General features: G+C 44.9%; 1 protein-coding gene and 1 long non-coding RNA gene across 7 annotated transcripts; one reads left to right on the top strand and one right to left on the bottom strand.

Annotated features, from left to right (window-relative positions):
- Positions 1–63,355: 63,355 nt before the first annotated feature.
- Positions 63,356–239,184, bottom strand: MYO1B (myosin IB). Of its 6 annotated transcripts, XM_049106459.1 has the most exons (32): positions 239,050–239,180; positions 236,418–236,579; positions 208,423–208,566; positions 188,026–188,141; positions 156,112–156,206; positions 141,043–141,147; positions 137,143–137,189; positions 131,907–131,970; positions 119,051–119,149; positions 117,837–117,940; positions 116,036–116,183; positions 115,645–115,763; positions 110,299–110,385; positions 109,632–109,697; positions 101,578–101,682; positions 99,745–99,807; positions 95,943–96,143; positions 94,353–94,579; positions 91,606–91,806; positions 90,954–91,047; positions 89,930–90,079; positions 86,773–86,841; positions 84,991–85,077; positions 84,621–84,707; positions 82,768–82,854; positions 79,444–79,518; positions 76,574–76,708; positions 74,612–74,718; positions 71,708–71,840; positions 71,213–71,365; positions 69,357–69,484; positions 63,356–64,635 (listed from the first exon to the last, which is right to left on the bottom strand). In XM_049106459.1, exons 3-32 carry the CDS (start codon positions 208,555–208,557, stop codon positions 64,512–64,514), a joined length of 3,411 nt encoding a protein of 1,136 aa, XP_048962416.1. In that variant the 5' UTR covers positions 208,558–208,566; positions 236,418–236,579; positions 239,050–239,180; the 3' UTR covers positions 63,356–64,511. The 6 variants fall into 6 exon arrangements, with proteins under 6 accessions (XP_048962416.1, XP_035566726.1, XP_048962418.1 ...); XM_035710833.2 differs by lacking the exon at positions 236,418–236,579 and having other exon boundaries at positions 239,050–239,184; XM_049106461.1 differs by lacking the exon at positions 84,621–84,707.
- LOC125754472 (uncharacterized) lies at positions 99,544–107,460 on the top strand. The gene is made up of 2 exons (XR_007408796.1): positions 99,544–99,689; positions 106,133–107,460. It is a non-coding gene; the product is annotated as an uncharacterized LOC125754472 (long non-coding RNA).
- Positions 239,185–288,358: the final 49,174 nt, after the last annotated feature.

Raw genomic sequence — 288,358 nt, 5'->3', positions numbered from 1 at the left:
ATTTGCTTTTGGAAAGCATCAAAGGATTTTTTATTAATTTGGAGGCCTTACACCAGGAGGGGGAAAATCCCTCCTATTTCATGCAGAAGCTATCGCCAGCTGCCGCTTCCCCCAGGAGCCCTTTTATATCTGTTGCCTGTACTTTTCGTCCAAGGTACAGGCTTACACACCCCACGGCCTTTGCAAAATTTCTTTTTGATGTCTGCAAGACCTCCCAAAGTTGCCTCTTCAGAGTGAGCTTCTGCTCCTTGCCCCCTGCCCTGCTATTCATCCCACCCAGAGCCTCCCCACCCCCACTGGTGACAACTCCATTCCTCCAGCTGCACAACAGAAACCTTGGAGCCGTCTTTCCCATGCTCTCTCTTCCCCACTTCCCAGCCCTTCCCTTCCCGACTCTGCCTTGACGACACATGGCAAGCTGGACCACTGCTCACCATCCTCCGCTGGGTCGCCCTGGCCTGACCACCCTTGCCTCTGCCTGACGGGTACCCCTGCTTCCCTCTCTTGCCTCTGAAAGTCCGTTCTCAACACAGCAGTCAGAGTGCTCCTTTTTAACTTCAGACCACATTCCTCCTCTGCTCAAAAGCCTATAAAAGGCCCCCATTCCACCATCTAGACACTGGAGTCCTTCAATGGCCATGACCCCCCCAGAATCCTCACTGAGCTCCCCTCCTGTCTCTCCCCCTCACTCTTCTGCAGCCCCACCGACGTCCTTGCTGCCCCCACCCCCACCCCCCAGGTGTGCCCCTTGCCCTAGCTCTGCCCTGCCTCTGGCTCGCTGTTCCCAGGTGGGCACTGGCTCTCTGCTCATCTTTACTGAGATTCACTTTGTCATGAAGTCTATCCTAAGCTCCTCTTCCACTTCAAACTTCTCCATTCCCAATCCCCGGCTCTAATTCTCCTCTTACCACATTCTCCATGACATAAACTAATACTATAAACCTATTAATAGTGCCTGACTGCCCCCTCCCAACTAGAACGTAAGCTCCTCAAGGGCAGAAGTGTCCTTGCTTGGTTCACCGAGGTTTCCAAGCAACTAGAACAGCGTCAGGCCCAGCTGTATAGTTAGTACCCAACTATTTGAATAAATAAATATTGTTTGCCTACCCAACACCTTTTCCCCTTTTATCTTCCTAACTAAGAAACCCAGAGTGGGTAGGAATATACCCTGCCCAGAGACCGAATCACAGTCTTCTTGCCAAATAACTGGTGTGGAGGTAGGCATGTGGCCCCAGTTTGGAAAACTGAAAAGTCAACCTCAAACACGTTTTTGCAGCTAGGATAGAGGCGTACGATCTTGGTTTGACGAAGCGGATGTGATGCTATTAGACTTGGATTGTGTACGTGAGCACCAAGGCTGATGCTCGGCCTCCAGAGACATAAATGCACCTGATTCTCATCAGCAGCTATGGTAGGGCTCTGGCACCATGGGTGCTGCCAGGCAGCCAGCTCAGTCATGTCTCCTCTGTACCAGCGTAAGGTTTGGTAAACCACTGTTCCTAGTTGCATTGTTTTTTTGGTTAGAAAGTCTGTTTTTCTGGCTTTCCAAAAAATACTTTGAACTTTCCAAAAATACTATGAACTGCTTACTATTCTTTAATAGATCACTTTTTGCTTTAATACATACACTTTTTGTGTATTTGGATGTCTGGATCTAAGAAATGTGACCAATACAAGCTTTCTTCTTTTCTTTCTCTCCTTCCTACTTTGCCTCGTTGGAACACGTTTTGCAAGGATGTTATGTCTCGTGATAAAGCAGCCATCTTGCAACCATGAGGTTAAGTGCATGAGGAACAGAGCTAGGTTCCAAGGTTAGTGCCATTGAGAACATCATTAAACCATCAAATTAACCCTGGGAAGTAATCAACTTCCAGATTTCCTGCAACATGACGATTGGCACCATAGTGACATAGATCACTGTATTTTCTGGTACTTCCAGTTGAATATGTGCTGTTTTAAGCTGTGCATAGCTCTTCAGTTCTATAAAAGATCTTCATGTACTCTTGTTTTGTTTTATTTTTTGATTTAAGAAAAATAAGAGCCCCCAAACATGGCCTGGATGTATGAGAACGGGACAGAAAGACAAGCTAAATTTTTCTGCCTAATGAAATTAGAAGGACTTGGCATTTCTGTTGATAAGTCGGAGTGAGGGAGAAGCAAGAGAATTGGAAGGAAGTGAGAAATGTATGGAGGTTATATAAAGAGGGGAAAAGATGGCCCTTCTGTGTAGATTGTAGAAAGCTACAGAGCACATCGTTCCTGCCACAATAAGAAGAAAAAAACTGCACAAACTACAAAATCAAAGTTTTCTTTCACCTATCAGAGAGCTGGTTTCACAGGAACCAATCAACCCTAAAATCTAAGAAAAGCACCCCCACCCCACTCACAACACACACCAGGAGACCGGATGCAAGCACTGGCTTAAGCCAGAGCAAGGAAAAGATACTGGACGTCACATACACAAATAAGAAGAATACAGTTAAAATGTTTAATGGATTCCTAAATGCCAAGCGCGACTCCCAGGAATTCCACAGGCACAAAGGAAGCTGAAGCTCACACCTCTTCACAGTCTCCACAAACAATCCACTTTACCCCAAACGCGCCGGAGAAAGCCCCGGGCAGAGCAGAAGACCCGAGCCAGCCTCACTTGGTGGTGGGTGTCTAGAGGAGAGGAGTGGCTACAGAGGGAAAAACACAAACCCTGTCTGGACCCATCTCCATGGCAGAACAAAAACCATAAGCTGCTAGGGCACTAGAAGCAACTCCGTCTCTCCCGGGGCATAGATGAAGACCCATGGGGTGGGGGGAACAGAAGAGACAAAGCTCTGCCGTAGATGCATTCTGGGCCCAGGTCATTTGAGATCTATCCCTGGGGGAGGGGCAGAGAATTCTCTCCTGTATGAATGCGCTTCAAAAATACAGAGTCGATTTTGCCTGCCAGTGGGAGGGGAGGTGGAAGCCCTGAAAAATATTGATCCCCAAGCCCCAGTGAGACAGGGTTTACCTAAGATGGGAGATGGATCAAGACAATGGAGGATCACCCTCTGATTCCCATCAGCGCAGGCTAGCAAGCACCTAATAGCAAGCACCAGCCTTTTACTGGTGAGGAGGAGTAAGTGCATGAATAGATCCACCTGGGGTACAGATGCCCAAAGATATAAGCTGAGGGTAGAAAAAAGAGGGCATTAAGAAATACTCTCTAGCCACCTAGTGTCCACCCTAAGCACAAAATAATTAAGGGAATTTAAGGTTGGCTGTAAAGGTAGTGGTAAAGGTAACCATGGCAATGATACAATCCAAACCCATCAACTCTGACTAGATTGCCTCACCTGCCCCACATGGGTGGCCTAGTAGAAGAGGTGTGCTCATTTTCAGGCATGAATTCAGTTTACCTCAGTCTTTCCTGTGCTATACGTTATATCTAGAATTCAATAAAAAAAATTGCAGGGAGTGAGAGGGAAGCAAGAGAAAACAAACCTCAAGGCAAAGTAATCAACAAAGCCAGACTCAAAGATGACACGGAATCTTGGACACGGGATATGAAATAACTGTGGTTATTAAGTGAAAGTGTCTGGTGATAAAGATAGACATCATGAATAAAGAGATGGAGTTTCAGCAGAGATGAGAAAACTACTGAAAGACTCCAATGGAAATACTAGAAATAGAAAACACAGTGTCAGAAATGGAGACTAATCCCAATGGGCTATCCATGGACTCAACACAACTAAGGAAAGAATAAAGGAATTTGAAGAGAGGTGGACAGAATTTGTCCAAACTGAGACACACACAGACACACAAACTGGAAAAAAAAAAAAAAACCAATATTAGAAAACTGAATCTAGCAATAAAAATAATACATTGTACCAAGTGGGGTTTATCTCAGAAATACACTTCAATACTCTCAAACCAATCGTGTTATTCACCATATTAAAAGACCAAGGAAGAGAAAGACATGTTCATTTCAGTAGGTCCAGAAAAAACATTTGACAAAAATCACTGTACCATATAAATTAAAATCTGTCAGCAAGCTAAGAATAAAGGGCATCAATTAAAAACCTACAGCTAACATCATATCTAATGGTAAGACTGATGGCTTTCCCCCTAAGATGAAGAAGAAGGCACCCTTCTGACCATTCCAACCGGTCTCCTGCCAGAGATGCTAGCCACTACCATAAGGCAAGAAGAAAAGATTGGAAAGGAAGGAAGCACTGATGAAAGAAATTGAAGAAGACTTAAGTAAATAGGGAAATTACTGTGCTGATGGATTCCAACACTCAATATTGTCATTAATTCGCCCCAAATTTTTATGAAGGGACAACCTAAATCAAAATCACAGTGGGACATTTTGTAAAAATAGACAAGCTGATACTACAATTTATATGTAAAAGCCAAGAAACTAGAAAAGCCAAACAATTTTGAAAAAAAAGAAAAAGAAAAAGAACAAGGCTGTGATTCTGATTTTAAGAGTTATTATAAAGTAACATTAATCAAGACTACGTAATAGAGTGAAAGAAGAAAAATCGATAAATTGGAATCAATCAACATTTAAAACTTCTCTTTTTTTTTATTTTTTTTTAATTTTTTATTTATTTATTTATGATAGTCACACAGAGAGAGAGAGAGAGAGGCAGAGACACAGGCAGAGGGAGAAGCAGGCTCCATGCACCGGGAGCCCGACGTGGGACTCGACCCCGGGTCTCCAGGATCGCGCCCTGGGCCAAAGGCAGGCGCCAAACCGCTGCGCCACCCAGGGATCCCAAAACTTCTCTTTAAGAGACACAATTAAGACACACTTCTGTTCAACGGGACAGAATAGAGTCTAGAAATGGAGACACACATATATGGTCAATTGAGTTCTGGCAAAGATTCCAAGGTAATTGGGATAGTTAAATTTATGTGTTAACTTGCCAGGGTCGTAGGATGCCAGAAATCATGTTAAACATTATTTCCACATATGTCTGTGAGTGTTATTTTGGGAAGAGACTGGCACTTGCGTTGGTAGACTGAGTAAAGCACACAGCCCTTTGCAGTGTGGGTGAGCGTCATCGAGGCCCCAAACAGAACCAAAAGGCCTCTCTGCCTAAGGACTTGACTTGAAGCATCTGCTCTCAGACTGAGGTTTAATAACATCTGCAGGCCTGGTTCTCAGGCCTTTGGACTTGGACTAGAATGATCTATCAGATTCCCTGGGGCTCCAGCTTGCAGATGGCAGATGGTGGCACTTCTCAGCCTCCATAATTGACTTAGCCAATCCCTCATAGTAAGTAATTATACTTATTTTTATATATCATATGAAAATATTTATTTGTATATTTATATTTAATGTATATTTGTATCTCCTATTGGTTCTGAATCTTTGGAAAACAAACCTTGACCAATGCCATAATTTAAGTGAGAAATTTCAACAAACTGGGGTGAAACAATCGGACATTCATATGGAAAAGAGTAAACCTTAACCCATATCTTGCACCATATACAAAAATGGATCTAAAACTAAATATTAGTCTAAAACTATAGTTGCTAGAAAAAAACTAGCAGAAAAATCCTTGCGACCTTGAGTTGGGCAAAATATTTTTACATACTAAACTAAAAGCATGAGCCATAAAAGAAAAAAAAAAAGGTAAATTAGAATTAATAATAATTTAAAATTGAGACAGACAATTAAAGAAATTAATAGATGAACCACAGATTGGGAGAAATATTTGCAAAACATGTTTGATGAGGCACTTATATTCAGAATTTGTAAAGAACCTTGAAAACTCAACATTAAGAAAACAAACCAATTTTTTAAAGTGAGTGGAAGATATGGACGCTTTCCCCCAAAAGTTGTGTGGGTGTTATACAAGCACATGAAAAGATGTGCAAAAGTATTAGTCACGAGGAAAAGCAAATAAAAACCACAATAAGCAATTAGAATTGCTTCAAGAAAGCCTGACAATACCAAGTGCTGCTGAGGATGGGGGGCAACTGGGAATCTTCTACGGTGCTGATGGGAAGGCAATCGATTATAGCCACTTTGAAACCCGTTGTCAGTTTCTTAGTTAAACATTCACTTACCCCATGATTCAGTAATCTCATCCCAAGTATTTACCCAAGAGAAATGAAGACGTCTATTCACATGTAAGCTGCATGCGTATGTTCATAGTGACTTTATTTATAAAACCAAAAGTGGGAAACCTTTCAAATGTCTTTCAACTGGCAAGTGGACAAGAAGAAAAGAACTGTGGTAAACTCATCCATGGAATAGTACCCAGTAGAGGAACAAACAAATCATTGATTCATGTAAAACCGTGAATGAATCTCAAATTCATGATGCTAAGTAAATAAAGCCATATGTTGTATGATTCTTTTTTAACTCCTTTTTTTTACGACATTCTCAAAAACATAATGGCATAGAGACAGAAAGCATCAGTGGTAGCCAGGTGCTGGGGAGTAAGGTGAGTGGGTGTCTAGAAGGGAGTAAAGGGTATTTGGGGGGTCATGGAGATGTTCTTTCTTTCATTGCAGTGGTGGTCACGCAGCAGTAGCATTTGTCAAAAGTCATGATACTGTTACTCACTAAACACTGAATTGTGCCATATAAACTACACCCCACTATACTCGAATTTTTAAGAAGAGAAAGAAAGAAAAGGGGCAAAAAATTTGAGGTAATCTGGGGTTTTGAGGAGGTTCGAAATCCCCCATGATAAAATGGCGAGAGAATTTTAAGAGAGCAATATCTAAATGTCATTTCCATCCTCAGCTACTCCAACTCTTTAACAAAAGAACAGTCTTTTTCACCCAACACCGACTGCACAGTGGGGAATTCAGGAACAGAATGATGAAGTCCAGAGTGGCAGTCCCCCTCGCCGGGAGCCCACTCAGCTAAGGCCAGTGGCGGCAGCGTGACATCGGGGGGTTAGACCAGGATTCTGGTGAGTGGGGTCCAGTGGGCGGTGCAGCAGGGCACATCAGAGAAGTAGGCTGGTTTGGCCTGACCCCAGAGCAGAAATGAGGCAAGTTCTCTTTTCTCCAGAAGTACCAGAGGAGATAATCCTTGAAAGGATACCGGGACTCCCAAAGAACAGTCCAGACCCAAATCTGTTCCTCTACTACACATCACCAAGTCGTATCGAATTACCGTTTTACAACAGAAGTACGAACAGACCCTGAATTCCAGAATTTGCTTGCTGTTTTTCTGCCTTGTGAATTATCATCACCGTAAGCACAGACATCACACATTTGTTCCACTTGAAGTTATAACAACATAAAAAAAAAAGTTATAACAACATCAAAATCCATCTTTGCACGGCTAACAGATAGGATGGCAATGCTCTTCGCTCATTTTATAAAAAATGGATAGCATAATTTCATTTTATTTTTTTTAAATGATGTAAGGCTCAACTTGGACAAGAGTTCCTTGCTGCTTTTTAGAAATATTCTTTTTTTTTCTTTCTTTTTTTTTTTTTTTTACAAATGACATAGGCTCAGAATTTTATTTGATTTAGGTCAGCTTTTCCCAAACAAATACCCTAAGTATAATTAATTTTTGTACTCTGTAAGCTTAAAGAAAGAGAAAGAAATGTTGAGGAGGAGGAAGACGAGGAGAGTGATCAAATCCGTTGAGAAAATGTGGCACAGAAATTTCCCCGTAGTATTCAGGACTCCTACCGGTAGAGGAGAGGCCCTCAAGAATCTTCCAGTACGAAAGCCCATTAACTGTGCTGGGACCAGGGATATTTTGCTCTGCGTGCAGCACAGCTCCTGGTACAGGGAAGCAATCTGCCACTTTTTTGAATGAAGCAGTATTTCCCACACTATTTGATCAATCTTTTCTTCTACAACGTCTGTTCAACAACCTGCCAATCAGTGTTCGTAGGTACTGCTGAGTTAGCTATTTATAAAAAATTAAAGCAAGGCATGGGGGTTTGTTTTTTCACTTTTTAACTCACAGTGTTAAAATCATAATTGGCGTTGTTCAATAAAGAGGAAAAGGAGATTTTTATTAAAAAAAAAATCACTTAATGTCCAACTGCCCAATGTAGTCACGTCCTTCCTCTGCCATTTAGAGCTCAGCTAAAATGTGGTGAGTTTAGCAGTTTTCAGATTTGGGGACTTCTTTTCTTCGACATCAGGAAGTTCACTAAAATGATATTCTGACTTTTTACCACTGTCATTTCAGTTTTTTAAATGACAGGACCGAAAAATAATGTGAGAAGCTACAAATTGTATATTTTATAGGGGTTGGAAAAGTTCAGTTCATCACCGTCGTTTTAAGATGGATTTTCACAACTTCTCTGGTCCCAGGAGGGTCTGGAAATAGGAGCTGTCAAGAGAGATGAAGGCAGCCAGTCTTCAGCGCTGCAGGTGGATTAGACAACAAGGGTATCAGGTGTCGCAGTGGAGCTTCGTTCCTGGCAGGGGGGTGAGCGGTGGAGAGGGTGGGAAGGGTCGCAAGGTTCTGTTAGGAGAGGCTTTTGGATCTCAAAGCATTGTCCCCGTGGGAAGGCCCAACAGCACATATGAGCCTCAGCTCCCCTTGTCCCCTTGACTGTCCTTTCCTTGGAGTCAGGGACCCTCTATCTTCATCTGAGGGGTCCTGGGGGAAGGTGTGGACCACACGTATTTGCCAGCAGGCAGGGGGACCACTTGCTGGGTCCTGGTTTCTGGCAGATCAGCAAGTGCAGGGCGTGGGGCCTGCCCGGGCTCCTGGGGAGCCAGCCTGGGCACCCGAGGTCAGTGCTCCCCACTGGATGAGGAACTCTTACAGAATTGCTGGGGGTTGGGGGGAGCCGGGCAAGTGGAGGTATGGGGGAGCCTGTGTTGGAGGGTGAGAGGAGGTAGGCCTGCCGGGACTGTGGGAAGGCCTGTGGGGATGTCGCGGGAAGCTCCAGTCTGCTGCTGCCTTGTGGTTGGCGTGGGGGGGGGGGGCTGCTGGCGGGGAGCACAGCCCAGCCTGGCTCTGGAAGGATGCAGCCGAGTGAGGGTGAGTTGGCTCCTTCTGTCACCGTACGTGACTCCAAAAGGACCTTCCAAGAGGAACGGCCCGGCCTCTCTCTTCTACCTGTCCAAGCTCACAGAGGCCCCATTTCTGGCCGACTGTAGCCTGACTCAGGCCAGGAAGGGGCTTTGGGGACACAATGATCCCAAGTTGCTGGCTTGACACAGGTGCAGCCCCTCCACCGCGTCCCGGAAGCACCGAACCCGCGCCAAGCCCCTCAGGCCGCGCTCAGACCCTCTCGGGGCCTGTGACTGTGCTCGGCGCGGCCTTCGCGGTGCCATCACTTCCAAGGTGGCACTGGAGACACCGTCTCTGTTTGGGGTCACCGATTATCAGATCTCTGCCAGACCTCAAAAGGAATCTCATAAAAAAAAGTCTCGTCTCTAATTCCTCCAGACCCACGCCCGTGGGGACCCCCTTATGGCCTCCACAGCAAAAGCCCCGGACTCGGACTCAGACATCGGCCCAGGCTTCTACTGACAAACCAGGGTCCCCGGGCTCCGTTGTGGTTTCTCTGCACAGAATTTGAGACGATGTGGATCAACCCGAAGGAAATCTCTGGTTCTAACATTCCACACTTCTCCCCTTGTGCAAATGTTGTGTCTGGAGAGACAAGGCTGCTGCTGCGCGCGGGGGATGACAATCTGCCAAAGAAAACCTCCAGGCTGCGGAGAAGCGACGGCGGGAGTCCTCCCTCCTGGGCAGGAGTCCTCCCCCGGCCCGCAGCCCCCCGCAGCCCCCCGCAGCCTCCCTCTGGGCCCCGCCGCCTGCCCGCCTGGGCGGCCGTCCGAGGCCTCGAGTCACGGCCAGGGTGGGGGACCCGGGAAGGCCGCGAGCCCCCACCGCTGGCTCCCCGAGCGCTGATTCCGCAGAGGAAGGCGCCTCTGTGGCCTATGAGGCAGCACACAGCATCGCCCCCTGAAGTCACGGCTCCACACACGAATTCTAATCCTGCAACTGGAAAAACTTCGTGGGCCGAGTGCAGTGGCTGCCGCGCTCTGCTCCCCGCAGCCCGCAGCCGAGGAGGCCACCGGGCCCAGCCATTCCTGCCAGGCCCTCCTCCCTCCCCTCGGCTCCTCGCTGGTCCTCTCCTGGCGGCTGCCCCCTGCGAAGCCCGTCACCCCCAGGTCACTGCCTCCCTGACGAGCTCCAGGGGAAACAGGAAATGAGAGCTGCAGACCATAGAAGAGTTCTGGAGGGTCAAAGGTTGGTAGGAATGCACCCCCAGTGAGTCTCCTGCAGAGCCAGCGCAGCGGGCCCCGGGGAGCGGGGGCAAGGGGCTGCATGGAGTGTGACCCTGGGACCCACAGTGAGCCACGGGAGGACCGAAGCCCAGAAAAGGATGAGGGAGTTGGCCAAGGAGAGGCTGCGAGGAAGGGCCCAGAGATGCAGAGCAGATGCTCCGCGGGGGGTGCTCCTGCTGAGGGCCTAGGAGGCATCCCTGCTGAGACATCCCGCGGGAAAGGGGGGGCTACAGGGAGGTTTTCCCAGAAGATCAGCTTTCCTCCCAGCTTCCCAGGGGAGGTGACGTCTGTGTCAGCCTCAAAGACTAAGTTGGAGTGACTGTGGTATCAGGAAGCCAGACTACTGGGCTCCAGCCTGTCCCCGCTGTGGACTGATTGTGTCCTTTTAGGCCCAGCTGTGCCTCAGTTTCCTCATCTGTAAAGTTCATTCACTCAACAAAACCTTGCGGAGCACCATCATGTACCGGGCAGCAATTCTGATGAAGAAAAGGGACAGAAATCTCTGCTCCCTGCAGCTCACATTTCAGTTGTTGAGAATAATAGTAATAATACCTTCCCCATGGGGTTGTCTTGAAGATTAAAGAGCAAACACATGAAACAGTGACAACATATAATAAAAGCTCAACGCTAGCTATTAATATATTATAATTGTTGTTGTTGTTGTTGTTGAGATCCCCTGACTTAATAATGATTCAACTTACAATTTTTCGACTTTACGATGTTGAGAAAGCAATGTGCCTTCAGTGGAAAGTGTGCTTCGCACTTTGAATTTCGATCTTTCCCTGGGTTAGGGACACGTGCTGTGTGGTACTTTGTCAGGATGCTGGGTGGCGGCAGTGAGAGCCAGTTCCCGCCCAGCCAGGCCATCGTGAGGGCAGAGAACTGACAGGACCACCTGCTTTTCACTCTCAGGACAGGATTCAATAAATTACACGAGATATTTAACGCTTTATTACAAAAGGCTAGATTGTTTTGCCTAGTGACAGGCTGATGTAAGTGTTCTGAGCACACTTGTGGTGAGCTAGGCTAAGCCACGATGTTCGTAGGTCAGGCATATTAAAAGCATTTTTGACTTAATGATATTTTCAGCTTTTAATTGGTTTATCGGGATGTCACCTTTTGCAAGTCAGGTAGGACCTGCGGTATTATTATTGCTGTCATTCCCGCCACTGCTGCTGTTGTTAGAGCAAGAAAGGTGATGGCCTTGCATTCAGAGGTGAGCATGGAAAAGCAAGAAATTAATTATAAGCATCTGGGTGGGCCACTGGGGTAGAAACACTTGGATAGTTGAGTTAGGAGCCCCGTTCCCCGACCCCTCAGTCCTCCCTATGTAGCCTCAGAGGCATCAGGGCTCCGGCTCTGGAGTTTGACTCTTAGGTCAACTCCTCCGTCATATGCTTACTGTGTGACCTTGGAGAAGTAACCGGAGCTCTCTGTGCCTCTGTTTCCTTCCTCATCTGTATAACGTAGACAATAATAAGATTCATTTCACAAAGTTGATGGAGCATTAAGCAAATTAGTATTTGTTAAGCTCTTAGCAACTTGCTGTCATAATTGAGGAAGCATTTAATAATCGAAGGTACAGTTAATCATTCATCTGCCTCAATGCTCCAGTTTACCCATCAGTCCTACATCTTCCTTGTTCTTTCCTTCCTCCTGTCTCCACCACCACCCATTAGGAAGCTCTACCTTTTCCCTGCGCCCGGTCTCTGGAAGGCCTCCTTTCTTTCCTAGGGCTTCTTTTCCAGTCCAGGTTCTAGTTCCAAGGATAGAGCAGCAGTTCCAGCTGGCCTCACTTTCTTAAGCTCTCCTTTACCCCAGTCTGTTTCTCACAAAGCTGCCAGAAAAACCCTTTCTTGAAGAGCGTTGTCCACATGGTAATGAATCTATATTATCTATTGCATATCTTAGCCTTAGCCCGGCATTCAAAATAATTGCATGAGCCGTGCCCTCCCCAGCTACCACTACCACCATCCTACACCTCCCCTGTGCCACCAGGATGGTGAGCTCAGATGCAAGACAGAAAAAGCCAGCCTGTTCTCAAGATATTTGACTGCCATCTGCAGCAAAATTGTTCCTATCAGCCAGGATCTCATCAGGAAACAGATGGTACATTCAAATTGGATAATTTACAAAGCTGCGGGCAGGATTTAGGGAACCAAACATGGGAGGGTGTAGGACTCCAGAGCCTGGGGTGGTCAAGGGTCGGAGTCATCATCACCCCCTAAGCCTGCAGGTTCAAGGGCAGGATGTGGTTATCACGACCTAGAGGAAGGTGGCTGTGTGATGAGAATCGTGACCCTTCAGTAGAGGGTCAACCAGAAATGATCCAGCTCCCATTCCTGTTGCCCCCTCATCTCTGCATCCAATCAGAAGCCAAAAAGCAGGGTGGCTGCTTGAGGCAATTCCTACAGGTCCACTTCTTAGGACACAGAGCAAAGAGGGGTGGGACAAGTGGACCAGGAGGAGCAAATGGCAGACGCTCGACAGAATTGTGATTATAAACATAAATCTATGATGTCCTTACATGTGCACAATAAACAATGCAGCAGCCCTGGTATCGCGCTGTGACTAAGATTCCCTCCACCTCCAACTACATTACACTCCCACCCCGGTAAGGTAACCTTCACCCCCAGGCCGGGGCTTGCCTCAAAGGAGTCTTAGTGCGGATTAGAAAAAGCCTTGCCTCTTCGACACTTGACTCTTATCTGCTGAAAAAGGTTTTGGAATAAGATATCTCACAGGCATTTGCCAGAAAATGTTTATTATATAAATACGCAAACCTACTCTATCTACAGTCTGAATGAGGCCCATCACTTGGAGATGACAGCATCAGGAGCCCCCCAGACCCCTGCTCCAGAGAAACAAACAAATTGGTAAAAACTATTAAAACAGCAACAATAACATTTAAAGTCTCTAGAAATTATCCTAAGGGCATACAGCAATGGAAGAAACCTTCATTCAAGAAAATCTACTAAGATTTTCTTTCGGCACAGAAAGATCTTCTAGGATTTGAACCACAACCCACTTTCTCCCTCCCTCCTACCCCCCCCCTTCCCCTGTAGCTCAGCTGATGAAAACAACATTCTGGGCAGGTATGGTCAAAAAGCTGGGGCTCCCTCTCCTCCGGGCTCTCAATCAGGGATTACCATATCTCACCAGGAGATGCAGGCCACCAGCTGATCATCTCATCCCCTCCAGCTCTGAGTCAAAGAGGCTAAATTCCTGGCGTGTGCAGCTGAGAGGATCATCCTCTTCAATGCTCATGGCAGGGAAGGCCAAGATCCTGGGGCCTGATCATCCCAACCCTCCCCCGCCCCCCCAACTCACTTATGGGGCGGGGGATCTGCCCCACAAGAAGCAAGCTGAGAAGCCTGGAGCCTGACCCAGCACCCGGTACAGTGGCTTCGAGATTTTGACCAGGGGAGAGAAAGTCCTTAAGAAAAGGGAACTGTAATGCTTTCTCTAAAGAAGTTAACTTTCTAAAGAATCCGAGGGTAGGAAACTTCAACTTTAGGCGTGTGCTTGAGAACAGTGACTCCTTTTATACAAGAGTAACACCCTAAACCATGGATCAGTAGTTTGCCAGAGGTGACCAGGGAAAGAGCCCGTTGAAGACAGCCTTCCTGGGATTAGAACAAACCTCAAAAACTACCCCTGCAAAAGGGCCCATATTTAATTGGATCCGACTGCTGAATAATTTGGACAGCGAGCACTGTCGGAAAACAATACGTCAATCGAGGGGACCCTAGTAGCTGAGCGCGATACCAAATGAGGCAGCCGGCTTCTCAGAAAGATCAGAGACAAGGACAGAGACAGCCCTGCTGACAGCCCTGTCGTTCCAGGGGGTGCTGGGCACACTCGTCTTCATTCCCTGAAGAGCAACACCACCAGAGAGTGAAACGGAGAGGGAACAGTGTTCACTAAAATAGTCCAGTCACAACACTAAATAAATAAACAAGCAAATTTCGGAAGCAATCCCCAGAGATGAGGGAAGGGAACTGGTCTCCAAAGTTGCTACAACGCATAACCTCAAAAATCCAGTTTCCAACAAAAAAAAACACTATGACAGGCAAAGAAAGAAGAAAGTATAACCCGTGCATAGGAAAAATGAAAAAGCAGGCAACAAGAATTGCCTTTGATAGGATCCAGATGTTGAATTCAATAGATAGTTAATGGATATTCAGAGAACTAAAGGAAACCACATGTGAAGAAGAAAAGGAAGAAACGATGATCGTATCTCATCTAATACAGAATATTAATAGAGAGACAGAAATCATTCAAAAAGGCCTACATGGCAATTCTCACACTGAGAAGGGCAATAGCTGCAAGGAAAAATTCCCTAGAGGGACTCAACAGTACATTCAAGCTGTGAGTGTGGGACCCAGGAAATTGAACAAAACCCCCTACCCCTGGACAAGCAGAGCAGGACTGACTCTATTTTGGGCTGCACCCGCCTTGCGCTGACCTGCTTATTACTCAGGGCACTGCCCCGCCCTGGTCAGAGACCAGGACGCCCCTTAATCGGAAATCCGGCTCAGCGGACCAGCGTGACTGTGCAACTTTCTGCATATCCCATGGGCCACTGGCCCCGATAAAGCTGCCAAGCCTCTGAGTCTGGGGGTCCAAGTCCCTGCTCCGCTGCGTCGGGTGCACTTGGACCCAGGCTCGAGCGTGTAAATAAAGCCTCCTGTGATTGCATCGGTGTCGGCTCCTTGGTGGTTTCTCGGATTCGCATCTTGGGCACAACATTTGGGGGCTCGTCCGGGATCCAAGAAACCTCCAGGACCCCGTCCGGAGGGTTTCACGCATGGTGACTGCACTCAACTTTTTCCACCTTTGGCGCGCATATTTTCTGAGAGCTCTAAACTGTACTGTACCTGTAGGAATTCCAATCTCTATTGGGGCGGCATTGGCTTAGGCGGACGCGCTGGCAGGCCATCGACCAGGGGTCTTGAGGAGACGTCCCTTGCCCCTGCCTGGAGGATGGGGTCCTCATCTGTAAGGAGGACGGAGGTCCTCGTCTGTAAGGGGGACGGGGGTCCTCGTCTGTAAGGGGGACGGGGGTCCTCGTCTGTAAGGGGGACGGGGGTCCTCGTCTGTAAGGGGGACGGGGTTCCTCGTCTGTAAGGGGGACGGAGGTCCTCATCTATAAGGGGGACGGGGGTCCTTGTCTGTAAGGGGGACGGGGTTCTCATCTGTAAGGGGGACGGGGGTCCTCACCTGTAAGGAGGACGGGGGTCCTCACCTGTAAGGAGGACAGAGGTCCTCACCTGTAAGGAGGGCCGGCCGCCAGCCCTCCAGGTTACTTTCTGGTTTGTCTCCGTGGCCGCACGGAACGTCTGTCTGTTACTGTGCTCTTGTTAACTGCTTGCACGTTTGTCTGTGTTACCATGTCCTCGCTGTTTGTGCATTTGTCTCTGTTGTTGAGTCCTTGTTAATCGTCTTTACTGTCTGTGTCTTGGTGTGGATTGGGGACATAATGGGGGAGACAGAAACCACTCCCCTGTCTCTTATGCTCTCACTTCTCGGATAGTAGGGAAAGAGCTCGTATTCTGAGCATAGACATACGGAGAGAGAGATTCCAAATTTATTGCGTATCAGAATGGCCAACCTTTGACGTGGGATGGCCCCAGGAAGGAACTTCCCACCTACCTATCATCTTACAGATTAAGACCGTGATCTTCAGGGATGAACCATATGGCCACCCTGACCAGGTGTCCTACATCCTGATCTGGCAGGACATGATGGAGAATCCCCCTCCTTGGCTAAAACCATTTTTACCCCCCAAAGCAGGACCCACGGAGATTCTAGCCTTGCAGAAAGCCAAAAAGGAGACCAACTCTATGCCCGAAGCACCCCTTCATCTGGTCTTCCAGGATTCCTCCCTGGAGGACCTGATTCTCCCGCCGCCCTGCTGGGCATCCCTCCCCGCTTCCGCCCCTCCATTGGAGGCATCGGGGGCTGCAGAAGGGGCGCCACCCCTCCCTGGCGAGGGAGTCCCTGTGCACGGGCCAGCAGCAGGGAACACGCGGTCGGAGCCACCAGATGGCCCCACTTCTGAATGCGGGGCCGGCCGACTCCACCGCCCTTCCTCTCCATGCCATGGGGCCCCCCACGAGACTGGTGGACAGCTAATGTTATATTGGCCGTTCTCCACCAGTGATTTATATAATTGGAGAACCCAAAATGCAAAGTTCTCTGATAATCCGAGAGGTTTAATCGGGCTTTTAGATACTGTTCTCCTTACCCAGCAGCCTACTTGGGACGACTGCCAACAGCTCTTGCAGGTTCTCTTCACCACCGAGGAGAGAGAACGAATTCAGGTGGAAGCCCGGAAGTCTGTCCTGGGAGAGGACAGACAGCCGACTCAAAACCCAGACCTCATAAATGCTGCCTTCCCTTTATCCCGCCCCACCTGGGACTACAACTCGGCTGAAGGTAAGGAGAGACCCCAGGTCCACCGCCAGACTCTAATGGCAGGTCTCAAGGCTGCTGCACACAAGCCGACCAATCTGGCCAAGGTCTATGATGTGAGGCAGGGTAAGGATGAGAGTCCAGCAGCCTTCTTAGAGGGAGTCATAGAGGCTTTTAGACAGTAAACCCCTATGGATCCAGAAGCCCGGAAACAAAGGCCGCAATTATCATGGCTTTTGTTAACCAGGCCGCTCCGGACATTAAAAAGAAATTACAAAGAGTAGAGAGACTGGGAGAGAAGAGCTTGCAGGACTTAGTGATAGTGGCAGAACGAGTCTATAATAATAGAGAAAGTCCGGAAGAACAGCAAACCAAACTAAGGGACCGGCAGACCCAAAACCTGGCCAAGATCCTGCTGGCCACAACCATGGACGACCCACAGGAAAGACGGAGGCACCTCAAGAAGCTGGCTTCAGGGACCGGTAAGGAGGATGCCCTGGTCCCCCTTGGGAGTGCCCTAAGATGAACAAAAACCAATGCGCCTATTGCAAAGAGGAGGGCCGTTGGGTAAAAAGCTGCCCTAACAAAAGATCTAAGGCCGCTGCCAAGATCTTAGAAATGGAGGACCTGGACGATTAGGGGAGTCAGGGTTCGGCACCCCTCCCCGAGCCCAGGGTAACTCTTAAAGTGGAGGGGCAACCTGTTGAATTCCTAGTGGACACTGGGGCACAACATTCGGTTTTATTACAACCCCAAGGGAAATTGGCAAACAAAACTTCATGGGTGCAAGGGGCCACGGGCACCAGACAGTACTCATGAACTACCCGAAGGACTGTGGATCTCGGCACGGGCCAGGTGTCCCACTCCTTCATGGTCATCCCTGAGTGCCCCTACCCGTTGTTAGGTCGGGATTTGCTCACCAAGATGGGGGCACAAATTTGCTTCCACCTTGAAGGGGCAAAAGTCCTGAAGCAAGAAGGGGCATCTGATTCAGGTGCTTGTCCTGAGTTTAGAAGATGAATATCGTCTCCACCAAATGCCCTCAGCGCCAATGACTGACTGTTGGCTGCGGGAATTTCCCCAAGTGTGGGCAGAAACTGGGGGAATCAGGCTGGCCCAACATCTACCGGCCATATACATAGAACTAAAGCCAGGGGCAGACCCTGTCAGGGTCCGCCAATACCCCATGCCTCTAGTAGCACGAAAGGGAATCACACCCCACATACGGCGACTACTGGACTCGGGCATATTAAGGCCCTGCCAATCTGCATGGAACACTCCCTTGCTGCCAGTTCAGAAACCGCACTCTAACGATCACAGGCCAGTCCAGGACTTGAGGGGAGTCAACCGGCGAGTAGAGGATATGCACCCTATGGTCCCAAACCCATACACCCTCCTCTCCACCCTGCCTCCAGACAAAACTTGGTATACAGTATTAGATTTAAAAGATGCCTTTCTCAGCCTGCCTTTAGCACCCAGGAACCAAGACCTCTTCGCCTTTGAATGGACGGACCCTGAGAAAGCATCAATGGCCAGCTCACTTGGACTCGACTACCACAAGGATTCAAAAATTCACCGACCATCTTCAATGAGGCCTTACACGAAGACTTGGGTGAGTTCCGTTCCGAGCACCCACATTTAACTTTATTATAATATGTAAATGATATCCTGTTGGCGGCGGAGGACCAGGACACATGCCTGCGAGGCACCAGGGCCTTGCTCCAGACCATAGTGGCCCTAGGATACCGGGCCTCAGCTATAAAAGCCCAGATGTGCAGAGCAGAGGTGAGCTACCTTGAGGATAAATTAAAAGATGGACAAAGATGGTTGACAGATGCACGGAAGGAAACTGTCTTAAGAATCCCACAGCCGCAAACCGTCCGCCAGGTGCACAGAATCAGAGCTGATCTCCAGAACCAGCCACTGCCGAAAGCGGACGCCACCTGGTACACGGACAGCAGCAGTTTTGTCCAAGAAGGACTCAGATATGCGGGGGCAGCCGTAACCACGGAGTCGGCTCAACGCACTGGCCAAGGTGCTGACCGTGGGGGAAGGTAAACGAATCAACATCTACACCGACAGCAGGTACGCCTTTGCCACTGCTCACATCCACGGAGCCCTTTACAGGGAGAGAGGGCTTCTGACAGCAGAGGCAAAGACTGTTAAAAACAAAACGGAGATTCTTGAACTCCTAAGGGCCCTCTGGCTGCCCAAGGCCGTAGCCACCATCCATTATCCGGGGCACCAAAAGGCAGACACGCCAGTAGCCAGGGGAAACCGGCTAGCCGATTTACAGGAAAAGCCAACCAGACAAGGACAATCCCCTAAAGCTAAGACTGCACCGTTCTCACTTATTTCCCACCTCCAAGACTCCCTAGTCCAAGGTTGTCCTTCGAAATAGAAGGAGATTAGAATTAGTCTTCTTACAACAAAGGGTTGGGGGGGCGGTTATGTGCTGCCTTTAATGTAAATAAGAGAGAGAACAGCAACAAGGTTGGTGAGAATCCTGGTTTAATCATTCCCCTGGCTCACTCTGAGAGCAACCTGGACCCATGATTGGGTCCTGCATAGGATCCTCTGAAAAAGGGGGAATGTGGGACCCAGGAAATTGAACAAAATCCCCTACCCCTGGACAAGCAGAGCAGGACTGACTCTATTTTGGGCTGCACCCGCCTTGCGCTGACCTGCTTATTACTTAGGGCACTGCCCCGCCCTAGTCAGAGACCAGGACACACCACCCTAATCAAAATCCGGCTCAGGGATACTGCCCTGCCCTAGTCAATGACCAGGACACACCCTAACCGGAAATCCGGCTCAGCGGACCAGCATGTCTGTGCAACTTTCTGTGATCCCATTGGCCACTGGCCCCTATAAAGCTGCTAAGCCTCTTAGTCTCGGGGTCCAAGTCCCTGCTCCGCTGTGTCGGGTATACTTGGTCCCAGGCTCGAGCTTGTAAATAAACCCTCGTGTGTTTGCATTGGTGTCGGCTCCTTGGCGGTTTCTCGGATTCGCAATCTTGGGCACAACAGTGAGAATAAAGAATCAGCAAACTTGAAGTTAGATGGATAAAGATTATTCAATCCAAAGAAGAGAAAAACTGGAATTCAGGAAAAGTGACAGAACCAACATATGCACGATGAGGCCAACACACGTATGCACGGTGAGAGTGCCAGAAAGGGAGGGGAGAAAAAGCAGCAGAAGAAATAATACCTGGAAACTTCTTCATGTGAACGACACTTTAGATGTGATACACCTTGTGTGGTGTACGACACGTACAGCCATACGTGGCCGTCTGAGGTCAGGGCCACAGCAACCACCAGCATCACCATCTCTTCATCCCTTTTTCTCTTTCAGGAGAGCAGTTCTGCACTAGTCACATCAGTCTCCCAAACTGTCACCTACAGTTCTCTTAGTCATTCTAGGCTACATGACTTTTCCGTTGATGTTTCCCTTCTGGTTTCTTTTGATCAGTACAAACCCATCTTTTTTTTTTTTCAAACCCATCATTTCTCCCAAACCCCCGAGCTCATGTATTTTTATCTAATTACCTAGATTACTTACATGTGTTATGGTAGTTGTTCCATCATTTTATTTAGATGTCTACACATATTTATCAAATGCCTAGGACACTTCAGGCATCCTACCAGGCCCTGGCAGAGAACAATTCAAAGAGCCTGTCCTCATTAGCCTACATCCCAGTCAGCTGATAAATAGCACGACAGTAGTACAGAGAGCAACAGGTACCGCATGAGTGTGAAGTCGGGTGACAGAGATGAGCCGGGGAAGGAGAGCTGTGTCAGAGAAGGCCCCGCTAATGTTTAGGCAGCAAAGTAAATGAGGACAAGCAGCCGGCCAGCTGAGACCATGGAGAAAGGACTTTCCAGTCAAGGGGAATAAAGGGGTGAAGGCCTTGGGCAGGGACGTTGGAGGTGCATATGGAGAAGAGTGAATAGGAGAAGGTGACTAGAAGGCAGTAGGAAGGGGGTAGGAGGTGGGGTCAGAGGGATGGTTTGGGCTGCCTTCGCGTAGGGCCATACTGGTGTGCCTCACTTGGGGTATTAGTCTAGGATTGTAAGCCACTTCTTGGAACCCTCAACTTCTATCTTCATGCTCCACGCAGGCCCTGTGAGTCCAGTGAAAGGGAGGTCATCTCCATACCTTGGCCTCAGAGTCCCTGTTCTTAACAATGAGGACTGTCAGAGCCAAGACTGACTGAGGAGCAGAAGGACGTGATCAAGAAAGATGGGGCCTCAGCAGGAGGCCAGAATACATTTGTGTAATATTGCTTACCGCACACTTAACCTGTGTCAAGGCTTGTCACACGTCACGGTTGACATATACACAGGGCTACGTAAACTTGACCACAACCCCGTGACATAGGCATCACCACCCTCTTCTACACGGGAGGAACCAGAGACACCAAGATGGTAAGTAGATTGTCCACAGTCACCCTGTTGGTGGGAAAGCTGGTTTGGCCCCGTTGGCCTCCAAAGCCCGGACTCTAAATCAGCCACTACCACTACTCCTGGGAGGCTCAAAGATTTAACAGGAGGACCAGGAGAAAGAGAGGAGGGAAGAAGGAAAGTAAGGCATTTAGGAGAAAGAATTCCTCAGTTCCTGTGACCTGAGACTGTCTAGACAACATAAGTAAATATTATTGTTTACTGTCCACCCATTCTTTTTACTTAACAGAAGTAAGCAATCAGATGAGAATTGACTTGACAGTACAGAGACCAAATTTGAGAATTTTTATTTTAAAACTAGCAAAAAAAAAAAAAAGATTTTCAAGTTTCCTTCTTGCATGTTCTTTTTTCTTTTTTAAGTTTAAAAAACACGAAGAAGGATAAAGAAGAAAATTTAAATCACCAGAGAACTCTCATTCAACGTAAGTGCTGGCTTGACAGTCTAGAGAATTCTTACTCCAGGGAAGGTCTGCACCTATGGATCCTTCCTTCCAGAGGGACAGGAGGAAAAGGGAAAGAAAAAAGAGTAGCCCGCGCATCAGGCTCCCGATTGAGCTTCCCTTCGGGGAAAGAAGAAGAAAGAAAGAGAGGAAAGAAAGAGAGAAAGAGAGAAAGAAAAGAAAAGAAATAGGAGAAAGAAGAGAAAGAAAAGAAGAGAAAGAAATAAAGAAGAAAGAAAGAAAGAAAGAAAGAAAGAGAAAGAAAGAGAAAAAGAAAGAAGAAAGAAAGAAAGAAAGAAAGAAAGAAAGAAAAAAGAAAGAGTGAGAAAGAAAGAGAAAGAAAGAAAGAAGAAAAGGAAAAGAAAGAAAGAGAAAGAAGAAAGAAAGAAAGAAAAAAAGAAAAAGAAAGAAGAAAGAGAAAGAAAAGAAGAAGAAAGAAGAAAAGAAAGAAAGAAAGGGAAAAAGAAAGAAGAAAGAAAGAAAAGAAAGAAAGAAAGAAAGAGAAAGAAAGAAAGAGAAAGAAGAAAGAAAGAGGAAAGAAAAGAAAAGAAAGAAAGAAAGAAAGAAAAGAGAAGAAAAAAGAAAGAAAAGGAAAGAAGAAGAAAGAAAGAAAGAAAAAGAAAGAAAGAAAAGAAGAAGGAAAGAAAGAAAGAAAGAAAGAAAAGAAGAAAGAAAGAAGAACAGAAGAAAGAAAAGAAAAGAAGAAAAGAAAGAGAAAGAAAAGAAAGAAAAGAACGAAAGAAAGAAAAACAGAAAGAAAGAAAACGAAAGAAAGAAAACGAACGAAAGAAAGGAAAGTAAAAGAAAGAAAAAAGAAAGGAAGAAAAAAGAACGAAGAATAGAAAAGAAGGGGAAAGAAAGAAAGAAAGAACGAAGAAAGGAAGAAACGAAAAAGAAGAAAGAAGAAGAAGAACGAAAGAAAGCGAAAAAGAAAACGGAAAGAAAGAAAGGAAAGAAAAGAACGGAAAAGAAGAAAGAAAAGAAAGAAAGAAGAAGAAAGAAAGAACAAAGAAAGAAAGAAAGAAAAGAAAACGAAGAGAAAAGAAGACGGAAAAGAATACGAAAGAAAGAAGAAGCGAAAGAAGAAGGAACCAGAAAGAAGAAAGGGACGAAAATGAAGAAAAGAAAGAAAGAAGAAAGAAAGAAGAAAGAAAGAAAGAAAGAAAGAAAGAAAGAAAGAAAGAAAGAAAGAAAGAAAGAAAGAAAGAAAGAAAGAGAAAGAAGAAAGAAAGAAAGAAAGAAAGAGTGAGCGAGCCCTTACTGTGTGAGGTTGGGGTCCCCCTCCCCGTGCTGCTCCCTCCAGACTGTCTCCTGAGGTCGCCCCCTCGCGCTGTGGGGCCTCCTGTCCTTTTCCTCGGAAAAGGATTAAATCTGCAGAGTCCACGGTCGCCGACATCCACTAGAACTAAGCTTTATTTACATGCAGTCAGTCCTGCAATTTTTGAAAAGCACAGAATTAAAAGAAAAAAACTGCCAGAGAATACGATCATCAGAGTCCTTTGTCCTTGGCTCTGCCTCTCTGTACCCCTCCATCTGCTGGGGGGGCGCCCAGAAATGCTGGGAGCCTGGGCGCACTGCGGGGACATCCAGGACAGAGGAGGATGAGGCTCCAGGTTCCCAGTGTTTTCCATCCACTGCTGCTGTAATCTGAGGACCCCCCAGCCCCATGCACACAGGAACTGTCCTGAACAAGTGATTCAGGATAACTTCTAAAAATTTCTTTTTTCTTTAAAGATGTTATTTATTTAGTCATGGCAGACACAGAGAGGGAGGGACACAGGCAGAGGGAGAAGCAGGCTCCATGCAGGGACCCTGACGCAGGACTGGATTCCGGGACCCTGGGGTCACGGCCTGAGCCAAAGACAGATGTTCAACTGCTGTGAACCCAGGTGCCCCCTAAAAATTTTTTTTCAAGATTTATTTATTTTAGAGAAAGAACACAAGTGAGCGGGGCAGAGGGAGGGAGAGAGAGAATTACAAGCAGTTTCCCTGCTGAGTGCAACAGAGCCTGAGATCAACACCCTGAGATCCGGACCTGAGCCACCGCCAAGGGTCAGACACTTCACCAACGAGCCGCCCAGGTGCCCCCAAAATTCTTTGCAGAAAGTGAGGTAGCCTGGTTTGAAATCTCAGATTCAACTCATGTGATAGCAGTGGGGGCCTGGGCCACAGCGCATGTGACAGGGACATTCGGCGCTGCGACCATTCTTACTCCGGGAAAGGTCTGCACCTACGGATCCTACATGGAAAGGGCTTCCGTTATTTGTGATGCTTTTTAAACCTGCACGTTCAAGACTCTGTCTCTTTTGCACTCGGGGTGCTTTGTGACCTCGGCGAGCTAGCCCGGTCGTCAGCAGGGTGCACCTTCCTCATTAATGGAGAAGGCTGCCGGCGAGTACCTGCCCGCGGTCTTCCCCAGGTGACATTCGTGGTGGCTACAAAAACGCTATCTTTGATTTGCAGAAAGCACATAGCTCAGAAGCAAGGTTGTCATTTGTTAAAAGATACATGGAGGCATATCGAAGCCTCTAAGAGTTTATTTGAACAAAAATTGGTTTGACTCAGGCAGCATCCAATCCGGCAGGAAGAAAGGAGCTCCGAGGAGCCGCACCGGGCGAAGGGGGCATAGAGCCAGAAGGGAGCAGAAACACGGAGGTTACACCAGGCAAAAAGTGGGAAGGGGGGGCCCTGTCAGAGAGGTTACCTGACCAGTGCTCGTCGGGTGATTCCCGATTGACTGGTTTAAGATTCTATTTCTGGGAGAGCCCAAACTGTAGTAAGTTATAGCTCGGTTTGGGGACTCGGGGCTTAGCATATGTGACTCCGTTTGGGCCTTTTGTCTTTTTTTTTTTTTTTAAGATTTTATTTATTTATTCCTGAGAGACACAGAGAGAGAGAGAGAGAAGCAGAGACACAGGCAGAGGGAGAAGCAGGCTCCATGCAGGGAGCCCGACGTGGGACTCGACCCCGGGACCCCAGGGTCACACCCTGAGCCAAAGGCAGGCACCAAACCACTGAGCCACCCAGGGATTCCCGGCCTTTTGTCTTTCCAACACATCTCAAATTACTTGTGAAAGTAGAAAAGCTAAAGAGTTATACACTATAAAGATAGTAAAAATTCAAAAAGCTTTTGTGTTGAAAGCCTAAAACAAAATACAAAACAAAAGTCTGTGCAACAAATATTTATTGACTAACTGCTAGATGCTTCTAGGAATACAAGGACGAATTTAGCATGAATGAATGTCAACTCTTACATTTAGTTTCAATCAATTGCATAAACTCACATTACATGGCACGTGGATGGATTAATTAAAAGTTGACGCGAAATAGGCCTTCAACCTTTGATGTGAGAGAAACAGCTGATAAAGCCTTGGCTGCCCCGATTGAAGCACAAAACCTCGCACAAAAGAAGGCATTTTATTTATTTTTTGAAATGATTTTATTTATTGATTCACGAGAGACACAGAGAAAGAGGCAGAGACAAGGCAGAGGGAGAAGCAGGCTCCATGCAGGAGCCCGACGCAGGACTCCATCCCGGGACCCTGGGATCACGCCCTGGGCCGAAGGCAGGTGCTCAACCGCTGAGCGCACCCCCACCCCGCGTCCCAAAAGAAGGCATTTTACGGTAGACTTTTGCAAAGTAGAATCCATGCAAAGGAAGGCACTAAAGGTCTTGGGAGACCTATAATATGAGGAACACTTGAGGGAATGGAGACCATTTAACTTTGAGAGGATCAGAGTTAGGAAAGAGCTAGAATCACAGAGCTGACACTACTTTGCATTTTTTTCTAACCCTGGTCTTTTACAGGTGAGAGTACAGGCCCAGCAGAGGGGAGTGCATCGCTGGTGTCCATCTGCGGCCTTGCTCAAACCTGCTAGTTTCATTTCTGTAGTTTCCAGTTACTCAGTTCCAGGACAAACTGTAGAGTTCCATGTATGTTCTGGTCGATTATTGGCTGATTCCTGTCGTCAGAAGCATGGACCATCCGTGCCCTCAAAGCTACTTGAGTGTTGGAAAGAAGAGGAGGCCAAGAGTCCAGTTCTTCTTGGTCCATCATCAAATACCTGCTCATCCTCCAAGGCAGCTCAAAGGTCATCTCTTCTCTGAGCCCTGCCAGCCCGGCATTGAAAATTAATGACTCTCTCCTCTTATTGCCCCTAACTGTCTGGAAATAAGGCACTGTAGCATTTTTCACACTGAGTTGTAATTATTATAATTTCCTGTACATTCATCTTTCCATTAGATTCTGAGCACCTGGGCTAGCATGGCTCAACAACGAGGCCCGGTGGAGGCTGTGGCCGGCGCCCCGCCCCGTGCCGCAGTCTGCCAAGGTTTCCTCATAGCATGGCTGCCTCGGGGCCTCCAAGCCCCCAGAGCAAGCTCCAGGGAGAAGAGCAGAAGCCACAAGGCCTTTGTGACCCTGCTTCGGAGATCACCTCCCCATGCCTGCCAAGATGCAGGAGTGGGCCACAGACCCCCCCTCTATGAGAAAAGGCTCCAAGAATTTGCAGCCAGTTGTAAAACTGTCACAGGTTGGCAGGAAACAAAGTGACAAACAGACAAAATCCCATATATAATATGTCTCATGGCAATAGCTTTGATTAAGAAGAAGAGAGAGTGCAGGTGTCTGGGTGGCTCAGCAGGTTAATTGCCCGACTTTTGATTCCAGCCCAGGTCGTGATCTCAGGGTCCTGGGATCGAACCCCACATCGGGCTCAGTGCTCAGCACAGTCTGCTTGTTCCCTTCCCTCTGCTCCTCTCCCCCACCCTGTCTCTCTTTCTCCATCTCTGAAATAAATAATAAATAAATAAAACCTTAAAAAAAAAGAATGGAGTATAAAAGGCAGATAGAGAATACTGTGACTTGAGGAGTTAGGAGTGAAATTCGAGGTAGGATGGTCAGAGAGAGCCTACGACAAGAGGATGTTTGAGCAGACGTTTGTCACTATTTGGTCTTTAACCCATAGGCTCGACCTCTTCCCCTTGCTTCCACGTCTTTAGGCCATGTTCTCGTTGACCGCACGGTGCTCAAAGGTGTTCCAGCTACAGGCTTTTTAAGATTTTATCTTTGTGGCACCTTCTATCACAGTCTGTAATGTGGATCCTTTCTGCCTATGGCTCAGGAGATGTCACAGACGAGCAGCCCTTGTTCTGCGTGACCCCGTGTTAAGAGAAACTCGTGCGTCTCAGAATGGTGTCCTTGCTGGGATATGTCAGCCTCTACGGGCATCTCTCCCTGCAAAGGGAGCACACAGTTTCTTCTTATTTGCGTGAGTTTCAGTTAAGGGATGCTGCGCACAGCAGAGAAATACTCGTATTCCTTCATGTGTAAAAAGACACCTTATTTCCAACTTCTCTTCCATACTTAAATACTTCTCCTTTGCGCACACTTCTTGGCATTTTTGAGCCAGGGAACTTGGACGTTTGGGATGTTGAAGGAGTGTTTTCAAATATAGAAAATTTCACAAGAGTGAAAGCAAGATCAGTGCGAACTGAGGTAGCTGGTAGACGGGTGTGTGCATGGGTGCATTTTGGGTCCTTGGGCTCAGCGGGGTGTGGTTTTATGCATTTATCTGGTATTTCTCACAGATGAAATTGCACATCAGTAAAAGCAAAATTATTGTTATGCTAAAAGTATTCCCTAATGTATCAACCACATAAAAATAAACTCACAATTTCAAAATACTGTTATAGCAGAACTGACTATATGGAGTTGGAGACACCTATTGTCAGGCAAGCAGAGACATGCAAGTGGGCATTTGTCTTAAATTCAAGGAAGAGATCACAGTTAGATATATAAATTATAAAGCCATCAATGTCTTAAGCTTATGAGTAAGGAAAATAAGGTAAAAAGCCACCGGTTTATACGTATATTAAAATCTGTGAGATCATACAGAGATTGAGTAGATAAAGAGACTCTTAGGGATTTCTTTTCTTCTTCTTCTTCTTTTTTTTTTTTTAAGATTTTACTTATTTATTTATGAGAGACACACAGAGAGAGGCAGAGACACAGGCAGAGGGAGAAGCAGGCTCCATGCAGGGAGCCCGATGCGGGACTGGGCCAAAGTCAGACGCTCAACTGTTGAGCACCCCCTGCCCCCATGCCCTCATAGCCTGAGGGTTCAAAATGCAAGGGTAAAGGATGAGGAGCAACCAGCAAAGGAGATTGAAAAAGAGGAGCTGTGAGGTAGGAGCAAAACTGCAGATTGTCTTAGAAACAAGGTGAAAAATGTGTTTCAAGGAGAGGAGAAGGACCAGCTGTGCTCGTTCGAGTTATATTTCTATCAACAGTCTACTGCATTTGTTTCCAAACCTGTATATATTACCTGTTCTTTCCTATTCTTTTTTTTTTAATTTTTATTTATTTATGATAGTCACAGAGAGAGAGAGAGAGAGAGAAAGAGACACAGGCAGAGGGAGAAGCAGGCTCCATGCACCGAGAGCCCGATGTGGGATTTGATCCCGGGTCTCCAGGATCGCGTCCTATTCTTATATAACACAGTGCATGCTATATAAATCAGTGATAGGGATCCCTGGGTGGCTCAGCAGTTTGGTGCCTGCCTTTGGCCCAGGGCGCGATCCTGGAGTCCCAGGATCGAGTCCTGCGTCAGGCTCCTGGCATGGAGCCTGCTTCTCCCTCTGCCTGTGTCTCTGCCTCTCTCTCTCTATGTCTATCATGAATAAATAAATAAATAAATCTTTAAAATAAATGATAAATAAATAAATAAATAAATAAATAAATAAATAAATAAATGATATGTGAATGTGTAAAGAGAACTGTGCCCATGAAGACAAAGTTCAATGCTGAGGAAAGACTTGAGCAGAACAGAGCACTACAGATACTATAGTTGCTATCAATTTTATTTTAATATTTTATTTATTTGTGAGGAGAGGGAGAGAGAATCTGAAGCAGACTCCTTGCTGAGTGCAAAGCCCAAAAAGGGCTTCCATGACTGTGACATCACGACCTGAGCTGAAACCAAGAGTCAGTTGCTTAACTAAGCCACCCAGGTGCCCCTAGAGTCGCTGTCAATTTAAGGTCTGATCAGAAGTCCTGTTCACAGTAAGGTCAGGGGTGTTCCTTGCTGCCCCCAGACATCTGACTGGGAAAGAAAATAGTTTGCAGGAATTTAACAAACGCAGGAGGATAAGACCTTCCAGGAAGGATATGTAGACGCAAGAGGTGAGGAAACTGGCAGCTCAGTCTAGAGTCAGGATTCACACAAGTCATGTGAGCAAAGAGCAGCCGCGGAGGTGACACGGACCCTCCGGGGGAGGCTTTTTACTATCTGCTCCATTTTATGCTATTAGTGGGACCTACTAACCCTGGGCCTCAAGCTGCTATCCAGAGCCAAAAAGATGTAAAAGTGCCTCAAGGTGAATCTTGACCCAATTTGAGAAAGAGCTAGAGATGCTGCCATTAATTCACACTGTGAAAGATTTTGACACTGATTTTTAGTGTGTCGGCTGGGCTTGTTGAACAGAATTATCTGAAGTAGGAAAGCAAAATATTTCTATTCTGGAAAAATTATTCCAGGCCTTATCCATGACTGATATTTCTCTCCACCTAAAGACAAGTTCATATATATTCAATGCCAGCAGGCCTAGGAAGGAATTTGAATTCTTTTTTTAAAGGCCATGTTAACAGAGCATCCCTGTGTACCCACCTGGCACTTAAACATTGTCTTGAGAGATAAATCAAACATGGTTATAGGTTTTAAAGTCCTCATCACTTTTACTAAAAAGTCAAAGACCCCTTGATATTTGGAGAATCATATCCTAAAGCTAGATTGATGGCTGATCACGATATAAGTCCAACGAATTCACTACTTCAAGCTTAACTCTCCAGAGTTTTATTAGGTTTTCCTAGACAATTTGACTACTGTTTAGGTATAATTGTATTTAGGTATAATTTATAGGTATGCCTATATTTAGGTATAATTGTAATTTAGGTATAATTGTATTTAGCAATAGATTATTACTTTTCTGAAGACATCCACTTGCTCCACTTGCTATGCACCAAGTTAGGTAGTGACTGTGGGATTTGCATTTCTTGTATTTCAACGAGCCATTTAGCAATCACCTATGTTCCCTTTTCTTGGACAGACTAAACTGCTGAGCCTCCTATGCTATCGACACCTGTTTAGTGCCCTGAATAATATTTATCTAGGGCTCTGTGAATTCAGTTTTTCCATCGGCAGGAGAAAGTGACTATAAGAAAAGTGTAGGAGAATCTGGAGGTGTAACAGACTCAGCTCCCCCGCGGTGTGTTTGCATTCACTTCTCAATGGAAATCTTGCAACACAGTTCAGAGGACAGGTGACAAGTTCAATCTAAGGAAGCCTCGTTATGATCTTAGAACTGCGATGGAATGTTTTTGGAGCAGTTATGTTCTAATCTTTAATTCATTCATTGGTTTTCTTCCTTCAATACTAAACGTATCTAAAGGTTTTATATGCAAAATGTCAAGACAAGATAGGACATACTTGTGGAGCCTCGGACGGTGCTCAATAACACAGGAACCAAGGTGCAACAAGGTAGTGCATTTTTAGTTGCTAGTCCTGTGGTGTTGGTCAGTGAGTTTTATGAATTAGAAGCAGAGAGAAATCCTCAGAAGTGAACGTGCAGTCCTACATCCAGGACAGCCTGGAGCTTGCGTCTCAACAAACACACTGGAAGCGGTGGGTGAAATGCACAGGACGAATGAGGGGAAGGAGGGACCAAGGTGATCATGCTCGTTCCGACGACCAGGGCTAGCCTGGCCTGTCTGCCCATGGCAGCTGTCTAATGTATTTTTGTTGAATTTACCTGCCGACACAGTGGAGGCAAGTCCTGAATGCTGGCCCGCAGTAATGGAACATCTGAAGTCTCCGGAGCAGGGGCCGACAGGATGAAGTTGTGTTAAGTGTCATCCAGGAATAACACGACAAGGGCTTGGAGTGGTCTGATCAGTGCTACGGCTACAGTGATTGGTTCAGGCAAATGGAAATGTCTATCAAATTTATCCATTCAAAGTGAATCCCAACGGTTTTGTGTGATGTCTGGAAGACAACGCTCTGTGGTGATGTCATTCCGGACAATGAGGAATGAATGGATGTTTTGGCAGGGGGCTCCCCGAGAAACTCCTCTATAAAGGTTAGATTCAGTAAGCATGTGCCATTTTTGCTCTTTTTGCTCTTTCCTTAATTCCTGAAAGTGGAAGTGCTGACTGGAGCCGGGAGAAGAGGGCCAAGAGGCTCAGGGCATCCTCGGCTTTGATGGCTCTGAGCCATCCAACCAACAGCGAACCCCACCCACCTCCAACTTATGCTGACCTTGTTGAAGGTCACCTCTGCTAACTTCACATCCTTGATTTTTCAATCTTAAATTTCCAATTCTCTCACCACCCCATTCCCTTGTCTTGCCCTTGTGCTCTGTCAGTAGCGAAGGACCTTCTGATTCCCCAGCAAGCCAGGCCTGCTCACCCGTCAGCCCTGCCAATGCCCTTCCTTCTGTTGCTTCCCTCTCCCTCAGAGTCTTCTGGCTAACTCCTATTCAACCTTTATGTTTCCTCACAGATGGCATTTCTCCCTTGACCACCGCCACCTCCACCCCACCCCCATCCAGATCTGAAGCCTTGCTATGCCTTCCAAGGTATGTGTTACTCTCCATAAGAAACACAACACATCAAAGCGGCTGTTCTGAGAACACCATGCCTTTCGCTGTGCTCAGTGTAGGGGCCTAGGAGTCAACGAGGCTCACTCACCCACGTTAGCCATCTTCCCTTGGTTTCTCCCTGAGGCCCCACTGCCTGAGAGCCTGCAGAGAACAGATGCAGGGCCCTATTCCATCACACCCAAGAGAAGAGCTTTGACTCAGAAGAGTGGACAGCAAGGAATGGAGCCCCTCAGTCCTTATCTTTTATCCTCTGGATCCCATAGTCCATTCAAAACATAGGCAGGTTTGGCTTATCCTTTTTCTCCAGTAATTGAACACCACACTCCCTCCGTCATGCTGTGATGTAAAAGTCCAGCAGATTCTGGCCTGTTTTATCTTGGTTTCGACAATTATGTCAACTTATTTTCATCTAAAAGGTAGTGATTGTGAGTGGATCATTTTCTCCACCTTGCATTCTTTCCTTTTTTCCTTCCTTCTATTCAAGGAAATAGTCAGCGCTATTCTTGTGGTCTCCGGGTCGGTTTGTAGCAGAGCGGGAACAGAAGCAGCTTAGAGAAGAGTCTGGCTTTGTCTTATAAAAGCTTGAGTCTTAAGGAAGAGCTCCTTTTCTCTCTTGCCCTCTCTCCCTAGATGAGAAAAGGATCTTCTGGCCTATTTGTGGGGAGAAGGAGGGAAAAGTGAGAGAGAAAGCAAGTGACCATAAGAAAGGAGACACAGGTGAAGTGGGAGGGAATGAGGGCCATAAGCAGAGGGCAACTGTGCTGCTCTTTCCAGAAGCCCTGAGGGGAAATGGCTGCAGGGTGCATCTGGGCAAGGCACAGGGGCTTCCCAGCAAACACCCCCTGACCTAAGCACGTCATGGGAGCCATAGAGGCCACGAGGCCTGCAACGATATACAGACAAGACCAATGGACATCAGAAGGCCACATCTGTGGGCCCCACCTCCCCTTCCTGAGGTCTTAGAAGTTCACAGAATCGAAGAACTATGGCACCTACCCTGACAGCCCTGGGGAGAAGCCCAGGAGAATGAAGGTTGTCAGGACGACTGCCGGTCCTGGCCCACACCCCGGCCGAGGGGTGGAGGTGCGACCCAGGCGAACTGTGCGTGTTCTCTCCACCCCAAGCCCGGCGCCTGGGGACAGAGGGTTTGGGGATTTGTCCACCTACGTGCTGTGTGCTTCTGCCGCCTGGAAGAGGTGGGTTTTGCAAAGTAGTTGCTGGTAGAGCCCCGAGAGTTTCCTCCTACCAGGCCGGAGTCAGAAACTAAGGTGAGTTCTAGACAAGCTCTGCTCTTCCACACCTGAACCAACCGTACGATGTTCGCCGGGCCTGCTGAGGCATCACGGAGACTGTCAGGTGAGGTAATATAGATGAAGGAAGTGCTGGAAACCAGCGAAAGGCATACGAGCTTAAGGCCTTATTAGCAACAGCTCTGAGCCTTTGGGCCAGAACATGTCCTTTTGTGTATGATTCATGTGATCAGTACAACGTATTTCATTTCTCCTGGTTGTGCTTTACTTGGAAGGGTGAAGGATTGGGGCCTAAGGCTTCAAAATTACGTGTGTGCCTCATGCCCTTGCATTCGGCTTGTACGATGGTCATTGTAGGTCCTCAGATCATTTGTTTGTTTAACAAAGACAATGCATGTTCTGTGCAATATTAAATAAAATTGATGATGGTGACACTAAAATTAAAAATATAAAGCACCATGAAACTCAATTAAGTTGTTCTTATAGGACTCTACAAAGCAAACTTTCCCAATGCCAAAATAATTTCCTCTGTTGGAACAGCAGACCACGTTCAAAATGAAAATATTGTGTGCATATAAAAGCTGCATGGTTTTGCCCTATATTGTCACAGTAAGATCTGAACCTGGGGACTCTATTTTTGAAACTGAATCCAATAAAACTTCTATTTTGGCCTCATAAAGGTCTTTCTCTCTTTGCTGTTCCCGTCTCGTTTTATTCTTTTAAACTATAACTAGAATTACTTAGTAGAAGAATGTTTTGAGACATGTGAATTCATTTAGAAAGTAGTTCTGCTATAAAATATCTTTTTGGCATCATTTTCAATGAGCTCACTCTCCCCTTTTTCTCTTGTTTAAAGATGATGGAAACTGGTAGGAGGAAAAACTCATGGTGGGGGGGATGGTTGGAGCCCTCAGGACAGCCGGTGACAGGAAGTCCCAGCGGAACAACCAACAGTTACAGGAAGTGGGGAGCCTTTCTTCCCAGAGGCTTCTGCAGCTGTGTGCATCCAAGAGGCCACATTCCTCAACCGACCTCCTCTTAATTACTCGGACCAACAAAGCCCCAAACTTTGTCCTCAAAGCTGTATGACTATTTTCTGATGTTAAAAAAAGTTTTGACTTCTCACCTCTTCCAGGCCAACCACTGCCCCGGCTCCACCCTCTGGAGTGCCTTGGAGCCTCTTCTCCTTGAGTAAACCATCTCCTGGGACTGTTCCCAGGCAGGGGCGGGAAGAGCTCGGTGAAACCAAACAGCTTTTAAAGGAAGACTATCAAGCTGAAAGTCTGCCCGATTTTACACATTCTTTATCGTCTTCCATTTTCTCTTAGTTAAGGGTGTTATATCTCAGGAGATTCCAACCAGTTCTGATAAAAACTTGTATTAATATATTTTTTTAAATGCTCACAAGTTAGAGGAAACAGAGGTAATCAACCCAGAACCTGAAGTTAACTCTATTAGTCATTTTATTGTTTGACTTTTCTAATACCCTGAACAGGATAATAGGTCCCAGCAAGATACAGTTTGTTTTTGACCTTCAGAGAAGAAATGGGATTTCAAGCCTTTTCGATAGGAGAAATAGCTTTAAGCAAAAGAAACACGCTATGTCGAGAGCAGAACTTTTTCAGGGCTGGGAATGGGATGCTCTTAAAATTCTCGCCTTTGTTTCCTACATTACAGTGCTCAACTACCAAATAAATTAGGGCCTTTGGGGAAGCCATAAAAACTCATCATTTAAGGGCACATTAATTCTTCTAGGTCACTGGGTGTCATTAAGTAAATCACTGGCCCAAAACAACTTAAGGTGCCTTTAGGGCTTGAAAGAATATATATGTTTTCCTCAAAGAAGGACCCAGCCTCTGAGAGCTGGTCCGCCTGTCCTTCTTCTGGGAAAATAAGGAACAGTCTATTTGAAACTTATATTTAATTCTAGGAGGTTGCTTACGTCAATGCTAGGAGCCAGCTTTTGCTGAATTGCAACTGTGTGCTTTGTATAAGGGCTTGATACACTGATTCTTTACCCTGAAAGTTTCCTAAAACTAGACCAGTGTTTTTTGACCTTCTTTTCACTATTGCTCCCATAAAGAGCCTTTTTTGACACATTTTTCCCCCTATTTGCTACTCTTCTCCCCAGGAAATTAAATATTGAGGAACTAAGAATAAGAGTTTTGTCTGGTAGGGTTGAGTCATCGTAATATTTAAGTGACTATCCTTGTTGAGAACATTCACTTTAGGCCAGTTTCTCAGCCTTATCATTATTGATCTCTGGGACCAGATAATTCTTTTTTCTTAGGAGGTGGTTGACCCACACACAGTAGGAAGTTTAGAGCATCTCTGGCTCTATGCACTGGATGCCAGTAGTTTCCTACTCCCCTGCTCCACTGTGACAACCAAAGGTGTCTCCAGGCACTACCAGATATTCCTGGAAGACAAAACTGCCCCCATTTTAGAACCACTGCATTAGATACATAAACCTGAGGAAGATATGTCAATGTGTATGAAAAAGTCAGAATAGCATTTTTGACAAAATTCAGGAGGGACTATTTTTAAAGTGAGAACTAAGGGAAGGACTAGGAACTAGAAGATGAAATGCAGAAGACAATAGTGAGAAAAGGGAAGTGCAAAAGACTGTGCTCGGGGAGGGGGCAAGAGGGGATGGCAGGGAGAGGGAGTGGCTGGGAAATGAGACCTACTCACTATTTGTCCCGGAGGGTTTGCATGCTGCTCTCACTCTCCTCCCCCAGTCTGCCTCCTCTGCCCTCGGGCTCCCAGCACATGGAAGGCCTGGTGGCAGTTTGTTCATTTATGTTTTATTTATAACTCTGGATCAGTTTCTTGACTTTTAATCATTAACTCTGCAACTTTGAATGCCAGAGTTTGTCCTGGATTAGACTGAGTTGCTAGGCAACCAGGCCTCAGTTTACAGCTGAAGTTAACTGAAAAGAACAAGAATCTTGACTTCTTTGCCAAATCTCTTCTTGTAATCCATAGTATTCATCCCCTATGAATTGATTCTCGACAAGAAAAGTGATGATCTAGACCAGTAATTTGCCTATAGCCTCACCCCTGCTTCAACCAGTACAATTGGGCTTTGATCTGTTTGAGCTATATTCATTATTTTATTTCAAGAAATACTTCCTCCACTTAAAATGAAAGCATCAGACATGTAGAGACTGTGTGTGAGATCTTAGAACCTCACTCTGCATTCAGTGCTGAGAAAAGAGCTAAAAGTATCAGAACAAGTACAATAGAGTGTTGTACATCTGCCTTATTACATCTTATCCCAAGGAATCCCAATGATCTGAGAAGCACCTTCTGGAAGCTAGCAATCAGATGGTTTTGTTGTTAGGAACCCTGATACCGATGACAGACTCACCCCAGGATGGGTATCGATGGCTTAGCATCACCTAGGACAGCCTTATTTAGATTGGTGTGAGTAGATTTCACCTCCACCTATAAAAGTTGTAGAAGACTGAGAAGGTTTCGGAAAGTACAGCAGAAATGGGTAAGAAATAAGAGCCAGAAGGAAAAGATTAAAGAATCAGTTTTCTTGAAAGAGAAAGGCCAAGAGGTGATTCAATGTAGAAAAGGGAGGAAGATAGTTAATAGTTTAAATGCTTTCTGGAGATCATGAATCTTAGTAATATAATCTTCACATTAAACTAGAGAGGAAGGCTACTATTTGTCCCTATAGTCATTCTTTCCTTCTTCTATGTAATAAAATTTTCAACAGTGTTCATAGCCCTTCAAATATAATAGTACATTTTTCCAGTCACCTTGTATGTGGCTTGTTATCTGAGTTCCGGTGGGGATAATTGGGATACATATTGGAATAAATTGGGTTAAACATTTTGTAGTAGACCTTGGGACTGTTGCTTTCTCTGCTCATTGCCTCATTGCTGCTGGACGGAGAGCAGACATAGTAGCTAGAGCAGGAGCAACCATCTTGTAACTTCAGATGAACTTGGGAATGAAGTCTTCTACAGACATAGTCATGAGATGAAAGGAGCCTGGACCTCTCATAGCATGGAACGCCACACCCACTCTGGACCAACCTTCAGACTTATACAGGAAAGATAAACTTCTATCTTCTTTGATGCTTTATTATTTGAGATTTTTCTGTCACTCGCAACTTTACCCAAATTCAAATAACGAGCCTAGATATGGCCACTGTCATCCATTCTGATTAGGACATTGAATCTCAGAGGTGTGAAACAACTCAATGCTGTGTGGCTAATAAAGTTCATAGTGCTCTCTGTCCAGCACCGAAGTCTGTGTGCTTTGTATTATACTGCATTTAAACTACCATGTAAACTTAGTTTTGGACAGGTCTTTAGGTAGAATAAAGATTATATCTATTGCTATTCTCCATATCGGGACAGAAAGGACATCAGTTTATCTTTCAGTAAAAGCGCGGTAGACCTATCTTATTGCCTGATCCTTAATTAAGAGAAATCAAACTTCATTACTGAATTTGTATCTGTAGTTTAAGTATAGACGTGCTTGATGAAGAGGAATAATCCAGATTTATTCAATCATCTTTGAACAAATGTCCAATCAGCATCTTCTAACTGCCAGGCCCTGTTCTGGGACCAGGGAGAGAGCAATGAACAAAAGAGAAGAAATTTTGCCCTTATGGAGCTCATGAAAGTAAATAACAAACAAAATAGTAAAATGATAGTATTTTAGATGGCAGTAAGTATTATAAAGAAAACTAAAACCCAAAAGGGAGATAAGGAATGCCCCTGGTGATGGTGGGGAGAGGGCAGGGGAGGGTGCATTTCAGAAAGAATGGTCAGGGAAGCGCTCACTGAGAAGGGGACAACTGATCCTGACCTTGAAGGAAGTGACAGAGTATGCAGGGTGGATAGCTGAGAGGGGAGGCAGGGGGACTGAGGCCTTGAGACAGAAGCATGTCTACTGTGTGTTAGCACAGCAAGGAGCCAAGTGTGCCTAGAGCAGAAAATGAAATACAGTTAGCAGGGTAATGAGGGAGCCAGATGGCGGAGGGACTTGTAGATCATTGTAAAGAATTTGGCTTTTATTCTAAATGTAGTCATAAATAAATAAGGGGTTCTGACCAGAAAAGGGAAGTGATATGACTTAAATATTAAAAGGCTACATTGGGCTGCTGGGGAGAAAACAGAAGGAGGGGGCAAGAGGGGGAGAGGGCAGGCCCATTAGATGGCCATTGCCACAGTCTAGGAAGGAGTGGTGGCGCGTTCTGGTTCCAGGAACAGCAGAGTAACGCGTACAGCCTTGAAGCTCTCCTGGTCAACAGTTATAAACTCGGGACAAAATGTTTTCTAAAAATGTAAGACTGTCAAGTGATCAGAAACAGGCAGGAACTAGAGAGAACTAAATCCTCGAAAGAAAAGGATCACGATAAGTGACTATGGGTTTTCACTGCACAGCAGGCTCCAGTCTGTACCACGGGGCCCCCAGAACTTGCTCTGAAAGCGCAGCCTTACAGGTTTGAGGAGTCAGAGGACAGAACCCGAGGACTGGAGGCACAGCTGAAAATCAAGCAGAAGACTCTCAGGACAAAGGATTCCACAGAATGGGGAGCCCAAAAATCTACATATAAATTCCATTCCACTCCTGGAATGACTCCTGACCTGTAAACACATAGGGTAAAAAGGCCCAGGGGCAGACAAAGGCAGACCCGAAGAACTGACCAGAGACATTACCTGCTCCTCACAGAAGGGGAGGCAGGGCTCAAAGTTTAAGTTTAGCCAAGTGAATTGTTCACTAGAATAACTGGGTGATAGAATCCAAGAGCCGTACAACATATCGTCCACAATGTCTAGTTTGAAATCCAAATTACTAGACGTGAAAAAAAGATGAAAGTGTCATTCGCGGTCAAGAGAAAAAGTTATCAACAGACGTTGGCTCTGACCAGATACTGGAATTAACAGAAAACAAATTTAATGCAGCTATTATAACTGTGCTCAAGTACTTAAAGGAAAATGTGGCCATAATTATCGGTGAACCTCAGCAGAAGAATGGAAACTTATTAAAAAGGAATAAGTTCTAGAATTGAAAAGTATAACATTCTCAAATGAAAAACTCACAAAATGCAGACAGACAAGACTGCAGAAGGAAGAATCTGTGACTTGTTTTTAAGATTTTATTTATTTATTCATGAGAGACAGAGAGAGAGAGGCAGAGACCCAGGCAGAGGGAGAAGCAGGGTCCCTGTGGGGAGCCCCATGTGAGACTCGATCCCGGATCCCGGGATCAGGACCTGAGACGCTCAACCGCTGAGCCATTCAGGTGTCCAGAATCTGTGACTTTTAAGACAGAAATTATTATAATCCATGGAACAGAAAGAAAAAATCTCTAAAAAATAGAATTGAAATGACCTGTGAGGCCATATCCAGTGGTGTAATATCTGCGTACTTGGTGTCCCAGAAGGAGAAGAGAGTAGAGGATAGCAGGCCTGCACTTCTAAAATGACGAGATTTTTTTTTCAAAATGAAGAGAAAGGACACCAGATGGAAATAGATTTATAGGAAGAATGAGAAGCACTGAAATGGTATATCGATGGGTAAAAATAAAAGACCATCTTTTTTTTCTCAGTTTAACTTAAAGATTGTTCACTTTTTAAAGCAAAGAATATATTGCATTATTGTATTATGGGATTTATAACATGTGTAGCTAGGAAATGTGAGGGTAATCCAATTGAGCATCAAAATATATTTAAAAAGTAATGAAATATAACACGATAGATATGTCCACAAGTTCTTACTGATATAAACAAATATGTAATACAAAAATAGATGGGAAGATAGGAAATTTCATCTTCACAGAATGTTGGCAGCTAATAAATGTAAAGGAATGGTGGATTTTGAAAACCAATAGAAGCTAAAATTAGTGGTTGAAAATTTGATGAGAATAGCATCTTATACATAGTCATTTTTTTTTTTTAAGATTTTATTTGAGAGAGCAAGAGAGCAAGCATGTGCTGAGGTCAAAGGCAGACAGAGGGAGAGGGAGAAGCAGACTCCCCACTGAGCAGGGAGCCTTACAAGGGCCTCAATCCCTGGATCCTGGGATAGCGACCTGAGTCGAAAGCAGATACTTCACCAACTGAGCCGCCCAGGTGCCCCATATATATAGTCTTAAACATCTCTCTCCAAATTATTTATTAATTGTAAAGGAAAAAATTAATTATTAATTATAAACTTAATTATAACTGAACACTGAGAAAGCAGGTGGATTCCACTTCAATCAAGGTTCAGAATTAAATATATGTATGTGTATTTATGTGTGTGTGTGTGTTATGTTTGTGTGTTTGAGAAAGGGAAGGAAAGAAAGATGAGCGAATGTAAAGTAACTGAAGGAAAACGAAAACATTAATGAATCTGAGTAATGGGCATCTGGGAGGTCTTTATACAATTCTGGCAACTGTTTTATATGCTTGAAATTATACTGAAATAAAAGGAAATGGTGGCAGCTTGAACCCACAGTGGTAGTCAGGCGGGTCATAAGAAATGGTCAGACTCCTGAGTTTATTTTGAAAGTCAAAAGTATTGGATGACACATCAGCAGTGGGGTGTGAGAGACAGAGAAGTCTCAAGAATGACCCCAAGATTTGGGATTAAGGCAGTTGGGAGGAAGAGGTAGCTTTATGTTCAGATGGGAAAAGTGTGGGTAGAGAAAGTTTGTGGAGGTGGAAATCAGGAATTTGGCTGGGACATAATAAGTTTGAGATGCCTATTAGCCGTCCAAGTGCAGCTGTTCAGTAGGCTATGCGAATTTATATGGACACCACGGGGAGAGGTCTGGGCTGTAGATGTAAATCTGCTAGTCATCAGTTTATCTAAAGCCGTGAGATGATGCAGGGGATCAACATTAGAAAACTCAATTCTGAGACACTCCTGCTGAAGACCTTCTACTCTGCATCTACAAACAGCCCGTAGTCCACAGTCTGTGTTTGACTATTTGCACACTCACGATGCAGTTTAATATGTTCTTTTGTCTAATTTGTTCCCTTCAGTTTTATGAAACAAACATTCATTGAGTGTCTTCAGGATCCGTGTACCTATAGCGCAAGTACCAACATGCCCAGGAGTCCACCTAGGTAATATGGCTTAGTAGGTAGCATAGACCAACAATCCAGAGCCATGTGTCTTGTCATGCTGCCTAACTGATTCAGAGAATTAATTGCCCTGATAAATTACAAAGAGGTTTTAGGTACTATTAAGCAATGCGTTTGCAAGAGAAAACACACAACTCCATGTTCTCACCACTTGTGGGAGAGAAAGGGACGAAGCTTATCACGGTTTTGTTTACTTATTTTTAAAAATAAACCTACTGCTCATGAAAGGTTACAATAAATTGGAGGAAACTTAACCCAAAGTCCCCTAGAAGTAAGTTTTCTATGTCAAATCAGTCCATGACCTCTGTGAGGCATTGCCTTCCCAAATTAACACTAATGGAAAAAATCACTCAATCTTTTAGTTATTTTGTCCTCTTTGATTTTCATCTCCTTTTCAATTTTATTGTAAAATAAAACACGAATACAGAAAACCACACACATCAAATATATGGCTTTCTGAATCATTAGAAGGCCAATGTCTCCAAGGTCTTGAGACAGCATCTCACCAGTACCCCAGAAGCCCTTCAAAGTGTCCCTCCTTTCCCCATAAGGTTGTAAAATGGTGACAGTCTAGGTATATATTTTTCATTTATTACCTCGAATACATTCATAAGAGACACTTCCCCTCAGCCAATATTTGGTTACCTAGTGATGCAGTACATAAGAAGAGAAGATAAATGCTTGGTTCTTTAGCTCTATTTGCCAGATTTCGAGCTAATGATTTGGCTTCCTGTTGTCCTCTAAAAAAGTAGTAATTACTTATTATAGTTTTATGCGATTATGGATTTAGCCTATTTGATGAATTTCAATCCACTGCAATTATCATTATAAACTCAAAACTTTCCATCTTTGGCCAATGGGAACCTCTTCATGTTGGCTCCAGAGTCCTTTAGACATAACCCTCATACACTTTGATACCTTCTGTGCCATCTAGTGTGACAAGATGCCCCGGAATCATCTTGCTCATTTCCTACCTTATACCCAGAATCCATCATTTCACCAAGGAGACCTGATCCCTTGTAGTAAAAAATGATATTTCAAGACCACAATCTGCGTGCTAGAGATGCCCATTGCTATTGTGTAGTTTATTGTTTCTAGGTCTTTCAGTGGACATACCTGGAAGCAAAATAAGATCAAGTACTTCATGGGTTTATATTGATACCCCAATTCAGTTTTGAGATCACAGGTTTTACTTAACTTCTTCTCTACTACTTTAGTATCTTCCTTCTTCCATATCCGGAATCCTGGTTCTCAAGGAACCAAGGACAAGTGAAATGACTGAACTGTTCTCAGGAATAAAGGAGATGATAGGATTGGATAGCTCGTTAAGTACCCACTTGTTTTACCCTGTATTATACACAGAACAGTCTCAGGATAGCAGTTATAAGACTAATACCAATGCAATTCCTGAAAATATTTTCTCCTCCATTTTGAAACATTCGTATATTTACACTACAGGAGGATCCAGCTCTGAGCATTCTCTCTTAGGGTTTAGTTCTAGGGAACCTCTGTACTGAATGTGCACCACAAGCTCTTACATCAGACAATATCTGTCTAGTTATTTCATTATTTGAGGCTTATTTTCAAGATTTCACGGGAAGAGCTCATGGAAACAACATTTTGACTTCTATCTGTGGTCATTGTGTTTCAAAGTTATGCTTGATTTAAAAAGAAAAGTCTTTATGGGCACCTGGGTGGCTCAGTCAGTTAAGCAGCTTCCCTCAGCTTAGGTCATGACCCTGCAGTCCTGGGGCCAGGTCCCAAGTCAGGCTCCCTGCTCAGCGGTGAGTCCACTTCTCCTTCTCCCTCCACCTCTCCCCATTTCCTGCTCTCTCTCTCTCTCACTCTCTCTCTTTCTCTCAAATTAATCAATAAAGCCTTTTTTAAAAGTAAAAAAGTCTTTGATTCACACTTGTTTTCTTGAGGATCTTAAATTTATTAGTCCACATTTTTCTCACATAGAACATTAGTGTCAAAAAGAATAGTAATCTAATTTTCTTTTTCCTATAAATTACCTCTTTTCTTTTCTTTTAGATATTCAAGGGATAGCTTCTTTTTCTTTAAAGTTGAGTGATTTTAGTAAAGTTTTTCTTGCTGTTAGTCAATATGGGTCAATATTCCCAGGGCGGGTGAGGTATCCTTTCAATATTCAGTTTCAAGTCTTTTTTTTTTTTTTTTTAGTTTCAGGGAAGTTTTCATATTATCCATATGTTCTATCTTCTTTGCCTATCTTCAATATTTATCGCACTTTCTCAAATCCTTTTTTTATTTTTCTCTTCTATTTAAAATATGTGGAATTTCGGAAACAAAACAGATGAACATTGGGGAAGGGAGGGAAAAATAAAATACGCTGAAATCAGAGAGGGAGGCAAACCATAAGAGATGCTGAACTCTAAGAAACAAGAAACAAACAGGGGGATGGGGTAACTGGGTGATGGGCATTAAGGAGGGCATGTGATGTAATGAATACTGGGTATTAAATGCAACTGATGAATCACTAAACTACCTCTGAAACTAATAATACATTTTATGTTCATTAATTGATTTTAAATAAAATAAAAAATCTTTTTCATTTAATTTTTTTTCATTTTAGAGCAATTTTATTTTATTTGTTTTTAAGATTTTATTTATTTAATCACGACAGAGAGAGAGAGAAAGAGAGAGAAGCAGAGACACAGGCAGAGGGAGAAGCAGGCTCCATGCAGGGAGCCTGAAGTGGGACTCGATCCCAGGTCTCCAGGATCACGCCTTGGGCCAAAGGTGGCGCTAAATCGCTGGGCCATTGGGGTTGCTCCCATTTTAGAGCAATTTTAGACTGACAAGAAACAGTTGCAAAAATTGTGCAAAGAATTCCTGCCTTCTGTTCACCTAGTTTTCCAATGCTGACATCTTGCATATTCATAGTATAAGTCTAAAAATTGGGAAATTAACAGTGATACGACTCTGTTCTCTAATCCACCTCACTTGAATTTCAGTTGTCCCCTAATTGTCCCCTAATTTCTCACTTGAGATTCAGCCTAGCATCACATTTTGCATTTGGATATATGCCTTTTTATCTCCTTTATCTTTGAACAGTTCCTCCAGCTTTCATTATCTTCTGTATTTTTGAAGAGTATTGGCCAGTTACTCTTTAGACTGTTCTCAATTTGGGTTTATCTGATGGTTCCTTACAATTAAACTTGTCAGGATTTCTCAATTTTGACACTGTTAACCTTTGGGCCAGAAAATTCTTTGTTGTCTGAAATTGTCCTCTGCATCGTATGTATTGTATGTTTAACAGCACCCTTGGCTTTGACCCACTCGATGCCAGTAGCACTCTTCCAGTCTGGACAAAACAGATATTTTCAAAAGTCCCTCGAGTGAAAGAGGGAATCCATTTCAGCTGAAAACCACTAATGTAAGTTATGTATTTTTGGCAAGGATACCACACAAGCAATAGGTGTCCTCATAGCATCCATCAGGAGACATGACTTGTTCCATTACTGGTAATGTTTACTTTTGATCACTTCATTTGGTGGTTTTGCCAGGATTCTTTACTGTGAATTTAATATTTTACACTTTATAAAAAATACTATGTGTCATGTAAGATCATGCAAATACAGTGTTTCTCATAATACTTTCACCTACTAATTTTGGCATCCATTGATTTTTGCCCAAAGCAATCACTACTACAGTTTTTGCCAACATTTCCTTCTACATTTATTACTTACACTTCTACTTTAAGAAAGAGCTTTCTCTTTCCCTCCATGTATTTCTTCATTCAATTATTTATTTATATCAGTATGGACTCATGTATTCTTATTTTATGGGTTATAATTTGTTACCATCATTACATATTTTGTTGTTCAAATTGTCCCCAATATGGCCATCGGGAGTCCCTGAAAGTTGGCTTTTTAAAAAACTTCACTGATTTTATTGATGTATAAAATGCAATCCAAGAAAAAAAAAAAAGACAATTTCTCAATCCCCTCCATTGGTTGCTGTCTCTATTCCCTCCCATGTGGGCATTCTGGAGCTGTCCTGCTGCCAGGCTGTGGGGTTTGGAGTTTATTCAGTAAGTAATGGTGATGAGAGTCTTTTTTTTTTTCTTAATGCCAAGAGCCAATTGATCAGATCTGCAAGTCAGAAAACATGGCTCTGAGACAGCCTGACGTTGGAGACTGGAGACAGAGAAGGCACGCACCCTGGAGCAGGGGCAGTGAGCACAGGGAGAGGGAGCTGAGAAGGGAGGCGCTACAGCGTGGGCGCGACCGAGAGAGGTCTGAGATGTCACAGGCCACACAGAGGAGACGCACGTGGAGGTCTCAGTGAGCACCGGGTGCTCTGCCAAGAGGCAGCTCACCTGCTCTTTTCAAGAACCCTGTGAGGTCAGTACAGTCAGCAGCCCCACCAAGCGCACCCACCTCTGATGTTTGCCCCAGCAGCAGGTTCAACTTGTCTCTAATAGATCCCGGACCTCGCACGACTCCCCAGAGACCCCGGATTCCACGAGTGTCTGAGTAACTGTGCAGGTCCTTGACCACAGTGTACTCCCAGAGAGGAAGTAACTACAACTACCATCTGTAGTTGATGCTGCCTTTACTACTTCCCTGTATTTCCCTCTAAATGGAAAAGGTATTTGGAGACTGTGCAGCCAAAATGACATGTTTGTAACCCAAAATCATAGACAATGATGAAAGGAATAGCTTAATGCTTATTGTTTATAGGATGTTCCTAATCGGTATGGCATATCTTATATACGTATATATTTCCTTCCAAAAGGATTGTATACCAACTTGCGCTTAGTATTCGATACCGTGAATTGATCGATCTACAGTTATTTTCAACCTCTTCCTCTCTTGCTATGTTCTACTCCACAGGCTGGAAAAACAAAGCCCTTGATTTTTCTGGTGCTTTTGCTGCTAGTAGTGGCTTTGTGATACACTGTGATACAAACAGAAGATTGTAAGAAGGATCTTGAAATTATTTCTTAAAGATGTGTTTATTTATTTGAGACAGAGAGGGAGCCCGTGGGCATGTGCCCATGGGGGTAGTGGCAGAGGGAGAGACTCTTCAATTAGTTGCCCGGTCAGCCTGGAGCCTGATGCAACCCATGAGATCATGATCCCAGCCAAAACCAGGAGTCAGTGGTCAAGTGACTGAGCCACCCAGGTGCTCTGAAAGTTTTTGTTTTCTTAGTATCATCCCAGTTGTGATATCATCCAGTTTTCAAGACAGTTTCTTTTTTCTGTCTTGAATGCACACGTGGTGTCTAGAGATGCAGCATCCACTTTGCAACCACGTGGCAGTAAGTACGAGGGAAAGGCCAAGAAAATCAGAGACACTGTCGTGACATCAACAAGCCAGTGAACTCAAGCCAGCACCTACCTATCTCCAGATATCTTCTTCTGGGAGAAAATAAACCCTTGTTTTTTTGCTTATTGTTTTTGAAAATAAACCCTTCTTGGTTTAATCCGCTATACAGAGAAACAGAACCAACAGGATGTGTATGTATATAGAAAGAGATTTATCTTTTTTTATTTTTTTATTTTTTTAGAAAGAGATTTATCTTAAGAAATCGGTTCACATGACTATAGAGGCTGACAAGTCCTAAGTCTGCAGGATGGCCAGCAGGCTGAAGACCCAGGGAAATGCCGACACTGTGGTTCAAGTCCAAAGGCCAGTGGAATTCTCTCTTGCTCAGGGAGGTCAGTCTTTGTTGGATCAAGGCCTTCAATTGATTGCATGAAGCCTACTCACATTATGGAGGGCAATCTGGTTCACTCAGAGCCTGCCAATTTAAATCGTCTCCTCTAAAAACACCGCCACAGAAACATGCAGAATAATGTTGGACCGAATATCTCAGTAGCATGGCCCAGTCAAGATGACACATAAATATAACCATCACACTCACTATAATTCAAGTTTGTGTTACTTGCAGCCAAAAACATTCCTGATACATAGTGCTATTTGCGATATTAGATATTCAAATATTTCCCTCCTAGTTCACACCAGTCCCAACCATACAAATTATTTCCCCACTCTATCTTTACTTATTCTTCACCTCCTACCCTCTCAACCAAGTTCTATCTCTCTGAGAGTCCTACCACTCCATTGTGTATCAATGGACCTAGGAAACACTGATAAATATCTATGTATTTTTAGAGGATTAATTTTTCCTTGTTCTGTTCAAATGTTTGCTGTGCTACAGGCCTGTGATGATGTATAGGCATCTAATACAGTGACCCTTAGCTACCTGTGGCAACTGAGCTTTAAAATGTGGGTAGTTTGAACGGAGATGTGCTGTAAGAATAAAATACACATTGAATTTTGAAACTTTAATTCAAGGAAAAAATGTGAAATGTCTCAGTAATTTTTTTACACTGATTTCGTATTGAAGTTATAAGATTTTGGATATAGGGGGTCAAGTAAAATATATTAAATATACTACTAAAATTAATTTCACTTGATTCTCTTTATTAAGATTTTGGATATAGGGGGTCAAGTAAAATATATTAAATATACTACTAAAATTAATTTCACTTGATTCTCTTTATTAAGATTTTGGATATAGGGAGTCAAGTAAAATATATTAAATATACTACTAAAATTATTTTCACTTGATTCTCTTTATCGGCTACTAGAAAATTTTAAGCTACAGATGTGAATTGCATTTGTGGTTCACATCGTATTTCTCTTGGGCAGGGCTGGTATATATACATAGAATATTCTGGAAAATTCATTGTCATTTTTGTAGTTAATTTATCAATATTGTATGTACATTTTATTTGAATTTATTATTTTATTAAAAAGTACAGATTGACTTGTTTTATATGTTTAAAAAAACAGATAGCTGGAGTATTGCTCCAAGTTGAGAAGAATAAAAGTATAATGAAAAATCCTACGTGTAATGAAAGGTTTATAACAAAGAATCAGCACTTTCTGTCCAAAAAGTTTAGCAATTTTCCCAGCTAACTGAATTGTGGGAACTCAGCTTTTCCAGGGAATAAATATGCTATTTTTAACATTTTTATTATACAATTTGTCACAGGCTGTCTCAAGAGAGTATCAACAATCAGTTTCAAACAGAATCCAACCGCAAAAACGTCTCCACATGTGACTTGGAACATCTGGCCTGTTCAAGGCCCCCATCTACATCAGGCGAGTGCCGATCTGACTTTGATTCTTAGGCTCCTAAAATCCTTTGTCCCACTTCCCACACTGGGAGTGAGGTAGGGTGAAAACCATCCTCAAGGTCCCAGCCCCAAGCAAGCCTGGGTGCTAGGCCTGCGATTTCCCCTCACTTAAGACTGCAGGCCCTTCCTGAGGGGGGCATGTGCTGCATTCCCGGGATATTAGCAACTCAATAATTTATGGGGCATTTTCCCTCATGGGTTGAGGGAAAGCTTTTTTATTTTTATTTTATTATTATTTTTTAAATAGTTTTTTTAAAGTTTTTATTTATTTATTCATGAGAGACAGAGAGAGAGAGAGAGAGAGAGAGAGAGAGGCATGGGGAGAAGCAGTCTCCATGCAGGGAGCCCGACGTGGGACTCGATCCGGAGACTCCAGGATCACGCCCTGGGCCAAAGGCAGGCAGGTGCTCAACCCCTGAGCCACCCAGGGATCCTTTTAGAAAGAAAGCTTTTTTAGTGAAACTTCGGGCAGCACCTCCTAGTTGAACAGATCATAATACCTGCGCAGAGCGGGAGGTAAAGTCTTGAGACGTGCAAGGCTGCTGTGTTGACTACATTTTTATGTAATGAAGAAAAAGCTCATGACTGGAAAAATGAAGAAGGAAAATGTGCTTACTTAGGGGTGCTAAAGCAATGAAAGACCCCAGACAAGGATGATCTAGGGTGGTGGGGGAATTACGTAAAGGGGACATGGGAGCCTTACCCCCCTGCTTTAAGCAATGTCAGTCTTTCTGAAAGTTGGAAATTCAATCTTAAAAATTCACCGATGTTGCTGGCCTCCAAAAAAAGCCCCTTGGAAAGTTTTTTCCTAAAGGGAAGATACCTTTAATGAAGTGAAATGATCCCTAAATCTTGTTTTCCAAGTACAGGTCTCCACACCAGTTTTTCTTTAAATGAGGGGCACACGTAGAAGATTCTAGTTCACGGAAGAGGTCGAGTCTTCGGAATAGCACCTATTGACAGGTAAATGCTTGTTTGACACTTAGGCTTGCCCATATTCAACCAGTGGGACATACGACGCCTCCCACCACACCATGATTCCCATGAGCGTATACACACGTGGGTGCTCGCAGCCGTGATAACAAGACTCCAAGCACTGGCCTCAGCAGGAAGCAGATTTCAACTTTCAGAGGCTCATCCTTCAAGTATTTTAAGTTATTTAAGCAGAATTGATCTCAATAAAAAAATCTACTGTAGAATTAAATACATTGCAATGACTATATGCCATTCTCTCATCAACCTAAATATAGATACGCATGTTGCTTTTTTGCCACACTCATGATTGTGTGGAATAAATGACAGAGGAGACACCGGAAGTTTCACCTTGCGTTAGGCTCAGCTGAAAGGCCTTGCTACCATGACTGTTAAATTCAGTCTTTTGATTTCAGTGACAACGGAACATGCGGCACATGTATATATTTTGTACACGGGGCACAACTTTCATGTTCAAACTTTTACGGGGGTTGTTAAATGCCTTTTATGTTGTTAATTAGTCCTCATAACCCTGTGAGTTTTTGATACACGAATGAATAAATGAAAGGGACGCACGGTAAGGCAGGACAATAAAGAAAATAAAATAAATTCTGCAAAATCAAGAGAGCGTTTCATTGGGAGAAAGTGTTCACCAGACACCTTAAAATTTTAATACCTAACAAGAATTCACATGACTTGATGGAAAGGCTTGCCACCCTTTCTAGTTGGTGAGCGGTATTCCACATCGAAGGGAGGGACACACGGTGTTTTGTGTTGGTTTTTTCCTTTGGAAGAGCAGAAGTCTGAGTCGTGGATGGCCAGTAACCCGGGAAGGAGACACCATGTCGTAGATTCACCATCAAGTTTCTCCTCGTAATAATAGTATTATTGGGGCAATGAGTAGATCAAATACTTGCATCGGGTTTTTAAAAAGCCAGGTATTAACGCTGCAGTGCTTCTTTCTGCATTTCGTTGGGTTTTGCCCATGCTGACATCCCATCTAATCATGCAGACAGAGCATAGTTCTAGAGTCAAGTTCCTTGTGAGACACGTGAAAATCTTATAAAGGTGGTTCTAAATGGTAGTTGGGTTCCTACACTCATATCCAAACCCTATTCATATTATAATGTGGCTGAAACATCTCACATTTGCAAAGACACATGGTTGGAAATAATATTATATAATACTAGTCATTAGGAGAAAAATAATGAAGTAAAAAAGGAAACATTGTCACTTGAAAGCAGGCACAAAGGAGAGTTTTAATGAGAAAAAGACAAGGAGGTAGGATGCTATTTTTCAAGGATTTTAGAGCTTGATCATACCAGTTTTTTATGATGACTATTTTTGGTTGCTTTTTTTTTCTTTTTTAACTTAAATGAAGGTAATCTGATGCACTTTTCAGTTAGAATATAAGCCTCAGGAGCTTTGATTTGCCTATTTTCTTTGTCATTGTATTCCCAGCACCTAGACCAGTATCAGGTATATAATAGGTGCCCAGTAAATACTGCATTCATCCCTTCGTTCAATAATTCAGCAAATACTTATTATCTATGTGCTATGTGCCTACCACTATATAGAAGCTGGGGATATTTTTTTTTAAAAAAGGAGAAAAACCAGTCTCCGTCTTCACCAAGTTCCTCTCTTCGAGGGGAGAAGGAAACCTACAGCAGGACCTCACCAATGAATGCAAACATTTAAGACAGCTGCGTGCTCTAAGGGGCAGTTATTCAGCCATTATTAGCACACATTTTCGGCTCATAAATGTCATAAAGATTCAGAAGCAACATAATTCTTCTGAGAAAACTGAGAGGCTCAGGGGCAGGAAGGCTGAAAGTCTGAGTGCAAGCAAGCAGAGGAGGGCAAACTCCCCGGAGCTGCCTGAACCAGGCAGAGGCTGGGGCAGGCCGAGAGGAGGTGCCCCAGGCACCGCGGGGTGGGGGGGGCAGGAGGAGGCAGGTGCGCCCAGGGATGTCCCCCGGGCCGGAGCCACGCTGCCCCGGGCGGGGGATGACAGAGGCAACGTACGACCGCAGTCCACTAGATAGGATGGTTTGTCCCTTGGGAAGGTCCCGCGTGGTCTTACCGAAAAGTTAATGTTATGAGTTAGACGAATTTCTTTTGACTTAATAAAATCACCTTTATCGTTGAGTCCTGGAGGGCCGATGGGGAGCAGACAGGTGAGGCTCCCGGGGCACCAAGCAGTGCTCTAGTGAGTTGGAGGCCGCGCTTCCACCCGAGTGGGCAGGCGCCCAGCCCGCCGCTCCCGACACCGTCCTTGGCGTCCCAGCTCGTCGCCCTTCCCCATCCCGGCCATCTCAAGGGCCCAGGGCCATGCAGGCCCCCAGCGGCGAAGCTAGGCGCCCCCAGCAGCAGGAGGGGGTGGCAGTGGCCTCCCGGGCCCGGCGTCCGGGCCTTGGGTCCAGCAGGCGCATTCGGTCCCAGCCGGCCTCGCCGGATTCTGTGTTGCGCTTGTAGAATTGAGAGCCAGGTGCTCCGGTCTCTGGGCGACAGAGTGTGTTGTTTTCAGGGAAGCGGGAAGACGCGGCTCCATGGCACAGCAGGCACAGGAGCAGCCCCAGCGTTTCCGGGTGGGACGCGGGCCCACACCTGCCAACACCTGCCAACACCTGCCAGGTGAGGCCAAGGTCGAGAGTGGGAGCGCGTGGCAAGGGTGGCCTGGGGGCGGCGGCTCCCCGCGCCCACTCGGGCTCGTGCACAGGTGTGCACACACCTGCAGCACGATGGGGCCAGGCGCTCTGGGCTTCAGACCCTGAACCGTGTGGTTTCCGAGGATGCCAAGCACTCGAGGCTTGAAGCATCCCTCCGTCGGCCGCGAGCACGCAGACACCCTGCGAGCGGCACTGCTTGGTCAGGACGGGCCACGTTCAAGCTGTCCTTTCAAATAGGGCTGCCCTGCGGGAACGGAGCCAGAAACTGGCTGGAGAGGAGTCTATAGGGTCAGCTTCTGCAGCCCATGCCTGAGGCCTTGGGGCGGTGCTGCTAAGCTGCTCCCCACAAATCCCAAGTGCGCAGAGGTGAGGCTCTGCAGATGCAGAAGCTTGTCCTGCTCACGGCCCCGGCTGCAGGTGGCTGTCGCGTCCCTGGCCCACAGGCCCTGTCGCCTCACGCTGGGGGACAGGCTGGGCCACCGCCGCCCTGCTCCTGGTCCAGCCTCGGGCCCGAAAAGACACCTCGGTGTGTGGAGGACAAGTCTGATCACAGTATTCTCATCTCCTTCTACAGCAGAAGTATTTTACTGGGGGGGGGGGGGGGGGGGCGGCTAGAAAATAAAAGAGAGCCAACGAAGAGAATAATAGCTGACTTCTTCAAATCAAGAGCCTGCCATCCTAGTGTGCCGTGCAGAGTGCCCCTCAGTGACAACATCTAGCCCCGAGGATAACACGAACATGCTCCTCCTAGGAAATGTTCTGGAAAGTCTAGCATTTCTATAGATTTTATTTTGAAGATTTCTGACACCTTGTGTCTGCTTTGGTATTTCTCTCGCTGTAAGTGGCTTCCAGGGCGTCTGCCCCCTGCCGCGGAGAAGCCAGGCGGTCCCACTGCCGGCACCCGGGGCTGCGGGCCACCCTGCGTGCAGGGCACCGGGGCCAGGGTTCGGGTGCGGAAACGGGGTGTCAGAGCTCCACCGGTAAGATGAGAACACGGGGTTACTGCAGCAGAGGACAGGCTTCCCTAGAGTTGCCGTAGAGGAGGAACCAGGTGCCTTTATGGGGCGCTTTGTGTGCAGCAGCCCTCCTGCCGAGCTGCCCTCCGCAGCCCGTTTCACCGGCTGCCACCTGAATCTTCAACTTACTATCGATTTGCTGAAATCATAAATTCTGAGTTTCTAATTTATGAGAAAATTGTGAGCGACCCTCCTTAGAGATGTCATGATTGCTCCAGGGCCAAACCCCGAGGGCGGGAAGGTGGGCGCTGGCTTCGCACCTGTCCACACTTGTCCCGAGGAAGCTGCGAGGGGAGGGAGACAGGGGAGGACACAAGTCGGGAGGAATCACGGGGCAAGATCAGCGACAGAGAAGGTCTGTCCTTAAGAAATGCGAGCACGAGTCAGCGTGTGCTCCAGGGGCCTGGACTGCGGGTGCGAATCAAGGTGACCGACCGACTCCAGCAGGAGCTTCTCAGCTGCTCTAAGATGCTCTTCCTAAAGGATGAAAAACGTGAGGGCCTCGGAGTCCACGTCATGCAAATCCGTACAAATGCCCATCCTGACGGGTTTATCGGGGGTGGAGGCATTGGCTGACCTCAGGCTCGCGCAACTCAACCCGGACCCCCTGGTGCAGTAACCGGGGTGCTAGCTAACCCTGCTAGCAGCCGGGTGGGAGGGGGGCTTTAAAATAAAGCGCCGCGTCTCATACAGACTTAAATGCCATTACTTTACGCATGGTCCATACCAAACAAGCTTAAAATAGCACCTTTCTTGAAAAGACCAACTATCTGAATGCGTCGTGGCTTCTCTGGCAGTTGGAGACCTCGGCTGTGGCCTCCTCCCTCCCGGAGCCAGCAGAGGAGTGTGACCTGGGCTCGTCTGGCAGGACACGTAGCCCGGGGAGGGCCGTCTCAGTCTGTTGGCTCTGCCCGGCGCACGGTGCCCCTCCTTGGACATCTCTATTGGCTCTTCCACAAAGAAATGAGTCCACTCAAGTCACAATTTCATGGACGTGAGGAGGATGCCAAAGGGTCTCCAGAATGGGTGTTCCTGCCACAGGACAGTGATACTCACGACATTAAAGACAGGATTTGGTTTGGGACGATGGACCATCTCAATTAGCTTAGAGATAGCTCTTCCAATGTTAGAAGGAATGAATGAAGACCAAGGGAGTATGTGTTTCATCCTTTATGTCGCTGTTACTTTCCTTAGAACCACAAAGGAGAAAGTTTCTTTCCGTGACATTTGCCTAGGAAATGAGAACAGTCCATGTGTTTGTGCCCACCTCCCGCCAAAGGGACGGTCCACAGGCGCAGAAGGGGAGTCGGAGGGATGGCTCTTAATACTGCTAGTTACGGGAGGGGGAGAGTGGACGGAGACGGGCAATGGATTATTGTAGGGAATGATCTTGGGAAAAGCAAGTTTGAACACCCAGCTGTATAGCTAGAGTGAAGGTCAAGGAGAGCTTCAAGCTTGAGGGAGGATTAGTTATGGAAAGACATTGTGTTTCCATCTGCTCTATTTATGGAACAACCCGGACGTGCCAGGTGCTGCCAGTTTTGGCTTCTCCATGGGGGAGTCCCATCTTTCCTGCATACTTTTTGTTTTGCGGCGTCTTCCGTGAGTATCCACTACTGTAAATTCATAAATGAAAACACAGGAGTTTGAGTGGCTTTCCCTAATGCTGCTAAGGGAGCCGGCGGGGAGTCGGAAAAAACAGAAGACGTAGATTCCAGGCTAGTTCTGCCAGTGACTGTAAAACGTTAGAGCAGTAGCTCAATCTCTCTGGGCCCTGATTTTTCTTATTTGTAAAAGCAAAGGGATTGGAGGATGCAGATGCAGAGTTCCCAGACTTTGGAGTTTTTTAAGGGATCTGAGTCCGCATGAACCAAGCCTGCTGACTGTATTAATAAGACTTGCAGACGTACATGATTCCGTTTTGCAAATGCGTTGAGAAGTACTATGATTAAGAAAATGCATATTTACTTAAGTCATGCACTTATATAAATTATGTTGTTTACCAAATCAGAAGATTCTAAAAGCCCGGCCACCACATGCCAGCGTTGGTGAACAATTAAGAAGGGATCTTCATATAGGAAAATCTTGGGAGCCGGCCTAGATGACGAAGACAGCGACACTTTAATCCTCAGCCTCCGCAGGCTCAGTCAAGAGGACAGCCTTTCACACGCGCCCCGTGTGCCTCCATTTGAAGGGCAGTGTAGTTCCTACCACGCTGACTGGCGATTTCGTCTAATGATACATATTTGACAAGACTTGTTGAGGCAAAGCCTAAGGAAGAGCAAAATGGCCCATTCAGGGCTCTGATTTCGGTTTGAAAAGCACTCTATAACTGAATATTGAATATATTGAAAAGAACAAATGGGGAGGTGGTGGAAAATAAGTGATCGATCACATCGGAATAGGACTCCGTGACAAAACTGGAAAAATCAAAACCTCTACCCTCAATAAAGAGCAGTTCCTATTACTAGAATGTACCATGTCTCAGCAGAACACATTTTAAAAGACGCAGTGTTGCCTCAGAGATATATTCAAAGGTAGGTTTGTTTGGGAGACAAGAGGCAACCATGTGGCTAATGATGACATTTTTTTTTTTAGTTTTTTTTTAAATTTTTATTTATTTATGATAGTCACAGAGAGAGAGAGAGAGAGAGAGAGAGGCAGAGGGAGAAGCAGGCTCCATGCACCGGGAGCCCGACGTGGGATTCGATCCCGGGTCTCCAGGATCGCGCCCTGGGCCAAAGGCAGGCGCCAAACCGCTGCGCCACCCAGGGATCTCTGACATTTTTTTAAATAAATTTATTTTTTATCGGTGTTCAATTTGTCAACATACAGAATAACCCCCAGTGCTCATCCCGCCACCCAGTCACCCCCCATCCCCCGCCATCCTCCCCTTCCACCACCCCAGTTCGTTTCCCAGAGTTAGGAGTCTTTCATATTTTGTCTCCCTTTCTGGTATTTCCTACCCATTTCTTCTCCCTTCCCCTCTATTCCCTTTCACTATTATTTATATTCCCCAAATGAATGAGACCATATAATGTTTGTCCTTCTCCGATTGACTTATTTCACTCAGCATAATACCCTCAAGTTCCATCCACGTTGAAACAAATGGTGGGTATTTGTCGTTTCTAATGGCTGAGGAATATTCCATTGTATACATAAACCACATCTTCTTTATCCACTCATCTTTCGATGGACACCGAGGCTCCTTCCACAGTTTAATGATGACTTTTGAGCAGACCTGTATCAATCTTCCTAATCAGCCACATGTGACCTTCACAAATGGCTTTGTTGTTGTTGTTGCTGTTGTTTGTTTTTGCTATGAATGGTGTGTCTACATCTATAGGTATCAGGGCACACTCCTGAAATAAATACTCGCAAACCAACTTTGTGTCTGGCATGGCCTGATGGCAGTTCAAGACACCACACATGGCATCTTCACCTGTGGGTTTTTTTTTTCCAAGTGGGAAGAACAAATTGGTGGGTGGATTTCCTTCCCCTTTTATAATGTTTCAGCAACAGCTCCCAAGTGCTTTTCATTTACTGTTACCAGATCCCATTTCTTTTTCGGATCCAAGTCTAAATTGTGCGAGGAAGTAAAGACAGCTGTTACCAAACAATCCAAGATCATCACAAAGACTAAATTCCAACTGTTGCCATTTTCTGGATCCCTACCTTAACTCATGCCAAGCCTGTCTGTGAAAGTACCCAGACGTAAGAACTTTCTGCCTTGTTCATATTCAAAACTACACGAAAGTGGAGGTGTTTGCCGACAGAAACAAATACCAAAATACCTAAGAATAGCTTCCTTTTCATTTTTGTTTACAGTCACTCAAACTCTACACAATAATGCTCAAAATACGTGTAAGTTCTTTCGCCACTTGTGCAAATGGTACGTTGGGAGCATTCAACTTGAAAAGCCCTTTTTGAACTTGACTCTCAAAAATGGTCAGGTGGGTCACCTGAATAGAAACTTCCTGATTTTCCCCCATCAGAAAGTATTTCTAGTACTTTGATTTGAATGAAACAGTGGAGTCAAATCCGATAGATACAGTCTCCTAGTCTGCGAGCTTCTAGTCTGAAAGCGGTTTCAAACTTTAGGAAATTAACTGTCAGCTCATTTTTAGGGGTGAGACCAGGCGAGTCAGACTTGATTACTCTGCTTAAATAGGACGCTGCACTGCCCCCTACTAGAAGTGAGGACTTCAGGAGAGCGTTTGTAGTGATGAGCCCCAGGCGTTGTATGGAAGTGCTGAGTCACTATTATTCACCTGGAACGAATTTTACATGGCATGTCAACCAAGTGGAATTTACATTCAAACTTAAAGAAAAAGAATGTACACCTGAGAAAGGCAAATCTTGAAAATGTAGCAGTCATATTCAATATCACAAATAAATAATGATGTATACATAGATTTAATAAATACTGATGTTGGAAATAGTTTCTTAAAAAAAAAAAAAAAAAAGACACCCGAATGGCAGTATCACCATATACGTTATGTTACTGAATAAGAAAGGCAGGCTGGGCTCCCTCTGCCTGTGTCTCTGCCTCTCTCTCTCTCTCTCTGTGTGACTATCATAAATAAATAAAAATTAAAAAAAAAAAGGCAGGCTGAATTTGTAGGTGAACTTCTTTCAGGTTTCTAGATGAAAAACATTTTTTTTCTACTATGCAATGCTGCACCAATCCTGTGGTGTCCCCTGTGTGTGGGAGCTTAGACTGATGCAAACTTATTTTCTATTTGACTTACAGACAAGACCCTAGCACCTTTCCAGGCAATTGGTTTTTACTGTTGCATAGAAGATGGAAGGTAAACTTGTTTCCCGTTGCCTACAATTTGCCCGTCATGGAAAGAAAAGATGCAGATGCCTTTCATGCTACTGAAAAACGCGGTACTAAATGCCTTTTCGGTGGTGTTCCTCTCTGTCCTTTAAAATTTCAACTTCAGGAAAGCTGAATTTGTAACGAGCATCTTAGAAAAGGCAAATTTAGCTCCTAACGGCACACAAGGGATTGGGTGATGGCAGGAAATTATTAGAAACGGTTTTTAATTTAAAGAAGTGTGAGACCACTACAAAAGGACTTCACTTCTGGTACCATCTGGTCTCATCTGTAAACTATTATCGCACGGGATCACCAGTTGTAAAAAACTGTGAAAATAGTGTAAAACCTTGTTAAGGAACTAGAAAAACCATCGGAGTTCTCTCACCACCAAAGGAACTGCATCTGAGGATCACAGTCCTACCTGAAAACAAAAGGAAATATTCACATGCATTCTGGTAAGATAGTAATTTTATGAAGATTTGAGGGAAGACTTAAAGTGGGGATAATTAGTAATGTGGATAGAAACTATTGCGTCAATGGAAAACCAAAATAGCACGTAAAATTGGAAGTTTACTTACTTCAGGGAAATATTTAATACTCTCCCCACATGATCCCATTAGGAATTCCCATGCCCAAAGCCCTGCGGCTCCAGAAAAGAGCTGACTCTATGTTCATATTTTCAGGACTCTGATGAACTATTGCTATTCCAAATACCTGAATGTGTATTTATCAGTTTTAATGCTTTACTCCCTGTTTTCACAAGAGTTTAGGACCTCTGAGTTGTGAATTTCGCTTTTAAATGACCATGCCAACGTGTTCCAGAGCTGTGAGAACACGGTTTACTACAGACACAAAGGGAATCTAATAGAATAGAGAATCTAGAAACAGTGCAATGGGGCAAGGATGGCCTTTTTGGTAAAAGGTGCCAGGTCCACTGGCTGTCCATGTGGGAAAGGAAAGAATCATGACTCCCTACTTTATACCATTCAAAAAAAAAAAATCCAGTAGACTAAAGAGCTAAATATGAAAGGCAAAACAATAAAACTTCTGAAAGAAACCACGAATATCTTCATAACCTTGAGCAAACAAATATTTCTTCAACAGGAAGCAAAATGTATGAACCATAAAGCAAAGAACTGGTGAACCCAACTACACAAAACCATGATGGATATTCATCCAAAGGCACTGATAAGACAGTGAAAAGGTAACCAGAGACCGAGAAGATATGTGCCACACGCGTATCTGCTAAAGGTCTCATCTCCAAAATAGAACTACAAATCAAAATGAAAAAGACAATCCCAGTGGGGGGGAAAAAAAGGCAAACTACTCGAATAGGTACCTCACAAAAGATGATATGCAAATTATTAATACTGAAAAGGTATTGGAGCTCAGGAGTCATCAGGAAAATGCAAATTAAAGCTAAGATCCGGGCAGCCCGAGTGGCCCAGCGGTTTAGCGCCGCCTTCAGCCCAGGGCCTGATCCTGGAGACCCGGGATCATGTCCCACGTTGGGCTCCCTGCATGGAGCCTGCTTCTCCCTCTGCCTGGGTCTCTGCCTCTCTCTCTCTCATGAATAAATAAAATTTAAAAAAAATTTTTTTTAAATAAATAAAGCTAAGATCATCAGATGGACCAAAAGTAAAGACTGACAGTATCAGGTGGGGCAGGGATGGAGAGCAAGGGCAACCCCCACACTGCCGGTGGGGTTGTCAACTGTGACAGGACCTTTGGAAGTCAGTTGGATGGAATCTACTAAAGGTGGACGTAAGCGTCCCCTATGACCCCGCGGCTTTAGTCTATATCCAGTGGGTATGTGGGCAGATAGTTCCCAACAGGTACAAGTGTACAAGGATGTCTGCAGCAGCGCCATGCATCACAGGGAAATGCCCCGTCAACAGGAAATTGCAGCCTACCTACACCACGAAGCGTTCTACAGGCAGAACCAACTAGCTACAGGCAAAGCGAGTGACTTTCACAGTTACAATGCTGAATGCAAAAGGCCAGAAGGAAGAGCATATAGTGTATGATTCCCTCTATATGAAGCAAAAATAAATAACATTGCAAGAATAATACCCCAAAACAAAATAAGGACAAAACTAATATATGGTACTAGAAAACCAGAGAAAGCTGCTTTCGTGGGGACTTGTTTGGGGTGCTAGTTACATGGAAGTGTTTACCTTGTAAAAATTCTTTGATAGGTATGTTTCTGGTATGTGTACATGTATTTGTGTATGTCATTAAAAAAATATATGTTTTTAAAGAGAATATGCCAGGCCTGTTAATTAGTGAGAAAAAGGAAGAAAGAAAAGGAGCAAAGAGAAAATAGAGGTTGGGGTGAGTATAAAATAATGAACGATTTTGGGGGTCATCTTAAATGTTCTCAACAGAAGAAAAAAGATTACAGCTATACGAGGTGACGGATGTTATGGTGGCAATCCTTTCACCATGTACACGTATATCGAATCATCATGTTATCCATCTAAAGCTACTAGAATGTAGCAGGTCCAATATATTTCAAGACCTGACAAAAGAAAACTTAAGTGAAACAAGGTGGCTGGTTGATCGGTTTCTTTCACTCAGTGTTGCCAGGCCTTTGGGTGAATATGGAATTAAATTCTGTTCCCAGTTTCCTCCTTAAATGCTGAGAAGCGGACACTGTTTTCCTTGGTTACGTAGTTAGATTTTTGTTGAATTTTATGGAGCTGAGCAGTGGAGACCTGGCCACCATGGCAGCAAAAAAAAAAGTTAATGAGGAAGAGATTGTGGTTTATGCTGCTCTGTGATTAACTCCAGATTTTGAAAATGATCTTCAAACCAAAGAGAATGAGGCAAACAATTCCAAGATTTGCAGGAAACCAACTCAAAAACAATTAATTTTCTACTGAGTGGCTATTGGAATAGGAGCTGATGAACCCAGGAAGGAAGCACCAGCTTGTCAAGTGGTGGCTCCCCGAGGGGCAGCCAGCCCAGGGCCTGAGAACGGACGGACGGCTTGTCCCGGAGCCGTTACAGGGAGACCCGGGGAGCCCCCCAGTGCTGCCAGATGAACTCAACAGCGGGTCTCCAAACGACAACGGAAACTTACAGCTGTTTTTCCCACTGGGAGGAAAGAGGAGCAGAACCACTGTCCTTCGTTCTCTTCCTTTTCATCCCCTGCTCCTGAGTGGATGCAGTCGTCAGCGGGAAAACCACACCCAGCTTGACCACACAAGGCTCTTACTACGACGCCTTCTCGTAAAAACTTAATAATGGTTTACATTAGGAATCCACAAAACCCTTCCCCAGCAGTATATGCCACTCTAAAGAGTGCTCGTTACTCGGATAGGTCAGTAAACCTAAACACCTTGCCTCTTCCGGGAGAAACAGCGAATAAAACAGACGTTGTCGTCTATCCTATCTAGGCTAAGGACTTTGAGCCATATTCTAATTACCGTAACTATACTTAATTACATGAATTTGAGAGTTCTCGCTCAGCATACTAATTGAGATGGCACAGTGAAGCCCTTTATCCTGCTAGATTCCAGCCAAATCCTGATGCTGAGGACGTGCCTATGGTTCTCAGAACTCTCGGGCCTGGTGCTTTGGGACCACAGACACACCCCGCAACCCCTGGGGTATGAGGAAAGGTTTTCAAACTCGAGCTGACGGCTTTACACGAGTCCTGCGTCCAGGTTATTATTCCAAGATTGGGGAATCCCCAGCGGGAACCAGGCTATTCTAGAGTAGCTTTCCCACCTTCCCTTCTTGCCCCGCGGGAGCTGGAAGTCAGAGTCAAGGGTAGAGTGTCAGTCGTGCTGCAAACGTGGCATGATCACGGTCTGATTTTTGGTGCTCATTACCTGGTCACCTTTTTCAAGCACAACATCTCTTCGCCTAGACCTACAAGTCACTCTAGGGATTGGGCAGCGGCGTGGTGACCGAGCCAGAGAAGGCAGGGGATCTGCAGGGGCACCGATATTTTGATTCTCCATTGCAGGACAGTGGCAGAGATTCAAAGATGAAGAGGTATTGGCTGCTCGCCCATCCCATTGGGCAATGCCACGGTGACGTCCAGTCAGGCACCGGGTGGGCAGCAGTGGCAGTCTGGCCCGCGACGCACTGTGCAGCTACAGAGACGCTCCAGGCCAGTTCTGAGACCCGAGGGCGTGCATCAGAATCCCTCCCAGAGGACCCGTTAAGGCAGATGGCTGTGTAGCCACAGAGAAGCTCTGGTATTTTCCTTGCTGGTTCTCAAACTGTAATATGCTTCATTACCTGGTGATTTTAAGTGCCTGTTTTCAAACTCTGTCCTGGAGATTCCGATTCAGTGGGGAAGGGGTAGGGCCCAGGAATCTGCGCAGTTGTTTGGTTGTGTTTTAAAAACAAGCTTTCCTTGTGATTTTGGCCCAACTCTAAGCTCATGATTGAAAACCAGAGCTTAAATATTCTGAGCTGAAAATCTCAAAATAATTGCTCTCAGCAAGGACATTTACCTTAATCACTAGCATTTGCTCCGTATGGAAAAAAAAGGAGGCAGGGAGGGGGTGGTGGGTGGAGTAACTGGATAATGGACATTAAGGAGGGCACATGATGTAATGAGCACTGGGTGTTATATAAGACTGATGACTCACTGAACTCTACTTCTGAAACTAATAATATATTATATGTTAACAGAATTTATTTTTAAAAATATTTTATTTATTTGTTCATGAGAGACACACAGAGAGAGGCAAAGATGTAGGCAGAGGGAGAAGCAGGCTCCATGCAGGGAGCCCAATGTGGGACTCAATCCCAGGACCCTGGGATCACGACCTGAGCCAAAGGCAGACGCTCAACTGCTGAGCCAACCAAGTGCCCTTGTTAATTGAATTTAAATAAAAATATTCAAAAAATAAAAATAAATAAAAAATAAATAAATAAATAAAAATATTCTTTAAAAAGAGGTGGGGGGGGGGGTAAGGAGGCATCACTACATGTATCAAAAACATTTAAGAGCTCTCACTTCCAATCTGTACTGTTCAAGGACTCTCTCCCCAGCTGGCGAACTTGGTTTAGGATACTCCGAGGAGACACATTTCATCTTGGTGCCTAAGGAAGCTTTCTTGCTAAGATTTGGAAAAACTTTTTCAAGTCAAGTCACAACCCACTTGGAATTTCATGACCAAAAATTATTTCGAGTATTTCAATGACAACACTAGAAGTGATGGATTATATGCAAAAACACTGTCATTTAAAACTACTTTGTAGAGATATTTTTAAATCCTTACAGAACTCCTACCACAAAGTTTGAGATTAAATGGCTTCTCTAATGAAATTAAACTCTGGGAAATGTATTGCTGCTGATGGCTGTTGTTGCTAATCATCATAATGAACATCGGCAAATGGGAAAATTTAACAAGTCGATCTGTGGTGTATTGGTCCTTTCTGTCCTGGACTTAACTTTGCATTAAGGAAACAACCCAATGATGAGCAGGAGGGAACTGGATTAATGCATCCAGGTAAGAGAAGACTGTGCCACAGTAAAAAAAAAAAAAAAAAAGAGCATAGAGCAAAAAAGACAAAGAACAGAGTCTATAGAGTATTAGCTTTTGTCTACTACAGCAGGAGATAAGAATCTATATTTTTATTTTGTTTTGGAAGCATAGGCATAAAGCAGCACAGAAACGAAAACAGTGGTTAATTTGGGGGGCACAGGAACTGAGCAGGTGGGGGAGTGATGGGATGGAGAATTTGCACTGTATTTCTGTTTATAGTTGCACATTGAACAGCGTGAATGTATTACATACTTAAAAAAATATTTTTTTAAAAACACCTCTCAGTTCCAAATTTCTACTCACCTATTTCAGGAACTACCAATCTACCATTCTAGCTGCATGTTGCAGAAAACTGAGAGAAAGTAAGGCTACCCTCTACCTGCACCAGTAAACACAAAGGCTTCTGAGAATTTCTTTTTGGGAGCAATTTTTTTTAAGTACAAAAATAAGAAGAAAGTCCCCCCCAAAATACTTTCAGTGAATGGTTCTGATTTATAAAAAGTCAGTGAAATTCAGTGACACAAAAAATACACAACGTTTGAACGACAAAGCCTTTCGGTGCGATAGAGGACATTGACACACGCCATGAGAAAACAGCCTGAAATACAAAAATACAGCTGTGATCCAGGAAATGGCACCAAATTAGAGCGGTTTTATTATTTAACATACCAATGTATATACATTATCCTCCCGAATAAGAAACAGTTTGATTCCAAAGTTTAAAATGTTGTTTCCAAAATGAATCCTTATTGTAAGTTTGAAAAAACAAAAAAGTCCTGCAAATTAACATGAACAATTTTGATCCTTCACTACAATATGCACCCTGTACCAATCACCTCTTTCATACAAAATGTGTATTATAAATAAAACTTTCAAAAAAGATCTTGGATGATTATTGCACGTCGTACAGAATGCTTGCCGCTCTCTGAAAGGCTTTCAGCCCTTGACTGCTTTCACTGTTTAAAATATTGGCCTATGTAGGATCATAGATGAGGTTTACCAGAAACAGGAAAATATAATCTTACCGGACTACTTCTGTCACTTTTTCTACAATAAGAATGACTTGTTTTCTACTGTTAAAAGCAACGACAAGATCCAGACAAATTGAAAGTCCTGTTCAAACGTCAGTTTTCTCTTTTCAAGTAGAAACCACTCGAAGAGGCATTTTGCTGGGTCATATATTTCTACTCTCTAGGACCAGCCCTTATTTAAGTGTATTTGTCAAAGGTCACACCGCAGGATTTGGAATAACGCTGGCCATCAGCAACATTTACTGTCTGGGTTTCAAGGTCTTCAACCTCTCTTCGCACTAGTAAAGGCCGCGCAAGTCAGCCAGGATGCCACGGCCTGGAAAGCGAGAGCCTTCCTAACCAGCTTCGTGTCATCCAGCACAGCACCTGGCAAAGAGCAGGCCCTCAACAAATACCTGATGAACGGATGCACTAACCCTTGGGACCATTTCCTCTACTTAGAAATAATAACGATTTATGAGTAATACGTTGATCTTGGGTACACCGAACTAACATGATGGCTAAACAAAGAGCACACAGGACATGGCACAGACACCGTTAGCTTCTATAATCCTGTCCCAGGACAGCTTGTATATTTTAAGGGTTAAAACTATTCCAATAATAAAAATTGATTAGTCAAATATTTTTATTTTGCCAAGGGTCTCTAACAGTATTGGCCTTTGGCAATCCCCAAACATACAATGAACCCCAAACAAAACAAAACAAAATTGCACTATTACAAGGAAATGAGTCCGTGAAAGCAGAGAGGAGGAGCCAGTTAAGGAACAGCCACTTCAAGGAGACGGTTGTTTTTTCGTTTGCACGTTGGGACACTCCCATTTTTCTGGTTGCCCTGAATAAACTTCACACATACTTTATCCTGTCTGAACTGCACCAGGAACCTACAGGAAAAGAAGAGGACAAATTATAAGAAAAGTGCACATGGGGCAGTGGATGATGACGCTAGCATGAACTTTTGTTCCCTGGTGGATATTGACCTTGACGAGTATTCCCACTTCCCATCAGCACTTCCTTCAGTCACCACTTGGCCCCAAGGAAACCGAAGTTCATTAACTCACCATGTTCCGGTAAGAAGGGCTAAAAAGAACTATTTCCACGTTTCACATGGGAAGACCAACACGCTATTCTCCTATTTCTCTCCATTTTTGCATAGAGAACATATAAGTGGGGTGGGGGTGGGGGGCGTGTCCTATGAAATTATCAACAATTTGAGAAAATGAACTGAAAAATGTCAGGAAAGGGGTCTAGAGACCCTCCAGACTGTGATTTCCAAACACTGGCTCCTCACCTATTTCCTGAACAATTCTTATCATGTCCACATGCTATGCTAATTGTTGTTTCTACCGTAAATAAATAAATATACTCAAAATATGGAAGAATAATAAAATCACCAGCTTGATCTGCCCCTTAGGTTTTTAAATATCCATTAAATAGATATTAAAAAATATCTATGTAAAGCTATAAAATTTATGAGCTCTATCAGTGTACACCCAAAGCCACCTCTTACCCTACCAGAAATACATGTGCTACATCACGGGAACCATATTCTAGTCCAAATCTTTCCTTTCACAGACCATCAGGGATCAAGTGTCTGTCCACAAGATTATTCATCACACGTTCCTTCCACAAACATACCGCCTTCCTCCTGGGTGACGGCCGTGAGCGACACCTTACGTTTGCAGTGAGGTCCCCACCCGCAAGGCTGGCATCCCTGCAGAGGCAGGAGAGTGGCACGGCTGGTCCAGAACCCAGGCCGTCCTACCTCAAAGCTAGCGTTCTTCTCTCCACCATAAGAGTCAGTACAGTGGCGGCATGTTTCCAGTATGCCTCTCAGGGCACGGTTTTCTGAGTTGCTGGCATGTAGCTGAGTCACCCCAACAACGATGTGATAGATCACATGCTCCCTGGATCCACCACAACAGCAAACATCAGAACAGCTCTGTTGTGTACACATTAGTCTCTGTGTCATGCTTCGCAAACATTATCTACTGGAGTGAAATGTGACACGGAAGCTCCTGATTTATCAGCTGGTTTAATGGGATAGGACTTCCGAGCTTCTAAATGGGCTGTTTCTTCACAACTGCAGTCACTGAATAACAGGGTTATAATTCCAAAATCGCATCATAGATAATACACACCAGTATCTAGGTGCCTCAAAGAAAGAAAGCACCTTTTGAATCTAATGCCAATACACACATTTAAGAAATCGAATCTTTTGACATCTGACTACTTTTAGTTTAATAAAGCAGAGGGGGTTCTCTTCCTGTAACTTTAGCATTGGCTGTCTTCACGTTCACGATTCATGAGGCAATTCACTCCGGAAACAACAATAATAGTGAAGGTGTACTGGGTATTTATCATGCACCAAGCGCTGTTCCTAGTCGGCTACTTATATTAATGCAACTTTAAAATAATCTTATGAGGCAAGTAATATTATTTATGTCTATTTCACAGAATAGAAAACTGAAGCATGGCCCACAGTATGGACATGTACTCAGAGATTCATTCTCCAGCAAACAACAGTGTTGAATGCATTAGAACTTCACAGCAGAAAGAATTTAGATGATTTGTTCTGATTTAAAATATTCACAAAAACAACTGTGTAAGTTAAAATGATATATATCTATGTCTCTCTGTGTGTAAGTGTGCATACATGTACATATAAATGCACACACTTAAAATCTTTAATAGAACAAATTCACTTTGGTATTTTTCAACACATTCTGGACTTCGTTTTTAGGAATTTTTTTTAGAAATATTATACATTTCGTTGAAGGTCATCCTTAAAATGCAATCTATTTATGGACTGAAAAGTTTGAGAGTTTAAGGACTAGGAATTACAACTTAGGTTAAAACGGCTCTAAGGAGTAAATAGGACTTTGACTCTCCTCCTGGAAACTGACATCCAGTTTTTCCATCATGACCACAGAGACTGGGTTTGTTAAAATAATTACTTCTCTTCTGAAAAGGTCACACTTGTGAGGAAGGCGTAGGTCGCTGAACTGCACGCTGTTTATATGCTAATCTGTAGAGTTGGCAGTGAAATGGATTAAAGCCACTTCGGGCTGAAAAACATACATCATGGGCACTCCCCGCCCATGACTTTGTAAAATTCTGTTTAAATTTAAAATGGTCTCCAAGGAGGTGTATAATCCCTGCTTACGAGCTCTAAGGGTCATGAAACTAAGGCTACCTCAGCCCCTGCTCGGCCACAGCTCCCCACCTGGGTAGGCAGGTGCCCACAAGTGCCAGGTGGGGTTTCGTCTGTTATTTTGTTTCTATGAAACCAACCGACAATTAGGAATTGGAGAAAGAAAGGTGCTATGGATTGGTTTACAATGCTACCAAATGTCTTGTTTTCTTCGCACAGCCACCCTGCAAACTGGCACTCACACAAGGGTGTGTACTGAAAGCTGACACATCCAGAACATCGTACCCCTCTCTGCGACAAGGCCAGTCTCTGCCCCCACAAACAAACGATCCCATGATCATGTGCCCCACACAAAAACTGTGAGAACCACCAAAGGGGTTCTGTGGTTGCTTATGTAGGAGCAACGCGGCTCGCGCTATCCCGCCCAGCCTCTCGGGAGAGGCATGATGTGCAACAAGACGGCATATCTGGGAAGAGCGGTAGTAAAGAAAGATTGTGCATTTTCACCAGCGAATACTTTCTTTACAGCGGGGGCGGTGTTCCTACAATACGAGATTGGGAAATGCTTGAAAGCAGCAATCATTTGTGGCCTGGATGTTGATGTGACTTTCTCTGTAAAGACAGCCTCATTAATGTAGGGAGCCAACCCTGAGGCTGCTTCAACCACACACCAAGGAGCTCCTGCTTCTGGGACACACAGGATCTTCCCAGGATTGGTGGGAATTACCAGTTTGCACCAGAACAGAAGCCCTGCATCCCAAGCTATGAAACATTTCAGCTAAAGGGAGTTTAAAGTTCTAATGGGCCCTCAGGAGTTAAAATCTTGACTGCAGCCTGACTAGTCATTATATTTCTTCTCTAATACTCTTTGTTTACTGAAAAAAGGACCCAACGACAAGAAAAGTTAGTCCAAACCTCAAGTTCCAACACAGAGGATACATAAAGGTCAACTTCCCACTAGTCTAAACACCATTCTTAGAGTACAATGTGCATAGACGATGAACCTAAGGTTTTGTAAATCCTAAAACATCAAGGAGTTAGTGTGGCTTACAGAGGGATAAAGATGGGTATGAGTTTATTTTAGAAAGACTTTTAGAAAGAAGTGAAATAGAATAGGCTGGCAAAATCTTAATGAGAAAATAAAATCATTTCTTGAGCAATCTGGTGATGTCAATTCTTACTATACATGCAAAGAAGTACGTAAGCAGGTAGTAAATGATCTGTTGAAAGGTAAAGTAGCCAATCAAGTATCAATCAGCATAGTAACTCAAATTCATTCAAATGATCTCATATTGATAGATTTAGTAAGGGGGGGATGCTCCCTCCAACCTGCATGTAAATGATCAGTCTCTATAATTAGAGCCCTACTGTGAAGCAAAGAAAAAAGGGAAATTTCAGATTTAAATACAGCAGTCTTAGCACACTAGTCAACCCTTGTCACTATGGAAAGCTTATTCTGTAACTCTAGTTGTCTATATGTGAAAAAAAAGGCATCGCAAATGCAACACATCCACAACAGCACTCTTGATTTCACCCCACCCTGGCCACCCCCAAACCCTTCCTTCTTCAATCTATCTATTGCAGTAAATGCTACCACCTTTTGGGCTCAGGCCCCAAACCTTGCATCCAACCTGATAATAAGTCCTTTTGTTTTCCTCCAAATTAATTTGGAATCTGACTTTCTCACTACTTCCCACTCACACCCTAGCCTAAGTCATCCTAGACAACTCAGAGAAGCTGCTCACTTTTTTCTCCTATATTCTATTTTCTATTTTCTCTCCTATTTTCTCACTATTGCCTCCCAAGAGCTGTTTTCCATATTGCAGCCAAAGCAATCTTAGAAAATCACAAATGGGATCATGCCATCCCCCCTGGCTTAAAACCTGTAATGGCATTCCATCATCTACAGTAAAATCCCAGCTCCTAACCTCAGCTGCCAAGCTCTGGCCGGGTCTCTGCCTGTCTCTCCAGAATCTTTCTACCATTCCACTCTACCACTTTCTCTCCAGTGTCAGGGCCGCCTTTGCACCTGCTGCCCCCTGCCCTGGACGGTACCTCCTGAGATTCTTGCCTGGCTGGCTCCCTTGACTCCAGTCTCGACTCAAATGTCACCGCATCAAAGGGGCCTCCCTGACCTCCCTGTCAAAAACAGCACCCTCTGGCCCTTACCCTGCTTTGTTTCCCTCCACAAGCACTTGTCACTAACCACAGTACTATCACCTATTTCTTATTTATGCATATTTGTCTCTGCTACCAGGATGTCAGGAACATGAAGCCAAGGACCTGACCAGCACCCTTCACTGCCCATCCACCATCTAGAACAAATACCAGACACACACTCGCTCCCTAAAGGTAGTGATCGCATAAATGGATGAGATCGGAGTCTCATCCATTTGATCAAAGCAATAAAGCTAAAGGTGAAATGGCACATTCAAACGATGATGCACATACTCGTCCGAAATTTCGATATTGAGCTTCTGTTTGGTTTGGCTGAGAGTCGTCCGATACAGCTTGGTGGCCATTTCAATCAGGTGATCACTGCTGAAGAGAAAGTCTCCTTTACTAGCTGCTTCGGAGCCCTACAAGGACAAAGCAAGAGTCAGGCTATCATAAAAGGCAGCTTAGGAGGTAAATGTTTACAGGTTTGGCCGAACACATATTTACAGCCTCTTTAAAACATCAGCTACTGGAGTCCACTCTTCCAAATACACAGTAACAACAAAAGCGGTATTTCTTCCAACTTGCTCAGAGCACTTTTAGTAAGGTTACCTAACCTCATGCTGCCCCAAAAGTTGGTGGATGGGCCAGAGGCACCTCAGCACCACCTGGGAGCTTGTTAGAAAAGCAGAACCTCGGGTCTGCCGCAGGCCTGCCGACGAGGAACCGCAGAAGGATCCCTGAGTGATTTGTTTGCGCATTCAGGCTTGAGAAGCACTGACCTAACCTATAGCTCATTCTGAAAGCGCTATTTAAAAACATTCCTCAGTGATTCAGTTAAAAAAAAAAAAAAAAAAAAAAACCAAGAACAACAACACTTCCAACAAACATCCTAGGGCAGTGGCTCTTCCCCTAAGCTACACAAGGGAGCTTGCGAAAAGTAGGATGTTGTGCCTCATTCCAAGAAACTCCGATTTGGTGGGACTGGGGCATGGCCAGGCATCAGCATTATTATTATAAAGTGTAATCAAGGCTCAGAATCACTGTTGTAGAACTGGATGTGCTCTCTTGGAGTTAAGATCCACAGTAGGGAAAACAGGCTGAACCAAGCTTATGGGATTTTCCTAACTGTAGACGCAGCAAGATAGATGCACCATCACCTAGATCCACGTCCCTAAAGATGATTAATACTTGCTCACATCTGCTTATTCAGTGACTATTTATTATACGATCAGAACTATACATATAACTATACATATGCATCTCATTTAATCCTTTTAACAACACTATGAAGTAGTACTACCATTTGAAGGAGGAGAAAAATTCAGTAGGCACATTGAAGTTCCATGATTTGGCAAAGGTCACAGTTAAATTAGTAAGACCAACTCCACAGCCTACATTCTTAGCTAGTCCATTTAAATCAGGAGGTCCTAGTTAAGCTAAAAAAAAGAAAGCACAGAATGTTGCACAGAATGTTAAAAGGTCTGCAGGTCAAAATGGTTAGGCAGTTGTTTTATTGTGGTTGCATTCTTTAACTAAAAATTCACAAGTTAGGGTAGCCCGGGTGGCTCAGCGGTTTAGTGCCGCCTTTGGCCCAGGGCATGATCCTGGGGTCCTGGGATTGAGTCCTGCATTGGGCTCCCTGCGGGGAGCCTGCTTCTCCCTCTGCCTGTGTCTCTGCTGCTCTGTCTTTCTCTGTCTCATGAATGAATAAATAAAATCTTTAAAAAAATAAAAAAATTTAAAAAAATTCACAAGTTAAAGATGAACAAGGGGGCATTTACTAAGTTGGTAGAGAGAATAAACAACAGGGGGAAGCATAAAACACCCTGATATTTCCACGAAATTATACTCAAAATCATGCACAACGCAGTGAGCACAAACCAAAACTGCTCAGTGAAACTGGAACTCAACGACAAGGTAATAAATGTGATTAAGTAATTTCAGTTAATCAATTTCAATTATCGAAAAACCAAGCCTGAGATTTTACATGGGAGTGAATATAGCCAAAATTTGCAAATCGGTAAGAAGTTTATGTATTGTAAGCTTTAAGTAGGAACATTACTCAGATGTGGAAAATTAGAATTCACTGGCTCAGAGATTGGGCAAATGCAGAAATCTTTCAGTCAAATCAATAGTTGAAACTTTACCTCTTTGAGGTGGACGGCAAAGAAGCCATCGTTTTGTGAGCTCATGGACACTTTGGTCACATCCACCAAAGGAACCTCTGACTTGATCTGCCCCGACTTTTGATCAGCAAGGAGGAGATTGTTATTTGTTAAGAGGAAAATCCGGGATGTGCTCTAAAACAAAACGAAAAAAATAAGGATGTAAAACCAATGATCAAAAATACCCCAAGTGGTCCATGAGCTTCAAACATTCATTTGTAGAAATGCCCATTTTATTCTGTATCTTTCAGCACGCAGACTTACATAACCTGAAACACCCTAAAAACATAGACAATATATCTTAAGTCATGAAAGTTTCAGAGAACAAGCAATATTTCACCTAAGCTTAAAGGTTAAGGGGAAACAGCTTCCTGTACAGGAACTCTACAGAGAATATAAAATGCAAATCTGAATAATCAGAAAACTGAAGATGACTGTCCCAACACTCCTTACAGGTCTTCAGGGTTCATGTGTTACCTTCCCATTGGCACGGTTAATTTTGTTCACAACTTCAGCAATGATAATCTTTTCTTCAATGGCATCCTTGAGTTTCTTATACTTGGGATTCTTGTTGATTTCCAGGTAGGCTCCTTGGAATGGTTGCCCAACGCTACGGGGAAGAAACATTCCTTCACATTAGAAACAGTTCCCAATGGAGGCATCACTGAATAAAGGTAAAAGACGTCAGCTGAATCTGAAGAGTGTCCCTTCGTCAGAGTTAATTTTATACATCCTATACATGTCCTAAATAAAAGAGGAAATGAAACCTTAAGCCTATTTCAGCATTTTGCTGAAATAAGCCTATTTATTTTTTATAATATATAATTATATAAAATATAATTAAGCCTATTTCACCTTAAGCATTTTGTAGGTAGGAGTTTGGTAAAGATCTTATCGTATGGAACAATCATGATAGAAACCAGTCACAAGAAAGAGAGCCGAGCCCCAAGGACATGGTCTCGTGTGAAGGGAAAGGCAATTCCTTTTAATTGGCTAACAGAAAGTTAACAGCTGCCTACAAAGGACTTCCAGTGCCTTTCAACACTATGTGGCGATGGAGAAAAGAGCACAGATCATTACCATCACCTGCTTCAAAGAGAAACTTCATTTTCTTGCAGAGAATAAGAAAATCAAGAGGCCGTCTGGGGGAGAACAGGGCCAGAACAACCACTTTAGAAGAGAACTACAGAGCACTTAATATAACCATGGATCTCTGGCTCTAAATAGGCGATATGTGAAAGGGGAACCAGGCCTCTCCTCCTAGGACATGGCCCTAAATGGACAAGGTAAACATTCAGAACTGGAGCAGTTTTCTTTCAAACAAACTACATCTGACAAGTAGCACAATAGTGCACTAAGATGTCAATTTCCCTAAGGGTCTGTAGGGTGACACTTTCAGGGCAGCTTCTTCCAAGACACCATTTAAAAAAAAAAAAAAACCTAAAAAACAAACCCCAAGGCCAAAACAAAACAAAACAAAAATCCCACCAACAAAACAAAACAAAAATAACAACCCAGCCAACCAACCAACCAACCAAACTGGCTTTATTCTGAGCTATAAAGTTCTGGCAATTTGCAACACAATTTTAAACGCTTGTGCCATGGGTGGAGGATCAGGGAAGAAAAATCCACGTAGGTGGTCAGTGTTTCACAGCTCTCAGCATATAAAAGGCTGACACCCATGAGGGCTGCTGCTTCACACAGTGGTGGGAGGGTAAACCATCCCACCCCGCTGACTGCGGCAGGCTGAACAGAGCACCATGCCTGAAAAAGGATAAAACTACCCAAAAAGGACTTGGCTTGATGTTAGTATTTTTTTCCTGTTGCTCACATTCAAGCGTGTTTTTAATAATAAAAAGTGCTAAGAGCCTTTGAATTTGTTTCTTCACAAATGTATTTTTCTCTTTCTAGCTTCTCAAGAGTCATCCACGGGGATTGTTTTTTTTTTTTTTAATTTTTATTTATTTATGATAGAGAGAGAGACAGAGAGAGAGAGAGAGAGAGAGAGGCAGAGACAGGCAGAGGGAGAAGCAGGCTCCATGCACCGGGAGCCCGACGTGGGACTCGATCCCGGGTCTCCAGGACGGCGCCCTGGGCCAAAGGCAGGCGCTAAACTGCTGCGCCACCCAGGGATCCCCAACGGGGAATGTTAATTAAGATGATTACGGTTTAAAAATCTATAAAGAAAAAGTTAAATAGATTAGTTGCTGGCGAGAGCACACAGGCAATTTTCACATCTGAATGTGCTTCATATAGTAGGCCCTTCGGACAACTTTGGATTCGGATGCTATGCTCGACTTACAGGGAGTAGATGCGGTCACAAGCCGCCAAATCGGCTGACCCAGCAAGTTGTGTCATTGAAAATAGTTAAATCAAATGACCCTGGCAGCAATGTTTATTTTGACTTTTAAAAGGAAGAGCTCTAAAAAATAAATAAATAAACAAACAAATAAATAATTAAAAGGAAGAGCTCTGAAATCTGTGTAAAGACACAGAATATAAACACAGCATCTGTAATACATGTGAATATACTCAGCACGTAATGCTTTTTTATTTCTAGGCCATTCTTTGGGAGAAACTAAAAGTTGTGATAGATTTGGCTTGAAATTGTACGATCTAACTCTTTTGGAAACACTGGATGAATAAGGGACAGGAATTCTGGGGAGAAATGATAAACTCGGGAGAGAAAAGAGTATTCAGGTAAGCAGTCTGTACCGACGACTTCGCTTGGCCAACTTACAACTGGTGCTCCTTCTTTTACGGAGTACTTGGTGTCGACGATAAAGGACCTGACCTGACCGCACAGCCATGACATCATGCTCCCCCTGAGTTAGCAGACCAGGAAGGCTAGCACAGACCAGGGCTTCAGCAAGGCTCAAAAAGTGATGTGCTGGTTCACTCTTCATTATCATGCAAATGAGTCCGACCCCACTTGTTCCAAGAAGACTGGAATAGTGATTGCAGCGTATTGGCAACAGAAATTGGGCTGGTGTCTGAAAACTGTGGAAAGCTAACAGGAACTTACGACGTGAATTAATTAATTAATTAATTTATTTATTTATTTCAATGTGAATTTATCTTAATAGCCTATACAATTTGTATTTTTAAACGACAGCTTCTGAATTGTGTAGGGAAGCATTCGGGCTAATGCCAATGAAGAAAAACCGACAAATGTAATCTCATTTCATTGAAGTATGCTATGGAAGCCACTGCTCCAAGGTGTTCATGTGTATGCATATCTAGCTGATTGTAGAAATCATTCATAAAATCAAAAAACCTCTCGTGTATCACCAAGATCAAACTCCACTAGAAACGACCTACAAATATATGTGAGGAACTTTTAAAACACCGACTTTTATGGGTCAAACAAAGCCGTAATACCTAGATGGGTATAAAGCCTTCTTGTCTTTGAAGAGTTCACTGGCTTCTAGTTTTTCTTCGTAAATAAGTTTCTGCTGGTCTGTGAACTGGTCTCTGTATTTTTTACACTGTGAGGAATGAAAAGGGGAAAAGAAAGGTGTCACTTAAACAAATAAATCATTACTCATTCTAAAATATGCTAAATCGATCGAACAGCACCAAGAATAAGAGTAAATGTGTATAAAATACCCATTTAAAAAAAATCAAGAGCATTTTTCCTTTCTTTGGTTCTCGAAGGCTGGTCTTGGAAAATGTCATACAAACTACTGTTTGTATCGTGGAACATGGGATGCTTCTTCAAAAGACACAGGGCCTTGTTGGCATGGGCCCTGCAGGGAGTATCAATCCTCCCACCATGACGTCGGTCCTTGGCATCCTCCAGTCCTTAGGCCATCACACTCACAGTATGAACCACACCATCCATCACGACTCCCTGCACACCGTCACACACACATACAGACAACAGACCCAAAAGCTTCACAAGACAATACTTTCAGCATGTCCTGCACCCATGTATTTTCCATTCCACCATATTTCATTCTACAACCCTGGTCAGTAATCCACTAAATTGATTTAATGACTCAGAAATATGCTACAACCATTGGCTTGAAAAATACTTCTCTGAATCCCCCATTACCATCTTACAATGTGGAACCGGGACCTGAGAAATCTCCCCTTCATCTGGATTCTGAGATGGCACTGCAAGGGCCAGGTTTTTTAGATGAACTCTAAGAGATTTGGTTTCAAATGTCGTTGAGCACCGCTGACATAATCGTACGAAGGAATGGCAGCAGCACTGCCCATCCTTGCATGAAGAAACACACCCTTCTTGTTCCGTACCCCTGATGCAAGGGAGGTATGGGCAAGACTCAGGGGCTGGGAGCCAGGGGGAGTGGAGGCGGAGCAGAACCCCGGCATTAGAGGCTTCCCATCGTCGCTCCTGAGACAGTTCCACTGACAGACTAGAGAGCGGATGAGCACTTGACGCTGGTGAAACTCACCAAAATGACTAAGTTAAGGAACAGAAGTGAGAATCCAGTTCCACATGTTGTGCTGGTACCAATAATACACTAATCAGTGATAATGACGCCCCACATACGTGATTCTGATAAGGGACAAGCCCACGGTGCCCAGCAGGAAAGAGTTTCCTGGAAGACGTGTCCATCAATCATTCACTCACTAAATACAAGCCCTTCAATCAATGATTATATCTGATACTTGTATGTATTCAGGATTCGGTATATCAATTGACTGAATTATTAAAATAAAGTCAACATCTATGTAAGTGCCCTGTGTACTCACCTGGGCAACATCTAAATAAAACATTACATTCTCATAAAATCAAGGAAGCTAAAATATAAGGCACTATCAAATAGATTTCCAGCTTCCCTTTAATTCAGGTAGAGGGAAACTTTAATCTCTTTAATGTCTTAATGAGGCACTCAAAAGGTTTCTCTTCCAGTCCATGAAAATGTGTGTGTTCTCACGTATGTATGTATTCAAGAAATCTCAGAAGGTAAAAAATAAAATAAATCTCAGAAGGAAAACTCTTTCAACCTGTAGGATTTAACTACATCATGTAAAGATGTTCAAATTTTATTATTTCTATTTCTGCAACATTCCTTCAGAAAAGATGAAAAAAAAAAAGAGACAAATCAAAACGGAATGAAGTCACACACCCTCCCTTCCAGCCAAGGCTGAGAGGAGACAACCATGGGAACACCTGGCTGCCCTGGGAATTTTCACAGAAAGCCAAGTACACACATGATTAAAAAATCCTTAGATTTTTGAGAGTCCTCAGGTACATCTCCTCGAGGCTAGAGGAAGAATGTGGCTAAACATCCGCTTTGACATACTTGTCAAATGCTCAAAATATATGATAAGGAGGCTCTGGGGCAAAACCTAACAGGGCATTTTTTTTACCCTCCACAAGTGGAAAATCCTTTTTAGCTCCTTGTGAGTAGAATCCAAGAATAGGTAAGGTCTCGATGGCCAGTTCATGTCTATTGGAGATAAGGAAGGCATCTTATTTTTCATATCCAAGAAGTACTTTTGCACCTGTGTTGGGTTTGACAAAAAAAAAAAAAAAAAAGAAAAATGCTAGATGAATAAAATACACCAGAAAAGACAGTCTTACATGAACTGAGATCAAACAGACCAGCCTTTAGTGGAACGCAGCAAGTTTTAGTCTACAAAATGTTGTAAGTCCTCTGGAAAAATCTCTTTTTTTATTCCGTGTATTGATTGGTAAAATCAAAGCTCCACTAAATGGTTAAGAGGAAAGAAGAATGCTGACACCAATATTAATTTTAACATTAACATGAATACTTAACACCAGCTAACACTAGAAAGCTTCATTAAGAGAAGAGAGATGGCCATCAGCCACATGTGGCGACTGATACTTAAATCTCAAGTAAAAAATTTAAAATCCAGGGGATCCCAGGGTGGCTCAGTGGTTGAGCACCTGCCTTCGGCCCAGGGCGTGATCCTGGAGTCCCGGGATCGAGTCCTGCGTCAGACTCCCTGCATGGAGCCTGCTTCTCCCTCTGCCTGTGTCTCTGCCTCTCTCTGTCTCTGTATCTTTCATGAATAAATAAATAAAATCTTAAAAAAAAAAACCTAAAATCCAGCTCGTGAGTTGCGTTCGTCCCACTTCAAGTCAGCCACACGTGGCCGGGTCTCCTGTACTGCACGTACCACAAGGACACAGGACATTTTCATCTCTGCGGGGTTTCGTGGGCAGCGCAGCTCTAGAGGATCCGACGTGAGCCCTGCAGGCATCGTAGGAGCTTTCTACTGTCGCTCCGCTTAGAGGTGACAAAATGAGGCCCACAGAGGTCCTCTGCCCAAGTCACGCTCCGGGTGCGGTGGAGCACGCTGGCCCCCGAGCCGCACTCTTCCCCTGCGAGCCGGAGCGGCGCGGTCAGGCTGGCGCCCATGGCCCTGGCCCTCGCCCCGTGCGGCCCGTGGAGGCGCAGCAGATCCAGCCCCCAGGGGATACGAAAGGGCCCTGGGGAGCCAGTTCGGTTGTAAGGTCACGAGGGGCGCCCCCGGGATCAGCGGCCTCTCCAAGACACAGGAGAGCGCGTGCTTCTCTGTCCTCTCCTGTGAGGAAACCAGGAAAGGGCCTCACGGAACCAGACCCGCTGGCACCGGCCCCCGCCGGCACCGTGACCTCAGGCTGCCCGGTCTCCCGCTGCGAGGCGCAGCCGCTCACTGCTTAGGCCCCACGGTCTGCGGCATTTTCATTACGGTAACTTGAACTGAGACATCTGGCTTTCTTGGGTTCACCTTCCCCAAACTAAGCTCTCTTCATCAGAGAAGAATATTTTAATCAATGAATTAAATCCTTATTTGTAAAGTGTTTAATTTTTATTTTATTTATATATTTAAATTCAATTAATTAACATATAATCTCTTATTGGTTTCCGAGGTAGAGGTCAGTGATTCATCAGTTGCATAGAACACCCAGGGCTCCTGACGTCAGGTGTCGCCCTCAATGTCCATCACCCGGCCACCTCCCCCTCCAGCGACCCTCAGTTTGTTTCCTATGATTAAGAGTCTCTATGGTTTGTCCCCCTCTCTGATTTTGTTTCATTTTTTCCTCTCTTCCCCTATGATCCTCTGTTTTGTTTCTTAAATTCCACATGTGAGTGAGATCACGTGATAATTGTCTTTCTCTAACTGACTTATTTCATTTAGCCTAATACCCTCTAGTTCCATCCATGTTGTTGCAAATGGCAAGATTTCATTTTATTTATACAATTTATTTTTTTTAAGATTTATTTATTTATGGAGACACACACAGAGAGAGAGAGGGGCAGGATCCACACAGAAAGCCCGACGTGGGACGCGATCCCGGGTCTCCAGGATCATGCCCTGGACCGAAGGCGGTGCTAAACCACTGAGCCACCCAGGCTACCCAGATTTCATTTTTTTTTTTTTTTGATGGCTCATTACTAGTCCATTGTGTATATGCACCACATCTTTATCCTTCATCTGTGGATGGACATCTGGGCTCTTCCCAGTTCAGCTATTGTGGACATTGCAGCTGCAAACACTGCGGGCAGGTGCCCCTTTGGGTCACTACCTTTGTATCCTTGGGGTAAATACCTAGGAGCACAATTGCTGGGTCACAGGGTAAGTCTATTTTGAACTTTTTGAGGCCCCTCCATACTGTTCTCCACAGCGTCTATACCAGGTTGCATTCCCACCAACAGTGTAAGAGGGGTCACCCTTTCCCTGCATCCTTGCCAACCCCGGTCATTTCCTGTGTTAATTTTAGCCATTCTGACTGGTGTGGAGCGGCATCTCATTGTGGTTTGGATTTGCATTTCAAATCTGATGCCGAGTGATGTTGAACATACTTTCACTCTGTATTTATTTATATTTTTAAACGTTGTATTTATTTATTTAAGAGGGAGAGTACAAGTGGGGGCAGAGGCGGAGGGAGAGGGACAAGCAGACTCCCTGCTGAGCAGCGAGCCTGCCTGGGTGGGGGTGGCCTCGATCCTACAACCCTGAGATCATGGCCCGAGTCAAAGCCAGACACCCAACTGACTGAGCCACCCGGTGCCCCTGAAGAAGAACATTTTATTAATCATATGCAGGCCACTAAGAACTCTCTGACACATTTCTACCTGAATTTGGGGGGAAATGACAAAAAAGTCACACTCTCTTAGTGTCACAGCTAGGATTTCATTGCTACCACGCAGGTTGCTTATTATTGAGGTGATGCTATTGACCAGTTAATCCAATAATGCTAATTAGCCATACAGGAAGTGTAAACTTACAATTCTCTGAAGTGTAAATTCGTATATTTTCTTTCCAGCATTGGCTCTGAAGAATTTCCTGTACTCTCTACGTACCTTTAAAAAGAAGCATCAGAATATAGAGGTTACCGTGTGGCCAGCAGATGCCCATACAGATGATGCGCCTCTATCTACTAAAAATGAAAATGCATAGAACAAGTAAAACCTCTCAGTGATTTTCTGTATATAGTAAAATAATCGAAGCACACTGAGACAGTGGATTTTAAATTAGAGAAAAAGAAATTAAGAGATACCAAGTGATGATACTGGAACGTTCCAATGTTTTAAATCCTCTTAACTAGTTTTTAAAGAGCCTGATGATTTGACAAGAAACACTCGGCAGACAATAGCTGCAAACTCATCACCAATCAAAACATAGTTCAGAAAAAAAAATTAAAAAAAAAAGAAAAAAAAGAAAAAAATTTTATAAGGTGATTGTCACTGCAGATTGTTCTTAAAAGGTGAAAAAATAATGCCTGAAGAACTCTATTGCAGTTCCCAAAAGCCTTGCATCCGACGACAGGACTTTAGTACTGCACACTGAGAACTAAATGTGCTAAAAATAAGAATTTAAAAACTAGCTTGTGAACTACCACTGTCTTCCATATAATTGCACTAATTTTTCTCTAATCTCTGTTCCTACCAACGTTGCTGCTAAATATTATCACAGCACTCAGGACATCAGGTTACATTTTTAGTTTCCTGATTTCCTCCTGCTACACTGTCATATTTACTTTGCATACTAATGTCCAACAAATCAAATAACTAGGTGAGGTGTTTACCGAACGGATATAGCTGAATCCTGAAATTAGGGAAAAATTATTTAAAATATGTATTATCATCTGGCTGTAAATGAGAACATTAGATTTTAGCAAACGCTAGCCTATTTGAATAATTCACACATTATGTACCTTTTGCTTTTGTCTTTAGTTTTCTGGGTTTAATTGCACATGTTCAAACATTTCTACATTAGGGGTTATAAGCTAGGAACCGGCTAACCATATTCCGTTTGTAGAAAAATGTTTTATATGCCTATTTTTAAGAATTTCACAGAGGAATTCCGACCACATGTTTCTCTTTAAATTTTCTAAGATCTAGCAACAATGAGCCCGTTCCCACATAACAAGGACTACAGGGACCACAGGAGCTGCTGCCGCCTTTACGAGATAGGCACGCTCCAAACTGCTCGAGGCCCCGTCGTTCCCAAAACACCTGCCCTCTGCTACCTCCGTCATCCACGTGACCGCCCTTGTCCCGTGGGGCAGGTGAGCACCAGGCCCATTCCCTGCACTTGTGGATTATTAAGGTTGAAAACTTTCCCCCATCCACTATATAGGAAGTTTTTCCTTTTGTTCATATTCCATGTAACTGATTATTGTTTTTCTTTTAGCAAAGATTCATATCCATTTTAAATCTCAAACTATTAAAGTTAGAAGGGACAAGGAGAAGAAAAATGAAACCTATTCATTGGCCCCCAGAATTTTAATAGTGTAGGAAAGCAGAGAAGGTAAAGTGAGATTTCATGTAAGCAATCCATAGAAACTCCCTGGAAGTCCTACTATGTTTAGTTGAATGCCACTGTAAGGGAGTTCCCTGCAATGTGCTTTTTGATATCCAAAGCAATACTTCTGACTATTCTCTGGAATTACAGCTATGTACAGAAAAGGCCTGGTGACAACATGCTGGGATATAGGATGGGTTCCCCTCGTGGGCCCTGGCAGTCCTAAAAGGATCCATGAACCTTGTAATCAATTCCACATTTTAATCACCTAAAAGGGCAAAACTACTGCTCTTATCAATTTCTTAGAAAAAAAAAGCACAAAAATTATTATGTTCTTGGACTTCAAAGAAGTTTGATCTTATTTCCTAACAATAGTAACCTATTAAAATATTTGTTTTACTAGAAATGGGGGGGAAAAAAAGAGTTACATCTCGAGGAAGTCCAGTTCCTTCCAGTTAAAACACCATTGACCTACAAACCGAATTTGATTTATATGTTGCTAGAATACACCCCTAATATGAAAAAGTATTTCTGAAAACATATGCAAGTAGTTAAACCCAGAAAACTAAAGATAGATGTGATACTGCTGGTAGAAATCATGACACAGTAAAAATCCGTACTCGATGTTTTGTTCCTTCTTTTTATGAAAATCAGGATGCAAATTAGAAGAAGCGAATAAAATGGGAAATAAAATCCTTTTAAAAAAAGTAGTTCTACAACTTGTTCAGAGTTCTTGGAATAGAACATCTTAAATTCATATTTAAGTTATTTCTTAATCACTTCAAAAATTACTTGATGAATATTCGGTATAATCAAAAAAGGTTAATTTACTCGAAGTTTAGAGGCTAAACTTTCAGGGGGGAAAAAAAAGGAGATCATTCAAGAGCCAAATGTACAGATACTGCTAATGCTCTTTTGATCCAGAGCCAATGGTTTCCTGGATGGTATTTAAATATTTAGAAGATGAATTGTTATACTATCACAGCAAAAACAATAAGGAGAAATCATGTCAAAAAGGGGCCTAATTATCCCCAAAAGACAATACAGATGGCACTCTATGGTGATGAGTTATTGAATACCGGGAAGACACAATCTTTAAGTACTGCCTAAAATTTGTTCTGCAAGTTTTCTGGGGCTCAGTCCCATTTACTTACGCGCATCCTTAACTGAAGTACTAAGCACCACTCACAAATAAACCCTGGCCTTAATTAAAAGGCACCTGAATCTAAAGTTCTCTTTAACCTGAATGATCGATCCACTGCTGGTCTTATTTGTCCGAATCTGTACTTTAATGCAAAATCCTCTGGTTTCTATGCTGAACAATCAGAATAGAAGATAGTCTGCAGAAAGCTCGGCTCCAGGAGCCATCCGCGGAGTAGGAGAGGCGGACAAAGGGGAACAAAAGCCTGACATGCCCCGGCTGGCCACTGCAGACAGCGGGTCAGCTTTTGGCTCGACTACTGTAACCCTGTGTCATGAATTAAAAAAAAAAACAAAAACAAAACACAAACTGCATCCTCATAAAGATAACAGTAAAACAGAAATTGGGTAACAAGGTGTCTCATTAGATAAGATAAGCTACGGTGCTAGGACTTTAAAACCGATTGTTTCAAGAAATACACCATAATAAAATCAGCAAATAGTAGCGCACAGGTCTGTTCTCAAAAGGAAATGCAATTAGGCAAGATGACATCGTCAAGGACCGTGCGGACGGTAAGCAAGCATCATCAATCGTTTTCTCAGGGTTAGTAAGTGCTGGGCTTCGTTGAGTTCACCGAGGGCTGAGAGAAGGGGTGGGGAAGTACCTTTAATCCAAGCCAGTAAGCCCAAATGACAGCAACTGCATGCTTACGCCTAGCCTCCTCCTTCAAGCGTTTCAATTCCCTTCGAGCCTAGAACGTTTTAGATAGTAAATAAAAGAGACAGCCCAATGCAGACAGCACAAATGACCAGAAAAAGATAACCCACCACACGGAAGAGCCAACTTATGCATAAGGATTTCAGAATGATAGAGAAGAGGGCCCCGTCCCGTAAACCCGAAGGGTCGTGTACGGCTGGTGCAGTCCCTTAGTGCGTTGAGCCTCTGGGCTAGAGGAGGGTGACCTGAGTGGGAAGCGCGCCTCTGCCCCCCTACGTCCACGTTTTTTCCTTTTCCTTCCCTGTTCCTGCTCCCTCCTCTGCTCCCCCACACTCTCCTTCTCCCTTATCAGGGCCTGAGAATGTGAGGGGCAGCTAACAGGGCCCGCCCTCTGGCTGCCAGCACACGGGGCTGGAGAGCCACGACCTTCTTTCTGGGTCCCTCGCTCGGACGTGTAAAATCAGCTCCTGCCAACAGCCTTTAGATGATGGACGGTAAAGGCTGTTTCTCTGGAGTCCACACAGAAACACGAGACTCAAAAGTCCGTTCCCATTAGAAAATCAGAAGAGGCACGAGTCAAAATTCAGTGTGAGCTCAGGGCCCCAGACAGTGAAAACAGTGAGGGGACCTCTAGGTCTAAAAATCAGTCTTAGGGACAAGTGCAACTGAGGCACTTACTTTGAAAGAGGAAACAGGCAGTGCTTTTGCAGCACAGCACACGGCAGTCCTCCGGCGGGGACGTGAGCCCACTCGGCGTGGAAGTCCCGGGGACACTTAAGCGTCCCCATGCCTCTACTTACCAGAGGAACTAGTCTGTTCGCCACAGATTTTTGAAGGGAAAACACAAATGAACGACTCTGGTGAGTTCTTTTGGCGAATTAAGATCTGTATACAGGCAAATGTTGACTTTTCTCATTTTTCTCACAAGATGGGCTTCTACTGCTGACAAGGTAAACTTAAAAACATAGGACTCTATTGGTATTTATGTTTCTAACTGGAACATGCATTTTTAGCAGGGATGACCTTTGATTTTCTAAGTAACAAAAACATCTAAAAGTCGGGTCCCTTGGGGTATGTGAAATGTTCACAGAGCCCACGACTCTGCCTGGGGATTAGGGAGAGTATTTCAGGAGGCCTTTGTTTCTGAACACAAACAGCTGATGCTGAAATTCTTGGGATTCTTCAGCAGCAATTACAGCTAGTTTTGCATGAACACAGCTTTCTGTTAAATCACAAATGATCATTCTTTCCACACACAATATTTTGCTTATGATAATCAATGGCTGCCACAGGGAGCCTAAAACACAATTTCATTCGTGGATTAATATGTTGTAAGGCATGCGTTAAAGGCGGTTCTATTACCGTCATGTCGCAGAAAACCAACTGAGGCCCAGACCTTAACGTTCCCCACATGCCCCCCCAGCCCCCCACCAGACAAAAATACCTTAAGAAAACCGCCAGGATAAGTATGTTGGGGTGGTCGGAGGGAGGGAGGGGGAGGGGAAAAAACCCCAAAAAACTAAGCATGCGTGTTACTTGAGAGTTTTGTTTTTTTAAAAAGAGCAACTAATACTCGTGCCTCATTAATAAGCAATTAGTGTTTTTGGCTTCCCCGTGCTTAGGGACCCTAGTGGACACTTACTGCCACTAACATATCCAGGTTTATTCAAACTCGGCTGCTAGGACATGCACCAGTGTGAGCCACCGCTAGCTGTGGTCATCGGCCCCTGATACGCTAAAGATCCGAACTGATTACGGTGGATTCCGGGGACGGAATAATGGGACGTGCGAATGGAGTACCTTGGATCCAAGCCAGTAAGCCCAAATAACTGCAATAGCATGTTTATTCCTAGCCTCCTCCTTCAGCCGGTTCAGTTCCCTTCGCGCCTGTGATGCATGTGAAAAGGAGTCACAGAAAAGTTTAAGGCAAGAAAGGTTACAGCTGCTTTCCCAAAGGGGAAAAGAAGAGGAGAGACACCAGTCACCATCACGCAGTTAACGCGGAAGCGTGTGCGCCGCCACCCCACACCAAAACGTCGAGGAGGCAGACAGGTCAATGCGTGCTCAGTAGCTTAAGCCAGAGAAACGCTTGCTGCCCCCGGAGGAGAGGGTCTGTTGGCCCGCACGCTCCCCCCGACCCGCTGCCTTCCGGGGGCAGCCTCCGGCCTACCTGGGTACCATGCCAGTACGCCGCAATGGTGGTGGCCGCTTCCTCGCAGCGCTTCTGGTGCTTCAGTTCCCTTAGGATTTTTCGGGCCTGAGGTGAAGAATCACCCGGAAAAACAAGAGAGTGAACAAAACAATGACATTCCATAGGGACTGGAAACCAACACTTGAAGAGACAGTCGTCATATCCAGTCTCCAGCGAAAGATCCCTAAAGAAAGGGAAGGCAAAGGTTGCTTATACCAGCCCTCGGGGGTGAGGAGAGGGTGGTAAATGGAGGCGTCGTTCCGCGGGACGGCGTAGCCCTGGCTCGAACAGAGACAGCAGCCAGCTGTGCCCTAACGTGCGGCAGGGAGAAAGCGTGAGCACAAGCCGGGGGAGCTGGGGCACATCAGATGCAAGGAGCCGCCCTCAGAATGTGGTTGGAGGCTCTCCGATGGCCCACCAAAGTCCATTTGTCGCTTTTATCACTGTTGTGTAGAAGGTAACTGCAGCTATGCCTTTTACTCAGAAGACGTCTTTAAAAACTTGCTAAAACCACCTCACTGGTCCAGAACCAGTGGCTTCTTCCCAGTAGCTGCCAAGATGGATTTTGTGGGGGCCCGGGATGGGGAGGCACGAGGTTTGGAGATGGACTCTGAATCTCCGAAGTCTCTAGACCGGAGTCATGGCCCCATGACCCAGTAATGAGGTCAGAGAAGAACCAACAGGCAGTAATTTCACTTTCTCTATGTGCCCGGATTTATATTTTGGCATTTGCTGTGGGACAATTTACCAAACTGTCCCACGGGACTAGACAAAGGTCAACTGATGCTACTCGACTCCTGGCCCAGGGCTCTACCCTCTGACGGGGTTTGGGCCTGGGAGCTACCTGGAAGTAGCCCCTGTGGGCCAGCTCACTGCACAAAACCTCCCAACAGGAAAGGGGTCAGAATCGACCTAGAGCAGATGTCAGGAAACTGCGTAAAATCTAGGCCAGACGGTACACATGTTTGGCTTTGCACATCCTATGTTCTCTATCATGGCTACTCGACTCTTGACGTTACAGCGCTAAAGCAGCCACATACAACATGTAAATAAATAAGCAAGGTTTTGTACCAATAAAACTTTATTTATATGAACTTTGTATTCCATGTAATTTTTACATGCCACAGGATGTTGTTTTGTTTTGTTTTGTTTTGTTTTGAACAATGCTTTAAAAATGTCAGAGCCACCCTTTGCTCTCAGGTTGCAGAAAAACAGGCACAGGCTTGATGTGCTCCAGGGGGTCGTAGTTTGCAGACCTCTGAACCGAGCTTGCAGGAAGGACGTGGAACTAGGTGATGGGTACACTGTGATCCCCACTAGAATGGCCAGAGCTCAGGATGTTTTGATCATTACGGCCCACAAGACAGTCACTAGGAAGTTACAGAAGGAGCTGGGCTGCGGGGCTGAGGTCCAGCAGGACGCACAGGTGCGTAGGCAACACTGTGAGAGACGGCCTTCTGGACTACAGCTTCCCTTGCAAACAGGGGGCAAGAGGATACTGAAAGCATGTACGGTATTATTTCAAGGACTTCCTGCTCCAAGAACAAAGCTCTTAAAAGGACAGCCAGTTGGAAGGATGCAGCCAAGACATGGTCACAAGGGCCCCAGCGTCGCCCATAATATTTATCCTTTCCATCTGACTGTTTACAGGGTAGGCAGGAGATGAGGAGCTCTCCCCTGCAGGGTGACCTTAAAGACATCATCCTTTGTGAAAGAACCTGAAAACTCCAAACAAATAAGGCTCATTTCTTTTAAACTTACCTTCCAACCCCGGATGTAAGACTGAATTACCAAAGCAGAACTCTTGATCTGTTGATACCTCTTTTGTTGCTGTAGGACAAAAGGGAAAGATTTTAGCAGTTCTATTTACATATCTGTGATACACACACCACAAGGACTGAGAAAGAGGACTTGCTTACTTGGTGCAATCAACACTTGCTCTCCCACATTCCTTCTGGGAACCAATGTGTACAGAAATCAAAATATCAAACGATCCAAAATCATTATGGTTAATCCAGAGTACGCTTCAAGGATGCTAAACAGAACTAAGTGATCATCACTTTAATAGAACCGTGAGGATAGAAACGCGAGTCCAAGTCCACTCCTGCACCCAAGGACTTACAATGGATACCAGTCGGCAGCGGGAAATACCAGCAGCCTCTAGGGAGAGTCGGGGGAGCACCAAGTAGGCTCAGATGCGCCCAAGGTTACTTCCAGGTGGGGGAGGTTGAAGAAAACCCAGGGAGCCTCCAAGAAGAAGGCTGCAAGCTCCATGCCCCGAGGCCCTTTATACTTCTAGGGCTGATGCCTCAGAGGGGGGAGGCCACTGGAATCCCAGCCTTAGGAAAGTGAGTTCTTACTCTATTGAATGAGGAACATTCACTGGCACACGGGCATCTGTGATGAAATTTCGCAGCTTTTCAAAGTACAGAAGTCTTGCTGCGCTTCCTTGGCCGTGGAAATGCTAGATTGCTTAGCTCCCTCGACTGAGCGGGGAAGACTCACCTTCCCCCACTAGGCCGCATTTTGGAAGCTCAGAGGAAACAGAGCGACGTTATCAACATGTGAGCAGCAAAATGAGAGGGTGTCAGAGCAAAAGCTCTTGGACAAGTCCCTGCCTTCTCCGGGGCTCCGTTTCCTCAGCCTCCAACATCCCTCACAGAGGAATTATTCCACGGCTACGGAACGAACTGTACCTACCACATCTGACCACCTCTTCCACTATCCATTTGGTAACTCAACGTGCTCTTCCGAAATTCCTAAACGGCTCGAAAATAACTACCTCACTTTTAAGATTCATCTCATAGAGCCATAAAATGGATTTTAAAAATAATCAGCAACCAAAAGCAGGCATGGAGAAAACGTCGGAGTTATCTGGTGGAGGAACGATACTGAGTTTAATCACGGGCTGGATAACGTGTAGTTAACTGGTTGAGGTATTCTTTTAAAAGAACAGATTTAATTTATTTATTTGACAGAGAGAGGGAGCAGCAGAGGGAGGAGAGGCAGACTCCCCGCTGAGCAGGGAGCAACACAGGCTCCATCCCAGGACGCTGTGATCAGGCCCCGAGCTGAAGGCAGACGCTTAACCTCCTGAGCCACCCACGTGCCCCTGGTTGAGGTATTCAAGTTCTGGAGATGTAATAGTAGAGCGAAATTAATACTTTCTCTGGAAGTTAGGCTATTACTTGTTTCTATTCTCCAAATTAATTAAATTAATTAATTAAGCGCTCACCATCATGATTTAACGATACTTTATATGGTGGCTCTTTCTTTCACCTGGGGATACAGAAGCTCCAGGCAGGGGGAAAAGGCGCAAACGGCACCTGCTCTCCTCGGTTCATTTCCTCGTGTGTCTTTTCTCAGCCTTCTGATGAAATGCCACCTTCCAGAGGTCTTCCTTGACCCTGCTATCAAAATTTATAGCGTACCTCCCCCCTATTCTTTGCCTCAGTCCTGTTTCCTTCCCGGCACTGACCACAATCTGTAATTGTTCCAATTATTTACTTGCTTACATACATAGTGTCCCCCTCACTAGACATAAACTCTATGAGGTCAAGAATTAGGTTGTTTTGTTCATGGTTCTACTCCCAGCGCCTGGCACAGTAGGTGTTGCAAAAGCATTTGTAGGATTCACTATCCTTCCCAACTGGGATTTTCTTAATGATCTCAAAATAAATGATAAAAAAGGGTCCTGGAGGACCATTTCTTGGTCTCCTCTCTCTCAGTCAAATAAAAAATGGAGCATTACAAATCTGCAAAAGTGCCCAATGCCATTGCAATGTGCACAGAAGAGGATCCACCACGGCCGGGTCGGTGACAACAGTCCTCTGCGCCTTCGAGAATACATAGGACTGCATTTATCATCGTGGCTGGATAGGTTCATATATCAACACCTACACTACTAACCGGTTGTGCCCTTTCAGCTAGAAGAAGCAATTTTACATACTCTCTTAAAGACCAAGAAATTTTTTTCTTTGGCTTAATCATTTCACTATCTCCTTAATTTCTCAAACTTGGATATATTACACTAAAAATGTACGACATGAGAACAGGTCAGCAAAACTATGTCCTGGTTATATACTGCCTCATAGTAAAATGTTTCTAAAGCAGAAAAACAAAATATATAAAGGAGATCTGACTGCAAATTTAATTCATCTTCCAACTCTCTCTCTAGAGCAAACAAATAGAATGAAAAAGCATTTGGGAACAGTGTTTTTATCACCAAATTTATTTGTGAGAATACAGCCCAGGTTTAAGCCAGCCGAAAGGCGAGCCTTCAGGCTTCCATCAAACATGCTACGCCTCCAATGAAACACCCATAACCAAGTGAGAAAGAAAATCCCAAAAAGAAATTCCATGTCAATTACATAAACGTGCTTTATTTTTGGGTCTTTTCCCACAGTTAATAGGACCAGCTATCTGAAGACTAAAGGAAATCTAACCCTTTAACCAAACTCAGAATTCTACTAAGATGGGGCATCAGTTTTCTGGAATTAAGCCATTTTCAGTTCTGCTATAATACATGGAGAACAGCCAATTATTTTGGAAAATTGACCCTCCCCATACGAAAACGGTTAAATGACACTGCCCCTTCCAATCTGATGAGCAATTTCAAGATTTAGATCTCCCACTACATGTATCTGTATCAGTGGAAGGCAGCGTGACACACTAAACTTGAGCTTTGAAGTTGTCCTGGATGCAAACCTCATCTCTGCCACTTAAGTGGCTGTGCGACTACGGGTAGGTTGCCTAATGACTCCTGCCTTGGTTTCCCCATCTTTAACAAAGGTACCACAAGAGCACTGATTCCATGAGGTTGCTGGGAGGACTGAATAAGTCACAATTACGTACCAAGTAACAAATACTTGCAAATTGGGCATCGTTATCACAGATTAAAAAGGTCAGAGGCTCTTACCGCGTATCTCCTGTACCAGGCGGCTATGACGATTTGGCTTTTTCTCATTAGCAGGAAATGTGTGCGGCATTTCCACCCCCGATAAATCTTCTGGATGAGAGTGGCCAAGTCCTCAAGACGCTGCTTCCTCAGGTCCTCTAGTTTGAATAACTAGAAGTAAGAAACAATAGGTAGATTTGTCAGATCTACAAAACCTTATGACATGCATGAAAGACATCCCCAGGAGGAAAAATGTAATGACGTTGGAGTCAACCACATGGAGACAAAAATGAACAACTGCCCTTAATTCTAGATGACACGGATAACAGCCCATGAGAAGATCATTTTGATGAATTCATACATGATCCACTGTTTATACTACGGTGCTGTAGACTTCATGACAAATCAGAGAAGGGCTGAGCTGGAAGCTCAGATTTACCTTCACACTATCCATGAGAATGTGACTATTAAGGGCAGAGAGATGCTGATAACGTTTCTCTTTTGAACAAGTCAAACATTTTCCAGATTCTCCAAATTTCCAGATTACTAAAAACACTGCTGTGTTGATTATACTTTGTGTTAGCCTGTGTTCATTGATTAAAAAAATGTTCCCTTGGAGTTCCTCAGTAGAATTTTAAGTGTCCTTTTCACCTTAAAAATTTTTTTAATGACAATGCTTTCATGTACCTCAAAATAATAGGGTTTGTCTTTCCTAAAATTATTACATAACTCAGATATTGTCAATACAGACTGAATTTACCTCCAATTCCTATGAATTAGGGAGGTGTTATTGTAGTAACAGCTCCTCTCTGACTTAGTAAGTGCTGTACGTCTATTGGTTCAAAGATTTTGATGTCTCATAAAAAATACACATGTTCTACGGCCTGCCCCCTACTCCCCCATCCTCTTGGACATCTGCAGAAGAAACAAGAATGTAGCAGTCCTGGCAGCATCTTGGGCAATGTCCCGAAGTTAAAAATCCTTTAAGGACTTGCCTATATGATGATAGCCTAAGTTCAGAGCGTAAAGGTTTTGGTTGACATACTGTTCTCGGGTTCCGGATGAATATCTTTGATCGACCAAAGGAGTACTCTTCCACAGGAATCTCTAATTCATTAAACAGAACCTCCACGCCAGCCCTATTAAAATAAATAAAAACAGTGAGTTTTCTGAGTTACAAAAAGAGATGCTATCTCCTCTTAAATCATGGTATCAGGTTCTCAGCAGTTAAAAAAAAATAGCTTTATTTCCAAGTATAATTGGTCTCTCAGCAAGCAGCCTTTTGTCAAGGAATTTTCAGACTGAACTCCACAAATTAAACCAAATCCAGGGACGCTAAAAGAGTAAATTGGGGTTCAGAACTATGCAGTCTAAGAAGATACGGTATTAAAACCAGTATCTTGATTTCAATAGTGGAGGCAATCTTTGTATCAAATATACCTGTAACAAAGTACTGACCAGAACCAGGAGGGTGTAGAAGAAATTCATACCTATTTTGAACCCACTCAGTTAATTCTTTTTTTTTTTTTAAGATTTATTCATTTATTCATGAGAGATACAACTGAGAGAGAGAGAGGCGGAGACACAGGCAGAGGGAGAAGCAGGCTCCTTGCAGGGAGCCCGACGTGGGATTCGATCCCAGATCCCAGGATCGGGGCATGACCTGACCTATCAAATGTGATCAATGAATTTCTTACCTCGCTGGTCCTTTCCAATGAGGCCATGTTTGCTTACAAAGCATCTTGTATCTTTCTAGGCAAGGTTCATAGGCCTGCCTGAAGGCGTAGCCTGCCCTCCTCACTCGGACATTCTCCAGAAGACCCAGGTACCTGATCTGATGACATACTAGAGCCTCGTTGAAGATGTGTGCTGCTTTTTTGTCATTTGGTTTGATGCACCTAAAAGATTACAAAGATTTTAGGTTTCAAACTCTGTCTCATATGGATATATCTGTGTTGTACAGAGTATAGTACCTAACTATTCTGTGTGGAGATAATTATTTATTATTCTTGGGAAACCCAGTCATTTCTTTTGAAATTATTTAAAATCATTTTATAGAAACTCAAAAATGAATATGACATACGTGTCAGTTAAAAAAGAACAAACTAATACGTACAATAACATGGGTAAATATCGCTGAAATTTTGTTGATTGAAATAAGTTTGACAAAAAGAGTACTTTTTTTTTTTTTCTATTCCATTTATATGAAGTTCAAGAAAAACCTATGGTGAGAAATCATATTACTGTTATCTCTGGGGAGAGGTAAGGGGGCAGATGACAGAGAAGGGGCACAAGGGAACCTTCTAGGATGGTGGGAATGTTTTAGATCTTAGTCTGGATGGTGTTGCACAGGTGGACACATATGTAAAACTTCAACAAGTTGTACCATTAAGATTCACACACTTTACTATATTGTATATATACTGTGTACCTCAATGAAACTATTAAAAATACTACTGTCTCCCTAAAACCCTGTAAATCCCTCCTTTTTAGCAGAGCATGTTGCTGCCCTAAGAAAGACTACATTTCACAGCCTCCTTGGCAAGTAGGTGTGGCCATGTGATCAAAAGTCTGGCCACTAGGATCACAGGAGAACTAATATAGGACACTAATGAGTGTGTCCCTAAAAGGAAAGGACTTGCACGCCCCTTGTTCTTCTCCTGCTAACGGCTGGCTGAGAAGCCATCTTTGACAATACGGAGGAGGGAAACACCCTGGGAACCACAGAGCCACAAAATAGAAGATGTTGGATCAGCCCTGAAGCCCTTATACTCAGTGGTTACCTAAGAAATAAATAACAGTCTTGTTTAAGTCATTGTCATGTCTGGATCTTAAGGACGCGATCTCCGTATCTTAATACACTATTCAGCATTTATGGTTGTATCTGCCTACCTACACATGCGAAATAAATTCTGCACACATTATATAATATGTGAACAACTAAATCTTACCTAGTTTGACTTTGATATTTTTATGCTTCTCCTTATACATTTATAAAAATAATGTCCACCCTTTGGCTTAAAAATAGACAACCAGATCAGTGGAACAGAATAGTGAGTTTAGACCTAGACTCTTATATAGGTTTTCGATTGATTTTTCAATAAAGGCATCAAGTAATTTTTTTCTTTTCAATATATGGTGCTAGAGCAACACGGTAGCTATATTGACCTTAATATGAAATCTGAAACTACATAAAAGACTCTAGAAAAAAATATAATATATTCACAAGCTTATAGTTTATTAAGACTTCTTAGAGGTACATTAAGGCCACTAAAAGGGAAAGGGGAAAAAAGGGGCAAAAAATAAAAAATAAAAAAAATAAAAGGTAAGGGGGATGAAGGAACATTCTGGGGTGATAGAATGTTCCATATGTTGACCAAGGTGGTGGTTGACAAAGTATATACAATGGTGAAAAAAATAACTGAGCTATTCACCTAGGATCTGTGTATATCACTTCATGTAAATTATTATTAAATAATAATTTTTAAAAATCCACTTAGTTGAGAATAACAAAAGCAACTGACACAGAAAGTTTCCTGTTTTTTGAAATTAGGATCTTTACCTACAATATGTTTCAACCTGATTATGTCAAACCAGGGGATTCTGACTCTACTTATTATTAATATAAATATTAGGTACACAAACCAACACAAAAATGTTCTTCACTCCAGGTTCCTCACAACTGCATTTTTAAAAACAGTTATGGGAAGGGATGTGTGGGCGTGTGTACACTACACGAAAACTGACCTGTTAGGCACACATCTCCCATTATCTAACTCACCGAATACACACATTGAAAACTCTAATCCTAATTGGCCTTCACTGAATCTTGAGATCTAAGGTGTCCTGGAAACAGGAAAAAGAAAAAGACCAGATGCTCCTTAAGGAATTCTTTCTGTTGCTTTGAAAAATTTAGGATTGTTCTGGGAACAAAATCTCCAAATCTATAAGTCTCATAGGAAAGAAAGACATACTTTCGAACACCAAATTTGTAACTAAAGCCCAACTTGCTTTAATGCTGTGCTGTAAGTTAATGTAACAAGAATCCAAAGTGAATCCAATACAAGAGTTTTAAGCAAAACCTTTACCAGAAAAAAAGCTTACATTTCTAAAATGTCATGAAACCAAAAAAAGATATAAAAAGTGAAAAGTGAAAAACCTTATGTGCCAACAATGCAATTTCATTAAGTATCTATTCCTATCCCCTACCACGCTTTTTCTGCCCCCCCCCCCCCACCCCACACTTTTTAAGTCTTTGCTTGAAGGAGTAGAAGGGTTACTGGAGTGATTTTTAAGCAAACCCAAGATACCACATTACTTGAAGGGCAAGAACTTCAGTTATCCTCTGGGGGGATGGTATTCGGATTTAAGCAAACAGGAAAATGATCTTCCTTGAAAGTGCCTTCCTAAGGAACCTGTCAAAGAGTTTCATGTGCAGAGATACCTAATGTAGTTCGGATTCTTGGTCTGGAGGTTTTTCATCAGTGTGGCCACAGACGCCTTGAACTGTGAGCCTGCTGTAGGAGGCCTTTTCAGGTTGATCTTGGCTGGGTTCCCTTCAGGGAACAAAGACTTGATGAGGGTGTGGCTGGCCTTCCACATGGCTTGGGACAGGTCTCGGTAGAGAAGATCATTGTTCTTGTCAACAAATCCTTCTACCTGGTACAGCACCTATGAGCAGTACAAGAAATTCAACTGCTGATTACTGCACTCCAGGATGTCACACAACTGTTAAAAATATTCCAAGACTATCTATAATGCAGCCTCTTCTTTCTCCATCGAAAACCCTCAGGCACATTAGTCACACTCCTAATACCGAATTAGCCTCCAAGTTTAAATTCCATCTGTCTAAATCACAGAAGAGTTCAAAATAAATTCTATTACGCTTCAGGATTTGCAAGAATAAACTCCAAAAATGCTATCATAACATTTTCAAAGGATTTTAGGCTTTTTTGGTGTTTGAGCACATTTTTGAGGTTTTACTTTTCCTCCTCCTCTTTTTTTTTTTTTAGTTCACATGTGCCAATTCTAGTCTGTTTGAAAATAGACAGGAGAAAACAGAGATAAAAACCCTGGTGTTTTCAGACAGCCTAAGTGTGCAGGGAAATTAACCAGAAAAGTATCTTTTAATAACACAAGCTAACAAACAAAAAATGAAGTACCAAGTTCCAACTTTTTAAAATTAACAGTAAATCGGATACTACATACTTAATTTTTACTAAATATATAATTACAAATGTTTTCCTCTTTGAAGCCTGCAACCTCATGTAGAAGGAGGTATTAACATCCATATTCTTTCAGGACTCTAAAAATTAAGCTACTGTCAAAATTGGTTTTTAACATTATATATCTTAGATGGCATAAAACTAATTCTCTCAAATATTAGGTAAAGGAGTAAGCACTTTTTTTCAAAAAAGTAGCTATTTTCCCACTGTTGTTTCAAAATCTCAATCTAGGAATTCATTATTTTTGCTAAATGATCTCTGGTTGTCAGACCTCACTATCAGTCTTTAGTGACACCTAATTTTTACTAGCAAACCTTTTATTCATGTTGACAGATCTATTTTTATAGGATAACTTCTAGCTTGGAAACAATACAACCGATTTTTAAAATATACTCGAGCTCTTTCATTAAGTTCACTGGCTTTCCTTTCAGCTCTGTTAAGATTGTGTTCAACTGACATGATCCAGATTTTTTTTTTTAAGATTTTATTTATTTATTCATGAGAGACACACAGAGAGAGAGAAGCAGAGACACAGGCAGGGGGAGAAGCAGGCTCCAAGCAGGGAGCCCGATGCGGGACTCAATCCCGGGACCCCGGGGTCACGCCCTGGGACGAAGGCAGGCGCTCAACCACTGAGCCCCCCAGGCATCCCATGATCCAGATTCTACTTCTATTGAACATTTACTGATTCTACGAGTTTGGCAACTCATCTTCCCAAGCTGGCGCTGGTCAGAAGGCCCCCTCTGAGGCCTGGGCTCCTCGCGGGAACAACTGCAGGCCCACTGGGTGCTGGAGCCTCCTCCCCATACCTTGCCAGCATAGTGCTGAATTCTGAAGCAGCTGTGAGGCAGGGACGTGTCGTTGAGAAACCTGGAGCTCTTGCTCATCCTGCTTTCGAAGTGCTGGTGGGTGGCGCACACTTGGTTGAGCTTCTCCAAGAAGGTCTCGTCGGTGACCGTGCCAGGTCTCAGGCACTCCTCATCCAGCATGGCCAGGATTCCGTTTGTGTTCTGCGAGAAGGGAAGCAAAAAGGTTTCCTTCCTTCCTCACTGTATTGTTTAAATAATTATTCCTAATTACACCGTCAAACACAATTAACTTAGTCACAGAAAATTCCGCTCTGTTATTACAAAAAGCAGGGAATCAAAACAAGTCACAAAAGCCACAGAAGTCGGCCCCCTCCCACAACGTGCCAGGTGTGTGCCCATGCTGGGGAGGAGAGGTCTCTATCATCTCCCTCCCCACCTTGCCTGCCTCCTCCCTCCCCCCCACCCCAATAAGACTTAGGAGTCACCTCAGTGACCTCAGGGGGCTGATGACTGAAATTCACCTTGTTGGAAAAAGGCAAGTCAGACCTCATATTCAAAACACATTCAAAGGTAAATCTAAACGTCAGAAACTAAATTTGACAATGCAGTTTCTACATGTGGCCATAAATCACAAAGCACAGTCTTCTAAGGCTATTATTTGATTCATAGCTTGAGAAGGAAATTGGTTTCAGATGTTTCCAAATTGTTCATGTGTTCAAAATGCCGTTTATTTTCCAGGAAAAAAAAAAAAAAAGAAAGAAAAAAGCTGTGATTTGGGATCGATGCAATCAAGCTGTGTTTCAAGAATATCTGTTTAGAATAAAATTCTTCCACATAAAATTTCAAAATGGATGTTGAACACGAGTGAGAATGTGTTGTGTATTCAGACCCCATGATCACATTTATCCCAAGAACAGTCAGCCCAGTGACACTGAATCAAAAATCTGGAATCTTCTACTTTGCTAAATAAAGGCTGCTGCTCCTTAGATTGCCCCTCTGGGCCCATATGTCTCTATTCCAAATACAACAATCCGGTCTACTGACCACCAGCCCCACCTACTTCCACCAGCCACAGCTCCCGGTTCCTCTCCCCTTCTCCTCGCAAGGCCGAGACATCCTCTGACCAGCATTTGCTCATTCCGCACAAAAGCCAGGGGAAGTGTGAACTGTCAGGCATCAAGCGTGTTCACAACAGCCCCAGGGTAAACATTATTGTTAGGTAACGCTGGAAGGAAACATTTTCTTTACGGACCCAGCCTCCTACGTGAACTCGAGTTACTTCGATCACATAGGCAAGGCGATTTGGGGCTGAGACAATCTACTTAAATGAAGAATATTATCATGGTTCTCTCTGTCTCTGTCTCTTTCCCTTTCTTCTCAAAGGGAAATAATTAAGTTCAATGTTCTATTTAGAGGAAGGAAAATGTGCTAGTCATGACTTCTGAAAGTTTAAGTTCTCACAGCAAATTACTTTGGTCACAAGATTTACGAGGAAAAGATCTTCAGTAAAATCACGGATTTTTTCTGGATATTAGAGTTTTGAGTTATTTAGGCGGAATGTGAGCATTTGTATCCCAACATTCAAATATTTCAATATTTATATATTGTAAATATTATATTTATAACAATATATAGTATTATTAATATATAGTATTATATAATATAGTTATTATATAATATAATTACATAATACAATTATATAATATAATTATATATTAATATATTGTTAATATATAATATATATTATATTATAAATATTATATTATATTATGTTATGTTGTGTTATGTTATGTTATAATATATTTCTCAATTTATTAAGAGAAAACCAGTCATCCTTCAGAGTATTCATCAATGTGCAACTGTCAGGAATATCTTCAAAGCTGAGGGAAGAGATGCACTGGCTCGTTACATAATTTCCAAAAGGTCTTGTTAAAGATAAATAGAAAGTGACCTGCCGGACATTTAGGGCCCATGAGTCTATTCCAGCACTCACCTACTGCTGACAGCTAAAAAGACTGTAGGACAATAAAGTTTACGCATGGTTTCAAATTAACTTTCACTAACTTTGTTATCAGGGCCAAGAATGTGAGTAATCTTAAGCATAAAACAAGAGTTTCCAGATTTTCACATACAAATCAATCTTCTTGCAATCAATTCATTTATAATCAACTACAGACTACAGATGTAAAAAGCAAAGTATTTAGTGACCTTTTGGAATCTAAGATTTATCTAGTAATTTTGGATACTTTACGCCTTTTTACATATATACAGACACGTGTGGTCACCTGAAAATTCCCATGGACCTTGGCCACCTGCAAAGTCACAGATACACATGATACCCGCAACGTAGGTTCTCCGAACCAAGGCTAGGTCTACACTGGAGCCATTCCCGGGGACCTACTTAGCTCAGCTCCCATGACTCTCCCTTTATCCTCCTTTATCTTAACTCGAAGAACATATCTTTTGTTATCTTAACTTGAAGAACATGTAACTTAAAGAGCATGTTTGTTGTTCTTTAGCATTTAAAAAATGTTTTCCAGCTTTACTGAGATACGACTGACACATTAACACTATGGAATTTTAAGGTATACAGGGTGATAATTTGATACACTTTTAAATTGCAAAATGATTACCACCATAGCCTTAGCTAACACCTCCATCACATCACATAGTTACCATTTCTTTTTTGTTGATGAGGACACTTAAGACCTACTCTCCTATTTTCAAAGATATAATAATAATATGGCATCGTTAGCTGTAATCACCATGCTATCCTTAGATTTCTAGAACTCCTTCATCTTGTGACTACAAGTCTGTACCTTTTGATTGACATCTCCCTATGTCCCCCAACCCAAGCCCCCACAAACCACTATTCTATTCTGCTTCTTTAGCTTTTTCAGATTCTACATATGTGATATCACGCACATTTGTCTTTCTCTGCCTAACTTATTTCACTTAGTGTAATGGCCTTGAGGTCCATCTGTTTTGCCACAAATGGCAGGATTTCCTTCTTTCTCATGGCTGAATAATATCCCATTGTATATACACACCTCATCTTTATCCATTCATCTATCGAAGGACACTTAGGTTGTTTCCACATCTTGGCTATTGTGAATAAATGCTGCAATTAACATGAGGGTAAAGACAGCTGTTCGAGATCCTGATTCTGTTTCCTCTGCATGTATATATATATATATACACCCAGAAGTGGAACTGCTGGATCACATAATAGTTCTATTTTTAATTTTTTGAGGAATCTCCATTACTATTTCTATTATGGCTGCACTAGTTTACACTCCCAACAGTGTACAGAGAGACTCCCTTTTTCCCCACATCTTCACCAATATTTCTATTTTTGATAATAACCACTGAACAGTGTATTAAGAGGTTCCTGGAATTTTAGAAGCAAAATGGATATTTGATTTGACAAAAACCTTGTTTCTGAGCCTCCTCTGACCAGGGCTCATATTCCCAGGAGCTGTGGACTAGACCTGGGCTCCCAGCACACAGCAAGAATGGTGTGGCTAAGGGCATGACATCTCAACATCATGAATGGGCTCTGTGATACGGCCGCAGGATGAGCATAGGAAACACTAGCCAAGTGTCACAATGTCCAGCTGTCTATGTGTGTGTTCAAGAACCCATGGCTATAATATAGTGTCTCCAGAACTCTGCAATTCTCTAAAGAAAAGTGTCAAAGGAGTGAAAATGCTAACGCTTAACAAAGAAGGCAGGAGTGAATGACTGGTAAGGAGCGAATGATTACTAAGAAATTTTTTAGGAAATTGTACCTAATACTCACATTTTCTATTAGGTCACAAATGATAGCATTATTGAAATAGTCAATGTGTGTCCATTCTATGCCCTGAGAAACAAAAGAGAACAAAGTCAGATTCCTCATGACTATGCCACACGCAACCATCTATCAACGGCAACTGTGCCATCTTGCTATGTTTCACTTCCCCTCTGAGTGTATTTTTTTTTTATAAAAAATCAGTGCTGCCAATGCCATCTTCTGGTTCCCAAAACTTTCTTGACTTCGGCAGTCACCACTGACACGATGTGACCAAAGTGAATGCCCTTGACCTGTTTAGAGACTGCCTCCCATTCCACTCTCCCGTCTGTGGCAATTTCCCATGCACTTCATTGGCTCTGCGCCAAACATTTACTCAACAGGCCCTTGGGTCAATATTACTTTGTGTATATTTACAATGTTTATAAGGAAATAAGTCAGAACTTGATCCCAGGAATCTAAGGCCCACATTTTTCTGTTCTTAATTTGTAATCACAAGGAAAAAATTAATTTTAGAGTCAATCCTCTGTTGTAGGGCAGTTGACTACTTCAAATGTAAAAATATGCACTGCTAAGACAGAGTATTTTCAACATAAGACACAAAAATCGCCCCACGGTTCTAATGCTAGCTACAAAGACGAATCTGGGAGGCTAAATGTCATCTCTGGATCTGCTTACTCTTTGCCCATAAGTGTAAACATCCATTTTTCTTCTAAGAGGAAGAAATTTAACTCATACAGCAAGCTGGGGATCTTCCTATATATTCTTAGACGTGTTCAAACAATCTGTACAAACTGTTTTAAATTATAGATCAAAGTTCGGGCAATCTCTTTATGATGAGAAGACAGGAAGAGAATGAATCTGGCTCTTAGGATGTTTACATTAAAAAAGGTGCCAGCCAGGATAAAATGTTTCTAAGGCATGACGATCATTCTAAAAAAAAGATGAAATATTTATGATTTAGCTTTAGAGTACATGGGTTATTTTACAAAGACTCTGGGGATAACAATCACATTAGAAAATTCTGTACTGAAAAAAAAAGAAAAAGAAAAAAAAGGAAAATTCTGTACTGAGGCAAAAAAAAAAAAAAAAGGGATTCTTAATGTGTCCTTAATGATTTACAGTAACACTACAGAAAATGAAGAAAAATAGGTAATACCATTTTTAAAATACAAAGCAAATAAATAGAAAAATTAAATATAATATTTCCTTTTGTTTGAAATAATTTTATAGTTCAAAAAACATTATTCAAAAAATGAAAGGCTGAACACCACACATGGCTTTACAATTAAGTATGAAACTTTATAAACATCACTTCTGATTATTTTCAAATTATATTGAGATAATCCATACATAGCACTAGTACAATACCTGGCAAGACAGTAAACACTCAGCAAATATTAATTACCTGTTTTCATTACAAAATTTTAGAAAATCAATGCCTTTCAAGATTGAACAAAATCTCAAAATATTTTCAAATTCATAGAGAGTAGTACTGATGCTCAACTAACTGAGCCACCCAGCTGCCCTTCAGGTTTTTTTTTTTTTTTTAACATACTGTTATTTTACATCATTGCATTACAATCCACTAAGGATCAAGCCAGTCAACTGATATTTACTGAGCACCTACAATGTGCCAGGCACTGTTCTAGGCACTAGCAGCAGAACAGCAAAAATACTCCCAGTAAGCTTAGATGTCATAACAAACAACTTTTAAAAAGACACAATATGGCAAAACTTAGATAAATTTGATTTTAGAATCACATTTATATAGACTTGTGAATCCACAATTTGTATGATGAGTAAAAAATGAACCCTTAAAAAAATACGTTTCAACATTACCTCCCGTATATATTCTTCTTGCTCTTCTTTGAGGGTAAGTTCAATGAAGATTTGCTGTAGCTTTTCATTACAATAATTAATAATGAACTGCTCAAAGCTGTTGTCCTACATGGAAAAAAATGAAGACAGCCTTATAAACCAAGCCATTGGCTCTCCCCGCAGCAGTGGCGCTCCAACATCTCAAACCACAAGAAACACGTCACACACTGTCTCGCAGATTTAATTGTGGCCCAGCACGGCTCCTGGGACACCGAGGCCCAGCACACAGAGCTTGCACACTGCAGGCGCTTGAGAAATGGCTCATGAGTCAAGTGGATGAATGAAGTGTACACAAGTTATGCAGTATTTTGAAAGATGAAGCTTTTTAGCTGACGGAGGAGCACTCCACACATGGTAAAACAAAATAAAAAATAAAAAGGTTCCCCTAAAGGATCAGAAAAGAAACCGTGAGATTAAAAAAAAAAAAAAAAAGAAAAGAAACCGTGAGATTTATAATCTCTGGTCACCCAAGTTCTCAGTCGGCCATTCATCGGGTGAAACTCTGCAGCTCCAGGAAGTCTTCTTGACCTGACCTCTTATTCCCCCATCCATGGTCAACTCCCTCATTCTGACTCTTAGATACCAGCACTTCCTAAAAACCACGCTGTGTGTACATGTGTGGGCATATACATGAGTGGTGACTTGGTTTCAGCCCTGTCTGTCCCACTAGATGGGCAAGGGCTGACCACGTGTCTCTTTGTTCAGCAAGGGAAGCCCATGCCTTGCACAGCCCTTTGCATCTAGAAAGTTCTCCATATGTACTTGATGAATGAATGAGCTAAGTGCCTAAAAGAGAGGCTCAAGGGAATCAGCACATCAAAATCATTTCCCAAGCAAGAAACTCTCTTCTCAGAAGGCTCCAATATTTATCTCTCGCACGGTTGTCAGAGGCCTCTCTTTCATATTATGAACTCTGGTGGAAGATCCAAGCCTAAGTCAGCCCCAGACAATCTACAAGGTTTAATGTATTGCCACGAAATGCACGTCTGTGGAATGAATACACTTCACCAAGAACCACGCCAGCCAGGGAGACGTAGATCTGATAATAAGACGTGTTATTTTCACCTCTACCGTCTGCCTTTGCAGAGAGGAGACAGTGGCCCTGGGAGCGAGGGACAGTACGACCCCACCACTGACAAACCTGACTCCTCTCCTACTGAGGTGGCTAGTCCTGGCCTAATAATAATATTAATATTACGATATTAATACGTAATACGAGTGTCCCAGCGTGAAACCGAAGCTCGCCACTTCTTGGGAATACACAGAGCCCCGGGCCCTCAAACCTCTCTGTAAAGGACGAAAGCAAAAAAGTCATAGAGCTTTTCAAAAGTTGAACTTTCAAAATCAACTTTGCTCCTACGTAGGACAAATTTTATTTTATTTATTTATCTATTTATTCATGAGAGACACAGAGAGAGACAGAGACTCAGGTAGAGGGAGAAGCAGGCTCCCTGCAGGGAGCCTGATGTGAGACTCAATCCCAGGACCCCGGGGTCACGACCTGAGCCAAGGGCAGATGCTCAACCGCTGAGCCACCCGGGCGTCCCCATAAGACAAATTTTAAAATGAGATTTATGATGCAGCAGCTGACTACATTCTTTCCTGGAAGCCAGTTAATGGTTTCCTATCACCAGTGATAAACTCATTATCCGGGAGAATTTTTAACACTAAACCATAAATGACACCTACACATGATCACTGGCTAATCTTTTAATGTCAAGTCTAGTCAAGGAGAAGAGGTTTTTGTTTTTTTGTTTTTTAATCATGAAGGTTTTTCCTAAAGGGAATACATTTACTTTCAATACTTTGAACAAACGCAGTCTTAGACACAAAGGGCATCCCCAGTACTCATTTTCACATGAAGTTTTAAAAGCCAATGTGCTCCAATCTTCCGAGCTTAACAATTTTGATTAGAAGCTGACGTCAATCTGGTCCAGGCGCCTTATTATGATTATGATCAGGATAAGGCCATTTCTCTACGAGGAAGTCTGGGTTTCTTTGTTTGGTAAAATATATCCCTATACAATAATACTACTACCCCAGATTGAAAACTAATAAACAAAATTATAAACAAAAGTTTTGTTTATAATAAACAGAAGTTTTAATGGTTTATCGAATGGTTAAAATCCGTTCTGTCATTTAATAAGTCTATGCTCATGGAAGTATTTAAATGAAATTATGCTAAATCTTCAAATGGTAACTAATGAGGAGAAACAAGAGGAGAATAACTAGTGTCCTTACACATGTTTCACGGCTATGAACAGTTGGAGGTATGCTTTGCAACAGGACCATGAAATACAAACAAGCAGGTTAGAAATCAGAGGCAAAGCTTCACAATTACAACACAACTTAACGATTAAGTTAGAACTAAACTAGGTTTATCCTCAAGATTTAAAAATTCCTGTATGAATCCTCTATTTCATATCCGCACACAGTTAATTGATGGCCATTTACTGCAAAATCCACACAGTTGGAGAAGCCATTAACACAGGAGCATGCAACAAGTTGTCACCGCAAACAGTTCATACTTACTGCATTCTGGTGCAAAAAGGGACAGATTACACAAAATGCAGTCAGTTCTTCATTTGCAATAAACTTCTAAAAGTAAACACTTATTGATAGTTATTCATTGGCGGACTTGATTTTACCATTTAGACTATGTTTCTGATTAGCCCAAAACTTGAAATCAAGACACATGTCCAATCAGTTCAAAAAACAGCTCCCCCCCAATACCTACATGTGGTCACGTGGTGTCTGAACTGCGGTTCTGCTAGGTGTGAGCTACACAGGACAAAAAACAGTCGGACTCAAATAATACCGCATATAACTTGCTCAAGGTCCCAAGGCTTTGAGGTCTAATGCTTCTAATTCAAAATTATCAGGAGAAATAAAATGTGTATGTATGACACATCCCCCCCCAAAGAGTCAGAGACAGAGGCAATTGGCAGGTCAGGGAAAGAGCGAAGAGATCCAGCAAGATCCAAGGGCCCCTCCTCTTTCTCAGCACAGCAACACACCTCATGCTGTCCCTGCTAGGTTTCCCCTTCGAAACATCAACAATGTGGTAAGGAGAGAGCATTCTAGAGATGGCATAAGAAAAAACTGGTCTCTCCTACCTCATCCTGCTTCTAAAGAACAACAACAAAAGCGAATAGCACAATCCTCAAGGCAGAAACCAGCTTGCCTCCCCTCAGAACTATCTCAGCATCTACTGCAAACACACCTCACAGGTTGTAAAACCTGTTACAAATCGCCAGAGCAATCACTTATCGCCAAAAATGAAGGCAATCCCATTTCTCATGATCTACGTTTAACTTGTTGACATCGTCCTCATGTTTTGGGAAACGGGACTTCACAGATCATTAAAAATAACATACAAAAACTTACAATCGTGAAAAACGAAGGAATAGCCTGGTAACAGTTCGTATAGCAGCAACTTGCATTGGGTCCAGAATACACGCCTTTGTGTATGCAGGCACTAAGTATCACTGGGGTTTCCAACTGGGACATTCTCCCTTTTAGAAAACAGCTGAACCGGGTCTAGGAGCTATCATATGAATTAAAGTCCCCAAAGCAATTTGATATCTGGATACTTCTGAGTCAAGAACTGTGGGTAGCCAGCTATCCCTGAGCTGGGCGCTGTCTCCCACATGTCAGTCTCATGAATCAGTCTCCTAAGGAGGAAGTGGGCAGGAGCTTGAATGACTCATGCCCCCACTCTCTCTCCAGTGTTCTACCCAAGTCCCATACATGGAATGTGTCTCTATTGTCTAACTCACATTTATCCCTAAAGGCTGAGGCATAAAGCTAAAGCCTTGGGGAACATTTTTGAACAAATGTATCTAGAATTTTCCATCCTATAATCTCCTTGCAGGAAGCCAAGAACCATCCCCACCCCCACCGGACTGTTCCAGGGAAAACAGGTTACACAACAAGGTGTCCAGGTTCTATGCAGTTTTACACTGTATCCACCAAGTGTAGACTAGACTGGGGTGGGAAGAACTTGTTAGGTTTAGAAGTATGTAATATACCAAAACTTCAAAATCTAGGGCTTCTTTCCAGAAGTTCTGAGTTTGAGTCCACCTTGTCAACATCAAAGAAACAGAAAACCATACTCCCAGTGAGGTTGACAACTAGTTTGTACTCTTTAAGTATCAACTACGAACTTTCCACCTGGAAGGATTTTGAAAGATGGGTCAAAAATACTAGCCTGTCCCTAATTTATCTGTATTTTCTCAGCAATAGGGGAGGCTAATGATACTTATGCTCTTTAAGAGAGGTGGATATTTAAATCTTGCACTCTTTTAATGCATGACATTTTTCTTCCCAGTACATATTCAAATACGGTAAATTTAAAGAAAAATCGCTTTATAGTGCTCTTCTTAAATAATTTAAAATGAGCTTTGATTTAAATAGTTAAAAAGAGTAACGATGTACAGATACATACCATGAATCATATTATTTCTCATCATTCCCATTCTAAAATGTATGTTAAAAACCCTCCTTCCTCTTCAAGTTTTCTAGCACATGAAGAACAGAATTAAAAGAAAACAGCTGGGACAGAAGGTATTGCCTACAACCGGAATCAATTTTCGTTTAAAAACAATTTGGAAAAGAAATCTCATAATCACGAGACAGACTTACAGGCTACATGGACTCTTGATCGCCTAGTAGGTTATTTTATTTAGAACAATTACTGCATCCAGCCTGTCATATTCCTACTGTATATGGGTCACTCTCAATGAGGGCCATAAGGGCAAGATGAATAAAGGGTGCCTGATTCAAAAAAACTAGTCCTTTGCCTTATGAAACTAAATTGTATGAAAAGTGAAATATCCAGCCTGCTGTTCTGCTTTGGTCCTCAGCACACTAACAACGGGTTAGATTTTCCCAGTAAACCACCTGCCATTTTTAGTACTTCTCAGGTAAGCACTTAGAAAAAAGCTGAATCGATTTAGATGGCTCAACTTAGTTTTGAATTTAATTTTTTCATTTGTTATTTTATGGTGATGCTATAAAGGTTTCTCAGAGATCAGTTCTAAGAACATCCAAACTTAATTATGTGGACCTGGGAATGTCTGCATTATAGAACTGTCTCCCTTGGCAAAACTGGACTCCTGTTAAATGAGGATTTATAGTTAGATTTTTCTTCTCTAGGACTTTTAACTCACTTCCTCTTAGTTTTGGTATCAGTGTTTCACTAATCTGTTTTCCAAACAGACATCCGATCACATGCGGCCAGCAAGGCAGGACTATTCACACAGCTGGCCCTGGAATGCTTTGCAGTCAAATCCATGTGTCATCATCCCATGGTTTAATGCATCAGTTTCCCTCTTCCATTTAGAGACGGACCGAAATGAGTGAAAGGTTTCCGTCAGCTCAGCTGAAACACGTTTTCATGGGAACTGGCAATGGGGGGTCATGAGGCTGAATTAGAAACATTAAAAAAATGTTTTTCTTGAACTTTTATTATCCAATTTTTAAAGTGATGCCCAGGTTATTCTTTAAGGCAAAACCCTTAATTCCTGCAGCCAAGTTTCATGGAAGAACAAAGGTAAAGTTTTCTCTCTACTCCATCAGTTTACCTTCACTTGGGTAGACGATACTATAGAAATTTTCATTTGTGCATTGATGAGGATTCTGAATACTAAGTCAGACCCTGAGGTTGTACTTCAGCTTGTGGTACTCTTAAGTCATTAATTATCTGGTTCCCTCATGTAAAATATTATGGGCTTCCTGATGTTTCCATGTGTTCTAATTTTGCGGAGAATCCAGAAAAATGGAGGATGGCATGTGCAGTGTGCATGTGAATACATCAAAAAAAAAAAAAAAAAGCCTCTCTAATTCCGTATCAAAAAGCAGGTAAAAGTATCTAAAAGTGTGCAACCAAATCTCTATTCTGATTTCCTCTGAGGAAATTTAATTATAAAATAAACAGATTATTAAAAATCAAGATGTTTGGAAGATTAATCAGAAGGTTTAGACAAGAACATGGAGAGAACAATTAGTTATAATGAAAGACAAATCTTAATTCTCTCAAGGAACTGGAGAAAAAAAAATCAAAGCCTATACTGGAGAAGGCGAATTCGTTTCTCATGATTTTAGGGGGCATCATAGGATCTGCTATAGACACGACTGGTTAGATTTGGCCTTGGTTGAAAGTTCTGGTTGGGGGCGTTCTTAAGAAAAAATGTTTTCACTCGAGGATAGTTCTGAGTATATCCAAGCAATTCTCCTAACTCACAGGCCTCAAATTCTTCCCTATTACCAAGACACCAGAAGCTTTCCTTTGCAAAGTCTGCTTTCCTTGCAAAGTCTGGGTACCAATACAAGCAGACATTATGCTAAAGAGCAGTTTTCGAGGGACAGGACGGGGGACAGCAGCCAGTCCGCAGCACAGGTGTCCCACACTCGGCCACCAGTACACTAAAGACCTAAAGGGGGGCTCCTCATGCTGGCCAGCGTGGAATGATGACAACAGCACAGAAATACAGGGCAACAGAAACTTATCACATTTGGGTTTTTTCCTTACTTCCAGGTACTGGGGACCCTGTGAGTTTGGGAAGAAAAGTGCCCTATAGGAAATCGTTTATTATTTATTCAGGAGGCTTAGGGCTTTAGGTCCTGAGTCTGCTCTTTATTTAATTTTTAAATTTTTTTTTAATTTGTGAGAGACACAGAGAGAGGCAGAGACACAGGCAGAGGGAGAAGCAGGCTCCCTGCAGGGAGCCCGACGCAGGACTCGATCCCTGGACCCGGGATAATGACTTGAGCCAAAGGCAGATGCTTAACTACTGAGCCACCCAGGTGCCCATGAGTCTGCCCTTTAGTAGCCATGTAACCTTGGGATAGCTACTTGACCTTCAGAGCCTCACCTCCTCAACTGTAAAATAGGAATCACTGCAGTGATTTCATGAAGTTTTTGTGAAAATTAAATCAGGCAATATATGTACCACTTAGCACAGTGCTTACATACTGTTAGGCCTCAATAGTTATTTACCACTGGCTATGGAATACGGACTGTGATCAAGCAGGGAGAAGGCACTATCACAGGAATAAATGTTGTAAGAAAAAGACGTTTGCTAGAAAGGCCTGGCTTAGCTGCAGGGAACGGGCTGATGTTTTTTTCTATTCTGTGAACCTGATAATTTGGAACACATGAAAGCTTTGGGTGGTCATTCTGGGTATGGTCTGGTTATTTAAAGGAATTCACAAATCATTACTTATGGGGAAAATAAAGAAAGGAAGAGCCTGATCTACCTGTAATTTTCCTGAACCAAACTAAAATACCACTCCTAAAAGTAAGAGAAAGTGCTTTAAAAGTTCCTTAAAATGGGGGGAGAGGGGAAAAAAAAAGTCCTTAAAATGGCTTCTAAATGTCAAAGTTAGCAAGAGGATAAATAGGAAATTCTAATATAAGTATATAATGTTTAAATATTTAATCTGTAATAAGCATGGCATCTTTTTAAAAATTTCATTATGAACGCTCACAAAAAATTGTGAAATTCTTTCAACCTTTGCAACAGAATTCATAATGAAAGATCACAGTTCTTTGAGACCCAAAAATCACCCAATCCAGACCCTCTCTGCCTGGGTCCAACAGGGATGAAGTGACCAGCTCCAGCCAGGCAGCAGCCAGCATCCAGCTCATGGGCTCAGGGCTTTCTCATGGCACCATCTCGCTTCACTTTCTTACAAATGAATGAACGAGCACAGTGTTCATGCACCTTTTTGGAAATTTCACAGTGAGAATTCTGAATTTGCAATTACAAAATTCTCATATTGATATTGGAAGTTCTTCCTTTGATAGCACTGTCTCCAAAATTCTTGTTCTCAGCACTCAATACACGTGTACACACACACACACACACACACACACACTTAGTTACATCTACACAAAGGTTTCTTTGTAGATTCAGAACTATATTAATTATATTAAATGTTGTCTATAGAATATACAATTTAATTTCGAACTGCTCTGCATTAAGAAAAACAAACCCTACAAAAAAGCTTACCTCAAAAATTTCAAAGCCATAAATGTCCAAAACACCCATGACCTTCTTTCTCACTTTGGTCTGCGCCTTAAAAAAAGTTTAAAATTGATGGGTTAATTTAAGCCTGAAAAATAACACTAAAAGCATACTAAGGAATATCGACCTATATTACAAGTTAATTGCGTTTCACACTACAAGAATAACTATAATTGAGTTTTGTTTTTATGAACGTATGAGGTAGAAAGTTGCATGGAATCTTCCAGAAATTTTAATAATAGATGATGCTTAACTATAATAAAAGATCACTGAATGTTACGATATAGGTAAGGCCTTTCAAAATCCTACTACTCCATCCAATATGCTCATTTTACTGAAGAACACATCAGCAGCTAGAGAGGTCAAGTGACCTTTTCAGCCAAGTGCACACAACTAAGACCTGGAATGCTCTCAGAGTAACTCTGCAAAGACCAGCAGAGCACTGTGAGATTTCTTATAACATACATGGCAAAACAAAATAAATAGAATCCTGACAAATTTCAACCTATGCGAGGACAATTCTTTTCAAGGAACAATCTTTGTAAGCAGTAATCAGTTACCTGATTATAAAATTAAAATATCTTTAACTTAATGTTTATACTCTGAATAGCATTTATTACAACCGATTTATCTGGTTAAAGAGAGTCAGTACCTTAATGCTTTCATTGATTCGATTTACCAGCCATGAAAACAATCTGCTGTAGAGGTTTTTAGCCAGAGCATCACGGGCATAATATGCCTATTAAAAAAAAAAAAAAAGAAAGAAAGAAAGAAAAAGAAAAACTCAGCACACACTATTGTCACAATGCTTAATTTCAATAAAATAATAAAGATATTTTTTAAATACTTAAAGCTCTTTTATTTCCAATTTCTTCTCAGAGCCAGTCTTCATTATATGCTGGATGAACAGTCAAACTGTTAAGAGAACTGTGCAAACTATTTATACCCAATTATTATATGTTTGCATCCCAGGAAACTAATTCTAAATATTGCAAACACTTTCTCCATAAAGATATCCATCTCAGTATCACAGAACAGAGGAAATGAGAAGCAATTAGAAGTCCAACAACAGGGGAATAGTAAGATAAATAAATGAATGCCCACTCAAAGGGAAGTTATAGTTATCACAGAAAGATCACAAAAACTAGGTAATAAAATGGAAAATGCTTAGGTTTTGTGAAAATAAAAAACTGTATATTTTTTATGAAGACTATATCCTTGTAACCCTAACACATAGGAAACTCAAAGGAAAAAACATTGAAATGATTCTGACTGATGTGATCTAAAAACCGTTTCCTTCATTCAACCTTCTGAACATTTAAAAAAATATATTTTGTAATGGGGACACCTGGGTGGCTCAGTGGTTGAGTGACAGCCTTTCACTCAGGTCGTGGTCCCAGAGTCCCAGGATCGAGTCCTGCATGGGGCTCCCTGCATGGAGCCTGCTTCTCCCTCTGCCTGTGTCTCTGCCTCTCTCTGTGTGTCTCTCATGAATAAATAAAAATAAAATCTTCTTTAAAAAAAGAAAAAAAAAACATTCCGTAACTACTAGTGTCGCAATACACTGTTGCTGTTTTTAAGACACTGACCATGTACGTGCATTGCACTGCTTATAAGTAGAAATTTGGGCATTTCTATTAAAGTAAACCATTACATTTTTGTTTTATAAAGAATTAGATGATAAGGAAAGTTTTTTTCCATGTTTCTTTCTAAATGAAGTGTAACTACTTTAATAACAGTCACCTCGCTGACAACATACTGAAGCTTTAGAGCACCTTTTCCCTTCCTCTGACACTTCACATCTGACACATGCTAATCCCAAACCTTTCTCCCTAAGTGTCAGGCAGCCACTCCCACGACAGCTAGAAAATCCACCTGGAAGTTGGCAAACAAATAGAACCCAACTGCACAATGCTGTCTTGAAGGGTGATTTTTAATGATCCCACTGCAGAAAATGCATGTAAATGCTGAAACAGAGAAATAAGCTTAGATTTAGATGAACAACTTTTCTCTACTCTCCTTTCTTCTAGGTTTTATTTTTTAAAAATAGGCCACACAAGTGCCTAGAACAGCGCCTGGTACATCATAAGTCTATACATGTAATGATATTATATGACTTCTGAAATATCCTCTTCCTTTCCCACTCATGAGCCTATAGAATTCTTCCTTAATCCTTCCCCTTTCTTCTTTTAATTTCCAGTTACCTCAAAACACCACATAATCTCAAAATACCTATTTGTAAACAGAATGTCATCATAATGGCATCTGGTGTTTTTAGTGGTGTTCTATCTGCTTCCAACAAGCCACCATTTCCATATGCAACTGAACTAATAGTGACAACTTATCCTGGCACTGCTTTATATTTTTTAAAATGTATTCACAGCCAACATATTAATCTTCTTTGCTTCCTTCAAACAAATATTTATTCCAGAAGTTTCAAGCTCAAATGCTTCCAGGGATGGCATGATAGAAATGAATGGGAAGTAGTAGGATCTGCAGGGGTTCAAAGATGCATTCCACATTAAAGGCACTAAAATTCAAAATTTAAAAAGCAAGCAAACAAAATGAAACAAAACAATAACAACAAAACTACCCTTTCATCAAATAAGATATTGAGCTGTATCTGGCCCCAGGAGCTGTCAATCTGCCAGCCCTGACTTCTCGAGTCTGATTCATGCCACCTAATTTCCACAGTAACATCCTCCAAGAATGTCCCCATCCAAGACAGGGGAAAAATGTTTATTCTCACTTAAGGAGCACTAACAAGGTGTGTAGAAATAAGGAAGACACTGAGTGCATAGATTAACCATCTCCAATTCTAAGGCCAATATGAAAAGACTGCATTTCTGCAGCTGCGTGAAGCCCACGGAGAAAAATCCCAAATGGAATGTGCTTCAGAGGTGACCAGTACTGGTCTGTGGCCCAGGTAAAGGCGATACACAGATGTATGGCCCCTGGGCCCATCCTGTAGTAGCTTATGGTGGAGTGGCGGAGATCAAACCAGTATGAATGAATCAGTCAGAGAGCAAGTGCCCAAGGAGAGGGAAAAAAAAAAAAAGGAATTCAGAGAAGGGAGAAGAGGGGGCCTGCTACAATCCAGGAAGTCTTCCTGGATGAAGTGTAATTAGATAGACCATTCAGACAAGCAGGAAGAATTAGCTAGGGCCTATGAGTAAAGGATAAGTAAGAGCAAAGACATGGGGTAAATATAAGGATGGTAAAAAAAAAAAAAAAAAAAAAATTTCTCTTATTTAGAGAACTTAGCAGGGAATAAATTGAGATCAACTGTGTAGGGTCAGATTAGCCTGAGGCCCGTGGAAGCTGAATGACAACTCTGGTCTTGAGTTTCTATCATTTCATTCTTCATCAGTGTATCTGAGGAAAGATCTACGCGCCTTGGGGAAGATGAGGAATGCGGTGATAATGGCGCCCAAGAACTGAAGCTATGAGGAAATGTTAATAAAACAAATTACTTCTCGCTGGAATCAAAACTTTTAGGCAAGAAGACCGGTTGAAACCTAAACCCTATGTTAAAAAAATAATAAACCTTGAATAAGGAGCTGAAAAATCAAGGACCTCAAGTCAAATTCTTTTACGCCAAAGGTAAAAGGAATGTGGAAAACTTTAACCCAGTGATGCAAGGTGTCTCAAGCTCATAAAGCAGGAGGCACCTGGACCTGGTTTCCGTAGACGATGATTAAAAGGCAAGAGTAAAATACACAATGAAAACACCACGAAATATCCACATATGTGTATATATGGAATATCTATATACAAAAAATGTGGATATTCCTAAAGGGCCTTCTGAAACAGCAGGCATTTTCTCTTTGCAGCAGCATATACTTCACGATCCCCACTCCAGCTATTGAGAACGTCTCAACTCCATGTGACCTTCATTCAATACAGCGGTTCTCAAAATGTGGTTCCTGGACCAGCAGCAGCAGCTCCACCAAGCTTGTCAGACAATGCAGATTCTTCCCTCGGTCTCCCCACACTACTGAATCCAACGCCCCAGGGGCACAGCCTGCAAACCGGGTTTGCAAACCCTCCAGGGGGTACTGACGGATGCTCAAGTCTGAGAACTGCCTCCATACTTCACCTTTCCAGCTGCGTTGCTCTGAACCCATGTCACAAGTCTAGAGCTACAGCTGAGCTCAACCAACCCTCCCCCGGATGTGGACTCCAAACCTGGCTTTTCTCATTGCTTTCTTTTTGAAATGCACTTTTGCCCATTCTTTAGACATCTAAATCCTTCAAGACCATCTTTCCTGTCTCCCATCATCCCTTATGCCCCTGAGAGCGGTCTACCTGGGGGCCTATGCTGAGCAGGCTCAATGACTCAGTATCTCACTATCTGACTTTGCATTTGTAAGGTTGACCTGGACAGACAGGACAGCAGAAGTAGTAATGTAGGAAGAAGGACACACAGCGGTTATAGCTAGAAAATTTGCATGTACACCACATTATAGTATTTTCCATAGTCAGAACAGCTTGCCTAAAATGAGAAATCAACACCAGGCATCCTTGGGTCTAGTTTGGAGCAGGGAGGGGAAAGAATAAGTCCACCCACTATCTTACAGATGCTTGAGGCCACTTACAGAGAGGAGGAAAATATGGCTGGACCGCAGGGAGAGAATCAAGTAGGGCTCTGTGGGAACAGTCCCAAATTAATCATTTAATTCCAGCCCAGATCAGCACTGACCAACGGGACAATGTCTGAGCTGCAGAACAAAGGGTTTATACCGCAAAGGGCTTCAGAAGCTGCCTTGGTATAACATCCACCCTCACATCCATCCATCCATCCATTTAACTTGAACCAATGGAGGGAGGAAATAAGCATCTCAGACATGTGTCTCAGAAAGACTTCATTGGCTTCAGATGGACAAGATAGAATAAGGAAGGCAGGGAGGCCAAGCTTCTCCCACTACGTTCTCCAAATGGGTGAAAGGCAATCCTAGCTTTCCAGTTGCCTGGGTGGAAACTGTTGGGAGTCATCCTTGAACCTTCTCTTTCTCTCATACCACGTATCAGGTCAGCAGCACTTCTTGTTACCTCTACCTTCAAAATACACCCAGACATACTGCTGCTCACCGCACTGCTATCCCCTGATTAAACCACCCTCATTTCTAGGTTAGTCCACAGTTCCTTGCAGCACTCCAGAGCCATGAACTGAATGTACGTGTTGTCCCTCCACCCCACCCCAATTCTGTATGTTGACGCCCAAATCCCCAATGTGATGATCCTTGGAGGTGGGGCCTTTAAGAGATAGTTAGGTTTAGATGTTAGATGAGGTCATGAGGGTAGAGTTTCCAGGATGGAATCAGTGTTCCTTATAAGGGGATGAGGACATGAGGACCCCAACATGCACTACTCCCCCCCCACCCCTCGTTCTTGTGAAGAAGGTGGCCGTCCATCAACTAGGAAGGTGGCCCTCACCAAGAACACGACCATGCTGGCTCCCTGATCTCAGCCTTCTAGCCTCCAGAACTATGAGGAATAAATGGGGTTTTGGTTTATTTGTTTAAGCCACCCGATGATGGCATTCTGTTATAGCAGCCCAAACTGAGACACCTTGCTTGTACCCTTCTTCTCCTACACTCTGCTCCCCACACTGCAGCCAGAATGACCCTCTGAAATACAAAGCAGGTCAGGCCACTGGTGTCATTTCCCAACTCACTCAGCCCAGACTTCCCTGCCCCAGCACCATGGGTCTCCCTTATGCTGCTCTGGTTTTTCTTTTCGTCTGCTGCTAGCTTGCTATATAAATTTATTTATTTACTAGCTCTACTGGCTATTGTCTGACTCCTCCCCCTGCCAAAATGTCAAGCTTCACGAGGGCAGGGGTCGTGATTTGTTTAGTTTGCTGCCCAGAATGATGCCTGCAGAAGTATGACAGTTAACAGAACAGCCTACAAAATACAATTTTTGTTTCTACTTACATAAAAATATCACAGACTTTTTTAAAAAAACTCGCTTCTGGACATTACGTTCCACCCACCTGAGCCACATTCAGTGTCGTTGAAACCTTCTCCTGCTTGGCCTCGACGGTTCGGAAACTGAAGGCTCGTTCTAGAACAGACTGATCAATGCCGGTCAACTCACAGATTTCTTTTAACTCTGTTGGGGGATGGACACAAAGAGTGACTGCCCATGTGCTGCTAAAAATCATTGCCAAGGCTCTCAGTGTTCTCTAGGAATCACATTCAAATCAAACAGCATAAAATGTATAACTCGAGAGACTTAAACCTCAGCTATAATTATGTTTCTGTTCAGTTTCATTGGACATGTTTTCAAAACAATGAAAAGCAAAAGTTTTACTTTCTAGATTAAAAATTGGGAAGAAGTTCAAAGCAAGTTTGCTAAACAAGGCTGACTCTCCACTGACTTACCATTTTTATCTTTGATTTTGCTTTCATCTAAACCATTCACTCGAGATTCGGGCTTGAACTCGATGTTCCCCAGTTTCAACACCGCTGCCACCACCTCCAAGACAGACTCGGCTTCATCATCCATAAAACCCACAATCTGCATGGCATTCTGGGGGGTTGGGGGGGGGAGAAAAGCAGCTGTTTTCTTTCTGCCATTCTTTTATTATTTTTTAACTAAATCACATAACACATTTGTTTCTGGGGAAAAAAAATGTAAAGACAAAGTGTCTGAGAACAAGCTCCCCAAAAGGCAAACCTATTAACAGACCAGGTGTAGTACCAGTGTGGGGCTCTAACTTGTTCTGTGGTCTCAAGGGGTGATTCAAGGATCCCCCCCAGGGCACTTTGCATGCTATGGCAAGAGGGTGCAGGGGTGCAAAGGAAGAGGAAGAGGGTGGAAGAGGAGGCTAAGAGCTGAACCTTGACTTCTAACCCACTTCCTCTGCAGTAACTCAGTGTGTGCATGTGTGTGTGTGTGTGTGTGTGTGTGTGTGTGTGTGTGTGAATATGTGCGTGCATATCTATCTTTTTTATACTGGGTTCTGATGCTAGAAAGAAAACCAAACAAAAGGCTTTTTTATAACCTCCTACGTGAAAACCGCCTCGCTTATTTTACCTGAGAAAAACTGGTGAAGGTGGACAAGGTGAAGTGCCTGGCTCAAGGCATTACAGGGAACAAGGAACACTGCGCTAGTCATAAATTTTATTGAGTGCCAATGATTTGTGAGGCAAAGCACTACAGAACTGGACTTGAACCCAACTCTTAAATCATGTCCGAAAAGCAAAAGGCTTCCATAGGCGGATGTTTACAGAGTTTTAACAAATTACATACTCAAGGAAATACTTCCTTTTTTGAGAATAGCCCAGCTTTTTTGTTGTATTTGGTTGTGACTCTGCTACCTAACAATGAGAATAATGTAAGCTTTTTGTACGGAAAATTTCAAACATATACAATAGTAGAGAAAGCAGGAAAAGAACCCCATGTCATTTTCACTCAGCCTTGAAGATGAACTGATGCTGGTCCCGTTTCAGCTCATTTGACCTGCTCCCACTTCCTGACCATCACAGCTGTCCCATTTGGAAGTAAAGCACAGTGATTATTATATCATGTCCTACCGGGAGTAATTTTCAAAGTGCCACATAAACACAGAAGTTAGGATATGGTTTAAAATAATTTTTTTTAAAGATTTTATTTATTTATTCATAGAGGCACAGAGAGGTGGGGGGGAGAGACACAGGCAGAGGGAGAAGCAGGCTCCATGCAGGGAGCCCAATGCGGGACTCGATCCCAGGTCTCCAGGATCACACCCCAGGGTGCAGGCCCTGATTGAAAATAATTTATCTTCTAATGAACATGAAATGCCAATCATTCTGATTTACAAATGATTTTTGGAAAAAATATATAAAAACATGACTTTCCGTCTCAAAAACACTATCGATTCAGTGCTTTCGTACGACAGTTTTCATAGTTGGAAATGAACTACTAAGCGATGGCCATGAAAATATTTGATTTATATGCAGCATTAGAAGAGTCTGGGTAATCTAATAAAGAAAGCTCCTTTTGATAAGTAGTAAAATCACATACTCTAGTTAAGCGCAGGCCTTCACAATATCGTATGATTTTAATAAGAATACAGTAAGTTCTTGTGTAATTCCAAAGCCTAAGGGAGCATGGGTTATACCTCAGAAAACTCAGAATTGTTACCAATTCCAAATGAGCGACACATTTTAGAGAGTAATGGAAGGACTGTATCTCGCTTACCCTAACAGTTCTGAAATTGGCTGCGTCGTCCACTCCATTAACTTTGGCTGAGTCCAAACTCAGGTAGTTATATCTGCTGAAATCCCGCTCCAGTGTAAGCTTATCTATTGAATCACGCATACAAGTTGGTAAGTTACTTCAATAAATCTAACCATCTTTAACATCTCATTCCTTAAAACCTCCAGATAAAAGGACTTTCGTCTTAGGTACTTAGGCAACAGAACAAGAATCGATACCGAAATACTAATAGCATTCTTCTAAAATCTACCTTTACTACTGTTGTACATATTTCCAACTGCCTTTCACATTTATTTGTAGTAAGGCCCCTTCCGTATTTTTGTAAGATAAAACATCTTCAAGGTACCATTTCATTATAGCAAAGGACGTCTGCGATGGATTCCCATGCCTCTGGACGGCAGGGCGGTGATAAAGGTCTTCATGCAAAACGTTCTTTGGATTCTTTCGAATTACTTCATTGGGATGTTTTCCCAAAAATGGTGCACCTGGGCTCTGATCATCGTATGACTTATTCCGGATGGCTAATTAGTCCCCACGAAGGGGTCCTCACTTGGAAGGAAGGACACCCACAAGCCCTATGCAGACTGGGGCCTGCTCCCCTCTGCTAGCTCTGTCCTTTTTAATGACTTTTGCTGATAATGTGTATAGCGCACACTTCAGTGCTGTTTCCGTGACACTTGAGGATTATTAGGATAATTCTTGCCCAAATGTCATTTGCTTTCCATAGTTCTAATTTGGACTATTTGTTCAAAACTTTCATCACTTCACTATTAGCTTATTGGATACTTTCCTGGCAGACTTGGATTAATTCCTTAAAATAGCCGAAGGTCAGATTTTTAACTCTTGTATCAATTACAAATGTTTTCCCACTATGTTTAATCTTCCCTGAGCAATTCTTTTTTTTTTTTTTTTTTTTTTGTAATAATTGTTCTCCTTACTGCTCCCTGCTGATTTCCTCTTCCTGAGTGGAACAACTATTTTCTTCCATTTGATTGTTTAGATTTATGGTTCTCTCCCCCCGATCCCTCTACTATTTAACTGGCTCTCTGAGTTAGCCATCTGAGACCTGTGCACAGCATCTGGTGAGGTACAGGGACATGCAGCAAGCAGATGCTGGGGCCGATGACAGAAGCAAACATACCATGTTCTTCACCTCACCCACAGTCATGCAAGAGTTTTAAGAAACAGGGACTTACTTAGGAGCTCTTCAGAGGCACCGGAGAGCAGCTGATAGAACACGTGGAAGTTCCTTTCACCTCTTGGCTGCTTAACAACTCGAGACTTCTCCAAAAGATCTAAAGAAGAGAGAAGAGTCAAATCATCGCATATGGTTAATTCTGCTTGCAAATCCAGCCTGGTTCTTCTCTGCCACCCCTCTCCCTTTTCCATTGTCTGTTTTGTGTTACTGAAATAAATAATGATAGAAGCTACATTTTCAGTTCTCCCCTTCAGGAAGAAGCCTGGCTCTAACTAAAATCACCAGATTAAACAAACCAGGTTCTCGTCAAACAATAGTGAATATGCAAAATAAGTTCAACAATAACATTCGAAGAGCTGATGAAAGACGATACGGTTTATATGAAGGTGCTTTGGGTTCTATGTAATATGTGATGACATTAAGTTCTTCAAAACACAGCATTACAAATCTCAGCCATTTGTTATGAATCCGCTTAATAATTATAAAGTTAATGTTTCTGAGATCTTATTATGCGCTAAGTGCTTTATAGTCATTATCTCATTCAATCCTCGCGGCCATTCTATCAAGCATTATTCAACAGACGAAAAAAAGAGCCCAAGAGTTTAAGTAGGATTTGAAATCAGGCCGTCTGAGCCAAATGCAAACCCTACCTCATCATATCCACACACTCTGCTACCTGGGATAAAGGAAGCAGATTTTCTTTATATTTCAAAGTCTTAAGAGAATGAAAGGTGATTTCATTTCATGGAATTTGATGTTGTTATTTGGCAGTATATTTTCCTTGGTTCTACATGCTTTTTCATCTGATATTTTGATTCTTATCAAGTTATCAAACTTTCATCCAAAGCTAAAGGAAGGAAGAGGGAGAGAGAGAAGGAGGATGGGAGGGAGAAAAAAGCCAAACCACCAGAAAAGAGTCATTATGGCAGTATCCAAGAGATGGCAAATACAATGGCAGAGAATATTCCTGCCTGAAGTCCTGCTTATCACGGACTAGTGACATAAAAGAGGGTCTGGATCCTGTGGGCAAAAGCTAAATTTAGTTATAAAATTCCAAATCAGTGATCCCGTTATTAATTCTAGAGAATAGACACATTTGATTTTTTTTTAAAGGTTTTATTTATTTATTCATGAGAGACACACAGAGAGAGAGAGAGGCAGAGACACAGGCAGAGGGAGAAGCAGGCTCCACACAGGGAGCCCGATGCAAGACTCGATCCCAGGACCCCGGGGTCACGCCCTGAGCCGAAGGCAGGTGCCCAACCGCTGAGCCTCCCGGGCATCCCCACATTTGATTTCTAATCAGGTTGAAATCTAAACAGTATCAAAGGAATGAGGGAGAGGTGTGCAATTTCTCTGGGAATGGTCACCGAACTTCTCAATTGGTATTTTTGGAAGCCACACTAGCATGTAAAGAGGAGGTGAGGTAGAGTTAAAGAGCGCAGATTCGGTGAATGAGAAGTCTCAGGGGGCTCCCAAAACCTGAGGTCATTTGTAAGAGTGAAGGGATGGATTGCAAGGGCACATCAAATTAAAAATGAGAACAAATATATATATAAGTTCAAAAATTACAGGAACAGGATGCTCCAGAGTTTTAGTTTTCATCTCCTGCTCTCATTTGATTTGGAAACCTGCCCGTTCCCTCAAATCATACGTGGAGAATAATGAAAAATTCATATTTAACAAAAAAGAAACAGAAGAGAAATTGAAAACCCGAGGGAGACAAAATTTAGAAAAGAAGGGACTGTGTACTATTCATCCTCTCTAAGGACTGAATGTTTCATTCAGTCTGTAAGTAAACACTGACATACAAAGCAGAGGACAGAAAGCAGGTAAGATAAAAATGGACTATGATGATACTTCTTAGCATGTGACCAAGCTCCTATGGGGTTCTGAGAAGACAGACATAGTCTGAGAAGAAAAAATCCACAGAGCATGGGCAGATTCTTCACTGAGAAACTAATCCGTAGACAAAACCCCTCAAGCCTAGAAGAAAGTAACTCAACTACGTGAAAAATATAAACAAATGCTACAGTTCCCTTCATGTGTTCACATACAATTCCTCCAATCAGCTCACTTACTGCTCACCCACTACGCCCCAGGAACTATCTGGAAGCGCACCCAGCACCGACCGCAAATATGAAAACCTTCTTCCCCGAGGCCTAGGAATGTCCCACACTCTCCGATTACTCCCACCACCCAACCAACAGCAGTTCTCTCCAAGCTGGGGTGCTGGGCCCCCGAGAGAGAGCAGGAGGTGGGGTGGGGAAAGCAGCATGACCATGTGTTTGGGGGACACCCCCAAACTCCCAGGCTCTTCCCACCGCACTAGGAATCCTGCCACACACCTTGGAGCCCTGGCGCCTGCGGCCCCTCATTTCACATGGGTCCCTTCATCGTGATGACAAACAGGTGTCTGATGGCACTTGCCCCATCACCTTCCAACATGCCACATGTGGCCCTTCAGGACATGAAGAATACTCTCAAAGCAGGTCAGAGCCACATACGGACCAGTCTCATGTTTGGCACTCTTGGAACAAATGCTCATAGGAAATGGGATAAAACAGTAATGGCTAGAAGATTCAGCAGACGACACACATCAAAATAAAAAATAATATTCACGGGGCACCTGGGGGGCTCAGTGTTGAGCGTCTGCCTTTGGCTCAGGTCATGACCTCAGGTCCACCTCGGTCCTGGGATCGAGTCCCACATCGGGCTCCCTGCATGGAGCCTGCTTTTCCCTCTGCCTGTGTCTCTGCCTTGCTCTCTCTCATGAATAAATAAATATATAAAATCTTTATAAAAAAAAAAGGGCAACATTCACATGTGCACAGTGTGGAAAGGAATGTTGGTCAATATGCTGATAGGATCAGTGATTGCTATCACATTCAAATACGAAGCATAATACGACGCGTGTGTAAAAGGAAAGGTGCAAAGGCGAAGCAGGAAGCGAACTGTCCCTGACCTCCTGCTATGAATTTGGTGCTTTTCATGCGTTATCATATTCAACCCCAAACACCTCCCTGGAGGTTGGTTTTATAATCCCTATTTTATAGATGAGAAAATGACGCTCACATCGCACTGTTACTAAGGGACAGAGCCAGAATTCAAAGCTTCAGGTGACTAAGACACCATCTTACACTGCCTGTAACTTTCCAGCAAAAGGAATGCAAAATCCATAAACATTAGGAAAGGCTGTACTTTACGTAAAATATATAGCTTCACCTAAGCAACTCAATCACAAAATGAGAAGTCTTTTATTACAGAGCAGTTGAAGGTTTTAGCGCCTAACATGCTTCGTCTATTGCTCCAGAGCCTCCTATTTCTTTATGACTTTTCTTGTAGGTCATAAGCTTCCAGGTAGAAAAGTAATCAGGGAAAAGGCTTGCCCCCAAATAATTTACTAACGCTTGAAACCATTCCCTATTCCTTTTTTAAAAAAATATTTTTAATATATTTTTTTAGTTTTTTAAAGATTTATTTATGATACACACAGAGAGAGAGAGAGAGAGGCAGAGACACACCGGAGGAGGAAGAAGCAGGCTCCATGCCAGGAGCCCGACGGGGGACTCGTTCCGGGGACTCCAGGATCGCGCTCTGGGTCAAAGGCAGGTGCTAAACCGCTGAGCCACCCAGAGATCCCCACCATTCCCTATTCTATTTATTTTTAATGGGCACGCACCAATGCAATCTAAGAGTAGGAAGCCCTATTGAATGGCTATTCGAAATACAGAACATAAATTTACTATAAAGACTTGCCACCTGATCATTTTAATTTACTGAATGGTGCCCTGAATTAGTCAAAGCAAACACTGGCTTAGCCTCCTCTTGGCTTGACGTGATTGTGCCACCACTGAGTCTAGAAGATTTAGTAAAGAAGAGTGCGGGACATGCCAAATGTTCAGTCGGGGAGAGAGTGTAAGTCTCCATGTATCCCAATGCAGTTTCCCTGCAGTGCATTTCCCCCTCAAAATATACATTTAAGTTCACATTAAATTTGATACAAACTTAAGTTTTAGGGGAAGAGCTAAACCTATTAAACCATTCTAAAGGAGAAAACCAGCAGACAGGGGCAGAGAAACCCTGGAATCCAAACTTCCCTACCTGCCCCCACCATGCCACTGCCACCTGACTATTAGCAGAACCAGGATGTCACTCAGGGGCTTTCCTACTTTTGACTCATCACCAGCTAGTCAACGGCACGTACATGTGCCCGTGCACAGCAGAGGCCAACCTCCCCCAAGTACAAGACATAAAAGAAGTAAAACGTGCATGTTTGCATCCACTGGAGAAGGAAGTCTTTCAATTGGCAAAGGAATAGTAAGATAAGAAGTAGTTGGGGGGAAAAATCACATTACTTTAGAACATAACAGATGAAAGATGAGATAGTATGATCAGATTTATTTTATGTAGAGTCTCCCTTCCTGAAAAATAGAACAGTCCAAGTCCAAGGCTTAAGGAATAATCAGCTTGGTCTCACTTTTGCCAAGAAGACCAGTGATGATGGAAGCCCCAGGATGCACAACACTGACCGACCCCCAGAGATCCTGTGTTCCTCTCCAGTTGCTCAAAGATAGATATTATGAAGAAAGTATTTATGGGCATTTTAGGCTTTTCTAATCAATTTACGCCCTTGTATCGCTGCTTTTAGCAATAATGATGGACCTACAATCTTTTTTTTTTAATATACAAAAACATTTTATCTTTAAAATTTTTTTATATTTAAATTCAATTAATTGACATATAACATAATATTAGTTTCAGAGATAGTGGTCAGTGATTGATCAGTCTCCTACAATACCCAGTGCTCACTGCATCACGTGGATGGGTGTGCAATCTAGGTAACCAGTGAGTTAGTGAGCATACCCAAAGGTAGTCTCTGTGGAAAATGGACTATGAGCTTAAGTCTGCTCATGGATTAGGGCATACATTCTAAAGTCAACCCTCCACTTTTTCTGGAAACATACAATAAAACCCTCAAAGCTGATAATCAGGAAGTTTCACTAATGGGGCGAAGGTCTTCTTACAAATTATTCCCTGCATGTGTGTATTACGGTGAACCAGAGCGCACGTAAGCGGGGGCATCACAAGGAGCTCCACCACCTGCAGGCCGCAGGCCTTGAGACATGTGAACCACCACCGGGTGTGCCATGACATTAAAATTGTTCCTTACCACCACCTCCACGGCGGCATTAGAAATTTTAAGAAATCACCTTCAAGTTTTACTCAAAAATCAGTATCCTGAAGTTATAAAATCAACACTAAAGACAGCTGGACCAGTTCCATGAGAAGCTCTGAAAAGGTGTCAGGTGTCTGCACATGAAACATTACATTAGCTGGGGCTTTAAAACACCAGGAAAACTTAGCTTATTATCTACCTAATGGACTATGGATTTAATTAATTAATTAATTTATTTATTTTATTTGGATCTCTTTATATACTTATACCACCTATGTATTTTCACAACAGATTCCTAACACAAATTTAATGTTTACCTAATAATAAAAATTCACTCATGTATGTACATATCTGAATCTAAAACTCCATACTCAACCCTGAAATAAAATTAATGGAATACAGCCCATAGGATCATATCATTAGATATGCTATCCTAATTAATTTAGATATGTTTAACATCTGACTTCTTCTGTATTTGCATATAATCTTGTTTCCTCATAAACATATAGTCTTTTTTCATGGTAGACATGTTTTTGTAATACAAAAGCCACCAAGAGTAAAATCGAGACGAAGGAAAGCATCGACTTTTATGCGAAGCCATCCATTACAGAGTAACAGAATTACTACTTGAAATTTGTTTTATTGCTATGGATACTTAACAACCAGTGGGGTGGATTATTTCTATCTTCTGAATATTGAAGTGCTCTGAATACTGAAGTGCAAAGAAAGCCCAGCCTTGCATTATAAACTAGATAATGTATTGTCTTGGTTTTTGGTGAATTTTGATCTTAAAGACGACAGGTTAAAAACAGATGAATTTCTGATTGATGAATTTACTGATGACTATTCACTAGCTGTTGAGAACTGACTCATGTACGGTAGTCTCCAATTCAACTTCAATATATATGTATTTTCAGAAAACAAAGCAGTGCAGAGTTTCCTTTAGGAAGTATTCTAATAGGCAGTTCTGCTCCCTTTTTTTTTTTTTTAAAGATTTTATTTATTTATTCATGAGAGACACAGAGAGAGAGAGAGAGGCAGAGACACAGGCAGAGGGAGAAGCAGGCTCTGTGCAGGGAGCCTGATGTGGGACTTGATCTGGGAACTCCAAGATCACACCCTGGGCCGAAGGCAGGAGCTAAACCGCTGAGCCATCCAGGGATCCCAGCTCTGCTCCTAATCAGCAACTTGTCATCCATACTATCAAAGATACGATATAAAAGGAAAAACAAAGCTATAAATCTCAAACCATTTAAACGAGTGAAACTATATTCCATATCCTACAGATGGCATGGATGTGCCATATATATATGAACATGCCATGAGACAGCACGTAAGTGTGAGCCAACTGTACCATAAATTCAAAAGAAATATAGAATAGGAAGTCAGAGATTTGCTCCATCCCCCATCTTCCCTGTGAGTGGGGTGGTTGTTTCCTCCTGCTCTGCAGATTCCTTGTGGGAAGATCTCCTTAGATTAACCGCAGCCTCTCTCAGCCCCTTAGTCACTCTTCACAGGGGTAAGAGGAAGCACAACTCTGAGGGGAGGTTACAGAGGGCAAGGAGCATGCATCTGCAGCTCAGGCCTCTAGTTCCCCACGCTGCATTCACATTCAGCTCGACTCGCCAGCACTAAGACGACCGGGGGCAACCAATGCACACAAGGAGAGGCGAGAGGCTGCTTACAGCTGTCAATGCCTGCCTCACTGCCAAGGGGCCAGAGGACTACCTGCACACCTGCTTGGGCGAGAAACCAAAAGCCACTTTCTTCAACCTTGGCATCTAACAGCAATGAAGCTGCTTCCTCTCCAGCTTGATTCCTGTGCCTATTTCTCATGATTCCAAACTGGGTGGGGGAAGGTAGATCATTAGACCTCTGAATCAGTTAGTTTTTCCTGTGTAACAAATTGTCCCAAAACTTAACAGCTTAGAACATCATTTATTAGTTCCTGAGTCTGAGCATCAGCCTTGTAGTTCTGGTCTGAGCCAGCTCAGCTGATCTCTCTTGGGCTTGCCCATCGGCTTGGCAGTCTGCTGCAGCTGGCTGATCTAAAGGTGCCCTCACTCTTATGTCCGGTGGTTCGTTCCATATGGTCTCTCACCATCCAGCAGACCAGCCCAGGTTCATCCACATGGTGGTAATGAGAGCATTCCCAAGAAGAGCGTGAGGACAAGCTCCAATATGTAACCAATTTTCACGTCTCTGGTTGTGCCATGTTTACTAATTGTTCTTTTAACCAAAATAAATCTCATGCATTCATTTGGGGAATATAAAAAGTAGCGAAAGGCAATAAAGGGGAAAGGAGAAAAAAATGAGTGGGAAATATCAGAAAGGGAGACAGAACATGAAAGGCTCCTAACTCTGGGAAACGAACTAGGGGTGATGGAAGGGGAGGTGGGCGGGGGGTGGGGGTGAATGGGTGACGGGCACTGAGGGGGGCACTTGATGGGATGAGCACTGGGTGTTATTCTATATGTTGGCAAATTGAACACCGATAAAAAATAAATTTATTTAAAAAAATAAAAATAAAAAAATAACAACAACAACAAACAAAATAAATCTCATGGCCAAACTCTGAGTCATTGAGAGAGAGAACTACCCAACAGTATAGATACAAGGTGAGAATTATTGTGATCCTTTCTTTTTTAAAAAATTTTATTTATTTATTTGAGAAAGAGTGGGAGAGAGAGAGAGTACGAGCAGGGTGAGGGATAGAAGGAGAGACAGACTCCCCACTGAGCAGGGAGTGCGATGTGGGGCTTGATCCTGGGACTCCAAGATCATGAACTGACCCAAAAGCATATGCTTAATCGACTGAGCCACCCAGCAGCCCCTCTTGTGACCATTTCTGAAAACAGTCTATCAGATTGAGGCTGCTTACAACAAAATGATCACAAATTATTTGACATTCTTCCCATTGAGAGATGGAATCTACATGCCCCACCCCTGACTCTGGGCAAGCGTGTGCCAACTTTGACTTAATAGAATACAGCAGAAGTGACACCGTCTGATCTCCCAAGCTCCTGGAGGCTTCCTCTTGGTTCTCTGTTAGGAGGCTTCCTCTTAGAACACTCTCTCTCAGAACCTAGCCATCTGGGAGAAACCCTAACCACACGAGGCCACATGTAGGTGGCTTTAGTCAATAGTCTCAACACACACCTCAATCACCCTAATCCAGGAGCCTGATAAGTGACATATGATTAAGCTTCCAGAAGACTCCAGCTTCTATTCATGCAAGTCACCCCCAACCATACGTCTTCCCTACTGAAGCCCCATACACCACGGAGACAAGCCAACCCTACAGTGCCCCATCTGAATTCTTGACTCACAGTGTCCAACAGCATATAAGAGGGCCACTGTTTTACTCTACTAAGTTCGGGTGGTTTATTAACAATAAGTGGACCACACACTAATTAATTTCAACATTTGCTCTCCTTCATAATTCACAAGATATTATTTCTTTCAAGCTAAAAAGGGAAGGCAGAGACAGATGAAGTTTGAACATCAATAATTTTGTTGCCTTTCTGGAATTTAGAAAAAGCATTTAAAAATGATTAGCATAGAATGTTCAGATATATAAATATATATATATAAATATATATATATAAAATAACAAAGTCATGTGGATGTACTGCATCAACTATAGTTAATAATACTGTGCTGCACATATTTGAAAGTTGCTAAGGAGTAGACCTTAAAAGTTCTCATTACAAGAAAAAAAAAGCGCTTCTATAACTATGTATGGTTAACAGATGTTAACTAGACTTACTGTGCTGATCATTTGGCAATATATACAAATATGAAATCGCGATGTTGTACGGCTGAAACTCACATAATGTTGTATATCAATTACACCTCAATAAAAAGTTGTTTTAAATATTCGGATAAAATTATCCCATAAAGCAGGAATTCTATTTCTCAACAAATTTTTCCATGTCAGAGCTGTGTCACTTTTTATTCATTGTGTACTTGTATAGTTATTAATTGATTCAAGAAATATGTTTCAAAAAAATTTAAAAAAAAGAAATATGTTTCAGGTGTCAGACACTATTTTTGTTGCTATCATTCAGCAATGAACCTACAAACTAAACGTCCATCCTTTATGGACATATATTTGGCTACCAGATAGAGACCGTAAGCACGTAAGTACATAATAATGGAAAAAAGCAAACATTTAATTCAGTGTTTACTGGGTGCCAGGCACTGTTACAAGCACATAGATGTCAAACAAATATTTATACCTTTTCGTAACCTGTAAGATCAGTACCATGATTATCTCATTTCAAAGGTGAAAAAAATGGAGGCACAGAAAAATAAGTAACTAGCTGTCTTATTGTTTACACATTAGAAAACACATGAGAAGAGTTGCCTAAGTAGCCTCATAGGCATGCCCCAAATAATGAAGCAGAGAAAGGTAGGGCCTGCCTATATATAACCAATTCCATCCTCATCTCAGCATTTACTGAGCACCTACTGTGTGTCAGGTATTACACTAGCTCTCGATACACTACTGTGAACAGGAAAGCCATATACCTTCTTGCTTATGCTATCAGGACAGGTACATATGCACAGCATATCTGTCTCTGTGCCATTCTTTTAGGAGATAAGTTCCTAGAGGTTTGCACCATATTTCCTCCACAGTGAAAACTACCAAGTGCCACAGCTATAAGAAAAGTACCCACAACAGGTTTCCAAAAGCTTCTAGTTCATAACACTAGGCCTACAATCCTCAAATACAAACAAGCACTTCCTGTGAGGCTTATAGGCCTTAACAAAACAGCAAAAATATCATCTCACAGAAGCCAAGGTGTGCCAGATGTGCCTCCCGTAGTATCTCCTCTACTGAGCCACGCGTGCACTTCTTTTCCTGCAATACCCCTACCTAGTGATACTAACCTCAGAGGCACCTGGTTTTCAGGTGAGTTCAAGACTGGTTTTTGAGTACATCTCTTGCAGAAAGAGAGTAAGTCACTGGGCTCTCTCTTCCACGCCCTGGGAACCCAGCTGGCTTGAGTCATTGTGTGATTTCTTCCAGGCAATCAGTACAAGCGACAATGCCCTACACTGTTACTACATGGCTGCTGGAAATCGAGGCAGAGTAGTTTCCACAAAACAGCAAATCCTTTTTTTCTTTTCTGGACTCCCAGAAGCTAACTTGTGGCAGCCTGGAGAGAACCAAAATGGGTTTGCCCATTGCTTTACACCCCTGAAGCCAGCAGGCAGCAGCTCCCACTGACCACCTATGAGTCAGTCCAGTATCTACACGGTGAAATTTCCTGCTCTTACCGCGAACATATTCCTTTCCTTTCCAGAGCAAAGGGTACTCTAAAATACAGGGTGTTCCCACTACCACAAATTTCCATATAATTTCATTGTGGGAACAAATGGTAACGAACACCACATGAAATCCATTCATGATGATATATTAATCTTAACTGGAAAAGAACTGAGTGTCTAATATTTATTCTCCATGGATACTGCAAGAATTAGTTAGGGGGCAGGAAGACATTTCTGTTTGGAACTTCAACCTCAAAATGTAAAACCTAGGTTATTTTCTAATGCTTACAATAAAGTAATCCTTAAATATTTTCCTAGAGTCCTTAAAAGAAATTTTATTCAAAAAAAAAAAAAAAAAAAAATTTTATTCAATCATCCCACAATGTTTAGATGTATTACCCCCATTTTAAAAATAGTGTATTCATAATGAGAGTTAATCCGTCTTATAAAAAGTGCTAATAACTTATGAATATCTTTCAGAATAAAAGTTAATCCTTCCTTAAAACAGTGGTCTTCAAACTGAGGCCGATCTTCTCCCTCACAGCTATCATTAGCTGCCACACATCATGCAAGGAGCTTGGCACCGTAGTCATCAGTGCTTCTGGTTATATCTCACGTGGTTTGCAGAGTTTCTTTTGCTTCCATATTTGACACATAACGTAAGTACCACTATCCCAGCCAATTTCATTTCATAGTAAAACTCTCTCTTCAAATGTTTCTCTAACAATTAGATTTTTTTAGAAATACGGTCAATCCCCATGCATGGCACACAAAAATGGAAACTAAAGTGGAAAATTAAACTATTTAAAAACTACAGAATAGCAGAAACGGGGAGAATCATAAAATTCATCCAGTTCAATTCCATTGTTTCAAAGATGAGGAAACTCTAGCCCTACGTTTCCTTATGAATTGTGTCTTAAAAACTTAAAAAAAAAATCAGCTGTATACTTTCCTCAAATCACTTAGAATGCTGATTTCCAAATGGTGGCCCTCTGGCTCTGGAGCCCATCAGCAAAGATCTCAGGGGCCCCCGGGGCTCGAGGGGTTCTAAATATTCCTCATCAACCAGGTCAGATCTTGTTTTCTCTATTTCCTATTTGGGGTTCAGCATAAAATTTCATTTGAAGAAGGAATGCCACTGTTACAAGTCTAATGAGTGTTGCTTTGATTCTTGAGTCAACTTATTACTATTTTTCTAGTGGAAACTTAGATTTTTTTCAATCCCAGTAGCACCACTGGGTGGTGAGGAGGCCAGTGGCGATGGGAGGTTCAGTGGTGTGGCCTCAAAATCACAGGAGGATCCAAGAGGATAACCAGGCTGTGACTCCAGGAGGAAGTACACAAACCCTAGGTTGTCATCTTCGATCTTCCAAACAAATCAACTACAGTATCAACATGAGCAGAAACGTCAGCTGTGCGTGCTGCGGGCCCAAAGTATTTTTGAAGGGCTATATTTACAAATACTGACCATCATGCCCACTTTAGAAAGCCCTGGACCTGGGGCTTTAAGCAGACTCACCTGACATTGTTCATTTTTTCACCTTTGACAAGATTTCATTCACTTCCATAATCACTGATCATGATTAAAGGAGGCTAAGAAATCTGTATTTCTACCTACCAGGTTGATCACATTTCAATTATGTAAATACACAAAGACAAGCAAAATTTCCCACAATAAAATGTGAAGTACAAGTCCAATAAATAAATAAATAAATGAATAAATAAATAAATAAAATTTAAAAAAAAGTCCACTCACTTTATTAAATGTTACCCAAAAAGTTACTAAAAATCTTATTAAACTAAAATCAATTATTCATATATTTTATTTATTTCACATTTTATTTTGAATCATAAAATAATTTTGTTAGTGAAAATAACCCCTGGAGGATCCTTTATTGATGAACTGACTTAAAGTCCTAGAGAATACAAAATACAGTTGGAATAATTCTTATTAGTTTAGCAAAATTTTAAAGATTTGCAAAGTAAAGACTTATAAGTTCTCTAAAAAAGATTTAGGAGGGATGCCTGGGTTGCTCAGTTGGTTACGCATCCGACTCTTGATTTCGGTTCAGGTCACGACCTCAGGGTCACGAGATCGATCCCACATTGGGCTCTGTGCTAAGTGTGGAGACTGCTTGGGATTCTCTCTTTCTCCCCTTCCCCCTATGCACACACATGTTCTCTCTCTGTCTCTCTCTCTCTCGAAAAAAAAAAAAAAAAAAAGATTTAGGAATTATAAAATAATCTGAAATCAGAGTCTAACACATAGTCTGCAACACACTAAGGAAAAGAAATTGTAGTCTTATGTCTATCTCTTAAAGACTCGTGTATCTATAATATTCTAATATATGTCTTGCTATTCTGAACTTCTGTAAAAGGATCCGAGGAAAATACTCACAGTTACTTATCACTCCTCCCAGCGGATCGCCTTTAAAATCAAATTCGATATCCATGTATTTGCCCTGCCAAAGAAAGACTTGGTGAGTTTTCAAGTTTACCTCAAAATATTCTATCAACGTGTCTTCTTAGAGAACAGCATGCTGAGCCCTTTACATATTTGCTTAAATGTAATTAATACACAATTCATGTACCCATGAGGCAAAACAATACGCCTCCATAAATAATTCATACTAAATACCACATTAGCTCAAAGTTAACATATCATGTTGCTAATTTAAGAATAGATCTTCTTACCCAGCATGTGACTTTTTCATTTCAGATGGGTTTCAAAGGTCTGAAGTGTGTGTGTATTTAAGAATAAAAACTGGGAAAAAGTAACTGTTCCTTGTATACGCACTAGTTGGGAATATAAATTATTTCATTTTTATAAGCAAAACGTGTTTTAAGCCATGGCTAGAAACTCCAAGTATATTGGACAGTGGATGAAATGGGACACATAAAGTTGTTTTTATATCTACTCAAACCAAATGCATGACCAATCAAAGACTGATCTTTATTACTCTCTTTGGCTTTTGATCTAGATTATACATATATATATATATATGTATGTATATCTCCCAGGTTCCTATTACATTTTATAGATGGTATCTTAAACACACAGAGACACACATGGAGTTTCATACTGTGATTTTTGAAGAACTGGTCTATAAGTGTCTAGTTAAAGAGTAACAAGCCTAACAGAATAACCCTGACAGCTGGTTTTTGTTTGGAAAAGGGTGTGTTGGTCTAGTAAGTGGTCTTTGCTTTTGTTTCATGTTCTATTTTAGTAATAGTCACATAGATGGCTTCTAAATAATTCACCCCAAGAATGACTACCTTAAATCCTTCTATTTTCAAAATAATGCTAGGGGCTCAGAAACATGATCACACACACTCAGTCAACAATGCGATCTGTGACTTTGTATTAGCTTACACATGCTCCCTCGCCTTTGCTTTCTTCCTTGTCAAGGGCCATCTGTCCCTTTTAAGTTTTCTCTTATTCATTAAGCAAATGTCTATCAAGCATTTCCTAGATACTAACTGTAGGCACAAAGGAAACTAGGGCAGTTCCTGCCCTCAGGGAACTTACAGCCTGAGAATTGAGACAGGCAGACAGGACACTACTGTTTATGGAGATAGATCCTACAGGAGGTCGGGGCGCTATGCACGAAAACAGGCAACAAAGACTGGGGTCTGCCCTAGCTTAACTGAGAAGTGTCAGGGCTAAGTCAGGCAGCGAGGAGGCGAGAGAGCAGGAAGGAGCAACCATAAGAACAGGCGTCCATGAGGCTGGTGAGGTGACAGCAAGAGCAGAGCAGCTGCAAAGGAGGCAAGAAAGAGATGCTCCGCAGGACAGTCAGAGGCTGACCATAGGAAAGGAGATGATTTTGGTGGAAGATGGTTCCTGGACACAGCAAGTGGCCAGATCAAGAGCACCAGGTGGAGGGACGAGTGAAAGGCGGGAGTTGAGAACTGCCCAGTGTGATGGGAGGGTGTCTATACAGATCTGGGGATGGTGAGGCACCACAGCTGAGGACCTGGAGGAGGAGGAGGACAAGGACGAGGATGAAGACGACAGGGATTTCCATGAAGTAAGCAAAGTATCATCAATTGAGAGGAACAGATGGGGGTTTGAAGACTACACTAAACCCCGTGTGGAGTGGAAAAGGCAGCTGACCAGGAATAAGCTAACTGCACTGAGAACACAGACCATCTTGGAAAGGCATTGGTCCCATGAGCTTGTGATGAGTCAGTCTACTCAGAGAAAACCAAGGCCTGCCCACTGCCAAGGAAAGAAAGTCCACCCCCCTGGACCTGATACTCCAAGCCCTCTAGCTGGGGGCCCGACCCCTCTTTCCCCACCTTCCCATGGCTCCTCTCACAGACCCTCTCATCCAGCCACAACCTCGGATGAAAGCAGGTCCACTCGGTCTCTCTCCTCGACTTCCCTACGGGGCACTGCTGGCTCTTCCCGCTTTCTACTCAGTGGGGGTACATTTCAATCTTGGGGCCCCCACTCAGAACAGTGCCCTGCCCCCAGACTCCACCAGCTTCTCTATTCGGAACTTCCATAAAACTGTCTTGGGAACTTAATCATGAGGAACTTACTGTTTTATATGCTGTGTTATAATTACTTTTAGACACGTCCATTTTTTCCGACTAGTCTATAGGTATTCATTCGGGACACCTGGATGGCTCAGCTGGTTAAGCATCTGCCTTAGGCTCAGGTCATGATCCGGGGGTCCTGGGATCAAGCCCCACGTTGGGTTCCCTGCTCAGCGGGGAGGCTGCTTCTCCCCTTCCTCCCTGCTCATGCTCTCTCTCTCAGTGTCTCTGTTTCTCCTCAAATAAAAACATAAAATCTTAAAAAAAAAAAAAACTATTCATTCATCAATGTTTTCTGAGTATCTACTATGACATCAGGCACTGTTGTGGTACTAGGGCCAAACATGGTGGACAAGAAGGCTGAGCTACTGGCTCCCATGGCTCCCACCCTCTAAGGTCCATGACCAGAGAGAAACAGAGAAAGTGCACACAATAATTCCAGAGACTAATGAATGCCCGAAAAATAAAAGCACAATGAAGTCAGAGTCTAGAAAAGGCATCATGAAGTGACATCTGAATTGAGACCTAAATGATATAAGGCAAAGTCCATCCAGAGATCTGGACCCAGAGCACATCATGCAGAAGGACCAGCAACTGCAAAGATCTAAGGCAAGAAGGTGCTCAGCACTCCTGCCCGTCACAAAGGCCAAGGCTGGGCAAGCAAGGGCGGGGTGCAGCAGGCCCCAGCTCATGCATGCAGGCATGGAAGGCTCCCAGAGGAGCCTGTACTGCACTCCAGGTGCAAGGAGGAGTCACGGAGGGCTTTCAGCAGAGCAGTGATCAGACTTAAATTTGTAAAGATCACTCTGGATGCCAGTAGGAAAATGTCTATCAGCTGCAAGAGGAGATGCAGGGAGACCTATGCTTAACTATTTAAAAAAAACAAAAACAAAAACAAAACAAAACAAAAAAAAAAAAAAAACAGAGGTTTCAAACAAATGAATACATTGTACAGGGTTTGGCTGTGTGTGTGGTTTTTTTGTTTGTTTGTTTGTTTGCTTTGTTTTGTTTTGTTTTTTAATTCTTACTGAATGAAAGGTTTGGTAATAGGGTTTTCCTGACCCTATGCATCCTCCCCTACAGTGCCTAGCTTGGTTCTCCCCATTATAGCAGATGCTCAACTATTACTCCTCCTCCTTCCCCCTGGTGGACAACAGTGACTTCCAAAGACTTAAAATGTGTCTTTTCAAAAACAGCGGAGGTCACTTTCTTAATAGAAGTTCAATACATCATACCAGAGGTACTTGGGGGGTGGGAATACTATGGGGCACCTCCATGAGAACACTGGTCTAGTAAGTCAGCTGCACTGAGCATTCATAACGACCCCACTGCACACTCTACCACGTTTCTCAGTGAAGAGATCAAGAAGTTCATCAAACACAGTCAAAGGAAATGCAATTTCCCCAGAGTACAAATGTTTAATGCATAACTCACTGTTACGTGTGTGTGTGTGTATAATGACTTTAAATATAGCAGAGTCCTATCAAAATATAATGTGGATTTGAGTATATTACTGCTCAAGGCTCAGACTACAAAGCAGGGAAGTTACTAAAAACTGGACATGAAAAAAAAAACTGGACATGAAATGATTTAGTCTATAATCAAGTATTAATCTCACAGCCTAATACCCATGTTATAACAGGATTTCTCTGAAGTTACTTATTAAACTAAATCACCTGCCAAGCCTTTCACTAGATTCCAGACATCACAAAGTAGTAATGACTCTTGAGGTGATATGGTTTTCTGCATTTTTATAGTCTACAGACTAAATATATTTAGCAACTTTTTTAAAAGAGTTATGTGTATAATTTGCAAACAGCAAAAAAAGGAAAATCTCCATAAAGGAGCTTGATCTCTTGGAATTACTTCTATCTGCCCACACTTTGCTTCTAAGTCTATTTATATAATGAGATTAGCCATGTTACCACAACAGGAAAAGACATGGCTCGAACCAGCTATAACCACGTAAGGGGCTAATCCAATGGAAAAAATTCACAGCCTGGAATTAGGCACCTCAGCCTTCCACTTTCAAGCTACCAAAACTACCTCTACCTGAGGTCACTGTCTTGCCTTAAGCACTGGATAACTCTAACAAGAAAAAAAGCAAAAGAAAAAGAGACTAAAAGAAGTGGGGAAAATGGGCCGGAAGGATCTCTGGCAGAGAGGCATAAAAATCATCCAAAAGGGTCCCATGCACTTGATGGGATGAGCACTGGGTGATATGCTATATGATGGCAAATTGAACTCCAATTTAAAAAAAAAAAAAAGGGTCCCATGTAACATATATGAAAAGAGGGCTTATAAGGTAAATGACTTTTTATTATAAAATGTGTAAGACTGGTTAAACTATAGAAAAAAGGGGACAATTTCAAAATGTCACCATCACATTCGACGGACCCCACCCTCCCCCCCGCTGCCACAGGGCAACGTCTGTGTCTCCATAGAGACCAAAAGAGGGACAGCGGGTGCTCAGCTGGAAAGACCCCAGTGGGCTGCCGTGCACAGTGTACGCTGGGGAGGGCTGGTCAGGCGGGTGTGTATTGCTGCACTTAGCATTTTCCAACTCAACCAAACTCAAAACATCAATTAGCTGCAGTTTTTACCCTCCAGTCCTCTTCTCCACCTCCTGCCAGAAGTTATCAAATAGGATGTCTTTACCTCTATAAAGCTTCAGCGTACCCTTCCATCCTTCCCCGCCCCACTGAATAAAGGACAAAAGCTGTGGAGTGCACAAACCTGACACTCCGTTTATCCTTCCTTGTACTTAATCTGATTCTTAATTGTGATTTTTAAATACCAAAACTCCGATAAGGAAAGAGTTCTTCTAAAGAGCCTCATCTAAATTGCCCATGGAAGTCTATGATAGATGACAAGAAAGTATGAAAGAAAATGCTGTCACTCCAAAAAGAATTAAAAAGAAAAATCCCAGAAAGCAAAAAATAGTCCTCAGAGAACTTTCAGTGTCTGAACAGCAATGGTGTTCTTATTTTTCAAATGTGTATATTAAGAAATACTAAACATCTACTGGTTGTTTAAACATACATGAGCTAAATATTAGTGTTAACACTTATGCTTATACAAATACTTACAAATCTAGAAGAGTTGTCATTCCTTACAGTCTTGGCATTTCCAAAAGCTAGTAAGAAAGAAACAGATGCATGGGTGAAATTGACAGAAAAATAATTTCAAGCAGAAATTTAAAGCAAACGGAATATTTGACAGCTATAAATCCTAGAAAATACAACTGGTAGCAATGACATTTCTGACCAAACTTCCCTAGAAACATACTGAACACAAGTCTTAAGAAGTTGCTAAAACTTCCATGTCTTATTATAAGCTCACAGAAAAAAGGAGTCATTCCTATGATTCATGGAATTTTTTCCAAATATTACTATAAACGTAATCTTGTCTAATTAAATACCTTTTACTGTTTCAGTTGAGTGGACAGATAGCAAGCAAGGCTTGTATTCTCCTCCACCATTATCATCAGTTATTTCAGAGATAACTGCTTAATATCACCAAAGGCTTTGTAGAACTCGATGAGGTTTCCAGATAGAAAAAGGCACAAGAAACTTTATTTAACTAATTTTAAAATAAAGCTACTGAAATGTGATCACGTACATAACTGTGAAATAATAGAAAGAATAAGAGATTTGGAAACTAATATCATTTCCAATAGGGCTAAAAATACTACATAGTTTCGTGAGTTCATATCCATCAGACCTAAGTGAAACTTTCCAGGAAGAAAGAAAACCAAATTGGCCCATAAGGCACAATCCAAGTTTATTCCAAACTTAGCTGCCGTGAGAAGCCGAATCTCCCACAGGATCCCTTTTAAGAAAATGAGGCCACACAAGACCCACAGGTTGATGCCACCCCAGGCACAGAATGCTCCTGATCAATACAGGTGGTTCACAGTGTCATAAAGAAAAGGGTTGGTTTCACCAAGCTTGTACGCACAGTAGGGGGCAAATTACTCTGGGCCAAGGTAATAGAGAATTAAGTTGAATCAAAATATAAGGCATATAAGCAGAGGGATCCCCGTTTGATGCTTTGGAAGAAGCCCAGCAATGTACCTCAAACCTCAATGTGCAAACTAGTCACCTAAGGATCTTGTTAAATGGGTCTGGAGATGGTCACAAAATCCTGCATTTCTCCCGGTACTCCCCACCCCATCCACCCCTGTTACCAGGATCCCTGGGCCCCCACTGCAGCTAATAAGGACTGAAGAGCATGCAGTGATGGGGCAACCAGAAAAATGAATCTTTAGGATTAAGAGGCCAGGCATCAAATCCATGGAAGCCTCCAAAACTTCATTAAATTAAACAGAGGGAAGATTAGAGTAACAAAAGCCCAAATGATTACCAAGGGCTAAAAGCTGATCCTAAGTCTGAAAGCAGTCACGTGATCAAGGCATGCCCATGTGTTTCAGTTGAGGTTCACTGGGGATACTCAGTAGCCAAACCCGATGTGTTACATTTCGTGTTAGCTGGCCTTTGTATGTTTTTGATTTTTAAAAAAATAGTTGGTTCCTGCTCAGTTATGTCAAAACTTACAAAGTCAACACAGGGAAAGCTCTTCCTATCAGCAGCTAAGCTTGGGAGGGGTATAGTGTGGTAGGTCCCTGAGGCCAAATTTTCTTTAGTGAAAAATCAGCTGAGATGCTCTGCTGAGTGGGGAAACCCGCACACAGGAAATATCAAAAAAGGATGCTTACATCATTATCCATGTCCACCACCAGCTAAAAGGCTTTAATAAATGCAGCCCTGAAAGTGCTGAGTGTTGCCCCCTGGTCATGAAGACCATGACGTTTCTCATGTTTTCACAGGCCAGTCTTTCTGGTGGGCATGAACATGTAGGGGTGGCAAGTTAACTAACTCGCACAGCCCCAAAGTCCAGCTCGGGATGCTGATGCATAAAGGACAGTTTATTGTGGCTTGAAGGTCAAGGGCAAGTGAAGGAATTGCTTCAAAAAAACTTTATTCAGGGCGCCATTTGCATGCCATAAACCATCTTTTCATCAAACAAATCTGAGTTGCACACACAGCTCTAAACACTAAAGTCTTTTATTGTGAGCCACAGAATCAAAGACAAGTGCTTCATTATAGAACACTTGAGACACATTCCTCCATTGTTTTTTTAAGTTCATTGTTCTAAATGTTCATTTACAGTGGCAGTTCCAGTTAAAAAGTAAAGCATTCCCATAAAAAATAATACATGCCCACAGCAGACATTTCTCCCATTTCCTGCACTGGGGCCTCATTCCAAATACCATCAAATAAAGGGCCAGATTCTCATCACAGATGCAAGCTATAGCATTCCACACTGCTTCTCCTTTAGTTCACAGCATTCTTAAAATAAGCATATGCAGAAATACACATACAGCACCGGACTTAAAAGCAAATGACAAAGTAAACAAAAAGTCAAATACTTCATAAAATGAAGATACAGCACTTTCTGCAATGGCTTCTTTAGTCATTAAGGTACCAAAGGGGAGAAGAGATCGTATCAATGGAATAGATGTTTCAGCCTTTGCTTTTCACAGGTTAAATAAAGTATTTTCAGTAGTCCTGTCTCACTAGCTGGGGATGAAGAGGCATGGTGTCTCTTTGTAATAAAGTGGGAGGGGCTAGGTCTAGGTAACAAAGGCAACAGGCAGGGTTCCCTCCCTCCACACTTGGGGGCATCCTACTCACCCCAAAGCACCTCTGCTTTAATCCACATTAAATCTTGACCCTCCAAGACTTTGAACACAGAGAACAAAGTCTAGAACAAAGAACTCTGATCAGGGCTGGTTTTGACCCTTCCCCACCAGCGGACATTTGGCAATGTCCAGAGACATTTTCAATGCTAACAACTAGGGGAAGGGGTACCTCTGGCACTGAGTGGGTAGAGGCCAATGACACAGCTAAACATCTTACAATGAGTACGCTGGACGGCACTCCATAGCAGAGATTTATCCAGTCCAAGATGAGGTTGAGAAACCCTACTCTATCCCGACAACTGTATTAAGCAACAATAAAGACATTCTTACAATATAAAGCAACATTAAGGGCTTGCCATCAGTAGGGAAAGACTGATTTGCTGTTTCCAAAGCAAAGAATGGTTTATATCTATGGCATTAGGGGGATTCACCTCTGGCTTCTTCTGATGGCAGTAGGGACTACATGTTATGTGCCCCCCACCAATGTTTATGTTGAAGTCCTAACCCCTATGTGACTGTATTCGGAAGTGGGGCTTTTGAGAAGTAATCAGGGTTTGATGAAGTGATGAGCCAACCCTGCCCTTGACCACCACACACAAAGAAGAGGTCTGTGATCACACAGCATGATGATGACCACCTGCAAGCAAGAGGCCTATCTTGCCAGCACTTTCGTCTTGGACTTTTGAACCTCCAGAAGTGTAAGAAAATTAATTTCTGTGGTTTAAGCCACCCAGACTCTGGTGTTTTGTTATGGCAGCCCGAGCTAACTCACACAGATGGCCAACCATAGGATCTAAATTCTAGAGTCAGGATTAGGCTTTCTGTGACCCTGAAAAACATAGTCCTTTAGGTGTTTCTCTGGCACCGCCCGTCTGACAACAGAAATAAGCAGCCACAGGTGTTACCCTGAATGATAAAATAGCACTGCACACATGCTTTTTTTTTTTTTTCCACCAAGTTTTTCCTAGCCCTCAAATCAAATGCAAATATCAGCTGATCATTTTTAGGCAAAACTGAAGTGATTCAAATAAAAATTGAAAGGGAAAAAAATGAATGTAAGTGGGAGCTCCTTTTAGATGAGTAAACTGTTTCCTCCTTTAAGTACCTGAAGCCAAGAGTTCTTAAGACACAGCTCATTTGCTCAGCAGATCTGGGCCTGAATCTCTTACTTCCTCTTCTCCCTCGGCCCTCGGCCCACCTCCCAGCCCACGTGGTCCCTGAAGGGCTCTGCAAACTCGGTCTACTTTACGAGTCACACTGACCCAATGTACACAGAAAATCCTACCTTCCAGGACTGGGTTGGATTGCAAAAGCTGTTCTTTGACTTGGTTCACTTCTGCTCCTTTTCCACAAACAGCTGCTACATAGGACATAACAAGCTTGCTGGCCTCTGTGGATGAAAACAAATTGTATCAATAAATTAGTAGAGATCGGTAAAAACATTTTGGAGGAAGGAAATTGGTGTAGAGGATCCATTAATAATACCTTCAAATACCTTTATAGCTGGGAATAAATAATGTTTCAGAAATCTTTTAAAATATGTGTGCTTTCCACCAGTCAGAATGACTAAAATTAATAACACAGGAAATGACAGACGTTGGCGAGGATGCGGAGAAAGGGGAACCCTCTTGCACTGTTGGTGGGAATGCAAACTGGTGCAGCCACTCTGGAAAACAGTGTGGAGGTCCCTCAAGAAGTTAAAAATAGAAGTACTCTACGAACCAGCGACTGCACTTTTAGGTATTTCCCAAAGGATACAAAAATACTGATTTGAAGGGATTTAGGCCCCTCGATGTTTATGGCATCATTATCAACAACAGCCAAATTATGGAAAGAGCCCAAGTGTTCATTGACTGATGAATGGATAAAGATGTGGCATATACATATATATATATATGCCACATATATATATATGGTCCTCTATATATTCAGGGTAATACATCAGGGTGACACTTGTATATATATACATACACACGTATAATATATATATATAAAATAATGAACATATATACATAATAATGAATATGTAATGTGTATTTATATTTATATATATATATGGTGGCTGATTACTCAGCCACCAAAAAGAATGAAATCTTGCCATTTGCAATGACATGGATGGAGCTAGAATATATTATTATGTAAGCGAAGTAAGTCAGTCAGAGAAAAATAAATATTGTATGATTCACCTGTATGTGGAATCTAAGAAATAAAACAATCATGGGGGGAAAAAAGAGAGGAAAACCAAGAAACAGATTTTTAACTGTAAAGAACAAACGGATGGTTACCAGAAGGCCGGGAGGTGGGGAGATGGGTTAAATGGGTGTTGGGGATTAAGGAGTGTACCCTGGTTGTGATGAGCACCAAGTGCTGTATCTAAGTGTTGAATCACTAAATTCTACATCTAAAACTAGTATTACATTGTGTGTTAACTAACTGGAATTTAAATAAAAACTTAAAAAAAGGTAAACATTTAAAAATATATATTTATGCTTTCTATTCAATGACATGTCATTAACTCAGATATAATAGGAACTGTGCTTAAAGGTCATCATCACCAGGATGAAAAAAAAATGCTAAATAATATAGCCAACAATATGTCAGGAGAACAATCTTCTTAAAATAATCATTTAAACATAACTATGATATTATATAGATAATTCAAGCCAAAAATAATTTGGTAATCTGGGTAGCTTTACAAAGATATTTTTAAAGTTTAAAAGAACTGTCCTCAAAAATATTGTCTAAATCAAACTGGTTTGCTCACAACTAGACTAAATTAATTACTCTCAAACTTAATTTAAACCACTAAGCAGTTAACAAAGACTTGGTAACAAGAAAGCTAGCTTCTTCGGGGCAGAGTTGTTTTCACTGGCTTTACTAGCAACTCTGAAAGGTAAGTTGCTAAAAGAAGCCAGCTTCTTGAGGATACCCAGAATTCTTAGCTCAAAAGTCGACAAGATTTGGTCTTAGTGGCTTTATCCTTTGGTGTCATTCAGCCCATGTCCCCCCTCAGCATCTGCCTCCCAGAAGCTGATCTTTCTAATACTGCCTTCCGAGGAATATTAATAGATGTTCAGGGAAAATGAGGTCCAAAGTCAAACGAATTAAAAAAAAAAAAGTCAAACGAATTAGACAAAGTGAAATAGGTTTCTTTTAAAAAGGCTTCTTGGAGGATCACACGCATGGTGGAATTCTAGAAAAGGCTCTAGAAATGCTACACTTGGGACACCTGGGTGATTCAGTGGTTGAGCATCTGCCTTTGGCTCAGGTCATGATCCCCGGGTCCTGGAATCAAGTCCGGCATCAGGCTCCCTGCTTCTCTCTCTGCCTCTCTAAGTCTCTCATGAATAATTAGAATTAAAAAAAAAAAAAAAGAAAAAAAAGAAACAAACAAACAAATGCTACATTTCCCAGACTGGTGTACCATGGAATCTGTTTCTCACTGAGCTGCCCTGGTTCTGCTTTTCCATAACCAGGGCAGGGCTCAACTCTTAATTGTCAGCAGAATTGAACACACACCTTCATTTGGGCAGTTGAGGCAAGGAGACTCATGCCCCAAATCCTGCTTTCCCTGGAGCCTGTGTACTGGTGTCACAGCCCGAGAACAGGGAGCCCCCGTCCAGTCCGAGTGACAGTGCCTCTGCTCACGGGTGTACGGGAGCAAATCTCCACCCTGCCATTTCTCGTACAGAGACCCACAGGTGGCCTCCTGTTCCACTGCTCACCATGAAGAAGTACCAAATAGGCAACTGGAATGCCTTGCAGCTCACCGCCTGACACCTGCTTTAGGGCTTTGGAGAACCCCCACGAGCACTGACTACCAGAGCCACTGAGCAACACGAATCTACATCAGGTCACATAAAGTCCTCAAGGCCTGAGGTCTGAGCAAACAGGGTACAGGCCAAGTACACAATCTCATGGAGCCCCGAGAAGTGAGGAGGGCGGCTGGGTACTACTGCAATGGTTGCAGGGAAGTCTTCCTCCAGTCTGCTTCCTGGGTAATGAAGGTGGGCCCCCGTAGATCCTCCGGTGGTCTGTGATGGCTGATTCTGGTTGTCTCCTTTTAGGGACTGTAACTGAGAGATGCCAATCTTTTCGCCTCTGGGACTCCCTTCTCCCGAAAGCCACCGTCCTTTCACACGCCTGCCGGTGTGTCAAGTTTCCGAACTACATTTCCCACTGTTCTCAGGGTTTCAGTGTCTAAAAGCTGGTGAATCATGTCTGTATGGACAAAGAGCTTATATGCTCCCACATGTCATTTGACTTCTTGGTGCCACGATTTCCTCTATCCCTCAGTCTGAACTGGAACTCTTCTTCTGGTTGCTTCAGGATACTTTCTTCTAGGCTCTCTGGCTTTCAAGTTCAGGTGACGCTACCTGCTGAGTAAATTCCTAACATCCTGTGCCATCTGGTCTTCAACTCTGGGCTGCCTCTCCTGAATTGCCCATGCATCCTGACTCTGCAGTCTGGCCTTGAAGCACCTCACCTGTAGGCCTGCTTTCTCATCATCCCACTCTCTCATTGGTACCTTTGCTCAGCATCCTCCCCTCCACCGGCATGTATGTTATTACATCCTTGACAGGAATTTCTGGCCCATCTTTCCACCCATTATACTCTTAGAAGACTAAAAGCATTGATAGGCACAATAATGGTCTCGGAGAGTGGCAAATCCAACAGACACACATATAAACATATGTATTTTATTTTTATTTTTTTTTAAACATATGTATTTTAGATGAAAAGGTCAGTCTCCTTTCAGGTAAGCTGACAATAAATATTAGAAGTCCAAGCCAGGCTGTTTTGCTTATTCTAGTGATTATGGACCTCAGTGTAGCCAAATCTCAAACTTCAGACACATGACCACACTGGATTCTCTGGAATCTTGTTTCTGGTTCAGTATGGACTCTTAGGGACAAAATGCTGGGGGTGGGTTTACAGGCAAGAATCAACCAAGAATCAAAATTCTCTGGTTGCTGTTGGAATTGACTTGGCATCTCAGAGACTTATAATGGCCAGCATGAAACACAATCACATTTTCTCAGAGCCACATCTGTTAAATAAATGGTACTAGGAATAGATCTTTTGGAATTTGGATTGGACTTACATTATCTGGCTATTAAACTGCATATAAACCCACAGAATCTACTGAGATAGAAACATGAGTGAACTTAATTGAACTTAGGAAAAATTTTTATTAACTTTAAAATTTACTGAAGTAATTCAAACATAATTTCTAAATACAGTTCAAGGATACATATTCTTAAGTTAGTAAAAAGTTTGTACATTCAATTTTTCACTATCTTCAGGAAATCTAATACTGCGCTCATTTTAATTATTCATTTTTGGAAGCCAGGGTTAACAGTAGTTTTTTTGGGACACCTGGGTGGCTCCCAGTGGTTGAGCGTCTGCCTTCAGCTCAGGGTGTGACCCCAGGGTCCTGGGATCGAGTCTCGCATCAGGTTCCCTGCAGGGAGCCTGCTTCTCCGTCTGCCTGTGTCTCTGCCCCTCTCTGTGTCTCTCATGAATAAATAAATAAAATCTTTAAAAAAAAGAGTAGTTTTCTTTAAACAGCCTCATTATCTAAAAGAGCCAAGTCCTATAATTTTTTCCCTGACATAATTCATGATTTTAACTTAAGCAGTTCATGAGATGCTCACTACTTTAGAGAAATAAGTAGAACAGTAAGGATAAGTTGCAAGATGCAACATAGTTTAGAAGACTGTTCTCATAATATTTCACCATGCTGGAAACAGGAAATAATAGTTATCTCATGAAGCTTTCTGCTTCATTTCCTCTTGGCCCTTCTTGCTAAAGTTCAAATAAATTTGTATCTTTAGTCAAGTATTTGGATATTTATCCAAATAAAAACTTTATATAACAACCTCTATGAATGAAATATATTTCTAAGAATCAAGAACTATCATCTTCAACATTACGAAGTCTAGTTTTTGAATTATGTTGACTGTAATAGAAAGTAACTAAACATGATCTTGGCAATCACAGCATAAAATTGGAAGCATTTTCCAAAACAACACTCCTGAACAGACTGTGGATACTTTAATCCTGTAAACATATTCTCAATGACGATGTCTTTCATGTACATTGTAAAAATAGAAAATGATTCTATTTGAGACAAAAAGGTATGTTCTTCACGTGTATTCAAAATTCTGAGAAGCACAGCTAAAACGTAACGGCATTTGCTTAGAATCAATTCTTAGTTCATCATTTTCTCTTACTCATAGGAGCATCTATGTAAATTTATGAACAAATATATATATTTGTTCAATATTATATATGTATATAAACATATATATATATATGTTTGAATCCAAGTTGAATTCTAAAATTCATCAACAGTCAAAGAAACAAAATATTAAGTCTTCAAGGCAAAAGCCTCTTCTTGCAAGAAAATGACAGAACATCTAGGGTTTTACAGATACTCTGGACTAACGGGCAAATGGCCGATAACAAAATACTTCTAAGTCAGAGTATCTAGACCAGAATTTATTTCGACAAAGAATGGGAAAGGGGTTACAGAAGTTAGTCTATGATCCTAGGCATTTTAAATTCCTGATAAAAAAAGGAGAATTAGGTTAACTCTGTATTCTCTGGTACCTTGTAAAGGATTGTGAACAATATATATGTTATTATGCAATTATTACTTAATCATGTAATTACATAGTAATATTTTTTATGAGAGAAAACTCTGTGAAGTGGCAGTAGGTGAATGAGAAAGGAAAAAACAAACATTCCAACGAAAGACACTTGAGCTCACCAGGACAAGAGGATGGGGGGCTCTTGCTGCTGCGATAGAAAACCTGTGCATGTTAACTGAGTGGGCTCCCATGGATTCGATCACGGTATCGGGGGGAAAACCCCCAAACAGATGAATGTAAGCAAGGCTTATTCGAGTTCTCTTCACAGAAGACCTCATCAATCTATGGAGGAGTTAAGAGGTACCCACGAATGCACACATGGTACATGCCCACCACCCACACGGAGACGTGGGGAGTCCAGGGGCGACTGGGGTTCGGAAGCAAAGGTCTTAATGAGCAAGGCAGGCGGCATGACCCCTTTAGCAGAAGGCCGGGAGAGGCCCTAGAAACTGATGTAACCGTCAAATTAGACACCAAATAATTTATAATGTTTCGTGTCGGGATCCTCTTCTTAGACCCACAGATTTACTTCGATGTCTTTGAAAAAATGTAGTTCGAACGGTTCCCTCATGCTCGGCCTCCCTGCCCTCATCAGGGCTTGAATGATTCTCCGCAAACCATTTGTATTCACAGTAGCGAGTTCTGAGTTCACTGCCTAGAAACACTTGGGCACTTTTATGAGGCATGATGAATTTTTTATTTAGCACAGAAGTAATGAATTAAATAGGACCCAGAAGGACTCAAAGAGTTCCCGCCTGTCCCTGAGCGCCCACATTATATAATCACGCAGCATAAGAAGATCTCCAAGGCTTAGGGCCAATAACATCATCATCTGCCAACGGGGTTTACGACCTAGTTAAATTAATTACTTCTTGTAAAATAAGCCCTCTGATACTGCAGAGTAGTTCTGTATAAGCCATCAAGTAAAGATTCTTACCGAAAACAGACACTGTGTAGAAAGTATACAGTATACAGCACATTCTGGGCCCTCGATAAATGTTAGTTCTCTTCTTCTTTCATTTAATTACTAACAAAAATTTTTAAGGACTAGGTGTCCTCAAAAACAATTTTAGTGGCCAAGATAATGTGACATCTCAAAAGCGGCGTGGCACCCCTCTTCCTCACAGAACTGACCAAACCCCCCTCTCCAAATTCCCCATACTACCATGCTGCAATCTCTGTATTATCTGCCATCATTTCATTTTCCCGTAAGTAATTTCCACGAAATTACTTACGCAAATCAATATGTAAATTCTATGCTGTGCTCAAATGGATAGTCTCATGACAATTAAAATCATAATAAAATCTGAGGCAATTTTTGTATCACTGTTTTCAAAATGAAAGGAAAGTAGACAAAGATGGAATAATAAGTGAAGCACTAAATGTCCCTGTGGATGGAGAAGTAGGAGATGCTGTTAGGATCTATAAATGAAAAGGAAGAGCTTATTAGCAGTTACCAAAGAGTATAATTGAGGGCAGCCCGGGTGGCTCAGCGGTTTAGCGCCACCTTCAGCCCAGGGTGTGATCCTGGAGACCCAGGATCAAGTCCCACATCAGGCTTCTGCATGGAGCCTGCTTCTCCCTCTGCCTGTGTCTCTGCCTCTCTGTGTGTGTGTGTGTCTCGAATGCATAAATAAATAAATAAAAATCTTTAAAAAAATAAAAAAGAGTATAATTGAGTGAATATTGAAAAACAGCAGCTCTCAGGACTAGGGTCCACCTCCCAGCACTAGGCGGTTTAATGATAATGGACAGACAAAGAATCACAAGATCCAGGAATCACTGTAGCTCGAAAATAAGACAAATGCATTGAATGACCCGTAGGCAGTGCTATTGAAAGTCTGATCCAAAACCCAGCACTGCTCACAGTTGGTAGGTCCATGGACTATTGCCCGTCTACACAGGAGAATAGGCTTCCTTAAGTTTTCATAGCACTTTGGTCATTTATTTAGTCTTTTTAACTAAAAACAATTAGAGATTGGATTTTCTATGTCTTCTTTTATTTTTCTGATATCAGCCAGGAACAAATGTGGGGAAGAGAGCCTGATGTTTCATGGTGGAAGGTTTTGAGAAGCACTGCTCTAGAAGGGCTGTGGTACCCTCCCCTCCTTCTTCAGCTTCCCGTCTGAAGCAGCACCTGGACTTGTGCACTGTCAACAGAATGGCCCTACTGGAGGAGGGAAGAAGCAGCAGCTGTCTGTTCTTATGACAGAGCCTAACGGAATCCTAGGAAGGACTAAATCCAGGGAGGATGATAGGGAAAAAAGGATTCCAAGTGGTGAGTAGGATACTGAAACCCAAAGGACAAGTTATTATGTAACAAAACATCAAAAGATGAGAAAACTACAGACAAGAAGAATGAAGTCCATCCCACTAGATTTCTACCAGGGAAATGAGATGTTTTTGTTTTTTTCAGGAAAGAATGAAGACCAACCCCTCTGAAACCAACAACCTCCACTTAGCTTTTCAATAAGGAAGATGCATGAGGCCACCAGGAGATGGAATCTCACTGCAGGAGGGAGCAGTGCAGTTTACAGCTCTCTGAGAAGGAGGCAGTCAAGCACTGACATAGCTAATTAGTGGATGTGTTTTCTTCTTGGAATCTATGTTCCAGAGAAGATGAAGACTTGGCCAATACCAATGAAGCCCGTGACCACAACCCACTTCTGATGACTCAAGAACAAAGTGATACAATCGGGCCCTCAAAAAAATGTATCTTTAGTCATGGTGAAGAATAAGTAGAAACCTAAAAAAATTAATAGCCTTAGGAATATTTTCATCTCTTCCTCCCTCACAATTAAAAGAAAGATGTGAAGTGAATAGGCTTGTAGGTAACAGTAAAAAGGACCGGGGTATAGGTGGCATGAGACACACCAATACAGAGGCCTCCTGTCAAGGGACATAGTTTTTATTAACTTGCCTTGCTACCATTTCCATTGGTCAACTTGGAAACAAACAGGAAGCTGTACTACTTCAAAGAGTTAAATTCATAAGAAAGAAATGGTTAGTGACAGAGGAGAGGGAAAATTTTCTCCCAAGACACCAGTATCCTCTTAAAGTATCTACCATAAAGAGAGGGTTCTGAACAGCTAAATATCTCACAAATTTCTGAGCAAATAGAGGTTAAGAGCCGATACCCAGAGATTCAGATCTAAAAAGGGATGGGAAACTAAATAATGAAATACTGTCTATCACTAACAAAAAACAAAACTTTTAAAGAAAAGCAGCACAAGCTACAATTATTGAAAAGGAGAGAAGCATGAGACTAAGATGCAGTAGTAGGTAGGGACTAGATCACGCAGAACCTTATGCAGCAAGTGCAATGGATGTGACATTTATTGTAGCGCAACAGAAACATTAAGATGTTTATATAAGAAATATATTGAGACAAATGAAAATGGAAAAACAATTTATCAAAACTTATGAGATGCAACTTTTAGGAGGAAAGTTTATAGTCATAAATGTATACATCAAGAATACAGAAAGATTTCAAATAAACCTAATTTTACACCTCAAGGAATCAGAAAAAGAAGAACAAATTAAGTTCAAAGTTAGCAGAAGGAGTGAAATAATAATACTCATTAGAGCAGAAATAAATGAAACAGAACTGGGAAATGACAGAAAAGATTAATAAAACTAAGAGATGATTCTTTGAAAAGGTAAACCAAAGTGACAAACCTCTAACCAAACTAACCAAGAAAAAAAAGAGAAGTAAATAAAATTATAAATGAAATAAATAAATAAATAAATAAAATTTTAAATGAAATAAATAAATAAAATTATAAATGAAAAGGGAGACATCCAATGAATACCATATAAATACAAAGAACCTTAAGAAGCTATTATGAACAATCACGTACCAATAAATTGGACAACCCAGAAGAAATAGGTAAGTTTCTAAAAACATACAAAACTGAATCATAAAAATAGAAAATGTAAAAAGATCAACAACAAATTAAGATTGAATTGATAATCAAAAACCTCTCCCAAAAGAAAAACCCAAAATCAGATGGTTTCACTGTTGAATTCTACCAAACATCTAGAGGAGTATTGACACCAATCCCTCTCACTCTTCCAAAACACTGAAAAACAGATAACACTTCCAAACTCATTTTACAAAGCCAACATAACCCTGATACCAAAGCCAGATAAGGATACTACAGGAAAACTATAGATCAATATCCCTATGAACACAGAAGCCAAGTTCTCAATAAAATACTACCAAACTGAATTCAAGAGCTTACTAAAAGGATCATATGCTGAGGTGCCTGAATGCTTCAGTCAGCTGAGCATCTGACTTTTGATTTTGGCTCAGGTCATGATCTCAGGGTCCTGGAATCAAGTTCTATGTTGGGCTCCACACTCAGTGGGAAATCTGCTTTAGGAATATCTCCCTCTCTTTCAGCCCCTCCTCTCTCTCTCTCTCTCTCTCTCACACACACACACACACTCTCTCTCTCTCTAAAAATAAATAAATAAACCTTTAAAAAAAAAGACTCATACATCATGATCAAGTGGTATCATCCTTGAGATGCAAGGATGGTTCAACATAAGCAAATCAATAAATGCGATATATCACATTAACGGAAGATAAAAATCATAGGAACATCTCAATAGATGCAAAAAGACACTTGACAAAATTACACATCCTTTCATGATAAAGACTCTCAACTATTTGGGTATAGATGGAATGACCTCAACATAGAAAAGGCCATAAATGACCAGCCCACAGCTAACGTTGTACTCAATGGTGACAGGTTGAGAGCTTTTCCTCTAAGATGAGAAAGAAGACTAGGTTGACCACTTTCACCGCTCTTATTTGACATAGTAGTGGAAGTCCTAGCCAGAGCAATTATGCAAGGAAAAGAAATAAAAGACATTGGAGTCTGAAGGAAAGAAGTCTCTGTTTATAAATGACATGATCTTATATATAGAAAACTCTAAATAAGACACCAAAAGAATTGTTAGAATCAATAAACTAATTTAGTGAAGTTTCAGGATACAAGATAAACATACAAAAATCAGTTGTACTTTTGCATACTAACAACAAAGTATCTGGAAAAGAAATAGAACAATCCTATTCACAATAGCATCAGAAACAATAAAATACTTATGAATAAATTTACCGTGGAGGTGAAAGATCTCTCCACTGAAAACATAAGATACTCATGAAAGAAAATGAAAGAAGACACAAATAAATGGAAAAATATCCAATGTTCATAGATTGAAAGAAATAAGTATTAAAATGCCCATATTACCTGAAGTAATCTATGGATTCAATGTAATCGCTATCAAAATTCCAACGGCATTTTTCACAGAAAAAGAAAAAAACAATCCTAAAATTCAAATGGAACTACAAGAGACTGCAAATAAGCAAAGCAATCTTCAGAAAGAAGAATAAACCTGGAAGCACTGCAATTCCTGATTTCAAAACACTACAAAACTACAGTAATCAAAATAGTATGGTACTTGAATAAGAACAGACACGTAGACCGAGAAACAGAATAGAGAGTCCAGAAATAAAACCATGCATATGCAGCCAACCAATATTTAACAAGGGAGCCAAGAATACTCAATGGGGATAAGACAGTCTTTTCAATAAATGGTGTTGGCAAAATTGGATACTCATATGCAAAAGAATAAAACTGAACACTATCTTATACCACTCACAAAAAGCAACTCAGAATGGATTAAAGACTTAACTATAAGACCTGAAACCATAAAAATCATAAAAGAAAACATAAGGCAAAAACTCTTTGATACTGGTCTTAGCGATGATTTCTTGGCTATGACATGCAAAGTACAAACAAACAAAAATAAATGAATGGGACTACATCAAACTACAAAGCTTCCGTAGAGTCAAATAACAAATCAATAAATGAAAACATAACCTATAAAATGCAAGAAATACTTGACAAATTATCTATCTGATAAATGGTTAATATCTAAAATATATAAGTTACTCCTAGAACTCAATAGCAATAAATAACAATAATAATCTGAAGTAAAAATAGGCAAAGGACTCGAATAGGTATTTTTCCAAATAAGATATTCAAATGGCTAACAGGTACCTGAGGATGTGCTCCCCATCACCAATCATCAGGAAAATTGCAATTCAAAACAACAGTGAGAGATCACCTCGCACTTGTTAGAATGGCTATTATCAAGAAAAGCAGAAGGTAACAAGTGCTGGAGAAAATGTGGTGAAAAGGAAAGCCTTGTCCACCATTGATGGGAATGTAAATTGGTATAACCACTATGGAGAACAGTACGGAGGTTCCCCCAAAACTCAAAAACTTCCAATGATGGGATTAGTGTCCTTATCTCATTCTCATTCATTCCCTCTCTTTTTCTCTCTCCCATGTGAGGACACAGAGAGAGGGTTTCACCAGAAGCCAGATCAGCAGGCCCCTTGATCTTGGAGGTCCCAGCCTCCAGGACTATGAAAAATAAATGTGTTGTTTAAGCCATTCAGTCTATAGTATTTTGTTAAATCGGGCTGAAATGACTAAGACAAGTAGGGACTATACAAGCTAGAGCTATGTATACAAGCTAGAGCTATACATCCTACCTGTGTTCAAAACCCCAGCTCTGCCACTTTTTTTTTTTAATTTAAGATTTTAATTTATTTATTCATGAGAGACACAGAGAGAGGCAGAGACAGGCCTGATGCAGGACTTGATCCCAGGACCCCGGGATCATGACCTGAGCCAATGGCAGACACTCAACCACTGAGCCACCCAGACGCCCCCTTCCACTTTCTCACTGAGAAGTTTGGAAAGTTGGTTAACCTTTCTGTGGCTCAATTTCCCCATAATAGAAATGAGGGAAAGAAGAACACTTAGACATATAATCTGCTAAAGCACAATGCCCAGCGCAATGTAAGTACTTCTGTAGAGTAGCTATTGTTACTACCCAGTGGCAAGGCAGTGGTTCTATGGGAGGGAACAGAATCCAAATTTGTCAAAATTCTGACAGTTTTGTCAAAACTCAGAATTTGTCAGTTTCCCAAGAGGCTATAACTATAGTCTAAAATTCATAAAAATAAATAAAAGATCCTACACTTAAGTTTAAAATAACCTTGTTGGACAATACTAGATTGAGCATATTTGACCTAACAGAAGTGGTCATACGAAAAAACCTACAGTATCGTGCTTGATGAAAAGACTGGAATGGTGTCATACGTGTGCTATATAACAGAAGTCTGGTATCCATATTAAGAGGGTATAGTCCCACCATATCCAAGACCAAACTTGAAGTATTTACTGCGTCTCTCTTCTTGCAATGTAATTTTATGAAGCGTTATTAACAAAAAGAGATCATTCCAGAGTAACAAGACTGTGATAGTGAGGGATTTGAGAATGAGATCTCATCCTCCTATTATATGCTCTTTTAGCACCTTGTGCTTTTCCGTCATTACACTTAACATTTTGCATATGAACTACGTGTACACACGCATCCATACAATGTATGTGTACGTATAGATGTAGTACACAGACTGTGTACACCTGTATGTGACACAGAGCCACTGTCTATCTCCTCCACTAGACTGCACATTTCACAGGGACAAGCCTGGTGTCTAGCTCACAGTGTATCTACTCAGTACAACACCTTTCACCTTATTAGTATTCCTATGGGTTCTCAAAAATTATTTCCTGGGGGCGCATGGGTGGTTCAGTCAGTGGAGTGGCCAATTCTTGGTTTTGGTTCGGGTCATGGTCCTGGAATGGGGCCCCGTGTCAGGCTCTGTGCTTGGTCGAAGTCAGCCTGAGGATCCTCTCCCTTTCCCTCTGTCCCTCCTCACCCCCCTCTAAAATCAATCAATCAATCTTTAAAACGTTTTATTTCCTGGATGAATGAATAAATGAATGTGCATCACATAGGAAATTTCTGAAGACAGGGTATGTTTAGCCAGAGGAAGACATGATGGAGGACTTCAAATAACTGAGTGCCTCGTAGCAAAGACAGCACACTAAGTGGGTAAGATTCCAGACTGCAAAGAGGTAAGACCACGAGGTAGAGGCAAAGTCCAACTCTAGGTAAGAATGAACTTGTGTTGGCTGAACCCGCATGGAAAATTTAGCAGTCCGCTTCCCAAAGCAGCGAGCCCTCCTCCGTCACTACAAAAGAAAGGAGTTTGGCTGTTCTATGGGAAGGACCCTACGGTAGGCGGTGTACAACCAAAATCCCTTCCATTTATGAGACTATGCTTTCTACTACTTTCCACTCTTATGTGCCAGTCGTTTCCTCTCCATTTCTGCCCACCCGGAGCCTAGAACCTACACAACCTTGCAAAGAAGGCATGTACTTACTGTGTCTCTAAAGGGCTCTAGGAAGGGAGTTGAATACACTTATCTACCTTCTTCAGCTACACTGGGGGGCAGGAAGGAGGTACTCGGAAAAGAAAGCGGAAAAAGGAAGAGGCGCAGAAGAGCCATTTCAAAGCAGACGGTAAGACTTCAAAGGCACAAATCTGGGGCATCTGGGAGGCTCAGTCAGTTAAGTGTCTGCCTTCGGCTCAGGTCATAATCCTAGAGTCCTAAGATCGAGTCCTGCATCAGGTTCCCTGCTTCTCCCTCTCTTCCCCTGACCCTGCTTGCACGTGTGTACACGTGCGCTCTCTCTCTCTCTTCTTCTCTCAAATAAATAAATAAATAAATAAATAAAATATTTGAAAAAAATAAATAAAATATTTGAAAAAAATAATAAAGGCACAAATCTTAGGAGGGGCTCATGAATAAAACATCCATTTCAGTCAGTTGACTAAAACTAAAACTATGGGCAATTTTCTTCACTTAATAATGAGAGAATCAAAGTATGCTACTTGATCACTTCATAGCCAAACAAATATAAACATTTAAATCCTATTTTGGCAAACTAGTAGAATCATCAGAGTCTTGTGTATAAAACAAGAACATTTTACAGCTGTGAAAATACCATCCCCCTCACCATCCTCGTCCTTCAGGGACTCATCAGTTCCATCAGAGAAACTCAGGTTTAACCCACCCAAGTTTGGATGCAGAGAGCACAGCTCTTCTGAATTTTTTTTTCCAGGTAGCTGGGCATCATGTGTAAGATCACCTTTTCACTTAAGAGCATCAATCATACCAACCGTTTTTATTAAACGCACAAGAAAAAAAAAAAGCACGATCTTTTCATTCATTTCGATCATTTCATTCATTTCAATGATCTTTTCATTCATTGTTTCATGGGGAGGTTGCTAGCCCGTCTAAAAATATATGGAAAAATCTCAATTCCTTGGGCTTCGAAGACTTTACTCTAGAGTGAAATTATGCATTTTTCTGGTATATACCCTCCTCACTCCTTAGCAGAGGTAAGATGTGCCTGTAGCCTCCCAAAGCCCAAACTGCCATTCATCAGAGAAGTGGTAGGGCTTCCGAGGTCTGGTGCCTCGGGAGGAAAGATAAAGGACCTTGAAGCACTCAGACTGCATGAGGGTAGATCCGGAATCCAGAACAGACTCCCATATAGACAAAGCCCTTGGATAGGGACCTGTATCTTCATGCGACAGATGGAAGTCTTTCCCAGGGGACATCTCTGGTCCTAATCAGCCTCCTGCAAAGGAGGCATCATGGTGGCCTGTGCAGCTCCCCACCTGCCCTCTCCCCTCTGCCATCACCTGTGCACCATCTACCTTCCCCAGGGGAGGAAGGAAGGTGGTCCAATGCTGGCCTTACCTGTTTTTCCTGCTCCGCTTTCTCCAGTAATGAGAATACACTGGTCTTTATCTTGATCTCTTAGGGATCTGTATGCTTCATCTGACAGGGCAAAGCTGCAGGGGATAATGGAGAGAAGTCCTTAAAATTCAGCTCGTCACCACGTTTATCAGACGTAACTAGAGGCTATTTAGAGGACACTGATATGCTTGGGATAGGAAGCTGAGACATCAGCTTTTCTTTCCTTCAAATTCTTAAAGGAAGTGCACAAGCCCATCCAACCTTACAGCCCATGTCGCCGTTTCCTGGCATTCTCTAGAAAGGTACCGACTTACTGTGCTCTGAAGACACGCTTTATTGCACGCACGTGTGATACCTAAGGTTCATTTTATTAGAATCTGGGCAATTCAGAGAACCAAGGGGAAAACGTGACACCGTATGTCCAAAAGTGGGTGACGTAGAGGTTTGCAGAACAGACATGCTGGTGTTTCCAAACAATGAGAAAAATTGTCAAACATTATAAAAATGCTATCAAATACCAAATAGCTGCTATCAGCATCTGCTTCAGCTAAATACAGAGCTGCTGCCTCCCCGGACACCAGGCGGAGCGTGGGCCCGGGCCTGGGCCGGGGGGCGGGGGGGAGGGAGCACGTCCTGGCGCTGCTGCCCCCGGGCCCCGGGCCTCGCCCCGCCCTCTGGCCGCCTGCAGCTCGCTCTGGCCGCTCGGCCCGGCACCGTGTTGAGCCCGGGAAGCCCCTCTGGGAGGCACCTGCCACGGGTCCTGGCCCAGAGGGCCTTGCGCAGACAACACGCCGGGGATGTGACGGTGGAGAGGCGTCAGGCCCGGCTCGGGAGGGCGCGGGCAGAGCAGCGGGGGGCCAGACGGACAGACAGACAGCGCCCGGCGGGCAAGGAGCCAGGACACCTGCGGGCAAGAGCGGGCCTGGGGCGGCGGCGGAAGAGCCGGCCTCCACGCACACTAGCGAGGCTCGGGGCCTCAGGCACTAAGCATCCCACATCTCGCTTTAACAGAACCTCCATGAATAAATTATTAGGGGCGCCGGGGTGGCTCAGTGGCTGAGCGTCTCCCTTCAGCTCAGGTCATGATCCCCGGGGCCTGGGGTCGAGCTCACGTCGGGCTCCCTGCTCCGGGGGGGGGCGGTGTCCTGCTCCCCCCCGCCCTTCCCTGTCTGCTCACCATCTCTTCTCACCTTCTCTCTCTCTCTCAAATACATAAAATATCTTTCAAAAAATAATTTTTTAAAGAATAAATTCTTATTAGTCCCATTTCCAGGTGACGAAACTGCAGCACGAGAGGCCAGCACGCCAAGGTCACGGCGCCGGGGTAACACGGCGGAGCCAGAGCCGACACTTCCTGCCGCCGCACCTCGGACGGGGCCGCACAGGTGCACAGGCCAGCCCGGAGGCCGGGGCGGGCTACGGAGCTGAAACGCGGCCAACCGCGGCCAACCGGACCACCGAGAGCCTTTCGGCCCGTGACTGGTCTCTCCTGAGAAAGCACGTGGTGCCACTGACACGGACAATCCACGGGGCACCTCCAATGTGCCAGGACAAGGTGACCTCATAGTCATCATTAGACTCGCTCCTTAAGACACTCGTATGAAGTAAGGGTTAGCCTCCCTAGAGAATGATCCAACTCAGCCTGAGACGGGACGTGACCTGTCCGTCCGTGATGCCCTTCCCGGGAAAGTCGTAACCTGGACCCAGAAATACTGTCACCACATTCGGCCCCTCTTGTCGCATCCCCTGAGGACTACTTGTGATCTTATCTTCTAGGTGGACTCCTGTGGGGGACCCTCGGACGGCCACCACGATGAGCCTTATTCCGTAACCATGATTTCAACAAATCCAATGCCTTGCCCGTAAGAAGTATATTCTAAATGCATGTATTGAACCAGTGTATGAATAAGAAAAAAGAGAGAAAAAATAATGGAAATATCTAGCATAGGGGATATTTTTGTGTAGCAGGTGGCTCTAGCCTATTTCCATGGCCAGTACACAGCTCTTGTTCTGCCTTCAAATCCCTCTCAGCCACTCCCTATCTAACCAGCACCTTGCTCACCCCCAAGACTACGCTCTCCTGCTCTCTGATGCCCCCAGGTGAAAACAAGCTCGCCCCCGTGTGCACCAGGGAAAGCAAGACACAGTGACCAGGAGCCAAGGCACCTGCGTAGGATTGTCTGGGCCCCAGATCCACAACCCACCACCCACCTGACCTTGAGCAAGTCACTCGCCCTGGCCGAAGGGCAGTTTCTTTGTGTACAGACTGAAGAATGGAGCCACAAACTTTAGCTAAGAAGGCTAAATAAAAGTATATAAAAGCTCTTTACATGTTATAAAGCCCTAAATGAACGTGTGCAATTTTTGTGTGTTACAATTAGGAATGCACCCATCTTCTGATCCCTCACCAGAATGTAAGCTCCTCTAGGGCACAGCCTTTCTGTCTAATTAATCCTTGTGCCATCCTGCAGTCACAAACCTAAGACACCGTCGGTACTTAGGACGGTGGACGGATGAATGAGTGAATTGTCTCCAAGCACTGACAAAGCCACTACCGGAGTGAGGCCCATAGAATGGTAATCGGGAAATTCATCACTTACGACCTGCGTGCAGGAAAGAAAAGCAGCGCTTAGGTTTCTAATTAGCCTCACGCCCTCTCCCGTTCCTCTCACCTCCAGACAACAGTGTGGAGAGGCCACTAGGGTTATCATCAGTAGCAAGAAATGCAGGAAAATACATTATGGCGGATACAAATGAACTTTTCCGAATACGTATTCACCACCTTCGTGGGTCGTTAACCTACACCTTTCCTATGCTCCGGAGACTGCCAGTTAGGTTTATATATTACACCATCAGCAGATCCCAAATGATGCAAAATTACTTCTAACATGAATAAGGACATATGATTGTGTGTGTTGAGTGTGTATGTGGACGTAACACACACACACACACACACACAGACCAGGCTTTAGGAGATCACCAAATGACCCTGCCACGGGTTTATTTCACATCAAAGCACTTAAGCTGAACGCTTAGTTTTTTCTTGTCTGTCCAGACAGAAATACTTAACTACTGTCCCCGCCCCGCCCCCCCAGTCTGGGCTCGACTCATCTAATGGAGTAAATTTTAATATAAAGGCCAAAAGGGAGAGTTATCCTTTCGTGACTCTAGACAGCCACTGATTTCAAAGTGCCATGAAAATTTACTGAAGCACTGGAAAAATTAGCTTGGACTACGGGCACACCCATCCCCAGCACAGTAGAACTGTGATCATATACTTACTTCGTGTAAACGCAGATCATGACTCATTTTTTAAAAAAATGACTAAAGGGCAGGCAATGGAGGACACAAGCCCTGCTCCCGGTCTTGTTCTTTCTGTCTCTGGCAACATCAGCACGTACCCATCACCAAGGCCAACATTTATAACTATAAACTGAAACCACATGCATGCCAGCCTTCCAAACCACTCTATAATTAAGGACCCTAAATAAATCTTTAGAAAAATTCTTACTTAAAAACACTTGTGATCCATATGCTTCACATTATTTTGTGAGCATGTCAGCATTGTTATTTACCGCACACAGAAATGAGTGGCTTATTCTAACGCGATGACGACAGCACAGGGGCAAGCACGGGTTTTAGGCAACCACATCAAGGGCGCGGTTCCATCCACTTCTGTCCTCTACTTGAGCGCTAAGAATAGAGATGGCCTGACACTTGAAAGCAAGTCTCCCCTTCATTCCCAGGTCAGCCACATGGCTGTTCCGTTCGTTGGGTGCAAACGCCCCCCAACACCAGGTAAGCTCCCTGCACATCCCCAAATGGCCATTATTTATTGCTTTTTGGTTTTAGGAGTTTGGTTTGGGGCTTATCTGTCATTTTCTGTCAGGGCGGAATGTTGGGTTGCATGTTCAAAATTATCTAGCCAGAATTTATGTTCCTCCCCCATCTCCTTTCTGTTCAAAAATGTTCATCTCCGCAGCGGTTCTGCTTTCAAAGTCATCAAAGGTGAGGGCCGGGCTTCTTTCTCCAAAACTTCAGGCTCTCTACCCTATAGTTTTCCTTTCTAAGTTCATTTCATCTACAATGCAAAGCAGGAAAGACGTCGCAGCACATACATCACCGCCACCACCTAAAGCTTATGTGCTTCCCAGCAGACTTCTATTTTTCACTCTCTCTGGATCTCCCATAAGAGTTGCTTGAGATCTTTCCCCGAAGCAGTCTAATCCATTTTGTTAGTTTGTCATCTCCGTGGGCCAAAGTTTAACAGAACAAAATTTGTCTCAGGAAACTTTTCTTGAATTTAAGTAACTGTTTCTACTGATTTCTTTCATGTCATTTTCTTAGGAACCTCTCAAAACGGTATTCCCTTTCATTCAACCCTGAATTCTAGAATAACTTTAGAATCACACTAGGGAAATTCTGCTTCTGACTTTAATCCCCTCTTAAGACAGCCAGTCTCGAAATTCTCATCTGCAACTGAGATCTACAAATCTCAACTCTTTATTCCTTTACTTCCTAGCTCTGGCTCAGCTCTAAAAACTGGGTTTTTCTGAAATTATGTAACACAAAAAAAACCACGTTTTTTTAAAGATTCCTCATCCCCATGTGTTCCACCAATTTCTAACCTCATTTGAATCTGATCAGGGGCTGAGACAGTCCACAAGAAGGACAAGGAAAAAAGGGAAGGGAACCATGCGTGGTGCACTCTACATGGAAACCATGAGGTTTGTTCATTTGTCTGCTTATTTTTGAGGAAAGGCACAATGTTGGCTCTACTTATAAAACACCATCGCCTGTATCTGTACATCAATCATCACCACATATTCTTAAGTCAGAAAATGTTCACCTACTTGAAAAGTATCACTTTGCCACGTTAGTATTATGCTTGTTACATGAGTATCATGCTCTATCACCAGACGTTCACCTCTGAAGGGAAGACTTCAGGAAAAGTAAGCCTTTGTAGTTTTATTTCAGGGAACTCTAACTTTTTATCCTGGAAAGTTTTATGGCATTATCGTCCTATGCCAGCATAAACATGGTAAATTAACACATCTCCACACTATAGTTATCCCCTCAGAGCCACATTATCGGAAAGCATTTCTCACAATTGAAGCCTCAGAGCAACAGGAGTCAGAGAACAAAAATAAGCCATTGCTCAAAATAAATATCAATGGGCAAAATGTACACTATGAAGCAAAAAAAGGAAAGAATATGAAAAACAAAGCACAGGGTTGAGGGGGAGTTGGGTGGTAAATGGACCTACATGGCTGCAACGTTCTTCTGTTTCATAATAAAGTTGTATATTATTAACTCAGTAACAGTCCTGTAAAATATATTATAATACCTGGAACAATGATTAAAATAATAACACAAGACCTACAAAATAACTAAAAAAAACAAAATGGAATTCTAAAAAAATAAGTAAATAATAAAAAAGGGGGGGGCTGGAAAAGAAGGATAAACACAGAGGGTACAAACAGAAAATAAACTGTTAAATGGTAGACCTGAATTCAACCATATTGATACTACATTAAGTATTAATGGACAAAAATACTTGAATTAAAAGGCAGAGGATGTCAGAATGGATATAAAAGCAAAATCCAACTACATGTTGCCTCTACGAACCACACTTAAAATATGAAGACATAAGGCACCTGGGTGGCTCAGAGGTTGAGCACCTGCTTTTAGTTCAGGTCATGATCCTGGAGTCCTAGGATTGCGTCCCACATCGGGCTCCCTGCTCAGGGGGGAGCCTGTTTCTCCCTCTGCCTGTGTCTCTGCTTCTCTCTCTGTGTCTCTCATGAATAAATAAATAAAATCTTTTTTAAAAATATGAAGATATAGGTAGGCTGAAAGAAAATAAGATGAGAAAAGATATACCAAGCCAAAATGATTGGTTAAAAAAAACTACATTATACTTTTTTAAAATACACTTAAACTCGAAGAGGTCCTTGGTTGCTATATAAGAAGGATGCCACGTGATGACACGGCATATGGCAGAGAGCAGGTGAGACTTAATTATCTTTAAAAATTGAGCTACAGGGACACCTGGGTGGCTCAGCAGTTAAGCATCTGCCTTTGGCTCAGGGTGTGATCCCACGGTCCAGGGATCGAGTCCCTCATCAGGCTCCCTTCATGGAGCCTGCTTCTCCCTCTGCCTGTGTCTCTGCCTCTCCCTGTGTCTCTCATGAATGAATAAATAAAATCTTTTTAAGAAGAAAAACAAAAATGAGCTACAATCATGTTAAGAATATTTTATCAAGGCTTAATTTTCTAAATTCATAGACATTTGTACATTCTAAACATGAGTAGCCACACTGCTTTCTTTTGGCCACACAATTGGAAAGGGCTTGTTCCTATTAGTTACAAAACAGAAATAATCTCATCAGGGACGAATCATTTTAAGATGACATCTGTTCTGAAGTGACAAAAGTAAAGTATCAAATAAAGCTCAGAAGTCAAGCTTTAAAATAGGGTATGACAAATAGGCACAAAAAGTTTCTTCTTCCTTTATAATTACATTGGCTTTTGAAGAATAGACTCCTACACAGTATTTTTGTGAATCTCCATAGATTTCCTGGGTCAGTCACAACGTCTACCCAGTCTTTCATTATTTCCTAATGGGTCATTCAAAAATAATTTTTAATCTTTAACAATGAAATGTAATCACTAAGTTGACAAAAATCACATTATTTGAATATCTTGATTATATAGAATGATTCACTTGTGTTACAATGTTTTAAGGAAAAGCAGAAACCTGTGTAGCTGGACAAGAACTTTTCTTAGAATTCACAAACAAAGCTATTTTCAAAAGTTCGCAAGCTAATTATGGAATATAATTCAAAACAAATAATAATGAGCACTTAAGAGGTTATCTTCTTTCAAGATTCTAGAAATTTTATTTATGGTCCTCTTGTGATGAAGAAGCTTTAGGGTATACCCACATTTTTCTGACCCTCTGCACCTCACCATTATCAAAATCACAATGCAGATCCCCATGGGTATCCCGGCCAGGGCCAGTCAGCCCAGAGTCACTTCTGGAGACTGATAACAAAGGTGGCTGAGCCCAAGGGGTGATAACTTTTCCAAAGGTGGACTGCCAAGGCCAGGTACTGGAGATATGCATTAGGAAGAGACAAGAGGTTTAGAGAGACTACATTATGCCAGGAAGGAAAAGGACTGGACTTAAGATATGAAAGCAGCAAGGAGGAAACATCTGCTTTCAGGGCCTGGAAGCTGCTCTTTGGAATTTAGCACAAATTCCTTGTGCAGCTCACGACTTCCTTCTGAAAATGGTACCCGGAGCATGAGATGCCACGGGGGAAAGCCCTCCAGTGGGGTAGCATCCTGCTTTGGGTTTGGCAAGCATCCAGAAGCAAGGAGGCTGATTCCACTTCGTCGGTGTTTGCTGCTGCAGGACCTTATCTCACAAATTAATGAAGAATGAATGGCTCCTACTATTCAAGAGTGAACCGATCCCCTAATGAGTAAAATGGAAGTGTGTGTGGAGGATAGAGAACATCCACAAGGTCAGGGTTCCCCGGAAGTTCACAGATAGCCATGAGATAAGAGGCATCGTACTCACTGCATGGGTGACAATGCTTAAGAAAATCTGTCCTCAGAAGCTTAACATCTAAAAGGAAAGACACTGAAGTCCCCCAAAATGGAGGTGGGAGAAGGTAATGAGCACATCAGCAATCTCCTAAAGACACTCAGAAAAGGAAAAAAATGACTTTTATGGAGAAAGGGATGTCATGGAAAGCTGCAAAATCTGAACTCCAGGACATATGCAAGGCCAGAAACTGGGAGGACACAGACAGCAAAGAGGAAATTATGTCACTTCCCCTGTCCAGAAATTAACAAAACACACCTGATTTAGAGGAAAGAACAAAGAGACAATTGGGCTCTTCATTCAAATTCAGTAAGCCCCTTGAGTATTTTTAGTATACCTTTTAACAAAAGAATACTAACAATCACCCAAGGCTCATAAAAATAATTACGCAGTTATAATCTATAAAAAAATAGCCTTTCCTGCCCAAGGTAAACACAATCTAAACAAATTCTCAACACAACTGTTTCTAAGCTTTTTGGAAAAATAGATTATTTCAACTAATTTCATAGTCCGTTGTTATGACTGTTTTACAGGCAACCAAATCCTGGAAAAACTTATCCGAAGAGAAATTACTCCAAAAGCCTTCCTAATTACCCTTAGACCTTCATATTTTATTCATTAAAGTAACGAGAATGACTTCCAATTCTCAGGATGGTAACCGATTTTCCAGATAGAGGTTCCTCACTGATTTATGAGCCTAAAGATGCGCCACTTTCTATGTCACTCAGTGTGTCTTTGTCTAACTTGGCACAGATTCTCTGATCTCTCGCATCAACGTTCCAAAAAGTCCAGTCTGTTCGGTGACGTGAACCCTGCAGGTTTACAGCACTCAAATGTAAACCTGTTCGTTTAGATCCGACGTCCCCCAGTGCCCGCTGTGCACCCGGGATGCATGAAGCTGCGCCCAGCCTTCCTCCCGCAGAAGCGAGAGACATAGGGATGCATGTCGACAGTAGAGGACGCTGTGCTGGGGGGCCCGCTGGGCACCAGGGACTGAAGAAGGGCAGAGAAATCTGGCTGCGGTTCTCACAGAAGGCACTGGATGGAGATGGCATCGGAATGGGAACCCCAAGTACACACTGTTTTGGTTTGTTGTTTGTTTTTTAATGCTCAGAGGAGAGGGAGGGGGCAGTCGTGGATGGTTCCCAACCTCTTCCAGCTCTGGTCTGTGCTTCCAGTATGGAGCTGTTGGGGGGGATGCTTATAAAGCACCGGGTAGGGGGATCCCTGGGTGGCTCAGCGGTTTCGTGCCTGTCTTTGACCCAGGGCACAATCCTGGGGTCCCGGGATCGAGTCCCACGTCGGGCTCCCTACATGGAGCCTGCTTCTCCCTCTGCCTGTGTCTCTGCCTCTCTCTCTCTCTATCGTAAATAAATAAAAATAAATCTTAAAAATAAATAAATAAACAAACAAATAAATAAATAAAAGCACCGGGTATGGTGTCTGGGACGAAGCAGACCCTCAATAAAGGCCGGAAAGGCCGGCTGTGGCCGAGTTTGCATGTTCATGCTATAGGACAAGGCCACAAATCAATTTACATTTTGGAAAGCGAGATCTGCCCCCATTTCATAGAGTGGATGCAAAATTCAATGAAATCAACAAATATTAGCGAGATGCCTGATAACAGACACATGCACATATATACATGCCACTGCGGATACGCAATGAAACATCTGGGTTTGCACACATTATTATGGAGAAAGGGAAGTGAATAGGTAAAAACAAATTATCATAATAAGACTCCCGGTTACTAGCTAAATACACATCATACCACAAGAGAGGAAGCATTTTGGAAATAATTGTAAGAGAATTCAATATTCATTTATTCACTAAGCATGTAGAGAAATCATGTACTATCTAACTAGATAATAATCTAGTCATGTGAGGACAAGTCATTTGGTCTATGTGGCTTACTTGAAAGCAACAACAACAAAACTTTTCCCTGAAGCATGAGGCCAACTGGTACAAGGACAAATTTTGTTTTTAATTAAAGTTTTCCTTGACTCTTTAATCCAGGTTCCCAATACCTTTCAACTCCACCTCCCTTCCTCTCCTCCTCATTATCAATTTTCTATTGCCTTAGGCAAGCTCCTCATTTCTGGCCTGAGCTTCAGTAACTCTTAAAGTGGTCTTCTATATCCAGGCAAGACATTTTCACAAGCCATCAAAATATAATGTCATTTTTATACCAATGACTCTTTCTCCATCCCTAATCCTAGCCTCAGTGCAGCCAGATTTGACGTCTTGCTTTTATGTGTTTCTGTAACAAAGCGTATCAAAGCTCGTTTCTGTAAAGTAAAATTTGTTAGAGCTCAAAGCAAGGCTCTATGATTCCTGTCTTCCAGAACTACAGTTCTATGGAGTACCCTCAAATTTTTTTTTAAAGATTTTATTTATTTATTCATGAGAAACACAAAAAGAGAGGCAGAGACACAGGCGGAAGGAGAAGCAGGCTCCCTGCAAGGAGCCTGATGCGGGACTCGATCCAGGATCCCAGGATCACTCCCTGAATCGAAGGCAGATGCTCAACCGCTGAGCCACCCAGGGGTCTCGAGTACCCTCAATTTTAAGTATCACACAGTTAAATTGTTCAGGCAACAGAGAGAAGTGTTAGGCATGTGTCTGAGGAGTTCCTAGGAGTCTGGACCGAACTAAAGTGATCCTAGTGGCCCATAGGCTCCCTTCCCTCCCACACCCACAGGGTTGATTTTTTTTTTTTTAAGATTTTATTTATTTATTCATGAGAGACAGAGAGAGAGAGAGGTAGAGACACATGCAGAGGGAGAGGCAGGCTCCATGCAGGGAGCCCAACGTAGGACTCGATCCCGGGTCTCCAGGATCATGCCCTGGGCCCAAGGCGGGCACTAAACCGCTGAGCCACCCGGGCTGCCCTTCCCCAGGGTTTTAATATGGGGTTTAAAATCTATTCAAATGAAGTTTGCAAATTCAGGACATAGACAAAATGCAGAAACCTTTCCTCTGGATTTCCATAAGGAACACAAATGAGTCCATTATTACACAGCCAAATCCTTGTCTTGATTTTTTTAAAAAACTCAGTGACTGGGGTGGCTGCGTGGCTCCGTTGGTTAAGCGTCTAACTCCTGGTTTCAGCTCAGGTCAGGATATCAGGGTCCTGGGATGGAGCCCTGCATTGGGCTCCACACTCAGCAGGGAGTCTGCTTGAGATTCTCTTCCTAGGCCCCTTCCCACTTGTGCTCTCTTTCTCTCTCTCTTTCCCTCCCTAAAATAAAGAAATCTTAAAAAACAAAACCAAAAATCCCCCAGTAATTGAAGGGGGAAATCAGAGGATGGCAAATCTATCATAGAGATAGAACCCCTCCTGGCTGACCTTCTCTCCTTACTTCCCACCCCGGTCCCCTAAAGGGCAGGCTCTGGGCTTGGGATGACTGACAGCCCTCTCTGAGAAGACCCAGGGTTGTAAACAAAGGATGACTACTCCCTGTTGGGTGTGTCTTCCAGATGGTTCTCATTCCCACTCCCTCCCTTACCCCAGTTCTGGTCCCCACCCAAGGGAAAGGACTCCATGATAAGGTAAGGAGGGCTCAAGATGCCAGGAGGTCTGTTCCGCACAGTAGTTACTGTTTTTCACATGTTGTTTTTTTTTTCTTTTAATGTTAAAATGTTTGCCTTTTTTAGATGACTTCAAAGTGGCCACATAAGAATGGGTAAACCAAAAATAACATATGCCACTCGGCCTTCAGGCTGGCTTCCCTGTACCCCTCCTCCTTCTAAAATGTGAATGGGTCCCTCCCTCCTGACAAGCTTCCCTGGCTCGCCACCACTCTGGCAGAGCACGGCCCAGCGCTTTCACAGGAAATGATGCAACAGCAATGCTTCTGGTGCAAGAAGATTCAACTTGCAGAGCTGACCCAGAGAAAGGACCCTAACACTCTGAAGGGGGTCTGCTACAGCTCCTCTCTCATTCCACCCCACAAAAGCACAGCTCCAAAGTTAACTCAAAGACAGAGCCCTCAAACATCTGCCTTCAAGGATTTAAGCCACGTCACATGTCTGCAAGGTGGCCACAAGAAAGTAGCTGCACTGACTGTCACGTGCTCAGATCGCATATTATTTGAGAGAAAGAAACACTGGGACCTGCAAGCAGGCAGTTAGTATTTATTACCAGACGTCTGCAACGGCCGGGGGCGGGGGGGGGGAGGGAGTTATCTGATAAAGACACTGTCCTTAGAGACCCAACTTTGAGAAACTAAGAATCAAGTCCTGAAACCCAAGCATGCCTATGTCAGTGCACATTCCTATCTCCACAAGAAAGGGCTCCATAGATCTAAAATACTCGAGGAAGAAAGGAAAAGAGAGATGGGTCTCTACTTTACTCTTGCTAGCTGAAATTCTTCATTTAGGTTCGTTTTAGTATTCGGCAGTTCTCTCTAGTGCTGGACTGTCTAGGTTCTATTTGGAGACACAGGCAAGTGATCATCCAAAATCTTCTGCTTTAGAAAAAAAGGCAAAGCGTGATTCTGTTTGCACTAGTAACACTCCAGATCCTTGCTAGTTCTCAAACTCAGAGGCAGAAGAAATTAGTCATTTGCAGGCTCGCTGCTAAGAATATCCTGCTCCTACCCTTCCTAGAGACCAACCTGATATGACCTCTCTTCTCCAAAAGAGTTTTGCAGGCACTTTTCTAGGTTCCCCTTGAGCAAATCATTACATTTATCCCAATTTCCTTCCTGAGTATGGTAGCCCCTGGCTACAGAGTACATACAATCCGCCAGGGCTGGCCCAGCAGCAGAGGGTGTAGGAATGAAAACGAGGCTGTCTCTGCTCTCCAGACTCTCAAGGCCAAGCCTCTCTCGCCACCATGGCCCTTTTAAGACTCACACTCATCACAGACCCCTTCTGCCCCGTGAACAAAAACAAAAAAAAAAAATAATCTCCGCCCTAGAGGAAGGCACAGAGTTAATGTGCCAAAATTTACGTTTTTGGGGACAGATTGTCCACACCAAGAAAGTCACTGGGACTTGCAGAGGAGAGGCACTCAACATTTTGGTCAGATGAGTAAACCAATAAATATTCAGAAAAACTCACACGTTAAATCTTCATAACTCAAATGGGTAAAAACGCAGCCTAAAAAACCCGTGGCAGTGGCCCTCGGCGCCTCCCTCTGCGCCTCCCTCTGCGTCTCTCTCGCCGCTGAGACCTTGGCACGCTACCGAATCCAACCAATTCGGTGATGGTCCTAGAATGATGCCCAGTGACCCTCGCGGGAGCTCTCTGAATGCCACCAGCGGGCGCAGTGGCAGAGAAGAAAATCTACAGCATTTGGAAGCGAGGTGTATCGGGAGGTCTCAGAGCTGTGAACTCAGACTCCAGGCGGGCCTCTCCGCAATCTGTATGAAAGGCCATTCGAGTAGGGAATCCCGATTCCTAAAAATATTTTATGGTTCCTAACCTTAGTGCTAAGGTCTAAAAAACAGAAAACATACAGGTACATGCACATTTGTCAGTGTTCTCCCCACGTGTGCGTACGTGAAAACCCTGCTGACTGAGAAAATGCCCGTGGCTGTTATCACTGCCCAGGCCCGAAGGCCGGGGCTATCCCTCTGCCCCATGTAGTGGCCTAATCACATCGTACACTAGTGCCAGTCTAGAGAATGTTCTGTTTATTTTGTCTTATGGCCCACATCTCTACAAAGAGGAGGGGGCTGTCTATTCAAACAAGTCTCAGTTTGCTGCATCAATTTTCATAAAATGATGCCCAACGTATTACTCAGTGGGTTTAAAATTAAGGCTCTGTCTTTCCTCGACAACACAGAGGGTGTCCTCTGGGGCTCTTGCAGAGAATACAACCTCTAAATGTCTGCAGAACGCCTTTAACTCAAAGCCCAGTTATGAGGGAACAGAAAACAAAGGGAACATAGAAAACTGTCACAGAAGAATCACCGGGAGGAGAAAGTGCAGTCTCTCTGTTCCTCGCATTCCCGGAGTCAACTCAAGCCACCGGTAAGCTAGTTGCTTGCACTGGTGGTTCTTGACCTTGGATGCACATTGGAACCACCTTGGTGCTTTGTTCCTCAAGGCCCCACACTCCACAGGCCTGGCCAGATTCTGCAGGGGTTCTCCTGAGCAGCCCAGGATGACAAGCACTGCCTTAGCCTTACGTGTCTTCACGTCCTGCCTCTCCCCCACCTACGCCGTGGGTATTACACCCTGTGAGTGGCCTATCTTAGCTTAGCTTCCACACGGCGAAGTGGTTTAAGCAGCAGCTATATAAAATTCACTACTATTTCCTGCAGGGAAATTTTGAGAGGTGTGGTAGAGAGGACATGCTTCACCTCCTAGGTCCCATAAGAGAAATTTCTTGTAGCTCTAACTGGTAAGGAGAACTTCACTTCTCTCGAGCAGCTCACGTGCTTTGATCTTATGTGCAAAAATCATTTTGTAATTGATCATATTTTCCTTTTTGTTTTGACTACTAGGAAATGAAAATAACCAAGTTCAATAACCATATAGGACAGCATGGTATTAACTTCTGTTTGGGCCTCATTTACTTTCTGTTTCCTTTTCTCTGATTTTTAAAAAGCTAGCCATTTTATAATATTGATTATAAATGATTAAGCTGTCTCTCGTTGATTTTTTTTTCTTTTTTTTTTTCTCGTTGATTTTCAATGTGGGGGGGGGGATATAATAACTAGCTCCCATTCACATTCCTCACACATTTTTGAACTATAGAAAGCCAAATAATGCAATTAATGTGACTAAAATCCATGCTAATGGTAACGGCTCTTCTTTGGGTTTTGTCTGTTTGTTTGGTGGGGAAAGATGATATATTGATGGAAGGGTAGGTAAGTAGTTAGGTAGATAGACAGGTAAATAAATCTGCTTCAAAATATATGAGCCCCCCTATAAGTATAACTAAGAAAGCCAATTTCTTGGAAATTTTTCATTTATTCACTTAAAACTCTGTTCATAAGTCTCAGTATCAAGGAAAATAAATTTTAGCAACACTTAGTCCACAGAAAGTCTGGAGGCCCTTTGCCCTGCCACATGTTATGGAAACAGGAATTCTGAATGCACGACTGTTGACATGGATTCTATATCTATTGAAATTATTTATGCATTCCTAATTTTATGCTTTAGCTCCTATTCTCTCACCCAACCACTTCAAATCTCAAGTGTTCTGCAAAAACCCAATATTCTTCTCCTTCCTTGCTAATTCCAAGAGGATTCTTGCCATATAGGCTTCTGCAGAGATGCTAAAAAGGAAACTTTTGCTTATGAAAATGTACTGTTCCATTCACTGAGATCTCCAATGTAAATAAGCCATCTATTGGCCACCAATAACTCAAAAAACAGTTAAGATGTATTTCTTGCGAGTCATCTCTAAAAAGAGAATTGGAAAATATTTGCCTTCTTTTTAATGTAAATAAGACCTCTCAATTATATCTCCAAGTTGATAGAAGGGTCTCTGTTACAAGTGCCCAGCTGACGTTGAGGCTTTGTTGACATCCACAACCCAAACACCACAAGTAATGGTACTGATAGTGCAAGTTAATCTCTGAATCTTTAGCTGTAATATTCTCAAGATACACTCAAATCTCATACTTGAATAACTTTATTATCTTCCATTCTCTGTTGTGAATATTTAAAGGGATTGTTTCCCATATTTTAAAATTATACCATTTGAAATTCCACTGAATATCCAGCGAAGGCAAAGTCTTTACAATTTGGCTTCATCTTTTGATATGAATTCCTGGAACATGAGAGATTTTTTTTTTTTAACATGTGATTAAGGCTTATTGAATCTATGTTAAATGATATTACAGCCTGCCTGCCATGGGCCAGTCGCTGTTCTGGTCATCAGGAATATTCCACAGAGCAATGTGGATGAGGAAGGCAGGCAATAAAGAAAATAAGCAAAGTTCAGTTTGCCAGAAGGTGGTGAGAAGAGAAATAAAGCACACAAGAGGGTGTGCTAGGCCAGGGCAGAAAGGGGGAGAGGGGATCAGAAAGGATACAATCAGAAGGTGACATCCAAGCAAAGGGCCTGAAGGAGGTGAGGAAGAAGGACATACAGAGACGACAGACAGAGGCATATAAAGATAGGCAGGCAGGCAGGTAGGTAGGGTAGGTAGGTAGGTAGGTAGATGACTGGTACAGACACACAGAAATTAAGGGGCCAGGACATTCCAAAAACAGTAAGTACAAAGCTCCCAACATCCAAGTGCACATCTGGCTTACCAGTTAGAATCCTATTCTAATTATCCACGCTACTTTAGGGCTCTCTTTAATGCCTTCAAAGAGCTGGTTGACAATGATTTTTAACCATACCTTTGGGTACACTGATCTACAACCATTAATAGCCAAATATTTAATTTGGCACTCTTGTACCGTTTAAAGACAATAAAAAATTTAATCTATTCCCAAAAGAAGATACTGTATTGTAAGTAAGACAAGATATATACCCATGAGATAATTCGCTTTTTAACAAATGCATAGAGATATATGAACTGGAGCTTGCTTTTTATATTCAATAAAACTACTGGCAAAAAAAGGAGTATTTTTCCAGATTAAGGGGATACAAGAAAAGCATATAAAGGATATACTTCAAATATTTTTACAAGTACTTGATTATGAGCAAAATTAACAAAAGAATAACTGGTATAAATCTGGAAGTAAAATTCAGAAATAACATTATCTACATTGTGTAAGATGAAAATAGAGTGACATGATATTGGGGGTGAAGACGTGGGTTTTGGTTTTTCCACCATGAAAATTAAGATTATTGCCTTAAAATTAAAATCTGTTGGTCGGGGCAGCCCCGGTGGCGCAGCAGTTTAGCGCTGCCTGCAGCCCGGGGCGTGATCCTGGGGACCGGGATCGAGTCCCACGTCGGGCTCCCTGCATGGAGCCTGCTTCTCCCTCTGCCTGTGTCTCTGTCTCTCTCTCTCTCTCTCTGTCTCTGTCTCTATGAATAAATAAATAAAATCTTTTTAAAAAAATCTGTTGGTCAGAAATAATATTAAAATTCCTCTGTAATCATTTCTAAAATTTTAATATTTCTTCACCTTCCATCTTTGAATCCTTCACATCCATATTTGGAAAAAGAAATTAACTCAAGTTGTCCTTAAGCACAGCTTAAACTCTCCAGTGTGGGGGAAATTCAGTTTTATTTATTCACCACCCATCTGGGAAGAGTTGAATCCAAAAAATATCAACATTGCACTGGCTTAAATTTCAAAGCTGGTTATGACTATTTTGCCACAATTCCCAATAGATGAATATGTAAATTAATATAGACAAGGTCAGCATCAAATTTTCTAAAACCCCCAGTAAACATATTGGTTCCAAGAAAATAATAGGGGAGTTGCACCAAAGACAGATATGTTCCCATAAACTATCAAAGCATTTCATTTAAACACATCTTCAAATAATCACATATTAACTACTCTTGTAAACAAAAACAAGGAAATGTGACACAAATAAAAATCTTTGTTCATAATAAATCAGTAAGCAACTAGCCTCTATGCTGAATAGCAAGTGGAAAAAAAGGAATAACAGAAACATGAAAAAGGAGTGAACAGTTTTACTTTTTTTTTTTTTAAGATTTTATTTATTTGAGAGAGGAAGAACACAAGCAGAGGCATGGGGTAGCAGTGGAGGGAGAAGCAGGCTCTCTGCTGAGCAGGGAGTGCCATGCAGGGCTCCATCCCAGGACCCCAAGATCATGACCTGACCTAAAGGCAGACACTAACCAACTGAGCCACCCAGGCGCCCTGAACAGTTTTACTTTTATGTTTAAAATGCATCCACCCCACACTGAGTGTAGAGAGTACTTTAAAAATAAACAAAAAGTCAAAAAATTTTAAAAAGAGAAAAAAATCTTTAATACAATAAAATGCATTCAAATAAGATTAAAGTGGAAATGTGAAAATGCACTGTGATTTCAGTCATGATGAGGAAAAAATATTTGAAAGTACTTTGAGAGGACCTGTTTTCTTTCTAAATTATATTACTGAGCTCATGTTTAAATTCATGCAGAAGCTTGCTTTGCACAGAACCGATGACCCCAGCAAACAGGAGGCCTGCAGTGGATTTCCTAAATCCCAGCACCCACTGCCCTCCCAGGCACGTAGGAAGAACTCCTCTCCCAGCTACCCTCGCAGTTCGGGTGAGTCCATGTGTGCTCCCCGACCAGAGCCCAAGGCCTGACTGTGATCTCTCTTCAACCACCACAGCAAACCTAAAAGCCACGTACGTGTGCAGCGACTGCAACTACAAGATAGAAGCAACCTGGATATGTGTCACCTCTTGAAGGAGAGCCTCTGAGGACACCCTCTGATCCTCATCACACTGGACCATCAGAGAGACACAAACATTCATGTGGTACATCTTGGGATGTAAAGGTTCGTTACCCAAGCATAACTGACCTTACTCAGTCCATAACCCCCATTTTCATTTAGACAGCCAGAAATTTTGTTAGCAACCAGCGCAGAATTGCTGAAGGCCAAAAATAAGCATTTCCTGAGTACCTAACATGGTACCTAACACGAGGTCTCCAAAGTGAGCTATGGGCCCAGGGCGTTTCTTGAGATGGATATAAAATATGAGAACTTCTATTTTATGTCTTTATTCATCTTTTTCCCCCCTATACCTGTGTATGTTTTGTAATGTACACAGCACATTACTGTGGTATTACCTGAAGTTAACCATATATAAGCAAACGAACCGGATGGATTCTAAGACCCCCAATCTTAAGGTAACAAAATAAGTATTACGTATAGTCTCTGCTCGAAAAGATGATTCCTCTGGCATAAATCCAATCCATAAATAGGAAACAACCCATGAAATCTATAAGACAGCCGCAATAACATGCCATATAACCGTGGCATAATGCACGCTATGGAAAAATATGTGTCAGGGCCATGAAGTGGCCTTTTGGGGAGAAGCTTCAAAATGCAGGTATACCTCTCATACACCTTGAAAGATGAGAAGCATGTGAGGATGTGGAGAGGTAAGGAGTGAAGGGAACAAAACAAAAGGCCAGCGCGAATGGAAAGAAGGAGAAATGAAAGAAACAGTGAAGCAGGGAGGAAGCGGCCCAGTGAAAGATCGCTCACAACCAAGTGATCACCAGCTACAATTTTATGCAAACTCCACTTCTCTATTTCCACAGCCAAAATTTTCACATAGGATTGATTTTTTTTAAATTTACTTATTCATGACAGATACAGAGAGAAAGAGAGGGAGGCGGAGATACAGGCAGAGGGAGAAGCAGGCTCCATGCAGGGAGCCTGACCACGTAGGATTGATTTTAATTGTAAAAGTCCTATTCAAGATCAATGCCAGATATATGCAAACACTGAAGAAAGTGAAAGTCCCTGAATATATATAGGAAAAAAAAAAGGTGACAAGGATTTTCTAGTTTTAAGATTCACTGAGCCACCTTAACTGTGCCCACAAGACAAGCAATGGCATTCACAATCAGATACAATACTGCAATAGTGAAAATTATGTCACATTATGAAAAGGAAGCAAACATGCAAAGCATTATATGCCATTTTCTATTGGCTTTAGGAACAATGCCCAACAAACACCTGTACACATTTCCACACTTCCTCCTTCCTTATCCATGTTCCAGGTAATGAGTAACCAGATGGCAATGACTCACCCGTATCACGTAATCTTAAATAGCCTCACGTGCTCATTTTATAATTTATGTCTTAACATCTTTATACTTCAGGAACACTTTTAATACATTTCTGTGACCACCGATGAGATCCTGCCATTCTCAACATCTTTCCTGGTTTTTGTGCATAATGTTATTCCCATGGGCAAATGATGTAAAGCCTCTATTCTTAATAATGCCAAGGTAATTATAAATACAGACAGAAGCGGTGACAACACTGTAGGACAGAATGTGAGGTAGGGTGCAGGAGTATGAGAATATGTCTTCTGAAAGCAATTAAAGCAATGGTTTAAAACCTGGCAATACCTCAAGAAACATCCAAGAGCCCTTAGAGATATATACTTCATAAAAATATAGAAGATGAAAGTGGAGATGGACTCCTCTAATGGCCATCTAAGGTCTTCAGCAGGCAACCTGAAGCGTACACCTGTATGCGTCTCCCAAAGGCAGACAGAGCCATGGTACACACCAGCCAAATCCTCCCTCCCTCCACGTGCTTTCTAATTTTTGCTGTTGCAGTGGGCTGAAGGAAAAAGATTAATAGAAGAGGCATACACTCTAATTTATTCCTCTATTGCTAATCATTTTTTAATCAGGCTAAGCCACCTCTAAGGCTTAGGGTGTTCCTGATGTAATTGAGGATATAATTTTCCAACCTCAAGCTGAACACTCATGCATCCAGACACAAAACACTATCCTAAGGGAAGGGCTTCATATCCAAAGGAGTGTGCATCCTTTGTAAAAGTCAATGATGGCTCAAAATCCGTACTTTGATTTTGATAGTATTACATGTTCCTCTTCCTGAATAACCTGATTCATCACGGACAGCAACTAGTTCTGTCATAAAACATAATGAATTAACATCTGTTTCCACTTATAAGTCATTCCAACATTCAGTCATTCACCACTCATTCGTTAAAACACCGTATTTATGTGTGCATATGTGTATATATATACATATTTAGGCGTATTTAACAAATCTGAAAAATTTTCCCAGTTGGTGACTGAAAATGCAAGATGACAATCTTTCCATGCATATAAGCTTGTCATTTTTTGTTAAGTACTACCCTCATCTCAAAGCCTCCTCCTGTCACTTTAGAGTAACCTGCGTAATCCTTTAATCTATTCAAGCAGACTGGTATCTGAATGTTTTATTCAGAAAAAGAGAATAGGTTCCACGTGTAGTTATCATCTCAACTCAAAAACCTTTTCCCGTTCCTAAGACTGCCTGGTTCACTGTGTCCTAGACCAAAGTGGCCTTTGGCTTCATCTTCTCCACAGCTGGTCACTATACCACAGCAGCCACCTCTTGCTAATTCCTTCTTCAAGACTCAGCATAGCTGGCACCTTCGGAATCCCGGGACACACCAATTTTTCTGTACTTGCGACTTATTCTCTGCCATTGCACGTATGGTATTATATTACAATGACCCTTTTACGCAGCCATTCCCTACTCCCTCCAACTAGCCTGGAAAATTCTTGAAGGCAAAGGCCATGTGTATCTTTTACGCACAGTTTCTACACATAAATGGTAGGCCCCCCCAAATTCACTCATTCATCCATTCACCCAACCAATATTTATGGAGTGGCTGCCCTTTGCCAGGCATTATTCCAATTGCTGTGGCCATGTGGATATGCGAAATGAACAAAGCCCCTGCTCTCATGGAGATGGCACTCCAGTCCAGGGGACAAACAAGAAAGACATCAATGAATGAACACCCAGAAAAACACATCAGATCATGATTAGCAAAGAAAGGTAAAATGGTCTAAGGGGATTGTGCATAATTGGGGTAGGGACTGCTATTTTAGGTAGTGTTTGCACCGACAATTAAGATATTTCCTAACTGAAGTGAGAGAACAGATCAGCCCCTAGATGGGAGAAGAGTAGTGCAGAGTGTCTTTCATGCCAGAGGAGCAGCAGGGAGACCAATGTGACTGGAACAAGGGGGTGAGAGGTAATATATGTGCCGGTTGGCCAGTGCCCACATCAAGTGGAGCTCTGCAGGACACACGTGAGCCACTACAGGTTTCTGAGCAGCAAAGAAAAGCAGTATGATGGGCATCCTCAAGGAAAACACTTTAGCCAGTGGCTTTTCCCCACATTTGTGGGGAAAAGATGGCTGGGGGCGGGGGGTGAGGTGTGGGAGGAGGAGACAACAGCAGAAGCGAACGAAGGAGACCAGTTAGAAGGCTCCTCCAATAATCTAAGCAACACCGGATGGTGGCAATGGAGGTGGTAAGACTGGGTGTATAAAAGGAGAGCCAACATGACCTGATGGTGGGCTGAATGTGAAGCAGGAGAGAAAAGAAAGGGTGTGGCATGAGCAGCCAAGGAATGGTGCTGCCATAGGCTGAGACGGGAAAGAGGAGAGGGACTGGGGCCATCTGAAGTCTGGTTTGACACACACTGAAGTTCGAGCGCCTCTTGGACACCCAAAGAGACACCGAAGAGTTGAATGTGGCTGAACTGCTGGGAGGTCAGGGGAGAAGTCCTGCTAGAGACCTAATTCTGGGTGCATCAGCACATCAGGGGTATTTAAAGCCCACATGGGTTCATGCATCTAATGCCTACAGAAGAGAAAAGTAAAGGCCCAAGAGCAGGCTCTTGGACGTTCCAACATTCAGAGGTGGAGGAAAAGGTGCATGCAGAGGAGGCCAGACATGGAGCAGCCGGCGGGCTGGGGGAAAACAGGAAGGTATGGAGGCCAGAAAGCCAAATCTTAAGAACAGGTTTTGGGAAGGAATTGGTCATACTGTCAAATGTTACTGATAACTAAAGGAACAGAAGGGTTCAAAACTCACAGATTGGACAACATGGAGGTCACATGGGGAGTGACCTTGTAGTTGAGGGAGGAGATAGAAGTCCAACACGACAAGTGTAGGCAACTTTTTCAGAGTTTTGTGATCGAGGGAAACAAATGGTGTGATAGCTGGAAGACGTGGAATCTCAAGAAACATTACAGCATGTTTGTCAGCGGGAATGGAAAAGCCAGAAGGAAGAGCTGAGAATACAGTGGAGAGGGGAGATAACGGCAGGGTGATGTCCTCAAGGACGACAAGCAGGGCTGGAGAGCATCCAAGACCCACTTGGAGCGGGTGCCCGAGAGGGGGGCTGACAGTCGGGTCTTTATGACACTCAGTGTTTATTGAATTGAACTGGTGAACCACCCTTAAGATATTTCTTGGAAAAAGAAAGATATTTCTTGGAAAATTCCGGTTTCCAGGGCACCACACTGAAAACTCCAGCATTAACTTGGTTTCGGGAAGCGAACGCTCAAGAATAAAGTACACACAAGTCCACATCCACGGTATAAGAAGTATATTTGGTCTTTGTGTCTGATTCCTAGCACAGAGCTCCTGAAACCCTTGGAATTTCCTGAGCAATAGGAATGTTTCTTGTTATTCCTAACAAGTGCCTTTCACCCACACCTGAGTTTATGCTAATGAGGTGACTCAAAGTGGGACCCTCTGGGTAGCTTCAGGACCAGGCCGGTCACCAGAAGGACCAAAGGCATCATTAAAGGGTGAGAACACACAGTCTCACCTCTCCAGCTCCAGGAGGGGAAGGGGGAGCTTCAGGTTGGATTATAAAAGCTCTTGAGCAAGGAGACTCAGCTCAGGGAGCTGCTGGGGTGGGGACAGCAGGCTGGCTGCCCAGAGAGGGCGTGGAGACTGTACGCCCGTCCTTCCTCCATTTGGTTGCTTCTGAGTTGTAGCCTTTCTAATAAATCAACAGGCGAAAACAAAGTGTTCCCTGTGTTCTAGGAGTCGTTCTAGCAAATTACGGAACCTGAGCAAGACCGTGGAAGTCCTCACATGTGTAATCAGCTGGGTAGAAGCGTGGGTAGCCTGGGCACTCCACTGGCGGCAGGCATCCGACGCCGGGCAGTCTTGAGGGGCTGAGCCTTGACCTGGGAAACCCTCACGAACTCTGGGTAGTGTCAGAGCGGAAGAGAACTGTTGGACCCCCCCGTTGGTGTCAGAAAATAACCAAACATATGGTGTCGGAGAAAACACACGACACCTGCTTGGAGGCCATGAGGGTTTAAAACAAACAAGAGAGAAGTGACACGGGAAATGATGGCAGGAGCGAGTGTCTCAATGTTGACCTTTTAGGCAATCAGGTTCAAGGACTAAAAAAACAAGACTCCAAAATAACTTGCACTTTCTTACTAATTACACATCTAAGGGCATCTGGGTGGCTCGGTCGGTTGAGCACCTGACTCATGAGGGTGATGATCTCAGGGTTGGTGGATGGAGCCCCAGGCCAGGCTCAGTGCTCAAGGCGGAGTCCACTTGAGATCCTCTCCCTCTCCTTTGGCCCCTCTTCTGTCCCCCCCACGTGCTCTCTAATAAATAAGTAAGCCTTAAAAAATAAATTAATAATAATAATAATGTACACATCTACCCAAGGACCCTGAATGTGGAAAACATGGGGGTGGGGAGCTGGCGCAGAGCAAAACCGGTCTATCTGCTTCCCAAATCTTAATCACCTAAGAGGAAGTTCAGATTAAAGCAACAGAGAGCCAACAAGTTAAGATGCCTGGACAACCGGACACCAACAAATAATCACCTTTAAAATAAAAGAGCTGCGTGGTGAACTCATACCTTAACGAAGAATTCAAATTTTGTCTAAACCTTTGAGAAGCACATTCATACAACAGAAAGTGCGAAGGGGCTGAGCTCAGGTAGAAAGAATCCAACGCTGGGAACGTGAGCCTCTGTACACATCCTCTTCCCTCAGTCCACACGGGCCACTCCGCACCCACGCTGGGAATTACGGAACATTAGGGGACATGAGAGTGGCAGGGAGGAAGCCCCACCACCCTCCAGAGCGCCCGACGCCATCTAAACCATCGTTTATTTTATTTACTTCTCTTGCTTACCGTCTCCCTCTCTTCTAGAACATAAGCCCAACAGGGCTGAGATTTTGTACCTGGAGAACTAGTACCTGGCACTCAAGAAACATGCTGAACGACAGAATTGACACTGCTTCTTCTGACGGGAAAATGATTTCCTGGGCCTAGAACCCGATTCCTTACGTCAGCGGCAAATTCATCATTCAAGACCGTCCCGTCTTCTAGCTCCTGAGGCAGGGCTGCTCGCCCTCCCCCGATCTGCCCACAGCGCCTTCCCCACCGGGGACCTGAGCTCGGACGCCTCTAGGAACGCGGACGCCTCTAGGAACGCAAGCAGTACTGCTGATTCATTGGGAACGCCACGCTACCCAGGGCAAATGATAACATGTGCTCTTTCTAGATCTCCTACCATTTTTTTTTAAAAAAGTTTTTAGGATTTTTGTTTATTTTTAGACAGAGAGAGGAGGGGAGGTGGAGAGGGAGAGAGAGAATCTTAAGCAGGCTCCACGTTCAACGCAGAGCCCAATGTGGGGCCCGACCTCACGACCCTGAGATCATGACCTGAGCTGAAATCAAGAGTCAGATGCTCAACCGACTGAGCCACCCAGGCGCCCCACACAGGATCTCCCACGTTTTTCATGCAAGTTCTCTCCCTTTTGTAGTCATTTATTGGTCTGGCTCCCATAGCAGGCTGTGCACCCTTAAGGACACTTCCAGCTTTGCATCCACAGCACCTCACTCATATCTCGGATGCTTAATAATGCTGATTAAGTGAATGAGCAATCGCTTCCATGTAGGGACTTGGGATCCCTGAGACAGGCTGGAGCCGGTGGGGAAGCGCATCCTGGACCCCGCGGGCAGCCACAAGGCCCCTCCTGGGGACGATACAGCAGGGCCCGTTCCCTTTTGTACGGATTTCAGCCCCACAGCAGCCCCAGGACACATTCTTGCCTCTCCCGCCCTTGAAGTCCGGGACCCTACACGCTTTACTGAACTCTGTCTCCATTATCTCTGCTTTGCTGGCTGGCCCAGACTGGACCGGGACTGGTATTTGCTGACCCCTGCTTAGGCAAACTCCCACACAGCTCCCTCCGCCCTGGCTACCCTGGCCTACCGCCAAACAGGTCTCAGCAATAGACCAAGCTTATTTCAACAACCAAGGGGGTGCCCCTGGCCACCCGCCCTAAACACACCCTCTCTACACGGGGCTTCCCACGCGGGTTCCGACCGTCGTGCTTTGTTGGGGATGAAGCGTCAGACTGACTATTTGCAGGGCTGAGGCCTCAGCGCCACTCCTTTAGGATGACACGGATCTCTTCTAGAAGGCTGCAGAGCTTCCCAGGGCCTGTCAAAGACCCGTCACACCGCACGCCTGCAGGAAGAAACTTGCTCAGCTGAGAACCAAACTTTCCCCTTTAAGACGTGATCCTGGAGGCCACTACGTACGCGGGTAGGGACGTGCTCGGCATCACAAACAGGCTTTTCAAAACTGGCTTCTGAGCCCGAGATGTGCCGCGGGGGGGAAGCGGTACGTGAACTTCCATCGGGGATCTAGAAACGAGGAGTCAGAGAGCCTGCTCGGAGTCTCCAGAGACAGACCCCTTCCACTAATGAACGTGGTATCACGCCACAGAGGTTGTCGTGAGGAAAACATTATGGTGGCAGAGACCAAACTTCCGGCTTCAGTTCAAGACGGTTTGGAATGAATGAATGAATGAATGAATAAATGAATGAATGAATGAATGAATGAACGAACGAACGAACAAGCGGTCCGGGATTTGACAGGGAACTGGCTGCGCGTCTTCCAGCCACGGCGGCCCGAGATGGTAGGTGCGAGCAGGAGCTCGAGGGTCGGGGGGCCCGTTGGGCCCGGAGCTCGGGGGGCGCGGGGAGGGCCAGGCCAGCACCGTCCCCGCCGTCGCCCTCCGTCAAGAAGCTTTCTGGCCCTGGTTGCCCTGCATCAGACAACCACCCGCCTCGGACCCGGACCCGAGGGCGCCGCGCAGGGAAGGCAGGGGGCCGGCGGGAGGCCTCTGGGCCGCACCGTCACCACGTCAGAGGTCTACACGGACAGCCGGCTCGCGGGCCACGGCGCACCTGCTCCCGGCCCAGAGCCCGCGAGGAACAGGCGCCACGGAGCGCCGTCCACCTGGTCTTGCCCGACAGCCCGCCTCCCTTTGCTCTACCCCCTCCTGTGCACCCGAGGCAGAGGAGCGTCCGTCAGGGAGATGGGAATCGCGGCCGCTTCGCTCACCGCCCGCACGTCGGGGCCGCACGTCGGGGCCGCGCGGTGGACCCGCAGGACCTGCTCAGGGAGTGCGTCGCTCCTCTAAGGCAAGAAGGAGAAAGAACGCCGGGCGGGAAAGCCCGGCATCGGGTGCTGGGAGGGGGCCTTGGGCGGGACAGAGCCCGCTAGAGGCTCAGTTTCCCCAAAGCGAAACAAGAGAAATCATAGCGAAGTCTCAGCAACATGACGCCACGTCAGCCTTCCCGCTTTCTCCGTGAGAAAGCACTTGCACGCTCTGCGACGCCACCGACCTCTCGGGGGCTTCCGGGCCCGCTGTCCTATGAGCTTCTCGAAATAAACACAACTGCATGCGCAAAAGGGATCCCCTGGATCTCCTGGATCTCCTGTCCGGGCCTCTACCCTCAGCCCCGGACACCCACAGCCCTAGGACATTCCGAGATAGAGCCAGAAATGCCCTTTATGACGTTCGCCGGGTCCACCCTGGAGTCAGTTATTAAAAGGAGCCACCAAGACTGAAAGCGCCCAGGCTTCCGGCCTCGTCACCCCGCAGGCCTCTGCAGGGAGCGGGTCGTGACCTACGGAGCCTTCATCCCGTTAGAGAGCTTCACACAGGAACGCGACGACCCGCGGTTAGAGGAGTGACAGGATCACGCGGGGGCCGTGCCCCGGGGGCAGAGAACAGGACAAGTGACAGTGACGTGAGCGCCGGCCTCGGACAGCCCCGAGGAGCCTGGGCGGCCTCCGGGTCACGGTGGGGCCGGGCAGGAGTGGGGGGAGGAGACCTGAAGGGCCAGGCTGGGGGGAGGCTGGCGGGAGCCGGCGGGTGTGCGGGCCGGGGAGGGGAGGCCGCACCACGCAGAGCTCGCACACGCAGCCACAGGACTCGGGAGCTCAGGCCCACGGGCAGGAGCCCATGAGGGTTTCCGGAAGGGAAGCGGGCGCTGACTTTGGGAAGATCCACAGGACAGTAAGACGCCGTAGCCAGCGGTGCAAGGTCCAGGGGCCGCGACTCAACCAAGGGCTGTGGACCTGGGAGAACAAGGATGGGGGGCCCTGGCACGGGCTATGCTGGCGGGAGGGAAATCAAGCCGTTCACGGGGGTCCTCGCCTTTCCCGTCACTCCTGCCTCCCCACGCGGCTGGGGTACGAGGCACTTCTCCGGGAGCGCAGCTCCCGACGGCCTGACGCGGACCAAGTCCTCATGAGAGCCATCAGACAACTCGTAACGTGCAAACAGCCTTAAGCTCACACCGGAGGAGCACCTGCGGCCGGCGGGTAAGCGTCTGAGCATCCGCCTCGGCTCGGTCGGGCCCCAGGTGCGCTCGAGCTCCGCATCGGGCTCCCCGCTCAGCGCAGAGCCGGCTTCTCCCCTCCTCCCTGCCTGTGCTCTGTCCCGTCTGTCTCTCACTCTCAGGTAAATAAATAAAATTTTACAAAAATCACATTCAAAAGACGCTCCTTACACAACCAGAAGAGCGAGGGGTGTCACCTAGGCTGCCCCACGGAGCCCTCCTTTCTCTGGGCCTGACACCCAACGCTACCGTGCTCAAGGGGCGGCTCCAAACACAAAGGGGGTAGGAGAACAGGTACAATATAAAATGGCCTTGGAAAGGAATATAGGTAAGAAACCACTGTTGATACTCATTTTACTCATTTATACACGTCCGCTAGTGCAACGTCACGTACGTACATGAAATGTAAATATTTTTCGATTATCTGAGAAAGAGAATTGAAAGATCATCTTTCAATCAAGAAAAAGACAAAGATGGATGATTTCTGGGCACCTTCAAAAATGCATGAGCTATAAGGGAAATAACCTGGATGGTTTTTTTTTTTTTTTTTAAGATTTTATTTATTTGTTTGACAGAGAGAGGAGAGGGAGTGTGTGCACACGCAGGGGCGTGAGGGGGGCCGGGGCAGAGGGACAAGGAGAAGCGGACTCTCCGCTGAGCAGGGAGCCTGACTTGGGACTGGATCTCAGGACCCTGGGATCACGACCTAAGGCGAAGGCAGACACTTAACTGAAAGAGCCACCCAGGCACCCCCTGGATGTTTCTGCAGTCCACAGCAGGTCAAACTAAATTCCAAATGTAATCTGGGGTAAACTAAAATTTTCAAAGTATAGGTGGACTGGGCAGCTGTTTCAGTTTTTTACCCAAACTGGGACCAAATTCTTGAAATAGTTATGGCTAAAATACATCAAAAGCCCAAGGTCACCTTATCCTTTATGCTGCAAAATTCCCATTTGAGAATGTCAGACTAGGCTTTAGGAGGAGACCTAGCTAGCACCGACCCTATTTCAGACACTATCAAAGTTGGACGTTCACAAAGAATAATGAAGGGAAAATGCTTTAAAGGAAGTGGGGGGGCACCTGGGTGGCCCAGTCCATCAAGCACCCAACTCTGGTTTTCGGCTCAGGTGGGAGTCTGCTTGCGATTTTCTCTCCCTCTCCTTCAGCCCCTCCTGCCCATGCTCGCTCTCTCTCTCTCTCTCTCTCTCTCTTTCTCTGTCTCGAGGAAAGAAATAATCTCTAAAAAATAAAAATAATTAAAAAATAAAGGAAGTGGAAAATGTCCCACCACGGAGGAGAAACTGGTAAGAAAGAAAGAGCATGTGAGGAGGCTCAAAATGTGTCCCTTACTTCTTATTACGATAATTACACGCATTACTGTTAACAGCAGCTATTCTCCTTTCCCACAAGGCTGTGGTCCGCTGCGCACTGAGCACTTTACATACACCAGATAATTACATTATCTACGTATCTACTAGATTTTTACCTCTCACAAAAATCCTAGGAGTTAATAATTATTTTCCCACCGAACAGAGCAGATTGTTTAATTTCTGAGTCTAGGGTGTTTTTCAAGTCATTTGCTCAAGATTACACAGCTTGCAAGCAGAAGAGCTGGGACTCAAGCCCAGGTCCTGTTCACTATATTCTCAGCATTAAGGTATCACCCTGAGGTGCTAAGAATCTCGGGGTGAGCCGGCGGGCAGGTGAGGCCGACGGGAATCCCATAATCATCTCATAAAGCACCGTTAAACTGTAACTGTGGCAAGGGCAATGACCTGACCTTGGCCGGGAGGGGTGAGGGACGGTCCTTCCCTGAGGAGCTCCAATGCAACCTGAGAACCAAAGGAAGAAAAAAGAACCAAAGGAAGAACCGAAGTTGTTGGGGAGAAGGGAGGGAAAAGCATTCCGGGCGGAGGGCACGGAATGTGCAAACACGACCTGGTGGGAAGGCGGGCGATGAGGGCGTAAAGAGCAGAGACGGGAAGGCAGGTGTGATACAAATCTAGCAAATGCAGATTCATTAAGTAAACCTGGACCTTGGGCCGCCCACCCCACACACAGCGTTTTACAGACCACGCTAAAAGGTTTTTGTCACCTAACTCCATCTAATAAACATTCATTGAGTTTAAAATATATATATATTTTTTAAAAATTTAAAAAATAAAATAAATTAAAAAGATAAAAAATGTATATTTTTGTCTGTATTCTAAGCACACTGGAAATTCATTTTACAGCTGATCATAGCTGTTGTCCTTAGGAAGTAAGGGGCGTAAACCAGGGTGGTGATGCCATACAGACTCTTAGAAATCTTTCAGGGGTGGGGGTAAAAATAGGTATTACAGAGCATGGACTTTGGCGTTCTAGAATAGATCTGATATAGATTTAAACGTCCCCAAACGGGAGATTAAAGCTGCAAACGGGAGAATGACATGCAGTCTCTGGGACACACTGAGGCACAGCTAGGGCAGCCACGGAGGGCCTGGGGTGTGTTTGAAAGTGCACAGTCAGAGGCCCCACCACGAAAAAGGCAGATGACGGTTTTCACAGCCGGGCTCCCCACCCAGGAGCTGCGTGGCTTTGGGAAAATTCTCCCATTTGTAACACGACCTACCTCACAGAATTATTTTGAGAATAAAATGAGTTATCACCCACGTAAAGCACTGAGAGCAGTACCTGCGCAGAGTAAGTACTCAATAAATACAAACCACTCTCATAGGAAGGCTACCTGCATAAAGGTCACCATTTGCTATCAGCAGTTAAGGAAAGGGAAATATTTATAAATATACAAACCAAGATAAGTTCTTGGTTCTCAAGTTCTCATACTCACGGATACAAAAGAATCAACTGGAAAACTTGTGAAAAATGTAGATTCCTGGCTTGGGAGAGGTAAGGCCTACAAAACTAGGTATTTCACAAGCTCCTGCAGGGTTCTAACATCCCTGATCCAAGCATATTACTTTGGGAAGCACAGTTTCAAGGCCTAGAATTTAAAATAAATACTCGGGGATCCCTGGGTGGCTCAGTGGTTTCACACCTGCCTCTGGCCCAGGGCGCAATCCTGGAGTCCCAGGATCGAGTCCCATGTCGGGCTCCCGGCATGGAGACTGCTTCTCCCTCTGCCTGTGTCTTTGCCTCTCTCTCTCTCTCTCTCTCTATCATAAATAAATAAATCTTTTTTAAAAACTTCCTTTAAAAAAAATAAAATAAATACTCAGTCATCAAATAAAGTATTTCAATGACAGGGGCTTAACTACGGGGATAACTTCATAAAACAAATTTCAACATTTTATTTTCCTCCAGGCAAAATGAAACAAGAGGACTTGCAACATCTACTGCTTCTAGAAGAAAACAGAATAATCGAGATCCACTTGACGGGCAAAATATATAGTATTTAAGCTTTTAACAACCACTTTCAGGAATTACTTAAATATTTAGTGCCAAACAGTCCAAAGGTGTCACTGTGTGCTATCTTATCAGGAGAAACATCCAAGACTGTGGTATATATATGCTTTAATTACTAGATTTTTTTTCCTATCAAAATTAATCGAGCCCATAGATCATCTTCAAACATACAGAGAAAGTTCTTTTCTGCTAGACCACACCTAAAACTACAGACTCTGCCACCTTAGCTCAGGGGCCTCCAACCTCGGCGCTACGTAATTATGGTAGGTTGTTATTTACAGGAATTCTTTACACTAACAAGAGACCTTCAGAAAAAATCAAGCAAGTGGCTAGTTTCAGGGAAGTTGAAACCATTGGCCTAATGCACATGTCTGGCAAACACTGTCAATGTCTGTGAAGACCATAAACTGAAGGTATTATTCATTCTTTCTTGCTCAAAAACCATTACGCAACCCAACACTTGGGATCTTTCTTAACCCAACCCACTGAAAATGCTGCTTGGGCTCTTTAAAAGAATAAACAATGTACATTCTTGTTTTATTTGCAAAAATAATTAGCAGCAGCTGCTACTTACAAGAAACTCGTAACAGAACATATTTTACATAGTGAACCCAAATATTTCGGAACTTACAGAGCCTGACGCCAAATGGAGTACCCTGCCTTTTGGAAATTTAAAAGAAGGCACAACAATTAACTTTCACATTCCTTCGTCTAATTTTAAAAAATGACGAAAACATTTTCCCGAGACTCAAAGGAAACAGCTGGACACATCTGTCAACTACACGTCTCTGCAGTGAAAGAGAAACTTACTGCTCTAATACCACACTTACATGTGAGGGCTCAGTTCATAAAAATTTCTATTCCTGTAATCTTCTACTTTCTCTGGTGAATAAATGGGCAACGACCGGTATGGGTTAACGGATATGACCACACTTCCAATGTACGTCTGCAAAAGAAAGAACAAAAAAAAAAGATCCTCATTATCACACAGGATGTATTTTAACAGCTTAAATCTCAGGGTCTCTCAGTTTCATCCTTTTAGAAACAAAACTGGTTCTCCGGCTTGACCATTCCTACTTTTCAGGGACACTTAAGAGCTCTGAAGACAGATGGTCAAAGAAGGTTTCTTCATTTTGCTGATAAATGGAAGGCACAGATGTATACATTGAAAATACCTTTCAAAATAAATCTCTAACTCCTAACTCTGGGAAACAAACTAGGGGGGGGTGGAAGGGGAGGTGGGCGGGGGGTGGGGGTGACTGGGTGACGGGCACTGAGGGGGGCACTTGATGGGATGAGCACTGGGTGCTATTCTATATGTTGGCAAATTGAACACAAATAAAAAATAAATTTATAAAAAAAAAAAAAAACTCTAATACTCAGTTGTAGGACTTGGATATGTGACCTCTATATGGCATCAATCCATTTGTGTTAATTATGACAATGTGAATAAATTGTTAAGTTCCTTAAAATTCTTATCTTAAAAAAAATAAATAAATCTCTAGATTAACGTGTGATCCCGAGTAAGAGTCCTCCACAGTCCTGTCATGCTTGCCAAAATATTTGTCACCAACCACAGCTAATTTTGAGCAACAGCTATGCTGTCCCTTATTCCAGTTAAAACTAGTGTCTCCTCCTCTCCTCTTTATCCTCCACTGTAACTCAGGACTTCCCTCCTCCTGAACCACAGCCATACCTATCAACTAGGGCCTCACTTTCGGGCTGCCCTTGCACAAGCCCATCCACCGATCCTACTGGCTCAGACGGCATGCAGCCCGCTTTGGGGCCATGGTTACCCCTGGGCATTCAAACAACAGACTTCGATAGTCTAGCTCACACACTGCAACATCAGAATTTAAAGATACTTTTTATTTTATTTTTTTTTTAGATTTATTTATTTATTTATGATAGACAGAGAGAGAGAGAGAGAGAGAGAGAGAGGCAGAGACACAGGCAGAGGGAGAAGCAGGCTCCATGCAGGGAGCCCTATGCGGGACTCAATCCCAGGACTCCAGGATCGCACCCCGGGGCCAAAGGCAGGTGCCAAACCGCTGAGCCACCCAGGGATCCCCTAAATGTACTTTTTAAACGAGAGTACATTTAATGTCAAATTTAAATTTAATGTGGAATTTAAATGTATTTTGGGGATCCCTGGGTGGCGCAGCGGTTTAGCGCCTGCCTTTGTCCCAGGGCGCGATCCTGGAGACCCGGGATCGAGTCCCACGTCGGTCTCCCGGTGCATGGAGCCTGCTTCTCCCCCTGCCTGTGTCTCTGCCTCTTTCTCTCCCTCTCTCTCTCTCTCTCTCTCTCTATCATAAATAAATAAAAATTTATTTAAAAAAATAAATGTATTTTGGAGGGAATCAATACTGTATTTTAGGAGTCCTCATCCCTCTCATACTACAAACTGCCCTATTATTAATCATCTCTTCCATTTTGATCTGGATTCCCGGCAGCAGGAGTAGTTTGGTTCAGTTCGTTCTGTACAGAGACCAGCACAAAGCCACGAGCAAGAGTCACGGAACTGGAACTCATTTTACCGGCTTCATTTTTCCTTTCAGTTTCAACATCATGGGCCTGGGGGCGGGTGGGGAGGTGGGGGATGAAGACACTAACAAAAATATGTAAGTAATAAAATTATTTTAAGAAAAAAGGTAAAAGAAAAAAAGGGGGAAAAAGTCAGCTCTAACTTCCCCCATCTTTCCAATGTCATGTAACAGAAGGTGGCATTTTCAGAGCAACCGATTTTTCTGGTATTGCCACCACTGGATTCAAGATTGTCAGCTCTTTGCATAAATTGAACAGAACAGAAAACAGAACAGTATGAATGTTCTGATTTCTTTCTGTCAAAGATCACAATTATTTGAATTATTAAAGACTTCTCCCCCAACCCAGAAAACTAAACAGGTCATTTCTACATATACTTTTTTTATCCTCTCAAGCACAGACAAGACCACTGTGGTGAAAGAAAACTGTTCCCACGCAGTTTTCTACATTTATTTCTGACATTCTATCACTAAGAATGATTAATCTGGCCTGACAAGAGAGGACTCCCAAGTTTTCTAACTTTTCCCATTTTCAAGCAGGTTTCTTCACACTCCAACCTACCTAGCGAGTAGATGGGAGATGCTGGAGACTGGGTGAGTGTCTCAATCGCTTCTAACTAATATACTAGAATTATTGGGTGGCTCCGCGGTTTAGCGTCTCCTTCAGCCCAGGGCGTGACCCCAGGGGTCCCGGGATCAAGTCCCGCATCGGGCTCCCTGCATGGAGCCTGCTTCTCCCTCTGCCTGTGTCTCTGCCTCTCTTGCTCTCTGTGTCTCTCATGAATAAATAAATACAATCTTTAGAGAAAAAAAAAAGAATTATTAGCTACACTGGTAGATACGAAAATGTAATGACTGATTATTCTTTTAATATCTGTTGATTAAAAGAGTGGCCTTCTTCCGTAGAAAAATACATGACTCTCCTTTTTTTTTTTTTTTTTTTTTTTTTTTTAGGTAGTTTCTAGAACACAATGATTGAAACAGATATTTGCTGTTGGCAGACAAACCAATGATCAAGTTGTTCTTTAACACCAAACTTCACGGTGGCTAAATTCTTGATAAAAATCTGCCTCGGTAGCATTCTCAAATAGTGAACAACTCTGCTGCCTCAAACTCAAAATCAAAAGCCACACTACCGGATTACAAGTTTCTCTTTGTGACTTGTGACTTTCATCACACACGGAATTACGTTTGCTTCTTTTCCCCAGCTCTTTCCCTATCACCTCAAAAAGGCGTGGCCCATTAATGATGCCCCATAAATATCTGTTAACCGAATGACTGACATGTCCACGGCCCATCCATCACTAAGAAAGTGACTCTCATATCATTATCCTTCGGTTGAAATATAATAGCAAGTAAACTGTATATAGTGCCTAATATTTTGTTAGACCTATCTGCCACGTGTTGCCACTAAACAAATCTTTAAGCTCTATCCTTCCCCCTCAGGTTCCTACCGTGGGATACTATTTGCAAAGATGGCTAGGACAGTTCCTTCCACTCCTGTAGGCAGACCCCTTTGAAATGTGACTTTGCAAGAATATTTTATTCCTCCAACCCTTCAATTTGGCCTTGTCCATGTAATCTGATCGTCAAATGTCCAATGAGACATTATAAGATGCGACATAAGCAGAGGCTTGAAAAGTACCCGTGGAGGAGGAGCCCCTTTTTGATGGCTGTGGCTGGAAGCCATGACATGAATGAGGTCGCACCACGTGGACGGCCGCGATGTCCTGAGGGGCATGGCCTGACAACCGTCAGACGTACAAGCGAAGCCATTCTAAGCCATCCAGCCCCGGGCAGGCCACCAGATGCCTCAAGTCAGAGGCAGCATGAACCCAGATGGGACCAGCAGAAGGCACGGCAAGCCAGAGTCGGCATACATCGCTATCCCGAAGAACTGTGCACAAGTAAATGCTGGTTGTTTCAGGCCACTCACTTGGGGAGCTGGCAAGTCACCCAGCAACAATCACTGGCACAGCAACATAGCTCAGTGAGTCGGAAGAGGGGCCGAGCGCGCGCTTTACGAATCTAACAAGGAAACAGTAAAAGAAACTGTGCTCTCTCTCCATGTTTCTTTATGCTCATGTTTCGGATACGAATCCTCTGGTCTCGAATTCCTAACTAGGTTTGCCCTCTACCATGACACCTGACCGTTCTGAGTTTCTTCCCTGAACAGTCGATGTGCACTAATAGTCAAAGATTTAAATATTTCCACATTGTGTCAACCGAGTAACTCAAAGCTTCAGTCATAGTCCTCCTCGCTCAGGCTCGAGAGAATTCCCGCAGCCGCTGACTGGCTGGGTGGAGTTTACAGTTCTACTGGGTAGGCCACTACCCATTCTACGTTCAGGTAACTGCAGCACCAGATTACACCTCCTTCCGCGGGATCCAGGACGATACTGACCAGACAGTCCATGTTTACATCAACAAACGTTTGCACTTACACATGATATACATCATCATCATCATTATTATTTTCTTCACAAGCAACCGTGTATTATTATAGTTGGGTATCTTCTTATCGCGCCATGCTATCAACGAACCCACGAAGTAGCCACTGCCATTAAGGGGTTGGAGATAAGACACAGAGTTGCTTAAAGTCCGGAATGTACATGAAAGGGCTGTGTGTCCTTTTTATTCTGAATATGCCCAGTTGAAAAAAAAAATAATAAAAAATTTTAAAAAAAGCTTATAAAAATTTTACAAAAGGGAACAACAAACAGGATTCATCCCTTGCCGCCCACCCCCCTAACCCCCCACCAAAGAGTTCCACTCACTCACTTGACTGGAAATAAGAAGTAGATGTGTCCTGTGTCGAGCACTCTGGAGCTCAGACGGCGCCAGGACCAGCAGCGCCCACAGAGAGGCCTCCAGAGGCTTAGTTCATCTCCCAGCAGGCCACTTAGGTGACGGGGCTCACAATCCAACCTTGTTGCTGTACCCCAAAGAACTCAGAGGAACGCCTACTAGAATCCAGAGGATGTTTTTCCCATTAAGCTAATTACACTGAAAGGGACTCCTTCCACATGATGGCCAAGACTCTCTACCAATGAGGTTCTATCTACCTTCTCCAACAGGGACAGGCTTGGCTCTCATTACCCTCATAGGTCTGTATGTATTTGCTCGATGATGTACTTAATGTACTCGGTGTAACCAGCCTCCTAACCACCTTGGCCACTTCCTGGCTCACCACCTCCATGCTCCCACCCCTGGGCACCCCCAAGTACTCAGGCGATGACACGGAAAAGCCCCCTTTAGTCCCACTGCCCTGTGGGACCAGGAGAGGAAAAGGATGTGGAGGGGTGAGGAGGGGAAGGTATGGGGAGAGGGAAGTGGAGCAAGGGGGAGGGAACAGGGTGGAAAAAAAGAGAAAGAGGACAAGCTCTACCTTTTTGCAAATGGCACATTTGATTAGCAACTTTATCTTTCACTTCTCAAGGGCAGACATTAAATCAAGAATGTACAAACATTCCTAAGTCAAAACAATCTCCGTCTTCATATTTCAGATATCTGTAGCATTCCAGAGCAGATGCCTTGTGAATAACCAAGTAATACTTGAGTGTTCCTATTGTGATCACAGTGAAGACTGAAGTCTTTCCTGGAGGAGGTGCCTCCAGCAGTTCAGAAACGAGAAGAAAAGCCCCTGATACATACCACCCAAAGACCAGGCGTTCGCATCTTTTAAAGTCTCCCCAGTTGTGGCTCAGTCCCCTTCAGCTCAGGTCATGATCCTGGGGTCCTGGGATGGAGCCCTGGGTCGGGCTCCCTGCTCAGGGGGGACGTCTGCTTCTCTCTCTGGCCCGTGCCCCCCACCCGGCCCCAGCTTGGGCTTTCTCTTGCTATCTCTCTCTTTCAAATAGATAAATAAAATCTTAAAAAAAAAAAAAAAAAACTGTTTTTTTTTAAGTCTCCGCAGATAAAGTCACATGTAACCAGAGGTGAAAACCACCACTTGTGGTCTTCACCTTCAAGACCCACAAAACCGTGTTTCATTCTCAATGGCAATAACCATAACGGTGTCACTGTTGACCTGTCTTCTGACTCACCTCTTTAAATATGCCTCTGTAATTAATTCTGTAAACATTTCAAAAAGGAGAGAAAATCCTCCTAGGATTTTGCTTACTTTCACTTTAGCCACATCTCTAATAAACTTGGCACATGGTATCTCATCTCAGCACATACAGAGAAACAGCAGCGACGTGTCTGAATTGGGGCCCTCCTGCAGCCGTGTATTTCAAATGTTTGACTCATTGTAAGAAATTTTCATCACAATGAAGTACGTGTGTATATTTACATACACATACACACATATATATGAAAACAAGACTTTCACAAAACCCTAAATACTCTTACCATGTGTGATAGACTGATGGGATTTGTTCAATTCTATTCGTTACAAACTTTTTTAAAACTGCTGGTCCTAACCCATCAAATGGCTTCCATCACCCATTAATTAGTAAGTTGAAACTTGTAGTTTAAAAAATACTGCTACAGAGCACTTCCTAACCTTTTTTGTTGTTGTTGTAGATCCCAGTGAAAGCTATAAAACTTCTCCCTAGAAAAAAAACACGTATAATAAGCACGTAAAAGTTCACATACAGTTGATACACCAGGTTAAGAAGTCCTCCTACCCTAAAGGAAGAAAGGATGGCCACAAATGTTAAAAGGAAAAGAGAGGGAAAGAGAAGCAAAGAAAGAAAGAAAAGGAGTAGGAAAAATATCAAAATAATTTGATCAAAATATCAAAATATCAAAATAATTTTGAAAGCCTAAAAATGAAGAGCTGGTTAGGCCCAGCCCAACTGGCGCCGGGTGCTTTTTCACGTCGCACCGTGTTAGGACACAGCAGGACGACGGATCGAAGGCTGAAACGAGGGCAGTATCTTGGTTTTGACAACAAGGCTTTACACAATACGTTTAGGAAAGACGTCTAACCAAAGTAACTTTTCCCAAGTTACATAACGAAGCACAGTGTGGATGTTTTTCGAGTCTCAATTATGTGGAACTGTACACACGTTCCTCCTCGATGCTGCATGAACGGAGCATTGCGAACACACACAGGAAAGTCAGGACAGTTTTACATCTTTCATATCAGTGTTCTTCCCGGGGCAACATTAAGATCCTGAGAAGCCCTAAATTCTAAGAGTTTACATTTCAATTCGCCATATGAAACTGAAAATAAAATTGTACCTAAACCATAACATGCACATATGGAAATCCTACAATGACTCGTTCTCACCATCAGGGCGACTCTGATGATTCTTTTCAGTATGAAATTTCTTCCAAAATATGCTTTTAAAGTCTCTGCTTTGCTGGGGCTCTAACGAGGCACCCCATCTGCCTACCTACCAGCTTCCTTATTTTCTTCAGAACGAATTTCAGTTATTTACCATCTCCACAGTTCCTTGAAAACTCATCCCCAAACCTATTAAATTGCTGGCACAGGGGCTCCCGGGCGGCCCAGTCGGTTCACAGTCTGTGTTCAGCTCAGGTTGTGACCTCAGGGTGCTGGGACCCAGCCCCGAGTCGGGCTCCCTGCTTGGTGGAGGGTAGGGGGAGGCTGCTTCTCTTTATCCCTCTCCCTCTGCCCCTACCCCCCATCTGTGCTCACTCTTGCACTTTTTTATTCTCAATAAAATCTAAAAAAAAAAAAAAAGAGAGAGAGAGAGACAGAAAAGTGCTGGCATAACATATGATGCACTGAAACACCTTTTTACTAAGCTTCTCCTCGATCTCCATGAGATGGACGTGACTTCTCCGTCTTAATGTCCGTAGCACGGAGCACAGTGAAGGTAAGCGGCACGGCCACATCACAGGAGGAGGAGCCAAGACGAGGAGCCAAGGGTCCACTGTCTTTGCATCAGAGCACACAATCCATGCTATTTGTTAGGCTTGCGAAGCTCAGGGGACAGTGGCCAAGCAGAATGCCTGATCATAGAAACCCGTGTCGCCCGATGCCTCTCCAGGGCACCGTCACCTCCACACGCTGGAGGGCCCCGCGTGGGCACGAGCCTCCCTGGACGGGAGTGCTGAGACCCTGATGCCACCAGGGATAGACACAACAGGCAGAGGAGGAAACGATCTCGTTACAGGGGACACCGTTCACGGCAAGGGAGAGGATTTGATTTTTAGTGTTTGTCCCAGTGCGCAGAGCTTGTGCCTGCGTCGTGAGGAAGCGCGGGACGCTGTGTAATAATCATCCTTCGGCGTCCGAGAACCTGCCAGGAGAGCGCCAAGGCGAGGGCGAGGTTTCATGCAGCGTCTTACTGAAGCGGACCGTGGAGCCTAAAACGGCCCCAAGGAAGGACCAGGGAACGCGGAGGACGCGTCCAAACCCCGGGCTCCCGGGCCGTCGCTCCAAGCCGCCTCCACCTGCCGTGACAGCAGCCCCCACGAGGGCGGCTCGGGCCCAGGGGAAACCTGGCCGGGACAACCTCACGCCCGGCCACGGAGGAAGCCAGCGGCGCGGTACCAGGTGCCTTCGGTGGGCCCTCGGGTCCCCGCGGTGGGCCCGGCGCCTGTGCTGCCAGCGGCCCGGGCTGGGGGACGCGACGACCCACAATGTACGACCGCGGAGCCAGCGGCCACCAACAGGTGAAGTCAGGTTCAAGGGATCCCCGGTTAGATGAGTGGTTAGTGCTCTCACTGCCTGGGCGGGCGGGCTCTGGGCCTCCAGGAGGGCACGGCCGGCGACACCGGGAAGGCGACCCCGACACCGGGAAGTCGGCGCTCCCGGAGAGGGCGCGGGACAACTCGGGCTCTGGGCGACGCTGCGCTGCACTCCTATTTTCAGATTTGACTAAGACACTTGGATCCTTCAAAACACATTTTTTTTCAAGATTTTATTTTATTTTTTTAATAATAAATTTATTTTTTATTGGTGTTCAATTTGCCAACATACAGAATAACCCCCAGTGCTCATCCCGTCAAGTGCCCCCCTCGGTGCCCGCCACCCAGTCACCCCCACCCCCGCCCTCCTCCCCTTCCACCCCCTAGTCCGTTTCCCCGAGTTAGGAGTCTTCATGTCTGTCTCCCTTTCTGGTATTTCCCACCCATTTCTTCTCCCTTCCCCTCAAGATTTTATTTATTTATTTCACACACACAGAGAGAGAGAGAGAGAGCGAGAGCGCACGCAGGGGGAGCAGCAGAGGAAGCGGGAGTAAGAGCAGGCTCCCCGCCGTGCAGGGGACCCAATGCAGGGCTTGATCCCAGGACCCTGGATCATGACCCAAGCCAGAGGCAGAGACGCTTAACAGACTGAGCCACCCCGGCGTCCCCCCGACAACGTTTTAAGTGCGAATGGCCGAGACTCAGGACGGTTATGGGCACGCCCAGGGTCAGCGCAGCGCCGTTCCCCACAGCGAAGGGCCGGAGCTGCCCAAGTGCCCAGGACGCGGGGACAGGGGAACAGCACGATGTCCACAGAGGCAATGAGATACGGTCCTAAAAAGGAAGACGGGGCACAAAGGCCCGCCCACCTCTATTTCAAAGACGGGAATGAGACGCTGTGCCTAGAGCCAAGACCTCCCGTGAGTAAGAGCCACAAAACAAGACCAGGAGCAGCTGCAGGGAGCCTCCAATGTCGGGGAGGACACCGAGGCCATCCAGCCTGAGAGCAGCTCAGCGGAGTCGGCGTGTGTACCCCGCCCCCCACCCTCTAATAGATAAATAATCTTTAAAAACGGGGACATGGGCAGCTCCGGTGGCTCAGCAGTTTAGCGCCGCCTGCAGCCCAGGGCGCGATCCTGGAGACCCTGGATCGAGTCCCGCGTCGGGCTCCCCGCATGGAGCCTGCTTCTCCCTCTGCCTGTGTCTCTGCCTCTCTCTCTCTCTCTCTCTCTCTCTGTGTCTCTCATGAATAAATAAATAAAATATTAAAAAAAAAAAAAACAGGGACACGTGGTGGCTCAGTTGGTTAAGCGTCTGACTCTTGGTTCCGCCTCAGGTCACGATCTCAGGGTCGTGAGACGGAGCCCCGCGCGAGGCCCCACAGAGTGGGGAGTGGGCCAGGGGTTCTCCTCTGCCCCCGTGCACACACTCACATGCTCGCTCATGCTCACTCTCTCTAATAAATAAAACTTTAAGAAAAAAAAAAGTCTGGGGGCAACCCTGGTGGCTCAGCGGTTTAGCGCCGCCTTCGGCCCAGGGTCTGATCCTGGAGTCCCGGGATCGAGTCCCATGTCGGGCTCCCTGCATGGAGCCTGCTTCTCCCTCTGCCTGTGTCTCTGCCTCTCTCTCTCTCTCTCTCTCATGAATAAATAAATAAAATCTTTAAAAAAAAAAAAAAAAAAAAAAAAAAAGTCTGTGCGTGGGGTGAGGAGGTTAGATGCTGAGACAGGCTGACTTAAGTGCTCTGGAGCTCTTCACTCAGATTCTATGTCATCCAGAATTTCATGCTTCTAATGCATTTGAAATACTGTGTAAACCTTGGTTCCAAGTTATCTGGCTAAGTTTTTCAGTTTTGTGTGACCCTGGGTAATACACTTAACCTCTCCAAACCCCTGTTTGCTCATCAGGCCAAGGAGGAGGACACGGTTTCCTTCCTGGTCTCATTCTGAGGATTCAATGAGATTCTGCGTTAAAGCATGAAACACAGCACCTGGCACACGGCGAGTGGCCCATAATACGACCCTCGTGATAATAGAAACCCACAGCTTGGCCCTGCTGGCACCAGCTGGTCCTTGTAAATGGCCAAGTCAGGACTCGAAAGCCTATGACCTCACTAATACGTCAGCAAAACTCATAAAGGAGCCCTGCAGTGCCCAAGTCTTACAGAATGGTCTTTGTATATAGGGACTTGAAGGGTTCTCAGATGAGCACACGAGGCACATCTTAACAAAACTAATATTAAAAGCCCAGGATCCCGAGAAAGTGATTATACAAGACAAGCTGATGTCTTGTCATTTCTTCAGAAATGACAACACGCTATTCACTTCGTGAGGAGGAATTTACCCTCTTCTTGGGTCTCAGATCCTGGGAATCGGATCACAAGACATCAAGACCTTATGTGCCACAGTGCTTTTAATTAGACATTTGTAAGATTTCCCAGATTCCCTCAAAGAGGACGTTTGTCTTACTTGTTTTCTTAAAATCACGGTTTGGTCTAGCAAACACTTTGCTTTTTTTTTTTTTTTTTTTTTTTTTTTTTTAGATACAGTTCAAAATTGTGAAAAACCGCCTGAGTGAAAAAATTATAAATGTAAGGTCAATAACCAGTGTAGCCCACCTACTATCTGGGTCTTCTGGCCAACACAGCCTCATTCGTGTGTGTACCTCGTACCTCGCATACCCAGTCTAAGAACATATTTGTGATAGACATGGAAGATATATATAACTCATACTAATAATAGCCTATTTTCACAGAGGAAGAAACTGAAGGCATTCAAAGGTCTTAAAAACTTGCCCAAGGTTTGACCATTAGAGGTGGAGATAGTTTCATACCAAACTCTACACCAAAGTCTATGGCGTTAAACAGAGATTTGGTCAGACTCTTTCAGCTGCTCAGCACAGAGATGCTGTGAAGTTACATCAAGTACTGAGTTTTACTGTACTAACCGCTCAAGAACCCCTCAGCAAAACCTATCACCAAGCTACGAGAAAACCTGGGACCCAAGAGTGAGCATGGGTGCAAGGTGGCCTTACACCAAGGCCAACACAAGTTGGGGAAGGCTTCCTGTCCAGCGCCACTACCAATGTGCCCATTCCCTGCTCACGTTTCTGCTTCTTCTGAGCCTCCTACTACTGGTTTTCTCACTTTCTACTCCATAGCCGTTCTACGTCAAAGATGCTAATTCATAGTTTCTGCCTTGCCACGTGGCCCATCCTGGCCTTACAACGTCATGACTACCAGCATCTGCTTTCATGGATATTTCATTTTTTCCATATTTCTCGATTCAAAGTGTGAGGGAAGAAATGAGCCCTGTCCATATCTCTGCTGTGCCATAAGTCATTGTCCTTAGATCGGGAGCCCACATAGGCCAGGAGTCACAGAAACCATGGCTACCAAGGGAGGCCAGCAAGCTGGTCAGACATGGTCCAAGGCCTGACTAAACTACCATCATATTATAATCCTTTATTCCTGTGCTGCCAGTCATTTCAGACTATAAATTAAAGAACTATATATGAGTCCTATGCCACGCTAAAATACTGGCTAAAAATATCACCTCGGGCGGCCTTTATTTTAGAGCACTGCAACATAATACTATATTATCTTTGTTGAGATAAACTATAATGAGACAAGTATTTCCAAATATGCATTGTTCTCCGGACCTAATAAAACTCTCTTAACTAAGGTACAGAGTGGGCCTGTGTTATAGGTGCACTACTAGCTGAAAATAGTATTTATGGCTAATTGGGGTGGTAAATCCAACAAAAAAGAAATCTGTTTGATGAATAGCAAAGAGGAAGGGAGGTAGGGAAAAGGAGGGGGAAGAGAGTAGGAGGCAGGGAGGAAAAGAAAGAGTTGGGGGAGGACAGAAAGAGAGAAATGGTTATTACAAGGAAATCTCAGGGCCCGAAACCTTGAAGAAAAGTCATTTTGGGTTACCAAGTTTTTCAGATGGTCATAGCACCTGCCAGGTACTCCACGCCTACTATGTGCCAGGCAGGTACCAAGCTAAGAGGCCCCTTAACCTCCATCACGACTCAACAAGATAAGCATCATGAAACCCATTGTGTGGATGAGAAAACTGACTCTCAACTACTCATAATGGTAGCAGTGGTTGTGAGTGGCCAACCTTAGGTCTATGTGCCAAAGGCCTGTGCCTTTTCCAACGTGTCACATTGCATTTCAGCCTCCACCCCCCACCCCCAAAACATGGAATCGAAATAGCCTCTCTGCAGAAATTAGGATCGCCATTAATACAGATCTGTGCTATAGATATAACAGCAGAAATAGATCGGGGGGGGGGGCAGGGAGGGGCTGAATTGGTCACGCGACCGGCCACATGTCCCCTGTGCTGATTAGCTTCTCCTCTACTTCGTGCTCATAAAGGTGAAAGACTACATACAGCTGTCCATCTCCTCCATCCACTGAACATGATGAAAAACAATCTCCTCCCAAGACCTTCTCCCACCTTCCAGAGGGGGAAACATCATCCCAACACTCACGATTGCTTTTCTTTGACTAGTGAGCTCCTAAGCCTTTAGAACTGAACACACACACCCCCCACACTAGTCACCCTAGTTCATGGCACTGCACTGTTGACTGCTAACTCAACATGTGGCAAGAATGCTGATTATCATTTCAATTATGTGTCCGGATTGCTGAGGCTGCCTGGTTCCAAAGCTGTAATTCCTCAATAGCACACTTAATTATTTGGAAGAGCACGCTGCAGACAGTGAATACTCATGTCAGTGCTATCACTGAGCGCTCAGAGCAACCGTGTACAGTCAACAGGACTAGTATTAAGAGCATGAACTCTGGAGCCGGGCTTCCTGGATGTGAATCCCAGCTTTATCACGTACTTGCCCTGTGACCCTGGACAACTTACTTAGTCTTTCTGAGCCTCAGCTTCCTTATAGTAAAATGAAGATAATTTAAAAACCTACAATGCGTAGGACTTTAGTAAAAATTAAATGAACAAATACATGCAAAGCTTAGAATAGCACACGGTACCAATCAGGCTTAATAAATGTTAGTTGTTACCATTTATCATTTTATTAATAAATGGTGTCTAAGGAGTTAGAGCACTTGCCTTAGGTCTCACAGACAGTAAGTGGCAGAGCCAGGACCAGTAACCACTAAATTGCCATCCAAAGATGACACCACTGCAGATCTGAGGTCAGGCCTTAATTTCCTCCAAATCAAACTTCAAATATGGCTCTGCCCAAAACATTTAAATTAATATATTCTAAGTATTATACGAACGTGCCTGCATGACGAGCCCACTCGCTAAGCTTGGTAAATAACAGATAGAGATTGCCCATTTTCCAAGGTCTAAGAGGAAGAAAATTTTCCAATCACCAAAGGTTTTAATAGCGCCTAGGCAGGTTGAAACTGGGGAGTTATCACCAAAAATGATTATTTGGAAAAATGTTATTAAAACTGTCCAAGAGAGATTATGCTCAGAAATTAGACACAACATTTCTCTTCAGCCTTGCGATTGCTTTTCACCAGCTTTATCCAGCCTTCTGACGAGGTCTCGGCTCCAAACACCGAAGCTACACTCTGGGAAACAAACACTATGTATTCCTCACGTCTCCTGAAAGGTCCACCTTCTCAGTGAGCCCGAGAGGCAGTCTGCTCGTGGTGAATCACTAGTACACTACCAAGTCTAGGTGTTTCATGTCACCAGGTCAGGGAATCTCTCTCCTTCCCCTACTTGGTCTAGCTGGGATGGGCAGTGACAGTAAACATGGTTCTTTTTCTTCGCTCAAACATTTATACATTTTGGATTTTCTGGATAAAGACCCATCCTCTTCCTACTTCCAACTCCAGAAAAAAAAATCTGAACTGAAAAAAAAAAATCTGAACTGTTCATGAAGCTAACATAATCTGGAAAATGATCATGTTATTTTCTTTCACTCTCTTAACTACTATTACTTCTAAAAATGAGACTGGGTACTGGGCTGAGAAAATCACATTTTCAGGTTATGCGTGCCTGGGCCATCTGATTTTTTCCAAAAGCATTTGTTACCTTTGTAGTTTGAAAAAAAAAAAAAAAAAAGACTTTTTAAAGCAAATTTTAAAAAGAAAAAAAGATAGGAGACTGTCCGGGTAGCAGGAATGACATTAACTGGATGTCTGAACACCAGTCCTGCTCTTGGCCAACATCCCCATGAGCCTGGAAAAAGACCAAGCCTCCCATGAGTCTGGAGACCTAGCCGAACCCCCAATGACAGCTTGGTAAAACCCTTGGCAGAGGACCCAGGTAAGCCATGTCCAAACACCTGATCCACAGAGAAATAAGGAGATTAAAAAAAATGCATGTTATTACAAGTTGCAAAGTTTGGGGTAAATCTGTTATGCAGCAATAGAAGACTAATATGTCATTGATGCCAAATTCCCAGGAATGTATCTATACCCATTATATAATGGAAAGTGTTTTTGAAACTTTAAGTATATAAATGTTAGCTACTATTATTCATTTGCTTTGCACTATTTTAAACCAAACAGATTGTGCACTTATAGTTGCATAACTTTGATAAAAGCATCTGATTCCCTCCTTATGGGGATCCTAATTCTAGTACTAACTGCTAAAAATTAAGACAATTTTTACTAGACTTTCAAAGCAGTCGCTTTCATATCTACAATTAGTTTAACTTAAGATCCTAAAATTGGACTAATTCGGCCCTCTCTATGTGGATGATCCCCAACCTAACAATTCAGATAGAAAACAAACTAAATCGACTTGTCAGCACCAAAAATACTTCTTGTCAGAAAACAGACACCTCGGTTCTTTAGTTTCCAAATCTGCCCTGGGCCTTGCTCTTGCCCAAATTGCAGCTTTCCTGTTCCCGAACAGAGCCACAGTCCTGACCAGTCACCCTAAAAACAGAATCCCGTCTGGGTGGGTCTCCTGCAGTACGATCCACATGCAATCCTGCCACCATTCCGTCTGGCCGAGGGGTGGGGTGGGGAGGCCGGAAGAAGGTCTGACAAAGGCGGAATGAATACAGAAGAGCAGGGCTCAGTCGTGTCACAACCAACCATTTCCCAACACTGACCCCACACACACTGCTAGACTGAAAGGCACGTCCTGCAACTTGTCCCACCCGGAACCACCGCCAAGAGGGAGGAATAAAAGCAAACAGAGTCTCTGACCCTCCATGTCACCCCATCAGGTCAACATTCCCTCTATCTACTCTCACCTGATCCTCCTCCATGTTCAACCGAACAGCTCTTCCTGCAAAGATCACATCGTCTGGAACTGCCCCGGGTTTAGAGACTCTCTGCCTGGCCACAAATAGGATGACGAACCAACTCAGGGCTTCGGTGCGTTAATCCACCTCAGAGCAAAATGGGATATTCCTCGTGCACTTGAGTATCTCTCATAAAAGCATCTGATTCTATCTTTACAGGGATCCCAATCCTAGTACTAACTGCTAAAAATTAAGAGAGTCTTTACTAGACTTTCAAAGCAGTCTCAGTCACAACTGGTTTAGCTTAAGATCCTAAAATTAAACTGATTTAATATCAGTCCCTCCATATCTGGATGATCCGTGATCTGACAATTCAGATAGGAAACAAACTAAATGTCCTTGTCAGTACCAAAAATACTTATTACTCTAAAGGTTGCAAGGAACATATTCGACAAAAACAAACCCATAGGCATTGCAGAACAGAAATAAAACCGTATTACTTTGGAAGCAAATATTTCAACAGAATTTCTCTGAAGTGGATGGACTTCAACTATGTTTCCAGTCCCTGCGGCACCTGGTTACTCTTCTTGCCATTAGAAGTTCTTCAGAAGGAAGTCCGAGAAGCATGCCTTTGGGTGCACCTGAAGTTTACACCTCAAATGATAAATGCTTCCCATGGGGCACACCCTCTAGGTATCAACATCCATAAAGCCACTTCATCACAAACTCCCTACCCAGCATGTGATGGGTTTACAGCAGTGACCTCATCAGCATTAATTTCTCCTTCTTTCTCTCCTTTTCCTAACATGTTAATCAATATACCTGGTTGGATATTCACCCACTTACATACATCCATCTACTCTGGAAGAAAACTGACCCTATCCCAATCCTGGGGTTGGACATCAGTTTCTTAAGCCACCCAGTTCATTCTGGTCCCCAGGCCACAGTCAGTGGTTCAGGGGTATGCGATGAATCAATTGGTCTACCCAGAGCTTCCAGTTTATTATGACAGGATCACAAGGAATTCTACTTCCAAAGTCAGCTGGCTAGAGATCCAGAAAATCACTAACGGTTATGAATGCTCTGGAAAGTTGATAACTCATTATCTAGAGGCAAACCAGTCCCCTTGTGAGGGCTCTGTGAAGGCAGGGACTATTTCTTCAGATCCTGAGGGTATGGAGGCAAGTGGATAGATGGCAGGATGGAAGAAGAGGGCCCCCGACCCTGAGCAGTGTCCTTCACAAAGGACACTGCCAAGTCTCTAGGGATAGCCAGGATTCACAAGTCCATGCCAAGGTCCTTCCATTCACTGGTCCCCTTATCAACCATGGCTTCTGGTTTGTTCACGTGATGGATCATCGTAGACTATTGTCCACTTTTGCAGGATAAAACTCTGAGACTACAAAAGAGATTTTCAAAAAAAAACCTGCACTTTCATTGTCTGGGAAAGAATTTAAAAACAAGGTGAAGTACTAAAAAACTGCATGGCCTCTGGCATCAGGCTAAATAATTCCACAGCAACCTATGAACAAAACCAAAGCAGGAATATTATCAGAAGAAGAGCCAGGAGCAGATTTCTCAAGGGTGGTATACAGGACATAGGGGGTTGCAGAGGTGTAGTAATCAAATTTATTGCGCGGTATTTTTTTTTTTAATTACCAAAAACAATACATGTGGGATGCCTGAGTGGCTCAGTGGTCAAGCGTCTGCCTTTGGCTCAGGGCATGATCCCGGGGTCCCGGGATCAAGTTCCACATCAGGCTCCCTGCATGGAGCCTGCTTCTCCCTCTGCCTTTGTCTCAGCCTCTCTCTGTGTATCTCTCATGAATAAATAAATAAAATCTTTAAAAAAAAAAAATGCTTGACTCAATGAGTTCTAGAATACAGAGATCTAAAAGAGTAGCCCTTCCCTGTCCCCATATCTCATTCCACTGTGCTGTGGTGCCTAAAGTTAGCATGCCTTTCTCTACGTGCACACAAGTATACGAACACATGTGCACATCCATAAATCCCCATTAAAAAAAGGATCATACTATACACACCGCTATATAACTTTTTATTTTATTTTCTTTTTTTTTTGCTTAAGGTAGAGAATGCCCAACCCTCCAGTATGTTGCAAGTACGTTTAGTTACAAAATGAAGGCACACATCTCACGAAAATGTGAGCCCTAACGTACCTTGGAAAACATTAATTGATATGAATACCTGGAAGCAGAAAGCAATTTCATGCTTTTGTTTTTGTTATACCAGAAAGAGCATTCCTCAAATGGTGAGAAAATAAAATTATGTAGGGCTGAAACCCAGACATTTCGTCTGCTGAAGACTCATGAACATTAACATTTGGCATTTTGTTAGAAAGGGGATTGTTTTATTTTAATGGGCACAAAAAATCAGGTACGTGAATGCATGTAATGTGCTGCTCTCCAGCCTATTTTCAATCCCTTGAAAAGTGATCCGTGCTTCTTAGAGCCAAAAAGAAAAACGATCAGCAACGTTACTTACGATAGAACTGAGTCTTCCTATCTCCATCTCAAAGACCAATGTTTAAAAGTCTGTCTTTTATTTGATATCAGACCACACTTTCAATGAAAGCTGCAGAGCCGTACAGTTTTCCCACCTGAAAGCCGAGCTGCTCCGCTCTGCGCGAAGGTAACACCAGGCCTCACTGCCAAACCAGACGCCACCTCCTCCCTGCCCTGCAGCAGCATTTTATACCTTTTCCATTTGAATCAACATTTTATGTAACTACATCCCTGACCTGAGGATCTGGTTATTAAACTAATATTCCAAAAGCAGTATCCACATATCTCAAGTGACTGTCAACCTCCCCTACTTCCAGCAGCACAAATCAAGAAAGAGAAAAAGTTCAAGTTCCAGATGATCACTACCATTTCCTTAAGAAATTAATTACCCTGGGTCCAACTTCTTGACTTTGGCTCAGGTCATAATCTCAGGGTCATGAGACTGAGCCCCTTGTTGGACTCCATGTGGGGCGTGGAGCCTGCTTAAGATTCTCTCTCTCAATATCAGAAAGGGAGGGATCCCTGGATGGCGCAGCGGTTTGGCGCCTGCCTTTGGCCCAGGGCGCGATCCTGGAGACCCGGGATCGAATCCCACATCAGGCTCCCGGTGCATGGAACCTGCTTCTCCCTCTGCCTATGTCTCTGCCTCTCTCTCTCTCTCTGTGTGACTATCATAAATAAATAAATAAATAAATAAATAAATAAATAAATAAATAAATAAAAGGGGAGACAGAACATGAGAGACTCCTAACTCTGGGAAACGAACTGGGGGGGGGGTAGAAGGGGAGGTGGGTGGAGGGTGGGGGTGACTGGGTGACGGGCACTGAGTGGGGGCACTTGATGGGATGAGCACTGGATGTTATTCTATATGTTGGCAAATTGAACACCAATTAAAAATAAATTTATAAAAAAAATAAAGATTCTCTCCCTTGTCCTCAGCCCCTACCCCCTCTAAAAAAAGAAATTAATTATCCAAAGTCATCCTTGAAACATAATTGGCTAACTGGAAAGGAAAACTGTACATGGTATAAAATAATACAGATTTGCCTATCATTTTTTAAATATATTTGTTCCACAAAAGTAATAATTGATCATACTTGCATCAGTTACAAAGCTCTCTATTTATTTATTTATATTTCCTTGTGCTGGGGAACTGAGGGGGAAGAAGTAAGAGAAGGAGACAAACCATGAGAGACTCTTGACTCCGGGAAACAAACAAGGGGTAGTGGAAGGGGCGGCGGGCAGGGGGACGGGGTGACTGGGTGATGGGCACTGAGGGGGGGCACTGGACACGATGAGCACGGGGTGTTATGCTATATGTTGGCAAATTGGATTTAAATTTAAAAAAATAAATATATTTCTTCCTACTGTTCCCACATTGACAGACAGAAAAATATTCAGCTTGTCCCAATAATCCAACTCATCTCCAAACAAGGATACACCATAAAAAGGTGGGGGAAAGCACTCAGGAGTGAGGAGGCTGAATCTAGTAAAATGACTTCCGCCCACCGCATCCAGTTTCCTTCTCAGCAGCTGGGACAGGGAATCAGCGCCCCATTTTCTTGGTTTAGTTAACAACACACCTCTACCTGAAGAGATGCAAACGTCAGGGCTTTACGCAAATTCCTAAAAAGCTGCCTATGAATGTATTCTTTACTCCTTACATGTATTTAAGGAATACATAGTTAGACTAACAATGTGAAATCCTTTATAAAGAATTTTTACAACATAAACATTCTCCCAATATCATTTATCTTTATATGTTTTCATTTTTGTGTATGACACTATACTTCCATGTAGAGGGACAGGACCAGCCCCAAATCTCCAGGGAGCAAACCTATATTCTTACCTGATAATCTACTTCTGTCTCTACTGAGGACAAATGTCAACAAGGTTCATGTCTCTTTTGACAGGTCACTGCCTTGCATTTTAACGAGTAGCTTCTCGGAGGTTAGATATGGGGACAGGGAAGGGCTACTCATTGAGTCAATGAGTTCTAATTTTATGAAGGCATCCAAGAAGATGCCCCTAATTTTAAAACTCCTCCTGAATACCTGTTCCTCACAGGATAGGAACTCAGCATTCTCCTTGCTTTACAATGCCTCCAACACCCAGGCAAGGCTCTGCACGCGGTCGGCACTCTACAAACACCGTGTGAAAAACAGACTCACTCGACTAATCGGTATTACTCATGTGCCTAATGAGCTAACACAAAACTCTTCCTGAGAGCATACACAAGTAGCTCTGGACTCTGATAAACAAATAGAAAAAAGAAGAGTCTGGAGAAGAGAAGCCAGCTCTCTGCCACAAAACATTAAAGTCTAAACCCCACGGGTGGCCTTTGGGGTATACTCACATATATTTCATTATGGTCAAAGCGCTTCTTGAGGTTATTGATGAAGGTGTCCTCATTGAGAGGCTCTAGGAGAACCATATCTCCAACCCCAATCATATTGTCCAGAAGTGACGTTTTCACCTCCATTTTGGCCATTGTCTCTTCCTATAGGAAAGAGGGGGGAAAAGGGAACATTTAAATGGGCAAAATTATTTCAGATGAGCTTCTAGTACCACTGGAGAAGTGCAATGGCAGGCGTTTCCAATGGCACTCCTCTGCCTCTCGAACGCAGTACCCTCCCCTCCCCACAACCTCCATCAGAAGCCCCTGACACAGCCGCAGCCACTGCAAAGCCGCTAGAAGCCCCAGATGCTCAAACCTCCCTCCCAGTCCATCATTCCAGGCTAAGTCCACCTACAGAAGGAGCCACTGGGAAACCACAGTCTCTGTTTTCTTTTCTTTTCTTTTTTTTTTTTAAGTGAAGTAGAGCTGACATACAGTATTATATTAGTTGCAGGTGTACAACACAGTGATTCAACATGTACATACGTCATGAAATGCCCACCACAAGGTTCCTACAATATTATTATAAAGTCATGGTATTACGGACTATATTCCTTACGTTGTATTTTTCATCCTCATGACTTTTTTATTTTGTAAGTGGAAGTTTACGCCTTTTTACACCATCCTCTCTCCCCAGACAGAGGTTGCAAAACTCTAGCAAGAGAAACCAACCATATCTTTCCACCAGCCCTTGCATATCAAGGTCAGACTTGAACCTGTATGGACTTGCTTCCCGTAAGATGGCATCTCAGTACTCCATGATGAAATTCAGAATGTATTACCCCAGGAAATAATGGTCTTAAGATGATATTAGTACTTGAGTACTGGCTACACATCAAACACCATTATCAAGAATTTTACATGCATTCATTCATTTAATCTTCACAAAAACTCTATGAGGTAGTTACTGGTATCGTTATCCCCATTTTACGATAAGGAAGCTCAGAGCCATAAGCAATTTTGCTCATGATTACTTAAAAGTGCATTATATTTTGTGTTAAAGAACTCAATCACCACTTCTAACACTGCACCTCTGGGGGGAAATTTCATTCTAGGCATCAACACTGACTCATAAAGGAACACAACCCAGTTGTAAATCAGAGGTTGCCCATATAACCTGCCAAGACTCACCTCAATGTTCTCCATTCTCATCCCAACAGACACATCACTACGACAGCAAAAACCAAATGAACATGCAATAAATAGACCAGAAATACTACAGTTTCCCTCCAGCTCAGTCTGAAAGCCTACCAGGTGGAAACACTACAAAGGCAGCATCCTACCCTCACCACTGATGTGAAAGGTGCAGCCCCAAAGTGGGAGGTCAACTCTCCACGCCCTCAAATGCAATCCTTGTCAAGACTACGAAAATTCCTTCGAATATACAAACATAGGAAATGAGGGTGTGCTTTATGTTACTTTTTCTAATATAACCAGGATGTACATCCACATTCTTCTGAGACATTCCCTCTAAATGCTTCCAATCAGAAGTCAATTTTGTATACTTTCAGTACACTAACACTAAAGACTACTCCAGGATATCAATAAATACTCATATATATTCATGTCCCTAATATTGAGGAAAAAGTACATTTAGTTCTTCTCATCAAGGAGCCATCCAGGCATATTACATCTTACACAAAGGTTGGTCTGCTTGTGTAGGATAACAATTTAAATAAACGTCTTCTATTCTAGTCTAGAACATCTAGTAGGTATCCTAGAGGCAAAGGAAATTATATTTACTTGGGCAATTTTCGAGAGAACGGGGAAGGGGTGAGAATTATATAATTCTTTATTACAAATAACTATGATTTATATGAATCCACAAACACATCCTTTATTTCTGACCCTATTAGAAAAAAAATTTTAAGTGTGCACTGAAAACCCAAAATAGAAAGATGAGAAGAAGCAGAAAGGAAAGGCCTCTCATAAACAAAGACAACCCACTAAGGAAGCATTTTAACATTCAAAAGAAGAAAACAGAGTTACCGTTTCTGTTAATATGTACTTTTTTTATTTCATGCACACTACACCTAGAATAAATAATCCTGGGTATTACTAAAACCCAACAATAGAATGGTTTCATGCATTTTGAACGAGGCCAGACTCTGTTTTAAAACAAATAGGTGGGAGAGGGGGCTCCTGCCACTCTCCAGGAGACGCAGTAGGAGCCGGGGAGAGCCTCTGGCCTCGCGCCAAGTCCATAGAAAGACGTGCACAGGAATAGGAACGTGAGTGCCCAACCTTTGTTGCAATAAATTAACATTTAAATCAAATCTCAAGTTCTCAGACTCATGAAATGCCAAAAGCACTCTAGCTGCGATGCATTACATATAATTTGGCAGATGAGGGAAGATGGTTTAGGGATTAAGGGGGAAGTCAACCTGAGAAGGGTTTCAAAAATAACCACCTCAAACCAGCAATTTAAGCAGAGGCTGAAAGGGAACTCTCTGCCCCGGGGGCTGTGTATAAAGTCTATTTATGGAAAGACAAGGACTTTGCTGCAGGTAACAATAATTAAGCAATCTTTCTCTGTAATTAAAACTGCTTTACCACCATTTCAAATACAAGTTTCAGGCAGGTTTGTATGGGTTCTAATTTTTACACTTCTATCCCAACTTCACAGCCCAAAGCGGTGGAGAGGACAAAACAAATCTGAGCTACAGGGAATTGGTAAAAGTGAAAAATTCTGAAAACACAACTTTTGCAAATCAGAACACAACAATAAAGTATGTCAGCTACAAAGGCGATACCAACATTCGTTTAGTTACTCAAGCACAGTTTCGTTCCTCTTCCGGATTCTTGCGTTTTTGTCTTTTTTAGCACCTAAGAACTTTGGGGTGGGAAACAGCGACACCCCCCTCCCCTCATTCGCCGGGTAAAAATGGACACGGAGAAGATTGGCATGGAGGCGCCTTCCTCGCATCCTACCGATGGACTGATCGCCCTACTGTGACTACTGGGTCCAGCCTCGGTTTGGTTCAGAATCACTAACTCAAGGTTGCCATAAACTATCAGAGGAAGTCACATGGGAGAGTTTGATGAGCACGGACGTAAAGCACCGAGGATACATCTCGGTGTATCCGAAACCCACGGAAACCCATGTTCTTCTAAGGAAGTCAGCTGTATCCCAAGTGCCAGGAACGTAGTACATCATCTAGACTAAGCCAACCGACACATTTCCATCTTCCAGCCACTGTAACTGATTCAGGGCTGGTCATCTAACCTCAGGCTTTGGTTTGCTCTATCAGGACAAAGGTTCTATCCACCTCTGGGGGCACAATTTACAGATGTGACACGTGGAACTGCCATGGCCATGGCCATGGTCGGCTTTCGTGGAGGGGGGTAGCAACACATTAACAACATCCTGAGGAGGATGGCAACACATGGAAGAAAGCAGGGCCAAAAAACCCAAAGAAACAAAACTGAGAATTAGTGCAGGAGCCCTAATGACATCACACGCCTCTAGATCAAATTGCAATTGAAACCTGATCCACAGCTCTTAAATCTACACACACACACACACACACACACACACACACACACACACGGAGGCCAATTAATTATCCATATTGTCTAAGCTGCTGGAGCTGGATCTTCTATTATTTGCAACAGAAAACATCTTACCTATTAGACGAAGCTGGTACGAGGAAGTGGGATGTCAGAAGTGACACACTAAGGAGCTTGGATTGGCTGAGCTAAGGCCAGAGGATGGAGGGCATGAGGACCTACCATCTTGGACCGGCAAGATGATCAGCTCGGATATCAGAGATAGCAAACAAGTGATTCCAACCACGGCTGCTAGTGCCTTACGACTTGGACCTTGTGCCTCCAACTTTACAGAATTCAAGAGAAATGCAGATGCTAGATTATATTTTGGCTACTTCCTAAGGATCTACAAGAAAAAGATAGGCCTGCTGTGAAACTGGCCTGTCTGAAAGCCAGAGCGGGGAATATATGGTGCTGCTAAACAGAGTCACTCTGGCTGGAGGCAGGAAATGCAGAGGAAATGTGACTCGACCTGAGCACCAGGTAGGTCACCTCTATGACCTGAGGAAGGGACAGCACTCCCACCATGAAGATGCAGCACAAGAGAGGCATCACCCACACTACTGCTTCTTACGCCTCCTAACTATTCCCAGGTGGATTCTATCAAACCAAGACCTAAGCTACTGCGCGGATCATCCAAGGCTAGATGCCACTGCCAGGAGAGAAGTCCTAGGTTCAAAACCTTGGGAGTTGGCAATATTTCTGATTTTGGCTACTAGTCCATGGAATCAAATAAATCCTAAAAACACTTTTAAGGAACCCCTGCTGCCACAGAAGCCTGGCTGAAAGGACTTATCAAAGACTCAACCCTTAAGACAATGAACCCCAAGACCTCCAACTCCTAAGAGCCACAATAACACACCACTAGCGCACTGCAGCCCCTGCCCAAGCGATGTTCCCCAATGCTCATCTCAAATGCGGCCATGGAAGACAGTGGACAAAGGAGATCTTCTCCAAAAATAGGGCCTCTGAAGAGGGTTCGGATACGCTCTCAGCCATACAGAGAAGAGCCGTACATAACATGCTGACTGGGGCGTCTTATTTTCATAAGCGTAAGGATGGTAAGAAAGGTGTAGGTGAATGTTGGGCAAAGGGGAGAGCCATTGCTGACATTCTCTTTTCCAAGGGACACTATCCAGTACCCAGTCCTACTCCTATTTGTACTTAATCTCCCTTTTAGGGAGTCCCCAGTTACCTCCAGATGACAAGCCATCTAGGGAGAAGTAGCACCTAGTTCCCACTGCAGAATTCAGAGGAGACAGATCTGCTCTCTCCACCCCTGGGAACACAGCTCATGCACAATCACATCGTCCTGGGACTGGGAGTCCTGGGTGATGGGGAAAGCTGGGGAACAGCTGGGGTGACACTCCTCACTCACGGCCCCAACAGCTGCAGCATGAAGACCAGGAGGTCCCTGTGCCGTGGCTTCTGCTCTGGATCCTCCTGCCCAGCCCTCCAGCCTTTCTTTGCTTCCCGCCTGTCTTCCAAGCCTGAATCCTTCCCTGGCCTTCCAGCCTCTCTGCAATTCTGTAAGTCCCTACGTCATTCTCGGTTGCACACAACCAAGATCCCTAGCTGACACGAACACTGCGCACAGTACCCAGGATACGGTATCACGCCACAGTCACGGCTTCATTATTATGTACAACCTAACCTTTTTTCTCCCAACATTGGTGAAAGCAACCTACAAAATATAATCACTGGGGAAGCCTTTGGAGGAACCACAGAGGAGCCTGGAGGCAGAGTCTCTCTATAGAAGGGTGCTGATCTACCAGCCCAGCCATCAGCCCACCTGCTGCTGCACGATGGTTCCACGGCTGCCCCACCTTTTCTTTCCTTTTTTTTTTAAACGGTTGTTTTTCTTTTTTTAAGATTTATTTATTTATTTATTTATTTATTTATTTATTTATTTATGATAGAGAGAGAGAGAGAGAGAGAGAGGCAGAGACACAGGCAGAGGGAGAAGCAGGCTCCATGCAGGGAGCCCGATGTGGGACTCGATCCTGGGACTCCAGCATCGCGCCCTGGGCCAAAGGCAGGCGCTAAACCGCTGAGCCACCCAGGGATCCCCTGCCCCAGCTTTTCACCTGTTTGTCCATCTAAGAAAAACAAACTATTTGACTCCAACTCTTCTTTCCCCAACCCACTCTCACCTCATAAACTTCCAAAGTGACTACCTGTATTTCAATGGATACCAATTCATTTACTGGCCTCTTTCTCAGTGTAAAAATACGACCTAAAATATTGGGAACATCATTTCAAAAGTTCCTCAGAATCCAAAAGAAAATGCAGCACAAACATCCTATAGCCAAATTAAAATGGTCACCTGCAGCCTCGTATTTACATAGAAGTGGTCTATCCCCATCACCAACCTTCAATTACAAGCCACGTACAATGTTAATGTCGTCTGTGCTTGGGAGCCAAGACCAGCATTCTCCACGACAAGGGCCCCGCACACAGCCAGACCAGAGGGCACATCCCTATGAAAGGTACAGTTTCTCCATCCGATATCAAAAAGCAACAGTGAAAAGCTATTCCAAGTTGATAATTAACTGATTTACTAACAACCGAACAACAACTAAGAAAAGATGCAGCACAAGCTAACATAAAGCATCCAGGGGCCTCCCGCGTTGGTCAAAGCTCTTGGGGTAACACAGATGAGAACCAACGAATGTTTTTAAGTTGAGAAACAGTTTTACTGCAGAATGTGAAAGGACAGTTACAAATCAGAGCTGAGGTCGTGGGGACTCACAAGGATTAATATCAAATCATTAGCATAATTTCAAAGTGGAGGGAACTTCGAAAGCAAAGCCATAAAAACCACTTGCTGGAAAACGTCATGAAAGCGGACCTCTACTGCTTTGTCAGCTGTAAGCGAGGATGCTGAAGTCCCATCCACCACAACGTCATTAGCAGCCTGCGTCAGAGGCAACATCTTCAGAGAATCCCCTCCGCGCAATAGCAATTGCTCGTATCTGACTCCGGTGCCACCCTTGGCCTCCCTGCAGGGTGGTCATGTACGCGTGACAGCCCCTTGTCTGGAGCATCAGCTCTTTGGTGTCAGGAGTCACGGCTTATTTATCTTTATTTCCCCAAAGGCACGGTGCCCGGCCTCAGCTCCTGGTAGGCATTCAGAGAGCTACAAAGGGAAAACAAGTACGCAGATTTACGGCTGACAACAGAATCCTTCAATAATGCACGTTCTTGCAGCTGCCATGGTGGGTCTGACCAGAAGGCAAAAAAAAAGAAAAAAAAAAAAAAAAAAAAACGACTGCAGACACTTTGATCCATTCCTCTGAAAACATAATATTATCCACAAAGGACAGGAAGCAGAATTGAGCCACGGACTCCCAAAGAGATCACTAAAGCTTTTAAGAATAACATGAGAAACACATTTAAGTAACAAAACTGGGCCGATGTAGCAAGATTTCGTGAACAAAAACAAATCTCTGCAAATCCTGGTGGCAGAACAAAGGCGGAAGAGGGGCCAAGTCTATAGGACGCGGTTTAGTACCTAAAACAATGAGCCAAATGACTAAGAAAAACTGGAATTTCCTTCCTAGGACTTTTAAAATAGCACAGATCTCGTCTCTGACAGTGGCTAGATTAAATTTCCGTGCCATTCAGCTCAACCACCATTTACAGTAGTGAACCCTGCTGGTCTCTGGCATCGTGTTAAGTGCTGGCGACAGGCTACGAATAATCATGGCACCTGCCCTTCCCCAAGCCGCCCCGTCCAGGAGCTCACAGTCCAGTGAGAATCAAGAAAACAAGCCACGTTTGAAGTTTCGAAAAACCTTTTAATGGTTAAACGCAACACACGTACTCACCGTAGGAGTGACACACAAGCCAAACTCAACACCTTCACATTCTGGTCGAAATCCTTTTCAATTCATTAAGGCTCCTTAGGAAACCTGAGTTTTACAACCAATGGATTGGCCATAATTTCCAGTTTTATAAATTCTGATGAATTTATACATTTATGGCCCCAAGGTAGGAATCGGGAACATCTGCAAGAAGCTTAATGAAGGTACAGCGGTAACGTCCCTACTGCTCTGAAACTCAACCAAGTGGCCTGACCATCTGCCCCTTGATTCCTCACCGTCTCCCCCCTCAGATTAGCGACCCGTATGGTCAAGAGACTGCGCACCAACCACCTCTCCCGCTCGGCTAAGCTTAACGTCCACACAAGTCCTAACCTTTACCTCCCGCCCTCCTGGACCAAAATACCCGCAAAACGAAGGCAAAGCCCTCCTACTTTCCCTATATCCCACAAAGTCACAGCAGACCCACTTTCTCACCCTTGGCCTCCCCCGGCCTCTTGCTTCCTGCCCCCGGAGCCCGCTCACGTCTCCGTCACATGGGCATCATCCCTCGTGGCCCCCCGTCCCCTCCTCCCCGCGGGGACAGCCCGAGCTCAACCCCCGTCCCCTCCTGCCGGGGCCTCGCCGTCCAGCCCCTGCCCCCACGCCCAGGCCACCCAGGCTGGGTCTCGGGGCCGGCCTGGCCGGGTAAGCTCTGCCTCCAAGCCTCCCTGAGTCGGTGCGAGGTCCCCAGCGGACCCTCAGAATAAAACGCGGAAGCGCCTGTCACCCCGCGACTGCACTCGGGGGTATAAGCAGGGATCGGAAGACAGGGGCGCACACCCGAGTTCCCAGAGCACCCACGTGGCAGCGGGCGGCTGAGCGGCCAACAGACCGGGCATGTGCGCACCGCCGGGGCACTCGGACGGGGACTCCCCCACGGACGACACTGGAGGACGCAGGCTAAGGGACCTCGGGCAGCTGCAGACGGGCCGACGCCCTGGGGCGCCCTCCCCACGGGTGCTAAGGCCGCCGGGGGGCAGCCGGTGGGTGCTGTGGCTGGGCAGGTGGCCGCAGAGGGACGCGGGACGGGCCAGCAGCACCGCGGAGCTGTGCACCGGAAAAGCCCACAATGCTAGGTTTGGTGTCACACACCTTGCACCACCTGCACAACAACCCCTACCGGGCTCAAGCCCCCACACAGTGATCCCGGCCTTGCTCCCCCGGCTCACGTCCCTGCCAGCCCCAGCCGCGGCCACGCACCAGGGTGCCCAGGCCCTGACGGCGCCCCGGCCAGGCCAGTGCCAGGAAGCGAGCTGGCCAGGCCGTCCGTCCCGGGCAGGGGAGCCAGCGCGCAGGAGGAGCGGCGGGCGGGCCGGGAGGGGGGCCCAGAGTGCGGCCCGACGGCGGCCCCAGGCCCAGGCCCAGGCTCGGGCCCAGCGCCCTGCCGTCCAGGCTGGCCCGGCTCGAGTGGCCCCGGCTCCCGGGCAGCAGCCCCGGCTCACAGCCGCCGCGGTGGGCTGGCCTCCCCGGAGGGGTCGAGGTGCTCCCCATGCAGCCCTGGCCGGCCGGCGGGGGACACTCGGGCCCGGGGCGGCCAGTGGCCAGCGGGGGGTGAAGGCCGTCGGAGACACTGGCTGCCCCTCCTGCCAGGACCATTTCTACCCACTCAGTCCTTCCTGGTGGCGCAGCGGCACAGGGTCACCGGAGAGCCTCAGCTGACACACGGAGAACGGGGAGAGCCTTGGGACAGAAGCCAAAGGGCACGACGGTTCCTCAGTATTTACCAACCTAGAGGGCAAGTGGAGGACAATCTGCTCACGTGGCACAGTTTGCGAAGGAGAAGACAGTCCAGGCTGGGGGGGGCGGGGGGCAGAGGGCCACGGGGGTGCTGTGCGGGGCTCCCCAGAGCCCAGGGAACGTGGGCCCAGCATACATCCGATCACCCGGTTCTTGATTCTACTGTTAAGGCCACTACATCTTGAGGGTCCCCCCCCCCTTCTCTGCAGCTTCTTGTCATGAATATTTAAGGGATGGCTGGTAGGTTGGTTTCTGTTAGAATCTCAGATTAGGGAAGAAATAGGCTCAACTACGGGCAATTCCCATCCAGTAGGTTACTGCCTTATGTTCAAAGTCAGGGTAATATGAAGACCATTCAATGGTCGGACGAGGATAAAGTCGGAGCGATCCGGACACGGCCTGAAAACAAATAGCTAAAAGCATATGGAAGCCCGTGAACCGGGAAGCCAGACTTTAATCCTAAAAATCTCCGTGAATGGGAGGGGCGACTAGAATTCAACACTCTGGTCATTTTAAGAGTTAACATCCCGGAGGGTCTCTCCCCATCGGCAGAGACAGGCCAGGAACGACTCAGCATCAGAGTCAAGGTTTGCTTCTGTCAGGGTGGAAAAAGGCCGGCCTCCAGGTGGACAGGCCAACCAGGACTCAGCTACCCTTGATCCCCGGAACGGGTCAGTTATTTAAGGAGTTGAAAAGTAGCATGGAATATTACGATTCACAAAGTGACAGGTTTAAAAAAAAAAAAAGAGTTTAGGGAAGCCCGGGGGGGGGGGGGGGGGGCTCAGCGGTTGAGCGCCGCCTTCGTCCCAGGGCGTGACCCCAGGGTCCCGGGATCGAGTCCCGCGTCAGGCTCCTGGCATGAAGCCTGCTTCTCCCTCTGCCTGTGTCTCTGCCTCTCTCTCTGTGTCTCTCATGAATAAGTAAATAAAATCTTCAAAAAAAAAAGTTTTGTACGACTGTGAAAACGGGAATATACCATCTAGATTAAGGAGGAGGGCTTTTGAACACACGTGACAGCGGCTGCTGCGGCAACACTGAAGGTTTGCGACTACAAGCAAGGAGGTCTCCGCGTGTCCCGCACAACAGGCCGGGACCCCAGGCAGACTCTGGCCGCGAGGGAGGGGACCGGCCCGCAGGTGTGGCGCCGCGGGCAGGGGAGCCTTCCTGGCTGGCCTGAGCGACCTCACACCTACGGGGCACGCGCGCCCATCACCTCACGCCCACGCACGGTTGTTTGAAAGGGGAGCCTCGTGTCCACGCGGGGAGGGGGGAAGGGCCGCTTTCCGGGTTCTGTAGCAAGAAGGCTTTACCATGCCCTAGAACTCCCTTTCGATCCGCCCGATATGGGATTGCACAGGCTTCGGACCGCAGCCCTAGGCTCGGGTCCAAGGGAATTCATCTCTGGAATTTGAATTTCTGACCTGAGAACTCGGGGATGACAACTTCCACCCCCCAGGGTTCCCAGGCAGCAAAGCCCCGAGAGGGGAGAGAGCAGATCTCGTGGGACGCTCGCCGCCCGGCGCCCATTTCTTCTGACCCCAAAGCGCTCACCTGCTCTTCCCATGCGGGCTTCCAGCAGGTGCACCCCAAGTTAATGACCTAGAGAGCTGCCTCACTTGCAAGAGTCACCCCGTGGGGTTCAGTCCCCTGAGGAGGAAATGCAGCCAACACCGCTGTCCCCAACGTTATTTCCCGGAGGAAGCCCTGCAGAGCCCCAAAGGGCAAGGCAGCAGCAGAGAATGCCACCTACCACCAAAACTGGGTCCGAAAACCACCTCCAGCCCCCCCTTCTCCACTCGCCACCCACCGCCAGCGTGGCACCCCCACCGGCCACAATCCTGGAAGGTCTAGAATGGAAAGCAAGCAGTCTGGCTTCGGGGGAACCTACGGTCGCGCTATCTCACTCACACTGGGTCTTAGGAGAATTAATGAGCTAACGTCTGGAAAGGCCTGTGAGCTCCTACGGGACAGGGTAGCCAAGAACCATAAACCGCTGCTATGGGCAGGACCCCATCTCAGTGCACGTGGGCTGTGCTAATTATAACCCACAGACGGCTCCGCGTGCTCCCTCAAGGTAGATAAAAACATTCCAAGAAGCCGAATGTGTTTAGATTGGCAAACCTGAGACCCCGGCACCCCCAGGTGAACGTAAAACTGCTCACATTTAACCGGCACACCCGGCCGGGGCTCTGATTTGTTCCTGCGCAGACATCAGCGTGGCCGGTGAGTAGTAAATGGAACACAGCCACGGGGGGAAAACCGACTTTCCTTCCAAGCGAATCGGCTTGTTAATCAGAGGGTCCAGATCCCATCCCTCACCCCCCCACCGCGCTAACATCCTCACCGGAGCATCCTGTCCCTTGCGTGCCTCCTTCACCTGCTTACACGGCTTGTAGGTTCATTCTTTCCGTTCCCTGGATACCGGACCGCCCCATCCCATCACTCGAGGGACCCCCTTACGGTTAAGAGCACGTGCGTTACACCCGGTGGGCGCTCACACAAGGCCTCCTGTACCTGTCGGTTTTGAGAGTCCCTAGGGATCAGTTTTTGAAGACATCTGGCTGAACAGAGATGCTCAGATGCTGGAAGATGCTCACAATAAAACAGCCCAGGGTACCGCAGAGCAGACTACTTTATTTTAAAAGGGCACCTTCCCATTATCCAGGCTCTTTGAAGGGACAGCAGAAAGAAACGTATTGAATTTGGTGCACTTGGGGTAAGGAAGCAATTATCTGTCGGGGAAACACGGGCTGTTGCACTCTGCAAATCACAGAGGCTGGAATGACTACCAGAGAGGCTCCAGAGAAGTCACCCAGAAGGTCCAAGTTGCAGACTCAGCTCTGCAGCCAGCTCAGAGTGAGATCTTGGGCATGCCGCCAACACAGAGCCTCAATTTCCCACCTCCCCCCACCCCCTTAGGTCCCTTAGATCGTCTCCTGAGATCCTGCCCCAGCCCGTCATTACTGAGTCAACAAGTAATGCTCAAATCTGGAAAGACTGAGTTCCTTAATTTTTCAGTGAACATTCATCCTGTTTCTGGTCATAAAGAATGTCAAAGACCAAGAACGCCAGCCCACAAGAACCCTTCTCAGTGACATTTACTCAACATTAAGGATAGCTCTTCATTCTGACCTCATTGGCAAAAAAAAAAAAAAAAAAAAAAAAAAAAAAAAAATATATATATATATATATATAGGGTCTAACCGTACACAGCACAGAAAGGGATGCGAGGGGTCAACTGGATCTTCCTCACGACAGGCATCGAGGCGTGTGTGAACGTGTTCTGTTCACAACTATATGGCCAGCTGCAAAATGGCACTATTTTAATGAGTTAATCTAGTTAGGCTCTAAAGATTGAAAAATCAAGAAATCTATACAGTAAAAGAAGATAAAAAAACAGGCATTACTCAACAGTGCATCCTCAGTAATGTCTCTGTACTTGCGGCTAAGAAAAAGCCTTTGGAATAATAAAGATTCAGAGACTTCCACAAGCAGTTATCCCCTAAAACAAAGTCTAATAAATAAACTATGTAATCAAAGGGAGAAATGTTTATACATTTACATTAGGATTTCATGGGTGTTTACTAGTTGAGGATTGATCAAACAAAAATAGCTAAGATGTTTCCAAATAAGACGCTGATGATGTAAATTGAGAAAGCGGAACTAGTTTGTCATTTAAAAAGAATTTTTAAAGAAAATAGCTAAATTGCAGTGGGTTACTTTACCTATGTTGATTAAAATCAACAATCAGAATTTGGAAGTATCTTCTGAGCCAACGTTTTTCTCATTTTTCTCATGGTGGAAACATTACTGAATTCAAAGTCAAACGCACCAGAATATACACCTTAGATATCCCTCAGTACCTTCTAAAGTATTTATGCAGAACTAAAACATAGACGATACAACGAATCAATATAGAAGGCATGGCGTAACTCGTAGCTGTTTAACTCATAAATTAAAATGTCTACTAAAATTTGTTTACTACATTTATATTCATACATGCTAACTAAATTTGAATAATAGTTCTCATTGCCAAAATTTCTGTAAGATAAAGCGATAATTCATATATTTATATAAGGACACAAACATACAAATCCCCCCCCACACACACACACACACATATACTTTTTTCCCCCTTCAATAAAAGCACACACTTCCCCTGTAAAGCTACACAAAAATCCATTTTTAAACCCAATCACTTTGGCCATGTATAAAATAAGTTTTCAATGAATTTCCCAAGGGAAATCTGGGTAGGAAATAAGACATTCCGTAGTGAACTACGTTATATATGCCTGATGAAGAAAAATTCATTTCCCTCTAGGAGTAACTTATCAAAATAAAAGGTTTTCAAAATACCACATTATTATATATATTGTAAGTCAGCAGATTAAAGGGCCTAAAAACTTGAAATTCACAATCCACCCTTAGTCATGTCTCTCAACAGGTAGGCAGGCAGGCAAAGAAGACTATAGAGTCATTTTTAAACGACCTAATTGTAAGGTCCCCTAGTTTAGGAATGAAATAAAACTGCTTACCAACTTTTCTCCTCCATTGTTTTTTCCACTGATTTCACTGGTACTTTAGCATTTGGTCCGTATGAAAGGGAGAGACAAACATTCGTTGTGACAAGGAGAACACACTAAGTACAACAAATATTTTGCACAGAGATAAGAAGGGGAAAGTAGGTCAACATCCCATGGCCAGGGACGGCGCCCCGAGCCCATCCGGATCTGTGCCCTACAGCCTGGCCTCGGCTCCGACCTGTGCACCTGCAGGCCACAGACGCTCGGGGGGGGGGGGGGTCGCCCCTGGGAGTCCCACTGGGGGACCAAGCCGCAGGAGTAGGGTGACTAATACAACAGGTGTCTACACAGGGCGCCTGATTCACCCCGGGGACCAGGAATCTGCAGACTCGGGGCTGATCAGAGGTGGAGCTGTTACGGTCCAGGGGGCCCCGGGGTGGGGGGCGACTGGAGACAGCGGACCCTGACTTTCTGAGGATGGCAGGATGCGGGCAGCAGAAAAGAGCTTCAAAGCACAAAGAACAAAACCCTGGGAAGACGGTGGGTGGGCAGAGGGCAGCAGAGGGCAGCGGGTGCGGCCCAGGGGGTCCTGGAGCTGGGGGACGCCAGCTGAGACAAGGCGGAGAATCCAAGCCAAGGGGCCCCCGCGAGTCGGGAATCTGGTGGGAAGGGGTGGGAGCAGAGGGGGAAGGGTGTCTACTCCATCTCTGCCGCAATCAGTGCATCCAGAGGGCAGCGGGTGGGGCTGGGTCACTGATGACAGTATGACAGAAAATAAAATCGAAGACGGCCCTGATCGACGATGGGGAGTCATCAAAAATGCCTTGGGCAGCGACGGGTAACAGAAAACGCAAAGGAGGTTTACGTAGCGGGTAGTCTAAATCAGCTGGGAGAGACCTAGAAGCAGGAAGCAAAATCACTCTGTGCAGTTGTTCAGTTTGTGCACTGCATAAAAGTGGGCCAGGCAAGAGGGAAGGTGGGCACTGACACCAAGTCGGGCTCTGTGGGTTAGTGTTTGCCTTGCAAGGGACCTTGTGCTAATTGTGTAAAGGTACCACAGGAGCTAGCAGCCAGGAAACCAGCTGGGGCACAAATCCAGAAGCTCAGGAATAAAAACGAGGGTAGAACTAATGGAAATGAAACAGGTGGATAAGCACAACAGAACTACGAGAGGGCTCTATCATAGGAGGTCGAACACTAATTGACGGAGGGTTTAAGTAGGCTCTCTTATCCAAATGCGAAAAGACTGACCGATGTAAAGGGGAAAAAAGTCAAAGATGGAAGTCATTAAAAAAAAAAAATACCAAAACATATTATTCTTAAGTTAAACCCTACAATCATACATGGACTAGCCCATGGTTTGCTGCAGTGCTGAGGCCTTTCCTTTGAGTCCACGTCCACTGGCTGGAGTACCGAGGGGTATTTTCTCTTATAAACCATCTCCAGGCATCATCTTTTAGAAGCTCTAGTTTCTTTAAAGAAATGGTGAGGCCGTGAAGATGCCAAAGAAACCGCGTGGAGGGGAGCACACTACTCTGAGGGGTGCTCCAGCGCCTCGGTGGGAAGGCCGTGCACCCCCGAATGCAGGCACAGTCACACAGACACCGCCCCGGGGTCAGCAGGGCTGGAGAGCGGGGTCTGCTGCCTCACACCGTGTCCTGGGTGAGGCCAAGGGGGACGCCGAGCAGAGCCGTGACCCCACGCACTCCGGACACCCGTGTGAGCGGAGATCATTAGCACTTTGAGCCACTGCGGTTCCCGGGTGTAACCTGACCACACCTGACCGGCCCATCCCGAACGGCTCATAATAACAGTGGGAGCACCCTTCTCCTGGGACTCCCCAACTCCATTACAATGAGTTACCCCAACCAGTCTAAAATCAGCGGCCACTCATTTTTAGAGACTTATTTTTTTTTTATCAGGTGGTTTCCAAAACATTCAAATGAGTTCAAATAAATTGTCACAAAATCATGATATTAAACAGAGTAATAAGTACAACGGACATAAACAGGTTTGGGGAAAGAAAATGCAGCTGAGTCTGGATAAGCACACATCCCCACTGGGAGGAACAGAAACGCAAAAGCGCACTACACGGTAGCCCTCGTCTCCGGGCAGTTAGTGTGTGTTGGGCATCCGTTGATTATATTCTACAGAGTAAAAGAACAACAGCTGGGGCAGCGCAGGGGGCTCAGCGGTTTAGCGCTGGCTTCCGCCCAGGGCGTGACCCCGGGGTCCTGGGTTCGAGTCCTGCATCAGGCTCCCTGCATGGAGCCTGCTTCTCCCTCTGCCTGTGTCTCTGCCTCTTTCTCTCTCTCTTCTGTGTCTTTCATGAATAAATAAATAAAATATTTTAAAAAAAAGAAGAACACCAACTAATCCAGGAAGTCTGGAGGTCGCAAAGACCTTACCCTGTTTTCTAAAGCTGTGGGCCTAGAAAATCGCAAGGATGAATAGCACTATCATATTACCAGGTTAAAAATCCGGCCGTTTTTTCAAGACTATGTCCAACTGCCATATTTTTTCTGTCTCAAACGTACAGTCAGAAGTGCTCAAGTCATTCAAGAAAGCACAAAAATAACACTTCAAACCCACAACCAGACATAGAGTCAAGAGTACAAGGTCACATGTCATCCCATAACCCGGCTCTTAAAGATAGAATAAACACGTAAGTTACTATTAAAAACTAAATTTGAGTTTCATACTTTAAAATTACATACTTCTTGAAAATTGTCAACAGAGATAAATGTTTCTCTGAAGGCTGCGCAGCAAAATCTGGGCGCTTCCATTTTAGGTGGCCAAATAGTAAATCTATCCATAATTTACACACTTTTTAGAAATCTGATACTCGGCCTCTTCAATTTATGTAGAAATCATGTTGATATATTTCAATAGACTATTGAGAAAAACACTACATAAACATACACACACCACAAACCCCAAAACAAGTAACATCCTCCCCAAATCAGCCTTGGCAAGTGAACCATATGCATGTGAAGGCATATAGGATAATCTTAACCTTTTATAGCTTTAATAACAAAACAAAAAACCTACATCTGGAGGGGGAAAAAAAAAAGGCAGCAATTCCATATCTGCCAAAATAACTCCACCCTAGACTCTACTGAGACAGCAACCCCCTCAGTCTTATTTTAACCAAGGTAGGCTCTGGAAAAGAAAGGAACCCAAAACCAAACTCTAGGGAAAGAACATTAATTTGGGAAATATGAGGTGAATTCAAAATATAAAGTTTTCCTGAGCCCTGACCTAAAGCAATGTTCCCGCTTACTTATTTATTTATTTTTAAACTGTGAGATCATCCACCAGAAGGACAGGACCACAAAACGGTTTAGTCTTCTCATCAAATAAAACATCAATCAACCAATATCAATCATCACCACCAAAATAAAGCAAGAGTTAAGCTGACAGCTGGAAGGATGAATACTGTGTTACGGAATGAGAAGTTGTAGCTGACTCGCTTCTCAGGGAGAGGGGAGGGCCCTGTAGGACCCGGACAGCGAGGGGCCAGGAGGAGCTGAGGCCTGAGGCCAGAGGAACACGGGTCTCCAAGGCCAAGAGGCAAATAGACAAGGAGGAGCCAACGATCAACCACGTGGAGGATGGTGGGCACGGAGCAAGGAGGGAGACTATGGGTTGTCGGGCCTAGAATCCATGCGTTAGGGGCCGAATCGTGTCCCCCTCCTAAATCCCCATGTCGAAGCCCTAACCTAACCCCAGGACCTCAGAATGTACTTGCACTTGCAGATAAGGCCTTTAAAGAGGTGATTAAGTTAAAATTAGGCCTTTAGTGTGGGCCCTTACCCAATGTGACTGGTGTCCCACTAAGAAGAGAAGACGGGACATGGTCATTCCACGCTCCAAGCAGTCTCAACATCTTCAACCAGATGCTGGGGATCCCTTCACTGGACCTCAGGCCCCGGCCTGTCCCTGAGCCCCACGCCCTGTACGTCAGCCGTCTGCTGCTGAGCCCCACTCACTGCCCCAAGACCCCATATCCCCAGAAGAACCCATCCTCAGGCCTATGTGTGCTTGCCATTCCTGACCTCTCACTGGCCAGACACTGGGGAGCCGTCCCACGGTCTGGCTACCAAAACGTTCACGACAATGTTTGGTCCAATCAGCTTCTTCTCAATGTCCACCGTCAGAAAATAACCCAAAAATATGGAAAAGGTTATATGTACAAGAACCTTCATCATAGTATCAGTTACAACAGCAAAATGGTGGAAGCAACCCAGATGCCCAACACTCAGCAATGTCCAGGGCCTCTGCTACCGGTCCTGAGCGCGATAACATATGACCATAAAACGTATCTCAGAGACATGGCGGCGATACGGATCCTAAAACATACACGTGAAAAGCTTGGAAAGGAATATTCAGAAATGACCACAGTTGGTATTTCCTTCCATTTTCCAAACCTTCCAGAATGTTCTTAAGATGACTCTCTAGTACAGAATGTTCAAGTGAGAGTTGTAGCCATCTCGGACTTTCCGAATGGCTTGGGAAGGATGAATGGGAAGTTTACTACAGAAATGCCCTCAGCTGTCACTCCACCTCCACGCTACATCTGTTGCAACATCCGATGCAAAATCCCATTAAATAAAGTTTCCCCTTAAACCCTACTCTACTTGGATCTCTCAGCATGAGATCCTAAAAAGAAAAAAACAAAATTTTTTTTTGATTAATTCTTTCAAGAAATCCAACTGGACATATAAACAGCTGCAGGGCTGTGGAACGGGGCTCCCAACATCTGCCACGGTTATTAAGTGTCCTCATAAGAAAAGATCACCACCCACAAGCTGCTGCCAGGAGCGCGAGTGTGAAGCTGGAAGCTAAACCACGGAAGGTGGAGCCACCTCCCTATCAAACGTCTCCCAGGTAAAGAGGGGCATTTCTCCATCCCAAGAGGAGAGAGGTTGACAACTATTCCACCCTATAGTCCATGAGATACACAACGGGTCGCCCCTAAGGACACAGATTGGGACATTTCCTCTAACGTCTTACCTACGCCTTCGCCTTCTCGTTTGTTTCCCACATTGACAACAAATGAGAGCTTGACCTTTATTTCTTCAGCCTTCACACCCTATCCTCGGTGGGCCTCATACCGAAAAACCCAACAAGTGTCTCTTTCTCCTCCATGTTTTGGGGTAAATGAAATGCAACAGGCCACAGCCACGCATGTATACAAAACCCAAGCCCACATCTAAGAGCATCTGCGCCGGAAGCTGGCGCACACAGCACGGGTACGCGTACGTACACACCTTCTCCGACTGCTGCCGTGCTCAAAAGTGGTGCATGAACTGTGCTTCCGATTTAAAGGATTCCCACGGTGAATTCTTTTGCAAAATAAATACTAACTCCCAGGTAATGCCATTCTGTAAAGCTGGATTTCGCGGCAGTTGTCCTAGACTTCCTTACAGCACAGACGCTCATAAATATTTATGTCACATCCAAATTGAGCATTTGTGGGTAGAGATGAAAAACATTATAAACTGTGAAACAAGGTATAGGAAGGCATCACCTCATTTAAATCCCCTCAAAGAGATTTCACGTTCGATTGTGAAATGTCACTGAAATCAGCAATATTTCTCAAGGAAATAGCTCTTCCACTCATGCCAGGCAACGCTGCGGTCATATCCCCTTTGAAATCTGTGTCGGTATTATTTTGGGATACTTATCGGATGCCGCTGCTTGAGGATAAATTCCTGCAGATAAAACAAACTTAATAAGCAGGAGGGCCCATTTCTCTGCTCGCAATTATACAGAGAACAACATGAAAGGAAAGCTGGAGGGCTCACTGAACTTTTTAAAAAGTCATTAAAATCAACGAGCTTTTGAGGAAACGTGTCAGATTTGGCCAAGCTTTCTCTGCAAAAATGCATTTTGGTAAATTTCCAGAATTCTGTTCTCCCGGTTTGGAAACGTTTAAAAATTCCAACATGTAGCAAAATGGTAACAGTACAGATCACCCCAAGCAGAAGAGGGAAGGAGGGAAGCTTTGGCTTCAGCATTCCCGGTCCTTGCTCTCGGCCTCCTGGTGCTTCTGGGAGGCCCAGACCCGGGGTTAGGGAGCTGGCGGGCGCGGCCTTCAACCTAGTAATTAATTACAGGTGTGAGTAAATCAAAGGCCACTCCACTGTGGCCTTGGGGGGCAAAAAGTTAAACATCTAGCTTTACAATCAAAAATCAGAAATAAAACTTACTCCTCGAATTATACAAATGTGGGCGGGATTTCCGCCTGACGACAAGGAAGAGAGAAGGACGGGGGATTAGGAGGACGGATGATGTGGGGGGGAGAGGAGCCCACGGGACAGGGAGGAACAGATGGCTGGGGGCCGGCTCGGGGAGCGCGAGAAGGAACGGAAAGGGAAGACAATGACAGAACAAGAAACAAAGCATCAGGGTTCACAAGCACCCCCCCGCCGCCCCGTCGAACCTCTTGGGGCAGCTCTCCGAAGCACCCGCAGGCCGACCCAGGGCCCCACCTGCTCTGCGCACGCGAGGAACCCAGGGGCGACTGCCTGCCCGGCCTTTCTTTCACGCGATTGCATTAGGCTGTTATTTGTGCAGGAGTAAGTGCAACCAGGCTATAGAAAGTGGGTCAAGTAGGAGGGGTCACGCGGGGTCCCTCTTCCCCTGGCCTAAATCAGTCGCTGTTAACGTCTTGCTTCCTACACACTCCCCAGGAGCAACCGGAGCCCCGCAGCAGCTCGCACTTGGCGCCCGCTGCCTGGTGCAGGGCGGAAGGGCGGGCAAGCCCGGGCATCCACTTGGGGGCCGACCAGGGGGCAGGCAACTAACACGGCCACCGAGCGTGCGCTCGTGCCCGACACCCTTCCAGACACACTCGCGTCTCTAACACACTGCAGTCCTGACCGCGACCCAAGACAAGCCCCTACTACGACCCGCATCCCGCCCGGGGCACGGAGGCAGAGGCCGCCGCCGCCAGGGAGGCCGCAGGCTCGGCACCCACCCAAGGCCAGCCACTCTGCGGGGCTGAGGGGGGTCGGCTGCACGCCCCACCCCCCGCTGCCCCGAGGCCCTAGGGTGCGCCTGGAGGGGGGCACCCAAGACGTGGGCCGGGCCCAGGGGGGCTTCGCAGCACAGGGCCAGGCCCGGCCGGGCAGGGGCCAGGGCAGCGGTGACAGCTGGCCCAGACGGGGTCAGCCAGGGGTAGGGACAGTGCCCCGGCCGGGTCACCGAGGTGGCCTCCGAATGCGCGCAAGGAGGGAGGGGAACAGAGCGAGCAAGAGCAAGGAGCTGCGTGTCATCGTCATCTACACCCTACTGAACACCACTACGGCGACTCAAAGAGGTCGTAACTTGATTTAAGTGGCGGATCGCTAACCCCCCCATCACCCTACGGTTAACTGTGGAGCCCGTCACCCACGGCCTGGAAGGCTCCTCAGGCACCAACTCACCCCGGGGCCTGCAGGGGCGCCGGCACCCTCGGCACCCGCAGCTACTGCCGCCTCTCCCTACTCCTCGGCCCACAGCCTGGCCCTTTCCTCCCCAGGGCCCATCACAACTCCCAGATGTCACAAATACCTGCCTTCACCTGTGCGTGTCCCCCTCCCCTCAGGGGCCAGGAGCGGAAACCACACCTGCTCTATCCCCATTAGAGACCCAGCACCTGGTACACTATCTGGCATACGCTAGGTACCCAGACATCTGATGAAGGAACAAATGCCTACGTCAAAAAACCAAAAGTCACCTCCCCTCACTTCTTAAAATATTACGGTAATTTTATTTATTTTTCTAAAGGAACGGTTTTATTTTATTTTTTAACTTATTATTTTTTAGCAATCTCTACACCCAACGTGGGGCTCGAACCCACAACCCCGAGGTCAAGAGTCCCCGGCCTTTCTGACTGAGACAGGTGCCCCTACAGCAATTCTAAGAACAGAGTCCATCGTGACGTTTCCATTACAGATTGGTCCTTTCGTTCTGTTGCATAAGCCACCCAACTTCAGGCTCTGGGAACAAGCGTAGGTTGGAATGTAACCTTGATCAGTCAAGAACCGTCGGTAAACAAATTACAAAATCAACAGCACTCTCGTAGGCCAGTAACGCCAGGCAGAAACACGACACACAATTCACAGGAGCCTTCACGACGACCGCAAAATCCCTAAAGCACCTTGACACAAAATCTCACAGAAGATGGAAAAGAGCTTTACAAATTAAAAAAAGTAAAATTATAAAAGGTCCTTGAGGGACAAAAAAGACTTAGATAAATGCAAACGGCAAGCCACAAAGCCCTAAAGACGGCAATTCTCCCTGAATACTATCCGAAGGCCACGCAACACCATTTTTTTTAAAAAACACGAAATTTAACCACGAAAACAGAAACAAGCCTCCCGCTTGTTAACCAGCGTGGAGAAAAGAGAAGAATGCGACGTGCCTCTGATACGTCCGCGGACGCAAACATGGAAAATGTCATTTTCGCGAATTCCAGTAATTTGACGATTATGGGTAGACAATGTCACTTTCAATATTTGGACAGCTTCGAATATTTTCCCTTTTTTCAAGCTGTGAAACAATGAATGCCATGGAGCCCAGAAGAGCAAGAGTCTGGGGGGAAACTGACAACAGATGATAACAAAACCGAGTCGTGAAAGCCGTGGAACAAGCGGAGATGGGTTCCCAGGGGTGGAGGAGGAAAGATCCAAGAGAATAACGAGGTAAAAAAGTGTAAGACACATCTGAGAGTGAACCAGGTGTGGCTCACATCCAACGAATGTGCTCACAGAAAGTCGGCTGGTGGGGATCCCCGGGTGGCTCAGCGGTTTGGCGCCTGCCTTTGGCCGAGGGCGCGGTCCTGGAGTCCTGGGATCGAATCCCGCATCGGGCTCCCTGCATGGAGCCTGCTGCTCCCTCCTCCTGTGTCTCTGCCTCTCACTCTCTCTCTCTCTCTCTCTCTCTCTCTGTCGATCATAAATAAATAAATCTTTAAAAAAAAAAAAAAAAAAGAAAGCCGGCTGGTGATGTAGACAGCGGTGTGATCGTGTAATGGGCCCCACCAAAGATGGTCCCATGGTCACACAAGGGGGACATGGGCACACTGCATCTCTCGCTTGGATAGTCACAGTCTGCAGTCACCAATAAAAGGCCAGGACAAGTCCTTCTGCAAAGAAACTTATTTAAAATGTTGTCTAAAAAAAATAAAAAATAAAAAATAAATGTTGTCTAGCCAACACCTACCTCTCCTAGGATCCCTTTTTTGACAGTACACGTCTCGGCGCTTTAGGGGAGTGTTTTTCAACCTGCTACCTTTTTATGGAACAATCCACTTTGGAAACTGCTACATCCTACTAACCCAGCCTTTTAGAGGCCTGAGCCAGAATAGAGGCTTAAGGATTTAGAAATAAAAGGCAACAGTCAACCAAACAGAACAACTGACCGGATGAACGGATGGGTCACAGAAAATAGAGAAGTGGGTAATGCTTCTGGAATCCCGAGTCCAGATGATGATAGGAATGTTATCAGCACAAAGAGTGAAGTCAAAGGAGGATCGACTATTCGGTAATGGACACTAAGCTTGAATTTCGATGGGTTTGGGGACACCGTAAGATATTCCCCTAGAAGGAAAATTGAGCAAGAAGTTAAAAGAGTGGGGTCAAGTTCCCAGATCGGCCCCCGGTCAACGTTATGAGCCCGCGCAGGTCTCAAATACAAGGAAGGGGTTATAGCAGTGACCATTAGGCTCCCTCAACTTTACCACTCCACCATCCCAAAACTTGGGGACCTGGAAGTCAATATACCAATACCAATACTATCGAGTTCTACCTTTAAAGGTGTGAAAGGTAGAGAATATAGAATAAAAGCGAACAACTCAGGAATTTGAATATATGAACTTAAATATACGATTGGGAGGCTTTTATGGGATTATGCTACTGTGGATGTTTAAGAGATCCATGAAACCAAAAAAAAAAAAAAAAAAAAAAGAGAGATTGATGAAACCTACAAAACTATGGGGTCTAACTCTGGCCCCCACCCCCAACGTCACGGAATACTTAGATTCTGCTGCGGCACAAAGCAAATGCCTGAAAGCGACCCAGCGCGGCAGTTCCCGTATTTCCGGGAATACCTCTCAACACCCTGAAGACTTCAAGGCAAATGAGGACTTTTTCCCAGAAGGCTCAGGACATCAGGGGTAGATCAAAACTGGTCCACTTATTACAACTGTAGGCAGAGCGCCCACAAACCCCTGGCCACGCGCACCGGCCTACACCCAGGATTTATAAAAATTAAGCTTTTCCTAAAAGTGCTTAGGCTGGAATTCTAAAATGAATAAAACCGTGATGATCCTTTTGAAGTACTTTCAAGGGGAAAAGTGATCAGCTAAGAACTGCAAACAGCACTACAGGGCCTCATAACAAAGAATTTAAAGGGAAGCCGCACTCAGGGAGGAGAGAGAAGAGGAAAGTGCAAGCAGGGCTGGCAGGGATGCTTCTAAGCAAGGTTGAAAAGTTTTTTGAAAAAGAGTTTTTGTTCTTGTTGTTGTTTGTTTTGGTGGAAGTGTATGAAGAATGCTTTCATGGAACCGGTGAGAATCCGTAGGAAGATGACGGCGCACACACCCCTGACAACAGCCAAGGGTTAACCGTCGGTCCCATTGTCCTTTCAATTCAATTTTCGAAAATCTCTTTAGGGACATTGAATTATTTTCTTTTTTTTTTTTTTCAACGAGTTTAAAAACGTGTAAGGTACAGTTGTGAATTGTCTCTTTATTTTAACCTGGCAAAATGAAGCCATGTGTGCAATTTCAGAGCCTCCCGCGTCCACGCAGGATCTGGCGAAGTCCCCGCGAGGCGCCCACCTGCTTTCCTCCGGGCCCCCACCTGTCGGCCCCCACCTGTCCCCCCACCTGTCAGGGGAGCCAGGCGCCTGGTGCTCTTAGAAGCTCTGCACTGTTTATCTGGAAGGAAGGGATCAAGTTTTCACCGCTCCTCAGACTTAGGCTTCAACTTCTAAAAGTGCGCATCTTGGGATCCCTGGGTGGCGCAGCGGTTTGGCGCCTGCCTTTGGCCCAGGGCGCGATCCTGGAGACCCGGGATCGAATCCCACGTCGGGCTCCCGGTGCATGGAGCCTGCTTCTCCCTCTGCCTATGTCTCTGCTTCTCTCTCTCTCTCTGTGCGACTATCATAAATAAATAAAAATTTAAAAAAATAAATAAAAAAATAAAAGTGAGCATCTTGGAAGAGCGCGGACCCCGCGGCACCTGGTCCGTGCCACTCACCCACCCACCCCCCGCTGAACCCCGAACCCCAGCTGGGTGAACAGCAGCGCTGCACCCTGCTCCTGGACCCCGCAGAGGAGGAAGCACAGGGAGGCCAGGCCAGCCCGGCACCAGCAGGCCCGATCTGGCGCCCGAGCCACCCTCACATGGGGCAGGATGCAGGGGAGCCACGCACCGGGCCCAGGAGAGGAGGCGCCCAGCTCGGGACTGGCCGAGGACACCCACGGGAGCCTGACGCGGGTGACAAGGGAACCAAGCCACGGGGCAGAGACTGTCATGGGGGCTCTCCCCCCCAGCTCCCTAAAACAACCTCCTTAAAAGCAGCCCGAGCTTCAAAAAACACGGCACCTCGGAGCAGCATGTTGTTCTGAAAAGCACACAGCCTTGGGCTTAATGTCTCCCAGGCTCGGGCAATGACTCAGTCCCACACCGACAAACAAGCAAGGGGGTGAAACAAAAGCTGGAGCGAGTGCCCAGGGGCCGCCTGGGTGACTCAGTCATACAGCATCAGATCCTGGTGGCCAGCTCACGCACGGCCTGATCTCAGGGTCACGGGCTCGAGCCCCACGCAGGGCTCTACACTGGGTGTGGAGGCTACGAGAGGAGGGGAGGGGAGGGAGGGGAAGGGGGAGGGGGGAGGGGGAGGGGAAGGGAGGGGAGGAGATGAGGGGGGAGGGGAGGATGGGGAGGGGAGAAGAAGGAAGAGGGGAGGGGGAGGGGAGGGGAGGGGGAGGGGGCACTGGAGAGGGGAGGAGAGGAGGGGGAGAGGAGAGGGAGAGGAGAGGGGGGAGTGGAGGGGGGAGGGGAGGAGAGGGGACCCAGGCTGAGGCCTGACACAAAGAGAGCACCCGACACTTCACCGCCAATACAATCACAGGATCATCTAAAATATGAAAGATCCATCCTTTGGGGACTCGGCACTCCTTAGCCACAAGGCACTCGGGCTGAACGCAGCACCCAGCCTGGGCCTGCAGGGCCTGCACAGGGCAGGTACGGAGGGAGGCAGGTAGGAAGCGCCCAGGACGGAGCACCTGACTCGACTCCGGCAACTTGTCCCTCGGAACCACATCCCAAGCGGCCCCACCGGCTCCACAGGCCCCACCATCAGAGGCAGGTGTTGGGGACCTGACCCCTTCCTTCCACGCCCCCAGAGCCTGGGAGAAATGAAAGCACCGAGGACGAGGACGAGGACGCAGAAGGAGCCACGCAGAAGGAGCCGACTCTGAGCTCCCTCTCCTCCCACTCTCTTGCTTTTGTTTGTTTTCAGCCTTTGTCCGGGCAGCGGGTGTTGGCGAGGCCTTGGTCACCACAGCTGTCATAGTCATTTCATCCATGTCCCCAACATCCACTCCGGGCACGGCGGCCTGCCCTGCTGTGTCCTCCGAGGCACAATGGATTTCCTTTATTGCTTTTTAATGCACGGCCTCCCCTTGACATGTGCTTAGTAAGACAGTAACGGACGAGGACAGCGAGGACACGGGAAAGACACCCAGGAGAGGTTCTAAGGGCCAGATGCTCTGGAGCGGCCCTCATCCTGCTCAGTGGGGGGGCGGGAAGGCGCTCCCTGACAGTGCTCAGCAGGCCACACGTCCCTCCAAATATCCAGTGAAGAGCAATTTAATGACAAGAGACCAAAAAAAAAAAAAAAACAACAAAAAAAAACAAAAACAAAAAACACAAAAACAAAACAAAAAAATAAAAAAAAATGACAAGAGACAAGAGTCACTGCTCCTCTTTTTTTTCTTTGAGTCACTGCTCCTACACCACCGTCCCCGAAAGCCCCAAGTGACGCCCTGTCGTTATTTGAAATAATTAAACCAGTAAAGGTAGAACTTTGAGCCTCCCTAGTCTTATCCTAGGCACTTTAAAAAACCCAATACTGACTTTTCCCTTTGCCCAGGAGCGTTCTGAGAAATCCACAATCGATGACGCCAAGTGTTAAAATCCATTCTGCTCCTGCACTTGGGGGTCACTCTTGGGTCAAGGCCGGGTGTCTCCCGCCCACGACCCCTCTCCAGGCCACCCCAAGGACTGGAGATGCCACTTCATTCCACTTTCACCCTTTCCCCCGTGGGGAGAGGATGAACACAGAAATCCCACAGAATACGTGCTCCCACGGGCACAGAGATGTGATGATCTCAGAGGTACTGTAAAGAAAGACCCTTGACACTTCCCTAAAGAAGAATGTCTTCTGTAAAAGGCGACTGCCAGGACCAAAAGCATGTGCTGGGAAAATCCACGGCCTGCTGCTGGGTATGTTTCCAATTCTGATGGCCCACTTCCTCTTTATAATCACATTCCTTCCCTCCTTATTCCTCTTCCAAAAAGACACTCCGGCTTTGGGGCTCCGAAGTGCACTGTTCTATCAAAGGCTGGAAGATAAAAGGAGCTAAAGCGGATGTCAGTAAATATAAAATGCTTAAACGCTAGGTAAGATCTAGTGCATGCCACTGCTCTTCAATGTTTCCAGAAAAGAACTTATTTTTAAATGTTGGCAGCCCAACTTTTTAAAAATAAAGTTTCCTTCACTTAAAGCTTATTCGCACAGACCACGAGACAGCATAAAACTTTTTAACAAATAGAGTTTTAGGAGTTGTGATGTCCCTGATTGGGCCTTCCAAACCCATCTCACAGAGGTTTGGTTTTTTGGGTTTTTTTCTTTTTTTTTAAGGACTTTATATTTATCTGACAGACAGAGACCACAAGCAGGGGAAAGGCGGGCTTCTGCCCGAGGGAGCAGCAGGCTCCCCGCTGAGCGAGGAGCCCAGGGACTCAGGGTCCCTTCCCAGGACCCTGGGATCCGACCTGAGCCAAAGGGAGGGAGCCGCCCAGGTGCCCCACAGAGGTTTCTGAAAAGATCAATTATATCGTACGGGAAAGTGATAAGAAGTCCGCAAAAGGAGAGTCAAAGAGATAAGCTGTTGTTATTCCTGTTTCTAAAAGATACCATCCCAAATGGTGTTTATTTACAGGCATATGGACTTCGAACCAGACATGGGAGTTCAAATTTGACCTCCGGCACTTACCGGTTCCCTATAGGAGTAGGGCCCTAAGGGGCAGGCCGGTGAGCTCCGGGGCTGCAGCGGGCTGTGGGGTCCTCAGCAGGGTGTGATGCACGCAACACCCGTTCCACACCGTGAACACGACTACCGGTGGGCTACATACGTAACGAAAACCCAAACACCAAGCTGTTAAAAATACAAGGCGGGGGGAAGAGGGGCGAATGTCACCCAAAAGGGGGCCGAATGCTAAAAACCCGGACCTCACAGGACCTCACACTCAGGATAGGGAGGACACAGAGGACACGCTGCTCCTGCCCTGCACCCCACTCCTTCCCCGCTGAGGTCCGAGGCTCCTCCTCGCTTTACCTAACTGTGCAGCGACCTGGGAGGGGGAGTCTGAACACCAGGCCTGACAGAGTGGTGATTCACTGCAACCCAGGAAGGGGGTGCAGCCAGTAGCCCCCCACACGGCGGGACACCCCTGGGGAGAGCCTCTGGCCAGACAACCCACGGGGGAGCCCGTGCCCCGTGGCTCCCGCGGCAGTGACCACCGTCTCAGGCCTGCTGCTGTTCTTGTAGGTTCCACGAGTACTTGGGGGGCCCCGCTGTGCCGTACCCCACAAAGCAGCCCACAGCTCCAAAGTGGCAACGCAACAAGGGGGACAGAGGCTCCCTGTCCCCCGGGTGCGCCGCCGGGCGGTGTGGGTTGTGACGGCACACCGCCTGCTGCTTGGCTGCGGCCACCTCGGCTTCCCGGCCACCGGCTCCGGAGGACAAGCCCCCAGCCCCCCAGCCTGGCCTGAGGAGGCCCGCATCCCGCCCCTACAACCCTTTCCCATGCCTGGGATGCTCCGTGGGCAGCAAGTGTTCCTTCCCTCCCGGGGGTGAGCTTCCCACTCCCCTTCTCAGCTTAAGAGGCTTTCGAACTTGGTTGTCCCCGTGAAGGCGGGGTGTGGGGGGGTCACACCCCGTGGGTCCTTGGGGCACCTGCCGGCCCACCTGCAGCCCGGTCTCCCGGGCTACCACCGCGGGGTCCTAACCTCCGCCGCTGGGGGATCCTTCGGCCACCAGGGTCCCACAGGCAGGGACCCGGAGTGCCTGGAAGTGTCTGGGGCCTGCCAACAGTCAGCCGGGAGCACCCCACTGGAGGACACCCATCATCCAATGCCCCGGCTCCCTCTCCAGGTCCACCTGCACCCCCTCCCCGGCCTCCTTGATGCTCCCCAACAGGTGTGCCCCTCATGCCCACCTGGAGCAGGGCCCCCCAACAGGTGTGCACGGCGCTGCGTGTACAGGGAGGCCGGGACCCCTCTGAGCATCCGGAGGCGGCTCCCTCCGTGCCCCCGGCGGCCCACCCTGGGGTGGGGGTGGTGCTCCGCTCACAGCCCGGGGGTCGGGGGCGCGCATCGCGGGCCCCGGGTAGGGAGGGGGTGCACCGGGTGCACCGTGGCGGCGCCCCCAAACCTTCCCGGGCTCTGCTGCGCTGCGTCACGGCGCCGCCCCCTCTGCGCCGAACCGATCCGTGCGCGGCTGCCCCGGACCCGGACGCTGCCACCCTCGCCCCGACCCGCGACGCCCTCGGCTCCGCGCAGCTCGGGCGGGCTGGGGCGAAGGGGCGCCGGGAGCCGCGGGGGGGGCGGGGACGCGCTCGGCCGCCGCGGAACAAAGCGCCGCCGACCAGCCGCGGAGCCCCGGACCCGGCCCAGGCGCCGCGTGCGGGACGCCCTCCCCCGCCCCCGGCGCCCCCGGCCGCCCTTCGGTGCTACTCGGGGCTCCCAGTGCGCCCCCTGGAGCTCCCCGCTGCTCCCCGCTGCTCCCCCGCCGCCCCCCGGTGCGCCCCCCAGTGCTCCCCGGTGCGCCCCCTGGAGCTCCCCAGTACTCCCCGGTGCCCCCCAGAGCTCCCCGGTGCTCCTCGCTGCTCCCGGTGCACCTCCGCCGACCCCCGGTGCGCCCCCCAGTGTTCCCCGGTGGCCCCCTGGAGCTCCCCGGTGCTCCTCGCTGCTCCCCCGCCTCCCCCCCCCCGGTGCGCCCCCCAGTGCTCCCCGGTGCGCCCCCTGAAGCTCCCCAGTGCTCCCCAGTGTCCCCCTAGAGCTCCCAGTGCCCCCCTGGAGCTCCCCCGTGCTCCCCGCTGCCTCCCTGGAGCTCCCCCATGCTCCCCCGTGCTCCCCGCTGCTCCCCGGTGCCCCCCTGGAGCTCCCCCGTGCTCCCCGCTGCTCCCCAGTGCCCCCCTGGAGCTCCCCCGTGCTCCCCGCTGCTCCCCGGTGCCCCCCTGGCGCTCCCCCGTGCTCCCCTCGCTGCTCCCCCGCCGCCCGCCCCGGGCCCCCCCCCCCCCCGCCCCGCGCACCCAGGGGCGGCCCGTCCCGGGCGGCAGCGAGCCCCGGGGCAGCCCCCCCGCCGCGGCGGAACAAAGGGGCCCCGCGCGGTCGCCGCCGGGGCACGCCGCGCCTGAAGCCCGCTGCCCGGACGCCCCATTGTTCTCCCCGCGCCCGCCCCGGGGCAGGGGGCCGAGGTCCGCGCGAGCTGGGGACCGCGACACCGGGGCCGGAGGAGGAGAGCGCCTGGGACCCCGCGCCCGCGCCCCCGCCCCGCGCCCCCGCCCCGCGCACAACCCCCCCCCCCCCCGCCCGGGCCGCCGCGGGGAAGGCGCTCGCGCTACCTGGGGCGGTGGTCGCGCTCCGGGCCCGGCCTGCGGGCTCCCCGCTCCCCGGCTCCGCGGCCGCCGCTCCGACCCGGCCGCCCGCCGTCCTGCGGGTCCCGAGTGCCCGAGTGCGCGGAGCCCGGGGCGCGGCGAGCGGGGCGGCGGCGGCGGCGGCCCCTCCCCTGTCCGGGGCGAGGGGTGGGCCGAGGGGCGGGGGCGCCGACCTCGCCGCCTGGGATTCGCCCCGCCGCGCCCGCAGCCCCGCGCCGCCGCCCCCGCCCGCGCCCCCGCCCCCGCCCGCGCCCCGCCGGCCGCACAGCGCCCCCCCGCGACCGAGCGCCGGGAGCCCCGCCCGGGACCCAGGGGCGCGCACGTCGGGGTGGGGGGGCGCGGCCTGCCTCCCACCTGCCGCCCGGCCCCCGGCTGCGGCTCCAGGTGCTGGGGGTGCTGGGGGGTGCTGGGGGGGCGGGGCGGGGGGAGCAGGGAGGGTAGGGGCGGAGGAGCAGGGGGGCATGGGGGCATGGGAGACGGGGGCAGGGGGAGCAGGGGGGTAGGGGGAGCAGGGGGTGGGGGAGCAGAGGGGCAGGGGGGAGCAGGGGTGGCGGGGGGGGGGGGAGCAGGGAGGGCAAGGAGCGGGGGAGCAGGGGGGACGGAAGGCAAGGGGAGTGGGGGTGTGTGGGAGGAGCAGGAGAGCAGGGGGTAGGGGGAGCAGGGGAGCAGGGGGAGCAGAGGGGCAGGGGGGAGCGGGGGGTGGGCAGGGGGTGACGGGCGAGGAGGGAGCAGGGGCGGCAGGAGGCAGCAGCGGAGGGAGGGGGTCTAAGGGGGGAGCAGGGAGGTAGGGGGCGAGGGGAACAGGGGGGTAGGGAGGAGCAGGGGGCGGGGAAGGAGCAGAGGGGGCAGGGGGGTGGGCAGGGGAGCAGGAGGGAGCAGGAGGTGATGGGGGGAGCAGGGGGCGGGGGTGTAGGGGGAAGCAGGGGGTAACAAGGTAGAGGGAGCAGGGGGGGCGGCGGAATGGGGGCGGGGCGTGACGGGGGGGGGCGAGGGGCAGGGGGTGACGGGTGGGGAGGGAGCAGGGGGGCGGGGGTGTTGAGCAGAGGTGATGGGGCAGGGGAGCAGGGGAGGCTGGGGGGGAGCAAAGGGGGCGGGGGCATGAGGGGGGAAGGGGGTGATGGGGAGAGCAGGGGGGTAGGGGTGGGGGGAGCATGGGGGGAGCAGGGGTGATGGGGTGGGGGAGCAGGGGAGGCTGGGGGGAGCAAGGGGGCGGGGGCATGAGGGGGGGCAGGGGGGTGACACGGGAGGGGGGGAGCAGGGGCTAGGGGTGGGGGGAGAGCAGGGGGCGGCAACAGCTGCCGAGCCCGCGGGCCTAGGTCAAAATCTCGGGCTACCCAACAACGTGGTTTCATCGGAAAGAGAAAAGACGGAGCGGAGCAGCCAAGTATACTTTTCCCTACGAGACTTTCAACATCTCACATCCTGCCGAGTAGACACCGGCCAATTCTCTGCTGCAGAAAACAGAAAAGATTTGAAAGAGATTTCAAATCCCCCCCGTGCATCTGAGAACAGCGCATCAGTGGCCGGTGGGAAGGACCCGTGATGGGCTGTGCGTCCGGAGGTTGTCCTTGTCCGGGCTCGTGGCAGAGGCGGGAGGGTCGGGACCCCTGGCTCCTCACCCCAGCTCACCTCTTGCCTCTCGGTGGGATTTAGAACAGGCCACTTGACCCCGAGCCCCGGTTTCCTCATCCGGGAGGAGGGACGGGTGCTCCTCCAGCCTTACTCACCGGGTGACGTGAGGATTACTCGGCTAAGGTGTTAAAAGCAGTGCAGGCACAGTAATTATTACTCATGTTCCTAACTACTTTATCCTATAATGGAATAAATTGCCATAAATGGGGCCAGGTTTAAATGGACTGACCTATATCTGGAAACTGTCACTAAAATGAGGTGAACCAAAGAATTCATACCATATATAGGAACTCTGTTCCCAGAGGCCTGAGAACCACAGGCACTGGGATTTGTCAAATGTCACCAGTGGGGCTCAGAAAGGTGGCAATTGCCCAGACCCCCCGTGCTTGGAACTGTATCATCATTGGCGACCCACCCACACCCGTTCAGATGGACAAAAGTCATGATAGGTGTGAGCTAAGGCACGTTGGGTACCAGGTGCTGCGCCGTTCTTGTCTAGTCTTCACAGACACCCGAGGGGGGATCTTTCTTCGTTCTTATTCTGCAGACAAGGAAAGGGGAAACCAGAGGTCCCAGCTAATCAGTGGCAACGGTGGTTTGAAGACACGTCCACAAACTCTCGGCCACTCCTCCCGGTAAAGAGCGGAGTCCAGCTGCCTTCCTCCTGAGCGTGGCTGCACCCAGTGACTTGCTCCCAGTGAGGAGAAGCCGCAGAAGTGATGCTGTACGACGTGTGACTCTAGGCCCTAAAAGGAGCTACAGCTTCCACCTGGCTCTCTCTTGGAACCCACTCACCCTGGGACCCCAGCCCACGCGCGGAGGAAGCTCAGGGTAGGTGCTCCGGCGGGTGGTGCCAGCCGCCCCCCCCCCCCCCCCACGGCCTACAGCCAGGTACGTGACTTAGTGAGCCTTGAAGATGACTCCAGGCCCAGTCGCTGGCGGACCACAGTGCACTAGAGACCTGGAGAGAAAACCCAACTGAACCTTGTCAGTGCCCAGAATCAGGAGACACAGAATATTGAGATTGTCTCTGGAGCAGTCGTTGCCGAGCACTTGGCGCTGGGACGGTGGCAGAGATGGGACTCGAACCCAGGCAGCGTGACTCCGCAGTCTCCCTCACCGGCACTCAGAGCTCGCCGACCTGGGCAGGATGAACCCCGCCTTCTGGGCAGTGTACGGACCTGCCACCCGATGATGACACATTTAGACTCACTTTTCCACTTTACCCGCTTGATTTCAGATTCCAGACAGGTTACTTGAAGCAGTTTGGCAATAAGGTAGCCTTTGACCTTTCTGGTCCAGCTTTCCAAAAAAATAACAAATTCAAATGGCAGGTTCACAACTACAAAACGCAAGCAAATGGTTTGGACGAACGGGGGAACCCTATCACCTCTGCATCTTTGAATAAGGCCAAGTTTTCTTAAAAAGTGGGTTTGGGAGACAAGTATGTGCTGACAGGACAACTGAGGGAGCTGCTCTTAGGAAGATTTTGGAGCTCCTGCCCCAAAGAAAATATAGAGAACTTAGTTATATGGGAACACTTCTTCCTCTAGAAGGACCTTAGTATAGTGAGGACACCTAAGGCGCTCTTGCTGTTTTTCAGCAAATTCAGAAAAGAAAATATTAGAAACTGTTGAACTCATCCTAATAAGCACTGAGAAAATGAACCAAGAAGCTATTAGAAAACCAAGTGTTTCTAGAGCAGAGTTCTGCTTCTTTTTCAAAAACACCGTTAACCTAGTTTTTATAAATCTCAAAATCCAAACTCCTGAAGACATACCATGAGGTTTTTAAATACCTTTACCTTCCTGGCCATTCTTCTCAAAGTCAATCATTCAACAACTTTTGAATTTAAGAGAAGCAGATTACAGTTCTAGTAACTGTTGAGAATGGATAATAAATTCACCAACTACGAAAGCATTTTTTTTTTTTTACTTTTCCGTCAGTCTATTGAAAGCAAGTACAATATGTGAAGATGCAGAAAGACCGCTATTATTATTTTAGGATGAAAAACATAAACTACCAAATTATAGAAGTAAAAAGGATATAAGAAGTGTACCTTACCTGCCTGAAAACATGCAATGATTTAAATTAAAAATTTTTAAAAATCGTGTCATCCATGTGGGAAAATGTAGCTATACAAGCAGTTGTGTGTGTCCCAGGAAGAGAATAACCACTAAATATGTAGGGTTTGTGGTTTTATCTTAGTTGTTTATAACTTGATCCCTTTAAAAAGAAAAGAGCTGGGTTGTTTTTTTTTTAATTCAACTTTAGGGGAAATAAACAACAAAAGGACCACCCGACCTGCTTCTACTTCATTTTGGTGCAGCTGAAGAAATCACGAGCCCGAAGTCATCTTTGCACACGTTCTCGCTGGCCCGATCCGCAGCCAACTTTAGAATCTTAACCAGAAGGCTCATGCTGTCTGTCCTGAGCTATTTTACATCAGCTTGAATGTGTCAAGGACCCCAGTTCTAAAAAACCGAAGAGTCTTTGCTTTTGCCAGCTTTTCTCTCCCCGTCTACCTACCCAAACACTTAGTGTGGACCCACTCGACTTCCCTCTGAGGCCGCGCTGCGTTCTCACCTGTTCCCGACCATCTTCTCCAGGTGGATCCCGTCTTCTCCTCCACAGCAACATCCTGCGGCCGCTTCCTCTCCGTACCTACTCACTTATTCCAGGGCGACGACCCTTCTAGTTGTTCTCTGATGGACGCTTGGCCTCTCCGGCTCCACGGCGGATCCCTGGGTCACAGGAGTGATGCACCTGGAAAGCACCGGGCCCACGACAGTAAGAGCGCTCTTAGAGACCTCACTCTGCCTTCAGAAGTGTTCTCGGGGCACCCGGCTGGCTCGGCCGCTGGGCGTCCAGCTGTTGCTTTCTGCTCAGGTCCTGATCTCAGGGTCTCAGGGTCTCAGGGTCTCAGGATCGAGCCCATCGGGCTTCCTGCTCAGCGGAGAGTCTGTTTCTGTCTCTCTCTCCCTCTCCCACCCCGCTGCTTGTTCTCTCTCTCTCTGTCAAATAAATAAAATCTTTAAAAAAAAAAAAAGTCATTTTTAAAAAAGTGTTCTCAATGCTCTGCATGTATGTCAATTCATTTACCCTCACAGCAGCCCAAGAAGGTAGGTCATTAATTAATTATTAATTACATATAATAATCATAATAGTAATACATATAATATAGTATATTAATTATAATTATTTTAATTATTATTGATCCCATTTCACAGATGATGAAACTGAGGCAGAGAAAAGTTAACTTGCGTGAGATTACATAGTAGGAACATTAAAGCCAGGGTGTCAACCAGTCAGGCTAGCTTCAGGGCCCAGTCTCTTGCCTCATGTACCTTCTTTCACACGTGTGAGCATTTGATCTGTGAGCTCTTTCTCTTGTCTCCAAAAACAAGTATTGTCTTATTTCTTGAGCATTTACCTCTTAGTTTAGAATAGTGCTTTATATGCAGTAAACACTGGGTCCAGTAAACACTGAGCCTGGGTGGCTCAGTCTGTTGAGCGACTAATTCTTGATTTCAGCTCCAGGCTCAGGGTCGTGGGATCAAGCCCCAGGTCGGGCTCCTTGCTCAGCTGGGAGTCTGCTGGAGATCTTCTCTCTCCCTCTCCCCCGACCCCTCCTCCTCCTGTTTGCACTCTCTCCGTCTCTCTCTTTAAAATAAATACATAAGTAAAATTTTTATATGCAGTCAACACTGAATTAGTATATCTTACATAGTTTCATGCAAAAGAAACCTTTTTTAAATGTATTTAAAGAGTGGTTTGAAAATAAATGCTTAATAAAGGATTATTTGAAATTCATATTCGGTATTATAAAAGATATTACTATGGCATTTTCAGCCTCCAGGACAATAAACACTACTTCTACGCTAAATATTTAAGAAGCTGTAGATAGAAAGTGGTTAGGAGAGTGGATCTTGAACATTCTCATCAGAAGAAAAAAATAAAATGGTTTGTAACTATGAACGAGGATAGATGTTAACTGAACTGTCAACTAGCGATCACTTTGCAATATACACAAATACTAAACTATTGCATCGTGCACCTCAGTCTAACATAATGTTATGTCAATTATAGCTCAATAAAAAAAATCAAATTAATTCTAAAGAATTAAACACTGTAGGTAAATGCCAACAAGAATCTTAGAGGGTAAAATGGCTGATACAATTTCTCCCGAGGAAGGAAAATTCACTAAAGCTTTTTGAGGATTAAAAAAAAAAAGAAAGAAAGAAAAGAAAAATTCAAAGACCTCACAGATAGGGCTCCTTCTAGGTACTAGCCTATGTGAAGATCAAAAGCAACCATTCTTTATAAAAAACATAACAATGTAATTTGAGCACTGAAATCGAGCAGGGAAACTTCAAGTGTCATTGTTTCCTCCACAAAATGCATTTGCTCATAGCTCAGAATACTCTGATCCTTCAACTAAATTATAGACCCATTGCCAGGAAATTTAAATTGCCTGAATTTTTCCCCTGACATTTTATGATTTTGCATTCTGTCATTTTAACTAGCAAAATAGTTGGGTTTTTTTGTTTTTTTTTTTTTTTTAGGTTCCTCTCAAGCTGTAGCATGTTAGTACCATTATGGCAAAACCTTGCTGTAAGACAATAAATCAGTCTGAAAAATAGCTAGACTTTTTCCCAATCTTTTTTAAAAAGCATTTTCATTTTTCTAATGATAACTGGGGAGCTTGTCATCTCGTTGCTGGGGAGACTTGAGGAGGACTGTAAGGAAAAGCAAATATTATGGCACAGGAAAAAAAATTACTGGCTGTCTATCCAAAATGAAGAGCAATTTCACTTTTAGCAAACATGCAAAATAAGGGGATCCTGGGTGGCTCAGTGATTTAGGGTTTAGCGCCTGCCTTCAGCCTGGGGTGTGATCCGGGAGACCCAGGATCGAGTCCCATGTCAGGCTCCCTGCATGGAGCCTGCTTCTCCCTCTGCCTGTGTCTCTGCCTCTCTCTCTCTCTCTCTCTCTCTCTCATGAATAAATAAGTAAAATCTTAAAAAAAAATGACATGCAAAATAATACTCTGTTTCTACCATAGTCCCTAAAACTAAATGTCCATTTATTTGGGTCTAGTGTATACATCTTCACAAGTCTTAGCAGATGAAAACGCAGATAGTGAAAGATAATTGCTTAACAAGAAAAACTGAATTCATTAACAACCAAGATAACATATAATCCAGGCTGAGGTACTATTGACTAAATAAATCAAAATTTAACTTGGGAATATCCACCAAGGCTTAGTAGCAGGTTTGCTCATTACTTCCGCAGTGTTCTCGATCCTAACATCTTCTGTACAAGATGAGAAGCTCCATGAGGGAAGAATTTTTGTCTCTTTAGTTCAACAGTGTATCCATCCCCAGAGCCTAGGAACATAAAAGATATTCAATAAATATTGTTGAACCGGTGAGTGACTTTCATATATGATTACCTTAAGTAAATTGAACTGGCTTATTTATCTCACTTATTATTTCCAGATGGATCTTTTTTTTAATTTTTATTTATTTATGATAGTCACAGAGAGAGAAAGAGAGAAAAGGCAGAGGGAGAAGCAGGCTCCATGCACCGGGAGCCCGATGTGGGATTCGATCCCGGGTCTCCAGGATCGCGCCCTGGGCCAAAGGCAGGCGCCAAACCGCTGCGCCACCCAGGGATCCCTCCAGATGGATCTTAAAGCAAATTTAAAGACTTTCTCAGCCAGGTAGAACAAAACAGGTCCTCTGACGGCTTCACAGTGGTGATCTACCTCACTTCCGAGTAACGCGGAGGAAACTTTAAACGAGGGTAGCATCAAGGCCTAGTCCACCTTACACAGAGGAAGAAGTGGGCCCCATAAACCAAGGCACTGGAAAGTAACCGAACTTCCAAAGCAAACTTTACTGAAAAAAATGCATAATCTCCTTTCCCATCAGACACAACAAAATGTGGGTGTTTCTCCCCAGATCCATGCATACTGATACAACTAAGAGAAGGGAGCAGACATTTATGTCTTTGCCCCACCCCCTGCAGCCCTCTTGCCAAGCCTGCCTTCACCCTGCTCCAACCCCCATCTCGGCTGGTGGGTGCTTGACAACCCCTATCTCAGCTGGTGGGTGCTTGACAATTCTCCCCAAATCTCAGAGTCTGCACCTTAGATGACCCTGACATAGCTCAGGGTCAAATGCCTTGCTCAAATGCCTTCCTCGGGGGCACCGGGTCTATAAATTGCTTCAGAAGTTCCTACGCTCCTGGAGTCTTCTTAGACCTCATATCAACATAGCATCTGCCCTCAGAGGGGTCCTGCAGGTCCAACATGCCTCTACAGGTCCACAGTTCCATGACACTGAAGAGCATGTGAACACCTTTTCAACTTCCTTTGTGGATCTTTATCATCCTAAAGCTGTTAGCACTCCTCAGACTTAGCTTGGGCTTAGGAAGAAGAATCTCGTTACCTCTTGGCACATGGGCTCTTCCATGCCTAAATGGTTTGCTCCCATGGAGTGATTCTCGACTGGTGTATGATCACTCTAGATGATCAGCCACAGGAGAGGCTCGACCCTGGGGACTCCCATTCTTGCCTGTAGTCAGGCCTCATTACCCCAGAGCTGAAGAGTGAAGTAGATGACACTTGACCTACATCAAGAAGTATCTGAGGGCCTACTCAGTCCTATGCTGGCTCCATTACTGGGATGGGATGGTGAATATAATGATCAAGGTCTGGAACATGCCCCCCCCCCCCCAGGAATGTCTAGCTTCAGGTCTTTGGCACCTTCGTTGCATGGATATAACTCCCTTTTCCTTTATAATACCCTCCACGTCTTACAGGCCATGAGCGCCGCGACACTGCTCGGCCTCTCCATCTGCTCATCAGTCTCTTTCACTACACTGGGACAACCTTGAGGACAGAATCGCATCTCATTATTTCCTTATTCCCAAGTTTAACATAGTTCCTGGAATATAGTCTGTACCCAACAAATTCTTGTTGCGTGAGTGAATGAATGAATACAATTTTTTTCCAGTATCTTCTTTCGCACGCAGGTCATGCCATAGCTCTAACTGCTCAATTTGAAAGATTACCTCTTTCCTCTTATGGCAGACCTCAAGCAGTCGAGCGTCATATCCTCCTCTAATAAGCTCAAATACCACAAATAGCTATAAATGTTTTTTTAAAGCCATTTTTCATTTTTAAACAATCTTGGAACTGACGTCTTCTATACTTGTGATATACATTCTTGTACCTTGATGCTGAAGGATTCTTATTTCTGTAGATAAAGATACCCTAGGCCGACCTCATTCAGTTTATCACTAATGTTCCCTACTGCTTTCCATGTCTACTGCAGAACCAATACATATGTTTTTCCCAGCCTTCCTGCCCGAGTCAATTCATAAATGTTTTTAATCTAATGTTTTAAGCTCAGAAAGATTTATTGGGCCACTTTAAATACTTCTTTCTTGCTTACTTGGGACTGAAAGATCACCACAGCTCAGGATCAATTGCATTTCATCTTTTCACTACTTATTTCACAGCTGAGCACTCCTCAGAGTTATGAACATGAGTCCAGTCCCTGACAAGCTGTAGCAAAGGCCAAAAGAATGAGCAAAATTATCCACCCTGGAAACCACATGGGATAGCAGGGACCAAATAGGCAGGATCTGCTGTGACTTATTACAGCCTACATGTTACACTAGGCCCCAAATCAATCCCCAAACGGAAGTCTTGTGATATGGGTCTTTCACCACAGGAAAGCAACATAAACATACATTCAACAATAACACTCCATAAATCTCTGTCCCAATTATAGAACTTTATCTCACGTGGTGCCAATAAGAAAGACAGATCTCTCAAAACAGCAGGAAGAAATTACTGTTTCATGTGCAGAAACATTTAATATCACTGTAGAGAAATCTTTTAACATAAGTAAGACATAGAACTGTCTGCCTCGGGATAAATCCAGAATAAGGAAGAGTCTCTCCAAAGAGTATCTAATAGATTTTGTATTTTTTTTTTAAAAATGGATGAAGGGGAAGAAAATAAATTGTTCATAAAAATACAGCTACATACATAGGCCATACCCAAGAGCATCTTGGTTAGGGATAGAAAGAAGAGGAATATGTGACCAAGGACTGTGTGGCAGGATGGGGGAATGAGGGATTCTTAATCTGGGATTAATAATCCTACTGGGATTTATGTCAAAGTGTGTGTGTGTGTGTGTGTGTGTGTGTGAGCGTGTGTATGAGCATGTGTGTGCGTGTGTGTGTGTGTGTGCACGCACATGCTTGCTTACAATTGTGGTGCATATGGGTATTTCTCTGGTGGGAGGACTCTTCTAGTCCTCAGATTCTCCCAAAAGTCTTTTGACTTCCCATAGAGTTACCAGCCACTCTTCTATAGTAAGTATTTCCCAGATTCATAAACAAACACGTGTTACTATCAGGTGAGGTTCAAGGTTAGTGACCACAGCAGTGAACCAAACCACCTCCCTGCAGGCAAGGGAGGCAGGACGTGTCCGCTCAGACGGGAATGAGAAGGAAAATCACATGAAGTCCACATAGCACTTTGCTGGAAACTCAAATATTAGTGGGGTAAGGCCAGCAAATCCTCATCTCCATGTTCAGGAGAATGCAAGCTACAGGGTGCTTCATCGGTTTCCCTAGTGTACCCCTCACAGGCACCCCAACCTATCTTTGATGTGGGGTCTTGCCAGCTGTTAGTTTGAAAGGTGTGCTGCACGTATAAAAACCCCATCGGGGTGGGGAATAAGGTCATGCACAGCAGCAATCCACTCCGGAGAACTACTGATCTGAAATGTTGCCGTGGTGGTCCATTGTTGTTCTTGGGTTGTTGGTTTTTTATTTATTTATTTTTATTTTTTATTTTTGTTATTTTTTAATCTGTTCTTTTCACATTTATTGTTTCACTAAATCAAAATTATGATTGACAACTTGTGTCTGGGAATTTTGTGTTTCTTTTTCAACATTGAGAGACCCACTAACCCATTAGTCTATACACATTTAGCCGGCTGGTTGAGTTATACACAAGGAAGATTCCGTTGCCACCGTAAATGTGATGATCTCATGAGTCCAAAAGCCAATTAAAACCCGTGTATGTGTTATATGGTTATTATTTATATAAATTACACTTACAAGATTTAAGCTTTTGCTTCAGGATTCTCTCTTCTCCAAGGACCACTGACGTTCTCTTCTGGTAGAGTTAAATAAGCAGTTGTGACCAATACCCAAATATATAAGAATCCACGTACATAAAGGCAAGAAGGCAGTAGTAGTCCCTTTCTCGTGCATGTGACAGTTTGAGGTGGTGCTCCTGGGATTCAGCTCACGAGGACTTTGTAAGACTTGAGATCTGAGAACTTCAGAGAAGGTTATAATCTCTTAAACTGACTTTAGATTCCTGGTTTATCATAAAAGGATCTAACTCAGGAACAGCCAGATGGAAGAGACATGTAGGATCACATACGTGGGAAGGGGCACAGAACTTCCATGCTCTCTCCCAGCGCCCCACTCTCCCGGCAACTTCCACACGTGCACCAAGCTGGAGGCTCCTGCTGTTTACTGTTGTTAGGACCTGGAGCCCCCTATTCGGTCGGCACCCAGATGAGAAAACAGAAACTACTATAGGGATTTCAAACAAAGGGATTTTAATGTAGGAACCTGTGATACATGTGATGGAAGAACCAGAACCAAAGAGTTGGTGATGGTGAGGATAACCTAAAAACTAACGAAAGTCAGAAGCCAGGAAGGCTGAGGCTGGAGGAACCCAGGGAGAGGGCGTCGCTATTAGCAGGGCCTGGAAGACGGAATCATCACAGAAGAGAAGTCAGAAGCACAGAAGGCGGATTCCTGGCAGATGCTGAGACCACGAAGGGAGAAGCTATCTGGCAGCAGCTGGAATCATGAAGAAGCAGCCCCTGCCAGAGAAACCACTCAAAACGGAAAGACAGAAGGAAAAAGGCCCAGCTGTCCCTCCTCCTTCACCCCTCAATCTTCAACCGATCATGTGGCAGCCAGAAAGCAAAACAAGCTGGAAAAGGTAGTCAGTCCCCTGTGATAGAGAACAGAGTGGGGGCAAATGCCAGAGCAACCAGTCAAGTGACCAGCACATTCTTTTTTTATGAAGACAGCGCTGAGATGAGTCTGAAGAGAAGAGCCACATGGCTATGGAGTGATCAACAGAAGGGAAGGCAGGAGGTCAGAGGAAGAAAGGTAGGAGAGGAGGCAGAGGTGGCAAAGGTTGGAAGTCAAGAAGTGACAGAAGGGAAGGGGAGGACCCCCGGATGTGCTAGAGCAAAGGCTCAGATCAGAGGCCCCATGTACACCCACTGTACAGTGGTGTCTACAACAGGCCAGCAGAAGAATTACGGAGTCCAACAAACCAGGAGAGAACTAAAATCCATACTTTGGGATCCCCAGGTGGCTCAGCGGTTTAGCGCCTGCCTTCAGCCCAGGGCGTGTTCCTGGAGACCCGGGATCGAGTCCCACGTCGGGCTCCCTGCATGGAGCCTGCTTCTCCCTCTGCCTGTGTCTCTGCCTCTCTCTCTCTCTCTGTGTCTCTCATGAATAAATAAAATCTTTTTAAAAAAATTAAAATAAAATCCATACTTTGATATAACCGAAGTGTTTGGACTTAATACGTAATGGATTGAAATTAATAGGAATTTAATTCTTTCCTATCAGGATGGAATTGAAGTATCTTTCGAGAGACTTACAAAGAGATTTCAGAAAGTCAAACCACCGCAGGTCCTCATGTTGAGCACAAAGGCAAAAAAAACTAAGAACAAACAAAGCAGCAGAAAAAAAAAATGTGTGTAGGGGGAGAGGGTGTGGGAGAAGGGAGCCCAAGGGATTCTTTAGTAATGTTTGTTTATTGCTGTTTCAAATTAGGGAACTAATTTTGGATTGGAGAATAAATAAAGAAGTTCCTTGAGAAATAGAAGACTCTGGCTAAGAACACAGCACTGCCTGCAGTGAAGGTGGGGAGCGTCTTTTCACACTTACACCTGGCTTGTTTATTTTGTGATGTTAATGTGCCTGTGAAAAGAATCCAACTTGCATTATTTTTCTTTTAAATGTTTTATTTATGTTTGTCCTTCTCCGATTGACTCACTTCACTCAGCATACAAACATTATATGTTCTCATTCATTTGGGGAATATAAATAATAGTGAAAGGGAATATAAGGGAAGGGAGAAGAAATGTGTGGGGAATATCAGAAAGGAAGACAGAACATAAAGACTCCTAACTCTGGGAAACGAACTAGGGGTGGTAGAAGGGGAGGAGGGCGGGGGGTGGGGGGAAGGGGTGACGGGCGCTGGGGGGCACTTGACGAGATGAGCACTGGGTGTTATTCTGTATGTTGGCAAATTGAGCACCAATAAAAAATAAATTTATTACTAAAAAAAATAAAAATAAAAAAATAAATGTTTTATTTATTTGAGAGAGGGAGAGAGAGAGAACAAGCACGTGGAGGGCAGGGGCAGAGGGAGAGACTCTCAAGCAGACTCCCCGCTGAGTCGCTGAGCCCGACATGGGGCTCTGTCTCACCATCAGTGAGATCATGACCTGAGCTGACACCGACGTTTGGACACTCAAGCCACGGAGCCACCCAGGTGCCCCTTCGTACTGTTTTTCTTAATGTTTCCTGTTTATCTGCTCATGCAGATAAATCACTGGCCCCTCTGTCTTTCCTTACGTGGTCCTTGTTGAGATCACCTTTTTAGAAGAAGCAAGAGAGGGACCCCTGGAATCTGTATCAATTCTTTTGGGCCCCATTCAGTAGCGCTTGAAAGCCAATTCCTGAATCCCTGGTCCTGTGGACTCCTTCATGGGCTGGTGCGTGTGATGATTGTCAGAGGAGCAAAGACGTCTGGGCTCCAACGATATATTTTGGTTAAGGGCCTAGTAGGAGGCCGACGTGGAGCATTTGACATGGTTTTTGAAGAACGCCGGTTTTTTGGTGCGACACAGCAGCTCTAGAGCAGGGTAGCTGGAGCACGGGGCAGGGCACCCCTTAGCAGTGCACATGGAGTCTGTGCAAATCCCACCCCGCTGCTCGCTTGCTTCCCTGGTCCGTACTCAGCTGCACAAGGAAGCAGAAAGCCAGCCTGAAGCTCTATAGTGTCTTACAAAGTTATTTTGCCGGGATGAAGACCTCAGCCAGGAATCGTTTTAGCTTTCGCGTTTGGCTTTTTGAGCCACTCAACGAGACTATTGCTATGGGAAGTTCCCAGTCAATACTCAGCCTCATCTGGTGAGCTCATTAATAGGAAGTAGCTCATGGCAACCACTTCTAGGTGAAACGCTGATCTTATTTTCGGCAACTTTGGTTCTACCTCTTAGAATGTTGAAAACATGCCATTTCTGAAACTCATCGCCTTGGCCCTTCTTGTTGTAGTTTACAGGACACATTTTTTTGGACTCACGGACATTGGGTGTAAGACGCGCTAAGGGGAAAGAGATGCTGGTAGTGCAGAGAGCAGGAGATGCTCTTCCCACCTTACGGAGTCTGTGACAATAGCTAAATCATCAACCTGAGTCACGAGCTTCTGGTTCTTTTCCCTTTTCTGCCCCTAAAGCTCCTTAAAAAGGTAATCATCGTATCTACAAGTTCTCGGGTGCCTCCCATGAGCCTAAAGTATTTACATCCTTTAGTTCCCACAGAAACCCTAAGTGGAAGGGAGATTAATCGTGCCCATTTTAGAAAAATAGATGTTCAAATCCACAGATATGAAGTAATTTTCCCAAGAGTTACACAATTATTAGGCAGTGGGGCTGGGATTCAAACTCTTGATTTCAAAGCGCAGCTGTCCTCAGGCTGACCTGTCCTGCTCGGGCCCGCGGAAGGTACCCAGAAGGGCACCAGGCTCAGTTCAATGCTCGGAGGTCCGTCTTGAGGTTCTTAATGACTCTTGAGTGGCCCTCCCCATGTTTACTTCGCACCGGGTCCCCCAAATCCTGTAACGGGCCTGAGCATCCTGCGTCTTCTGACCACTAGGCCAATGCCACGGCGAGTGGTGTCAGTCTCCCGCAGGTCTCTCCTAAGAGGTAGACCAAAGTCCCACCTCCCGCTGGGCTGTGCCTAGACTTAGTCTCTCGCTTCTAGTGAGTGGAAGGTGCCGGGAGTGATCCTGTGTGTCCTCGTATGAACAGTCACGGGGATTGGGGCTTCTGCTCGTTCTCGGGTCACTTGCTCTGGGCAAGGAAGGCCGCCGCGCCAGGACATGGGAGCGAGGCCCTCATGCCGAGGCCCACGCGGCTTCCTGCCCGTGGCGTTCGGAGGCCTACACCCGTGGGCACGGAGCTCCCCGCGGCCTCAGGGCGTGACCCGGGGGCTGGGATCGAGTCCCGGGATCGAGTCTCACATCAGGCTCCCCGCATGGAGCCTGCTTCTCCCTCTGCCTGTGTCTCTGCCTCTCTGTGTGTGTGTCTCTGATGAATAAATAAGTAAAATCTTTAAAAAAATAAAATAAAAGGTGAATACGTGCATCGGTGTCTGGTGCAACATTAACAGGAATGTCCTTGTGTCTCTCGGTTTTATTCCAGGGCCACTAGAGCCGTGTCCTCCTGGGAGTGTCTAGGGGCCCCTCTGCAGGCCACCATGGTGTGAAGGCCTCCCTCTAACGGGGGCACAGCTCTCCACCTCCTGTCCTGACTTTTAATCCACACTTTTAATCCAAACACTTTTTTTCCTCAAGGCCCACTTTCCTCTTGACCTTGGGCTCGCAGTCCTGCCACACCTGTGCCCGTGGCCTGGGGCTGTCGGGGTGCCCGAAGCTTCTTGCACCTGCCGGGCCTGGGCCTGGGCCGCCGGGCGCCCCCCGACTCTGCACACCCCAGCCCCCGGCGGGGAGAAGAGGGCAAGCAGCCCCAACGGGACCCAGTCCCCCAGGGTCGTCAGGAAGGCAGCAGGGCCCGCACAGGGAACCGGGGACCGCCTGAAGGTCAAGCCAAGGCCGTCAGCGGCAACACCGAAGCATCGTGTCGTCCACGTGCCCTGGGATCCGGGGCCCAGAGGCCTAAAGGCTGAGGCTGGAAGTCAAACAAGCTCTGGGTTAGGGCCTTGCCCTGCGCGTGGGCCTTGCAGGGCCTCAACGGGAACCGGGGCAACACAGGAGGCAGACCTGGGCTCACACAGAGGAGGCAGGTTGTGACCCCCGGAACGTGGGGAGTCAGAGGAGCGTGGCGCCCTTCCCACCAGCCACAGATGAAGTGAAAATTGTCTGGCATCAGAGGATGACGTGGGCTAGCCTTGCTGACAGGGGGGACTCTGGATGCTGCTTTTTACTTGATTACAGCATATAAAGCCAAACGAAGGAGGATGGTGGTGATCGGGGTGGGGGCGGCGGGGAGACAGGACCGTTGGCAAATAACGCCTGTCCCGTGGAACCAATGGTCCTTCCACTGTCTTCAAGGACATCTCTTCACTCTAACATGTCTGGCTTTCCTGATGGTAGATGCAGCCGAGTAAACTAAGGCCTAACACGCCTAAATGAACATTTTTTTAAGAAGAAGGCCTAAGAGCTTCATTTATTATGCTGACAATTTTGGTTTCCTCCAGGGCAATGCCCTCTTCTGATTTCAGTTTTGTAGTTTCATCAGATGTTGAAAATTGAGCCAATCGACTTCCTAGCAAAGGTCCAGAGCCCGGAGTTCCCACGAGAGGCCGTCTTTGCTGCTCCTCACACCGGGCACGTCCTCACTACCACACAGACAGGGTCAGAGCCACGAACACTCGCACGCCTGAGGTTACGGATGAAGGTTTTCTTTCTTTGTTTCACTCTCTATCTCTTAGGATGTCAAGTCTTTAGATAAAAGCAAGATCTGTGATGTTCACAGCTGTACGTCCAGTTCCGAGGACAGATCCTGACACAGGACAGGCATCAACAGGTGAACGAAGGACAAAAGGAAGAATGAAGTCACACCTAATGGAAGTAAATGAGAAGCAGTGCTTCGGGATGTCCCTAAGGGCAACCCTACTACCCCAGCCAACCAGTAGCATTCCCCCTCCTTCATCCATCAAACCTTTACTGAGCACCTTGAGCATCATCTGCCATCCTTAGCACATGACGCTTATTTCAAATCCATCCAGAATATTAACTCCCTCTAAGAGCTGAAGTCAGAAGCAATCCCAATCTCATTTCCAGGACAAAGCCCCACATTGACAGCATTTTTCAAAGCATTTTCCCAAGGAAGGGCCACCGGTTTCAGTATAGAAAACACTAACGAGCAGACACCGGCTACCACTATGATTAAATGGATATAAAAATTCACTACATATTTCGCATGTGAATTCCTATCCGCACATCAGAAGATAGTTTCAGGAGATGGCATGCATTTTCCCACTTCATGTGTTTGAGCTTATTATTATCATTATTATTATTATTATTATGGGAATGTTAGCGAAAATAAGGCAAAATTCCTATTTCAGGGAACTGCCTGGTCCCCCCCCCCACTTCTTTATATTTTATTTATTTCCTGAGACAAGAATAACAATTGATCTCTATCTACTATAGTGGCCTCTGCTATTTTTCTAATTCTGGAAGTAAACTGAAGCCAACTCTTGAAAGAATAAATATGCCGGGCACCATGCAGTTGTTCTCTTAAAAGCGATCATTTTTTTTTTTTTTGCATCTTTTAATATGTATGTGAAAGGAGAATCGTATAATGCTCTCCAGAACGGCGTTTTGTCTATCACACAGCAGATGTTAGTATGAGTGAAGCAAGTATGCATAGAATGTTTGGAAAAGTTATTCTGAGGCATCTTCGTCCTCTTCTTGAGCGGCCCCTCACCGCACACAGACCCACTGTATCTTTCAGGCAAATGAGGACTCCTCTGGGACTCCGAAAATGTTTCCCATCCTAATGCAGGTCTTTGTAGGACATTGAGGAAAGGGGGAGAGAATTAAAAATATTTTCCCAAGTCATAAGACCTCTGGTCAATAGGAACAAATGTGGAATCTGGACAGCTTCCAACCAGCTCCCGTGAAGTAAAATAATTTCAAGATTTTTCTTATTTCTAAAACATCTGTCACTCATGTAGGCAACATGAACAAATAATTGATAAATCTCCTTAACATAAAAGCATAATCACATGGGATAAAATACTCTTCTTGAGAGCAAGTTGCTTTTTGAAAAATTCTTAATACCCTCCACTCTCCATTTTATTTAGCTTATTGATAGTTTTATGATCTCACAGGTGATTTGATTGTTTTTACACACATAGATAGGATATGAATAGGATAGGATATGAATATGTTATTATTATTTTGATATATTGAAAGTCTATTTCAAACCCGTCTTAAAAAAAATAATTGCTGCTTGGGGTACTCAGTGGAGCTCCGTAACGGCTCTTGTTGTCCCTACTGGGCTCTGCAGGGAAGAAATCCTGCCCTGGACCTCCGCGGGGGTAAAATCATGAATGAAGCAAGAATTTCTTTCGTTTGTTTTTCCAGAAGAGACAAGGGACTGCAAAATAAATAAAATGCACTTGACTAAAGAGAAAGAAAAACATATGGTTGCTTCTTTTCCTCACTGCCTTCCTAGGTAGACAAATGGAAAGATAGCAAGCCAGAACTTTCCTGAGGACCCGAACAAAATCTCAGAAATCACAGAGCTCACGGGACCCCTTCTGGGCCTCACAGTTTCCTCATCTGTTAAAGAAGAAATACTATCTATCTCATTGAGTGGTTTAAATACAGTGTGAGCCACCAGGACAAAAACCTGCCACACAGTAAGTGCTCGTTAAACGTCAGCTTCTGTTAAACATGGAAATGACCCTGATAGTACTGATGATGAAGAGTCCACGATTTGTAGTTAGAATTGGTTCTAAAAATCTCAGTAAGGATATAGAACTTTTGAGGATAAAGCATTTGGCCTGGCACTTTCCATGGCTATTTTCTCTTCCAGCAAACACGTATGGGTTGCTTACCGTCTATGAGCTCCTCTGCTGGGAAGCAGAGAGGGCAGAACCCAGGGCCTGCTGTCTGAACGTTCACAGTCCGGCGACAAAAGCCTCCCTAAACCAGTTATTGCAGTGTAACAATGGCAAGTCCTGTAATAAAATTAATTATACCTATTATTTATTGACTGTGTTTTGGGGTGGGTCAGCATGTTGCAAACACTGTCCTACTTGTCTCTCACAACAGTTCTATGCAGTAAGTGCTATTATTCCCATTTTATAGGTGGGGACACAGGTTCAGAGAGGCTAAATAGCTTGTCTGAGGTCACATAAGCTAGCAAATGATGAGGCTAGACTTTGAACTTAGGCTGTTTACATCCAAAATCTATGTTCTTTTTTTTAAATTTTTTTTAAGATTTTATTTATTTATTCATGATAGTCACAGAGAGAGAGAGAGAGAGAGAGAGAGGCAGAGACACAGGCAGAGGGAGAAGCACGCTCCATGCACCGGGAGCCCGACATGGGATTCGATCCCGGGTCTCTAGGATCGCGCCCTGGGCCAAAGGCAGGCGCCAAACCACTGCGCCACCCAGGGATCCCTAAAATCTATGTTCTTAATCATAACACTAAACTTCCTCCCTAGAATATAATATAGAAATAGCAGTATTTATTAATTGTATGAAAATAATGAATTATGTTGTTCAACATAGATAGTAAAAATAATTGGGAGCACAGAGGGACTAGTTGGCTCACTCTGCTAGAGGGAGGATGGGAGAGCCTCAGGGAGGAAGTGACAATTAAGTTAACCATCAGAGCTATTTTCATGGATGCATTATAGATTAGATTCAAATATTGTTTTATTTTATTTCCCACCATGCAGCCACCAGAAATCTAATTTTTAACTTTTTCTAATCAACAATACACTTGCAAATTTCTTTCATTGGTGTACTTACTGTGTTTGGTCAGTAAATACAGTTAGTCCCTGATATTCTCAAATACCATCATGTCCTTTTTAGGAGAAAGCATAAATCACACACTTGCACATACCCTAGTGTGTCAGGGATTTCTTAGACACACTCTAATAGACAATGATACATTTTTATAATGCACTCATGATATACACCAAAACGTTAACATTGACGACTTTTTCTTTTCTTTTTTTTTTTTCTATTTGTAATTTTACAGATTCTGAGTTATGGAGTGTAATTTGTTTACTTCTGAAATTTTGTGAATTTTCTCAGATAAACATTTGTCAGGTTCACAATCAGATTATACATGTGTTTAAGACAACAGACCTTCCGGGTGTTGTCCTAAAGTTAATGCATGTTCAATCCACTCAACTACATCACGTCTGCACCTCCAATGATGAGCTACTTGATAACAAGGACAGCACTCCACGAACGGGTATGTGTGTGTGTGTGTGTGATAGGGGCTTGACAAATACTTGTTATCTCTTTTTTTTCCCCAAGATTTTATATAAATTCCAATTAGTTAATATATAGTGTAGTATTAGTTTCAGGAATTGATTTTAGTGACTCATCACTAAAATAGCATCCAGTGCTCATCACAAGTGCCCGCCTTAACGCCCATCACCCGTTTAGCCTATCCCCCTCCTCTCTTTCCTTCATTAACCCTCAGTTGGTTTTCTACAGTTGAGAGTCTCTTATGCTTTGCCTCCCTCTGTTTTTACCTTATTTTATTTTTCCTTCTCTTCCCCTTTGTTCATCTGTTTTATTTCTTAAATTCCACGTATGAGTGAAATCATATGGTATTTGTCTTTCTCTTACTCTTTATTTTACTTAGGATAATACCCTCTAGTTCCATCCATATCATTGCAAATGATGTGATTCCATTCTTTTTGATGGCCAAGTAATATTCCATTATATATATAATGTGGTGTATATATATATATATATATACATATATATATTATACCACATGTTTTTTTATCTATTCATCAACTGATGGGCATTTGGGCTCTTTCCATAGTTCGGTTATTGTTGCTAGCACTGCTATAAACATTGGGGCACACATGCCCCTTCAAATCAGCATCGCTTAATGTGACAAGTGAATAGCTGGGAGAACTTACAAATGAAGTCAGAGCTGAGAGACTCTTGAACTGATACTCTGGCAAATGATACGTAGACATAATAGCCATGCACATCCTATTCCATAGATGTCCTCACAAAAATGGGGCCTGTTATATACAAGGTGCTGAAGAGGAAGAAAAGAAGATAGGAAGGGGCTGTGTATCTCGCAGTCGGGCTGTGGAGACCAGAGACGAATACGAGAAAAGAGAACTGGCAGTATGTGTGTAGAAAAATGCATCTGTGTTCACAAACTCAAGTGCGCAAGAAATATGTGTTGTTTCTCAATAATAATGAAAAGGTACATTTCTTTGATTGATACCAGATTCAGATTTTCCAAGAGCAGAAATGTAACCCAGACAATTCAAAGACATGCTTTCTCTTTGTCCATGGTACCAGCTTTAAGTCTGAGGGAGCCAAGATGGCAGAGGAAGAATGGGGGAATAGGCAGGTGCCCAGAGTGGCATCTGCTAAGGTCTGTTACCTCATCTGGTCACTGGGGGGAATAGGCAGGTGCCCAGAGTGGCATCTGCTAAGGTCTGTTATCTGGTCACTGGGGATTGGCTACCCAGATGGCCGCTTGGCCAGACCTTGTTCCTATCCAAAGGGCCCCTTGTGGTTGGTGACTGTCCTTGCTGTCGGAGCTCTTCCTGAGGCCCTGGCATGTCGGGAGTGTGGCCTGGGAGGCTGTCCGAGGGCCTCCCACAGTTCATAAGTTTGCTCCTTATGAGCAAAATGGAATCATGTCCTAAAGCCACATCAAGGTTGGACTGGGGGCACTCTGGGACACAGCCTGAGGCCCATAAAATGAGACAAACCTCATTGGCAAACTGCATACGCATTTCTGTCCTGACACCTTGAAGCTTCCTCAAGCTCTATCTGTACCTCGGGGCAGTTACCCCTATTGACTTGGGATTTCTGTTGTCTCTTATCCAACAGTGAGGGCAAGGGAGATGTCTTTTTTTTTTTTTTTCCTAGAAACAAACTATCAGCTCATGTACTTTGTTTCCCCTCTGACACTCAGGGAAACTTAACACTGTTGACTAATCAAGCAATCCCCTTTGGGGCAGAAAATCTTATTCCTCCATCATTGTGTAGTCTCTCAAATCCATTAACTTCACCTGAGAATGCCTTGTTCTCTGTAGAGTCTATGCATTTGAATTCAAGTCAGGAAAATGCTAATTTTTTTCCTCTGAGTCGGTGGATGGCCTGTGTTCTAGCTGCAAAGTGGAAGAAGGGCTGTCCGGTTACAAGAAAATACATGAATCAAATTCTCAGGTAACAGGTCAAAGTATCTTGCTATCAGTTGCTTAAATGAATGCTTGGGGTAATGGGGGAAGAGAGGGGCAGGTCTAGACCTCAGACGGGCCTGAGGCCCAATGGGGAAGACTCCTGAGCCCCTGACCTTCTCTTCACCCAGTCTGGTAGCCAATACTCGAGCATATACTACTTGCTCCTGGTGGGTAGGCATGTAGGTAGCTAGAATTTCCACGGTGGGCAAAGCCTCCTGTGATTGTAGGAAAGGGACCATTTTGCCCTTTTGCCACCGTCATTCTGCAGGAGAAACCCTGGGGAAGACTCCTGGGCATCAAACTTCCACTGTGTTACCTCTCATATCATGATCTCTAAGTTTTTAGATTCTTCTTTTTTTAGTTTTTGCATTCTTTGCCATTAGTTGTGCCTGGTGGTGTCATTCATACATTAGGCCACACATGTAAATGTCAGAAGATGTAAAATTTAGTAAGCACCTTTTATACATATTAATATTGTTATTCTAAGCAAGTCCAATAGATAACTTTGGGTAAGTCAACCTCTTTATCCAGCGAAAGCTTACAAAAAAGCAAAAATTTAGTAAGTATCTATTATATTCTAGGCACAGGATTCATGGCTGGGATACAGTAAGAAGCAAAGTGTGCATAGTTGCTACCTTCATAGGACTTATGATTTGGTGGGAGAGACAGAAAAATAACTTTTTAAACATGACACAAATTCCTGATAACTTACAATAATTCCTGTGAAGGTACTGATACTCTGAAGGCAAAGGAGGCTCTTTTTGAGGCAGTGACATTAAGCTGATACCTAAATATTAAAGATTGGGTATGGGTAGGGACCTGGCTGTCTGGGTCTGAGGATCGAGTGCCTCTTGATCTCTGAGTCATGAGTTCAAGCCCCACGTTGGGTGTAGAGATTACTTAAAAAAAAAAAAAATCTTAAAATAAAAGGTTGAGTAGGTATTAACTTGATAGAACTTTTTTTTTTTAACTTGATAGAACTTTTGAGGTCTAGAGGAGAATGAGAGTTCAGGTCAAAGAAACAGTATTTTTTTTTTAAAAAATAAGATGTTCTTTATTTATTTGAAAGCAAGAGAGAGCACAAGCAGAGGGAAGGGCAGAGGCAGATGGAGAAACAGGGAGCCCGATGCAGGACTCAATCCCAGGACCCTACAATCACCACCTGAGCCGAAGACAGATGCTTAACAGACTGAGCCACCAGGTGCCCCAGAACAGTATTTTTCAAAGGCCCTGAGGTTAGAGACCAAAGTGGCTGGGAGAGGTATGACAAGGTAAAGCCAGAAGAAGTAAGCAGAACCTTATAGAAAGTGTTAAGAATTTTGTATTTTTTTCCTAAGAACAACCCAAATTTTATATGTAAGTGTGACATGTTCAAATTTGTGTGTTAGAATGATCATTCCTCCGGTTGCTGTGATATCTCTCTCTCACCTCAGTCGCCAACTCTTAGGGCCATGTGAACGATTCCTGTCAGGGACTCAGAGGTCTCAGTCCCTGGCCACATGCTGCTGCCCTTCTGTGGTTGTAACCAATACCCTGGGATTCCGCTCTTTCATTTCCCTGAGACCTCCAGTGGCTCTCCCACTCTGCTGTCTACATATTTATTGGTTCTCTCTTTCCTTCATTTTCCTCCCTATTTTGCCAGAGGGGATCAGAACCTACGACCCCTAAATAGGCCACTTTGGTGTATTGATTATTCTGAGCAGAAGGCACTCTGCTCAAAGAGAAACAGCATGTGTCCTTCCCCTTTTTATCTAAAAGTAGGAAATTCCCCATGAGAGAGATGCCCTCTGTCCTAGGAAAAGGAGAACATTCTTCTCACTGGGGAGAGATGAATCTGCATAAACAGATCTATTCACAAGACCTTATCTTTCATGAGTTTCCCCTGTGTATTTACCCATCACCGTCCCACAGCTACTGCCCCGGCCCCAAGCCTGTCCTTCTTGGCCTCGTCACATCTCCACAGCGTGGGGTTCTCTGTTCAAGTGGTGGATGAGCTCTCAGAACTCTCAGCTTCTCTGGGGTGGATTTCTCTTCTTCAGGACCTGAGGCCAGAGGGAAGTGGTCCTCCCCCCAGAGCTGAGCTTCTGTGCTGCCTGAGGTGAGTCACTGTTTCACTGACACCAGAACCATCCTGTCCCCGGCTTCCCCGCCGACACCCGCACGGCAGAGGCCTTGACAGCAGAGCAGATGCAGGACCCGCAGGTGTGAGTGACCGCAGCCGACAGTCCACCATCTCCGGGTAACCTCTGGGCCTTCAACGATGCTGCAGAAAATCAGACGCCTTCTATTTGTGTCACTAAGTCAGGGCCACCCTCCGCCGGGTGCTCATGTTGCTTAGTTGGCACCGTGACCAAAGCGGCTCTCCCTCTGCCCCCACCTCACCCTCCTACTGGCAGCTGAGGACACCCAAGCCCTGCACAGGCGCCACACCGACTCCAGCTGCCAACGCTTTCAACCTTCTTGAGTTTACCTCATTCTCTGGCTTCTCAGGAGGCACTTGTCCTTCCTCCTGGGTCCTGGACCCAATCCCCGGCTGCATCCTGAGGAATGTTCCTCTTGCCTATATTTGTAACATCTCTTTCTGAAAAAAAGCCCTCCCTCCACTTCATCTTCCCCACTAAATCTCTAGAAAATGCTTTTAGCATATATTATTGCCATTTCCTCGCCTCACATTTAACTTCTCAGCTCACTGCACTCTGGCTTCGGCCTTCAATGTGCCACAGAAACTGATCCTCCCAAGGTCACCGGTGGCCTCCTTGTCCCCAGATCCAAAGAACACAGTTTAGTTCTTAGCGTCCCTGACTTCTCAATAGCTTTCAGTGCCATCGACCTCTGCCTCTTTCATAATCATTTTTGGGGGAAGGGAACCGGGACTTCCAGTTTCCCTCCTACACCTCGGAACTCAGTCTCTGTTTTTGTTACTGATTATTGATTCGTAATCTCTATCAACTTGGAAAAATGGTGGAGTTTCCTCAAGGGCTGTCCCAGGATGTCTGCCCTTCTCACCCTTTACCTTCTCCTTAGAGGGTCTTATTGGGAGCACCTGGGTGGCTCAGTCGGTTAAGCCTCCAACTCTTGATTTTGGCTCAGGTCATGATCTCAAGGTCATGGGATTGAGCCCCATGTCGGGCTCTGTACTCAGTGTGGGGTCTGTTTGGGGTTCTCTCTCTCTCCCTCTGCCTCTTCCCCTGCTCATGCTCAATAAATAAATAATCAATCAATTAAATAAAATTTTATTATTTAAATAATTTAATTATTTAAAATTAAATTTAAAAAGGTCTCATTTTCCATTAGAGTTTCTATTATATCTGCATGCTGGTAAGGTAAGCCCTAAATCTGGATGAACAATCACAATCTCTTTTCAGCTCCACACACACGTGCTTTTTTTTTTTTTTTAATAGCTTTTCTTGAACTTTGGTTAGTGCCTCAGACTCAAAATATCGAGTCTGCAACGAACAAACACAAGAACTTTCCTCTAAAACCTCTACCTTTCCGACAGTTTCTCCCTTGGGAAATGGCAATGTCATCCACCCTCTTGTTCAGAACAGCCAGAGACCTTGACTCCCCCATTCCACTTCTTGCCTCGCTGCTTCGGGCTGCCATCAACATTTGGCTAAAATAATACCAAAGCTTTTGCACTGGTCTCTCCCCACCCACCCTATCTTCTCAAACCAGCCTCCCCATTTCGGTCATAAAACCTTTTAAACAATGCACACGATCATGTCCTTTTTCTATCTAAAATCCTCTAACTCTGGGCAGCCCAAGTGGCTCAGCGGTTTAGCGCCGCCTTCAGCCCAGGGCCTGATCCTGAAGACCCAGGGTAGAGTCCCACACTGGGCTTCCTGCATGGAGCCTGCTTCTCCCTCTGCCTATGTCTCTGCCTCTCTCTCCCTCTCTCTCTCTCTCAAATAAATAAATAAAATCTTTAAAAAAATAAAAATAAAATAAAATCCTCTAACTCTAATGCACTCTTGTTGCCCAACAAGCCACCTCTCCAGCTTCCAGCCCCTTGGTCCCAATGGTCCCACTTTTTCTCTCCTTCCACTATATGTACTGGAATACTCTGCGCTGTTTGCCTTGAGCAGGCTACTCCCCACTTAGGAGCCTATGCAAATGCCATTTCTTTTGCCTGGAATGCTTGTCCTTCCTTTTGGCTTGTTACCTGGTTACCTCGTCCTATCACTTCCTCTTTGAAGCTTTCCCGGAGCTGAAGACTAGGTTGGGTTGGTCTGTTTTACATTCTTGTAAGACTTTGCACATTTGTAATGTTTACTTTTGTGTGATTATTTGTTTAACATGTATCTTCCCTGCTAGGTCAGGAGTTTCCCGATTGTGGGGGTTGGGTAATTCCTGCCCTGCTCATCTTTGCAGCGGAAGCACCTAGAGAAGTGACTGGCTCATTGCGGATGCCGAATCCACATTTCTTCCTCTAAGACCATCTTACATCTAGTACATAGTCCTCGCTTTACAGTAGCATTTAAGCCTGGAACTCGTCTTCGTGATGGTGCAGTCTGAGCCAAGCAAAATGTGGCCTACATTTACGTGCCCGGCTACTGAAAGGTCACATCATTAATTCCACCTCCTGGAACACGCATCTGGGCCTCCTGTGAGCAGAGCGATTAGAACGGGCGATGCAGAAGGAGGTGGATCCATGACTGTCCTCATTTCACAGGTAAGGCCTCGGAACAGGGCAACAGGAGTCAACCTGTTCACAGGTTAACAGGAGGAACTTGCCCGGGTTATGCCGCAGTAACCTGCAGGGCTGGCGTTTGAAGAAACCGGCATTTGAGTTTGGATCTGAAACAGATGTGCACTTCCCCATGACCCCTGGGGACTGTCCCCGGGAGCGCCCTCCTCCCCGGGGCTAAACAGGCCCAGCCCTGAGGTCCTGCAGTTCTCCCCGACTCCTGGCCCAGGGCACCCACAGAGGAGGCACCGCAGGCCCCATGGCGAGGGGCTGGTGCCACCTGCTGGACACAGTTGCTGTGCTGCCTCCAATGGGCCACTTTTTATGGTTTCTTTCTTTCTTCTTTCTTTCTTTCTTTCTTTCTTTCTTTCTTTCTTTCTTTCTTTCTTTCTTTTTTTTTCTTTTTGAAAGATCCTCCACTTGTTGACAGTTGTCACTAACATAGCTCCCCATTCCTGTGGATTTTAGGAACTTGTTAATAATTGTTACACAATGACACACTCAGGCACTAGCCTCAGCTTCTTAGGCATGAATTCCTCTTTCTTTTTCTTTTAATCGTTATTTAATTTTTTTGAGTCCACACTCAAGTTTGACAAAAACAAACGGAAGAAAGTTCTTTGTCAGTGTCATTCAGCACCTTTTTCTCCCGTGATAATAAGAAAGGCGAAATTTGTTTACAATTAGACTTAAACTTTGTGTGTCTCTTTCTTCTTAAGATGGGGATCCCGGTAGCACTTCCCTCAGAGAGCTGCGGGGAGAAGCACATCCGCATCCAGGGGAGTGGAGCCAGCACCTGATCAGGCTCAGGAGGTGCTGTCTGCTATTTGCATTATTCCACGGGGACAGGGAATGCTTTTCTAGAGGATTAAGACAAAGAGACCTTTCAAAATCTGGCATGCTCCACTTACTCTGTTTGAAAGCAAGGATGGCATAAGAGAAGCTTGGCTATTACAACTGGCACACAATTATGCGTTAAAGTTTTCCCTCATGCTATAAATGCTTCCTGCATCTCCACTGTATGCTGAGGAGGCCAGAAAAGCAATAGTGGGGGACAAGAGGCCCTGCCTGCACAGAACTTAGAGTCTAGGGACAGAATGTATCTGTGAGCTGATGGAGCAAATAGCCCGAGAAGGAGAGGTGCTCTGTCCAGAAGCAGATGGAGGAGGCCCCTGATGCAACTTGCCCCCTGCCCCGCCCCCCCAGAGACGGACTTTGCCTCTGGGAACCCTGGTGAGCACTCCCTCCCGCCCGGAGGCGTCCTCTTCCTCTAGCTGACTTTCTTTATCACCTTGAAATTCCCTCTCCCTCTCTTTTTAGGCGGCTGCCAAGTACTACAAGCTAAGGATGTGAACAATCACATCTTCAGCTGTTGCCTAGGAACAGAGTCCTTCCAAGTGGTCTTTGCATTTCAAGGAACAACTTTAAATCTATTCACTGTCCAAGCCCCAGACCTAAATGTCACCAAATGTCCTTTTTGACCTTAAGATTCTTAGTCAAATCTAGTTCAACAACAGTCAATACAATGGTGGCCAAATGACCATCAGGAAAAAAACAAAAAACAAAAAAAAAAGAATTTTAGTAAGTAACACAATTTCAAGTTCTAATCCATGTAAAAGTGCTTTGAAAGAGGCAAAAAGCACACGACAAGTGTGACATATAGTTTTTCCTGTGTATGCCTACTTACTCCCTCACTCCATGGATATTGAGAGGTTCAGCTTGGGAACATGTTTCTGGCTCCTGGGTCCAGACATCCTGGTTATAACAGCTGTCACATAAATGACCACCATAAACCAGGGGCTTTTATGAGATAAATATTACCTGGCTTTCTGAAAAGATCTCTCTGGATAAAACATTGAGTTGAAAGACTTAATTACATCTGTGTTACTTTTTAGTACCAAATAATATCACAACTCATAAACAGCTTTTTGTTCTTCTGACTTAAACATTAAAGTCTTATTTTGTCATTTTTGTCAGCTTATCTTTTTCCTGTCTCATCCTTCCCCTCCCCACCATCAATCATCAGGATGTAAAAAAAATTAAAAAAACAAAACTGAACTAAACTAAACTCTCTGATTCAGAGAAGAAAACTCCAGAATAGGAGTATATAATCAAATAAAATTAATGACTGGGTGAACGAGGATATGAGAGGGATGTATGTCAACCCATCAAGGTGGCCACAAAATCCTGATCATATTCTGCTAGAATGAAGTCAGTCTTAAAAAAAAAAAAAAAGAATTAAGTCAGTCTTTATCAAGCATCAAATAGTAGATCCTAAGATCTTACCTCCCCAAATCCCCAACACCAAATTCCTTTCTGCACTAGGGCTTCCTGCTTCAAGTTGGTCAGAATTTCCACTGGGGAGGATAGAATGACAGAGTTGCTCTCCTCAACCTCTGCATTCGCAGAGACCCACACTCCGCCCTCCTCCCCTAATCTGTCCAATTTTCTTTTTGAGATAAATAATATCTCTTCTTCAGAATGAGATAGGGGATCCTATTATATAACCTATTTGAGATCGCATATTATACATATCACATATATATTACTTATACGATATATAACCAATTTGAGATTTTCCCAATTGCCCGGTTTGTTAGAAAAATAATTAGAACTTTGCATTAGTAAAGTGCCAGAAACAGAACTTCTACATAAGAAACACTAAATAAATGTTAGTGTAATTGAATTGAATAGCCTAAAAGGGCACAGCCAAGTGGCGGCATGAGGACCCACTACAGACTATCCAAATTCCACCACTGTTGAACATGGCTAATTTATCCAAGATGTTTTTCTCCCAATAACTGACTTTCCTAGTCTTTCAATTTGTTGAACAACCAGTCTGGCTCAAACTGAGAAAATTTGTTTGATTAAATGACTAGGGATTTGGAAGGGGGTATTGACTCTCTCAAAAGATGACTTAAATCAACCTGACAATGACTGTTTTCACAAGTGATCACTTTGTCTTTTTTACACTCCTGCCGTGTGGTTTTTCCAGGGAGTTGAACCAGTTTCCAAGTCTAATTGGGATAGCATGAGTGTCCTCCTGGCTGGACAATGCTTCTTCTGAGCCATTCTGCTTTGTTCAAATTGCCCAATGCAGGTCAGGGTGAGGACTTGGGGGAGTACCTAGACTCCCCTTCCAGTGAGTGGTTGTTTTGAGCCAACCACAAATTATAAGTTAATTGCTCTAGTCTCAGTAAGACTGGCCAACTGAACTTATTTTAAAGTCAAAAGTCTCCCGTGGTGTAGACAGCCTTAAATTAACTACAGTTTGCAATTTTTGCCCAAACGGTTGGGTCTTTCCAAAGTTACTCTGAAAACAATAGCGATGCTGTATGGACAGATTACAAAAAGATGGGGAGATTTTTGTTTAAAAACAAATATGGGGCAGTCTGGGTGTGGTGAATTACAAAGCAAATTGAAGACATTGTGGCCTAGAGGGAAGAACCTGTTGTGGAGTTAAAACATGAAGATCCGAGCATGGGTTCAGCTGCCTCATAGTATCATGAAGTACCACACGGTAAACACCACTCAAAGGCACATGCCTTTATTTAATTATCTCTAAAGGTCACAGAGCAGACCTTCTGGGAAGGCGGCATATTGGGTGTGCTTTTCGCTGTTCCCTGGAAACCACAGGGAATGACCAACACGTCAAGGATCAAATGTGAACTATTTATATCAATAAATTAAACACAGAATTTTGTATTTCTAGTATCAGAAATATCAGAGAGGGCAGATTTGTAAAGAAGCTAACACTATATATCTCTTTACAGGATCCGTTGGCTTCAGCAGTCTTGTCTTTGACATGGTTGGTGTTGACCCTCTCCCCTCCCCGTTGCCCTAATCCAGGTTCTCATCGCCCCTTTTCCAGGGACTCAGACTTACCTCTAAATGGGCTCCCCATCTCCAGGCTTGCTCCCGTGCCAATCCTGCTTCCACATGGCAGTCACAGATCAAAAGCTAAAGCTCAAAACCAAACAAAGCTAAACTATATACTGTTTATGAATCTACACATAGGAGATAAAATTCCTCAAGAAGCAAGTGAATAATGAACACAAAATATACGATAATGGTAATCTCTTAGGGGAGGCAAGGGGGTGATCCAGGGAAGGAGCATATAAATAGAACAATGGAACTGGAATTGTTTTAGTTCTTAAGTTAGATGGCAATGTTTAGTTTTTATATTGAATAATGAGTTCATGAGCATCCATTCTACTATTCTGATGCAGAATTTATAATATGTGATATGTATTCTTTTTTAAGTGGTCAAATACTATATAATATACTATTTTAAGTAAGAAGGGTTACATTTGATTTAAAGGAAAGCAGTGAGGGAGCACCGGTACAGGTATTACCCATTATACACGGTGATAACATGAAAGTGATGGGGAAATGACCGATACGTAGGAAACAGGGGCCGATGGAAACAAATCCCCATGTCTTAGCAGGTCATAAAAAGTACAAGCAGGGTCATGTTTACTTTTCCAACAATTTCCTCTCACTGCCTCCCTCCCAAACCTACTAAACCAACTGTAATCTCTCATGCTTCTGCGCCCTTGCTCATGCTATTTCCTCCTGCTGAACTATATTTCTGCTGTCTCTGCTTGATGAACTCTTATTCATTCTGGAAGACCCAGCTGAGGTGTTCCCTCCCCGAGGATACTGAGATACTGTACTACTTTCCTTAGGCCACGTTATTCCGTCTTTACATTTCCAGAGCATCATATCTGTTCCCTATCCTCTGCTATTGCATTCCATGTTTATTTTTCATCAACCTCTCTATCTAAATGATACATTTCATGAGACCAAATCTTCCCCAACATTCCTCCTCCTGTACCTCGGGCTTTACATGGCATCAAGCAATAACTGAGGGGCTGCTCACAACACATATCCAGAGAAACACATGATTAAGGCTTCCTCTGTTTGAGTTGCATGGTGACCTGCAGCCCACCTAGACTCCCCAAAATATAGCAATTTGAAGACCAATTCTGGTCACAGGGTGGTCAAAGACAAATACACCGATACCCTAAGGAGACGAAAGTTTACAGAGGCAAAAAGCCACTGAGCCCAGAGCATTCTCAACGTTGGAAACTGCATCAGAGAGGGGCTGAGGAACTCTTATTTAAACACACATGTGGGACGCCTGGGTGGCTCAGCAGTTGAGAGTCTGCCTTTGGCCCAGGGTGTGATCCTGGAGTCCCGGGATCGAGTCCCGCGTCGGGCCCCCTGCATGGAGCCTGCTTCTCCCTCTGCCTGTGTCTCTGCCTCTCTCTGTGTGTCTCATGAATAAATAAATAAAATCTTAAAAAAAATAAACACATGTGCCTCCTCTCTGTAGGTAAGTATGCATATGGAAACTACTGTTATCCTTGGCTCACAGAGACTTTCAGACTTCAGGGATTGAGAGAGGCTGGCAATGGGGCAGAGGATTGGCAGAGGAAGACAGCAGATGAAAAGGAGAAGAAACATGAGTCTTACCAGCAGCTCCATTGATCACACGGTCTCCATGGCAACTCAGGGTGAGGAGAGATTGGCATGAGCTATCACCACATCGGGATCACTGACCTTTGAATCACACAGCTGAGAACAGTGATGCCTGCATTAAGAGACAGCATTTTAAGTAAAAAAAAAAGTGGATCCAGGGCAACTTGTCTTGGAGGCCCTTCCATTTTCCTTCATCATTCACTCAACAGTGATTTACTAGGCACTACTATCTGCTAGATATGGTCCAAGGTGCTAGATCACAAAAGCTATTACAATTGGTCTTTCCTTTAACAAACTCGCAGCCTACTGGGGAGGGGGGGCAAATATGACACCTGTGTGAAGATAATACAAGTTAGAATTGATCATTATCCTGTGTGAAGTATAAATCAAGAGGTGTGGAAAGACAGAGGAAAGAGAGCTAAGTCTCTATTTAAATGTATTGACAAGGAAAGAATAAATAAAGGAGGTGATATACCAGCTGAGGAAGTACAGAAATGAGATATGCACGAGAAGGAATAATGTGAGCATGGAGGGAGTTCTGGAAATCTAGGGCATTTTCATTCTGGAAGAACTCATCCAGAGATCTTTGAGTGTGGTCCCAAGTAACAAATACTCCTATGGCATCTCTTACCTCTTTATGATACTTAGGAGATGTAGGCTACAGCAGAGAAGAATAAAAGTCACATGCCAGCACCACAACCTTGCATTGCAGCAACAATGGGTTTTGCTAAAAGATGTGGGCTTTCAGCATTGAAGGCAATAACAGTACAGACGTGGAATTGGTTTTCTTCCATTTATTTTGAAAAGGCCTCAAGGTTGTGGGACTGAACTAATCATAATTCATGGTTCATGATACACTCTTACTTGGTTAATGCATAGAAACCTCTATTTGCTTGTTAGTCAGATAGTTACTTTTATAATGTAACAAAATTTCTGCTTTTGGCAAAAAAAGAAAATGAGAGTAACTGGTACTGGACTTGTGGTTTCTCTGTAAACAAGAAAATCGCATGAAATGTACGGAAAAAACAAGCTTTCAGATATTGGAAAACAAGTAGTGCAGGGAAGTGATCCCCGAGGAGAGAGACTCGAAGTGTCCTATGATCACTCTGGCTCTCTACATGGAGGCACTTTCTAGACTGTGCAGCAAGCAGGGTGGTACAGAGGACTCGCCAAGGCAAGGAGACAGAAATCAGGAGAATGACAAAATCCAGACACACAACAATATAAAATGACAATGTTCAGCATCTAATAAAAAAATACTGAAAATACATCATCTTTTGGATAATACAGGTAATACAATACTAAAAACAGAAGAGGCAGGGAAATGTGACTTTTAACCAGGAGAAAAGTAAGTAATTGGGAACAAAGGAATAGCTAATTTCTTGTCAAAACTAACACGAGCCAGCAGATACACTTCTGGCACACTGAAAAGCAAAATATGCTTCAGCATAGTGAAAACAAAATGCTGTCAATGTTGAATTCTCAGATCTGATAGACCAGCCTCCCGTCTTCCCCTCAAAGAGCCCCAACATGGAAATTTTTTTCCCAACATGGAATTTTATACCTAGCAAAAATATGCTTATAAAATGAAGGGCACGGCCATTACAGACCTGATGGGCTCTGAGTGACATATAGAATTGCTGAATCACTATAATGTACCCCTGAAACGAATACAACTGACAACATGTTACTTGTACATATTTCAATGGAATGATTTAGACTTTGCAGTCTTACAAGATTGCATAATAATCTCAAGATAAAGAACTAGAAATAAGGACCTCAGTTTACTTACCATTTTATACTTACTTGGCAAAAATGCAACAGAAATGTCAACATTTCAAATAGTAAGAGTCCAACGTATTTGAGTTTGGCCGAAGGACAGATTGTGTATTGCATAACAACTTCACAAAGGCACTTTGAAACCAGCCCGTGCAGAGTATTAAATGCTAAACAGCTTAATCCACAGGTGCCCAGGGCTGTAAGGGAACTGCCTACTCAGACCCTCTCCCTGCCCTGAGCAATAGCTTCGGCCAGAGCAGTGACCTGTGACTCAGCTCTGGACGCATCTTCCCTGCTCTCTTCACAAACCGCTGGCCACAGGTTTTATTCCATAGAATGCAAGGCATGAAAGAAATGTTCTCCTTTTTAAATAATTATTTATTTTGGCAGGCAGCTTTCAAGACTTGATCCCAAAGACAGGAGGAAGATGGGGATTTCAAATAGATTGGTAAGTGGGAGAAATCTTTATTTCTTGTTTCAGTAAAACAGATACCTTTATTGACTGACTAAAAAGCTTTTAGCCTCTCTCTCAGATGCCTGGAAAGCCCCGCAGGAAGTAGCACATTCATCATTTTAGATGGAAAAAAAAAAAAAAAAAACTGTTTGTCTAAAAACTCAAGTTACACAAAGGGTAGCTGTGATTAAATAATATGAATGAATGACAGTAATGTTGTCTTCTATTACAAAATACACTTGCGCTCCCAAAGCAGCCTCATGTACCATTTTATAGCCACCACCCTGGGAGGCAGGGTAAATACTCTTAGTCCCGTTTGATGAGAGAGAAGCTGAGACACGAAGATGAAATGACTTAGCCTAAGATGGCCAGCCTCTTAAGCGGCAATGCTGGAACCCAGACTCAGTGGCCTGACCTGGAGCCTGTTCACATTCTCTGTTCCCTCTACCCTGTACTCCTTTTTTTCTTCTTCCCTTCCACTCTCTCTTCCTTTTTCTAAAAATTAACTTTCACAGCTTGTTTAAGTACATATTTATTGTTGAGAAGTTAGAAAAGCATAGAAAGAAATTAAAAACACACACAATCCAACCATTCAAATAACAACAATTAAAATATTAGTGTGTGCTTTTTAGCCTTTTGTCTTGTGCAAATGTATTTTTAAAATAGGGAACACACTTACGTGTAACTATTGTCACATGCTTCTTCACTTAATGGTATAGTGTAAATAGTTTCCCGAATTGTTAAATGTCTTTCAAAACCACAAATTTTATGATAGCATTGCAGTGTATTACTAGAATTTACTTAACCATTGCACTCTACTCTCGTAGTGTATGTTCTATGCTTCACCGTTAAGAACAAGGCAGTGCTGCACAGATGTATAAATAAATCTTTGTGCGCATCTCTGATTTTTTAATAATGATAAATTCTTAGTAATAGAATTTCTGGGGCACTTTTTGGTATCCTAAAACATGGCCATTGTGGAATAACAGAGAGTTGATGCACATTTGAATTTTGGATTTCAGAAGTGAAACGGTTTTCGACTATCTAGAGTATGACCATGAAGATAGGTGAGGAAACTGGAAAGTAGATTTTTACAAAATCGGGTGATAGCATTCTCTACATGGTTTGTGAGGGCATACGCTGGGCTTTATGAGGAGGCAATGAGGCAAGCCTTAAAAATTAAAAGTGTATATGCCCTTGGATTTAGCAATTCTGTTTGTATGTATTCAATAGGTTTCCTTCTGCATGTGTGAAATGAGGCATAGAGTTAGGCACTGCAGCAGGATTCATAAAACACTGGAAACAACCTACATATTCATCAATAGGAATCTAGTTAAAAAGAATGTTAAAGTTATTAAAATACAGAGTTACACTTTTTTTAAAAAGCAAGGTATAAGCAGCAATATGAAATACTACCATTTGTGTAAAAGGGGAGAGTGATGGGGAGAACATGCACACAAACACATAGTTAGGTTTACAGAAGGTGGTCGCAGCCACCGCTTCCACAGAGAGGGCTGCTGGGCGGGGGGCGCCTTACCTTGCATTGCGTCTCTTACTGGGTTCGAGGGTTGTTTTTTTTTTTTAAAGACTTTATTTATTTATTCATGAGAGACACACAGAGAGAGGCAGAGACACAGGCAGAGGGAGAAGCAGGCTCCATGCAGGGAGCCTGACATGGGATTCGATCCTGGGACCCCAGGATCATGCCCTGGGCTGAAGGCAGCACTAAACTGCTGAGCCACCCGAGCTGCCCAAGCTGCCCTCGAGGGTTGTTTGCTTGTTGTTGGTTTTGTTGTTAGGCTGGGTGAGGAGAAGGGGCTCCTGGTGGGAGGCCTGGAGGATGGTCTCTCGATCACAGGACATGTGCCAGCACCGGTTTATGCTTCCCTGCAGCTCAGGCTCTAGATTTTAGGAAAACAAGGTCCAAAAGGGAGAAGCAACGAAGAAGGAACCATCACTAAAGCTCTGGTTTGCTTCTCCGAGCGGTGGGAGTTGTGTAAATAATGAGAATGGGAAGAATAATATTCTTGCCTCTCGGGGGTTGTTTTGAGGCCAGTGAAATCACGAAATGCTTTGTAATGGCAAAACAATATTAAAAAGTAAAGTTAAAGTGTTCATTCAACAAAGATTTCTTGAACGTCACTATGTTCCAGGCACTAAGTTAAAATAGTAATTGCTTTCGTATTTTATTAATAATTTTTTTTTGCCTCTTGTAAGTGTCTGCTTATCATTGTTCATGTCAGTGGTTGTTTCTTGCAAAGATCCATTTGCCCATCTGTCCAGGTCCCTGATTCATTCCCAGGCCCCCACCCACACCTGTCTTTTGTTTATATTCCGTTAACTAGAGCAGAGATCATCGGGAAGCCCAAGGAGCTGATTCAACCTCCAAACATGTTTTGTTTGCTCACAGAATGCTTCAATATATTTGAGATGACTGACTTTATTTTCTTTTCTTCAAGAGCTTTCAAAAGTCAGATATTTTACTTTTTAAGAAAAAAATCAGATGACCTGGCAACAATCTGAGAAACAGTATGGGGTTCACTTAAACAATTATAATTAGAACTACTATATAACCGAGCAATTCCACTTCTGGGTGTTTACCCAAAGAAAGTTAATATGTTAATTCAAAAAGATAACTGCACCCCCATGTTCATTTGCAGCATTATTCACAACGGCCAAGATAAGGAAGTAACCGAAGTGCCCATCAGGGAATGAATGGATAAAGACAATATGATATATACTTGTATAAATCATCACATTATATATAATATCCTATTTATAACTGCATATTATATATATGGAATATGACTTGGCCATAAACAAGAATGAAAGCTTGGCATGTGCAACAATAGTGGAACTTGAGGGTGTTATACTGGGTGCAAAAAGTCAGAGAAATACCACATAATTTCACTCATCCGTGCAATCTGAACAACAACACCCAAAACCAAGCTCATCAATGCAGAGAACAGGTTGGTGGCTGCCAGAGGCAGGGGACAGCAGTGGGTGAAATGGGCAAAGGGAGGCCAAGGGTGCAGATTTCCACTTAAAAAATAAGTAAGTCATGGGTGTGTAAGGCACGGACGGCGCGGTGACTGCAGTTAAGATACTATATGGTGCATGTTTGGGAGCTGCTGAGGGAGTGAGAGTGACGGTTCTCATTACCAGGAAAAAAAATGTCACTACACGGTGACAGGTGTTATCTGTATACACATACCGAATCATTCTGTTGCACACCCGCAACCCACGCGATGTTCCATGTCAACGACATCTCAACTGAAAAACAGTGATAATGCAGTTAGATAAAAGAAGTGGGGGATCCCTGGGTGGCTCAGCGGTTTGGCGCCTGCCTTTGGCCCAGGGCGCGATCCTGGAGACCCGGGATCGAGTCCCATGTCGGGCTCCCGGTGCATGGAGCCTGCTTCTCCCTCTGCCTGTGTCTCTGCCTCTCTCTCTCTCTATCATAAATAAAAAAAAAAAAAAAAAAAAAAAAAAAAAAAGGCAGCGGACCTGGGGCTGCCCCTGTGGCCTGGCTGCACCTGCCAGCTCACCGACACCGTGGTCCCCCCCCTCCCGGGTCCCTGCGGGGCGCGTGGACGGCGGAGGGCTACACCTCGGACAATGCCCCAGACGCCTTGGCAGGACCTCAACTCCTTTCTTGGCCTCCAGGGCGTGTGCAAGCAGAGGGCCTTCCTGGGGCTGTGCGCGGCGCCCGAGGACTAGGCCCAGTGCGGAAGAGCCTGAGGGGGGAGGGGGGAGGGGGAGGGGGGAGGAGAGTCAAGAGGGAGGGGGCAAAGGGAGGGGGACGGGAGGGGGCAAAGGGAGGGGGACGAGAGGGGGCGCGAGGGCAGGGGAAAGGGGGAGGGAGACATGGAGGGGGGCAGGGCAGGGGGAGGGCGCGGGGGCTGCGGGTGGGGGGCGGGGGGCGGGGGGCCGGGGGCCGGGGGCAGGGGCCAGGGCACGCCAGCGGGCCTGACCAGAGGGCTGCAAGTCAGCCACTGAGGCCCGAGCTGAGAACCGAAGTGTCCCCAGAACAGGGGCGGCAGGAGGAGCGGGTGGCCGCGTCGGGGTGCCCCGGGAGGGGGGAGCCGCTGAGCAGCAGGCAGCTTAGAGCCGCTCGCTCGGCCCCGGAAGCCCGCGGAAGCCCACACCTGCCGCAGCGCAGGGTCCCCCTGGGCGACTCCTCCCGCCCCCAGCCCCCCACTCCCTAGCGCTTCCCTCCCCCAACCCCTTGGCCCCCACCCCACCCCCACCCCCTACCCCCTACTGCTTTCCTCTACCCCCACCCCCTAGTGCTTCTCTCCACCCCCACCTCCACCCCCTAGTGCTTCCCTCCACCCCCATCTCCACCCCCTAGTGCTTCCCTCCACCCCCCACCTCCACCCCCTAGTGCTTCCCTCCACCCCCCACCTCCACCCCCTAGTGCTTCCCTCCACCCCCCATCCCCACCCCCTAGTGCTTCCCTCCACCCCCACCTCCACCCCCTTGTGCTTCCCTCCACCCCCACCTCCACCCCCTTGTGCTTCCCTCCACCCCCATCTCCACCCCCTAGTGCTTCCCTCCACCCCCCACCTCCACCCCCTAGTGCTTCCCTCCCCAGACCCCGCGGCCCGCCCCCATCCTCCCTAAAAGTCTCCGCGGTGGCGCCCAGGTGGCCGTGGCCGCAGCAGCAGGTGCGCGGATGCGCGGCCGGAACACCCGCTTAGGGCCAGCGGGGAAAGGACCGAAGGTTCTCCTCCCAGGTTAGCTCTTCCCGCTTGGACTGCGACGGTACAGTTGGCTCCGCGGACCTGGGAAGAACAGTCCGCGGGACTTCACAGGTGCGAGTCTCACCACGAGCATTCCCTGGACCATCTCTTCTCAGCTGCTTTGGTCTTGAATGACGGCAGCCTCGGGGCCTGCTGCCCCGAACTCCGCGGAGGGGGGCCCAGGAGCTTCTCAGGAGGTCAGGCGGCGGCCGCATCTGGGTCCCTAAATTGAAAGCCTGAGTGACGGACGAGCAGGTCGCGGGGGGCACCAGCCACCCTCTGCTGGGAGGCTCACGGGCGCCCCGGCTCCGCGCTGACCTGTGATGACCCTGCGACGGAGGTGATCAGGACACAGACAGGAGAACCTTGCCCACGGCCCAGGCTAGCGACCGATGACCGCAGGCCACCGGCTTCGGGCACCACCCTGCTCCTAGGCCGGCCCGGCCCCGAGCGCAGCTCCGGCGGTGCAAGGAGTCATTGGGCCAGTGTCCCGAGGTCACGAATAGCTCACGTCACTGGGGCCAGTGTCCCGAGGTCACGATTAGCTCCCAGAGACAGCTCGTCAGCTCCCGGGCCAGCAATAGCTTGGGTGACAGGGACATCACCCCCTGCCTGCAGCTCCACCCCAGCCTCTCCGTGCACTCAGCCGTTGATTCCTCTACCGTGCAACTTTTTAAAAAGGATTTTATTTATTTGAGAGAGCAAGAGAGCGAGCACGATGGAGGAGGGACAGAGGGACAAGCAGAGCCCAACACAGGGACACGGGCTTGGCCGGGGGCTGTGGGGGCCTCCACCCAGGACCCTGAGATCATGACCTGAACTGAAGTCCCACACATGGCCGACTGAGGCACCCAGACTCCCGCAGCCAGAGGCCAGAGTCCCTGCTCTAGAGATTCTCATTTGTCCCGGGTGTCGCCTGGGGACCAGATTTGTAATCCCCCCGGGGATTCTTGTGTCCCACCAAGGCTGAGGACTTGAAACACAGCTGCTCACACGTGCGCATGCACCAGACTCACCTGGGGACCTTGGTCAGGCACACTGCTGTCCCCCAACTGCCACCGAGTTCTTCTGGTTCAGTAGGTCTACAGTAGGACCTCGTACTTAGAATTTTTTTTAAATTTTTATTTATTTATGATAGTCACAGAGAGAAAGAGAGAGAGAGAGAGAGGCAGAGACCCAGGCAGAAGAAGAAGCAGGCCCCATGCAGGGAGCCCGACGTGGGACTTGATCTCAGGGCCCCAGGGTCACACCCTGGGCCGAAGGTGACGCTCAACCGCTGGGCCTCCCGGGCTGCCCAAGAGAAATTCCAACTTTAAATATTTTTATCGGAGTCTGGCCATCTGCCCTACTTTTAGTTCTGGAAACGTGGTCGTTCTTAAGCTCAGCCTAAAACAAAATGAGGCTCGCCTCGCTTCAGCTCGGCGCTGGCACTTACTGGGGTCCCTTCTGGGACTGCCACCACCAGCCGACCTCCCAAGTGGAAGTAGCTTGTGGGGCGGGGCACCCAGGCAGGGAGGCAGGGAGTCGGCCAAGGTGGAAACTCAAGGGAGAAGTCACTGGTTTTCAGGTCAATGCCCCAGGCACCAAGAATGAAATCGGGGAGAGCCCCGGCCCCCCGCAAGCTGTTTCATCTCAAATCCATGGTTACAGACTGTCTCCCCACATTTGTGTGTAGCAGCCCTAACCCCCAAGTGTGACTGTATTTGGAATGAGAAGGTCACAAGGTTAGGGATCCCTGGGGGCCCAGCGGTTGGTTGAGCATCTGCCCCCGGCCCAGGGCGTGACCCCGGGGTCCCGGGATCGAGCCCCCTGGCCCCCCGTCTCTGGGTCTCTCAGGGACACATAAATAAAACCTTTTTACATAACTAATAAGGTCAAATGAGGTCGTCGGGTCTGATGGGATGTGTATCCTTCCCCGAAGAGTGGCCGGCCGGCCGCCCGCAGCGCGCAGGCGGGCTGGATGCCCCGAGAAGCCAGGCCACAAGGCGGCTGCGCGTGCAGCACTGGGCAGACTGTCCTCCCGCCGCCCGCGTGGCAGCCGGGCAGGTGGCCCAAGAGCAGGTGCCCGCGACGGGAGGAGACGCCCGGGCCGCCCCGGGATCTTACCGTTTACGCGGGGCGGTCGGCCAGGAGAGCATTAGTCCCACGGCCACCACTCCGCGTGACCGTGTCGCGGCCGGTGAGCGACGGCGCGGCCCGCCGGGACCCTGCAGCTCTGTCCCAGGCGGCCACGCTCGGGCGGCGCGCTGCGCGGTGCACCTGCCGGAGGACGGGGCCCGGGCCGGGGGCGGCGGGCGGCGGGCGCGACACCCAGCGGTGCCGTCCGCCCCGGGAGCCAGCGGGACACTGGGTCACCCGGGCCTGGGGCTCCACCCGAGCTCACGCGCACGTTGTTCCTACGGGAAACCGAATGTCGGGGACCCGGAGAGAGGGTGTCCGCGGGAGGGATGACGTGCGCGGGACGGATGACGTGCGCGGGAGACATGACATGCACAGGAGACACGACGTGCGTGGGAGACATGATGTGCGCGGGAGGGATGACGTGCGCGGGAGGGACGATGTGCGTGGGAGACATGACGTGTGCGGGAGGGATGACGTGCGCGGGAGACACGACGTGCACAGGAGACACGACGTGTGCGGGAGACATGATGTGCGCGGGAGGGATGACGTGCGTGGGAGGCATGACGTGCGCGGGACGGATGACGTGCGTGGGAGGGACGACGTACGTGGGAGACATGACGTGCGCGGGACGGATGACGTGCGCGGGAGACATGACATGCACAGGAGACACGACGTGCGTGGGAGACATGATGTGCGCGGGAGGGATGACGTGCGCGGGAGGGACGATGTGCGTGGGAGACATGACGTGTGCGGGAGGGATGACGTGCGCGGGAGACACGACGTGCACAGGAGACACGACGTGTGCGGGAGACATGACGTGCGCGGGACGGATGACGTGCGCGGGAGACACGACGTGCACAGGAGACACGACGTGTGCGGGAGACATGATGTGCGCGGGAGGGATGACGTGCGTGGGAGACATGACGTGCGCGGGACGGATGACGTGCGTGGGAGGGACGACGTACGTGGGAGACATGACGTGCGCGGGACGGATGACGTGCACGGGAGACACGACATGCACAGGAGACACGACGTGCGCGGGAGGGATGACGTGCGCGGGAGACATGACGTGCGCGGGACGGATGATGTGCACGGGAGGGACGTCGTGCGCGGGAGGGATGACGTGCGCGGGAGGGACGACGTGCGCGGGAGGGACGACGTGAGTGGGCGATGTGACGTGCGCGGGAGACATGACGTGCGCAGGAGGGATGACGTGCGTGGGAGGAACGACGTGCGAGGGAGACATGACGTGCGCGGGAGACATGACGTGCGCGGGAGGGACGACGTGCGCGGGACGGATGACGTCGGCGGGAGGGACTTGCCCCCAACCCACGTGTTGCGCTCAGCGCCCCCGAGGCCCTCCCCCGCCCCCCAGTCCCGGGATCTCACGGAATACATTCACGAGCCGAAATGCAGGGAACCACCCAAACGGCAGGTTTTGTTCCTGCTGCAGAGTCCACGATGCGGAAAGCCGTCGCCGGTAAGTCCTGGCGTGGGCCCCGCGGGTGGAGGGCGGTGAGGGGCGCGGGTGTAGCCGCAGGTGACCGCGGTGCAGGTGGCCCGCCCTTCCTTACTTGGGGAGCGCGGCGGGGCAGCGGGGGCTGCAGGTGCATCCCTGCGGGGACGAGGCCCGTCCCCGGGAGGCTCCGAGGCCGCAGGGCGAGCCGGGACCTTTAAGACTCCACCAGTGGGTTTACGTGCGAGTATTCGCCTCAGTCACGGTGACTCCTCAGTTGTGTAGATGCCATTTATGTGGCACATTTAGTGTTCAGAGCCCAGCTGAGAATCGGGGAAGGGTCCAAACTCCCCTGATCTTATGTTTTAAATAGGGTAAGCGTCTGCGCTAAGTGTCACTCATTTTACACGTTATTCCAAATCTCTACGCAGTTTTCTAATAGGCGTGGGTATCTGGTATGGGGATGCGGGAGAGGGTGAGCCCAGCGTCCTGTCTTCCGTTTCAATGCGGTTGAAGCTCAAGTTGGTTCAGGGAAGTCCTGCACCCGGAGAAGAGCTGCACTCCCCGGTCGTCTTACAACTACGAGTGTGCCGAGTGTCTGGCCGGTGGAATACAAGCAGAAGTACTGATTCGTAGGACATCGAGATGCCCCGTGAAGGTGAGACCCAGCGCCCTCCCCGCCCCCAGTCGGCTGGCTGGGACCCTGGGCGGCTGTGGGAGCCACTGGAGCAGAGACAGGCCCTGAAGGTGTTGCGGTGCACAGCTGCAAGGAGTCTGAATCCCTAAGAATTCAAGACGTAACCTATTCATCTTGGACAGCCCATCCCCGGAATTCTTATGCATGAGAATCTACCTTGCTTTATGTCATTTTTAAATTTTTTTTGAAAGATTTTATTGATGTATTCATGAGAGATGCACACAGAGAGAAGCAGAGACACAGGCAGAGGCAGAAGCAGGCTCCATGCAGGGAGCCAGATGCGGGACACGATCCAGGGTCTCCCGGGTCACGCCCTGGGCTGAAGGCAGATGCTCGACTGCTGAGCCACCCGGGCTGCCCAAATCTACCTTGTTTTAGCCCTTGTTAGTGTTGTTGTAAATGATAAGCATCAAAGTTTATCCTGATAACTATGCTCAAAACAAAGAAAAAATAATAATAGTTTTATGGTTACTCGAGGCAGATACGTTTTGCCTGGGACAAGGAACATCTGACACCTCTAACAACGAAGGAGACACCAAAAACGAAACAAAACTGAACAAAACCAGAAAACAGACCAAAAAATCGAGCAAATCAATAACAGGTTTTCATGTAAATAGTTTTATGTGCCTGTTGAGATAAATTGTCCTAGACTTCTTAGGTAGGCCCCAAGGGCATCAATGTGCTGGAGCATCGATATGCTACAGAAAATTCGGATCATCTGAAATAATAATTACACCTGGAATCATCAAGAAAAGAAAGTTATATTTAGTTTAAGACATAGGAAATACCATAGAAATATTGTAATTCGAATAGTTTAGGGTTTTTTTTTTAATTTTGTTCACAAAAGTGGAAGCAAAAGTAGCAAGTTTTTTTGGAAACTGTAATATGGAATAGCACACTTTTCCAGGTTACAAAATTAAATGAGTTATGCCCGTGTATGATTCTGTTGCATTGAACATGATACCTTTACATTTAAGTATTGTTTTCATCTTACGTGGTTATCAGTCCAACTGGATATACATTTTCCTCACAAAATAAAAGAAAACTACAGAACGATAGAGGACATAAAATCTCAATCTTGAACCTTGGAGTCAAGAAAACAAAGAAGCTGTGCCTTTCCTACTCCCTTTATTTCCTGGAAAGTTTTAGTATTTCTATTCAAATTGTGTGGATTCTCACCTGCGGAACCCTGTACACAGATGGGTGGGCAAAGAGCCCGCTCTTTCCGGCAAGGAGCCAGAGCAGACCTAAAGGCAATTTGATCTCTAAGCCAAACTCGGGTAAATGAGAAACCTAGTACAAATGGGAAATATTCTGAGAACTTGCTGGCTGTTTGCTGTTCTCCAAACTGAGCAAAAAATAGCAGTGGTATAAACAATGGAAGCAAAAGGTAAAAAAACAAATATATTTGAATAAAACCCCTTATTACGGCCTCCACTTATGCAAAGTAATTGGAACTCTACCCTCCCGATGCTTTACCTTCCAGGACATGTTCCTTCCAGGACACAGCTATGCCACACGTTCCTTTAACTATCCCCAACTTCCAGGATTTTTCAGGTCTCTCATCAATTATCACAATTTCTTTTTTCTTTTTTTTAAGGTTTTATTTATTCATGAGAGACACAAAGAGAGGCAGAGACACAGGCAGAGGGAGAAGCAGGCTCCCTGCAGGGAGCCCAACAGGGGACTTGATCCCAGGTCTCCAGGATCACACTCTGGGCTGAAGGCAGCGCTAAAATGCTGAGCCACCTGGGCTGCCCTATTTCTTTTTTTCCACTAAAGTTTTCAGCTGCATGAGGGCAAGAACTGTGTCTCTCAGTCACAGTTATAACCTCATTCTGTGCCTAGCACCAAGCCTGGCAGGTAATAGGTACACATCCAGATGCTGGATGGTAGATGAGTGCATAAGAGCAAGACATTTGGAGGAAGGTATGATCAGACACATAGGCATGGGGAATTTAATCAAAAAGTTACCCTTGGGATGCCTGGGTGGTTCAGCGGTTGGGCATCTGCCTTCGGCCCAGGGCGTGACCCCGGGATCCTGGGATCGAGTCCCACGTCAGGCTCCCTGCCTGGAGCCTGCTTCTCCCTCTGCCTGTGTCTCTGCCTCTCTGTGTGTATGTCTCATGAATAAATAAATAAAACCTTAAAAAAAAAGTTATCCTTAACTCCCACACCCTCGAATCTAGCTTTGGCTCTACAACAACAGGGATCATTAAGAAAAAGGGGAGAGAAAATATAAAGACCTAGAGGAAAGCAAGATGGTAATGAGATGTAAATTTAAGTTGACCCAATTGGTTTCTTATTCATCGTACACACACACGCACACACACACACACACACCGTCTAATACACACAGCTGTCCAACACAGGGCAAATATTTGCCATAAAGAATGTTACTTTGAATAGATAGTATAAATTAGATAATGATCAATAATATGCAAATGTCTGCACCCCTGAGCCTGACAATGAGCCCTAGAGGAAACTTGCCTAGGTGGTGGAACAAGGCCCAGGAAATACCTTTTAGGTGGATGCATTTGCATTTTATATTACACTTTCCTTCTGGTTCTTTAGTGCTCTGGTTGCTGAGTAATAATAAGCCTAGAGGCTGGACAAGAAAAGCAGGAAAAAGAGGAAAAGAAACTTCGTTTACCCAGAAACTGAGTAATACCCAGAAACTGAGTAATACACCTATAAGAGCATAAATGAAACTGCAACTTTATAACTCATTTCCTTAACTAGGAACACATAGTTCAGCAAAAACAGAGCCGCAGAAAGAGATGAATGGAAGAATGACGTAATTCGTGATAGACATCGCTGCCACTCATCAGCGTCTGCGGTCCTCCTCCCCTAGACCCACGGGGGACTGTGTCACCTTCTCTGTCTACTGAACTTAGATGTGGCCGTGTGATCTTCCACAATCAATAAAATGTGCGTGCAAGTGGTAACAAGCTCCCTTCTGGGTGAGGCATTTAAGAGCTGGCACATGACTCTCCATGATCTTTCTCCTTGGTCCGGCTTGGGGGGCAGCACTCCAGATGATGGGAGTCTCCACCAGCCTGGGTGCGGGAGTGATGATGACATAGAGTGTCCTGCTCCCCTGTTTATTTGAGGAGGGCATGGAGGTTGAAGGGAGATATAAGCCTCTGTTATTCTAAAACAACGAAAATCGGGGGCTTATTTGTTACGTATAATGCACGTAATTCCAGCAGATACAACACTCCCACTAAAGAAAACCACTCAATTTGTGTGTAGGTCATTAATAGAAATACGCTGTTCAAGCAAAGTACCTGGCGCAGAGTGAGCACTGGGATAGTAGCTTCTCTTTTCTTCATTCCACATCCCTCATTGAAAAGGGAGACAGAACCCTGATACAATCACACATGGCCTACAGTGACCTCCCTCAAGAAGCATTGTCTAAAAGTGGTGGCTTTTCAAGAGTTTCTAAAGGAAAGATGTTGACATGACAGTTATTAAGATGGTTTAAAAAAATTAGAAGAGTCAGAGTGAAAGCAAAGGTGAGTCTCTTCAACCCCGGGTTGAACCATCAGCTATAGGAGCAGGAGGCTGTAAAGGAAGAGGCGGGTGGCTCCCTTTCCAGTGCTTGCTCAGGCGCTGCTGGAGCCTGGCTGCACGTTTGAAGCAGAGGCGAAAAAGCTGACTTGAACTCATTGGCTTCAGTAATGAAAATAATTTCAGGTTTTGGCTGGTAAAAAGGAAGTTTCTTTTTTTAATTCTGGAAGAAAGAAAGGTGAAGGAATGTTCCTAATAATCATGAGTTTCTAATAATAATAATACCAGCAATGAACACTGTTCTAGCTCTCATAATGACCCAGGTACTGTTCTGAGCACCTGGCATGTTTTAGCTCTTACAATTTTCACAGTCCTGTAAGTTGAGGGTTATCATTATCTTTAGTTAATTGATGAAATGGTGACACACAGGGAAATTACGTAGCTTCCCTGAAGAAGCTATGAAGAAGAGGCTATGCAGATGCCCCGGGCCTGTTGCAATGGCTCTCAGCCACCTTGCTCTGCTGAATGTCCAAAGGTTTTGCCACCGGACTTGGAATGGAGTAGGAAGGCAGAGACGCATTGCTAGACAACTATGTTTACGAGGTTACTTTTGGCCCTCTATATCAGAATGCCCAACTCAAACTGGCTTAAACAATGAAGAAATTTATCATATGACGTAACAGAAGTCAAGAGGAGGGGCAGTTGAATAATTGGTCAGGCTACTAGTTGCCCCTTGCCTTCAGATTCTGCTACCCACAGAGTTGACTTCACCTAAGGTTGCTTATTGTCAATAATGGCCACCAGTAGCAAAAGATTACTCCTTTTTTGCTATCCAGATAGCAACAGATGCACTCACTGTCTTCCATTCTTTCTGAGCCAAACTAGGTCACGTGTTATATCTGGGGGTGGATTTGAGCAGGGCAATGCCACCTACCATTCAACTTAGAAAAATCAGGGTTCTTAGAGTGGGAGAAGGGGTCAATTCCCCTGAGAAAATCTGGCTGCATGGCAAAAAGACTTAATGCCTGAATAAAATCAAGGTTTGTTTAGGAAGGAGGATGGGGGTTGGATGGGTAAAACAACCAACAGCATCCACTAGCAGGTATCAGCTGAAGTGCAGCCATATTTGGCAACTTGGCTATCTCTGCCACCCTTTCCTTGGGAATCCTTCCACAGAGACTGTATATTGAGGTGTAAAATGTATACTCTCATTCTGGTTGGATCTTAATTCTGCTATCTTCCATGGGCAAGTTGCTTAAACTCTTGAAAGGTTGACTATACAGATGGACAATGGCCAGACGATATATAAAAATAAAACTCTGACCAACAGCCTGTAGCAACCAGTCCAGAAAGCCAACCGATCACCGACGGTAACCAGTCCAGGAAGTCAGACCGTTAGATCTAGCAACCAATTCATGCAACCAAATAACACCTGTGAAACATTGGCCTCAATGATCCGGACTTGGTTGAGAACTGACAACTTCCATAATCTTTGCCTCTACTTCCAAGTTAGAACTAACCAGAGGAAGCCAACTACACTTCCATAACCAGTGACATGGGATACCGTGCTTCCACTTAGCTTACCCACAGCTCCTCTGGGCCAACAGCCTCCAAGCAGGGCAGAACTGAAGCCTTCCCTTTTTTCCACTAAAAAGATTTCCCATTCGTCTGCTTAGTTTCTGCCAAATACACGTGATGGGGGCTGACTCCTTTGCTATAGCAAGCCCTGTGCTTGTTCTCATTTGGGTGACCTGTATTTGTTTCTCCACATTCTATGCTTCTTTTTCCTCATTTATAAAGCAGGGATACTACTACTAATACTGACTTCAAGGGCTGTGAAGATTAAATTAGATTATGTATCAAAGCCTTAGCATGTTCATTATTATGGGCTGGAAATTATCTCTTAAGAAATAATCATTTGATTATTTGGTGATTAAGTTTATAGAGGGTGAAGAAACTGCAGGGATTCACCATGTAGCTGTATCATGCATGATTCAGGAAATGATTCAGCAAATACCATGTGGTCTAAGCAGAAAAGGCCCAGGGTTACCAAGCTGTCTTCCTATGAGGAGCCCTTGCTATACATGTCACATGAAGTGTCCCATGAGTGAGTGTGTTTTTGTGTCTTTGCCAAACTCCATATGGGCTTCTCAGGGCAAGAAGACTGGCCTGGATTGGGATGAACCAAAGAAGATGGCACTGTTGATAGCTTCCACTGCTAGCACTGTACCTTCCACGTAGTGGGCTGATGGTAAGCAGTGGTTAACTGACCAAATAAGTGCCACTTACCACTGCTAAAAGTTTGAGAATTAATTTGAACTGCATGTGAAACTATTTTCACGTAGTCTGAGAGGCTAGAATTTCAAGGATCTGTAATGGAAAGACTTACTTCAGTCCTCATAAATAGTTCACACCACA

The sequence above is a fragment of the Canis lupus genome, chromosome 37, assembly GCF_003254725.2.
Source record: "Canis lupus dingo isolate Sandy chromosome 37, ASM325472v2, whole genome shotgun sequence".
Taxonomy (NCBI): domain Eukaryota; kingdom Metazoa; phylum Chordata; class Mammalia; order Carnivora; family Canidae; genus Canis; species Canis lupus.
The sequence above is the reverse complement of the archived record's forward strand: the minus strand, read 5'-3'. Positions and strand labels throughout refer to the sequence as shown.

What these genes read in the sequence shown, in the direction of transcription:
- MYO1B (XM_035710833.2), bottom strand. Translation starts at nt 208,557, where the DNA reads ATGGCCAAAATGGAGGTGAAAACGTCACTTCTGGACAATATGATTGGG. An exon ending in AAGAATCCGAACTACATTAG is followed by an intron (nt 91,807 to 94,352) that starts GTATCTCTGCAC and finishes GTAATCTTTTAG; the next exon opens with GTGCATCAAACCAAATGACA. An exon ending in CTTACTGGCTTGGATTAAAG is followed by an intron (nt 79,519 to 82,767) that starts GTACTTCCCCAC and finishes TTCTTTTTAAAG; the next exon opens with GTACGTAGAGAGTACAGGAA.